Source organism: Myxocyprinus asiaticus, chromosome 35, assembly GCF_019703515.2.
Source record: "Myxocyprinus asiaticus isolate MX2 ecotype Aquarium Trade chromosome 35, UBuf_Myxa_2, whole genome shotgun sequence".
Classification (NCBI taxonomy): domain Eukaryota; kingdom Metazoa; phylum Chordata; class Actinopteri; order Cypriniformes; family Catostomidae; genus Myxocyprinus; species Myxocyprinus asiaticus.
In genome coordinates, this window is record NC_059378.1 from 25,051,952 (window position 1) to 25,333,304 (window position 281,353).

Consider the following 281,353-nt stretch of genomic DNA (forward strand, 5'->3'; position numbering starts at 1 on the left):
AAGACATAATAGGCTATTCTTCTAAGCTCAGAATGCCATTCTTTACATTAATTAGCCATAATTCTTTGTTACTGTGGCTTTTGAAGTGTCATCTAAAGGGCAGACATGACATCAAACTTATGAAAATCATGAACAAATCTCAGCAAATGAGTCCAGTCAATTTTAGGTGAAAATTTACAATTGTGTTGTGGCATCATAGTGAAAGACAGACATGACTGATGCACACAACATAACATTTACTGAGAGGGTAATTTTAGACAAACTGTCATCTACAAGACCAGAAAACGCTCAGAACATATTCCAGAATTGTCTGATACATAAAGTATAGAGACAGAAGTTTTATCGCTCTTTTATAACTCAGGTTACTTTATGGAATTCTTAGTTATGTGTTTGGTTTTTTGGTTCAACTTTGTCTCAGATGTTTTTGTTTTTTTTAAATGGGTAGCATATCTTAGATCAAATTGTTCTTGTATTTTTAGAGAAGCAGGAGACTTAAACATAGAAATTCTGTCTTATACAAAGTAAAAATTCTGAATTATTTACTCACCCTCATGACATTCCAAACCTGTATGAAAAAAATACTTCTGTTAAGACACATATGTCAGCCAAAGATGTTTACTGTCAATTATGTCAAATCTTCCATGTCAAATGGCTCCATGCTTGAAATGAACACACCTTAAAAAGTGGCAGTAGAGCGAGATTATAGCGAATAACTTAAATTTGAGTTTGCTCCTTTTTTAAGCTTGACAGCCATGGTGGCCACTATAAACTGTCCTCGTATGAAGAAAATAAATAAATAAATAAATACAAAATAAAACTCCTTTTGTGTTCCATGGGAAAAACAAAACAAAGAACTGTTTGAAGCTGAGTAAATAATGACAAGTCTCCATTTGCTTTCCAGTTAATCTCACTGCTGCCTAGGAAAAACAAATGAGGTATTAAACAGATCTTTTTTGAGATTTTTCTTTTCTACAGATAAATTACAGGGTGATGGGGAATAACACAAGGTGTTCTACACAATGTTCAGATTTTGCTTTGATGTTGGAAGTTGCCTTTTAATAGCATGCTACAATCAATGTGCAAGTTATTCATAACTCTGGGCAAAGGCAATGAACAATCCCTGATGTCCTTTATCAATGCTGTATTATAACCATACACTTAACAATCACCCTGAATCTCAATAAGGCCAAACTAAACCACAGAGATGTAATTCGTACCAATCACCTGTTCGCTCAGTCACCCGGCGCTTTCTCGCCATCAGCAAGGCAATTCATGATCAATATTCAGCCGGAGAGAACACATGCATCCAAGGTTGTGCTCCACACCTGATAAATTAAAGACGCTATGTTGTGTTCTTGTTTATTTCATGAAATGTTTTTCTAAAGCCAGATTCCAAGTGAAAGATATAAAGAAACCTCATGTCATGATCATGTCCTCAGCGAGTGAAGTTTGGCATGTTCCAAATTGTTATAGTTTCTGATTTCTACAGATGGAAAGGAAACAAATTCTGGTTAAAAAATCTTTCTAGGATGGCTGAGTCAATGAAATAGTTTTGCATGCCCAAGCAATAGGTTTTGCATTCCCTCATAATAGTTTGCGTTCCCTCGCAATAGTTTTACTATGGCTTACCATGGTTTTACTACAGAACCATACTTTGTAGTGAAACTATAGTGATAATCTAGGAAAATGAAAACTATGGTAATAAAAATCATAATTGTGTTGTTATTATGGTTTTACTATACAAAAATACCTGTAGTAATATTGTAGACTGTAGTAACCATTGTTTTTGGTGGAAATTATGGTTTTACAATAGATTAATCATGATTAATATTGTGGTTACTATGGTTTTACTACAAATTTGTAATAAAACCATACTAACCACAAAATTATGATTTTTACTAACAGTACATTTTTCTTTTCGTTTTCCTGTATTATTACAATGGTTTATCTGTGAATATCAAGGTTAGAATATGGTTACTGTATTAATTCCAAGGTAAATTTCTTGTGAGGGAATGCAAACTATTGTGAGGGAACACAAACTTATTGCGAGGGCATTCAAAAGTTATTGCGAGGGAACGCAAACTATTGTGAGGGAACACAAACTTATTGCGAGGGAACACAAACTTATTGCGAGGGCATGCAACACTTATTGCGAGGGAACACAAACTGTTGCGAGGGAATGCAAACAATTATGAGGGAACGCAAACTATTGTGAGGGAACGCAAACTATTGTGAGGGAACACAAACTTATTGTGAGGGCACGCAAAACTTATTGCAAGGGAACGCAAACTATTGTGATGGAATGCAAACTATTGCGAGGGAACTCAAACTTATTGCGTGGGAACGCAAAACTTATTACGAGGGAATGCACACTATTGCGAGGGAATGCAAACTATTGTGAGGAAACACAAACTTATTGTGAGGGAACGCAAACAATTGTGAGGGAACACAAACTATTTTGAGGGAACACAAACTTTTGCAAGGGAACACAAACTTATTGCGAGGGAACGCAAACTATTGCAATGGAAAGTAAACTTTTGCGAGGGAACACAAACTTATTGCGAGGGAACACAAACTATTGCGAGGGAATGCAAAACTTATTGCGAGGGCATGCAAAACAATTTCAGAAGAAAATTCCCGCCCTGTCCTCTAAGGGGTTCCATACATAATAAAGCATATGCCAAGTTATTACACATTTTAATTTTTGTGTTGATGTTGGTTTCATATCATATCAAGTTTGCAGACGACACCACTGTCATCGGCCTCATCCGAGATGACGATGAGTCTGCATACAGAAGGGAGGTTAAACAGCTGGCTGTCTGGTGCAGTCAAAACAATCTTGAGCTGAATACACTCAAAACGGTGGAAATGATTGTGGACATTAGGAGGAACTCACCAACACTGTCCCCTCTCACCATTCTAAACAGCACTGTGGCAGCAGTGGAGTCATTCAGGTACCTGGGCAGTACCATTTCACAGGACCTGAAGTGGGAGACCCACATTGACTCCATTGCGAAAAAGGCCCAGCAGAGGTTGTGCTTCCTTCGCCAGTTGAGGAAGTTCAACCTGCCACAGGCGCTGCTGATACAGTTCTAATCAGTGGTCATACGAAATCAGACATCAGAAGTCTACAAAGGACAGTTCGGACTGCTGAGAGGATTATTGGTTGCCCCCTGCCCCCCCTTCAAGAACTATACACTTCCAGAGTGATGAAAAATGCTGGAAAAATCACTCTGAACCCCACTCATCCTGCCCACTACCTTTTTGAACTGTTGCCTTCTGGCCGACGCTTCAGAGCTCTGAGCACCAGAACCGTCAGGCACAGGAACAGTTTTTTCCCCCAGACTATCCATCTCATGAACAGTTAAAACTGCCCCTTTGAGCAATAATTAATGTGCAATACACAGCTTAGTCTTTTTATATTATCCAACACATCCTACCTCTTCTGCCATTATATTCCCTTGCACTGTACATAACCGATTTGTATTTAGATTTGCACTATGTATGTGTGTGTATGTGTGTATGTATGTATGTATATATATATATATATATATATATATATATATATATATGTGTGTGTGTGTGTATGTATGTGTATATGTATGTATATGTGTATGTGTGTGTGTGTGTATTTATGTATATATGTATATATATATGTATGTATGTATGTACATTACCGGTCAAAAGTTTTGAAACACTTACTCATTCTTTATTATAATTTTTTTTTCACATTTTAGAATAATAGTAAAGTCATTAAAACTATGGAATAACATAAATGGAACTATGGGAATTATGTTGTAACTAAACAAAATCCAAAATAAATCAAAACTATGTTATATTTTAGCATCTTCAAAGTAGTCACCCTTTGCCTAGAATTTTCAGAAATGTACTCTTGACATTTTCTCAACCAACTTCTTGAGGTATCACCCAGGGATGCTTTTTAAACAGTATTGAAGGAGTTCCCATCTATATGCTGGGCACTTATTGGCTACTTTTCTTTATTATTTGGTCCAAGTCATCAATTTCAAAAAAAAAAAAAAAAAAAAAATGTAATTAACTTTTAGATTTATAATGAAATAAATTAATATGGTGGCACAATTATATTTTTGTCTACAAAACTAATTGCAAACATTTAAGCATACGCCTTCAGATCAAAAGATTTATAAGATCATGAGAAACATTTCAGTGTTTCAAACATTTTGACCGGTAGTTTATATATGTATGTATGTGATATATATATATATATATATATATATATATATATATATATATATATATATATATATATATATATATATATATATATATATATAGTCTATTGTGTATTCTATATATACTTTTTTTTATTCAATTGTAATTATTTTTTAAAAGTCTTGTTGCTGTTTTTGTGTTGTGTACTGGAAGCTCCTGTCACCAAGACATATTCCTTGTATGTGTAAGCATACTTGGCGATAAAGCTCATTCTGATTCTGATTCCGATATGTAAAAAAAAATAATAATAATTTTAACACAAGTGGAGTAACCATCAGGTAAAAAGGGATACAATTTTCCTTAATCTATGCTTTTCCTCATACCTTGGATACACAATCATTATTTAAAAAAAAAAAAAAAAAAAAATGAGAAGTTTAACTAGCCTTACCATTTCATTGTACAAATTATGTAATGAACAATGGACTGGAAATAATATTTGCTGCAATTTCAGCATCAAATTATTGACCCTTAAATCAAATAATTTAATCTTGAATAAGTTGTGGATTTCACACATAATTTTGGACACAGAAACAGATTTTAGGGATGCTGATATCAGCATGTTCAGGATCAGGATTTCTCATAGAAAAACTTTCTGAAGTGCAATAGTTGGAATCAGGATTTCAGAGAGTCAGGTTCTAAACTTCATAAACTGCGGTTTTTCTGCAGCAAATTATCTTGTCGTTCCTCAGTGCACTGCCCTCTAGCTACAGTATAAAGTAGCAAACTGTTCTCAGGCTTTTTATGAGGTTTCAAATTGCAGTTTATGTATCAGCTTACAATGCTTCTCACATTAATGTGCATCACCAATCCAAACAGCATAAACACTCCATACCGCTGAGATAAAACAGCAATGACGAATACAGTATGCTCTCAAGTTTTAAGCTGAACTCTTGATTTTTCAGACTCGTTGTTTTACATACAAACAGGTAAACACACACACACACACAAAACCATTCATATTACCAATCGCCAGTGAGTAACTTAAAAAAAAAAAAAAAAAAAAGGCATTAAACGTTCAATTAGACAAAAATTCACATTTATTTATTGGTAAACAAGTGTTGAACTTTACATCCTTTGTATGGGCTCCTTAACATATTTATCAAAGATGGGTTCCTTAATTATGCTTATGAGTATGACCTACATAGACCAGTGCTGTAAAGTATTCACAAAAGATTTTTAAAGTATCATTTTAAAGAATAATTTAATAAATAAATATTCCCCAGCTGCAGTAATGTGTCTTTTAAGAAGAAGTCCTCTTCCATGCTCAGCTGTGGCCTTGAGTCACTACATAATTCATGCTTTGCACAGATTTGCACAAAATAAATTTGTGCAAGGCACAACATCCTCCGAATCTACCAAAACTAAATGATCTGAAGCAGCAAAATCATTTTCATGAACTAGACAGAGGAGATGTCAGCAAAACTTTCTTTTGTAACATACATTTGGTCATCCATTGAACGCATCATAAACACTTGAAAACTTTTTAACAAAATCATCTATTCAAAAACTCTTCATTTGTTTTATATTTGACTTGACTATTTAGGGATGTCATTATTTATTTTATATCAATTTATATTACACAATCAATACAACAAAATATATATTTTGTTCTCTGTTAAATCATTATTACCCTTGACAGTTTTGTTGACGACTGAGAAAATATAAGGCCTGGGGTTTAATTGCCAGTGGTCACATGGGATTTTGTTGACGTTGTAAAGGGTGTTCAAGCTCCTGGATGTTAAACTCTTTTAGTCCGACCAGGACAATCTCTGCATGGATTTAGGTCCTGAATATTAAATTTTTTGTATATAATAATAATAATAATAATAATAATAAAACTGCATTCAAAAGAGAAACATGAGAACATATGTACAACCTTTGAGAAATGTATGCACTGGAATAAGAAAGAACTAATTATTCAAGCTAATTTGAATTTGCATTAAGCTACCAATAAGACTGTAATATTCTCAGCTCTGTTTAATACATTGCACACTGTTTAAATCCATTCAACATAATTCTGCAGATTTTCCCCAAAATTCAGCGCAGAAATGTGCAAAAACGTCTGTAGATTGCATCTGGGCCTGCTATAATTTATTGGACAGCTGCGTTGTTTCTCCGGCATGTGTGCAGTTATGTGGGAGGCTAAAAACAGGAAGATCACTCTGCTATCAGTGGATGGGCAGGGCTGTGTACATGGTGGGCGGTGCTTAAAGTTTGTTGGATAACAAAAACCGTTTTAAAGGCTTGTAACCAGCTGCATTTGTCCCTCTCGTACATCCCCCTCGGGGACACAGTCATCTTTAGAGACGGGTATGATGAGGCCATCGCTGCTGTCTCTGCTCATCTGATAATATGCATTCAGCTGTTGGGCTGACCCCAGGTTGGGCATGCTTTTATAGTAAACGTCTTCATTCTGGCTATGTTTGGAGGGTGAGAGGTCCTGACCAACATCCGGGCTGCTCTCCGAGAACGGCGAGTCTTTGAGGTTTGGCATGCTGGTGTACACTGATTCTCTGTTGGGGGAGGGCAGGGTGGTCTCGGACGGAGGCGGGAGTTGGCTGATAAAGCTGTGGGGTTGCGAAGCGTCCGTGTCGGCCCTCGCTCTCTCCTGTGTGTGGTACAGGAGCGAGTGAGTTCGCTGGGGAATGAGGGGAGCTTCTAGCGTGCGGGGGTGGGTGTGGTGCAGCCCAAGACTGCCCACCTCGCTGTCCCCACCCACTTGCACCAAGGATTCCGCAATGACAGGATCCTCCCCTCTGCCGATCCCTGGCCCCTTTTTGGTGCTGATCCGGGACTCGGCGGCCCTGAGGTTGTTGTGCACGAGCTCAGAGATGATCATTTTCTCGAAGGCCGTGTCATTGAGACTGAGCCCGCATTCCATCTGCACGTCATCGCTGTAGTTATGAATTGAGTAGCTGTTGTTAAAGTTACCGTTGAGCGGTAGAGTACCGAATGTATTCGTGTCTCTGCCGCTGGTCACAGAGGGTCCTGTAACAACACAAGAGAAATAATGGCGTTAGTTTCTTTTGCAAATACGACACATTTTAAACATTTAATGCTGTTTAGGACCCATGTTTGCATCATATCTATAAATTCTAAAATCAGATAATTTTAGCACATGAGAAAATCAAGGGGTGAATTCACTAAACATTAGCACCACTTTTGTGCTTGGATTCCCTACCTTCATTTAATTGAATGCAGCAATTTGTGAACGCTTTGAACAGGAATTTGTTCTGCTCGTCTTTCATGAATAATGCCAAATGTCATTCTTTTTAGTGAAAGATACGTCCTTTTTATGCAAACATGGCATATTATAGAATGTGTCCCATTCACAAAAGTCAGCACTATTTGCCTGGCACAATTAAAGGGATAGTTCACCCAAAAATGAAAATTCTCATCATTTACTCACCCTCATGCCATCCCAGATGTGTATGACTTTCTTTGACCTGCTGAACACAGACAAAGATTTTTAGAAGAATATTTCAGCTCTGTAGATCCTTACAATGCATGTGAATGGGTACCAACATTTTGAAACTCCAAAAAGCATATAAAGGCAGCATAAAAGTAATCCATATGACTCCAGTGGTTCAATCTATATCTTCAGAAGCGATATAAGTGTGGGTGAGAAACAGATCAATATTTAAGTCCTTTTTGAATATATTTCTTCACTTTCACTTCATTTTCTTCTTTAGTTTTTTGGCGATTCTAGCATTCTTCGTGCATATCACCACCTACTGGTTAGGGAGGAGAATTTATAGTGAAAAATTACTTAAATATTGATCTGTTTCTCACCCACGCCTATCACATAGATAGGAGATATAGCTTTATCCACTGGAGTTGTATGGATTAATTTTATGCTGCCTTTACATTCTTTTTGGAGCTTACATTTCTTTGGTACTCATTCACTTGCTTTGTGAGGACCTTCAGAGCTGAAATATTCTTCTAAAAATCTTTGTGTTCAGCAGAAGAAAGAAAGTTATGCACATCTGGGATGGCATAAGGGTGAGTAAATGATGAGAGAATTTTCATTTTTGGAATAACTTTCCCTTTATTATTGAACTATTTACTTCCCACAAAAAGCAGGCAGGAAACAATTTTTTTTTTTTTTTTTTTTTTTTAATAGATTTATGTGTACATTTTCTAGTTATCATGGCAACAGTAATTGATTAAATAATGGAGAATGGTAGGGCAATATTATAACTGGGTATATATCCAGACGTGCAGTGCATTCGGGAGCACTTTTAAAGAGCCAATTCATGTGCCTGAACCCCATTGGTGGAGCAATGTTGTACAGTCTGATTAAAGTATGTCAGATCATGGTAGTCTGCTGCATTCACAACCGAGAAATCAGAACCGACCCGCAAAATGGGGAATTGTGTTGTGCAAAATTGCGCTCAACTGATTTATGGCCATTTTCACCATTACCTGATTTCCATTTTTCTTTTATTTAATTGGGTGCTTAAACAATGCAGGCAATGCATGCAAAGAAACCACGCAATTTATTATTAGTGAATTCGCCCAAATTTGGGGTCCTGAATTTTCTAAATCAAAAGTTTTAGAGACATTGATTTTAACCACATCCCAAACAACATAAAAAAATTAGTCAGCAAGTTTCAAATATCACAGACACAAATGAAAGAGAGCGGCAGAGATGTGTATTAACAGATGGGAAAGCAGTGACACTCACATAATTCATCATCATCAGCTTTTATTTGAGGCGGTAAGGAATGTAGGGTGGAGGGGTTTGAGAAAAGCAACAGAAAAAAAAAAAAAAAAAGCCAAATGAGAAAAAACACAAACACATTTCTCACAATACAGGGAGCCTATGAACAATAGCATCCAACAGACAGGAGAGAGAAACTCACTCTGAACAACTCACATCAAGTCTGTCTGTTCAGGCCAGCAGACCTGAGCGCTGCTGATGAACGAAAAGAACACAAAACAAAAAGAAAAAATGATTTATTTTAACACAGGATGAGTTATCACAACAAAAAAAAATAAAATAAAATAAAAAATAAATAAATAAATAAATAAAATTAAACAAAATTACAACATTACCACAAGCAAAGGGTTTAGCAAATTAAATTAACATCACAATTAAGGCCTTTTCCCTCCGTTAAATGTCACAGTTGGGTTTGTTTGCTAGACTGGAGTTCATGTGGTAATTTGATCTTATTTGCGCAAAGAAGGGCACAGGTCCCTGTGAGTTACAATAATCTTTAACTGCATCTTTCGAGAGCCCACAGACACAGTCACTCTCAGAACCTCTCCAAAAAAAAAATGACAAGACAAAGGAAGGAGATGGAAAATGGGAAAAGAAGGAGGGTAATTTGAGGAGTGGGAGTCTGAGAGCTAAACCGTCTGGATATAGAGACAGAAGGGCTAAAGAAACAAGAGGGCTTTTCTTTGACAGAATTCTTCATCAAAGACCACTCATAAATAGACAGAGAGATGTGTTGAAGAGGAAACATCGTAGGGGGCTTAAAAATGATTGTAGCACAGAATACAGGTAAAAACTGCTGTACCTGTTTGATAAATCTAACCCAATGTCCAATTTTTTCTGTTGAATTTTAACTGAGACATTATTTAACAAAGAGAAAAGGCACTCTACGACTGCTCTCAGTGAAGTCTCCAATTATAATGATGCCATTACTTTTAAACTTAAGGAAAATCTTATTTGTGTGCAATGTGCATGCATCGTGCCAACATCCCAGAGTTGAAAATGCAGAGGTGATGAGAGTATCAGCTCAGATCTGAAATGAAAGGCCGTCAACATTTACTCATTCTAATGATTTTTGGACCATGTTCTGACAGTATGTGGATGATCTGTTGATGTCCATTGAGTTGTGTTTGTAAATTCATGGTAAAACAATTACATATGATAGGCAAATTTAAAACTGATCGCATACTTGTCTCTCTGTAGGTCACTGAGTGTGCGCAAGAAGGGAAGAGAGAAAACAAGAATTGAACAGTTAACAGTGTCATGCCACTTTAAAAAAGAATCAGACATTAAAGGTGAAGTGTGTAATTTCTGTGGCACTAGTAAGTCGGTCCATTGGTTGAGCCAATAGCTGGGTTTCCATCTGCTATCGCATAAAAACTGCTAGATGGAAACACCAAGATGCAAATAAAATCTCCAAAATGTGCATAAAACAACGTATATACTCACTTGAGGTGATAATTTTTTATTCGATAAGAAGAAATGCGCATAAACTATGATGGAAACACATTTACAGAAAAATAAACTCCTATTGAATTTATTAGGCATACAAAATGCACATCATAAAATTAATGTGACTGAATAACTCGTTCATAACGACTAACCAGAGGACCAGTCATCGCATCTGAAATGTTGCTCTGGTCATCCTGAAATTATGGTGTCTTGAAAATCCAAGAGTTTAGAGTTTGCAGAGCAAATAAGTTGAATATAAATTTGAACTGTGCCGAAGAGCAGGTTTATTGACACTTTTGGAAAATATATTATAGATCCGCACGGCAAAGACAAGCGTGCTCCCAGAACTGTGGGATGCGCTGACGCTCCCAGACATGTTCTTTACAGTGTTTTGTCTGAATGCTCTAAACTGCAAGGATTTTATTAATAAAAGAGTCACATTAGCTACAATTCCCCCGGAAGTGACAGTGTTCTTTTGAACACATAGGATGGAAACGCAGCTTTATTCGCACATTGTTTTAGCGATATTATGGTGTGGCAAGGAGGAGGGCGAGGCCGGGCCGTGATGATGCACGCCTGACCCCTAATCAGGCTAATCAAGCCAACAAGAGGGATAAAGGTGACCGGAGGCGGCAGTTCGAGAGAGAGAGAGAGAGAGAGAGAGAGCTATAGGCAGCTGCTCTGTATGTGTTTATGTTTGTGTCTTTTTGTTTAATTAAATATTACTTTGACCTCCTCCTTTCCCTTTTACCCTTGTTACACTGGAGCCGCAACCTGGGAAGGAGGAGGGATGCGCCGTGGTAGAGTCCTTGCCACTACCATCAACCCCAACGGAGCAGCCACGGCCATCCACCGGGGGATGGAGGAGCCTGAGAGCGGAGGAACAGCCGCCGACCGTGAGGGGAGGAGGGGCTCCTAGCCGACCACCTGGAGCGGTCAGGGCCGCTGCCCATAACACTCTCTCTCTCGAACTGCTGTCTCCGGTCGCCTTTATCATTCTCAAGGGCTTGATTAGCCTGATTAGGGGCCGGGTGTGCAGCATCACAACCTGGCCCCGCCCTCCTCCCTACCACATATGGTTTTTCGCATAAATTAAATTCGCAGCTTGGATGGAAACATAGCTAATGTTGCCATGTCGGGCTGGTCGGGATGCTCAAACAAAGAAAGCCATGCTTTGAAAGCATCACTGAGCCACAATCTTTAGACTTTTCAGGAAAATCAACTTATGACTGGCTAACTAAGGCTATGTCTACATTAATCCGGATACATTTGAAAGCGCCGTTTTCATTTTTGAAACACTCTCCATCCACACTGCCATTTTCAAGCATTTTCCAAAAGTTGCTCATCCACACTGAGACATATGAAAATTCTTAAATCCCCTCTCCGTTCCATGAACGGTCTGAAACGCAATTGTCCTCTTATTCCGTCGCTGGACAGCAACTTTGCGTCGCCTATGAAGGAATGCATTGTGAATGTTGTACAAATAACATTTATCTTTAACAATGCTCTCAAAGTGAGTAGCAGGCGCAATTATGCCACTACAATGTGGGCCGCCATCTTGATTGTTTTAGGTTGAATGGATCATATGAGTGTGTCACATGACAACAAATAGTTCATCGTTTTAAGATATCTCCATCTTCCCCGTCCATATTACAATGCGAAGATGGCATTTTCAAATGTATCCACTTGGGAGAGCGTTTTTGAAAAGCTCAGTTTTTGCTATCAAAAACACCATATTAGTGTGGACGGAAGGCCAAAATGTAGAGAAAAAGATGCGTTTCAAACTAAAACGTATTAGTGTGGACATGGCCTAATGTATCTGCAAATTGAGTAAGAATAGTAGAAAGTATTTTAACTTTGAAAATATTACACACATCACCTTTATAGATACAAATAAGATCTAATGAATTACATTGAATAACTGATTTCATATTTGGGATTAAAGCTGCTTGCTGAAATACAAATATTCCATTCAAGTCAAATGAAATAAAATAATATATTTTAGATATAAATCACAATAGGTTCAATAGGTGTAGATAAACCCCTGTGCTGTGAAATCACTATAGTTATTTATAGTTAGTATAGATCTATAATTTAATTCTAAATGAAACTATAAGATGCTCTGAGCAATGCATCAAGCATCAATTTCTTTACAGAAGGAAAATTGTTTGTCAGACGATTCATTTTCCACTTTCATACACGTAGATTAATATTTCTGGTCCATCAGTGTTTTCTCAGCACAGAGGTACTACATAGTACTCTGAAAATACTCACAGTACCAAATAGTACCACATGTTTCAAGTATCAAAAGAGAAAAAGGGAGTGTAGTGGATTAGTATTCACACCTGGAGAGTGAAAGACTGGTACCGTTGGTGTATTACATACGATAGTTTCAGCCAGTAAGGTGTTGTAGGGGTTATTAGTGCCTTGTGGTCTCAGAAGAGGGTTAGTAAGAAGATAATTGCCCGTCATTCCTGAAGCGACAAAATACAAATGACAAATAAGATCTTGATCTCTGAGATGTCCATTTACAATTTCCTAAAGAATTGCAGTAATGTTGAAATGTCTCTAAATGGATCTGGAATTATGTTTAAATCTGAAAGTAAAGTTGAGCGAATAAACTTATCCTAGCCTTATATTTACATAATTTTATTTTTGGACTCTAACTGCTAATATTAAATCAAATTGCTGTCTATTAGATATTACTGTTGTAAATGTAAATCATTTCACCTGCATTTTAACAATATTTCTAAGATGTGATATCAAAAAATAAAATAAAAAATGTATTCTAAGTTTTAATATACTGTACTGGCATAGTTTCTTATTCTAAAAAAAAAAATAAAAAATAAAAATAAATATTAGTAAGAAATTAGTATGCCACTAATATTTTTCCCCATTTTCTGTGGCTAAAATTGGCATATATAAATTTCCAGGCAGAACATGCTTAACTGCACATCCTAGCACAGAAACTGATTGTGTGTAGCAGTGCAGGCTTATTCATTTTGTGCAATGCACGTCCCAGGCATACTGTAATAAACACAGGAGCGCATTTACTGTATGGAGGATGGAGACTACACTCGCAAGCAGTGAGCCAAGTATGGGAGAGATACAGGCAAGCTGTCATACTGTATCTCTTCACATTACCCGAAACCCGAACACATAGTTATGATTATATATTCATGTTTTTTTAATTTTTTTTTTATTTACCATGTACCAACATGACTGATCGCAATTAATCACAGAAAACTGCGATTATATACTTTAAATCTTTTATCGATTCACAGCCCTAATACATACATACATATATATTAGAGCTGTCAGAATTGATTAATTTAAAATGTTTAACGTGTTCATTTTTCTTAATCGCGATTAGCTCATCTATCATTAATACAGCATAAACAATGGTGTGAAGGGCGGAACCTTTGTAATGTGTCTGCCCAGAGTCATTACACTAACACACACGCCACATCACTAGAACCCTTCTACCAAGGAGAGCCTACAAGCTTAGCATACGAGGCGGTCCCATAGACATTCTATGGGTGGAACCTTATGGGTGTCTTAACCTTAACATGCTAAATTTGACCGTTATGCTCTCTCTCCTATGATAGAGCCACAGAGTTCGTTATCTCATTAAATAAAAGAATCTCTGACAGCTCTTCCCTGTCACTGATAAAATTATGTAGAAAGGTGCTCTAAGTGCTATTTAATGATGGGACTTTTTACAGAAGTATTTTTCAGCCCATTTGTTCAGGGCATCAACGCAGGTGTTGATGCCCTGACGCAAATCATGAATGCAGCTTCACGATTGCTGTAGGAAAGTGGATAGCCACAGTCTACCAGCAGATTAATATTGTGGGGATGGCAGTTTAAGAGATTTAATGCCCATTGCAATGAATATGCAACTGATGTGGGGGCTAGTTCTTTCAATTAGTCAAACTCCCATTTAGACTTTGGGAAACATTTGATGTGACTTGAATTGGTGCTATTTTATGCATTTATAATTTAGTTTATATTGTAGAAGGCTTTGTTTGGAAAATGTTAATAAAGCATTATATTACTACATATTGTTTTGTTTTCTTTCCTAAGGTGGAAATAAATAAATTTTGACAAGAAAAGATGTATATATAGTGTCAAATTTCAGCACTTTCAAAATCTGTGATTAATCGTGTTTAACTAAAAAACAATTATGCGATTAATCGTGAATCAAAATTTTAATCGATTGAGAGCACTAATATATACAGGTGCATCTCAATAAATTAGAATGTCGTGGAAAAGTTCATTTATTTCAGTAATTCAACTCAAATTGTGAAACTCGTGTATTAAATAAATTCAGTGCACACAGACTGAAGTAGTTTAAGTCTTTGGTTCTTTTAATTGTGATGATTTTGGCTCACATTTAACAAAAACCCACCAATTCACTATCTCAAAAAATTAGAATACATCATAAGACCAATAAAAAAACATTTTTAGTGAATTGTTGGCCTTCTGGAAAGTATGTTCATTTACTGTATATGTACTCAATACTTAGTAGGGGCTCCTTTTGCTTTAATTACTGCCTCAATTCGGCGTGGCATGGAGGTGATCAGTTTGTGGCACTGCTGAGGTGGTATGGAAGCCCAGGTTTCTTTGACAGTGGCCTTCAGCTCATCTGCATTTTTTGGTCTCTTGTTTCTCATTTTCCTCTTGACAATACCCCATAGATTCTCTATGGGGTTCAGGTCTGGTGAGTTTGCTGGCCAGTCAAGCACACCAACACCATGGTCATTTAACCAACTTTTGGTGCTTTTGGCAGTGTGGGCAGGTGCCAAATCCTGCTGGAAAATGAAATCAGCATCTTTAAAAAGCTGGTCAGCAGAAGGAAGCATGAAGTGCTCCAAAATTTCTTGGTAAACGGGTGCAGTGACTTTGGTTTTCAAAAAACACAATGGACCAACACAAGCAGATGACATTGCACCCCAAATCATCACAGATTGTGGAAACTTAACACTGGACTTCAAGCAACTTGGGCTATGAGCTTCTCCACCCTTCCTCCAGACTCTAGGACTTTGGTTTCCAAATGAAATACAAAACTTGCTCTCATCTGAAAAGAGGACTTTGGACCACTGGGCAACAGTCCAGTTCTTCTTCTCCTTAGCCCAGGTAAGACGCCTCTGACATTGTCTGTGGTTCAGGAGTGGCTTAACAAGAGGAATACGACAACTGTAGCCAAATTCCTTGACACGTCTGTGTGTGGTGGCTCTTGATGCCTTGACCCCAGCCTCAGTCCATTCCTTGTGAAGTTCACCCAAATTCTTGAATCGATTTTGCTTGACAATCATAAGGCTGCGGTTCTCTCGGTTGGTTGTGCATCTTTTTCTTCCACACTTTTTCCTTCCACTCAACTTTCTGTTAACATGCTTGGATACAGCACTCTGTGAACAGCCAGCTTCTTTGGCAATGAATGTTTGTGGCTTACCCTCCTTGTGAAGGGTGTCAATGATTGTCTTCTGGACAACTGTCAGATCAGCAGTCTTCCCCATGACTGTGTAGCCTAGTGAACCAAACTGAGAGACCATTTTGAAGGCTTAGGAAACCTTTGCAGGTGTTTTGAGTTGATTAGCTGATTGGCATGTCACTATATTCTAATTTTTTGAGATAGTGAATTGGTGGGTTTTTGTTAAATGTGAGCCAAAATCATCACAATTAAAAGAACCAAAGACTTAAACTACTTCAGTCTGTGTGCATTGAATTTCTTTAATACAGGAGTTTCACAATTTGAGCTGAGTTACTGAAATAAATGAACTTTTCCACGATATTCTAATTTATTGAGATGCACCTGTATATATATATACATACACAGTACTGTGCAAAAGTTTTAGGCACTTGTGAAAAATGTTGCATAGTGAGGATGTCTTCAAAAATAATGACATATATAGTTTTCATTTATCACTTAATGTCATACAAAGTACAGTAAACATAAACAAGCTAAATCAATATTTGGTGTGACCACCTTTGCCTTTAAAACAGCACCAATTCACCTAGGTACACCTGGACACAGTTTTACTTGGTTGTTGGCAGATAGGATGTACCAAGTATGTGCTACAGTTCTTCTATCTATTTAAGCTGTCTCAATTGCTTCTGTCTCTTTATGTAATCTCAGACTGACACGATGCACAGTGGGGTGCTTTGTGGGGGCCATGAAATCTGATGCAGGGCTCCCTGTTCTTCTATTCTAATCTTTTCTATTTGCAAAAGTAATGTTTGGGAGTCTAACATTTATATTTCTTATTGACACACTAAAGCTGAAGATATAAATAACCATCTTAAGACAAATGCTTTTGTGAAACATCTTATGTGTCAAAGACCTTTGCACAGTACTGTATATATATATATATATATATATATATATATATATATATATATATATATATATATATATATAGTGTATACAATTGTTTTAATAATTACAGAAAATAATTTCAGTGAACATGCTCTAACTACTTTACCATACTGTATACAGTAAAATCTTATATTAGATTTAAAAAAAAAAAAAATAATGCATGTAATATTTTACTTTAGTTTAAAATACTGTCAATATTATGAATCACCATATAATTTTCAGTATAAATCTATATTAGATTTAAGAAGACATGTAAAATGATGTTTACTGCATACCAAAAGTTTGTCACTTTATAATACGAAGTGAAAAAAAGGACGTCCCAATAAATTACATGTAATCATATTTTATTTAAAGAGTAATGTTTCTCCTGGCATCCCATAATTCCTGAAATGTTGTATTTTAAAAAAAATAAAAAAATTTTAGGTTAACCTCTAGCAACAGTGGCTGCCAGATTTTTTAATCGGATGGACACTGAAGTAAAGGAGACATACCAGCATTTATTTGATTTTTTTTTACCAGTTTTTGTATGGCTTTTTGTTTTGCGATTGAATGGATGCATGAAAGCAGTCTGAGTGTTTTAGCGCGAGCCAAAGCAAACGGCTCTGAATAATACAACCTTACCGCAGGTCATTTAAAGTTGAACATCATCTTCTCATCACATGCATTTGGGGCCTGGGCTAAATAATACAGTATTTTTTTTTTTTTTTTTTTTCTGAATCCTTGAATAGCTGACCGTGTGTATATTTTCTACTGACTCATTATTGTGTCTGCGTGAAACAAGCCCAAAAATGAGCTTTTTTGACTTTCTATGTCTGTACTTTTAGTATCCTTAAATGGACATTCTATTAATGTCAACATTAAATCAAATTTGACCCTGTTTACTTTCTTAATGCATGTTCCTGGTCTTATTGTGAACAATTTATTGGAGCACGTTATTCCAAAGGGGGGAAAAAAGTGCAATCATTCATCACAATGTAATAACTTGCTATGCCACTGAAACAACTTTAATTTTTGGTGTAACCAAGCCCTCTTGTTTTTTTAACCTGTCCTCCAACCACCTGGCTCCATTCTGGTATGTAATGCCCACATTTAATTATCCAGTCAATTCCAACCAATGAATAAAATCAAGTCTTTGAATATCCCATTTCACTCTGACATATTTCACATTACAGAAGTAAAATGGGCTTAAAATAAATAGTCCTACATGTTACATGTATATCACTAACTATGTTCTTCTAAGCTTATCAATTAAATGAAAATGTTGTTATCCATTAATATCAACAACAGATTTCTAAAACAAGCCTTATTTAACTTAAAAATCACTGTTAAAATTGTAAAGAGTTAAGTGTTTAAATGTACTGTTTCACACAAATTACAATGTGTCATTTCTACCACTCAAATCACAAAAATTGACAAGTGTAAATATTCCAATATTTTTGGCTGTAAAGATGTTTGATTAAATATGGAATAAATTAAATACTCAAATAATATTACTACATATGCTCTAACAGATTTAATTAAACATGGTTTGGTGCTGATTGTAGATTATTGAGTCTCAATCATGTCACTGAGTTGATACCCAGTTTAAGTGAGTTTGGGTGTCTGACTGACCTTGGTTGAGTGTTGAAGTGCTGTTGATGTCTCCTGAGATGAATGAGGACTCAGACTGTTTTCTGACTGTATCATTCCACATTCTTCTGATTCGACTCTGTTAGATGAACAGTCATCCATGAAACAATGATTCTATCTTAAGTTCTAGGCAACAAATTGCACTTTTTCTGGTATGCATTTAAGAAACAGTACTTTTAAATTATATTCCCAAGAATGTTCATAATTACTGTGATATATTTAGTAAAATTTTTGTTTTTAATTCAAAACAGATCATTATACTCAAATATTTTACATTGTTGTGTATGAATATTTTGTTGCACTTGACATGAAATACATATCCTGCAATGTGACATGCTATATTCCATCTAATGCTATTTTAAACAGAATTTTGATAACTATTATACATGCAATAATTATATATGTAGATTTTATGATCTCATGTTAATTGAAAGTCTTCATTGAATGTATTTTACTTTTAAAAACAATCATTTGTCACACTGACCATTGAAATTAATTACTAAAGGCAAAAAATTGGTTAAAGATGGTGGAAAATGTAAAAGAAATTGTGACCATTTACAGGACCTAAAATATACACTTGCTTTTATCCATTTTAACACAAAACTACATATTAATAAAAAAAAGTCCATGGAGATGTTACACATCAACTACCTATTTACCCCACCAAACTTGATATGTGATTTTCAGGATAAATGCTTCATAAGATTGCATGCGGGGACTTTATTATACAGTTTTGAAGGAAATATTAATTGTGGTACAGGTATACCTGAACTCTTTCTAAATATAGCTAATTATACACAGCTATTGTTGCGATGCACTAGCGTATATGCATAAAGCTTAAAAAAAAAATCTGAATTTAAAACAATACTGAGTAAACTATGAACGTATGTCTTGCAGCTGCAAAAAGCAACTGAAAACACACATTAATGATTCGTGCTGCAGTACTTGCGCAGATGGGAGTACTCATAGTTTCATTTCATTCTGAAGTGAAATGTGTCTTGTAACTGAATTTTACATTAAAAAACCTTGAAACGAGTACAATGGAAAATGGGTCAGTAGTGTTTGTACCTGAGTACCGGAGGAATAGCGAGCACTTGTCCGTGTTGTTGAGGTCTTTGTGGAGTTGTGCAAGCTCTCTGTCGTGATCCTGCTGCAGCAGTATGTGTGTCGGAGGCATTTGCTGTACTCTCTCCGAACCTGCAGATCAAAGGAATGCACCTTCTTCATTTGAACTTTTTAACATGCGTGTCTAGTTAAATTTGCTGCTGCCACAGCTCTGGTGGGACAATATATTTCAGGAAGCACTTACTTTCTTCTGAAGAAGGCAGTGGAAGGTGAAAATAAACATGCCCTGGAAAGTGTTGAAGATGGTAAAGAGATACGCTAACACAACAGATGACTCGCTGATGAAGAACAAACCAAACGACCAGGTCAGGCCCAAGAGACACAGCAAAGCGAAGCCACCCATGACCCACGACCTTCAAAAGCAAAGCAAAGAAAAACACACAAAGGCATGAGAGAGGGACATTCGCTTCAGCATAGACAAAAAAATAATATAAAAAATCATTACACCATTACAACTACAATATTAATACAATATACATCAAATACAGGCCCTGAAAGTCAATTGGACTGGGAGCAAGTAGATGGCAAATGCAGTGGAACATATCGCTGGGAGTTAAATCAATCCCATATAAAAAGGGGATGATCATAAAGAAGGTTTAATCAGTATTGAGGCAGTGGAGTGTGGAGTTTTTTTTTTTTTTTTGCATGCCACACTACTGGGTAAAGACGCATGATACTGGGCTGCATTCAGACGAAGAGGAAAGAGAAAGAACAGTAATCATCTCTGATTGGTCCATTTAGTGGAGGAAGCACTGACAACAGGTCTCATCTGGCTGAGGAACCAAAGAGATAGAGCTTGCTTTCTTAAGGGGAGATGAATGAGATTTGAGAGTATGACGTCATGAGAATTTAAACGTATAAGGAGTTTGAGGGTATTAGGGTTTAAGGACATTGAGGTATGAGGGGTCTGTGGATACAAGTACATTTGGGGTATGATGATATGGGGGTAAGAGGGTATGAATGGTTTGAGGGTACAGGGGTATGAGGGGTTTAAAGTATGACGGTATGAGCTTTGGGTTATATAAGGGTTTGAGGGTATAAGAACATTTGTGTAGGAAGGTTTATGAGGGGTTTGATGGTAAAAGGCATTGGGTATAAGGGGTTTGGTGTCTTAGGGTATAAGGGTATTGAGGTATGAAATACTGAGGGTATTTGAGGTTTGAGGGTATAATGGTATTGGTGTATGCAGGGTTTGAGGGCATTTGGGTATGAGGGGTTTGAGAGTATAAGGGCATTTGGGGTTTGTAGGTATTAAAATATAAGCACATTGGGGTATGAGGGGTTTGAAGGTATAAGGGTATGAGGGATTTGAGTGTAAAACGACATTTGGGGTTTGTGGGTATTAAAGTATAAGGACATTGGGGTACGAGGGGTTTGAAGGTATAAGGGAATTTGTGTATGAGTGGTTTAGGAACTGAGGATTTAAGGCCACTGGAGTATGAGGGATTTGAGAGAATAAGGCATTTGGGGTATGGTTTTATTATATTATAAGGGCTTTGGGGAGGGTTTGATGATATAAGGGCATTGGGTATGATGGGTTTCAGGGTATTTGAGGGCGTTTGGGGTTTGTAGGTATTAAAGTATAAGGACATTATGGTAAGAGGGTTTTGAGGGTATAAGGGCATTGGATAAAAGGGGTTAGGGTCTTAGAGTATAAGGATATTGGGGTATTAGGGGATGAGGGCATTTGGGGTTTAAGGGTATAATGGTATTGGTGTGTGAAGGGTATGATAATATTTGGGTATGAGGGGTTTGGGGGTCAAATTATGTCTGGGGTTTGTGGGTATAAAAGTATAAGGACATTGGGGTATGAGGGGTTTGAAGGTATAAGGGAACTGGGGAATGAGCAGTTTAGGAAATGAGGGTTTAAGGGCATTGGAGTATGAGAGATTTGAGAGAATAAGGCATTTGGGGTATGTGGGTATTAGATTATAAGGGTTATGGGGAGGATTTGATGATATAAGGGCATTGGGTATGATGGGTTTGAGGGTATTTGAGGGTGTTTGGGGTTTGAGGGTATAAGGGCATAGGGTATAAGGGGTTTGGGATCTTAGGGTATAAGGATATTGGGATATTAGGGGATAAGGGCATTTTGGGGTTTAAGGGTATAAATGGTGAATGAGGGATATGAGGGTAGTTGGGTATGAGGGTTTTGAGCGTATAAGGACGTTTGGGATTTGTAGGTATTAAAGTATAAGGACATTGGGGTATGACGGGTTTGAGGATACGTGGGGATTGGGTATGAGGGGTTTAGGAACTGAGGGCATTGGAGTATGAGGTATTTGAGAATAAGGCATTTGGGGTATGGTGTTATTAGAGTATAAGGGCTTTGGGGAGGGTTTTGAGGGTATAAGGGCATTGTGTATGATGGGTTTGAGGGGATATGGGCAATTGGGTTTGATGGTATAGGTGAATGAAGGGTAAGAGGGCATTTGGGTATGACAAGTTTGAGGGTATAAGTGCTTTTGGGGTATTAGGGTACAAGGTAATTGGGGTATGAAGGGTTTGGAAAGTATGAGGGGTATGAAGGGTTTGAAGAATATTAGAGATTTGAGGGTATGAAGGGTAGGGATGGGAAACATAAGGAATTTAACAATTATGGTTCAGATTCTTCTTAGACATTCCGGTTGCTTAACGGTTCCATTAATGGTTCTTTTAGTGCTTTTGAGGACAAATTATTTGACAATAAGGAATGCAATTGCATATTAATTGCATTTACTGCCCTCAGCAGCATGTTGCCAAATGAAGAAATCATTTCAGATTTCAACATAGCAGATATAATGAATCAGAAATAAGTACGATTAATTCACTAATCGCTCCTACTGATGTGTAAGTGCTTTTGATTTACTAAAAAGAGCCAGCTCAATACAGTCAATGGTTTAGAAACCACACTAAATTGGTCGCACTGTATGTTACCTATCTGTCACTCACTCGATGTTGTGTCGATGTAGTGATACTAGGGGTCACTCTTGGGAGCCCGAGACACATCTGGTCTTTGATAAAAGGCCAGTGAAAATTGGTGAGTGGTATTTGCATACCACTTCCCCGGACATACGGGTATAAAAGGAGCTGGCAACCACTCATTCAGATTTTCTCTTTGGAGCCGAACGGTCGATGTTTATTGAGCTGACTGTTCATTCACCTCTGCTGGATCTGATGGCACATTTCAGCGGCTTCTCCCTCCTCTGCACTGGTGCATTGCAGAGAATGCCCCTGGGCGCTTTGGCAGATAAAAGAGAGTATATTTTTCTAAAAGAGTATATTTCTCTAAAAGAGCGGCACACACGGAATGTCTTTTTAAAGACGCGTCTTTTTAAAGATGCCTTTCTGTTTGTTTGTTATTCCTGGTTGCGGTCCTTTCCTCTCAACTTCGGACGGGTGCGACCCACGCGGAGACAGCATTCGTGGATGGATCGTTTACTCACTGCGAGAACATGACCATGGCAACTTTGCGGTCGCGGCTTGCTTTCATAAGAAAGCAAGCCACCCCAGCGGCTCCCCGCCTCGGTCCTTCTACCTACGGGTATGAGGCCAGCGCGGCTAGCACTGGGGGCGATTAGGGGACCCCAATGGGACCACCTCCGCCGGGTATCCACCCACGGACCTCCCATTCCCCAGCACGCTCGTCTGCCCCGATCGGGCTTCCAGATGAGTCCGCCAACTCGTCACACGGTGAGTTCGACCTCTTGTTCGGAGCCCTCGAAGCTGGTGAGCTCTCGAGTTCAGCATCGGAGAGCGGGCTCGTCCAGTCGGACGCAGAAGCCTCAGCTTCTCAGATTGCCCAGTCTCAGGCTGCTGCGGAAATGACGGACATGCTTTCCCGGACGGCCGCGAGCGTTGGGCTAGAGTGAAACCCAACGCTCTCCCCTGAACCCTCACGGCTCAATGATTAGTTCCTGGGCACATGGCGCCGCTCAAAGCAGCCACGCCCTGCTCCAGTCCCTTTCTTCCCGGAAGTGCACGAGGAGCTGACAAAATCGTGGGAGGCACCTTTTACTGCCCGGTCCCGATCTTTCAGCTCCCCCACCCTCACTACCCTTGATGGCAGGGCGGCCAGGGGCTATTTGGCGATTCCCCCGGTGGATAAGGTGCTCGCGGTGCACCTATGCCCGCAGAGTGCCGCCACCTGCCATGGACGCCCAAAGCCCCCGTCCAAGGCCTGTAGGTTCACGTCATCCCTGACGGCCAAAGCCTACAGTGCCACTGAACAAGCCGCCTCTGCCCTGCACGCCATGGCTCTCCTGCAGGTCCACCAAGCCAAGGTACTAAAAGAACTGCATGAGGGTAGTTCTGCCCCAGATTTGATGCAGGAGCTGCGCTCGGCGACCGACCTCGCTCTCCGGGCGACAAAGGTCACGGTGTGGTCTCTCGGGCGGGCGATGTCCACCTTAGTGGTACAGGAGTGCCACCTTTGGCTCAACCTGGTCGAGATGGGCGAGACCGACAAGGCACGGTTCCTTGCTGCCCCTATATCCCAGGTTGGCCTATTCTGCGACACCGTCGAGGACTTTGCCCAGCAGTTCTCGATGGTGAAGCAGCAGACGGAGGCTATCTGGCACATCCTGCCCCGGTGCGGCTCAAGATCCCGCACCCCGCCTGCTGTCGCCAAGGGCCCCTTCTGCCCGGACCCGGCATGGAACCCACCGCAGGAAGCAGACGCCACCCATCTCACGGCCGGCCACCAAGAACCCACGGAAGGCTTCAAAGCACCCCTGAGACGGGTGACCCAACGACGGGCGACCCAGCGATGACGAAACTCACCTTGGAGCTGGTAAACAGAACACTCCATCCCCCGGTGGAGGGCTGGGAGGAGAATCTTTTGTTGCTTTTTCATTTAATTTCACCACATGTCCAAGTGGCTGCGGTACCAAACATTTCAGCAAAAGAGCGGTTTCCTCGTTCCCTGGGTCACATAACCGGTGTGCACGGCCGTCATCATGACCACTGTCCACCTTTTTATCCTTGCAGGGTTGGCGCTCCAGCGGCAGTTTCCCCGCCCCTGTGCACAAATCTGCCCCCGATGTGAAAGTCTCCACGCGTCACGAGGACAGGCCTCTTCCTCCCCTGTCCCAGGCTGTTCCAGGGGTGGTCACAAGGAGCCAGGTAAGTGCTTCGATGTCCCTGGACTCAGCACGGCCACAACATGGTGTGGCACCTCGGGCTCCGCCCCGCCGCGAGGCCCCACCTGCTGGTACGTCCGACGAGATTGTCCCTTTGGTCCCCCTTGCTTGGAGCTTGGATGCATGGCTTGTGCTTTCCAATCCGTCGCGATTGTTGAATCTGGACCATCAGACTCGGCTACGCAATTCAGTTTGCCAGGCGTCCGCCCAGGTTCAGCGGTATCCACTTCACCTCAGTGAAGGACGTAAACGCTGCTACCTTGCGTGCGGAGATCGCTACCCCCCTACGGAAGGATGCGATAGAACCTGTCCCTCCGGCCGAGATAAAGAAGGGGTTTTACAGCCCCTACTTCATTGTACCGGTGGGTTGCGGCCAATCTTGGACCTGCGAGTACTGATCCGGGCTTTACACAGACTCCCGTTCAAGATGCTGACGCAATAACGCATTCTGGCGAGCGTCCAGTATCAAGATTGGTTCGCGGCGGTAGACCTGAAGGACACGTACTTCCATGTCTCGATTCTACCTCGACACAGACCCTTCCTGCGGTTTGCATTCGAGGGTCGGGCGTATCAGTACAAGGTCCTCCCTTTCGGTCTGTCCTTGTCCCCTCATGTGTTCACGAAGGTCGCAGAGGCAGTTCTTGCCCCGTTAAGGGAGGTGGGCATTCGCATTCTCAACTATCTCAACGACTGGCTAATCCTAGCTCACTTTCGGGATATGTTGTGTGCACACAGGGACCTGGTGCTCTTGCACCTCAGCCAACTAGGGCTTCGGGTCAACTGGGAAAAGAGCAAGCTCCTCCCGGTTCAGAGCATCTCTTTGACCTGTTTGAACGTGTTCAAACAGAAAACAGCAGTTCCACTGAAACTCTTTCAGAGGCTCCTGGGGCATATGGCATCCTCAGCAGTGGCCACTCTGCTCGGGTTGATGCATATGAGACTGCTTCAGCACTGGCTTCATACTCGAGTCCCGAGATGGGCATGGCGCCGCGGGACACATCGCGTGGTCATCACGCCGATCTGTCACCACCTCTTCAGCCCTTGGACCGATCTCATGTTTCTACGGGCAGGCGTTCCCCTAGAGCAGGTCTCCAGGTGCGTCGTGGTCACAACAGACACCTCCAAGATGGGCTGGGATGCTGTTTGCAAAGGGCATGCAGCCGCCGGCTTATGGACGGGCCCGCGGCTGCGTTGGCACATCAACTGCCTCGAGTTGCTGGCAATTCTGCTCGCCCTGTGGAGGTTCCGGCCGTTGATCCAGGGCAAGCACGTGTTAGTTCGGACAGACAACACGGCAACGGTAGCATATGTCAACCGTCAAGGTGGTCAGTGCTCCCATTGTATGTCAGAACTTGCCCACCGTCTCCTCCTCTGGAGTCAGCAGCACCTCAAGTCTGCGAACCACTCACATCCTGGGCGACCTCAACACTGCAGCGGACGTGCTGTCACGGCAGGTTACCCTCAGGGGAGAGTGGAGACTCCACCCTCAGGTGGTCCAGCTGATCTGGAGTCAATTCAGACAGGCACAGGTAGACCTGTTCGCCTCCCAAGAATCCTCCCACTGCCCGCTCTGGTACGCCCTGACCGAGGAACCTCTCGGTATAGATGTGCTGGCACACAGCTGGCCCCCTGGTCTGCACAGACCCTGTGCAAGGTGAGGGAGGACGAGGAGCAGGTCGTCCTGGTAGCACCTACTGGCCCACCCAGACGTGGTTTTCGGACCTCATGCTCCTCGCGACAGCCCCCTCGGCGAATTCCCCTGAGGAAGGATCTTCTTTCTCAGGGACAGGGCACCATCTGGCACCCGCAACCAGACCTCTGGAATCTCCATATCTGGCCCCTGGATGGGACATGGAAGACCTAAGCAGTGTACCACCCGTGGTAGTAGACACGATCACTCAGGCTAGGGCCCCCTCTACAAGGCGCCTGTATGCCTTTAAGTGCCGTCTGTTCGCTAAGTGGTGTTCTTCCCAATGGGAAGACCCCCAGAGATGTACAGTCAGATCGGTGCTTTCCTTCCTGCAGGAGAGGTTGGAAGGGCGGCTGTTTCCTTCCACCTTGAAGGTGTATGTAGCTGATATAGCGGCACACCACGACACAGTGGACGGTAAGTCCTTAGAGAAGCACGACCTGATCATGTGGGCCTTGACCAGGGGCACCTCTCTAACAGACATTTGCAGAGCAGCGGGCTGGGCAACACCCAACACCTTTGCGAGGTTCTACAACCTCCGGGTGGAACCGGTTTCATCCCGTGTAGTGGCACACATAAGCAGGTAATTTCGGGACAGCCAGCCGGGTGTATTGCTTGCACATAGCACCTTTCACCTCCCCTGAGCTGAAGACATGCGCCGTTAACTTCCCTGGTTGACTTCCTCTGAGCCCTGTGACAGTCGAGTTTTCAGAGAGACTCGCTGCCAGCCCAGTACACGTGCTAAATAAAGCCCTGTACTGGGGTAGGTGCTCCGCATGTGGCGGTTCCCCGTAGGTAACCCCATGCGACGTATATATTCCGCTAATTCGTTTCCCTGTTGGCAAACTGCATCTTCCTTGTGAAGAGGCCCCTCTGTCCCAGTCTCCATGCTTGTAGTAACTCCTCTCCCACAGGGTAGGACCTACCATGGGACTTCTCCATATGGCATACTTCCGACATAGCTCGGCAAGACCATGTGACGTATTTCCACTTAAATACCCCCCCTCTCTCTGGGCGAGGTGTGGTCTCAGCGGTGTCCTCCCCTTTGGAGGGACACCCCCCTGACTAGACCTGGCCGGCCCAGTTGGATAATCGCCTTTTTTTTTAGGGAGTGGAAAAAAAAATGGGGGATAAGAGGCCATGACTGGGCTAGCCCGTCTCTATCTTTTGGGTAGTCGACTTGTCCCAAAGAGCCGTTCGACACTCATAACAGTGTTGGGGAGGTTACGTGTCGGCCTGGTGCACTGGCTACGAGGCACACAGTGGTCTGCCCGTCACACACCGCCAGTTCACGTAACACAGTTCAGCCAGTTGCGGCATTTTGCATTGGGACCCCTAGTGTCACTACATCGACACAACGTCGAGTGAGTGACAGATAGGGAATGTCCTGGTTACTTGCGTAACCTCCGTTCCTTGATGGAGGGAACGAGACGTTGTGTCCCTCCTGCCACAATGCTGAACTACCCGCTGAAATGACCGGACCTTGTCTCGGCTCCTCAGCATAAAACCTGAATGAGTGGTTGCATACCAGATCCTTTTATACCCGTATGTCCGGGGAAGTGGTATGCAAATACCACTCGCCAATTTTCATTGGCCTTTTAAGACCAGAGGTGTTTCGGGCTCCCAAGAGTGACCCCTAGTGTCACTACATTGACACAACGTCTCGTTCCCTCCATCAGGGAACGGAGGTTACGCAAGTAACCAGGACGTTTTTGATACACCAAAAAATAAAAATAAAACAGCCTATGCGAGTGATTTGTTTGGGAATTCAACAACATTGTGAGCGAAGCGAAGGAAACACTATGAGAATATTTTAGTATGGTGTTCCATCTGCATCAGCGGACCATTGCATGTTTGTGAAACGTTAAGGGAACCAAAGGCATGAAAATCATACGGTTCTAGTATTTTTATTAAAAAGGAACTATTCTGAACAAGAACCAGTTCTAAGTTCCCAACCCTAATGATGGGTAGATGCATGAGAAGGATGAGGGTATTAGGGGTATGAATTTTGTAACTCTGTTATAAATTCTAGGGTATTAGGGTATATGAATAAAATAATGGATTTGATGAATGTGAGAGAACAACTTTTATGAGGGGTAATGACTATTAGGGTATTAAGTAAAGGTACAGTGTATGACGGTCCAGGTGGCATAAAAATGAAGAAACAAGTTAAGCTAAAGACAGACAGACAGACAGACAGCACAAATAAGTAGCACACAGCGACAATGCTGTTAGAAGAGCCCAACAAACAGACAATAAAATGAAGGGGAACAACCATGAGGCTGTGGCACACATGTCCAGCTTACGCTCTTACTTGATAAATGGTTTATTATCTTCATAGCTACAGTAGAGAGCATGGCCAGCAGAGGAGAGAGACAACATTAGATCAGGCAAATCAGTTTAATTAGCATTAAGTCCAAATGCAAGAATTCTGAAGTTTAAAAAAAAAAAAAAAAAGAAGCAAATTAAGCTGGACAAATCAAGAGAAGAGTTAGATTTTGTCCTCAGCTGTGTACAAGACAAAATAACAGTAACACATTTAATGATTTCATGATAAGACCTTTTATAAAACTTTACAGCCACTGTAATTTGTCTCTCTACAAAGACAGACAGCCAAAAGAACATGTTTTTTTATTCATCCGTCCTGTTGTGTGGGAACCTGACTTGACAAGACTAAAGAGGGTTCTCTCAGGTCAAATGTGCCAGTACTTTGCCTCTTTACAATATTTAAAGTGGCAATAATGTTTTATGAGCAGTCTCATAAGTTGTAATATACAGTGAATCTTACCCAGGCAAATCAGAATTATAATAGCCATCACAGATGTGATAATTACTGGTTTGGGTAAGAGAATAGAGAGAGGACAGAGAGAGAGAGAGAGAGAGAGAGAGAAGGAGAGAGAAAAACAAATAGAAATGGGAAACAGAGAAATAAAAAGTAATAATGCAGATTAGCATGCTGAACATGCAACATGTTGCAATGAAAGCAGAGTTTAGTGCATTGTTTCATCTTGCCCTGTGGTGATGGGTGGAGAGAAATTTAGACAACATACGGCCAACACAATGCCCCTGAGCAACATTTATTTCTAGTGTGCTGTTCGAAGTTAAATCTAATAAAATATGCATATTTCCCATTGGCTATATGTTATGATTGAAAAAAAGCTTAAAATGCAAGCAGTCTGACATAACAAAAATCCACAATATATAAAGCACTGTTTCAACACATGGTCAGCGAAAGGAGGCCCTTAACCCCCAGAAAATGTTGATTGTCAACCTCAGGAGGCTAAACTAAATATCACATGATATAGTTTAGGATCTATTCAATGCATATGAAGTCTGTAGTTTTTGTAATCCTGTTACCAAAATGTGGGAATAAATACAGTGTCCATGTACAATACATGTCTAAATACAGTTTAAAAGTCTTTTTAAAAAATATTTTTATGTTTATATCAAAATTAATCAGACAAAATGTATAAAACTGAAAAAAGCTAGTTTGGGATCAAATGTTGACAAGTTATTGATAAACTTATTTTAATACTTTAATATAAAATATAATATATAATAATGCAACACCAAAGTGTACCCTATTGGTTAAAAGTACCACACACACTTAAATCTCACTTTATAGCCTAAATACTTTACGTCTAACAAACATCTAGAAAAGTAACATAAATAAAAACAATAATAATATGTCAAATGTCATCAAATTATAGCAGTACGACATGCATTGGCATGCCAGCAGATATAATCAAAAGAGAACTGTATGGTCAACCAACACGTTTTCAACTTTTTCTTTACATTTCTGGCACAGAAAGAGATCTCCCTCTTTGCAAATGGAAACACATGGAAGTGCTTACACACACACACACTGAATTCTCACTGCAGGCAGACTCTGAATGCAGGGAGTTGTTCAAAAAGGGGTTTTGTGGTCACTGTAAAGAAGCTACAGCACAGAGACTGTCTCGATCATTACGTGCCTCTCTGGCTGTCACTCGCATTAATAGACGCTGTGCACCTGAAGAGAATAACATCTGTCTGGGATTGATCTGAATACCTTCAGTGGATGCACTTAAATTCATCCAAGCAAAAATGATGGTTTAGTAGATGCTTTACTCCCTATATACAGTGGGGTTAAAATTGATCTTTTTTTATTTATTTTTTTTTTTTGCATTATATTATCAGTATAATAATTTGAGTGAAAAGTAACATATTTTAGTAAAATATATTAGTATTTGATATGCCCCCCCGATATAAGAATAAAAACATAAATGGAAAAATACAAACTAAAATATATTTTCAGGACTCCAAAACTAGCATACATAAAATAAAAATGAATTCAAATTAATTGTAGCTGTAGATACAAAGTATAATATAAAATTTGAAATCTGTACTACCTGGCTTCATTTTAACATGAAAATACTACTAGATAATGATAGTAGAAACTAGAGAAATTTTACAGCATAAAATATGCATTAATTTTGGAAGCTTTATAAAAACGAAACTAAAACTAAATATAATGAATAAAACTACATTAAAACTAACAGAGTGAAAACTAATGAAAGTGAAACTAAATAAAAATGACAAATTGAAATACAACAGAAATAAAAATTCAAACCTATATTAACGTGTGGACATAGACTCCACAAGTTTGTGCAAACCTGATGACCAAAACCTATGTTATCCCATCTTTATCTGGGAATGTTAAAAAGAGCATCTTGTGTGATTCAACGGAAGCAAGGAAATCTGACCTTTTGCACAAAAGAGTTAACATGAACATGGTCAATGTCACAAATTTGCTTATTTGATTAGTTAGAAACAGTATAGAATCGTAAATATTTCTTCTTGATTTTATGTCTTAACGTTTCTTTATTTAAATTTGTAAAAAGTCCAATATTATACAGTTTATTTCCAGATTTAAATTACATTTTGAATTCCAGATTTTCGATGTGGACTTTTGAACCCCACTGTACAATGCAACCAAGGACCAATGTCTGTTCCTATTCTCCATTTCAACTTTGCAATGCTTCTTCCTCTTACTGTGTGGCGGCACACTTTGACTCCACATGGGGAGAAATGTCGAATAAAACACTGTGACTTACTTGATGTGCTCCAGTCTGCTGGAATCAGGTTTCAGCGATGTGGAGTTTTTCATCATTTTGTACATCGTGATGAGCAGAAAGACAAGATTGAGCTGTGAGAAAGCAAAATGGATATGTTAATAATAATTATAATAATAAATAACTTAAAAGATTAGATAAGTGAAGTTTTATTGTGAGCATTAATTGAAAACAGCCATCTAAGCCTCCCTTCAGCCAGTGCCTAATACAATAACCATCTGGTATATTGCGGGACAAAGCCAAGACGACTGGCGCCAAATACAGTGTCATTATGTATCAATACAAGACTGCAAAAAAGCAATGAAACCATTTCAACTGCAGAATGAAAACACAAATAGTTCAGAGAAGCTCAGAGACTGCACACGATGAAACGTATGTTTGAAATCTGCAAAAGGAAAAGAAATATACACTACAGTCAAATGTTTGGACACACTTGAATGAATTTATTTTTTTTCCATAATCATAAAAACCTGTTGCTCTGATGGCTTAAGTGCTTGAAATTTGTTTTGTGATAAATATGAATTGTGTGTATGATTTTCTTTATAAAATTAAATTGTAATTGTATTTAATTTTTTTTTTTTTTTAAATTGATGGAGCGGGAAGTGAAGGAAAAGTGTCCATCATACATGGGAACTCTTTCAATACTGTTTAAAAATCATCACAGGTGGAGAGAATAGCAAAGTGTGCAGAGTTGTATTCTACGCAAAGGGTTGTTGGCTAAATTTAAAATATAAGATGTTTTTTATTTAACATTTTTGGTTTCCACTTAGCTTTCCACTAGTATTTCATAGTTTTATAAAAGTGAAAAATAGTTATGAATGAGTACTGTACGTGTTTCCAAACTTTTGACTGGTAATGCATATTTTAAAGTCTATTTGCTGTGATTACTTTTTAAACATGTTTCTCCTTTTATTAGTTTGTGTATTTACTGTAAAGACATCTTTTTGATTTTTACATACTGAGGGATGAGTCAAAGTAACTTTCTTTTAAGTTAAAGTTAAATCAAATGCATTTACTAATAAGTTAGTAAATTAATTTAATTTAGTAAATAACCTGGAATTAAAGTAAAATAATAATACTAATAAAAAATAAAAAACAATTATGTCTTTGCTCAGTTTAGGAAAAAAAAAAAAAAAAAAGCAGAAATTATTGAAAGTTTCCAGAGTGTTCACCACATTTAGCTAAATAAAGGATTTCAAACTTGTCCAGACATTTAGTTGGGTAAACAAACCTCTGCACATCTGTTTTATTCACATTAAAACATTCAATATGAAAACATCAGGAACATTGAAGGCACATCCTCACACTCATACAATGAAACACACCCCATGAAAAAGACCTAGTAACAAGCTAAAGTAATGCATTGGTCATACTTTATCGTGTACAGTGTAAAATTACTTCCCAATAGATACACTTATCATGTTTTGCCCATGTGTTTGGGACGACTATGTGGTGACGGAACATTTTCTGGTCTAATCCATTTTCTGGAGTACAGACAAGTGAGGACGTAGCAGTCTATCATTTGTGGCTGCTCTAGTAAGTGGCGGTGTCACCAAGCTCAAATGAGCACTTTAGTTCAGTTCCTTGTTCGGCCGCACAAGCTCATCATTCCACAATAAAAATATAGTGATGTGATCAATAACATGCCGTTCACACAGAGAGAGTGATCCTTCTACAGAACAGGTGCCATTTGTGTCCCTCGTATACCTACTGTACGTGTAAAAATGACTTTAAAGGAATAGTTCACTCAAAAATGAAAATTCTCTCATCATTTAACCACACTCCTGCCATTCCAGATGTGTATGATTTTCTTTCTTCTGCTGAACACAAACAAATATTTTTAGAAGAATATCTTAGCTCTGTATGTTCATACAATACAAGTGAATGGTGACCAAAACTTTGAAGGTCCAAAAAGCACATAAAAGAAGCATAAAAGTAATCCATAAAACTCCAGTGGTTAAATCGATGTTTTCAGAAGTGAAAACAGATCAATATTTAAGTACTTTTTTACTATAAATTCTCCTCCCTGCCCAGTAGGTGGTGATACGTACAAAGAATAAGAAAATCACCAAAAACAAAAGAAGAATATGAAAGTGAAAGTGGAAATTTACTCACCCACACCTATCATGTTGCTTTTGAAGTTATGGATTTAACCACTGAAGTCTTATGGATTACTTTTAGGATTCCTTTACTTTTTGGACCTTCAAAGTTCTAGCCACCATTCACTTGCATTGCATGGACCTACAGAGCTGAGATATTCTTCTAAAATTCTTCATTTGTGTTCAGCAGAAGAAAGAAAGTCATACACATCTGGGATGGCATGAGGGTAAATGAAGAGAGAATTAAAATGTTTGCATGAACTATCCCTTTAACAATGAATAGCTGACACCAACTTTTACTGTGTTAATACAGACATTGTAGGAATGTCCCCACCCTTGTGTTTCCAAATTCACATTGCTATATTAGCAAATAAGCATATTTTGATGAAACAAAAAAAGGAATATAAATATAACATTTATATATATATATCAGGTAATGTGTCAACCCAACAATGCAATTTAATTGTACTTAAACACATTACATACCTGATAGAATGTTTAAAATCTTACAAAAAAACGTATTTAAAAAAATCACCTCATCAAACTGGAAAAGGCACCCATTGCATAGAATGACCCAGAGAGAAAAACAGAGAGAGACAGAGGAGGTTGGCAGGGTTACGCCTGGTTTTGTAGCCCTGAACACAGAGCTATAAAAGGCCTCTCAGCCTGCTGGAGCGCTGACAGTGATCTGATGAGACGAGAGGAACTTAGGATGCTCAGCAGAGGGAGAGGTAACCTCGCAAAGCAGCCGCTACACTCCTAAAGCTCCTTGTTCCTGCCCGTCCCATGGGCTTCCTCTGCTTCGTAAAGAGCTTTCCTGAACAAACCCCCCACCCCCCCAGAATCATCACCGCTAGCCAAGCAGAAGACCCTCAACTCCGCTTTGGGACACTGGAGAAAGCTGCATGTGTGTGTTGGTACGTGTATGTGTGCTTCTTGGACTTTGGGTGAACCAGATTAAATATTAAAGATGCAGATGGAACTGTCTGCATGATGCTAACGTGTCATAATCCAAGCGTGTTTTAACGTCACTCGAATGCACTAATGGTTCCAGACCACTCATTAGCTCCATGTCTTGGTTTTCATGGAGCTTATATGCCTGGTGCCCAAGGGCCGAGAAACGTCGGACTAGCTGTGAATTTCAAGGAGCTCTGCATCACCGAGGCTGCGGTGGCAGGATCGAGCATGCTGAAAATAGATGTGGCGTAATGAGAACCACAATGGGCTTCAACTAATTGAACAGGCGTTCTATCCCTCTGCACGCTAAAATGGGTGAAACTCTGAATAATGAGACTCACTCGGGCTCTCTCATTGACAAGGACAAAGCCGATCTGCTGAGAATCAGAGGTCGGGGGAAACCTTGGTCTGGCAGTCCCCTGAGAGGCTGCGGTCTTTGTGCTTTATCTAGCATTGTCAAGCAGCCTGAGGACTGCGAGTCCTGCTTGCAGTCCGAGAGGAGCATGCAACAATAAATCAGCTTCATAAAGGGTCATGAGCTTTCTGCTGCTGATGACTGGAACACGTATTCTGATTATCAGCAAGCGCACAAACACATACATCACTCGTCGTCCAGTGCCGCAGTGGCTAAATGAGCAGATCTGAGGGTTTATGGCCTTTCTGCGAAGCTGCGAATATATGAATGGTTTCAGTATCTTACAGCCTGTCAGAGTCTTTTTATAGTCTCTGTTTCTTTTTAGCTCTTTGGATTTAAGTGCAAAATGTAATGAAATGTAATGCAAATGAGGCTCACAACGTGAAGTGTAGTGCTTTCACTAAAGATAGGCCACTATACCCGCTCAATTTATTAGCTGATTTCTGGCCCTTTTGAGATTACCGGCATTGCTCGATGCTTGATTGGTCGATTAACAGAAGTGGTAGTTATGCCCAGTATCAGATCCAAAATCTACAGACAACTATGTCAATGCACATTTTTTCAATTTCTTTGTACATTTTGAGTAAATATTGTGTAAAATAAGTGTTAATTTAAATTAAGCAATTGTGAGTACACCTTCATTTGCTGTACTTAAATAATATTATATACAGTGGTGGCTAAAATTTTTGGCACCCTTGGTAAATATGAGAAAAGAAGGCTGTGAAAAAGATATCCTTATTGTTTATCCTTTTGGTCTTTCATTAAAAATATTCACAAAAATCTATTCTCAAATTGATATCAAACATTTCCAAACACAACCCAAGTTTTATCAAAAAACAAATATTTTTTGTTAAATATATGTGTGGCACAATTATTGCCACCCTTTTATTCAATACTTTGTGCAACCAACCTTTGCCAAGATAGCAGCTCTGAGTCTTCTCCTATAATGCCTACTGAGGTTGGAGAACACATGGCAAGTGATCTGAGACCATTCCTCCATACAGGATCTTTCCAGATACTTCAAATTCAGAGGTCCACACAGGTGGACTCTCCTCTTCAGTTCACCACACTGGTTTGCTATGGGGTTCAGGTCAGGGGACTGGGATGGCCATGGCAGAACCTTGATTTTGTGGTCAGTTAACAATTTTTGTGTTGATTTTGATGTGTGATTTTTGATCATTGGATACTGGAATATCCAACCACAGCCCATTTTAAGCTTTCTGGCAGAGGCAATTGTATTGATTTTTTATCTGTTGGTATTTGATGTCCATGATGCCATGTATCCGAACAAGATGTCCAGAACCTCTGGCATAAAAACAGCCCCACAACATTAAAGATTCACCACCATATTTAACTGTGGGCATGAGGTACTTTTCCATATGGCTACCTCTCTGTGTGCGCCAAACTCATCTCTGGTGTTTACTGCCAAAATGCTCTATTTTTGTTTCATCTGACCATAGAACCCATTTGAAGTTCCAGTAGTGTCTGGCAAACCGAACACGCTTGAGTTTTTTGTTGGATGAGAGCAGAGGCTTTTTTCTTGAAACCCTCCCAAACAACTTGTTATGAAGTAGGTGATGACTGATTGTAGTTTTGGAGACTTTCTGACCCCAAGACACAACTAATTCCTGCAATTCTCCAGCTGTGATCCTTGGATAATTTTTGGCCATTCGAACCATCCTCCTCACCGTGCGTGGAAACAATTCAGACAAATGTCCTCTTTCATGCTGATATGTAACATCTCCAGTTGATTGGCACTTCTTAATTATTGCCATGATGGTGGAAATGGGTATTTTCAATTAGCTATTTTCTAGTAGCCACTTCCCATTTTGTGAAGCTCAACAACCATTTGCCGCACATCATAACTTTATTCTTTGGTCTTACACACTGTGATGGATGATTAAGAGAATTTGGCCTGTGTGTTACCTCTTATTTATACCCATGTGCAACAGGAAGTCATGGCTGAACAATTTCATGTTCCTTGTCACCCAGGTATACTAAAACATTTAAAATATGAATGGGAATATACTTCAGATATATTTTACTCATAAGAATTTCTAGGGGTGCCAATAATTGTAGCAAACATGTTTTAGAGAAAAATATGTATTTAATTATGAGATTTCCTCCCCTTTCAATTAGTTTACTTCAATTAAAGGTTAGATTTTTGTGAATATTTTGTATGAAAGATTAAAAGGATAAACAATAAAGACATATTTTTCACAGCCTTCGTTGCTCATATTTGGTGCCAATATTTTTGGCTACAACTGTATATATTGGCATTATATTTGTCAGCAGTCACCCTGCTCACTATATATCAGTATATATTTGCATTTAAAACCGCATCGGTCATCCACACTTTTCATAGATCAGAAAATGTATTTAAACATGAGTCCGCAGTGTACAGTTTCTTTTCAGTGTCTGTTTTTACATTTACACTTGTCTGACAATGTGACTGATATCATGATGAATATATTATGCAATGTAAACACATGGTTTACTTTTAATAACCTTGTGCGACCCCACGTACACATGTGTGGATGATGTATTTTTGCTTTGCTATACACAACGCATAATTTAAATTCATTTAAACTGACTGATCTCAGTTTAGAAGACTCAGTGCTGTCAGTAAAGGGTTAAACTTTAAACGTACGGAGTCATGTGACAAAACAACATGGCATCGATCACAGCCGAGTTTGTCTTTGGGAGAAATGCCAACAAAACTACATCTGATAAGAAACCCAATTAAGTTACAATTAAATTAAACAATTTGAAAAAAAATATATATATATAATTCTATAGCTTAATATTATTTTCAATTTCACAATTTAGTCCCGCTATCCACATATATTGCCATCAATATTTAGGAAAACTATTTGCTCTAGAAATTATCTATGCATTTTTTATTATTTTTATTTTTTTTAGCATGTTTATAAAGTGCTACTAGTTACAAATCAAAAAGGGAAATGGAAAATGCCCACAGCAGACACGCTTGGGTCTCATAAGGTTAAACATGATTTTAGTTTGAGCATTTATTCACTCCAAAATGTATATGAACTTCCAAACATTATTTGTATATTGCCATAATTCTATAATACTTCTTCCATTTGTGTGAACAGATGCAATTGGTTCAGACCATTTTTCTGTATTTTGAAAACTCTAACTATTATTATTATTATTTTTCTTTTCTTCCTGGCTATTTCACTAATTAAAAATATTTGTTGATTTATATATTTAATATGTTTTAATACATTTTATATTTCTGGCTGTATTTTACATTGGTCTAAACCAGTGTTTGTACTGTTGGTATGTCTATAAATCTATTTTAAGTCTCTGTGTGCTCTCAGGGTTTCATCCCAAAGTCTTTCCAACAAAGATAACTTCCATCACAGTTCACCCAAGCACGCAGGTCGCCTGGTCTGTTTATACAACCATAAATGATATAATAAAGTCAACCCTCCACAAATATCTCAATTTGTCCTTCCATTTTCAGAAAGATGACACTTTTTCATCCAGAGATTAGAGGGCAAACAGACAGCCAGACAGATGTGAATGCCACCTGCTGTAGTCTTTCTATCTCTCGCTCTATCTATGTCTCCCTCAGGCCTACTTCCTCTTAACCTTCCCAATGTAGTCTGAGGCAATAATCTTTTAGCTAGCAAATAACAGAGCGCTTGAACTGCAGCTGTGTCAATCCAACGTGCCTTATGACCGGTATCTCACGGCAAACGAACTCGGCACTGTCTGTAAAGTCATTGGATGCTTCCTTAAAAGGTCGAATCACAAAAATAAAAGTTTTAGCTTTATATTATTTGTCTTCAATGTCTTTTCCATGCTCAGTCCTCATCCCTGGGGCTGTCATGACCCCATAGCTCAAAAACGTCCTGCTGAGTATCAATCGAGGACTATGTTGTGCTCTAATGCCACATTGAAAAAGCTGCATCATATCAAAACCATCCCTTTGAAAAAACCTTAAGAGCAGCATTTCCAAACCTCTCCGCAGGCCTCATCGACTGGATCTGCCGAGACTGAACCGATCTAAGCAGAAATCGATGAGCTCCAATCTGTTGAATAAGACTGAGGAAACAAAAGCAGCTCGATGTTTTCACACTGGAGGATTTTGTCAATTACTCTTTAAACTGGAAGACATGGTCCTGCAGCCCTGAACTGCACAGAAATATTATTCTCTTTCTTGTTTTTTACTTGACACATGCATTCAGCATTCAGTCACAAAGAAATGTATGGCATACTCAGCCACAAGCAATGCAAAGGTTGTCAGTAGATACTGAATGTACCATAATAATGAAGGTGACTGGTCCAATGAAACTCCAGATGAAGTGATTGTCCATTCTGATCCAGCATCTGCAAAGACAACAAATTCAATGTTGTTATTCAAGGAAAACAAAAAATAAAGCAAGTTGCACATTTTCTGAAGAAAATGTGAGTAGTGCTTGCCCGTGCAATGATGTTGCTATCAGGTTGCTAAGGTGTTCTGAGTGTTTGCTAACGCATTGCTAGTGTTATGAGTATTTATTTATATAATATTTTTTTTGTGTATGTTGCCATTTAGTTGCTAGCTTAATCTAAGAGGTTGCTAGGGCATTGCTAGCTGGTTGCTATGGTGTTCTAAGTGTTTTTAGCACAATAATTTGTGGTTGTTAGGGTGTTCTGGATGGTTGCTAGTACATTCTATGTGGTTACTAAGGCTTTCTGAGTGGCTTTTTGTGCATTGTTGTACAGTTGCTATGTGGTTGCTTACTGGCCCAAGTAGAAAGATCCAACCCCCCAAGCCTCTATGATATTCTTTCCCCTAGATATGGCTGCCCTTCAATGTAAGTTTCAATGTAACCTTAGGATTAACCTAAGTATTAAACACCACTAATATTTAACATGCACATTTAGGAGGGTATCTGGCACTTAAACAGGATTGTGTGGGTTATGTTACAATGTTTTTATACAAGTTGATTCCAGTCGTGCATTAGTCTATTAAATGCTGCTCAAAAGCAGTAATTTCCTGTAACAGATCTAGCTTCTTTAGTCTGTGACCTCTAGCAGAAAACATTGATCATATAAATGATGTCAATGTAAAAGCGCTCTTAGAAACCATAGAAAGATCTGAGCCAAATGCAATGCTACAAGCCTCACATTTATAACATTATAGTATATGGATGATTCTTTAATTAAAGGGAATTTGACTACTTGAAATCTTAAAATAAATTATATTTTCTTTATTTTTGATATTGTGTGTGATGATGTAATGTGTAATGAAAATGTTTCACTTTTTTGGAGAAAATGTTGGATAAACCTCAGATTTTCTAACACAAGAAGTTAGCTAGAAGTTAAATAACTTTGAATTTAGAAAAATACAAAGAAATTGATTGTTTCTGAATTAAAATTCTCAAAAGAAAAACCTGTTGTAATGATACCTAATAAATCTACTCTAAGATCATGATGTAAAAATCTAAAAATGTATTATCTTTCAAACTTTCACTCTGCTGCCCTGGCAGTGATGTGCTGCTCTGTCACTTCTCAGTTAGATCATAACCAAATTTAAACTTTTTTGGAAAAACTAAATTGTCCTCCAAAATATTTGTTGTGATGGTAATGAGTTATATGATAGAGTTAAAAAGTCTGGGTAAGGGACAAACTTAGGCTACATCTACACTAATACATTTTCGTTTGAAAATACATCTTTTTCTCTATGTTTAGGCCTTTTGTCCACACTGAGACTGCGTTTTTGTCAGCAAAAACGTCATGGTTACTGGTGTAACCTCCGTTCCCTGATGGAGGGAACGAGACGTTGGTGTCGATGTAGTGACACTAGGGGTCACTCTTGGGAGCCCGAGACACCTCTGGTCTTTGATAAAAGGCCAATGAAAATTGGCGAGTGGTATTTGCATGCCACTCCCCCGAACATACGGGTATAAAAGGAGCTGGTATGCAACCACTCATTCAGGTTTTACGCTGAAGAGCCGATATAAGGTCCGGCCATTTCAGCAGGTAGTTCAGCGTTGTGGCAGGAGGGACCAACGTCTCGTTCCCTCCATCAGGGAACGGAGGTTACACCAGTAACCATGACGTTCCCTATCTGTCACTCACTCGACATTGGTGTCGATGTAGTGACACTAGGGGTCCCTATACAAAACGCCACAAGGCTGAACTGTGTTACGTGAACTGGCGGTGTGTGGTGGGCAGACTTGCTGTATGCCTCATAGCCAGCACACCAGGTCGACACGTAACCTCCCCCAACACAGTTATGAGTGTCGAACGGTCCTTTTTGGGGACAAGTCGACTACCCAAAGATAGAGACGGGCTTAACCCTTAACTCTTTTCCCCTTCTCTTTTTCCACTCCCTAAAAAAAGAAGGGGGATTATCCGACTGGGCCGCCAGGTCTAGTCGGGGGGTGTCCCTCCCAAGGGGAGGACACCGTGGAGACCACACCTCACCCCATAGAGGGGGGGATATTTAAGTGGAAAAATACGTCACATGGTCTTTCCAACCATGTGGAGAGCCTTCAAGGTAGATCCTGCCCAATGGGGGAGGAGGTACTACAACATGGAGACTGGGGCAGAGGGGCTCTGCCCAAGGAAGACGCAGTTTGCCAGCAGGGAAACGAATTAGCGGAAGATATAGATCGCATGGGGTTAGTGACCGAACTCCAGGCACATTTCGCTGACAGAGAACGCCTGCAGGTCACCTACCCTCTTGATGGAAGTGAGCGCAGTCAGGAGGGCAGTCTTCAGGGAGAGTGCCTTAAGCTCGACTGACTGCAAAGGCTCAAAGGGGGCTCTCTGTAGGCCCTGAAGAACTACGGAGAGATCACATGAGGGAACGAGGGGTGGTCTGGAGGGATTCAGCCTCCTAGCGCCTCTTAGGAACCTGATGATCAGGTCGTGCTTCACTAAGGACTTACCGTCAACTGCATCGTGGTGTGCTGCTATGGCAGCAACATACACCTTCAAAGTGGAAGGGGACAGCCTCCCTTCCAACCTCTCCTGCAGGAAGGAAAGCACTGATCCGACTGCGCATCTCTGGGGGTCTTCGTGTCGAGAAGAACACCACTTAGCGAACAGATGCCACTTCAAGGCATACAGGCGCCTCGTAGAGGGGGTCCTAGCCTGAGTGATCGTGTCTACCACCATGGGTGGTAGGCCACCTAGGTCTTCCACGTCCCGTCCAGGGACCAGACATGGAGATTCCAGAGGTCTGGGCGCGGGTGCCAGAGGGTGCCCCGTCCCTGAGAAAGAAGGTCCTTCCTCAGGGGAATTTGCCAGGGGGGAGCTGTCGCGAGGAGCGTGAGGTCTGAGAACCATGTCTGGGTGGGCCAGTAGGGTGCTACCAGGATGACCTGCTCCTCGTTCTCCCTGACCTTGCACAGAGTCTGTGCAAGTAGGCTCACTGGGGGGAACGCGTATTTGCGAATGCCAGGGGGCCAGCTGTGTGCCAGCGCATCTATGCCGAGGGGAGCCTCGGTGAGGGCGTACCAGAGCGGGCAGTGGGAGGATTCTTGGGAGGCGAACAGGTCCACCTGTGCCTGACCGAATCGACTCCAAATCAGCTGGACCACCTGGGGGTGGAGTCTCCACTCTCCCCTGCGGGAAACTGCCGTGACAGCGCGTCCGCTGTAGCGTTGAGGTTGCCCGGGATATGAGTGGCTCGCAGCGACTTGAGGTGCTGCTGACTCTGGAGGAGGAGACGGCGGGCGAGTTGTGACATACAGCGGGAGCGCAGACCGCCTTAGCGGTTGACATATGCTACTGCTGCCGTGCTGTCTCTCCGAACTAGCACGTGTTTGCCCTGGATCAACGGCCGGAACCTCCGCAGGGCGAGCAGAATTGCCAATAACTCGAGGCAGTTGATGTGCCAACGCAGCCTCGGACCCGTCCAGAGGCCGGTGGCTGCGTGCCCATTGCAAACAGCGCCCCAGCCCGTTTTGGAGGCGTCTGTCGTGACCACGATGCGCCTGGAGACCAGTTCTAGGGGAACACCTGCTCGTAGAAACGAGAGGTCGGTCCAAGGGCTGAAAAGACGGTGACAGACTGATGTAATGGCCACGCGGTGCCGGATCTTGATGCCGGACGCTCGCTAAAATGCATCTTTGCGTCAGCATCTTGAATGAGAGTCTGTGTAAAGCCCGGTTCAGCACTCGCAGGTCCAAGATTGGCCGCAACCCACCGCCTTTCTTTGGTACGATGAAGTAGGGGCTGTAAAACCCTTTCTTCATCTCGGCTGGAGGGACAGGTTCTATCGCGCCCTTCCGTAGGAGGGTAGCGATTTCCGCGCGTAGGGTAACAGCGTTTTCACCCTTGACGAAGGTGAAGTGAATACCGCTGAACCTGGGCGGGCGCCTGGTGAACTGAATCGCGTAGCCGAGTCGGACGGTCCGGATCAACCACCGCGATGGATTGGGAAGCGCAAGCCATGCGTCCAAATTCCGTGCGAGGGGGACCAAGGGAACAACGTCGTCGGACGTACCGGCAGGTGGGGCCTCGCGGTGGGGTGGAGCGCGACTCAGCACGTCGTGGCCGTGCTGAGTCTAGAGACATCGAAGCACTTACCTGGCTCCTTGTGACCACCCCCGGAACAGCCTGGGACGGTGGAGGAAGAGGCCTGTCCTCGCAACCCTTGGAGGCTGTCACATCGGGGGTGGATTTTTGACACAGCTGGGCGCTCAGGGGCGGAAAGGGCACCGCTGGAGCGTCAATCCTGCAAAATAAAGCCCGTGGACGGTGGTCGTGGTGACGACCGTACACACCGGGTATGTGACCCAGGGAGGAAGGAAGCCGCTCTTTTGCTGAACTGTTGGGTACCGCAGCCACTTGGGCGTGTGGCGAAATCAAACAAAAAGGCAACAAAAGATTTTCCACCCGGCCCTCCACCGGGGGATGGAGTGGTCTTTCTACCAGCTCCACGTGAGTGGGTTCCCTCGTCCCTGGGTTGCCCATCTCAGGGGTGCTTTGAAGACCTCCGTGGGTTCTTCAGTGCCGGCTGTGAGACGGGTGGCGTCGGCTTCCTGCGGTGGGCTCCACGCCAGGGCCGGGCTGGAGGGGCGGGCTGCGGCGGAGATGGTTCAGTCACCGCAGGGGGACGCCCTTGGCGACGAGCAGATGGGGTGCGGGGTCTTGAGACATGCCAGGGCAGGATGTGCCGGATTGCCTCCGTCTGCTGCTTTACCGTCGAGAACTGCTGGGCAAAGTCCTCAACGGTGTCGCCAAATAGGCCCGCCTGGGAAATGGGGGCAGCAAGGAACCATGTCTTGTCGGCCTCGCCCATCTCAACCAGGTTGAGCCACAGGTGGCGCTCCTGGACCACTAGTGTGGCCATCGTCCGCCCGAGAGACCGCGCCATAACTTCCGTTGACCGGAGGGTGAGGTCGGTCGCCGAGCGCAGTTCCTGCATCAAATCTGGGGCGGAACTACTCTCGTGCAGTTCCTTTAGCGCCTTGGCAGACTTGCAGGAGAGCCATGGCGTGTAGGGCGGAGGCAGCTGGTCCAGCGGCACCATAGGCCTTGGCCGTCAGAGACGACATAAACCTACAGGCCTTGGACGGGGGCTTTGGGCACCTGCGCCAGGTGGCGGCACTCTGCGGGCATAGGTGCACCGCGAGCGCCTTTATCCACCGGGGGATTGCCGAATAACCCTTGGCCGCCCCACCATCGAGGGTAGTGAGAGCGGGGAAGCAGAAAAGATCGGGACCGGGCAGTAAAAAGTGCCTCCCGCGACCTTGTCAGCTCTTCATGCACTTCCGGGAAGAAAGGAACGGGGCGGGGCGTGGCTTTTAGCGGCGCCGCGAGCCCAGGAAGGTTCAGGGAAGAGTGGTGAAATCCACTCTAACCGACGCTCGCGGCTGCCCGGAAAAGCATGTCGTCATCTCCGCGTCAGCCTGTGACTGGGCGATCGACCCCGAAGGAAGGAGCCCAGCTGAGGCTTCCGACTGGACGAGCCCGCTCTCTGATGCTGCGCTCGAGAGCTCATCACTTTCGCGGGCTCCGAATAAGAGGTCGAACTCGCTGTGAGACGAGCCGGCGGACTCACCCGGAAGCCCGATCGGGGCAGACGAGCGTGCTGGGGAATGGGAGGTCCGCGGGGGTATACCTGGCAGTGGCGGTCCCATTGGGGTCCCCAAATCGCCCCCAGTGCTAGCCGCGCTGGCCTCAAACCTGTGGGTAAAAGGACCGAGGTGGGAGCCTCTGGGGTGGCTCGCTTTCTTACGAAGGTGAGCCGCGACCGCAACGTTGCCATGGACATATTCTCGCAATGAGAACATGACCATCCACGAACGCTGTCTCCGCATGAGCAGTGCCCAGACACGAAAGACAGTGATTGTGACCGTTAGAAGGCGAGAGATAACGAGCACAACCAGGAATAACACACAATCGGAAAAGCATCTTTAAAAAGACGTGTCTTTAAAAAGACGTTCTGTGTGTGCGCTCTTTTAGAGAAATATATACTCTTTTAGAGGGGAAAAATGCTCTTTCAGAAAATATACTCTCTAGTTTTTCTGCCCAGGGGCATTCTCTGCAGTGCACCAGTGCAGAGGAGGGAGAAGCCGCTGAAATGCGCCGTCAGATCCAGCAGAGGTGAATGAACAGTAGTATTCAGCTCAATGAGCATGACCGTTCGGCTCCGAAGAGAAAATCTGAATGAGTGGTTGCATACCAGCTCCTTTTATACCCGTATGTTCGGGGGAGTGGCATGCAAATACCACTCGCCAGTTTTCATTGGCCTTTTATCAAAGACCAGAGGTGTCTCGGGCTCCCGAGAGTGACCCCTAGTGTCACTACATCGACACCAACGTCGAGTGAGTGACAGGTAGGGAATTGAGATTTTCGAAAACGTTCTGCCAAGTGGATACATTTGAAAATGGCATCTTCGCGTTGTAATGTGGACGGGGAAGACGGAGATATCTGAAAACGATGACGTATTTGTTGTCATGTGAGGCAGTCATGTGATCCATTCAACCCAAAACAATCAAGATGGCGGCCCACATTGTAGCAGTGTTATTGTGCCTGTTATTCACTTTGACAGCATTATTAAAGATAAATGTTACTTTGTGCAACTTTTACAATGCATTCCTTCATAGGCGACGCAAAATGTACTCGGAATTGCTGTACAGTGATGAAACACGAGGACAACTGCATTACAGCCTGTAAGGGGATTTAAGCGTTTTCATACGTTTTAGTGTGGACGAGCAACTTTTGGAAAACTCTTGAAAACGGCAGTGTGGATGGAGAGAATTTCGAAAATGAAAACCTCGTTTTCAAATGTATCAGGATTAATGTGGACATAGCCTAAAATAGAGAATTCTGGCAAATGTAGCATTTCAACACTCCTACAAAAATAGGTAATAAGTTATTAAAGAGACAATTAAAAAAATCAATATGCTACCAAGTGTATTCCTAAAAATTGACACTTTAAACAGATACACATTTACTTTAAAATGTATAGTCTTTCAATTTCAGGAAAACAGATGAAAAATACTGAAGACATCTTGCACTAAACAGATTTTTGTCCAATCAAATGCACTCTAGAACAATAATGTCCCTCCCTCTAATACCACCTCCGACCAGCTAAAGCAAATTGGCTGTTTAAAAAAATAGGGGGCCATTCCATACAGTATGACCGGCCAAGATATTTTAATCTATTTTTTAACTTGAATGTCTTTTTTTAAGAGTTTTGTCTTTAAAATGAATCTAGGGGACAGAAATGTTCCCCTAATTGATGAATCACCCAAATACATTTGTAAATGACAGGAAGCCTCTGCTTTCAGTATTAACAGTGATGCGGCAGGCAGGGCCAAGACACGTCCACCTGTTTATGTGTTATAAAGAGGAACCCAAGAGCCCAGGCAGGACTGAAGCACCACCATTAATCTACGTAAAAGCCTCTTTCTCATGCGGCTCTCGTCTCCGTTTGAGAGCATTTACAAACAACAGGTCACCAGAGGCTATTTGAACAAAAGACACTAACGCATGCAGCCCTGCCTGGAAACCGCATTTTGTACTGTAAGGCATCCTCTGTAGACTTTGTGTGTGTGTGTGTGTGTGTGTGTGTGTGTGTGTGTGTGTGGTACCTATGGAACTGCTTGCTTGTGTTTTGCTCCCGCAGACAGCTTTGCATTTAAAAAAAAATCAAAGAAAACATTCAAAGTCGCTTACGCTTTTTTGGTCCCGTAGCTCCTGTAGTCGACTGCGGCGGACACACCCACGACCACAGCAGGGAGGAGATATCCCATCATGTAGAAATACCTCCTACGTGAATATCCACTCTCAAAGACGTCCACAAGCATCAAATAGAGTTGAACCCCCTCCAAACACATCCAAGCAAAAGACGCCAGGAAAAAGTAATGCAGAATTCCTGCGATTATGGAGCAGGCTACCTGTGGGATGAACATATGCATTCAGTAAGCCTGAAAAACTCATTTTGATGGAAAAATCATAGATTTACCTAAATCATGTGTCCAAATTAGTGATTAATCGGCCAGGCACTGAATCAAAAAGGCCATTTTTCGGCCAATAATCATGCCTGATTGATAATTTTCCAGAATGTACTGAGTCTTGTATATTGATTATGTACATTTTCTATTTTGAAATGTTTATTGGTGAATGTTGAGTAATTGTTGGGTAAAATCTGTATTTATTTTGTATTTGTTGTTTCCACAATTTTGTTTTCTGCATGTCTCATTATAAATGTGTTACATTAAATTTCACTTAAAAATGTATTAATTTCATTGCATTAGATAACAAATTTTAAATCAAGTGGCAAATATTGCAAATAATACAACTGGCAATTGATGCAATGAAATTCCTACATTTTTAACTGTCCAAACACTTTTGGGGGGCACTGTGTATACAGTATATATTATAAGATTGGCCATCCTCCTCTCTAGATATCGGTATCAACCACTGAAAAATCTACACTCACTGAGCAGTTTATTAGGAACACCTGTACACCTACTTATTCATGCAATTATCTAATCAGCCAATCGCGTGGCAGCAGTACAATGCATAAAATCACGCATATACTGAGGAGCTTCAGTTAATGTTCACATCATCCATCAGAATAGGTAAAAAAAAATGTGATCTCAGTGATTTAGACCGTGGCATGGTTGTTGGTGCCAGAAGGGCTGTTTTGATTATTTCTGTAACTGCTGATCACCTAGGATTTTCATGCACAAAGGTCACTGGAGTTTACTTAGAATGGTGCCAAAAACAAAAAACATCCAGTGAGTGGCAGTTCTGTGGATGGAAACGCCTTGTTGATGAGAAAGGTCAACAGAGAATGGCCAGACTGTTCAAGCTGACAGAAAGGCTACGGTAACTCAGATAACCACTCTGTAAAATTGTAGTGAGTGGAATAGCATCTCAGAATGCACAACACGTCGAACCTTGAGGTGGATGTGCTACAACAGCAGAAGTCCATGTCGGGCACTTTAATAGGACCATAATGTGCCTAATAAAGTGCACAGTGAGTGTATATTGTTTGACCTTTAGTCTAAATGCAGCTAGGTATCAAGAGGAAGATGTCTGGACATGACTGTAGGGGTAAGCCATTTTGATGAGACCAAGCGCAACTGAAAAAAATCACATCCATCAATGGTAACGTTACCCTTGGCTCTGTCATGTCGATGCCAATGAGGAAGATGAGCTCTGCAATGAAGAGGTTGATGCACAGGTTCTTGTGGATAGTGTTCCTGTCACTCTGAAGTCCACGGAAGAAACAGAAGGTGAAGATGCTCATGGCCAGACAGATGAGGGACACCACAATACCCACACGACTGATGACACTCAACAGCAGCTCCTGGACTTTATCTGGACCCTGACAAACATACAGACAGAGGGAGTTAAGGAATTTAAATACAGATAATGTCTACTAGTTGAGAGAGAGAGAGAGAGAGAGAGAGAGAGAGAGAGAGAGAGAGAAAAAGGATTTTCCATGATTTTTAAAAAAAGAGTTTGACGTCTACTATGAGGGCAAACTGTGATACTGTGTCCTTACATGGGTGTAACACTACAAATTTCCAATGACAAGAAATTTGTCTGTCCACACTGAAAGCAAAAATGCTGTGCGATGCTCATTCACAGCCGATCAAAAGACATTTGTTGTTTACTATACAGCTATATGGAGCATCGGTTGGCACCAATGAGATTTTGCAGTGGGTGGGGCTACCCAGCATGATGCAACTGACAGATGCAACCAAAAGAAGTTGGTTCAGATAAATACTCAGGTTTACATGGTAGAGATAGGACACTGTAACATTCACAATGCAAAGCTCCCTCTTTAATGGAGACTAATTGGGTCATTCGGGATTGTCATGTTCATGATGTCAAAACCATGAACTCATTGACATATATGCACCCTTTTTTTTTTTTTTGACATATCAATGCCTACTCAGTATTCACCAACTTGGCAGGAATTTTGTTACTCATTGAACAGTTTGCCAATCATAGCAGAGGTTATTTACATAAAGAAGTTTTAATGTACAGTAGAAAAAACAGCCTGTTTACAGTCATTTTTCTCTTTCAGCTCAACAACCGTCATGGCAAACAGTTTGAGGGGAATCTTGCTGATCAAGTTAGGTAAAGCAAAGTCTTTCTAGCAAGTCAGTCTACTGGCGGCCATCTTTAGAACGCTCTCGGGCAGCTATTTTTCTATATAAACAAGCAGCATACAAGAGCAGCTCCTATCTACTTGAATGGGCAAAGACTGAAATCTCCAAAATGGTTGGTCAAGATTACGATCAAAGAACATATTTCAAATCAGCAGTAAAATCTGACAACACTGGTATCATAAAGTGACATGATACCTAAGATTACTCTAAAAATCGAAATTTAGTGTATAAATAATGCGCATCAAGTTGATTGACAGGCGATGTCTATATCTAAAAGGTGATTGACTTTTTGACCTGTAAGGTGGGACTTCCTTTGTACATCCAATGACCATTGGGCATTCCAGTTTCTCCCATTCATTTTAACAGAAGTGGCTCGTCTCTTCTAAATAGTCTCTGGTTAAAGTTAGTTAAACTGTCAACATGTTTATAGCTACCTGAATAATAGCACATCCAGTTTCATGGCACAGATCTGAAGGTAACTCTAATGCCCCCTTGAGTACTGAATTTGCTAACGCCATAGTGATGCAATAGCACATTAACCCTTGTAGGACCTCCCAGGTCAATTTGACCCATTTCAGATTTGAACACCAATTTACTAAACCATTTTTTAAGCCTGAAACTTCATGACATCGTCCACGGAGGTGATCTGAGCCTGATGATGTAAAAATTACTCATTTTATGTTTTTTTAAAAGGAAGTTATAAAAAAGTCCCTTTGTAGTCCCTCCCTGACCTGGTTAATATAAAGACTTGCAAGAAAGCTGTAAAACGGTAGTAAAGTTCAAATGCTATTTATAAGTACACTTAGACTCATAATTGCATGCACACACCCTCTCACCACACATATGCATTTACAACTCCCTCCCCCCCCCCCCCAAACACACACTCACATACACACAAATACATACATTCTGCTGCTGTGCTCCATTGATTACCTCCCTCTTTCTCTCCCTCTCTCTCTCCCCTCACACCATCCCCTCTCCAAACACATTTCATACATTTCACCCCCACCCCCCACAACCACACACACACACACACACACACACACACACACACACACAAAACTTTTTCACACACCCTTTTTCTTCCAGACGATACAAATCACTTGTTATTGCCAGAAATTCAAAGCTGTTTTCATAACATTCTCACAGTGGCAGTACATAGAGTGCTTGCACAGAAGCCTGTTCTCTACAAAATTAACAAAATGAGCAAAAACTTCACCAGCCAAGATGTTCTGGAAATTTTGCTGGAGAATGACGGTGATGAAGAAAGTGAAATAGAAAGTGCATCAGACACAGAGGACAAAATTTAAATAGCTACAGATGCTGTTTCATGCATTACAGACATCACCTTTGCATTAGAACTGTTCATTCCACAGTCCATAAAAAATTAGATAAAGTGCTAATGGATTTGTTAAACATGGAAGGGAAAAGTGCGTTTAGAGACAAATGAAATGATGTAGTAGAGACATTACCGGTCAAAAGTTTTGAAACACTTACTCATTCTTTATTATAATTTTTTTTCACATTTAAAATAATAGTAAAGTCATTAAAACTATGGAATAACATAAATGGAACTATGGGAATTATGTTGTGACTAAACTAAATCCAAAATAAATAAAAACTGTGTTATATTTTAGCATCTTCAAGGTAGTCACCCTTTGCCTAGAATTTGCAAAAATGTACTCATGACATTTTCTCAACCAACTTCTTGAGGTATCACCCTGGGATGCTTTTTAAACAGTATTGAAGGAGTTCCCATCTATATGTTGGGCTTTTCTTTATTATTTGGTCCAAGTCATCAATTTCAAAAACTTTTTTTTTTTTTTATTAAATATTATATTTATAATGAAATAAATTCATATGGTGGCACAATTATATTTTTGTCTACAAAACTAATTTCAAACATTTAAGCATACATCTTCAGATCGAAAGATTTTTAAGATCATGGGAAACATTTCGGTCAAGTGTTTCAAAACTTTTGACCGGTAGTGTAAACAGAAGAAGAAGAAGAAGAAGAAGAATTGCAAACTAAAGTTTCTTATAAGAAAAAAATATGACAAATTTTTTTTTATTTGAAAAAAAAATATATATATTATATATTTGTCTTACTATATATAAAATGACTGAAATATGCACTAGGAAATTAGTAATAAGTAGGTTACTGATTAATTGTCAGTTGTTGGGGGAAAATTGGTAAATTCGGATGTTGAATTGTAATTAATAATGTCGGGTCAATTTGACCCAGTGAGGTCTACAGTTCTTGATTGTCAGGACCAAGGAAGGGTATGTATGCACTTACAGTGTGTTGGCCAAGCTTTTGCATCTGTGTAAATTATGGTTCTGATAAGGGTCAGAGAGAGGGTGGAACATGGTAATTGACTAAATTATGACAAGTGTGCAAGAAACTTTGACTAACATTATAAGTGGATTACAGGGGAGATCTAAATGCAAAATCTAAATACAAAAAAAGTGTAGAATATAGTCTATTTAATGGGCCGGTTTGCATCCATCTGCAATCCAGTGAATTATCAGTTCACAGCAGCTGACTTAAAGATGAGCATTGGCAGTGTCTATTATCACAGCTGGTTTCACAGTAACACTCAGACAAAAGCTTAAATATTTATAAAGTTCATATCCTACCAGCAGCTCTCGATGAGCCATGAGCACCGCAAAGTTGGTGAGATGACTACAGGAGCAGGTAGTGTGACTTTTATTAGCGTGTATGAGTTTGCAGCCCTGAGTGGACCAGTATCCCATCATGGTTCTCTCCGAGTAGTTCCAGAAAGAGCAGTTGGAGTTATAGTAATGCTGCATCTGAAATTGAGAGCAGACAGAATGATCGTTCCTGTTATGAAGTACATTTTTATGTGCCCATCTTAACATACTAGATCAAATATTAAACTCACATTTTTTTAAAGATGAAAATCATATAAGTTAGTTTTATTTTATCACAATATCACAATTAAGTGAACATACATTAGGTGTGAATTTTAATTATTATTTTTTTTTTTTTTTTGCCATGTCTACGTGAGCTATACATTAACTTCTAAAATGAAAATCTGGCAATTTATGAAGACATATTCCATTTATATTGCCCTTATTGTTAGTCATTTTATAGCTTTTTTCTGTTTCCCCAATATCTCTTTCCATCCTGTTAGTCTGTTGTAATATTCCTTTAACAAAAGATAGCTCCTTAATCCTCCAGCTCCATCATCCTTCAGGAAGTGACATAATTCATGTATTTGTGATATTATTTGGTTTGTCTCACTTTAAAACATTCAACCCTAGAAACATTGTTGATGGGTTAGCCGATAATAATTAATTGAAAATTGGTAGCTGTCCTTGTGGCAGGCTTTTGTACTGTACTGTACATGAACATATGAGACAAGCCATCATAATTCACTCTGACTCACCAAAACTTGAGCCAGACTGTTGCCGTTCATTATTTCTTAAATTATACTCTGGCCTTATCAAACACTCCTTTAAATGCGCAGTGTGTGTTCGCACATAAACGACTAAAGAATCTAATAAGGTTAAATGAGTGCGAAATCTAGCATGGGACCATTGATTATATGAGGTGCTAACAGGGGGCAGAATGGTTTGAAGGCATGTCTGTGGAAATCACACAATTACTTTGATAGAGAGCAAAAATCAAAATGGGTCTCCTCTGGGAGAGCTCCTGACACTTTAGGAGAGAGCGAGACAATAATTGGTCCTCTGGTAATTTCATCCTACATTGTAAAGCTAATCTGGGAGTTAATTTTCCACTCCAAAAAAAGGAAATTGCATCATTTACATCCTAATGTCGACAAACGAATTAGTTTTCATTAAGAATTTGGTCTAGGCTGGTAATAATCATTGGTTCAGACTTTGTTAATTTCATGTTCGATGGCTTAAACAAACCCCTGTGTGACCTTGTAGGGTGTTTGAATTGAGACTGCTTTTATTTTCGCTTTCTTTGTAGTCTTGCTTTGCAATCCCGCTGTTTTTATAATCTCTTTGTTTGCTTATTGCTTGCACTCACGTCAATGTGCTCCAGGGTGAAAATCACAGGCTCTGATATAAATACGCGACTGGACTCCTTGTTTATCGAGGCTGCGATGACATCAGAATTCACAGCCACTGTGAAATTGCGTCCGTTTGCCTCATGGCTGAGCTTGATTGTTGCGTTCTCCGTGCTTAGAAACTGCCCCAGGTTCTTGTAAAGGGCAAAAACCAACTTGGCAACACCTGCATAGCGGAAACAGCACACTTAATTTCACATGAAAGTATATTACTGTGTGGTTGAATCTCACAAAAACTGTTAAAGAGATTTGCTTTCTTTTTTCCATGGAACACACAAGGAAATGTTAGCCTCAGACTCCATTTACATTCATTGCATCTTTTTCCATACAATGAAAGTGAATTGTGACTAAGGCTTTTAATAAATGTTCAGTTTTTTTATATTTCACCCAAAAAGAAAAAAGAAAGAAAAAAAATCTCATTTTCATTGCCATAATGTAATAAGAAATAATGGCGTATTTTTTTAATTGTAAAATATTTATACATCAGGGTAGAATTTGGTGTAATTTATGACTATATGATATATGTCTTTGTATTGTTCACCTATGCAGATATTTAAAAAATATCAAACATGACAATCCAATTATCAAATGTCTAAATGACCCCCTACTGAGCAAACTTCAGTGTTTCCAAGTTTCCAACTTCAGTAAGTAGAATATTGATAACATTTCTGAAAGTGACCCAGCAGCAGGTTGGTTAATTTTGCCGAAAACAACATATGTTGAGCAGTATGTTCAAATTTATGTTTAGATCTTTCTCTGACCATGAGAGCATTGCTATCTCCATAGTGACAGGAGCAATTGGATCTTATATGTTCTCATTCTCAATAGACTCAATACTTTGACAGTACAATGATTGCATGTGTGCGTATTTGTGCGTGGGTTGAAGCATACCATTACGACTGTTGAGCTTGACAGTATTGGAAGACAACTGGATAGAAATACCACCCCTGCCACTCTGGGGAAACCTGAAATCTTGAACCTGCCCATCTGTGCTCAGCACGTAAACATCCAAAACTGCAGAGAGAAATCACATGTTTTATAATGTTATTTTCATCAAGTGGAAACAGAGAAAAAACAAAATCTATTAAACCGAGATTCATATGCTTGTATGTCCCTGCTGAAAAGACCAGCCTAAGATTATTTGCCGGTTTAACTGGTTTCCCAACCTGGCTAAGCTGGTTTTCAGCAGGTCTACCTGGTCTCCCAGCATGACCAAGTTGACAAACTCCTTAAACCCCTCTAAAACCATGAACCAGACTAGCATGAAGAGTTGGGGGGCAGTCTGGGGGACAGCTAAATCCAGAAAACCAGCTTAGGCTGGTTTAAGATGGCTTAAGTTGATTCAGCTGGTCTCCCAGCCTGGCCAAATTGGTTTTCAGCAGTTCTTCCTGGTTACCCAGCCTGGCCAAGCTGGTGTCCAGCTGATTTGGCTTTTTGGCCAGCTGATCTCCCAGCCTATCCAACTGACATGTGCCCAAAACCCCTCTAAAAACCAGCTAACTAGACTAGCCTGAGCAGTGGAAACCAGCCTGGTAGACAGTTAAGCCCAGCAAACCCACTTAAAGTGGTTTTATGTGTTGTTGTTTTATTTTAATTTTTCAGCAGTGATTCAATTCTATTACTCTAATTTCATGGCTAAAACTGGCAAACTCAAAATGATCAGCCACTACACACTAAATAAACCGTTTACACACTTGTCAGTTCTATTAGTTTTGCGTATCGCTTGCACTCACTTATATTACTGGCTGGTACTTTTACGATGGCTGGTTCCATTAAATTGTCAGCAAGGACGAAGGCTCCTTCCTCCAGGGTGTCCAGTAACATGGTTGCGGCGTGTGTCTGCTCTGTGGTGTTCATATCTCGCCAGGATTTCAGTGCCTCCGGTCTGAGGAGGTTGTCAACTGTATCCACAATAGCCTAAACCCCAAATGAGACGCTTGTGTTAGCACTAACTACTGTAGTGAGGTCAAATGTCAAAGCCCTGACTTAATCAGCAGCTGTCTTCCTGTGCCCAAATAAAAGCAAACATGCACACATGGTTTCAGTTCGTTATCAGGTGACATATATAAAAACAGGTTGCAGAAATGAGCCTGACATGCTCTGTCTGTCTCAAGAGTGCAGTATTTAAAAAATAAAGCTCCATAAGCGCTCCTATGCACTCTTTAAGCACATAAACGGACACATTCGAGGTAAAGAGAGACAACCATTTGTTTAAGATAAAAACATCATTGCTGTGTGTCATCAGAATTGAAGCAGGCCACTATTTTCAAATATCATCCATTATGATCCTGTTTTTAATATGGAAACACATTTTAAACAACATTTATTGTAATATCTCTAGGCCTTGATAATATAATGCACAAAACTGAACAGAAGAAAAAGGCCACCTGCTAACCAAAGAATTAAAAAAAAAATCTTTAATAAAAAAAACAAAGAGAAATTCTGTGGAGAGTAAGGGGCCACCATTCATACTGGATGCTTTGACAAAAAGCTAGACGAAGCATGGTTGAATAGAACAAAATTCAGTTGTCTCAAGACTTTTTAAAGAGTTTAACTATTTTTAACTTGTTACAGTCCCTCAAACATGCACCATTTCATCCATCTGGAATTAATTGGGTTGTGAACAGAATGGGACCAGACCTAAATTTGAGTTTACAGTTGACTGGGGGACTAAAAACTTGTATGACTACTGGCATCCTGAGATACTGTCGGCATGCACTTTTGAGGAGGCTTTTGGACTAATACGTGGAGGCTGACATATGTCAATGGTAATTCTTTGTTTTCAAATATTCCCTTAACCTTTATTGCATTACTTTGATCAGCATTAAATAACTTCATTAACACTGCATTAGTAATCTATAGGATTTTAGAAAGGCTGCATTATCAACAAGCCTAAAACCATGCTAAAATAGCTATTTGGCTTATGGGTTATCAACCAATAGCCTATGTGGCCTTTGTGAAATCAGCTGAAAAGGAAAGTCATTTGAGAGGTGGATCAAGATATTATGTATTGTCTTGTTTTATCTTTCTTTTTTTGGAATAACATGCATTGATGAATTATACACAAAAAGACCAGAAACGTGCATTAAGAAAGTTAACAGAGACAATTTAGATTTCATGTCGACTTTAAATGATGTCATTTTGGGTCACTATTATTCTGACATAATTTAATTAATTTTATAATAACTGAAACCTTTAAGTAATTCTCTTTCTGATATCAGTTTGATGCTGGATATACCGAACATAATTCTAGACTGGACAGAATGGGATATATCTCAATAAAGCAGCATTCTCACATGAGAGGTTTGCATAATTTAATTATACAAAGAATATTTCACCTCATACAGTAACACTCTCATACAACTAACAGTCTGTAATTCTCAGCCAGAACTACTGTGCACATACACAAAAGTACCAACAGACTTTTGTACGTCTACGATCTTTTAGCAACTCAAGATGCGTTGGCAAAAACCAATGCAGCAATCAAATTGATTTCAAGGACCACAAATTGACATCAACCCTTTAGAACCAATCAGATCAGAGCACAAAAACAACAATGCATGCACCGCCAACCTGCAAATAAAAAACAAGTCAACAGAAATCAGGATTTTAACATTAAAGAAACTGAAAAAGAAAGAAATAGACCATCAAAGAACACGCAAAAATGTAAGAACTGGGAATAAAAATGGCAGCCACATAATTTCTGATCTACTTAAATATTGAACTTCAGGCATTGAGGACACTGGCAGAGTGAAATGTTGTGGCAACAGTGAGAATGGACAGACACAGGACCATGCTGAGGAACGATGGCAGAAAAAGAAGAAGAGACAGTAAAAAAAAAGACGAGTGAAGAGACAGTGACATAGTAGCATAGCACAGATATACCTTCATATATGCCCTGCACGTCCTTTCTCGCTTTTGAAGCTTTTTGATTTGAGAGAGGACACACACAAGAACAAAAACAGACCAAAGAAACACAGTTAGAAAGGTTGATGGTATACCAATGAATTCTCCAATCCACAAGCACTTAAGCAACACAGTATAGCAGTTGTGCCTGCTACAATGATTTCATGTTAGAAGATGAATGTTAGGGTGTACAGAGCATTGAGAACAACAATTTAATCTGAAGGTGTCTTAACCCACAGGTGATATTTAGCATAAAATAGCATGAGTAACTCATTTATCATCTGAAATTTGCAAATTAAGCATATGCAATACCATAAGCAAAAGCACTTAATTTATCTAGTATGCATATTGTTTACGTCCACGCTTAGTGTTACAAGAAGGTATTTCCTGGAATAACATTCATATCAACCAATCAATGACCTTTAATTTTAGAGGTAGGGCAGAGTAAGGGTTTGGGGTAGGTTTCGTTTTCTGAACCGTGGCAGCACTGGCTTTTCCTTTAAAAGATCTAGAGTAAGGTTGCCAGTTTGGACCAGGCGAAATGGTTGACTAGGGATAAGGATATAGGGTTGGAAGTTGGGGTTTAAGGTCAGGAGTGAGAGTGTGGGTTAGGATTTTAAGGTTGAGGTTAAGATTGGGTTTAGGAATAGTGGTTAAGGATAGGATTTAGGGTAGGAAATTAGGGCAAAATGTTAGGATGCAGGTCAGATGAAGGGACAAGGTACAAGATTTAGGGTTGAAGGTTTGGGGCTAGGATTCAGGGTTAAGGTTAGGATCAGGGATCAGTTAAGGTGTGGGTTGTACAAGGGCAGGATTAAGGGTTGGAGATTAAGGGATATCAGTTGATAAATTCAGTAGATGGTTGATAGTAATGTTGTTTAAGGAACACCAGTGTATGTTGATCCAGGAACATGCCCTACTTTAATCACTTTGGCTGAGTCCCACGTGTGTCTCCCATGAGAAACAAATGGCACTCTTGCTAGTGAACTGGGAGTCCGACCTCTTTGCAATTAGGCAAGTGTGCCCTCTCTCCCTGCCTTGGGCTATAATTCTGAAAATCATTTGGAGAAAAAAGCAATGCCTAGTAACCAGGCCCTGCTACATCTCTAAGATGTAAGGTGGGCCATAGGACCCTCCGTGTGGACCGAACAGTTAAAGGGGTGGGTGTGGTTGTCAAAGTGGACCAAGCTCATGAATAGGTGGGTGAGCCCTACCTAGGCCCCCCTGTGAAGCTGGGACTGCTAGTAACTAATTTTGAAAGATTTTTTATGCTAATTCCATAGGAAATATGTTTCCTTAGAGAGTACAGTCTTTGCTCCAACCACTTGAGTTCACAGATATGTGCTCGGCTCCACCCACTTCTTGAAACACAGGAAAACTCATGCACCAATCGCATTTAAAATAGCTGTGAAAGAGGTTTCTGTCTCTGTATTAAACAATTAATGTTGCTTTAAACAACTCTGGTTATGCCCTCCAGGCACCGTGGCTTAACAACTAATGTTAAATCCCACTAAGTCAATTCAATTACATATAGGTTCAGTAGCCTCAGAGCATGCTAAATAGAGCCATATATCTTCAAAGCTCAGTTTCGATGAATGTATGCCCCAAATAATGCAAATTGTTGAATTAAATATTACATAACAGCAGATTGTGACAGAAATTTGGTTCAAATGCTGTAAAGTGCATAAAGCAGCCCCATACATACCTTTTTAATGTATTGAAAATATTTTATATATATAGTCAAGAATGTGAGTTGTGAACAATTAAACAATGACTTGCTTTATTCATTTCCGAGTGTCCTATTTTCAGAAAGTCACAGTGGCTATGTGCCAAATCATCTGTTAACTGGAAAGTGCACACTTTTAAGTTCAAGACAGTGTGTTAGTATCAGGACAAACTACAATGTCATTCAATTGCACCCTAAAATCAAAGACCAACTTGTTATGTACTGTTTGCGTTAGCATGTAAGCATAAGCATCTAGCTAAATTCATTAACTTAATCTCATTATTACTTAACTTTTTCAAATTATTTTGTATGTAAAAAAATTCTGTGGCAGATTCAGTATTGTTTCTTTGCCACTTTTCTTCAACTAAGAACTGTCACAAACTTCCTATTTTTCATTGTGCATGGGGTTTAGAGAATTATTACAAGAATTTGGGGCGAGTATCATGCTTAGTAAATAGACTAATACTTAATACTACTCAGAGCACAGTATTAGCTTAGCAACATGCTAACATCATACTGTATTAAAATCAATTGCAAGTCGAGTCTCCTGTGCAGAGCACAATTTGCGTTGAGTGGGGTTGCTACCAGTGTGTACAGTCACTTATGAGGTTCCCTGATGGTTAGGATCCTTACTAAGAAGGTAGCGGCCTATGCAGGCAGTAAACAGTGAGGCAGCTCACTAGGTTTCAGAACTAAAGTCTGGACACTTTTGGCACTCTCAATGTAGTATGATTTGGGACACTAATTCTAATCTTGCAAACTATTTAGCTGAGATAGTATGCAAATTGTGAAGCACCCTGTCATTCACTTCAGCATCAGTGCATTTATTCTATTTTCCACTGCCTAAACGCACAATGGGGTGTAACACAATAAAGGTTAATGCTGTTAAATAGTCTTTATGAAGTTCTATCCTTTAAGGAAACTGCCTCTGAAAGAGTCCTAGGCATGCTGCTGGCTTATTAAAAAATTATGTTAAGAGAAAACATCTGTTAATACCTTATTGAAGCTGCGGCCAGTGGAGTCTTTCTCGCTGGGTCGCAGTTCCTGTAACTGAGCGTCTAAAATATCCACAAGCTGCTCCATGAGTCTCATGGTGGAGCTAATGTCACCAGCAAAGATTGCTCCTTTGGTGTGTTTGGCCAGCTCATTCGCCAGGTTGGCTGCGTTTTCCCCACTCCGGATCTGGAGATTACACAAATTAACCTCACAGCATGGCTTCGAAAAATATCATTTTGTATCTACGAGACTCCTGACTCCCATTATGACATCATCACGCTGAGTCAGCAACAGCCCTTCCGAGCAATTACAGCTATCATTAGAAACTGGTAACACTTTCGAAGTGCACTTTGTGGGCTCAATAGCTGAGACATTTCTACTACTTTTGTTCACTTCTGTGGGTGTTGGAAGTATGGTACCCCATTGTGAACAATCCATTCTATGTACCGGTACCGGAAAACATCTCATATTAACACAAAAGCACACATTCAAAAGAGCATTGGAACAGTCCTTTGGATCCCTACTGGATGTTTGATGGCTATGTGTCTTCATCTTAACCAGTGATAACAGAAAGAATGGGCTCTACAATATGGCACAGGAGAGTATTTTACTTTTATGACAGCATGTTCATTTTTGCTGCACATTCTGCAAGGACAGAAACGGTCTAGAACTACAAACCTTTTGAGCGACTTGATTCACCCAGTGGGATGTGCAGTTGCTCAGATCTGGGCCTTTTGGGTTCCAGGTTCCAGTGGAGAGAACACATAGGTAGGAGGCAGTGCCTGTTCAAAAGCAGACATTATTATTTTTAGCTGCAATAGCAGTAGTAGATTTTCTAAAATATTATTCGCCTTGTGTAAGTTCCACACACCATAACTATGATTGGATCAGCCACGTACAAAGTAATTGTAAAATAACTAATATGCATACACCTGAGGCTGCACATCAGTTGAATTCTATATTAATGTGCAAGTTTGAGTATCAAGTTGTTAACCCTTGTGTGTCAATTAAAAAAAAAAGTTACTTAGAGGATAAAAACGTCTGTTTCAAAGAACTGCCATAATAATATTATATATTAATATTATTTTCCACTTTCAATAAGCAACATCAGTCCTGATCATAACTACCAAATATTCATTCATTTTCAGGATTTTAACCCTTTAAATGCCAGTTTGTTTATATAATGCCACTGTTGTTTTTTTATAAAAAAAAATAAATAATAAAACAAATAAAAAAAAAATATTTTCCATATACTAAATGCTAAGGGGATTTATTATTATTATTATTATTATTATTATTATTATTATTATTATTATTATTATTATTATTATTTTATCACAGTCTGAGATATGTCAATGATTAGAAACAACATTGATTTTGATGCATTATAATTTTTTGTGCAGTGTCAGATAAAAAAATAAAATAAAATAAAAATACACACTCAGTACCTTAGATGACAAAAATGTCTGCATCAAAAAACGCCATAAAAATATATATTATCATAACTACCAAATATTCATTAATTTTCAGGATTTTAACCCTTTAAATGCCAGTTTGTTTACATAATGCCACTGTTGTTTTTTACACACACACACACACATTTCTCAATACACATGTACAAAACACACTCTGACATCCATACCAACACACCCACACAATTTTAGCTGCACCATTTATTCAGTTGGCCTGCAGTGCTCTATAATACAGCAAACAAAAAATAGGGAAAAAGCATGTATTTGCTCCATAGGCTAAACATGAGAAAAAGGGCCCAATCTGGTGGAAAATATAAAAAATGTAAATTTTGAAGCCAGGTCTCCGGAATGAAAGCATAATATCATAGATTTCATGATTTTATGCTTTAATGGCACTGGGCTCAAATACTGCAATTTTAATGGGTTTCAGTGGGGAAATTTTTGTCCTTAAGATCCTGAGTGTAACTAAAAATACACACCTTTGGCAAAATTTATGCCGTTGGTATTAACACAGCCAAAATGATCGAAAAAACATAAATGAAAAAGACAAAAATGTCCTGAAGGTTGCACAAGGGTTAAATATAAAAAAAGACTGAAAAAGTATAGAATGATCTTTGATCTTTATGTTGCTTGGAAAACCATAAACATCCAACAGTTCGGCTAATGAACTATATTACGTGGCAGAATAATTATTTATTGTGATTACTATTATCAAGAAATAACTGATTCATTAACAACAAAGCTTAACCATGGCAAAATCACTGTAACACATAGCCTCTCTTTATTGCTTTATTCAGATGGTGATTAAGTCAATCCTACGAGAATTACCTTAGATGCCAAATGCACAATGCACATCAACATAATATAGTGACTGATAGCATACCAAAGAGCTCTGAGTGGAAAACTGCAAAGTGTCACATTTCAACAGGTACATGCACCCACCTCGAGTTCCTTTGGGGCAGGGCCGTTCCACCAGCATACCCCGCTGGGTCTGTGGCCACAGGATGTCTCTAAGTTCTACGCTTTCACAGAACCGCTCAGGTGGAGGGAAGGACTCCAACGATGGTGGCGTAGTGGTTTGGGGAAGTGCAGCTGGTGATTTGGGTGTCTTGTTAGCAGCCCTGGTCCCTGCAGTGGTAACTGTAGTCACCTGACCTCTCTGCTGAATGGTCGTTGTTGTAGTGGTTGTTGGTTTTTGTAACTTTGGTGTTGTGGATGCCTCTGAGATAGGCGGTGCTAAAAAGTTTAACAGGTAAAATTAGTTTGTGCAAATTATGTTCAATCCTTTTTTTGGCCATCTCATTTATCAAGCCTGGATAAAAAATATGTAAAATGATTTCTTTTTTATACACTTTTCTCTCTATTTTTTTTTTTTCATCTAATTCTCACCACCACTTAATAAAAGTAAAAATATTTTTTTCAGCTTGCATTCAAGACCTTCAAGCTTTGTTATATCTCAAGAGCTTATTTAAGAGTTGAAGTGCAAAGTTGTTTAAATATATATTTTCTCTCACCCAGGCTTTCTCTGTCCCTGTCTCTACAATTCATAATTTTAATAAAAAATACATAAAAATAAAAAACAAAAAATAAAGTAATGCAACAGGCAAGAAATACTTATTTGTTTGGTACACATACTGTATCAGTGTACAGTGAGCAAAGTTTGCAGGTCATACTTTGCAGTGGAAAATATGCACATCCTATTTCAAACATGTAATTAAGTTTATATTTTCAAGGTTCTGAGCAACTCAAAAATCTTGCAGAAAGGTTTTGGTGCTTCCTATGGCCAGTCCATTCCTGCTATTTGTTTCATTTTTGGCTTAGTGTGTGCTTTGCCTTTATAGTGCAGTATTATTTCTTAATTTACAGGCCAAATCTGATAGATATGACCTCATATCGTCCAACACAAATGTGTATAAACCCAAAACATGTGCGATAGTAAAAAAAAAAAAAAACACCCTGAACTCCACCTGCTGCTTTCACCAGCTAACCAGACTCTCTGATCGACAGCATGCAGCCAGGAGACCACTGATGAAGCGGCCCATAAAAGTGTGAGAGATTTGAGCGCAGTATGTGTGTGAGAATGTCTGTATGTCTGTTTTTCAGAGAAAGAGATCGGCAGAGTGAAAGAAAAGGCTTTCTTTTTGTGGTTAGACGTGACCTACTGTGAATTAGTGTCAACTGACCAGTCAGAGCTCTGCTTCAGACAAAAACTGATCAAAAACAGATGCTGTGTGTTTACCTGCACACAGATCTTTACGCTTTTCACCCAAGTGTGTGAATTTTGACACGACTGGCATGACTGGTTTGCTGTTATTGGCTGTTCACTCCAGATTCTGACTGGTTGTCATGATGGTTGTAAAACAAGTTCAAGCACAACACTCCTTACAAAATTAAACCACAGATAAGAGAATATTATTAAATTCAACATGAATTTCACAAAACCCATTTTACTTCTAGAATGTGAAATTTCAGAGTGAAACAGAATGTTCAATGAGATAAAAAAAAAAAAAAAAAAAGAAAAAAAAATGTAGGGTTGGACTTTTATCCATTATGATATTTTAATAATTTTATTTGTATCAGAGAAAAATAATAGTAACACTTCACCATGTCTAACAAAAAGCTTACAAACAGCTATCGGCAAGCCACTAGTACATTTTGCTTTACATTTACATATATTCATTTAGCATATGTTTTCTCATTAAAGTGAATTGCAAATAGTGCATACATTAAATTGTGTCAAATACCATCTGAAGGTAGCTTGAGGTATCAGAATATCTCAGGTCTTGAATCTTGTTTTTAAAAAGCATTGTACCATGGTACAGTGATGTATTAGATGGCAATACCACAGTACTTTGATATACAGTATACCAAGGTATCTCAATGAAACATGTCCAAAACACCATGATATTACCAGAACACTTTGCTGGAACCATGGTACTGTTTGTTAGTAAAAATAAGTTTTTAAACCGTGACATCATTCGGAGTACTGTATATTCTGCAGTGTCCTTCAGCTCTGGACACTTAGTCAGTCAGCGGTCTCATACCACCCAGGTGTCTGTTATTATTTAACAGAAAGCTTTTGAAATGTGATTTATGGGTATAGCGGTATTAATTTTCTCTTTGTTGTATCAAAGGCCATTTCTCTTAAGATAAGTAGGCTACGTCTGCTGTGCTGTAATGAAAATGTGTCTGACTCGCATTAAGCTCAGAGGAACCTTCAGTTCACTGTAAGAAAAGAAGAAAATATTACTCTTTGTGCCAGAGTACAATTTAATATTCACAAACTGTTATGGTGATAGGCATCCAAAATTCACACACACACACACACACACACACACACACACACACACACACACACACACACACACACACACACCAGAGGCGGACCTACAGGACAGGCAAGCCAGGCAGTAACAGTAGTTCACTGCAACGGCACATGAAACCAATGATAGGCAATGCTTAGCAGACTAGAATGACATTTTCGAAGAAAAAAAAAACCTAGAGGGGCCCTCACCATTTAGCTACAAATTTAAGTATGAGCAGAATTTATAATGTTGTGACAGTCACAAAATTTTCATGAGATCAGACTGCATGTTTTGAATGTTCAAAATTCTGTGACACCCCCTAGAGGGGCCCCCATCCCTTTAGCTACTAATTCAATTAAGAGGGGGATGCAGGAATCATGAAGAGGACATCCGATGTACCAATCTGGGAGTCAGAAGAGGAAAAAAGAAAGAGGAGGAGGAGAAGAAGTATGACAGTGCTGGTACAGAATCTGTAATGTTTACTGAACTATCCCTTCTCATGGAAAGATTGCCATCTGCAGCGAGAATCACGATTGGTATTGTTTACACACACTTCACGTTATTCTACATACAATTCTTATTTAATCGCAACAAACTATACATCATTAGAAATGCGTAATCTCCGTAATCTTTTATATTTCACCACTGTTTTATAATATAAATTTTAAAGTAAGTGTAATTCCTTAAGTTATATAAGGAGTGCACATCTGACATGCTAAATCAAAACGACATAACGTAATAAAGACACACATGTCCATTAAAGCAAGTAAGCTCTTGTCTTTTTGTCATTGCGAGGCTTCAACAAATGAAATATGTGTGCATTTAGAGACAGTTTTATGGATTCTCATATGTTTACTTCACATTTCTTTAGAAAAGATTGGATTGTCATTCAGTTTTCCTCTAAATTATGCGACTCTCACGGTGTGTTACGTATGTACAGAAAGAGAGGGGCACATGTAGAAGAGAGTTATTATATCACAGCTAGATTATGTTTTCTGTCGAGTTTAGATAAGCAGCTTCTATGGATTAGATCATTTATTTTTCATGAAAAGAGTGGTTGTGAGATGGCATTGCCAGCTTTTGAACCAGATTTGAATTAATTCTTGTTAGTGAAAGATAGTAGCATAAATGCTCCATGCTTTCTTTTCTCTCTCTAAGAGCATCACTGAAGTCTTTACAACACCCCAGACAAGCACATATTGAATGTGAATTCAATTTATCACAATGTGGTATTATTGATATCGATATGGCCTTCTCTCAAAAATTATTTTACCTAATTCTGTGTGTTACAATGAGAATATTCATGCTGAATGAGAATATTCAAGCTAAATGTATCTGATATCTGAACGTATATAATTATTTACTGATATTTGAATTTATATAATTATTTATTTTAATTATTTAGCAGTTCCATGGACTTCCAGTGCAGCCTCCTGCTCTGCTTGTGATGAAGAGGATCTTCACACATCCAGCAGTGCCATCAGCAGTACCACAACAGCAGGTACTTCCATCACATCAACACCTCATAAAGAGAAAGAGGCCACACCACTCCCTAGGGGCATCACCACAACAGAAGGATCTCTTTAATAATATCAGATGACATGTACTATGGCTAAGTGTCAAGTGATGCTGTGTGCTGTGAAATAGTGAAAAAGAAGTCCTGAGTGCACTTTGAATGTATTTTTATTTTTATTTTTTAAATTGTATTACAATGTGCACTTTAATTTTTATTATTATTATTATTATTGCATGAATTTAATATACTTGAATTTTAAATATAGCTTACTGCAAATGTTCTGTTTGATATGTTCCTGTAATTGTTGGAGAATAAATGGTTAGTGTTATAAAAGGGTGTTTTTTTTGGGGGGGGGGTATGTACCCATTGAGGTAGCTAGCTACAGTTACCTCAGTGGGTACATACCATAAACTTCTATTGTTTTTTAAATTAAACTAAATATAATTGCTTCAGACTTACCCTAACCCTAAATTTGTGTACATGTTTGCATTTTAAGACTTACAAAAAACTAGAGCTGTCGGAATTAATGCGTTAATCGCATGCAATTCATTTAAACAGTTTAACGCATTAATTTTTCTTAATTGCAATTAACGCAATTACCGTTAATACAGCATAAACCAGCATAAACACTTGCTGGAAGGGCGGAATCTTTGTAATGTGTCCACCCGGAGTCATTACAGTGACGGACACACCACAACAGTGCTTCACTGTCAGTGATAAAATGTTGGAGAAAGGACATCTTAGCGCTATTATTTGATGTACAAAACAAACCTAGATGGAACTTCAAGTATTTCCAGCGCATTTCATGTCTTAACTATCACTCCACTTTTCCCGTGGATTTCAGTTCGGCACTGGACGCTGGAGATGCTCTGATGCAAATCATGAACGCAGCTTCACGATTGCTGTAGTAAAGCTGAGATTTAATGCCCATTGCAATGAATACTAAACCTTTGGGGACTAAAGTCGTCTTTACACAGCAAAGGTGGCACAGAAGCTGCATCTGAAAATGGCAATTATAGGTATATTTTCACAGTTTCCCAAAATCTAGTTTCCCAAAATCTACTTGGGAGGTTGACTTATTGAAAGAATTAATGTCACTTGACTAGGTGACATTATATTGTGGAAGGCTTTGTTTGGAAAATGTTAATAAATCATTGTATTGTTACATATTCTTTTCTTTTCTAGGATGGGAACAAATGCATTTTGACAGGAAAATAAGTATATATGGTGTCAAATTTCAGCATTTTCAAAAGCTGCGATTAATCGCGATTAACTAAAAAAAACCTATACGATTAATTACAATTAAAAAATTTAATCGACTGACAGCCCTACAAAAAAACATACATTTATTTCTTTATTAAACACTTTTCTCTTAGCCTCTATCAAAAGGTAGAATCTGTCAGATTTAGCTAACTTTAAGGGACATGTTCAACAAATTCATTCATTATGTATTGCTAGGTTAGAAACACACATGTATACCCAATGGGAGTCTCATAAAGGGTGGACAGAGGGGGGGTCTTTTAAAGGGATAATCAATAGGAGAGGCTGGGGGAGGGGTTAAATGTAGGTGTGGCCAGGGGAGTGGCTAAATGTGGGAAACTCAAATCAAAGCTGGAAATCTGCCTTAAACAGATTTAAACAGCAAACAGCAGCAGCAGTAATAATAACAACTGTTAATTCAAAAGATGTCTTTAACAAAAATAGAGGCTGCTGAGCAATCTATCCTTGTGACAGTACAAGTGAGACTAAAATAAAGCTAAATCCATTAGTGGTCGTCTGCAAACAAAACAGTGCTTTAGCACACAGTAGGGTTCTGGATATTTCTCAAAACATCAGAAGTGTAATGTCACATGGCTAAGCTGACAATTATCACAATCAGTGTCAAACTAATTCCATTAATGATGAGGAAAAATGAGATTAGGCGGCAAGCAGCGTAATGTGTGTTTTCCACCCCGATTCGGATGGCAAATATAAATTATGTCTGTCTCTCCCTCATCAATGATGATTCTCAATTATGAAAGATGATTCCTGTATGAATATGCTGCTGGTTTTAATAATTTTCCATCAATCAATCAATCAATCAATCATTCAATCAATCAATCAAATATTTTATGTGCGTTTATGGTAATGTATTTGAAATAAATGATATCACAATAAACCAGTGTTAAAAAATTAATTCAAATAATAGCATGGCAGTTTCTGAGAATGGTTTTATAGAACAATTTGGCAAAAATGGTCAAAAAAAAAAAAAAAAAAAAATGTGTATAGACACTTTGTGATCGGAATTTCTGTCTATACCAAGGTAATAACATACGGGGGGGGGGGGGGGGACACAACACAGCAAAAAAAATTACATTTGAAAACAAAGAATGACATAAAGTTCTGCTCTTGGATATCTTTCTGTCAACTTTCTATTAAGTGTCTCAAAAAAAAAAAAAAACACTTTCTTTCAGTCTTTCAAAGATTTTATGCCAGCTACCTAGAAAGCTTTTGCAAATTCAGGGATTAGTTCTTTCTCAAAAACATTCATAGTATCAAACCTAGTAAATATGACTTAATTTTGTAAAAAAAATAAAATAATAATAATTAAATAAGTGTTCAGAGATTGTCTGCACAGAGCACAGACGGGACCACAACTGAAGGTACGGGCGAAATAGACAGTTTGACTCAGCTGAACTACCAATCAAAACGTTCGTTTTAGATGCGATTGAATATTTTTTAACCAATTATATTTTCCGTTTCAATAAGGGGTGGGACATTTCTAGCATCTACAGTGAAATAGGTCCTCTTGGCTACTGATGTGCTGGAATGATCAAGCAGTGGATTAAATCTGATTGGCTGCAGTTGACTTAAACTGCAGTAAAATGAATGCTGGGAAGGAATTTATTTATTTATTTATTTTTATGGCTGACAAATACAGAACAAATAAAGTCTCTCTCATCCACGCTGTGCTGAAGAACCCATCTCTGCGCTGTCCAGTTATTTATACAGCGCAAATCACGCTACCTGTTTGAACTTGATTTACACCCATATGATATGGGAACCTTAAAGGGTCTGTGCTAGGTTAGTTGAAACCAGGTTTAACAGCCATGACATTCTAAACAGCAGTGATGAGGAAAAAAAATGTGACACGCACAACAATATTTACATGCTTTTCAATCCACACATCACCACCCTTATAGAAATTTAACTTGCAGTTACTACAGTAACTCTATAGTAGAAACTATTGTGTTTTGGCAGAAATGTATAGATTTATTTATTATAAATGTTACTATAATGATATTTCAGTCATGACAACTCTTGGAAAGATTTAGCATGTTAATGACATCTTGACAGGATATTGATCTTGGTGGGCTAGATCTGCTACGTTGTTGCTGTTGCTGCTGCAGAGCAAGTACGGAGACTTGCTACTGCTAGAACATACACAGAAATATGGAGTTAAGCATGTTGGCATGCTGATGCTGCTGCTGCACAGTTAGAAAAACACAAGACATGCTGCTGCACAAGTAGACATAAATCCAATCCCAATGTAGCAGATCTAGACAAGTAGAGCTGGGGAGGAGGAGGGTTTCAGAGAAAACTCTCGCCGCACGTTGCAATGAAACTGGCTTACTTGTAAACTGAGCAAATTTTAATGTTAGGCAGTACACAAGTTGATTGGCTACCTGATTACACGTCAAAGGACCTATAATAATTAATAATTTATAATAATTAATAATTTTCTTTATTCATCACACATTATACATTTGCACATATACAGTGAAATTCTTCTTTTTCACATATCCCAGCTATGCTGGGGTCAGAGTGCACCATGAGCTTACACCATGTGAGCCGATTGGCTTGACATATCACATGTGAGTGAGTTGTTTGGATAGAACCAGTTCAAAGAACCTATCAGCTTGAGCCATTCCTAGTTTCATGCCTGAACTTAGTCATTCAAATATGATATATTAGGAGAATATTAATTACTTTTTACGGGGGTTTGTTTTTATAGTTTCAACATGTGTTAAGGATAATGTTTTTTTCATTCCAAATTCGAAGTAAAAATGTTATTAAGAGCCTGATGAAAGATCGGTATCATGTAAGAAGTCCTACTGTCAGAATGTTTGAACATAACCCTCCATAAATTATGTGTTAATTCACTTTTTACAGATTTTATTGTTGTTATTATAAGTACATTTATTTCTGCATCCCCACATTTCTACATAACAATTCTATGCAAAAATAACAGTTAACTGCATTTGCGATTAACATTATTATTATTTATTATATATTATTAGTTATTATTGACTCTATTGTTATTTAAAGGCCTTAAATCCACACACCCCTTTTGTCCCAGTCCAGCCCTGTGTCTGGGTACACCAGTCCACCTGGAAACAAGGTTTTGTTTAAACCTACAAGGTATACAAGGCACAGGATTGATACCTGATCAGGTCTCTTCCTGTCTAAGTGGATGGTTCTTTGCCAAAATAAGCTGCAAAGTGGATCATTTTAACTTTAATAAAAGGGCAGGACTGTCTTATCAGATTCTCACATGCAGAGTTTCACCAGCATTTGAAAATCAAGGTAATTTTACAGCTATCGAAGTAGAGCAAACATCAGCTCTACAGAGCACAACTACAACTTCTGTGTGAGTGAGCTGATTATTGAGATGATGAGATAATCACCACATCTAAAATAGAGAAAACACATCACTATAAAAATGACGGCAGGTTACATTCAAGTGGGGGAAGGGGGCGATCTTTTAACTCACGTGCTGCATAGGAGCTAATGCTAGTGAAATTAGCATGTTTTTGACCTTCATCAGCACTGATTGTAGAGCTAATTACTTCCTTTACAGGCGGCTAAAAGAGAGGCAGAACATATACTAGCATATTCAATCAGTCACATCGTACAAGTGTGAACCATGAGTGGATACGATTGTGGTAACATTGTGATAACATTTCCTTAATGAAAGATTCGAACCCTCAGACGTAACACCCCAGAGAAATGTTCAATGCATTTCATATCTAAGCCTTAATACTTTGCATCTGAAGTGATACTGAGTTGATATTTCTTACTTAATTGCTTTCTTGTGCAGGGATGAATCCGTTCGATGGTTTTGAATCAGTGCTAGTAATCGCTACAGGCAAAAGGAAAGCTGCTAGTGCATGCAAGGAGTGACTCAGATGATTTTACTCAGATCTCAAAAATAAGTCTGATTTAGTGCAGATAGTAAAGTGGTTATGAATGTCATACACAGCCTTTTGAGAGGTTATGAGTGTCTTCTCTAACCGTCAGAGGGGTTATTTATGTCAAATTTAGCCTTCAAAGTCACTATGTAACAAAATGTTTGTTCCTGAGTAGTAAGTGTTATTTCCTAATTGCTTATGCCTCAAAAGTATAGAAAATGGCTATTATTCTCCACAAACTTTGCTTTTGTTACCAGGACAGTGATATTTTGAAATGTACCTATTTCCAACGAGAAAACGGGCGAATTTGTGTCTTTTCGTTCACATAAAGTCAGAAAAAACAACAACATATGAATCCAAATTAACATGTATTTATACTAAAGTAATACAAAAATGACTACAAAAGATTTAGAAGTGAGTAGTTTTTTGAGATTTACGATTATACTGTAAATCATTTCACGAATCAGCCCCCAAATGTAGTCTCCCATCATGTTCTCGTTATACTGTCCTTGGTAGCGGCGTTCAAAGTCCAGTATATCCTGGTGGAAGCGCTCGCCTTGCTCCTCCAAGTACGCTCCCATGTTCTCCTTGAATTTATCAAGATGAGCATCAAGGATATGGACTTTGAGGGACATCCTACAGCCCATTGTGCCATAGGCCAGAGTCTCAACCAGCTCCACATAGTTTTCGGCTTTGTGATTTCCCAGGAAGCCCCGAACCACTGTGACAAAGCTGTTCCAAGCCGCTTTCTCCTTACTAGTGAGCTTCTTGGGGAATTCATTGCACTCCAGGATCTTCTTTATCTGTGGTCCGATGAAGACACCGGCTTTGACCTTTGCCTCAGACAGCTTAGGGAAGAAGTCTTGAAGGTACTTGAAGGCTGCCGACTCCTTATCTAGAGCTCTGACAAATTGTTTCATAAGGCCCAATTTGATGTGCAGTGGTGGGATCAGCACCTTCCGGGGGTCTAACAGTGGCTCCCACTTGACGTTGTTCCTCACCACAGAGAACTCGGTCCGCTATGGCCAGTCCCGCCTGTGGTAGTGCGCCTTGGTGTCCCTGCTGTCCCAAAGGCAAAGATAGCAGGGAAACTTGGTAAATCCGCCTTGGAGACCCATCAAGAATGCCACCATTTTGAAGTCTCCTATGACCTCCCAGCCATACTCATCATATTTAAAGGCATCCAGCAAGGTCTTGATATGTATTGTGGTGGAATGATCCACCACTCTGGCTCGTCATCGTCGCCCCGCCTCTTAGGGCCGCCCTTCAGCCAGGCTCACGACGGGAGTTGGGCGGGAGAGCGAGAAGAGGTTCATAATTAATAAGCCTCGTTTGGTCAGTGGTGAATGATGCACACCTGAAGGGATAATGCTTCATCACCGCTGTCTTTAAAACACAGTGCGCACCTCTTCTCGGGGAGCCAGCTTCAAATCTCCATCCTCGCACGCCCAGGACCAGAGCTGGGTTGAGTGGACACGCTGCCGGACCCGTTCATCAGACCCCCGGATGCCATAATGAGTCACCGGGGGTGAACAGCTCACGTTGCTGCTAATGGGCTAGATGCCGGGCCGCCTTCCCCTCAAGCTTGCCGCGGGCCTGAGAAGACAGGCCGCCAGTGATGCCGCCACCCCATGCGCCCTGGACTTTGGAGAGGAGTGTGAGCGGCCGACTAAACCAGCCTGTGCCTGGGCTTTCCTATGAACACTACCCCGCCCCTTTCCCGGAGCCCCATTCACCGCGAGGATGCCAGATTCCCCCTTTATTATGAACGCTATTCCCCCTTGGACACTTTATTACCCCTTTTGGACATTTTTACATTGATTATTATTTCCAATAAATGCCTCTCTGAAGCATGACGCCACACCCACTGTGTCTGTCTCTTGCTCACCCTGCCACAGTATCCACTTAGGCAGCTGGAACTAAACTGATCTGGTGGGCTTAAGGCCCCTGTATTTATACTACTATTTATATTACTGGAAATTTCTAGAAAGTCCTAGAAGTTACTCCAAGTTTACTCAGCACTGAATCTATCTGGAATGTTCTAGAAAATATGTAAATTTCAAAATATCACTGTCCTGGTCACAAAAGCAAAGTTTGTGGGGAATAATAGCCATTTTCTATACTTTTGAGGCATAAGCAATTAGGAAATAACACTTACTACCCAGGAACCAAAAAAATAAATAAATAAATTGTTACACGGTGTTATGAATGCTATAAGCCACCTGCTTAGTAGGCCTATTTCAAACTTCTCGCTGTTGTTTTTTTTATCCAAAGCAACAGTACACTTACTGTTAGGACAACCCCCCAGGAGCAACCTGAGGTTAAAATCAAAACTGACCATATTCACTCTTTTAAAATGTTCTTGGTCTTATTGTGAATGATTTATCAGTACAAGTTATTCCAAAGAAATGAAATGTCTTTGTTTTCTTTCATCAAAATGTGATAACTTGCTCTACCTCTGAAATGACTTTCCATTCCGGCTGACATTGCCAAGCTCTCTAAATTTTCAACCATCAAATTGAGTCATAAAGAGACAACTTTTCATGGTCAAATCAATTCCTGGTGGATAAAATCACACCCCTCCCTACATTTTTTTTTTTTCTAGTTAAATGGTTTCACTTGTAAATACACAGATATTTTACTGAAGTAAAATGGGTTGTGAATGACCTTTCACATTGACTTTAAGTATCTTGATCAAGAGCACAATGTGCATAGATTACACTAGATTGGTCATCCCTTGTGTGGTCTGAACCTACAATCCTTCAATTACCAGGAGTGCATTTACCAAAAGCATCATTAGCCAACTATGTTTGCAAGTTCCATCGTTACCAACATAATTCAACGATTTGGTGTTTCCCGAAAACTTAGCTCCAACGAACATTTGCAAACAGCATCGCAAAGCTGTGTGGTTAAAACTACATCTCTTTACCAGTGGTTAGAAGCATAGATCCTTTTTAGTTTGCATACAGCTTTCCTGTCTTCAGCAGCTTTCTCGAATTAAAATGCTTTCTGGTGTACGTGCAAATAAGCTTTTATAATTTAATATTCGCAGAAGTTATTACTCCACCCCCTGTGCAATGTCATTAATGACAGCTTTATGTTGTTGAACCTAGTGGTTCAAACGATGGATGTGCGACATAGTTAATATGGTTTCGGGAAACATTTGTGACAAGCTAGTTAATTTCTCCAACGATGCATTGTGCTATGGAGGTTAAGCAGTGAGTTACTAGTTACTGTACTCAATGTCTGTACAAGAAGATTCAAAAGCAAGGTAGACATCACTATATCCTCTGAAGAGAGACACTAATATTATATAAACTTTTTAAGCCCCAGTAATCTGTGTAAAGTTGTTTGACCTCTACGCTTAGCCAAATCTTTCTTGAGTAATGCAAGATTTTCGACCTCAAGGCTGAGCTGGGATTATGGTAATTACAGTTATTATTTTTTCAATGTAAAGATGATCTGACATATAGTCCGGTCATGTTGTCCCTGCTCTTGACAGCTAAATTACAAACATGCTGTACAGACGTGAGCTTTCAGATTGATCCGGTCTCGATGAAGAGCAATCTTTCAGCACAGACACATTCAGAGGCCTGCAAGCGTGAGTGTTGCTGTTTGTTTAGAGGTGGTTAGGGAATGAGATCCTCTCTATTGGGGGTGATCCACTGTTGCCGCAAGGCTACCGACGTACCTGTCCAGACAGGTAACCCTCTACCAATGAGGGAAGCAGCTGTCCCTCTCTGCGGGACAGCGGGAGGGAGTTTAGCCCCAAGAGCCTAAACACTGGGGAGGAATGGGTCTGTCTTTTGAAAACCCCTAGGGACGCGTCTCTTATTATATGCTAACAACGCCTATGATGTTGTTTACTGCTGAGACCCACCACTTCACTCTGAGATGTTGCTTACACTCAAGAAAGGTTTCCGGAATACATCAAGCACATATTAAATCTGAAATTAAAAATCAGTCATCCGTGATATTTGACACACAGATTCGGGTGCCTGAGGAATACTGACTCAGTGGCTGAAATCACGCGACCACTTAAACAGATATCCCGGGGGACTCTGTATGCATGTGAATCAGTGTTGGGAAGGCTACTTTGTAACTGTTGCTTGCCAAGCTAAAAGCTACTCATAATTTAAAGCAGTTAAACTACAGTAAGCTACTCTTTTGAAAACATTATTGGCTACAATATAAGCTACTAACAAAAAATTGCTAACTACATTGAAGATGCTTTTTAAATATATTACTATCTAATGATATAATTTATAATTAGAATGAATGGACAATTTTAATTAGGGTGACAGCATCAAAGTTTAACAGATACATTTACATGAAATACACCTTAAAATACTACACATGCTAATATTATATTATATTATATTATATTATATTATATTATGTGACGGAAAAATGAACAACAGCATATTCCGCTAAATATTCCGCTATAAAAAGAGAAGACCTAAAATGCTGTGACTTGAATCTTTTTTTTTTTTTTTTTACCTGTTCATTTAAATGAACTGTTCAAATGAACTGATTCACTGCAATAAATCAGACTTTCCAACACCACATATGAGAGAAAGGACTGTTTAGGAGAGTGTGTTTAATTATCAACTCAGTTTGTTAGCTAACATTAAAAACAGTTACATTACTAACAACACTAAAATGCTACTCATTGGAAAAATGAGCTTGTTATGAGGCGACACATCAATAACATTAAATCTTATTTGTTCTTGTGCATCTTGTTACCAAATACAGTATATAATGACACAAAAACCAATAAGGTTTAATGTTATTGACCTGTCGCCATATTTGATTTTGGCTCTGAAAACATGAGTTGACCAATGATTTGATTTGAGTGTGAATATCAACTTAATTTTGGTCCATTCATCGTACAAATTGAGTGTATGCCTTAAGAAGACTTGGAATATGACGCTCGAGTCGAATAAGCTACGTTTATGAGTCATTAACCAATGCTGTTGTAAATCAGCAATCACAAATTTGTTTTAAATATATACTTTTGTGTTCTGCAGAAGAAAGAAAGTCATATGGGTTTGCAAAAACATGAGGGTGAGTAAAAAATGAAACAATTCTACTTTTTGGGTAAACAATTCCTGTAAATTTGTAATGTTGTTACTTTTAGTCAATTACTTCCCAGCACTGATGTTGATGGATGGATGCAAAATGGGGCTTACCGTGAGCTGGATCAGGTGGCCCAAATGCCAGATTGTATCGCAGGATGTAGAAGTTATTCCACACATACAGCTGGTTGTCTCTAGGGTTGTATTCCACAGCGGCAATGTACTGGTACTGGTTGGGGAAGTTGATGTCAATGTATTCACCTTGGTTCTGTTTGGTGTTGTACATGTAGTCGATGAGGCTCTTACTAACTTCGCTCTCATTGTCTTCATATGTGGATCGTACCACGTATAGCACGCCGCATATCATGAAAGCGTTGGAGGCCGATCGCTTGTCGTAGGTTGTCTCCCAGGTCGCCTCGAAGCGAAGGGTGTAGGGGTTCAATTGACTGATAACCATCATGCCGTTGTTCTGCTCAGTGGCATAGATCACCCAAAGACCGTTTTCATCCACTGCCAAGTCGATATCTGTTTTTCCACCCCACTTATATGGCGAAGTGTCGTGATAATTGGCATTGTTTATAATCGCCTCCCCACTTTTAATTCTGGTCCGAAGGTCAAATTTGACAATATTACGTGTCCTCTCCTTGTTAAAAAACACTGCCCCATCATAAACCACAAATCCTGTACCGTCAACCCGATGGGGGAGTTTATAAGTCGTAGTTTGTCGAGAGTTTTGAAAGTCATCAAGTGAGTTGTACTCGATAAGTGTATCTGTTCTGTAAGGGGTCCAGGGCATGAAATAAACCTTATCTCCTGCCTGGAGGGGGTCTTTGCACCATGACCCCGCTTGTTGCTCTGCCTCGTACAGAAACGACGGATCTCCCACTGCTTTCAGAGTTCCGGGACAAACAAAAACTAGTGATGGAAAGACAGAGCAGAAAACAGTCAAACGTAAGCAAACACAGCTCAAGCCAGTTGAAAGCAGAGGGCAAAGTGCCCGTCTGTCTCTACATCAGTCTGATAACTGGGTAGTCGGTGAAGACAGAAACACACACTAAAAATCTAACAGCTACCCATATTCACAAGCAGTAAAAGGTGCGAAGAGTCTGGATCTGAAGCTTAAACGGAAGCAAAATACAGTTTTCATGTGTCCATAAGCAAACAGTTTCGGCTCACTGCTGCTTGGACATACTGAAGGGGAGTGATGGGAAAATTAAACCACAACCAAACACAAAGGAAAAAAGGAAGGAAAACGACAAATCTGCCCTGCAAATAAAAGAAGACAACTAAATAAGGCTTGAGAAAGACGCAGAGGAGAGCAGCATACAGTACAGGCAAGTCAGTGTCCTGAGACAGTTTTCCCACAGTTTTTAAGCTTTATCTGAGAGAGTCTTTCCTATGGGCCTAATGTCACAATCATATCACAGCATAAAGCATTTTATTTCTTATCAAAGACATGTAGAGGGGTAAAGTGAAAAGGCGAGAGAGATAACACAGGTAGAGAGAGCAAAAAACAGTGTCAATCTAGTCAATCTAGAAGAAACCTGTTACCGGAGCATGCTGGGATCGTGGAGTGGGGATGGGGTTCGGACAGGCAATAAAAGAGTGTGAGGCACAGGAAGAGGAGGGGGAAATGTTGTCTCATGTCGCCAGACCTTTGACTTAACGGCATAAGGTCTGGTCCTCATTGCAGCTTATTTTTGCCAAAAACCGCCCACATAGATAGGAAAAGATCAGACCAACATGTAAAGGAAACAACCACTGTGTGTTTTGATTTTATCTGTGTTTAGGGGCTTGGTTGTCTGAGATAGATGAAACCACAGTTTGAAAAAAAATTATTAAAGGGGTCATGACATGAGGAATCAAATTTTCCTTGATCTTTTGACATATAAGAGATTTTAAAAATTTTCAAAACATACCGTAAATTTGGGAACTCAAAACTTCCACCTCAATAGAAAATGAGCATTTTAAACCAAACTGCAAAAACAGCTTATTTGGAATTTGTGGGTTTTGTGACATCACAAGGACCAATAAGTCATCAAAAGACTGCCTCTACAGCAAAACATCAACACCCACTTTTACAACTGGCCCCACCCACTGGCACTCATTCAGACAAGAGGTGAGAAGAGATGGCCTCATCTGTCATGGTAGATTCATACACCAAAGGGGACTTACACAGGACACCTTCATATATGTTTTTCTACATAAACATGCATTAGACGAACTGCTTTGACTGTTATCATGCATCTCGTGCCGCTTTTAAAAGATGCAATGTCAAGTTATAACTCTTAAAAATGAGACCCCGATTCTGCGTCTTGCTGTTTTGAGTATAAACACGTCCAGGATGCATTTCTGCTCCCATCTGCACTATTTTCAATTGTTGGTCTATATACAGTACATGCACTAGATGGACATCTCTCTTCGTTTTGACGAGTTAAGAGCAGTACAAGCGCAAATTATAAAGATGCGTCTGTTCTGCTCTATTCAACAACTCAACCGCTGTCTGATAGAACTGCAAGCCGTTATGTGTGTAAACAAACATGGAAGATGTGAATTGGCATGCCTGTGAAGACCAGAATCTCTGCTTTGGCCTGTTGAAGCACCCCAACATCAGGAAAAGAGAAAATGAAGGCTAACAGTTTATGATTGCATCAGTGCAGGATTGTTTCACCATGGACTGTATTATATTTGTGTATTCAGAACATTTCTGCATGTACTGTATGTGTTTTCGGCTCATATCAGTGTGTATTGCTTGTGAAACAATAAGATTCAAGCTTTGCAAAGGAACTGTTAGTGAAGGATGGGGCAGTTAAAACACTTTTGGACCCGACTGCAAAACAGGAAGTAGCGAGTTTCATTCATGAATATTTCAAATATCATGACTGTTTGATAGTTTATACAGCTGTGCTTGAATGAAGAGTTTAATATATTTAGATGAAATGTGTTGGGTTTATATGTGAACCCTGATATTTAGTTTTGTTTTATTGTAGAATTAGTTAATTCTCTTCCAATTGAGTTTAAAATTTGTCTGTATTCGAGGGGCTGCACGATGTTAGCCAATCACAACAGTGGGCGCTCAGGACAAAACCGAGCATTTCAGACAGAGGGCCAGAGACAGGGTGTAAAATTAACATACATTACTACCATTTTACCATTATGTGACTGTTTTGATACAAAAAAAATAAATAAAATAAAATAAAATAAAAAAAAACTTTACTAACATTATCAGTGGACCTCAGGGAAGGTAATACAATTATAAAAAAAGAGTATGTCATGACCTCTTTAAAATAATAGCGTGGTGGTTACCATGAACAATTATACTGAAAAATTTTAGAAAATGTGTATAGACTTTGTGGTCAGAGTTTGTCTGTTTGTCCAAAAGTAATAACTAATTATTATTTCATAGACATACAGATTATACAGTTCTGCTTGTAGCTATCTAGTTTACTTGCCAATAAGTGCCTCAAACAAAACTTTCAGTATCTTTCAAAGATTTGATAGCAGTAACCTGGAACAGTACCTTTTAACTGTCAATTGGCAATTTTTCGGCAGTGCTTGCCAATTTTGTGCGCAATATGCATCAGACAGTAAGATTACAGGCTGTTGACGGTCCGTGGGCGTGCCGACTGAGGCTGAGACTTGGGAAAATGGGGCATTCGTACCTCAGCATTACTACTAACATTTAACTGATGCTTTATCATGTTCTTTAAACACTTCCCTCAAATCCCTGCTCGTGCACTGACCTTTTCTGAAATGCAAGACCCTTTCTGCTACTTCTGCTATCAGAACAGTAAGAGTGGGGACAGGAAGGTTGTACAACCACAAAAAAAAAAAAAAAAAAAATACAAAAAAAATAAAAATAAATAAATAAATAAAAAATAAATAAAAAAATATATATATATGTATATATATTTTAAAGAAAGAAAACATAAGGAGCTGATTGTGTCAGTGATTTACCTTTTTGCTCCACTTCTATTTTAAGCGTTGGAAGAGAGAATGAAAGGAGTGCAAGGGGAAAAAGAGATTACAATGAATTAACCATCATGTCCATGATCACATGCAGTTAACATGTCATGAGGTTACGGGCATTATGCACAGAGCTACAGCTGTCAGAGGAGGAAGACATGGCAGTTAGACACCTTCAACACATAAAAAAGAGAGAGGTTAAAGGGGTTTCTGTCATGGTACAAAAGGACAGTGTATGTGGCATCGAAGACTAATCAATCGTCATCGAGGGAAAGCTGCGGGGAAATACACGCACTGAATTCCAGATAGTGGTGTATAGATTTTCATAAAAATCGACCGAGAAATCTGAATTCCAGGTGGACAGATGGTGAGTTGGTGCTGGAGGGAAACTCAAAACCAGAAAAAGAAAATTGTTCCTCTACTCTACACATCCTCTCCAAGCACTGAGTTCGTGTTGGCCCTTCTAAGCTTTATATGAATACCTGAACAGCCTTGTCTGGCAATATGCGGATTCAATTTCCAAGAAATAAAGTTTGTCAAAAATATTCAAACTTTTAAAAGGCTGTATTTTTATTATTTCTTGTTATCAGATCAGAGTAGCCAGGGGAGATTGGTACGCTGGTGCTTTTACTGTGGAAATCATTTGTCTGTCATCTCTAGTCTTATTGTTAAGATTTCCAGATGAAAAAGACTACAGAGCCCAATGCGTGCCCAATTCAGACACTATTAGGACCTTGAAGCCCAATTCAGTCACTGTCGTTTTAACTCGAAAGACCAATGGAGTGGAACTTCAAATGTTACTTAAAATTGTAATATTAAGATTACTGATAGACCAATCTCTATTGGACAGGCAAATTTAACATTTATTAAGATTATCATCACCAGACGATTATGCCCAGTGTCGGTTCCAAAATCTTCCAAACCTCTTTCAATCTATAGTGCACATTTTCTATTGCACAAGTGAATGTTTAGTCAATGTTGTGTAAAATAAATGTTTATTTTAATTCAGCAATTTTGTGATATTTATCACATCTAGATATTGACACTGGTCATTGGAAAAACCCAAATAGGCTGACCACTAATTTAAGGGATAGTTCACCCAAAAATGAAAATTATCTCATTGTTTACTCACCCTCATGCCATCCCAGATGTGTATGACTTTCTTTTTTCTGCAGAACATAAATATTTTTAGAAGAATATCTCAGCTCTGTCGGTCCCTACAATTGAAGTGAATGGTGCCCAGACATTAGAAGCTCTAAAAATCACATAAAGGCCACATAAATGCAATTCATAAGACTCCAGTGGTCAAATTCATGTCTTCAGAAGTGTTATGATAAGGGTGGGTAAGCAACAGATCAATATTTAAGTCCTTTTTTTTATTACAAATCTCCACTTTCACTTTCACAATCTTTCACATGTTGAAAGTGAAAGTGGATATTTATAGTAAAAAAGTAAAAAAAATAAAAAGAAAAAAAAGAAACCACTGAAGTCATATGGATTACCTTTATGTGGCCTTTATGTGATTTTTGGAGCTTCAAATGTCTGGTCACCATTCACTTGCATTGTATGGAAAAACAGAGCTGAGATATTCTTCTAAATATCTTTGTTTGTGTTCTGCAGAAAAAAAGAAAGTCATACACATCTGGGATGGCATGAGGGTGAGTAAATGATGAGAGAATTTTCATTTTTGGGTGAACTATCCCTTTAAGATTATAGATGATATTGTAATTTCTAGGAGTTTAACTTAAAAATTGTTTGTGCATATAATTTTCCAATAATAATAATAATAATAATAATAATAATAAGAAGAAGAAGAAGAAGAAGAAAAAGAAGAAGAATATGAATTCACCAGACAAGTGGCATATAATGCTAGTAACACAAATTAAATGCATCTCAGTTTACTTATAATCAAGGTTCGTACGGACCAATACACTGTCCTTCCATATGCTTCCACAGTATCATCTGTGACAGATAAAGAAAGACAGACAGACAGAGAGACAAAATCATACAGCAGTTATATCTCAGGAAGGCCATCTTCAGCTGAAATATATAAAATATTCCAAAAATTCAACATTTCAAATAACGTACAGTAACATTCCTAAGATCTTCCTAGAGCCTTATTATCACCGATTTACAAGCCATGAACTGCCTCTGTTCATGAAACACTGAACACTGTGCTCATTTGTAAAGCAGTCTCCATTTTGTAGAGAAATGGACCTCTATTCTGCTGTTTAGTATATAGATGAATCTCACGAAAGAACTAATAAAGAGAGATTTATTAATTCCGTAATTTAAGTATTTAAACATTATGGTAATATTTGTTGTACTGCCATTAATTTACTCTGAAAAAAATAAAATAATAATAATAATAATAATAATAATAATAATAATATATATATATATATATATATATATATATATATATATATATATATATATATTATTATTATTATTATTATTATTACAATAATGATAATCTAATTAGAATCACTGTTGAGAATAATGAGAATTACAGTAAAACATCCAAATGCATTTTGGTAAATAGAATTTGGACAATTATTATACTTAATTGTCCTAAATATAATGTCACAATGCAAATAAATAAATAAATAAATACATAAATAAATAATACATTTTAATGGTCCTAGGAAATTCCTTTTCTTATTGCAAAATGTAATTTCCTATTCTGTTCTTTGATTTTGTGTTTTAATTTTGATCCTGAACATATTTTAAGAGATTCACTGATATGGCTATAGATAGCAGAGAGTAATCTAGATAAATGATGGTAGTATGCATTCAGTGTTTCATTAGTTTACACCCACATATATAAGTAAAACTGAATATTTGTTGCTGTACGTTGACTGTATAGGACAAAGAACAGATGTAACAGATACCAAAAATGTCTTAGCTCTATGGATTACATAAATTTAAAAGTAAAATCAGAAGAAAAAAAAAAATATTGAAAAGCAAATTTCTATGTAAGATCAAACTCCAAAAAATAGAGCTTTTACTCATTAAAAATGAAATAATAAAGAGTCAGTCTTGGTAGTTCCAAGGTACTATTGAGGTAGGTAAAAAAAAAATAAAAAAAAATAAATAAAAAAAAATTCCTTTTTGTGACATCCATCTATGAGGACAGGGAAATTGCTGACTTAAACCAGACAATACAATCTTGCTGGATCTGAGAGTATGCAGTACAGTTAATACTGGGACAAATCCTGTTGTCTGAGATGCTGCTGGCCAAATAACATCATGAAAATTCCACTGTTGTGACCAAACAAGACCAAAATAAGAAAATAACTTCAAGCTTCAAACATCGGCAAGTCAAAAAAGCACCGTTCAGTAGCCTGAGGGTCAAATGAGCACTCTGGTGTCCTAGAAAATCAAACTGTGATTAGTAAATATGACTTGATATGACACCTGAACTTGCCTAGAGGAGGTAATGCAAATGCATTAAGACATTAAGATATTAAGACAAAAAAAAAATCATTCTGTGATGGTGCAAATGCAGTGAACATTAACAATCACAGAAGCTGAAAAACACAACACTTTATGAATCCAGAGCTTTCAAAACTTTGATTATTTCTTGTGGGATTTTGACTTCAATAACCAATAGATGCGGACTTAAATTAAACTAATATAAAGCACTAAATTCCAGCAGGCCTTTGTTATTTTCGGATTTTGGTGGGAAATGTTTGGAAGAGGACACTGTTTGCTATGTGAAGTCTCTAGAAATATTCTCTGAGAAGGCAAGGCAATTCAATCAGAGAATAATATAACTATCTAATTGTTTAATGGAGCAAAACAATCCATACTCTTAATGTAATGGGCAATCTGAGAATAGAAAGGAGCCGTTTGTTTGGAGTTTGTTCATGTTAGATCCATGTGCAGTCATTTGTCTTTTCTGACAGTCGTATTGTAAGGCTGCACTGCGGCTTCTTATGAGCAAACACAAGGATCAAGCACTAACATGAAACATCATTGGTGTGTTTATAAGTTGGCATAACATTGGCATATCCTTGCTAGGCCAAATCTTTTTAAGGCCAAATATATAATGGTTTTCTTTGTCTGAGAAATTATGTGCACAAAGAATGATCGTCACTGAACATTGCTTTGCATTCATGTTGTAGCTATTACAGTATTTATCTTATTGGTAGACGACAGACCGCTAAAGAGAAAATTTTGGAGAAAAGGACATTGATAAAGTTTACATTTAACTGTTTACATATTAGCTTTTATAAAACAATATCAAATTCATACAAATAAGCAAATAAGTATTTTGAACCCAAATCTGTGTGTTAAAAATACACCTTATCCACTGCTAAAAAATTATATGAAAAAACTTAAACTTTATATTATAAATGTGTGTATTGTTAGAATTAAGTATTGTAAGAAAATGTGAATAAAAGCTTTGCTCTTCTTTAAGGAAATAACAGTGCTTGCAAGGCAGGAAAAAAATAGTATCTAAGTTCAGTCAGCACATACAGTAAGGGCAAGAAAGAAGAAGATTAGTCGCAATTCAGCATGCAAAATGTATGACTTTCCAAATGAATTGTACATTTTCTAACAATGCAATTCAATTGCAGATTTTCAAACAATTCAACTGCAGATTTTCAAACTTTAAACTTATATTTATTTAGATGTACAATGTTCACCAAAAAACAAAAATAGATAGCACACCTAATATTGAAATTATTTACAAAATAAAGAAATAAATAATAAATGTATAAATGTACAAAATAAATGTATGTACATTTAAGTGATTCGAGCTGAATTAATTATGGAGAATTGTGTGCAAAAATTATGGAGAAGAAAAAATAATTTCATAACAGAACTGCCTTGCAAGCACATCAATTTACAATTTTATTAGCAAGGACAAAAGCTGTATTCTGAGAGGAAAAATTTAAAGTCACACATATAAAAAGAGGATTTATTTGTATTTTTATGGTGCATACTTACTGTAGGGAACACATTCATACTGGACTTCAAGGTACTTATACGTTCCTGGGCAGGGGTCAGGAAAAACATCTGGTCCAGTGATGACAATGCACTGTGTTCTGTTGTTACACCTGGACGAAAAGAGAGAGATAAATAAAAAAGCGAAATACAAAAGAAAACAGAGTTTAATGAAATGTTATGGGTTCAATACAAGCTCTAGCAGCATTTGTGGCATAATGTCAATTACGAAATTTTTTTTTTTTTTTTTTTAATACTCTTAAAGTTAAAGCAATGCTCTTACAGTGGACATAAATAGGACAAGGCACTTCAAGAGTTTAAAGGCAGAAATGTGAACCTCATATTTTTGTTAAAGCATTTACAATACATGGATTATTCATTAAAGGAAAATAAAACACTATCTGAGCTGTAAATTTCACTCAAAAAAGGATTTTTGCAGGTTGTTTACTTACTAAAGCAGCACAATTCTAAAACATTTTGTCACAACTTGATTTCATTGGGTTCTATCCAGTTAAATTTGTAAAACTGAAGTTTACTTAATCCATTTGAGTTTGAACTACACGCATACTTTATGTAGCATTAATAGCCAATAAACTTTAGTTTACGTCACAGTCATGGACCATGTTTGCTACTTGGTGTTGCTAGTTAGAGGAATGTAGTATTAGGGGGAGGGACATTTTTCATTCTAGAAAGCATTTTATTGAAAAAAAATGCAAACAATTGCACTTATGGATATGCCCATAAGTGCAAAATGACTAATCTTTCACAAAAGAGAAGGAGACCTGTACATTTTAAATGTGTATATCTGCTAAAACATAATTTTGTCAACTTCTGGGAGTACACTAGCATAGATATGGCCTAAAAGCCACATTTGGATTTCATTGGGTCTTTAAACAGCTGCTCTAGTGGCTTCGGTCAACCAAGTGCAACCATGCAGACAGAGAGAGCTGAAGGACAGACGGTGGCCCAGTGCAGAAACAAGAAGAAAGAAACCAGGAATTTGCAGAGCGGATCCAAAGTGGCCCTTTTCAACCCAACGACAAAGATAAACAACCTAATCTATGAGCATTCATACCTGCCAGCACAAGAGTTATATGTCTCTATGAATCCCCCTTGAGGCCTGGCTGATTGTACCAATGATGGATTCACTTTCCCTATATGCCATTTCACTGAATGAACTAACCGCCCCTCCACCGCTTGTTTAACAGGAAGTCATGCAGAAGGCAGTTTAGTGTGGGCTCTAGGAACTAAAATTAAGCACATCAATAAAAGATAAGGTGCAGAAATTATCTCATAGCTTACAGACACGCAGAATACAGTGAGAATTTGGAAAAGTATCCGCAATATCACCCATATATCTGTCTGCATGGCAATGCTATATAAACCTGTTAAAGGGATAGTTAACCAATAAATTAAAATTCTCTCATCACGTTCTCACTTTCATGCCATCCCAGATATGTATGACTTTCTTTCTTTTGCAAAACACAAACAAAGATTTGTAGAAGAATATCTCAGCTTTGTAGGTCCTCACAATGCAAGTGAATGGTGACCAGAAACAACATCTTAGTAACTATCAAGAATATCCTAGTAACCACTAGCAATGCTCTGGCAACCACCCAAAACATTTTAGCAACCGCATCGCAAAATGCTAAAAACACTTTAGCGACTATATACTATAGCAGCTACACACAAAACCCTAACATTGTGGTGGTGAGTTTTGCGCAAAAGAAAGTATAAATATGTAGTCCTCTCGATCATATTGTGCTATCTCAGAATACAGTAGGAGTTCATTGTCCAGACTGAGAGGTAACAATCTATAAACATCTGTCGAAGGTCTTTGGTTTGAGAATAAAGAGCATGTTTTAATGTTAGCAAAGCACAGGCGGCTGAATTAGCCTGCTGGCATTTTCTTGACCAGGCCTTAGGGCAGTGTCTCTCTTGCAGATATTTCTCTTTACTTCAGCATGTAACTCTGACACTTCATTTGTCTTACATTCTATTTGCAAAAATACAAGTGGAGATTTTTTCTTTCTTTCAGTGAATTCAGTGTAGCACATGGAACAAAGTACAGCTCCATCCACAGCTGTGAATTCCCACTGCTCATGTTTGAAGATGAGAATTTATACATAGACTCGAGCGTCACTGAAAAACACGTCCCTCATATGGGAATTTCTTTATTAACAATCCCTCATATGTGGTAACAGATGAGAATATCAGCATATTTACCCGTATAAATGAATTATGGATCTAAAATTATAACACACGGCCAAAGCTGGAGCCTTAATGTGGCGATTTGCTGTTTGGTTATTTGTAGTTGTATTATAGGGAGACTGTTACTGATTCATATTTCATTCAGTCACACTGTTCATTTGCATAATGTGCCATGTGAATAAATTATGATGGCAAATGATCTTAAAAGAAGAAAAAGATTAACAAATAACCTCTAGAGTCAAAATAATGCCATAAAAAGGCTAATAAAGCCTTTTTTTTCTTTTTCTTTTCCACAGAGGTTTCTCAAACAATCCCCCCATCTTCCATTGGTTGAACAAACAGATGGTCCCACCCCAACCTCACACCATTGGGTAAGCCAGTGTTACTGTGTTGGGCTGGTTGTGATGCTCAAACACAGGCATATTTTTCATAGCACCACAGAGCCAAGTGTTTACAAATTTTTGGGAAATAGATCTACAAATGGTTTAATTAAAGTTTTCTATGCATGTTAAAGGGATAGTTCACCCAAAAATGAAAATTCTCTCATCATTTACTCACCCTCATGCCATCCCAGATGTGTATGACTTTCTTTCTTCTACTGAACAAAAGTGAAGATTTTTAGATGAATATCTCAGCTCTGAAGGTCCTTTTAATGCAAGTGAATGGTGACCAGACACTTAAAGCTCCAAAAGGCAGCATAAAAGTAATTCATACGACTCCAGTGGTTTAATGTATGTCTTCTGAAATTATGCAATCATGTTGGGTGAGAAACAGATCAATATTTTAATCTGTTTTTACTATAAATCTCCACTTTCACTTTCAGAATTTGCAAGAATGTGAAAGTGAAAGTGATGGTTTATAGTGTAAAGACTTAAATATTATTCTGTTTCTCACCCACATCCATCATATTGCTTCTAAAGATATAGATTTAACCATTGGAGTCATATGGACTACTTTTATGCTGTCTTTATATGATATTTGTTGCTTGAAAGATCTGGTCACCATTCACTTGCACTGAAAGGACCTACAGAGCTGAAATATTATTATCAAAATCTTCGTTTGTCTTCAGCAGAAGAAAGAAAGTCATAAACATCTTGGATGGCATGAGGGTGAGTAAATTATGAGATAATTTGCATTTTTGGGTGAACCATAAATTTTAAACAATATTGTTTTATCATTTAAAACCTAACTTTTTTTTTTTTAATGCCAGTTATGTTTAAGGTACAAGGGCCGTCACTGGGGTCTTACCCTCAAGAGGACCATTTTTGATCCTCTAGTAAAAATGGATAACTCATTCTGGGTATCTTTGTGTACCTTTTAAATGTGCATACTGTACATATCTATGTTTTGTTCCTCTGAGAATGAAAAAAAAAAATAAAAAAAATTTTTTTTGTCTCCTTAAGGGACATTACAAACATGTAACCTGCATATTTTCTGAGAGTAAATAAAATTCAGACATTTAAACGTGGCTGAAATGTCCAAATACTTTTTAGGGCCACTGTATGCTAAATTCTCATTCTCATAATGTTCCTGTTAGTGACAGTTGGTGTTTGCTCTTCACACCACAGTCACACATCAAGCAGTTTCACAGGACGCCCCTCATTTGACCAGTCTCTCCCTCCTAAACACTGCCCCCTCACTGAACTCAATGTCTTCAGAATATGACAACATTAGAAGCACTAATTACAGGAAAACAATAGTGTGGTAAATTGGAGGGATTGGTTCAGTGAAGTGATCTTTTCTTCACCAATGTGTGAGGTGCTGCATTGATAAGAGAAAATCAAAGATGTCCAGAGGAAAGAAAAAATCTCAGTTGTTTCTCTTAGACAGCAATGCAATTGGATGGAGAGCTAATGAAGACTTATACTTGAGCTTTCTGTTGCTTAGATTTTTGTCCTGAGAAAAAAAAAAAAACAAACAAAAAAAAAAACATCTAAACCAAGAGATGTCAAAAATGTTTCAAACTGTTCTCAGATTTGTCGAGATACCAAAGACTGCAATGAAAAGTCAGTGATTTCAGAATAAACTCAAACATTTCTCATCAAATTCTTCCAAGACCAAATTATTAACCATGCTTTCCACACTACTTGTATAGCTTTAGACAATCTAATTTCTTATCCTAGACAGAAATTAGATTAAATGAAAAGCAAATGAAGACTTTTGCACAAGTTTTCTCCTGAGCAAATTACAAGTAATCTCACATGCATTCTTTAAAGTTTCATTAGAGATCTCAACTATGTCTCAAATTGTGCTCAGATTTGCCAAAATACCAAAGTCTGCAATGAAAACTCAGAGACATCAATATGAACTCAAACATTTCTCATCACAGTCCTTCAGAGATTAATTGATCTAAGCTATGCTATCCACATTACATTTATAGCTCTATACTCTTACTGTATGTCAACAATTGACTCAATTATGTCCATTTTCATTTCTCCTAGGGATATTAGGAGAAACATCTGAGACGAATTACTATACTTAAATTACCAGAAAATGGACAGGTGATCTTTGTCAAAAAATGATTTTGAAAAATTTCAATACAATATTTGTTTTCTTATTTCCTGTTTTAGCAGGAAATGAGCTTATGAGCTCATAAGGCAAACTTTAAAATGACTGAACATTTTTACAGTTGAACGACTGTGTTTGATATAAATTTCTTTATTACAAGAAGATCAAAAACAAATCACATCTAAGTCAAGAGATTGCTCAGCTTTGAAAGTGTAATTAATACAATATTTAGTGATGATGCTGATTGATCTATAAAAGTACCATATAAAGTATATTATATGTCATATATCATAAAACACTACTAAAAAGCTAGTGCACACTTTGTATTTAATAATTATCAAAGTAACGCAATATCAAAGTGGAATAAAAAAAATCCATCCAGCCTGGATCATCACAACTGCTTTATATTCAGTATCCTATCTGAATATGAAATAAATGTATGCATATTAAACATTTGCTGTATATTCTCTGTCCATAGCAAACTAATCATTCACTGATGCCACATGGAAACACATAACCACTTGTTGTCAGGATCTTCAATTTAGGTTGAAACAGATTATCATGAATCACTAATTACTGTCATATGTTTGAGACAATTAAATTAAACTGGGTAAAGTTAATCAAATTGCAAAGGGCAGAGATCTACTGAACCAGTAGATGATTGATTCTTCCAAACTAAAACACATCAACAAAGATACACTCACTGAGCACTTTATTAGGAACACCTTTACACCTTCATGCGATTATCTAATCAGACAATCATTTGGCAGCAGTGCAGTGAATAAAATCATGCATATACGGGTCAGGAGCTTCAGTTAATGTCCACATCAACCATCGGAATGGGGAAAAAATGTGATCTTAGTGATTTCGACCATGGCATAATTGTTGTTGCCAGGTGGCATAATTGTTGTTGCCAGGCGGGCTGGTTTGAGTATTTCTGTAACTTCTGATCTCCTGGGATTTTCACGCACAACAGTCTCAAGAGTTTACTCAGACTTCTGTTCCTGAAGCTCAACTGGTAGAGCATGGCGCTAGCAATGCCAAGATTATGGGTTAGATTCCCAGGGAACACATAAACTGGTACACTGTTAGTCGCTTTGGATAAAAGTGTCTGCCAGATGCATAAATGTAAATGTAAAATGGTGCCAAAAAAAAAAAATAATAATCCAGTGAGCAGCAGTTCTGCGGACGGAAATGCCTTGTTGATGAGAGAGGTCAAAAGAGAATGGACAGACTGGTTCAAGCTGACCAAAAGGCTAAGGTAACTCAGGTAACCACTCTGTACAGTTGTAGTGAGCAGAATAGCATCTCAGAATGCACAACATGTCGAACCTTGCGGATGGGCTACAACAGCAGAAGACCACGTCAGGCACTTTATTAGGACCATAGTGTTCCTAATAAATTGCTCAGTGAGTGTATATAGACAGTGAGAACTGAAATCGGAATTGTAATGCTAGCTGACAGTACCTGTGTAATGAATTTTAGATTTTAAGTGGCCGTGTTTTTTGATATGCTGGGACTATAAACGCGTCACATGCCAACAAGGTGGGGTCGTTTATCTTTTGTCCACCTGCTGAGCTTCTGTGAATGTTTGATGCTATTGTTTGCTACTGTGGATGGCATGTGAGACTGGCTTGGAGCTAATAATCATCTTGTTTGCATCTCTTAACCCATGCTTTCTCTCCTCTCTTTTATGATTGATGTTTTTAGATTGACTCTTTTTAGTGTTGGTACCCCATTTTCTGTGCTGTTTGAATCACTAAGTGTTTGTATTATAAGGATGTCTACTTATGTTATAATCAGAATCAGAATCAGAATGAGCTTTATTGCCAAGTATGCTTACACATACAAGGAATTTGTCTTGGTGACAGGAGCTTCCAGTACACAACAATACAAAAACAGCAACGAGACTTTTAAAAAAATTATTAAAATTGAATAAATAATTGATAAATATTGAAAAGATAAAAGTATATATAGAATACACAATATACAATATATATATATATATATATATATATATATATATATACATACATACGTACACACACACACACACATACACATACATAGTGTAAATCTAAATACAAATCGGTTATGTACAGTGCAAGGGAATGTAATGGCAGAAGAGGTAGGATGTGTTGGATATTGTGTATTGCACATTAATTATTGCTCAAAGGGGCAGTTTTAACTGTTCATGAGATGGATAGCCTGGGGGAAAAAACTGTTCCTGTGCCTGATGGTTCTGGTGCTCAGAGCTCTGAAGCGTAGGCCAGAAGGCAACAGTTCAAAAAGGTAGTGGGCAGGGTGAGTGGGGTCCAGAGTGATTTTTTCAGCATGTTTCCTCACTCTGGAAGTGTATAGTTCTTGAAGGGGGGGCAGGGGGCAACCAATAATCCTCTCAGCAGCCTGAACTGTCCTTTGTAGTCTTCTGATGTCTGATTTCATAGCTGAACCAAACCAGACAGTTATTGAAGTGCAAAGTACAGACTCAGTGACCGCTGATTAGAACTGTATCAGCAGCGCCTGTGGCAGGTTGAACTTCCACAACTGGCGAAGGAAGTACAACCTCTGCTGGGCCTTTTTCGCAATGGAGTCAATGTGGGTCGCCCACTTCAGGTCCTGTGAGATAGTAGTGCCCAGGAACCTAAATGACTCCACTGATGCCACAGTGCTGTTTAGAATGGTGAGGGGGGACAGTGTTGGGGGGTTCCTCCTAAAGTCCACAATCATTTCCACCGTTTTGAGCGTGTTCAGCTCAAGGTTGTTTTGACTGCACCAAACAGCCATTTGTTTAACCTCCCTTCTGTATGCAGACTCATCGTCAACTCGGATGAGGCCGATGACAGTGGTGTCGCCTGCAAATTTCAGGAGCTTGACAGAGGGGTCCTTGGTGATGCAGTCGTTGGTGTAGAGGGAGAAGAGTAGTGGGGAGAACACACATCCCTGGGGGGCACCAGTGCTGATTGTACAGGTGCTGGAAGTGAATTTCCCCTGTCTCACAAGCTGCTCCCTGTCTGTCAGAAAGCTGGTAATCCACTGACAGATAGACATGGGAACAGAGAGTTGGTGTAATTTAGTCCAGAGTATAGCTGGGATGATGGTGTTGAAAGCCGAACTGAAGTCCACAAAAAGGATCTTTGCATATGTCCTTGGTCTGTCCAGATGTTGCAGGATATGATGCAATCCCATGTTGACTGCATCATCCACAGACCTGTTTGCTCGATATGCAAATTGAAGGGGATCTAGAAAGGGTCCAGTGATGTCCTTCAGGTGGGCCAACACCAGTCTCTCAAATGACTTCATGACCACAGACGTCAGGCGACAGGTCTGTAGTCTTTAAGTCCTGTGATTTTTGGTTTCTTTGGGATGGGGATGATAGTGGAACGTTTGAAGCATGGGACTTCACACTGCTCCAGTGATCTATTGAAGATCTGTGTGAAGATGGGGTCCAGCTGGTTAGCACAGGATCTAAGACATGTAGGTGAAATGCCATCTGGGACCTGTGCTTTCCTTATCCTTTGTTTTCGAAGACACGGCTCACATAATCTTCACAGATCTTAAATGCAGGTTGAGTAGCAGGAGGGGGGAGGAGGGGGGTTGCAGGAGGTGTTGGTGTTTGTGTGACGTGAAGGTCAGAGTGGGTGTGGGGTTTGAGATTGGGCCTTTCAAATCTACAGTAGAGCACATTCAGCTCGTCAGCCAGTTGTTGGTCCACCACAGGGTTGGGGGTTGGAGTCCTGTAATTTGTGAGTTGTTTCATGCCACTCCACACTGATTCAGGGTCGTTAGCTGAAAACTTCTCAGAGTCTCTTCTTTTAGCCACTCTGATTTCCTTGTTCAGTGTGTTCCTGGCCTGATTGTACAAGGCTTTATCCCCAACTCTGTAAGCATCCTCTTTGGCCTGACGAAGCTGCCTGAGTTCCGCTGTAAACCATGGTTTGTCGTTGTTAAATGTTAAATAAGTCTTAGTAGGAATGCACATATCCTCACAGAAACTGATATATGATCAGTATCTGTGAGCTCATCCAGGTTTGTGGCTGCAGCCTCAAAAACACTCCAATCAGTGCAGTCAAAGCAGGCTTGTAGTTCCAACTCTGCTTCGTTGGTCCATCCCTTCACAGTCCTTACTACAGGCTTAGCAGATTTTAATTTCTGTCTGTAGGTTGGAAGAAGATGAACCAGACAGTGATCAGAGAGTCCCAAAGCTGCTCTAGGAACAGAGCGATATGCATCCTTTATTGTTGTGTAGCAGTGATCCAGTATATTTCTGTCTCTGGCTGGGCATGTAATGTGCTGTTTGTATTTGGGCAGTTCATGTGTGAGGTTTGCTTCATTAAAATCCCCAAGAATAATAATAACTGAGTCCGGGTATTGTTGTTCTGTGTCTGTGATTTGATCAGCCAGCTGTTGCAGCGTGGCATTCAAACACGCATTTGGCGTGATATACACACCAGAATAAATGAGGAAAACTTCCGCGGTGAGTTGAATGGCTTACAGTTAATAAAGGACAGCTTCCAAATTAGGACAGCACATCCTCTTTACCGTTGTTACATCTGTACAACAACTTTGTAAAAGCATGTTCCACCTCCTCTCGTTTTCTCCGTTAACACCGCGATGCGATCTGCTCTGAACAGCTGAAAGCCTGGCAGATGTAATGTGCTGTCCGGAATGGCTTCACTCAGCCAGGTTTCTGTGAAGCACAAGGCAGCAGAGGTTGAAAAATTCTTGTTTGTGTAGGTGAGGAGATGTAGTTCATCCATTTTGTTAGGGAGAGAGCGGAGATTCGCTAGATGAATGCTCGGCAGCGTTGTTCGAAAGCCCCGCTGACGGAGCTTGACCAGCGCGCCTGCTCGTCTCCCTCGCCTGCATCTCCTAGCGCATTTAAAAAACACAGCCGCGCCTCAGACTAAAATGTCAAACAAAACGTCCGAATATTCAAAATCCAGGAAAAGATTGACTGGTATATGCTGTCGAATGTTCAGCAGTTCGTCTCTGGTAAAACTGACTGGAAAAAGATTACTAAAGATTACACAGGACAAACAAACAAAAACAACAAAACAATAGAAGTGCTCCACACCGATGCCACTGATTAGGTGACTCAGCGCCGGCCGTGCACCCTCACGGCGCGGCTACGCCCTCCTTCTTGTCACAGTGAGCTTGTCTGCGTCATGGTGATGGTCATTATCAGGGTGGTTCTGTATCTATGGGCGCTTAGGACATCAGTTTATAAGTATACATTTTTATATCAGTGCTGCAATACATGTGTCTGCATCCATATAAACATCTGCATTAAGTGTCGAGTACAATATACGTACTGAGTGTGTTTAGCTGTGTAAATGGTGTAAAAACTAAAAATGGGAAGCGGATAAAATTGGTTTAACATTTGCCAAATATTTTTCTGCATTTTCTTTGTCATTCAATTTCATTTTCATTTTAGTTTGTGCTTGATGAAAAGACACTCATTTCCAACAGGTGATATTTCAGTTTGGGATGAGTGAAGATAACATGTGAGGGGGCCTGTGGCCTGAAAAACCAGATGCATTTACACTGTGTATTAAACAGAGGTGGGTAATAACACGCTATATTTACTCTGTTACATTTACTTGAGTAACAGAAAAATTACTTTTATGAGTATATCTAATTGTGGGTACTTTTTCTCTTACTCAAGTACATTTCTAATGAATTTTTTTTACTTTTACTTCATTACAATGGGTGATGTTCCTGTCATTACATTACTGGTTTTAATTCAATGAGTGTTATTAAATGCGTAATTTATTGAGAGTTTTTTGAATGAGACTTTAACAACAGTGGAACTTACAGATGTGCTCTGTCACTCGAGTCGAGCTCATCACTCCTGCAGCAACAAGTGCTCAAAACAAACACTTTCTTTTGCCACGCAATGCCTTCATTTTACACCAAGACAAGCAGATATTTCAAGATTAAAAATACAGCTCCAACTTAAGAAAGCATGTTCCGGTAAGTTTTGGCGATTTTGTGATAACATGAGTGTAACGGGTAAGGGATGGGCAAGGAGGAGGCGGGAAATGGCAGAACAGTCAACATAAACTTTAATGACATAAAACCAACTTAAAACAACATAAAACACACAGACGCATGCACACACACAGCGGCCATGTGTGTCTCTCTCTCTCTCTCTCTCTCAAACTGGCATCTCCGGCTCCCCTTTATCTCTCTCTCCCGCTGATTAGGTGACTCAGTGCAGGCCATGCACCCTTATAGCCTGGACACACCCTCCTCCTCGTCACACTCCTCCCCCGCCTGATTCAGGCTGGGGTGCCATCTGGACTGGCTGCCCCCCCCGGAGGGGAGACCCTGCCCTTCCGGACGGTCCGCCAGCCGATGGTCCACCCCACCTGGGGAGAGACAAGGGGAGGGAGAGGGGACAGGAAAAGGGAAAGGATGAGCGGGAGGGACACACACAGAGAGAGAGAGAGAGAGAGAGAGAGAGAGAAAAACTTGTTCCGGACATGCCATCGCCTGGTCCTTAGCCACTCCTCCGCCCTCTGGCAGATGACAGCCACTCCTTCCCGGGCAGACGGCAGCAAGTCTTCTGACCCCTGGCGGATGGAACGGCTCCTCCCTTTCCTGGAGGATGGCAGCGGTTCCTCTGATTCCCGGCAGCGACTCGTCCGTCCACTGGGACGGCCGCGGCTCCTCCCCTGGTGGACGGCAGCAGCGAGGACTCCATGACAGCGCATCCCTCCTCCTTCCCGGGTTTTGGCACCAATATAAGGGTAAGGGATGGGTAAGGAGGAGGCGGGAACCGGTAGAACAGTCAACATAAACTTTAACATGAATTTTACATGAACTCAACTTAAAACAACATAAAACACATAGATGCACACACACACACAGTGGCCACGTGTGTCTCTCTCTCTCTCTCTCTCTCAGTGCCGTCCGTGCACCCTCACGGCATGGCCACGCCCTCCTCCTTGTCACAGTGAGCTTGTCTGTGTCATGGTGATGGTCATTTTCAGGGTGGTTCTGTATCTATGGGCGCTTAGGACCTCAGTTTATAAGTATACATTTCTATATCAGTGCTGCAATACATCTGTGTCTGCATCCATGTAAACATCCGCATTAAGTGTAAAGTGATATATTAGGCATGGCGACTTGACGTGGCTGCATAGCATGACATGGTAACATGGTACAGCAGTATCCTGACTTGGCCATGGTAGGTGTGGATGCTGACTCGTTGGCTGTGGCAGGCGTGAGCTCTGGCATGTAGAGCGGAGGCGGACCTGGACCGTGGAGCAGAGGTGGGCCTGGACCGTGGAGCAAAGGCTTGCTTGTGACATGGCATGGAGCAGTCTGGGGCTTGGCTGAGACATGGCATGGAGCAGACTGAGGTTCGGCTGTGACATGGCGTGAAGCAGACTGAGGCGTTACTGTGACGGGCTCAGGCATTGCTGTGACATGGCATGGAGCAGGCTGAGGCGTTGCTGTGACATTGGAATGGAGCAGACTGAGGTGTGGCTGTGACATGGCATGGAGCAGACTCGGGCGTGGCTGTGACATGGCATGGGGTAGTCTCAGGCGTGGCTGTGACATGGCATGGGGCAGACTCAGGCGTGGCTGTGACATGGCATGGAGCAGACTCAAGATCCAGGGCAGAAGGTGGCACAAGCTCGGCGACCATGACGTGGGACCCTGGCTCAGTAACCATGATGTGGGACCCTGGCTCGGTGGCCATGACGTGGGACCCTGGCTCGGCGGCCATGACGTGGGACCATGGCTCGGCGGCCATGACGTGGAATGTTCCAGGCTTTGTGGGAGTGCTGAGTCCCTCATCAGCCACTCCCACAGTGAAAGGTGAACCACTCAGCATCAGGGCATAGTCCATGAACTGAGCCAGAGTCCACTGGATTTTGCCTCCAGGCATCATGGAGCTGACCAGCTCATTTAGCCCAAAACTGAAAAAGTCTTTGAGGGCCACCTCATTAAAATCCACCCTGCAGGCCAGAGCGCAGAATTCCTCAACATATTCCTCCAGGGGACGATTCCCCTGACGTACATGAAAAAGCTTGATTGACTTGAAATAACATAACATAACATAACATAACATAACATAACATAACATAACTTGACATAACTAGACATAACTTGACTTGACTTGACTTGACCTGACTTAACTTCCAAACAATGTTACAACACACAATACCTGACAATGGACAATGGCAAACATGAGGCTTGGGGTGTGTTCATACTTATAGTTCGGTTCTCTTGGTCCTCTTGGTCCAATTTAAGTACATTTAGTCCTAGTTCGCTTAGCGTTCACACTGGCATTTTTAACACCGAACCTAAAGCTACAAAACAAAAGGCATCAGGATAAAGTCACAACCTGTTTGGACAGATTTTATGACGTATATTTTGTGATGGAACTTGCCGAACATCCAAAACAATGCTGGCTGCTGGGTGAAATGCACTCGTTAGATTTATATATGTGTTACGACCCGAGAGCTGTGTTTTGTTTGTATCTTTCCTCCACTTTCACTCTTTCTGCTGTCAAAACTCTCAGGTCTTGCGATTGGTTGATTATCATGTCAATCGTCATCAGTCAACTTTACGTCACTACCCGAAGAACCAGTCAGATCACGTCACCACCATATAAAGACCCGGAAATGGCGAAAGGAGAGAGTTCTGCTGTTCATTCCACTCAGGCTCACTCTTTTATTGCTTACAATATTTTTGCTAATAACTTGAGATTTACCACATTCGTGTTCTTTAATGAATGTTAAAACTTTTCTATTGTTCTCTCGCTACATTTTGTTTACTTATATTAATTTTGTTTGTTTGCTACTTTATACTGTGACATTGTCTCTCCGTCCACAAGAACTGACCTTCAGCGGTTTACCAGACCAGCGAGGAGTGGATAGGGTAGTATGTCACGTGACATACATCCTACAACATGTAGAGTCTGTGATTGTATAGACACATTAGGTAAGGAGCGAGTGCTACCACCTGTATTTTTGTTTATATAGCTAGCGTAGTTTAGTTAGAGCGCCTCGGCGCTGAAGATTGTTTTTTTTCTTTGGTTTATTCATTAGTCAGATTAGAGATTGTGGGAGGATGACAGATAGCTGATGTTTTGGTTTTGTTCATTTCTTTGATTTGGCACCGCTCATTATCCCTCTCTCCGGCATTCTGACTCTGTGTTTGTAAATATTGTGTAAATAGTCTCTCTATCAATCACTGTAAATTGTTTCTTTATTTTGATACTGGTGTTTGTAAATATTGGCAACTTAATGGAGTTAATTAACAGAGGTTCGGGAGGAGCATGTTAATTTTAATCTCACAAATCACAACCCACGAGCAGGATTATATAAGCCGCTGCTTACCTGCTTCCTGTGACAACTCTCCTGACATGAGAGTCTTTCCGGCATTCGGCCCCGCCCATTTCCCCACGAACAGACCCAGGCAGACGGATCATCGGATGCAACTTCCCTGCAAAGTATTCGGCTCCACCAGAACAGCTCTTCCATCCAAACAGTCTTGTTATTCAACAGAAGCTGCCACAGCAGCTCTTTGTTTTTTAACAGTACTGATGGCTACCACGTTAAGTGTTATATATATTTATATATTTTTTATCCTGTCTGTCTTTCTATGTTCCATTCGATGAAGCAGTTTATAGCGCGAAGTTGCTGCCGCAAACTGGCTACTCCTGCACTTTAAAAAATGTGAAACAGCTCTCTACGACTGCTCATATATTCTCTTATCTTAACTTTCCACCTGAAACCAGTGCCAGCTGCCTCCGCGAACAGGCGCTGTTCTGGCTTCATGCCATTAGAATTCATTAGAATTTTATTTGAAAGCGAAAGAAACAAAGATTAACTATTCAATCCAACCACCATTTCAACCCCCAGCGTTTTTAATCAGGTTCTGCCACACAGGTGATGACTGTCAGCCTCATTACCACGCAACAGCTTGTTTAGGGGGCGTGCTTTATTCAGACTCGATAGTTCGTCATCTTCTAACATGAATATCACGATTGTTTCTCCCTCCAAAGTGCCCTTCGGAGTGTGATTTATTTCATTCTGAACACTGGGGCATTATGCAACACAGAACTCCCCTCAATCGACCGATAATCTAATGACAAATTATATTCAAACCAATGCAAACATTTTAACGCAAGCTCGCTAATGTGCAGCACTGGCTCTGACCATTCCACAGCACACTGCAGTTATACACAGATTCTGTCCGAACAGACATGAGCCAAATTCGGCTCCGCAAGAGGCGGATCATGTGCCGCGTTCCAACTCATTCATAATCATTCTGCAACGTGTCTCACTTCCTCTCAGCATTATTGACATATATCGACGTATATTGTACAGCAGGGGGCAGTTATACTCCTAAGGAGCGAATGACCACAACTGTATCCTTAAGTAATGATTGCAAGTCCATTCTCCTGCATATCTGTATGCAGTACAGAGCCAAAGCTCTTATTTCTCAGATAATTTTATGCTGTTTTTCACATTGTTTATTAAGATGTACTGTATTTCCCAGCACATATCTCCTGCATTTCTGTATGCAGTGCAGAGCTGCAACTCAATGCATTCCTAGATAGTTCACACCAATTGCTATGCGATGCATTCCCTTTGCAAGAAGTATATTGTACTACAGGTGACAGTTATACTCCTAAAGAGCGAATGGCCTAAATTGAATCCTTCAATGATGATTGCAAGTCCATGCATATCTGTATGCAGTACAGAGCCAAAGCTCTTATTTCTCAGATCATTTTATGCTATTTTTTCACATTGTTTATGAAGATGTACTGTATTCACTAGCACATTTTTTCTAAAGTTTCACCTAAATATGATTATTTTGTCTTTTATACAGCAACGCCTGAAATTGTGCCTTCCACAGGGTTTCACCAATATTATTTCCAGCAGGTTAAATTCCTGTCACTGGATTGTACATAGGTTTACCTCTCACTTTCTTAATCTAGGTGTCTTTCCAAGACTTCACCATTACCTACCGAGGAGCCAAAGGTGGCAACCATTTTAGTTAAAAAATCACAACATCCCTAAGCATCACAAATGTGCTGTCCACGTGCCACAACTGCGGCGTCTTTTGGGTCATGCAACAATCCCCCACGACACAACAAAGCAGCGCAAACATGCTGTACAGGTGCCGCAACTGCGGTGTCCTTCGACCATGCGACAAACTCCCACCACTGCATAAAGCAGCGCAAATGTGCTGTACAGGTGCCGCAACTGTGGTGTCCTTTGGACCATGCGACAAACTCCTTTCAGGCCCTGCCATTAAATCTCCCACAACACCGCAATCATGTTTCCTGAATTGCAGTGTGGGCTCTCCCGTTCGAATGCAGTGTGAATCTCAGTGCATCGGTCACAGGCTCTCCCATTCGAATCGCAGTGTGGGCCCTTCCATTCGACCGCAATGCAGGCTCTCCCGTTCGAATCACAGGGTGGGCTCTCCCATTCGAATGCAGTGTGAGATTTCACGTCATTCATTCTATTAATAATTAATAATTTTCTTTATTTATCACACATTATACATTTGCACATATACGGTGAAATTCTTCTTTTTCACATATCCCAGCTAGGCTGGGGTCAGAGTGCAGGGTCAGCCATGATACGGCGCCCCTGGAGCAGATAGGGTTAAGGGCCTTGCTCAAGGGCCCAACAGTGGCATCTTGGCGGTGCTGGGGCTTGAACCCCCGACCTTCTGATCAGTAACCCAGAGCCTTAACCGCTGAGCTACCACTGCCCTGTGGGCTCTCCCGTCCGAAATGCAGTATGAGCTCTCCTGTTTGAGTGCAGAGGTGGTGCAGTAATCTTAAGAGCCTTTTAGCTTTTCCCGTTAACCGTGGCATTGACATTTGCTTTGCTCATGGTCTAAATGAGCCCGACACACAATAAGGTGTGCCTAAATGTGATAAACTATGTGTGCCCTATTTGATACTGCAGCCACAGTGCCCCACCAGATAATGTGCTGCAGCACCTGCCCACGCTTGATACTGCCGCAGCATTGCCCGCATACTCTCAATTATGCCACAGCATCACCCCTTTTGCATGTTTATACTGCTGCAGCAGTGCCCTGCCATGACAAACGTAATATAGTTGTATTCTTAACTAACCTTTCGCTTCCCTCAAAGCTGCATATAAACGTAATTGACACGTTTTCCATAACTAACCTTCTGCTTCCCTTACAGACATATATAAAGGTACACATTCCAAACTAATATTTGCTCCCCCACCAGGTAAGTACAAACTAACCTTTGCTTCCCTTATAGGTGTTGATGATTCTAATGAAGTTTTTTGTGCCCTACTTAATACCGCAGCAATAGTGCCCTGCCATAACTAATGTAATAAAATTGTATTCTTAACTAAATTTTTGCTTATCCTCAAAGCTTCGCTTACAGACGTATATAAAGGTAATACATTTACATATTCCTAACTAACCATTTGCTCCACTACAGGTAAGTACAAACTAACCTTTGCTTCCACTACAGGTGTTAATAAATCTAATGAAGTCTTTTGTGCCCTACTCGATACCACAGCAACAGTGTATCACCCATACCAACAGTTGTTAATATTTTCTCCACAGGTGCTTTCAATGTCTAAGTTCCATACTTTCATAGAAGTGCATCTACAGCAATGGAAACACAGCAGCGCTCCCACAGGAGCTCCTTCACTATGCCCCCAAATACTCAATCCACTGCCACCGCAGTGCTTTAAACTCCGCTCTCACAGAAGGCCCACTTTACTCTACTGCCGCAGCAGCTTTTTTACCATGCTTCTGCCGAAGCCTTTTTTTCTTCGCTTCTCAGCAGATGCAGCTAGCATTACAGGAGGTAGCGGTCACCACCTCCTCTTCTCAAAGCACCATATTTCCCTATCTATGGGTAGTCTATTGAGTGAGTCTACCCCCGCAAACAAGCCCCGTTCCTCCCGTTCTCATTTTCCCCGTTCGATTGCTTGCTGGGCTTACCCGTTCGAATGCCGCGAGTGCTCTCTCTCTTAGAACAGTCTCCCATTTGAATAGCAGTGTGAGCCCTCCCTTTCGAACGCAGCATGAGCCAACTCATTTTCACCTTCCCTGTTCGCATATCGTGAGCCCACCCACTTCTACAATGAGTGGTGGTTTCTTGTTCAAATCACAGCGTAGCCCTCTCGACCAGCAATCGTACAAGAACGCACCTTCAAACAAATGCTTAAAGCACTCCCTCTGTACAAATTTTTTTTGGGAAAACAATTCAGAAGCATTCGCCAAGCCAATTTACCGAATAGAATTGTTGCTGGCTTGCTGTCCTAAATACTTCCTGCCATAGTCATGGTACTGTTCTTTCATCTTAATGCCTTTTTGGGGGTAATCAGGACTCGAGTCGAGTCTCGAGCTCTGAGTCCATCAGTATATGGACAGCAAGCCAAATACGTTTACTGCTTCAACATAAGATTGCATTATCTTATGAACTACTGTAATGGAGTTAATTAACAGAGGTTCGGGAGGAGCATGTTAATTTTAATCTGACAAATCACAGCCCACAAGCAGGAGTATGTAAGCCGCTGCTTACCTGCTTCCTGTGACAACTCTCCTGACATCCCACCTCCACCCCATCTTCACCTATTCTCTATATTCATGATCTAAATAAGTAAAATCCGGGGGGGCTAATCAGGACTCGAGTCGAGTCTCGAGCTCCGAGCCCTCCAGTATACGGACAGCAAGCCAAATACTTTTACTGTTTCAACAAAAGATTACATTAACATACGAACTACTGAACCTTTTTCATTTCATTTCAATACAATACTTTAACTTTCTTCAGTGTCCTTCTATTTCATTTCAACATATGTCCAGTAGTGGTGATCCAACATTCCTTTATTAAATTCATTGCATCCCCTAATACCCCTAGTCATTCAAAGGGGGACGTAACAATGTATATATGGTGGTATTTTTACCAGCTGAGAACAAAAGAAGAGCTAATAAAATGTGTAAAGAAGTCAAAACAGCACCAGGAATTCCTCCGTTGCACACACAAATGAAGATATGCTGCAAGGACGGCTGACGCCGGTTCCAACACCTGTACCGAGCTGTAATGGCCAACATAGCTCCTATGATGAGAAGAACCAGGTATGCTTGAGGTCAGTATTAGGCAAATTCCTTCCTGTTTTTGGTCTGTTTAGATGTCTTTGGTCCATGTTGCATTCATATATCAATCGAACCACACCAGAGTTCGTTTGGAAGCAGACTGAGACCCACTGTTCAGGTGGTCTCGGTCCACTTGTTTGGTGCTCACCAAGGTTCGGATGGCAGCATTCACACTTGTTCAAATGAGCCGCAATAACAGAGCAATCGCATCACAGTTCGTTTTAATCGAAACAAACCTGCCAAGTGTGAACATACCCTTAAATACATGGACAAGGGAGAAACATGACAATGATAACCAATGACAAGACAGAACTGATAACAAGGTAACAAGACAATAAACCAATGAAAACAAGACACATGAACATGGAGGGACACAAGAAATCACATGACTAAGGAAACAGTAACAAACATGGCATGGAAACAAGAAATAACATGACATGAAACCACATGACCTGAACAGGAACAGGAACTAAACTTGAAAATAAAAGACATGAACACAAAGCATGAACAAAAACACATCTAGACATGACAAATGGTGACTAAAGGCAAATTTATATTTACTGGGCGAACGGGCTTCGCTTAGTTTGATTACAAATGATGACGAAATGCAGTGATGTTTTTGATCTGCCAAGGTGTTCGTTTGGTCAGATTTCTCCTGTTCATGCTCATCTCTGAAATTCTTGACCCAAGAGAACTCGGCTGGTCGAAGAGCGCTGATGATTGGTTAAAACTATTTGTGGGTGTGGTTTGGACATGATGCTTTTTATATGCAATTGCGCATGCCAGCTGTGGAGTTGTTACCTAGGTTACTGTCGTTAAAATGGATAACTTTGAAGCCCGTCTCAGAGATTGTGTGGAAGTATACTTTTTTACATGATTTGCATCACAAACTCTACAAAGACAGCACGGCCATGACAAATGAGTGGAGAGAGATTTGAGTTTATAAAAGTGAAAGGGGCCGTGACAAGTTTAATAAAGCAGAGAAGTAGAACAGAGCTAAAAGCGGCAGTCCACGAAGAGAACAACCTGCATTATTGGCTTTACTTGTGGCTGGAACAATACATTAAGCATCGTGACATCACCCTAAACAAACTCATTTTAAAAAGACGACACGCGTAGTATAAACGGCAGCTTAGTTTGCCTAGGGTGCTTTAGTTCGTCCAGGAGAAAAAAAGGTTGGCTTCTTCCAAAGTATAAACCAGGCTTAAGGATATCATTCTGTCTAATATCTCCTTAATTGTGGCGCATGGAAGAAAGTCATATGGTTTGTAACAACATGATGGTGAATGATGACAGAATTTCCAATATAATAATAATAATTATTATTATTATTATGTAACACATGTTAAATGTGTATTATGTAATGGAATATCGGGGAGTAAATGTATATTATGTTATATGTGGAAGTAACAAGTTACTCACTACTTGAGTATTCTTTCAATTGAATACTTTCTTACTCTTACTCAAGTAATTATTAACATGAGTACGTTTACTTCTACTTGAGAAATTATTATTTTTAAAGTAATTGTACTTTTATTTGAGTAATGTTTCTGGCTACTCTACCCACCTCTGGTATTAAACCACCATCTCCTCTTGAATACATATTTTCTACCAAGGTTATTTTTCTCTATAAAATAACATCTCATGGAGTTTTGTGTTCCTTGCCACAGTCACCTTTGGCTTGCTCTCTGGGAGCCTAAAGACAGTAATTTTTAAAGCATGATTTTCAATAGCGTTATTCATTTAAACCGCACAACGAGGACTTTAAAACATTACAGAATAATTTTCTGTTACACCGTAATTTTCTGTAAAGCTGTTTTAAACTATGTGTGTTATGAAAAGCGCTATACAAATAAAAATGACTTCACTTGACTTAACATCTTGGGGGGCATTTACACTTGGTCTGTTCATGCTCGGATAGCTATCTGTTCCATAAAAACACATGAATTGACCAAATCTACATACGCCCTTAAGATCTGTTTTAAATTAAACCACACTTCCTCTATCCTCTCAGTAGCAAGCAACCCAAACCTCACATACCTAATTAAGTCAGGCATCACAAGCATTATTTAAGACTTTATTACCAGGCCAAGAAAATTCCCAAAGCACTGAATTTTTAAACAGGTATAGCTGTTGTTTCTAGAAGCCCGTATTTACTGTGACTTATGAAAGCTTAATCTGCAATGCTTGAAGTATTCACTAATAACATATGTGTGATGAACACGGCTGTGTGCTAGCATTGGTCTACTGAGAGCCATGTGGACGCCTCTGTCACAGATATTAATGGTGTGAATACAGAACAAATTTCCCCCATACAGCACCATGGCCATTCCCTCATTTTCCCCTAGCCAGGGTACCAAGCAGAGCAAGGACGATTGGAACAAGATAACTTCTGCAAAGAAAGTTTTGTCAAATTGGTTTCAGATGTGTTGCTTAAAGACAAACGTTCTCCATCTCACCACATTAACTTCCTAGGTCATTCCTACTATGCAGTACATTTTCATGTCCCCATCTTATATGTCATAGATGTTTACAGTATATTATGGTCAACTCACACACTGGAAAAAAAAAATGGAGTGGGGTTTACTTAAAAATAATAATAATAAAAAATTAGCAATTTCCACGCAGAAATATTTTAACAGACCATATTTTCAAGTAGGGGGTACACAAAAATCTTGGTGGAATTAATTAAACATTCTCAAGTAAAGTTAACTTTATAATACTCTGTTTCAAGTATATTTTACTCACTCTTTGATTGTAAATTTTACTCAAGCAATGAATCACTGAATTCAGCTATGCTTTTAGAAGTGTACTAGTATTTCAATGTTCTTTTTTTTCTATTTTTTTTAAACATATTTAGTCATGTACCACATGACCCACAGAAGCTTCCACAGGGAAGCTTAATGCATGCTATGTAGTCTATTAGACAACGTCACCTTGTTTTAATGGCAATAGAAATAAGATCCAGACCTGCGCATGAAGATCTGAACAGTTGGTGCCCAAAACATGATGACGATTATTTATTATCATGAACAGATCATTTTTAGTAGATAATTAAATTCAGACCTCACAAAACAAGAAGTTACCAAACGTAACAACAAAATCAACAATGCAAATTGTGTAAATCAACTTGCAAACAAGGAAACGTCATGGTTACTGGTGTAACCTCCGTTCCCTGATGGAGGGAACGAGACATTGGTGTCGATGTAGTGACACTAGGGGTCACTCTTGGGAGCCCAAGACACCTCTGGTCTTTGATAAAAGGCCAATGAAAATTGGTGAGTGGTATTTGCATGCCACTCCCCTGGACATACGGGTATAAAAGGAGCTGGTATGCAACCACTCATTCAGGTTTTACGCTGAGGAGCCGATATAAGGTCCGGCCATTTCAGCGGGTAGTTCAGCGTTGTGGAAGGAGGGAACAACGTCTCGTTCCCTCCATCAGGGAACGGAGGTTACACCAGTAACCATGACGTTCCCTATCTGTCACTCACTCGACATTGGTGTCGATGTAGTGACACTAGGGGTCCCTATACAAAATGCCACAAGGCTGAACTGTGAACTGGCAGTGTGTGGTGGGCAGACTTGCTGTGTGCCTCATAGCCAGCACACCAGGTCGACACGTAACCTCCCCCAACACAGTTATGAGTGTTGAACGGCCCTTTTTCGGGACAAGTCGACTACCCAAAGATAGAGACAGGCTTAACCCAGTCCTGGCCTCTTTTCCCCTTCTCTTTTTCCACTCCCTAAAAAAGAAGGGGGATTATCCGACTGGGCCGCCAGGTCACCGCGAGGACACCGCGGAGACCACACCTCGCCCCAAGAGAGGGGGGGATATTTAAGCAGAAGAATATGTCACATGGTCTTTCCAACCATGTGGAGAGCCTTCAAGGTAGATCCTGCCCAATGGGGGAGGAGTTACTACAAACATGGAGACTGGGGCAGAGGGGCTCTGCCCAAGAAAGATGCAGTTTGCCAGCAGGGAAACGAATTAGCGGAAGATATAGATCGCATGGGGTTAGCCTTACAGGGAACCGCCACATGCGGAGCACCTACCCCAGAACCTAGCTCTTAGTTAGCGCGTGTACTGGGCCGGCAGCGAGTCTCTCCGAAAACTCGACTGCCACAGGGCTCGGAGGAAGTCAACCAGGGAACAAATTTTGTGAACACTACTGGGAATTAACGGCGCATGTCTTCAGCTCAAAAGGAGGTGGAAGGCGCTATGTGCAAGCGATACACCCGGCCGGCTATCCCGGCTTATCCGCTTGTGTTGCGTGCCACTACCTGGGATGAAACCGGTTCCACCAGGAGGTTGTAGAACCTTGCAAAGGTGTTGGGTGTTGCCCAGCCCGCTGCTCTGCAAATGTCTGTTAGAGAGGCACCTCTGGCCAAGGTCCAAGAAGCCGCTACACCACGGGTAGAATGGGCTCGTAGCCCTACCAGGGGCGGCATGTTTTGGGCGAGATATGCCATAGTTATGGCGTCAATGAGCCAGTGGACGATCCTCTGCTTGGAGACAGCGCTTCCTTTCTGCTGTGCACCAAAAGCAGACAAAGAGCTGCTCAGAGACTCTAAAGCTCTATGTGCGATCCAAATAGATGCGTAAAGCGCGCACCGGACACAGCGACGACAGGGCTGGGTCTGCCTCCTCCTGGGGCAGCACTTGCAAGTTCACCACCAAGTCCCTAAAGGGGTGGTGGGAACCTTGGGCACATAGCCCGGTCAGGGTCTCAGGATCACGTGAGAGTAACCTGGACCGAACTCCAGGCATGTTTCGCTGACAGAGAACGCTTGCAGGTCACCTAAGGTCCTTCCTCAGGGGAATTTGCCACGGGGGAGCTGTCGTAAGGAGCATGAGGTCCGAGCACCACGTCTGGACGGGCCAGTAGGGTGCTGCCAGGACGACCTGCTCCTCATCCTCCCTGACCTTGCACAGGGTCTGTGCAAGCAGGCTCACTGGGAGAAACGCATATTTGCGAATGCCAGGGGGCCAGCTGTGTGCCAGCGCATCTGTGCCGAGGGAGGCCTCGGTCAGGGCGTACCAGAGCAGGCAGTGGGGAGGATTCTTGGGAGGCGAACAGGTGCACCTGTGCCTGTTGAATCGACTCCAAATCAGCTGGACCACCTGGAGGTGGAGTCTCCACTCTCCCCTGAGGGTAACCTGTTGTGACGGCGCGTCCGCCGTAGTGTTGAGGTTGCCCGGGATGTGAGTGGCTTGCAGCGACTTGAGGTGCTGCTGACTCCAGAGGAGGAGACGGTGAGCGAGTTGTGACATACAACGAGAGCGCAAACCACCTTGGTGGTTGACATATGCTACCGTTGTCATGTTGTCTGTCTGAACTAACACGTGCTTGCCCTGGATCAACGGCTGAAACCTCCGCAGGGCGAGCAGAATTGCCAACAATTCGAGACAGTTGATGTGCCAATGCAGTCGCGGACCCGTCCAGAGGCCGGCGGCTGCTTGCCCGTTGCAAACGGCGCCCCAGCCCATTTTGGAGGCGTCTGTCGTGACCACAACGCGCCTGGGGACCAGTTCTAGAGGAACACCTGCCCGTAGGAATGAGAGATCGGTCCAAGGGCTGAAAAGACAGTGACAGACCAACGTGATGGCCACGCGGTGTGTCCCGTAGCGCCATGGCCGTCTCAGGACTCGAGTCTGGAGCCAGTGCTGAAGCGGCCTCATATGCATCAACCCGAGCAGGGTGGCCACCGCCGAGGATGCCATATGCCCCAGGAGCCTCTGAAGAAGTTTCAGTGGAACCGCTGTTCCCTGTTTGAACGCCTTCAAACAGGCCAGCACCGAGTGGGCGCGCTCGTTCGTAAGGCGCGCCATCACGGAGACTGAGTCCAACTCCAAACCGAGAAAAGAGATGCTCTGAACCGGGAGGAGCTTGCTCTTTTCCCAGTTGACCCGAAGCCCTAGTCGGCTGAGGTGTGAGAGCACCAGGTCCCTGTGTGTGCACAACATGTCTCGAAAGTGAGTTAGGATTAGCCAGTCATCGAGATAGTTGAGAACGCGAATGCCCTTAACGGGGCAAGGGTAGCCTCGGCGACCTTCGTAAAGATGCGAGGAGACAGGGACAGGCCAAAGGATCGAGGCGTGGAAGTACGCATCCTTCAGGTTTACCGCCGCGAACCAATCTTGATGCTGGACGCTCGCCAGAATGCGTTTTCATCTTGAACGGGAGTCTGTGTAAAGCCTAGTTCAGAACTCACAGGTCCAAGATTGGCCTCAACCTACCGCCTTTTTTTGATACGATGAAGTAGAGGCTGAAAAAACCCCTTATTCATCTCGGCTGGAGGGACAGGTTCTATCGCGCCCTTCCGTAGGAGGGTAGCGATCTCCGCGCAAGGTAGCAGCGTTTTCGTCTTTCACCAAGGTGAAGTGGACACCGCTGAACCTGGGCGGATGCCTGGCGAATTGAATCACGCAGCCGAGTCGGACGGTCCGGACCAGCCCTCATGACGGATTGGAAAGTGCAAGCCATGCGTCCAAGTTCCACGCAAGGGGGACCAAAGGGACAACATCATCGGATGTACCGGTAATGGGGCCTCGCGGCGGGGCGGAGCTCAAGGTGCCACACCACGTCTTGGCCGTGCTGAGTCTAAGGACATCGAAGCACTCACCTGGCTCCTTGTGACCACCCCCGGAACAGCCTGGGACGGGGGAGGAAGAGGCCTGTCCTCGTGACCCGTGGAGACTGTCACATCGGGGGTGGATTTGTGCCACAGCTGGGCGCTCAGGGGCGGGAGACCGCCGCTGGAGCGCCAAACCTGCCAAATGGAGTGGTGGACGGTGGTCGTGATGACGACTGTACACACCGGATACGTGACCCAGGGAACAAGGAAACCGCTCTTGCTGAGCTCTTGAGTACTGCAGCCACTTGGGCATGCAGCGCAAAATGCAAAAGGTAACAAAAAGATGAAGATCTGCTTACCAGCTCCAGAGCAGTGGGTTTCGTTGTCCCTGGGTCACCCGTCTCAAGGGCGCTTTGAAGCCTTTCATGGGTTCTGGCGGCCACGAGACGGGTGGCGTCTGCTTCCTGCGGTGGGCTCCACGCCGGGGCCGGGCTGAAGGGGTGGGCTGCGGTGGAGCCGGTGCAGTCACCACAGGGGGACACCCTTGGCGATGAGTAGACGGGGTGCGGGATCTTGAGACGCGCCGGGGCAGGATATGCCGGCTAGCATCCATCTACTGCTCTACCATTGAGAACTGCTGGGCAAAGTCCTCGATGGTGTCGCCGAATAGGCCCACCTGGGAAATGGGGGCAGCAAGGAATCGTGTCTTGTCGGCCTCACCCATCTCGACCAGGTTGAGCCAAAGGTGGCGCTCCTGGACCACTAGTGTTGCCATCGCCCACCCGAGAGACCGCGCCGTGACCTCCGTCGCTTGGAGAGTGAGGTCAGTCGCCGAGCGCAGTTCCTGCATCAATCCCGGGGCAGAACTACCCTCGTGCAGTTCCTTTAGTGCCTTGGCGGACTTGCAGGAGAGCCATGGTGTGCAGGGCGGAGGCAGCTTGTCCAGCGGCACCATAGTCCTTAGCTGTCAGAGACGACGTAAACCTACAGGCCTTGGACGGGGGCTTTGGGCACCCGCGCAAGGTGGCGGCGCTCTGTGGGGGATCCACCGGGGGATTGCTGAATAGCCCTTGGCACCATTGAGGGTAGTGAGGGCGGGGAAGCTGATTAGATCGGGACTGGGCAGTAAAAAGTGCCTCCCGCAACCTTGTCAGCTCTTCATGCACTTCCGGGAAGAAAGGAACGGGGGCGGGGTGTGGCTTTGAGCGGTGCCGTGAGGGTTCAGGGAAGAGCGGTGAAATCCACTCTAACCAATGCTCGCGGCTGCCCGGGAAAGCATGTCGTCATCTCCGCGTCAGCCTGTGACTGGGCAATCGACCCCGAAGGGAGGAGCCCAGCTGAGGCTTCCGACTGGACGAGCCCGCTCTCCGATGCTGCGCTTGAGAGCTCATCATTTTCGCGGGCTCCGAATAAGAGGTCGAACTCGCCGTGAGATGAGCCGGCAGACTCACCCGGAAGCCGATCGGGGCAGACGAGCGTGCTGGGGAATGGGAGGTCCGCGGGGGGATACCCAGTGGAGGCGGTCCCATTGGGGTCCCCAAATCGCCCCCAGTGCTAGCCACGCTGGCCTCTTACCCGTGGGTAAAAGGACCGAGGCGGAAGCCTATGGGGTGGCTCGCTTTCTTACGAAGGCGAGCCGCGACCGCAAAGTTGCCATGGACATATTCTCGCAATGAGAACATGACCATCCATGAATGCTGTCTCCGCGTGAGCAGTGCCCAGACACGAAAGACAGTGATCGTGACCGTTAGAAGGCGAGAGATAACGAGCACAACCAGGAATAACACACAATCGGGAAAGCATCTTTAAAAAGACGCGTCTTTAAAAAGATGTTCCGTGTGTGTGCTCTTTTAGAGAAATATATACTCTTTTAGAGGGGAAAAATGCTCTTTCAGAAAATATACTCTCTAGTTTTTCTGCCGAAGTGCCCAGGGGCAGTCTCTGCAGTGCATCAGTGCAGAGGGGGGAGAAGCCGCTGAAATGCGCCGTCAGATCCAGCAGAGGTGAATGAACAGTAGTTTTCAGCTCAATGAGCATGACCGTTCGGCTCCGAAGAGAAAATCTGAATGAGTGGTTGCATACCAGCTCCTTTTATACCCGTATGTCCGGGGGAGTGGCATGCAAATACCACTCGCCAATTTTCATTGGCCTTTTATCAAAGACCAGATGTGTCTCGGCCTCCCAAGAGTGACCCCTAGTGTCACTACATCGACACCAACGTCGAGTGAGTGACAGATAGGGAACCATGCAAGCTAATTAATTATTCAAGTCCAGTGCATGCTGGTAACACCAGCTTCGAAAAGTTAAGTAGCATTTACTTATTTTATTTACCTGTGAAACTGACTCAAATTAGCAAATAAATATGACAAGGTTTTCTACTTTAGGACTGATACATGATGACAAATTGTAACTAGCAGTCATAAAGAATATTTATTTATGAGCTAGAGCATTAATTTTTACATGTTTAAATTAAGTACAAATGTAGAACTTACTTAATATTTTCAAGTTCAAGCTTAAACTAATTTATTCAATGTAGAAAGTACTAAATCTTTTCTGCTATATTTACTTCACCACAAGATCTTTTTTTTTTTCAGTGCAGTTTTTTAAAGATGTTAATCATTAGTTATTTTTAAGTGAACATAGCAGTGAATTTTAAATAATATCACTACTGTGGTTTGAGTGGATGTTGCCATTTTTTTTTTTTTTTTTTTTTTTTTTGCTATTTTGCCAAGTACTAACACAAAAGAAACATTCCATACTTATTAAAAAATTCTGTATTCCAGTTTTCTTAGAAATATTGTTGTAATTTGTACTATAGGCTTTTCCATTGTGCTAAATATCACTCCATCTTGTTAGTCTTTTGTAATATCCCTTACACTAACAAAAGCCAGGTCCTTAATAATGACTAAGTCCTATAGGAAGTGACATTACTTTTGGTGGGACAACAACAACACAAACATCTGGGGCCTGTAACATGATGCCGATTTAGGTGGCTAGCTAGGTAAGTTTAATTTGTGTCAATCCTGGGTTTTAGGTACCATGAAATCAGCCTTTACACTACACTAGTACACTAGTTCATTGCCTTAGTATGTTACACTCCATGACTAACCTGCTCCATAGCAGGTTTTGTTCTGGGTTACCGATCGCTAACAGATACTGAACCAATCAGCTGTGAGAAAAGGGACCTCTGTGACACAATGAAGTCACTCCATCGTGTCTCTTAAAGTGTACTTTACAAAAACGTTTTAGAAAGCCACAAAATCGACTCTTCATGATAAATTATTTATTTGAGAGTCTAAATATAGATTTTTGGAAGTCTTGTAATATATTTAAATACAATATAATAGTTTTTCTGTACCTACTCCAACAATAAAATGTAAAATATCTATGAAAACAAAAACATAATATAATATTAGGCTACCTATAAAACAGCTAGTAAGATGGATTAATATAATACCTGCCAATAATGTTCGATTCTAAAATATTAAAAGCTTAATCACTCCACAAAATGGCTATAGAATGGATTGAAGACACAGTATTTCACTTGAAGTTCAATATAAGCGGTACACAAAATACATCTTATTATTGCATACCAATTATTGCATACAGTATTCCGATTACTCACTTTATAATTATTCAATAGTAGCCTATATTAATTTGTAATAGTATAAATTATATTAAGCTTTCAATTTAAATGAATACAAAAGCTTTTTTATATTTTAAATAAAGTTTTTAAGCTTTTAAAATTAATAAGCTTGTGTGTTCTTGTTGTGGACCTATATGAATTTACTTAAGAATTGATAAATCAGCTGTTTTATAATTTTATAAAATTAAAAATTGTTTCCAGCATTCCTCTTGAGCTCACACAGCAGTTGTTTCTTCTTACTGTGTAAATGTCTTTAATTTCTTCATAATTTGACAGTAATCCCTTGTGCTGTGTAAATCGTGCTTTAGTTCTTCATGATTTAATGGTGATCTCTTGCAGTGTAAATGCGTTTTAATTTTTCATATTTTTATAACAATCTCTTGTTGTGCTGTTTAACCCCTTAAATTCTATGGAACTGTTGGCGGCAGAAGTGTATGATAAGTTTACACTTAAATTGTAAATGTCCCTTGAGACATAAATCACTCAAATGTGGTACCATTTGAAAGCTTAGAAACTTTTTTAGAATACCATCACTTTTGCATTTATGTTACAAAAATTAACAAAATAAAGCCTTAAAAAATATGTCGCAAATGAGCGCCACCTAGATGTGATGGTGTAGAAATATGAGTAAGAATTTAAAAGTTTTACACATAGCACTTAAATAGGCAAGTCATATATCAAATGAAAGGTCTGATTCTCAGGAATGTGACTGTATATTTTTGTTTTTGTTTTTATTTGTTTCCCTAACACCACAGTTCGAATGATTATCAAAAGAATCACAAAGTTAAATATGATCTCTATAAGACAGCAAAGACAAATGTCTCATGCCTGCCCTTATTACTGCTTTTGTAATGTTGCATTCCATTCAACATGGAAAGTTGGGTTTTCCATGTTCTTACAAGGACAAGTGCAATGGAACACCACTTGAAGTCGAAATTCCAACTTGGAAACTCGTGCTGAAATTTTCAACTTTGATTTTGCCAAGATGCGTGATGTTACACAAACATGTCGGCACCCAGGGAGATATACAAAGTTAAACTTTCACATTCATAAACATTCACTTTTATAAAGTAATATCGATAAATGAGTCAAAGTTCCTACATTACATGATATTAAAGCTTGTTTAATAAACATTTGCAGAACCAGGTATTCAAAACATGGTAAATTATACTTTCTTTAGATAATCATTCACCTGTAGCACAAAACACTACCACTGCAGCATTGTTTATCAATTGGGTTGCAAGGAGACGTCTTTGGTGACAGTCGAACACCTAAGCTAATGGGAGCATTACAGTTTTGTTTCCTTACACATCATCTTCCGAGCATGTGGAAATGAAATGCCTTTATGGTCGGAGATCGGAGATATCAAGTAGGAATATCCCACATCTGACTTGAATGGAATACAGCTTAAGCCCCAAAGAGCCAAAAACTCTATATCAACTCTTACCTTATGTTGTTTTCTTTAATATGAGCCATTGTTTACATGTCTGTGAGCTTGCTTGGTTAAATAATCCAGTGTATTTAAATTTTTTATATTTTCATAACTATCTGCCTTCAGCGGAGAGGTAAATCACGTGAACTAATCTTAAACTCAGGATCAAAGCCTGAGTTGACAGAAGTTAATGAGCAGCATGATGGTACCAATTAAGCCTGATTTGACTGGTTTGGTTTTGTAAATTCAAAACCAATCCTATAACCCTGAGTTTGATCAACTAGCTTCATGGTACAGGCCCCAGGAAGTACAGTATTAGAAATAGATTTGATGAATTATGTGTTTTGTGGTATTAGTTGGTTTGTCTGACTTTAAAACATTAAATCATGTTTAATAAAATTACTTAAATCACTTTAATATCAGTTTCAAAAGTGGTTACATAATATCCAAATTAATGTCCAGTTGATACTCTCATGTTAGTCCCCCACTGAACAATGGCTAACTTTAGCTCTTTATATCCGTCCATTTAGGCATCTTTTTTTTTTTTTTTTTTTTTTTTGCCATTGTGTAAATATTCAAGTTATAATAATAGAGTTTGACCAGAGCAAATTTCTGAACACATACATATTATTTTGTTTTTTAAAGTCTTAACTATCTGTGTAAAAAAAGACACAAAAAACAACAAAAAACACTAGAAAGTGTTTCTGGTTGTATGAAACCTCATAAAAACCTGCATTATTAAATAGTTAATAGGCTTCAACACAAACCCATGGGACACTAAATAAGGTGTGTACATCTATATAAACCCTCCATATAAATCAATTATAAAAAAAAAAATAAAATAAAGTTTTCTTTTTCTAAGAACTGAAGTAGCATTGATTGAGAGCTGAAATCTATTATTAATGCAATTGTGACAATGAAAGATTGTGAAGCCGGTGGTGATTCATTAGTTGACCAGAAGACTAACAAGATAAAAAAAAAATGTGCACAACAATGCAATTTCACATCTGGACTTCTGCAGACCTGCAGAGGCAAATCCCTGCCTAGAGTTGCTGTGTAGATTAGCACCCACTTGAGACGCCTAATTGCCTGCAGCTGAAAGGCCTAATTGAGACGCCACACTTTCAAACCTATTTCCCTACGAATCGCGGCACTCATAATAAGCCAAGCGGAACTGTACACCATTGCCGGCAGCAAAACGTATCAAAGCCTGGCTTACACATCACTTCCTGTTTTTTTATATATTTTTTTTAGCACAATCTTCCAGATGTATGACACAGACTAAAATCAAAAGGAAAGCGGATATGCATGCACTGAGTTCTGTTTGGTTTGGTTGTTGAGAAAGTGGAGGGAAATATTTTTCATGTATGCCACAGAAGATGCTCGTATTCATGCACTGTGTAATCAGAAATGGGCAAATGAGAGAGAGAGGGTGCAATTTGAAGAGAGTGTTGGAAAGGGAAGAACAAATGTAAAAGATCTTAAGACCCCATTAAATTAAAATGTGAGTTTTGTGGCTTTTAGTTCATGTCTATTAGCTTTGACAAAGTTGACAATAAACTTGTAGCACATACATTTTCTTCTCCTTGGAAGACGAATCAAAAATACTTATGACATCATCTTGCACTACACAGATCTTTGTCCAATCAAATGGTTTGTAGAATGAGAATGTCCCTCCGCCTGACAACACCTGCAGCTGACTAGCAAGTAGCAAATCGTGGTTCATGGCTTTGATGTAAACTAAAGCCTACTGGCTATTAAAAAAAAAAAAAGGATAACGCCCTTCAATCCCCCAACATCCTGTTTCTATGAGAAATATATCAACACTGAAAAAAAAAAAGAAAATGTACTTGTCAAGTCATTTAACATGTCTAGTACATTTGCACTGAACCTGCCTTTGTGACATGATCTTGAATGCGTCGGGGAGATAGCAGTTGGTGTTTTCCATTTGAAATGGGTCAGCGTCACAGATCTTGTCATCTGTGCGGCCATAATTAGCGGTCTCAATCATGATGACATCGCTTCCTGGACAGCGCAGGTCGATGGGGTAACCTTCGCAAGACAGCTCTCGCCTCACCAGACCAAACGGCATAGCTGCCCGACTAAACCCTGGAAGATGAAGAAAGACAGACTTTAGAAAAATCAAGTCAGTTTTATTTGTATAGTGCTTTGAAAGTAGATACTGTTTCAAAGCAGTGAGTAAGCCAAAGGTGACTGTGGCAAAAAAATAAAATAAATAATAAATAAAAAATTAAGTGAAGAAGAAGAAAAACATTGGGAGGAACCAGAATTTAGACAGAAATGCACTACAAAAAAAAAAATAAATAAAAAAAAAATTAAAATAAAATACTGGGGAGAGCGGAAGTAGATCTAAATGAGGTTATTTAAAAAACATATCCCTATCAATCCCTGTCAAGAGCATGTCCAAGTCCTGTTTTGTCCCAAAATCAAAAGAATGAAATATTAAATTATATATTTGCTTAAATAAAATTAAAATAAGCACTTTTCCCTCAGTTCTCATTGCCATAATGAAAAAAGTAATTATGTAAAAAAGAAAATTATATTTATTATAATTATTATATGATTATTTCATAATTATACATTTATTTAAATTATAAAGTATGTATACATTATTGTATAGTATCTTTAATTTATGCTGATTTAAATAAAAAGAAAATATACATTTATTAAAGATAACCTATGTATTACGTACATGTACAGTAATGAGAATCTAATAAAAATCACCATTGAGAATAATGCCAATTAAAAATCTTAATGGTCCTAAAATTGGCTTTATTTTCTTTAAGCAAATATAATTTATTTTCTTGATTTCTTTTGATTTTGGGATAGAATGTGACCTGGACATGTTTTCGATTCACCCACTAATGAAAACAAATTAACATGTGTTTTAAAATGTTATAATACTCGAAGATATACACATATTAATAATTTTAATATTTAATATTCATATTTATAAAACAAATTTATGGGCTCTAAAAAGGAAAAAAACAACAACAAAAAAATCAGACATTCAGTTCTCCAAAAGAAAAGAAAAATACATAAATTCAACCTGAAACATACATAGCAATATATGTATATATTAATTTTTAAAATAAAGTTGCATGACAGATGCAACAATTCAAAAAGTGCTCACAATCCATTTAGAATTACAAAAAAAAGATGACAGAAAAACCCCAAACATAAACCACTGACAAAAGTATTTTTCTCCATTTATGTAGGGGTGAGAGAGCAGACAAGGGAGAGATACAGTCTGAAAAAAAAAAAAAAAATAAATAAATCAATACTTTAGCTGTGTTGTGCTAATGTGAAGAGCGTCAAATATCTGTGCTGAGAGTGAAATGTGGGACTACGCTCAGAACAGCGTGTAAAGGGCATTTCCCTCATCACTGTAATGTCAAACACAAATAAAACACTATCAGCCAATCAAAGGCCCTGACCTTAAATATAACTCTATATTTAGACATTAATCTCACATTCAAAATGCAGCACAGATGTACAAACTTTGCAGTGAAAAAATAAATAAATGTGCTATAACTTAGAATTTAATCTATCCATCTGTCCAGAAAGTGTATTAAAACACACACACACACACACACACACACACACACACACACACACACACACACACACACAAAATCCCATTTTATTCCATTATGATGTTAATATTGTCACACAGATGCCACAAACATGAAAAAATCACAAACTAGATGCCAGCTTTTACTTTTTGGTGCATCCTTTTTTTTAAATTATTATTATTCATTTGCTGTATTGTACACCTCTACATCCTGTAAATGGTGTTAAAATTAGTCTAGTTAAAATAATGCATAATTGATTAGATTCATAACCTGAGAGAAAGACTGCTGTTTAATTTATATTTCTTACAGCACTGTGTATAAATGTGGGCTCATTAAATAAAAATCCATCTAAAATCAGTCTGTAGAACTGATTTATTCAAGTAAGTGGAATTATAAAGTCAACATGTCATATCTGCATTTTTTTTCCATTCATGTTTTCAAATGAAGAGGAAAATAATCTGTCTGCTGAGCAGCTTCTCCTGTAATTATTCAGTCAGAATGCAGTCACAGGGCATTTTATCCACGGCATTTCCCTCCCTGAGTTTGACATGCTGCGATGTTCTTACAGACATTGACAGCAAAATGGATTCAAATGACTTTAAAAAGTCCATTCAGTGGAAATCAAATCTTGGGTTGTTGAACCAGGATCATTTATTGTTGGGCCTTTTCAAATCTTTAGTCATTCCTTGTGTGACCATTAGAAACAACTGTAGAAAATGTTGACAATAACAGGTGTTGCCATATTAAATATGTCATTTTATAGTGCATACTGCTCAACAACATTCAATTATTTTTTTGTGAGTTTGTGACTCAGTATAATCGCCAGTGAGAGGTAAAACTCAATAAAATGCTAATTATAGAACAGATGGTTCCAACTTAGAATTCTGACTGGATGAGCTTCATTTTCTGATTACAATGGCTTTGTGTTCAAATTCTACATGAACCCTTTAAGCTCTGAAGGTGTTTTTAAAGATTTCCTGTTTCAGTGGCATACCCAAAATTAAAGGCTTATACACAAAACCCAAGTGTTTGTTATCATTGTAAAGAAAACTTAAAAAAAAAAAAAAAAATGTCATTTTATTTTTAATGATATAGATTATGATTAGCCTAAGAAACTGCTGAACAATTTTGTGTTGATATGACAAAGCAATCAAAAGTTATAGCATTACGAAAATTAGTTTTCATAGTGTCCAAAAACATCTTCAAGTGTCCAAAAGCCTCTGTCAAACAAATAGAACATAAAAATTGTACATAAGAACTAATTACGCAAGCAAACACAACAATGACTAAAGGTTTGCATAGCATAGAGACATGATTTTAGTAATGAGATTTCACAGAATGAGTTTCATTCTGTGTCATTTGTGTCATCATTGAGTCTGTGTCAAGTACTTGGCGCCATCTCCTGGTGGCCATATGTAACATTGTTCTACGTGTGGATTATCTAATGAGGATTATCTGTGCATCCAATTACCTTATGTGTAGGCTTGTTTGAAAGATACGTGATGAAAGATGTGATATTTTATGTTCCATTTATTTTTCATGAAGTTATAAGTGAAAATGCGGCATATAAGCAACACCAGCATAATTGTCAAATACATATACTTAACAAATAGGCTGGTTGTATTCTACTCTTTGAGAGCTTTCCAACAACAAATGACACATGGCTATTTGATGAGTTTAATGTTTTTACTGATTACAATATGCACAGTGCAATGCTTTTTTTTTTATTTATTTTTTTTTATAAATTATAAAAAAGGAACACTTCTGATTTGTCAGCAAATTTCAAAGCACTTATTCAGTTTTGTTAATAATGCCTACACGATTTGTAAATTAGAGCTCCTAAGCTTTCAAACGATACCTATTTTGTATTGGCCAAGACTGTAGTGAGTAATATTTTATTTTTCTTGCGGGCCCGCCGGCGGGCCCATCTGAGCTTGAAGGGTTAATACGTACATTTTTCACATTGCTTCACAACCATAAACAGAAAAACAGAGTGATTAATCTGTAGTTTCTGTACCCTCTCTGTCACCAGTCTGGCCATTCTCCATTGACCACTCTCATCAACTAGGCATTTACGTCTGCAGAACTGCCGCTCACTAGATGTTTATTTGTTTTTGGCACCATTCTGAGTAAACTCTAGAGACTTTGTACGTGAAAATCCCAGGAGATCAGCAGTTACAGAAATACTCAAACCAGCCCATCTGGCACCAACAATCATGCCACAGTCAGAATCACGGAGGTCAAATTTTTTCCCCATTCTGATGGTTGATATGAACAACAAAAGAAGTTTTAACAGTTGAACTTTTTTAAACTAGAAAGGGAATGAGTTAGTCAGCACACTAAAAACTCTCTCTAAATTAAAACTCTTAAACAGCCCGACCACCTCACCTCATCTGAACGGTTCTACTAAAACTCATGTATTTCCCTGAGCTGCAGTTCCACCACATGGCAGTGGATTTGATCCTCTCAAACCACACTCAATTCTTACATTTTATCAGAGCACCAGGAAACCAGAACATGTTGAGGGCGTGGAAGGGACGTTAATGAGAAACTTCGACGTGTTTCTGAGGCCTGGCATGTGGCGATACTTCTCAAGTGTCTGGTAATTACATTAAAACAAATTCTCGTCGCCAGAGCCCTGAAACACCCACCAGCGCAGTTCATGCATCATGCACTCTGCTTCATAAACAGCTTTCCAAAAGCAGGACAATTGATTAGGCCCAGAGTCACTGCTGACTCACACTGTTATGGACGGATATTTCAGGACACGGTCAAAGAGAAAAAAAGGCAGACTTCCAAATCAAATTAAGAGGAAACTAAACAACTGAGTGAAGGGGGAAGAAAACCATTACTTTTTTGTTATTCATTTTGAAAGTGCATGTTAACCAAATGCACACCAAAGGTAACACATATTACATGATCATTAATCATGATCATTAAGACTTTGTACATCTTTCAGTGCTTTAGTCAATTTCTAAACACTGCTGAAAAACAAAAATCTGGGTTGCTGGTCTTAGCTGGTTTAAGCTGGTCTAGCTTGTCTTGCAGTCCTGCACAAGCTGGTTTAAGTTGGTCTAGCTGGTCTCCCAGTCTGGCCAAGATGGTGTTTAGCTGGATTAGCTGGTTTAGCTAACAAGTGCCAAAAAACTTCTGTAAAACCAGGCTGGGGGACAAGCAAAGACCTACAAACCATCTTAGACTGGTTTAATATGTTTTTTCAGCAGGGAATACTATTCAAACTGTCCTCTGATAGTAAAAGAGGTTCTTACTGGGTTTTTGCATCTTATAATGATTGTGATTGATTGTGTGTTGACTATGATTAACTAATGAACTGCTCTAATGATTCCTTGTAGGAGAAATATAGGACACATTACTCTTAATGTGTAAAGACAAACTCACCCAACAAACAGTCTATTAAACCACCAGATAAAGTCTAAAAGTCAACAAACATTCAAATCCAGTAAATAAATCTGTCCTTCACAACTTGTTGAATTTTCTGGAGGAATACTCAAGACAATTGACAACCTTACAACAAAATTCCTATAACACATGGCTATATTATAGATAACATTATGTTAGTGCTCAGTGACCCAAAAGTCTTCCATGTTTAGTCCTATAAAATAAGTAAACATTGTAGGAATAGCACAAATACACAATGACAACACCAGTGAAACAGAACAGAAACAGACAACAAAATGCAATAGACTTGCAATGAAGGAGAGACCAGAGTGATATCTAGAGACCTGAATAGCTTTGGGGTGGGCTTTGTTGATTGTAAAGCCTTGTGTACAGTACACGACTCAAGCTCGTCTCCTTTGAAGTTTTGAGTTTGCGACTGGTCTGCAATGTGAAGTCTCAGATCTCACGACAAACGGTCTCGTAGTGTGTGCACTCCTGCAACATGCCAAGACTTGTCCCAGATGCTACAACAGATTTTAAACCAGCTAGATATCTAGACGTCTTGTGTGCGCACCATCCCGATGGACGAGAGACCGATAATGAGCAACAGCCAATGAAATATAGAGAGCGCAAGAGGAGAGCAATGTACTGGGTAGAGGAGACAAAAATAATTAGAAAATAAAATAAAACATCCCCCACATCTCCCTACTCGCTGTTTTTATGTATTTTTTCCTTTGTAAATGGTGCCAGTAAGCACAAAAACAGGCACAAGCCACTGTTTCGTGTTTGTTGATGTTATCACGAATAAACTGTGCGAGTTTGTGAAAGAATTTCGTTATCGTACTTCAAAAACATTCAGACATTGGACTCGTAGTGCCACAGCAGCGGAGCACTGCCTAATAAAGCAAGATTTTAAACTTTACAGTTTACGTGCAGAATTAAAGGGGAAAAAACGCACGATTGGAAATGTATAAAAAGTGAATGCATGTACATATACAAGAACTTTCAATGTGTCTAGTCACTTTTTCATGAGAATGTAACCCTATGCTCATAACATATTTATAAAAAAATTAAATAACAATATTTGCACTTTTATCTCTGTCTTGGCTAATACTTTCTAATACAATTGAAACTTTTTAATGCAGAACGTTTTGTGTTACTGTCTCCTTATGATGAATCACTATGTTGTATCCTTCCTAATTTTGTAATTCACTTTATATAAAAGCGTCTGCTAAATGAATAAATGTAAATGTCTAAAATTAACACGCAGGGACTCGGATATGAGAACGTGCATTCTCAGCCACCTTTATGTGAGGCCTTAACAACCACCCATAACACCCTAGCATTGTGCCTTGAATTTTGCCGAGGCAAGAACCACTCACATTTTCTTAATTTAAAAAAAAAAAAAAAAAAAAACTTAAAAATTAACACAAATATTTAAAGACATGGAGATGCTTTTAACTTAACTTATTTAACTTACACATGGAGAGATTTGAGCATATCCTAATTTCTTCATTTCCTTTATTATCTCAATAAACCCGAAGATCCACTTTGTCTCAAAGTTAAGCATTTGTATAATTTCCACTCTGGTCTAAAGCCAGTCAGGGTCAATGAGCATTCAGGCCACAGGAAGGACAAAGTCCATTTGAAAGACATTTGCACCTCAATGATATGGACCCAATGTTTCCTTTAATTGAAGCTTCAGTGATGTCCACTAACTAATGTGCTTGACTTTCACATTCTCAATCCTGTGAAACATGAACAGAGACCACTGAGGGATGGGTCAGCCATTATACTCCCATGATTTTGAGGACCATTTTGTCTTTCAAATGTAATATTCAACTGTCTTGAAAAGTCAATCAACTATTCACACATTTATGATTTAAGGTGTAGAAGTTTGTAATTCCAACATATAACTGGAAAAATAATGACACTCCTCCAGGCTGCCATTGGTTGAACAAACAAACTGTGAAATGTATTTAAACATCAAAAAATAATACAGTTCACCTTTAAATTTCCAAAGCATTTGTTGTTTTTGGTATGTGCTGAATTCCATTTAGTCTCTTACTTGAGGCTTCCAGAATAATTCTGAGTGATCCAAAGTGTTTTTAGTGTTTGTTTTGGCTTTAGAGAAAAGGCCTGTGGATTGCTTCTATTGCCATTCCAGCAGTGTTTCATAAACTGGCTTTTGGGATGGTTTTCATGTATAGTTTATGCTCAACCCAGTCTCCTTTTTCACATTTTATGATGCGCAGAACACAGGCAGAGGTGCGCGAGCTTCCTGTGCATGAACCGGTGCTTTTAGAAGTGAACAGGTCTCCTGCTCTCTCCTGATTAAATGACGTGGGTCAGGAACGGAGGCAGTAAATAATATATTAAAGAGAATGCTCGATTTCATCACCATGGCAACCTCTCCAACAGTGCCATAATCGCTATAATCTCCCCCTGAGGCTTATCAGTCATTCTGGTCAGTCACCACAAGGGTTGCTTTTCAATTCCTTTCAGGTAGATAGGTAGCCAACTCTGAACTCTGAACAGGCCCCACACGACACACAATGAAGTCCTTTCACAGCCATGCCTTATCAGTTGCACCGCTGTACATGACTCCACAGATCTGCTCGGTGTGACTGGTGGGAGAGCCTTTTAATCAGGGCTCAAATACACCTCCCATTTAACCTTGCTGAGTTCTGTTACAATGTAAATGTTTTTATACATACAAGGTGCTTTTGTACCGCTGAAATTCATTACGGTAAAATGATATGTTTTTAATTACACAAGATTATGTCTGATGTCGAGGTACAAAGGTTTTGATACTGCATCTTATTACACTACACTCCCTTAGTAAGAACCAGGTGCATAGAAACTATTTAAAAAGTGCTCATTAACATTAATTATGTGATGTTCACCAAGTAGTACTAACTTATTTGCTAAAAGGCAGATGTTGGAAAGAAAACAAGCTGTAGTCAGATTATTGTTTACTGCGTGCACAATGCGTCCGTTCAGTCCACTGCCAATGTTAACTGTTGCCGCCAGCAACTATTTTTGTCTTTGCACAACCTCTTTTCACCCAAAAAATTTAATTTTGCAAGCAACTTATAAATCGCAAATATTTAATTATATTATAATAGGTGTTTTACCAGTGATAATTTGTGGAGGACTCTACAAAACTCCTGAGACCCAGCTATGACTGCTGTGTGCATTTTCCATTTCCCTTTTTGATTTGTAACTAATAGCACATAATAAACATGCGAAAAAAAATAAAAAAATAAAACAACATAAAAAAACTATTCAAATAAAAATTATTTTACTTGATTTAAAGAGTACTGTTTATTTTTATTTTTTTACTTAAGTAAAAGTACTGCTACCGAATAAATAATTCACTTGAGTACAAGTAGCAGTACTAAGAAATATTATGACTCAAGTAAGAGTAAATAAGTAGTCTGCCGAAAAACTACTCAAGTAATTACGTTACAAGTTACTTTATGAAAATTATATTATATAGAGTATATACGCTTCCATTTTTAGAACACAAGACATTTTTGTTCTCGAAAGAAATATATGCTTCCTTTCACCAAGGATGCATTAAACTGATAACATATAATGTCAAAATCATTAATTGCCAATATTATTACAGTTTGAAAGAATTGTTTTAAGTGATATTTATTCGTATGTCCAACTATTTTGGCTATTAAGTTAACATACTGTACAAAACTAATATAATGCAATATCATAGACTAAATTTATCCTCTATGATATTGCAGCAATTATCCAGATATGGAATGAGATTATTAAGCAAACTGTTATCAACTCCTACATGCCAACTGATTAAGGCAAAAAATAAACATTTCACACAGTGTTTAGTGAGAGATATGATTGATTCAAACACTAAAATTGGCTGTTCTGTATATGTATTATTGTATTAAAGTTGTAATAATAAAGTTTTAATAAACATTTTAGTTATTTAACATATTGAGATATTATTAAGTAAATTATAGCATTTGGTTACATTATGTTTTGTGATTTTTCATACCTTCTTTATATAACATCCATCCCTTGTGCACTTTTAGCCTCTAGTGGGTGAGACAGGGCAGGTAAGTACAGTATAGCACTGTGAACGAGAGTGTTACCGACTAGGACAGTTTATTCTGAACAAGAGGGGCGAACGGTTACGGAATTTAACGCAGGAGTACAATACGGAACTGATGAGGATTGATAAGAGTGGACAGCCCGTCTGTGCGCGCGATGGTGCAAAAACCAGACGGCGGGGAAAAAAATGTTCAGTGAAAAGTCAAAAGAAGCTCGCAATGTATGTATATTGTAACTATAGCCAATATTATTAATAAAACACGGGAACTCGTTGTGTGGGCATTTTTTGCTCCCATATTTTGAATTTCGGGATATTTTTCTCAATTTTGGTGTCCCCATTAATTTCCAACACTATTGGCATTGTATCTTTCTAAGGTATTTACAAAGTTTGTTTTAGACATATAGTAGCAATAAACAAGATATCCCCACATATATGTTACACTACATTGTGTTAACGTTTGGCACAGTTAAAACATTGCCTACCTTTTATCAGTGGTAAAACGTGTTCAGACGGTTCCCTCGTTCCTGAATGAATGGCTCCTTTCCAGGATAAAATTAAATATGCATACAATCACCATATTACAGTTCTTGTATAGTGACAGGGCAGAAAGTCTTGGAGAAGCTACAGAAGAGAGGACACCGGCAGCAGTTTATACAAGCTGCTGTTCTCATGGTGCTGTGCCCTGCTGGTTTTCGTCATGCCGCACACAGCACGTTTTAGTTTATAAACAGATTTAATGCTTATAAATTTCTTCTTCCCAAAAAATCCGAAATATGATGTATTTTTTGGTACTTTGTAATTGTGGTGAAAAACAGTTGTAGCAAAGTTGAATACTCTTTTAATCAACTCAAGTAAAAGTACTATTATTTATTTATACTTAAAGTTGAAATATGTGAAAAATTTACTCAAGTACTGTAACGAGATTAGTTGTAATTTGTTACTTTCCACCTCTGGATTTGACTTTTATGTTACAGTCCTTTTTTCTACTTTGGCAACCAAATCTCAATGTTCTCTCTTTGAACTGTCAAACAAGTTGTTCAGCCAGTGCTGAAGCATTGTACCAATCAGACATTAGCATAATTAATTCTGATACTGGCCAGCAAGTAATGGCCAGCATCATCCAATCACTGCCAATCATGTTAAAATATAATTATACATTATAAATTCTGAATCTAAGTACTGATTACCTTTGTCCCATGTCTGCCAACCATGCTGGGTGGTTCAAACATACTGTAATATGCAGCCTGAAAATGAATTTTTGATAGGACGTTTGGATTGAATGCACTTCATAGGAAAGCTATAGGATGCTCCCTTGCTCCCTATTTAGTGAATGACTTAACCTCCAGTGTGCTGTCTATCTGTACTGGTCTCCGAATAGTTCAAAAATGCACCGTATTTTCATCCTAACACCATATAAAGCCTCTGAAAGCAAAAAAATTCTCAATGTGAAAATCTTGTTTTATTGTACACATTACTGTACATTGTATTTAGCAGTGTGGCGTTTCACCATAAATCGCAAAAATGTTTGAAAAATGGCATATCGGATGAAAGTAGAGACTCAAACAGGTTTCAATGTAAAAACTTAATTAGATTTCTTACCAGATGTAGTTTTGTTGCCGTTTCTCCCAAAGACAAACACCACTGTGATCGGCGCCATGTTGTTTTGTCACATAAACATGAAAGTTTAACCCTTTACTGACAGCCCAGAGTCTACTGAACTGAGATCAGTTGGTTTAAATTAAATTATGTATTGTGTTTAGCGAAGTCAAAATACAATGTCCACGCATGTGTACGTGGAGTCGCATGAGGTTAAAACCGTGAAATGGATTTATATTTTTCCCTGACTGCTGAATTTGACGTCACTGCTCATGCACGAGAAGGATGGTCGCTAGAGAAAAGCTTGGGACTGTGCATGTTCTTGTGCTACCATCATTCAGTCAGCGATGTTCTGGCTTAATCTTCCTGTAGCCCCAGAGTAATTAGTAACATGGCATTTGTATATATTTGCCCAGGAGGCTGGCTGAAAAAAACATGGATGCGGAAGTTGTTCCGTGAAAAAAGATGACAGAACTCAAATCATGTACTTACCGGAGATCATGCAACAGCCAAGCAACTGCATTTGAAATGAATGGGAATGCTAACAAATAGCTTTCCCCAGGTATAATAGACACCCTTGGTTGCTAAGCCCAGTAAGCATGGTTAGTAGGCTAGTGGTCTTTTATTCTAGCCTCCTAAAACGTTAAGATTGGCTTCGGCTGTACGGTAAGTCATGTCCAGTGCCAGAGTTCCATCTCTGCTGCCCAGTTCTCTTGATTCTCTTCTAATTCCGTCATCACCTCTGGGGTGACATTCACCCATTCCATGAGCCACAGCCAGGCAAAAATGCTAATTTGACGAGGACAGCGGCTGGTCTCTTTGGAGCCATAATATTTTAATCTCCCCAATGTGGCAAATCAATCGGAAAGTGACCATCTGCCAGGATATGAGTGTCACTGCAGTGGGGTAATGAACAGAGCGCCAGTGATAAAGATCACCATCATCAGCCTGCTGTAAGCTCCCTCGCATCGGCCACTGAGGAGCCAGATGACAAACAGATGAGTCACGTCACTGAGTGACCTAATAAAGAAATATTACCAGAATCAAGAAAACAGCCCTCAGAAGAGTCTCTCTTGCTACACGCTTCTTGCGTACAATAATATAATACAGCTGAATAGGTATTTGTAATAAAGTTGAGGTGAGATCTGCAACTTATTTGATGGTCTTTTGATGGCCACTGGCTGACAGCAAAGAGTTTTAAAATGGTTATTCAAACTTGAAATAGCATGCTGTCTTACTGAGAACCCAGAGGTTTCAGGACCTCATCATGCTTGCCAGGACCTGTTAATGTAGTTTGGACTGTGCTTTGTCCTGTCAAAGGCTACAGCTGTTTGTAAATGAGCTTGCAGTTTCTAAGCTGGCCAGTATTATTACACACTTGCGGTTTACGACGTTGCTTACTAGAGGAGTTTCAGAGGAGGAAAGGGACCCATAATACCCTGAATCAGCTTGTAGCCACTGGAGACGCAGCTTGATACCTGCAATTTTTTGTAGCTTTCTTGTTACCCGCTAGCGGCAAAATACTTGAGAAAGGCAAAGACGCCAATAAGAAGACAACTCATCCTCCCACAGAGCGGTTTTCAGAATCCCGCAATATCCTTTATAAGGGCATGTTGTCTTTAGAAGTCAGGTCTCACCACAGGGAGAACAACAGGGCAATGCAAATATCGACAACAGGGGAGAAGCTCTCGGGCTGAATGAGATTTGCGTGGAAAAAAAGTAGATGTTTTATTGAGGCTATGATAAGGACACAACCCTCTGTGTTGGTCCGAGCAAATATCTTTGGCATTCCAATGTCAAATCTTAGCATTACAACTGTATTAACTAGTAAGTTTCTACAGTCAAAATTTAAGCCCGGTATTAATCCTGAAATTGAGCTTCATAACAGAGACAAAAACATGTATATTGTTACTAGCATGTTCCACAAATGCGGTACACTTTGTTGTACCATTACTTTTCCAAAGCATTAGAGGCACAAATCATACAACAATTATTTTTTTTTTTTTTTTTATTAAGAATAATTAAATATGGTAGAAAAACTATTATTAAACAAGCCTGGCATGATAAGTAGCTAGTTTTAAACACAGCAATATTTCTGTATCTGTAATAAGTTTATTGCTAGAAAGTAACGCACAAATCAGGGTTTCAAAATTTTCACATTTTGGTTACAGGGTTGCAAAAATTACAAATCTCATAGAAAATGAATAGAAAATAAAACACCTTTCACTGACCATGTGTTGGAAAATAAACTTTTTCTAAGAGTTTCATGCCCTATTTTGTATTTTATTTGTGAAAAGTGCCTAGTGACCACTTTAGTTGCCCTGATATATCATTGGACCATTACAAATGCTATAAAAAAATTAGAGATTGTAGAATAACTCATCATGTCAGTAGTTTAGCAAAGAGGCATAAAACATAAAAACGTTAGTGAGCTATCAGCTCCCAGGCTCATTGGTATTCACCACCAGCATTTGCCCCAATTCATTTGTTTCCTTCTCTTCCATGGCAACAGCAGGCGGGCTATCAGGAAAATCTTTGATATAGGTACAAATACATGCTGGTAAATAAATAAATAAATAAATAAATAAAAAAACACTATGTCATTTAGCTCAGGGTAGATGTATAAAATATACCCTGCTGATTTCTGCATTGTTTAGGCAAGTCTTTGTAAAACATCAAGCTTGTTAGCATTTGCATACTAGGACTTCCTGGAATGAAAAGGCCCTTGTGACACTTGTGTTGTTTGGTTTCAAGTGCACATGCTATGGGTATTCATTAGCAAGATGTACAGTGAGATAATTCTGGTTCTGAATCTATCATCAAAAAATAAAAATTCTGTTATCATTTACTTAGTCTCATGTTACTCAAAACCTGTACGACCTTCTTTCTTCTGTGGGACACAAAAGGAGATGTTAGGCAGAATGACAGCATAACCTTCATTCACTTTTATTGCATCTTTTTTTCCATACAAAGAGTGAATGGTGAATGAGGCTGACATTCAGCCCACCATTTCCTTTTGTGTCATACAGAAAGTCATTCAGATTTGAAACATCATGAATGTGAGTAAATGAAATGAACTTATTATTATTATTTTTTGTTATTTTTTTTTGGTGAACTATCCCTTTAATTTAAATAAAAGACCCATGGCAGAGAAATTGCCGGCATTTACTTTTACGGCATAATTACGATTCTATTTTTGGGTAACACACTGCTAATGACCCATGACAAACTGATATCGAATAAACTGCTTCAGTCCAATCAGACAAGCATTGCAATCTATGCTGCACTGAATTAAAGTGGTTCTCACCCAGCCTAGTATGTCTGAAGTCAAATGGAAAACTGGTTTGCTTGTAGTAGTACAGAGACCTGAGCGTGACTGCTGTGTGCATTTTCCATTCCCCTTTTTGATTTGTAACTAGTAGTACCTAATAAACATGCAAAAAAAAAAAAAAAAAAAAAGGTAGAGCAAATAGTTTCCTTAAAACATTACGGACATTACATCAGAAATTAGCATAATTAATTCTGATTCAAAGTAATGTCCAGCATCATCCCATCATTGCCAACCTTTTTAAAATAAAATTATATTTTATAAATTCTGAATCTATGTACAAATTACCATTGTCCGATATCTACCAAATATGTTGAGTAGTGCAAACATCATCTTCAGACTGAAACTGAATGTTTGATAGGAAGTTTGGATTGAATGCACTTAGCTACATAGAGAGCTATAGGATGCTCCCTTGCTCTCTTGCTCCCTATTTAATGAATGACTTAACATCCAGGTTCTGCGAAAAATTGCTCAAATTTAAAAAATGGCATATCGGTTGAAATTAGAGACTCAAACAGGTTTCAGTGTAAAAACTTAATTAGCTTTCTTACCAGATGTCATTTTGACGCTGTTGTGTGGTCAGCGCAATGTTGTTTTGTCACACGACACCATACATCGAAAGTTTAACCCTTTACTGACAGCACAGAGTTGGTTTAAATTAATTTAAATTATGCATTGTGTATAGCGAAGCCAAAAAAAAACAACATGCATGTGTACGCGGGGTCTCACAAGGTAAATATAAAATATAATATTTCATATTACTATTGCTTATACTTAGAATTCGAGATTTGAACAAATCCATAAAAGTAAGAATTAGACGTGTCTGTGCAACAGACATGAATGCTTCAAATCTGGAGAGGTGCACTATTACTTTTCTAAGTGATTAGACCTTCGCCTGGCAGATGATAATACAGGTAAATAAATCCTATAGACTTACATTGAGGGACCAGAACATAATAGAAACTTGGGGGTGGGCTCTTTTGACTTGGGCCAGTACACAACCCACTAGCAGTGTTGGGTAAGTTCCTTAAAAATAGTAATCCACTACAGATTACTAATTATTCCTCTAAAATTGTAATCTGATTACTTTAATAATTACTCCATTGAAAAAGTAATCACATTAATAATTACTTTTAAGTTGCTTTCTAAAACACTTAAATAAAAAAATTATGTCTATATATCTTGTTCATTGTTACACAAAAGTCATACACTCAGCACCTCACATTTTCTTTCACAATGTCTTGTTACGGGGCCATACTTTATGTATTCTACATAAATAATATATTAGATATAAGCATAACCAATAATGTACTTAAAAGTAATTAAATTAATTGAAAGTCAGTAACTAATCTGTTTACAAGAATTTAAAATGTAATGCATTACACTACTTTTTTTTTTACTAAAAGTAATTATATTACAATAACTAATTAATTTGTAACTGGATTACACCCAACACGGCGCATTAGCAACAACGCAGAACATCCTAGCAATGTGGAGGCAACTTTTGCATCGGTAAGCACCACGCATATTTTCTTGACAACTGACATGTTGGTAAAAAGCCAGTGAATTTACACTGTCCAGAACCCTTTAACTCATTGTTTCTAAAGATAACCAAGTGTCTGAAATGGATGTTGGTCATTGAGAAGACACCAGAAAATGTAAGAAGTGCTTCAAAACTTTATCTAACGGTGGCTGTTGCATTTGGACTGATGCATGAGAAACAAAAATGAACATGATTTCTTTTGATTAGGAAAATTAGAAAAGGACACAAGTGCTAATTTTGTGGTTTAAGCAGAGTGAATGGGAAAAATTGTGTTGAGCCCTGCGTTTCACAACATATTTTCTAGAGGGACAAATAAAATTACATAATGTGAAAAGATTGTCTATATTTTTAATTCAAGAGTGTACTGTAGGCATACTGGATTGCTAATGTAACCAGTTCTGTTGTATTTTGCCATATATTCAAGTACATTTCTTCTAATAATCCCAGATTTATATGAACATGTTTAATACATAATTAATCAGCACAGCTAAATAGCATACATTTTCTGATGGGTCAGTTATGCGTGACAGCAGTGTGTAAATGCAGTCGACACTCTCATCTCTGTGATTTATACAGACATCGCTTATTCCATGCGAATCGACGGTAAACCTTACAGACGTCCGGAGTAGCCTAATAAAATGATTTTACTTTACAGATGTATGTCTGGGAAACGTATCTGTGTTTTGAACTGCCTCTGTGCTCTCACCTCACTGTAGTCTGTAGTTGGAATCAGCACCTGTCACCATCAGCTCGTGAATCACACAGAGTTTAAACGCTGCCTCATCTCTGATAATCCACTCTATTTAAAATCTTGGACAGATACAAGGACTTGGACTTAATACAGCTGCCAACACACACAGCCTATTAATATGGCCACACGAAATGTAGCACATTCTGTTTGGAGCGGAAAGTGAGTGTCTTGTGAGCGGCCGGAGTGGGACTGAGCGCAGTCTCGTGAAACGCGCTCTTTGCTCCAGTGAAATTCTGATCGCTCCGCTCCCGCTACACTCAGCTCACATGCTCTGCAGAGAACACACATACTGATAACCAATGTTGGGTAAGTTACTCAAAGTAAGTAATCCACTACAAATTACAAATTACTTATCTAAAATGTAATCTGATTACTTTACTGATTATTTCATCTAAAAAGTAATTATGTTACTAATTATTTTACTAATAATTGTTTAAAACTGCACTATGTAATTCTTTGGTTAAAAATTAACAAATTGCCATTATTGATTGAGTACATCAACAATCAGTGTTCAAAACAATGTTTTTACCTTACCCATATTCACTATGGTAAATCTATAAAAAAAAAAAATTGTATTTTGAGTTTTCGGGTCCGACTTGGCGCAAAAACGCTGGCTTATGACGTAAATCTTTGCGTCATTACGTCATGTCCGTGAAAATATGAAAGAAGAACCACTTACACAGTTTCGGACAGCATCGCAGCAATCTGGATGGATGTTTATCTGTTATCCGTTTGGTGAAGTTGTTTACCTGCTTTAATTCTTGGATATGTTGTCTGGTAGGGTTGTTGAAGCTAATATTGTCAAAATTGTCATGCTTGTATGAATCGAACATTACACGTATGTTAACCGATCACGATGTATTTACGTTGTCAGGGGAAGTTACTGTGACATGTTTACTAATATTTATGGCTTCTGAAATTGACTTCTTGTAACTGTTATATTGCATTTTTATGCATATTATTTTCATGTTTAATAAAGTATATTTTATCCCCATCATTATTGAATGCTAGTTTTAGATTTTTAGTTCAATGTGTTATTGTAAGCATTGCATAGACATACTATTTTAGTGTTACAGGTCACTTGCATTATCAACTGAGGCTGTGCAATATAATATAACAATAATAAAGTCTTCCACTGAACTCTTTTCAGTCATATCACGAGTAAGTGTAGTACAATGCAAACATTAATAGTAGATAAAACACAGTATAATTTATATTAAAATATACTGGTAGTGATTGAGGTGATTGAGCCCCCTGATCTTTAAGTAAAAGTGCTTTGAGTGTAGTGTCAGAAAAGCGCTATAAGTATAAAATTCATTCATTCAAAATATGTGAATATAAGTGTTGTTTATCTTCATCAAAGCAAGTAATATTTCATTTTTAAATGTTTAGTCGTATAATATTATATAAACATGAAAATAGCATGTTATGACTCCGCCTCTGAATATTTCCAGTCATGATCACATACAGGCAAACTCAAATCATAGAGCAGAGCAGTGCCAAAACACGACACACGTTTATCGTCTTCCACAAATTGCTTGCAATTTTAAGTTAACCACAGATGTCGCTAGAGAGCACAAAGTTACGTAGTGCAGCTTTAAGTTACTTTTTAAATAATACTTCCTAGAAAAGTTTTTTGTTTTACGCTCATTTACAATGTCTATATTTTTTCCTCATTCACTGTCGCACACCCTTCACCTGTCACAGAATCACTAGCAGACGTACATATTAATTCATAAATGTATTATACATATTACTTTAGCGCAAGTAATGTACTTAAAAGTAATTAGTTTAACTGAAAGTCAGTAACTGTAATCTGATTACAAGAATTTAAAATGTAATGTGTTACACTACTTTTTTGTCTTAAAAGTAATTAGATTACAGTAACTAATTACTTTGTAATTGAATACACCCAACATCACTGATAATATAGTTTGAATGGACAGCAAGTTAAATGTGGATAAATGCATCTTCCAAATGTATGAAATGTAAATGTATAGCATTTTATTTTAATATTTTATTTTGTCAAATCACTGCCTCTAATGCACTTACATGATTTCAGCGTTACTAACAGAGAAGTCAACTGTTTAGTCAAAGCAACATTAAACCCCAGTAAAGACTGGTTAAAATACTTGTCTGGAGAAGTATTCAACAAAAGCAGTCCTTGAACTACAAGAAATCACAGATGTATTTTGAAACAAAAGACACAGAGAGGCTGGGGATCTACTGCAAATACTTTAAACACTTTAAAAGATAAGATGCCTCCAAAAGACTTTCAAGGTTAAAATGTAGAAATAGATGAATGCAAGTGAGAAAAAGAAACTTGAAAAGAAAAAAATATATGGCAAAATTTGTGTTAACAAATTTCTGTTACCCAGTAATATGGTAACCTGACATGCACTTTTCATTTTGGCTCCAGTGAATGCACCCTTCACAACCATCCTGAAATCCAAAACTCATTTACAGGTGTGACATGACTCAATTAATGTGATAACTGTGACTCTGTGGATGTGTTCAGAGAGAAAGTTTGTCCATCTCTGACAAAAAAATAGAAAAAAAAAAAGAGAAAAAAGCAGCTAGCCATACTTATGCAATAACATGACAGCTACTTCAAATATAAACAACCGAAGACTAGCTAAATCTAAGGGAGGATGAATTAACATTAAAATTCCAGAGTGAATGCCCAATATTAAATAATAAAATAATAAAATACTGCGGGTTTTGTTCATGCACTTAATTTTGCCGTGTTGAATTTTTTAGTAGTCTGCCCTCGTCTCTTGATGGGGTCGTATCTGCAGACATGCACAAAAAATGCTAATCTATCAATGGCTCTGTGCCAGCTGCCAAAGATTAAACCCTGTTAAAAACCTAAAATATACTTTATGAAATATAGCATTAGTTTAGCCCTGCTGAAGGAAAATTATTATACCAGCTACTGCAGGAAACAAAGCTAGCTAAACCTGCTGATGATGCATCACACAAATACTGAAATACTGTCAAAATCAAAGTTAAGACCATAATTTTATGCTAATAGTTAGTCAAAGTAAAATATTTGGATAAGCCAGTAAAATCATTGACATCACTACACTGTTAACAGAAGTGCCCTGCACAATCAAACTGTTTTTTTGAGTCCAGAGGATTTTAATCTTTATCTTTGACAAAAACCCTTAAATGCGTGGGTGTTTCGCCAAACATTATTACATACTGCGGTCTTTAGAGACCCTGCACGTACTGTATATCTATCACAAATGGATCTACAAAATATCCAGCAGTGTTGGGTAATTTACCTAAAAATAGTAATCCTCAATAGTATTTCTCTAAAATTTTAATCAGATTACTTTACTAATTACATCATTAAAAAAGTAATCACTTTACTAATTTAAATTACACATTTAACTAATTTAACACATTACTTTTAAGTTACTTTCTAAAACACTTTTCTGCTCAACAAATTCAAAATAATGTCTATATGTATTTTTTGTTCATTGTTACACACAAGTCATAAACTCAGCATTTCACATTTTTCCTCCAAAATGACTCATTACAGGGCCATAATAATGTATTCTACATTAATAATATAGTAGAATTAAGCATAACTCAATAATGTACTTAAAATTAATTAATTGAAAGTCAGTAACTGTAATCTGATTACAAGAATTTAAAATGTAATGCAAAACACTACTTTTTTTACCAAAAGGTTTTTAGATTACAGTAATGAATTACTTTGTAATTGAATTACACCCAACACTGATGCCCAGATAGTGTCAAATTTTCAAAACATCTTCAAGACAATTAGAAAATAATAGAATTGAATATATTCTGATATATTTTGATGTTTTATTTTTCATATATTAAAGAGATGATGAAATACATAAAGAACCGGATTCATTCACAACACATATTGAAACACATATTGAGCTACACATAATGCATAAGCTTCGCAGAAGCTACACATATGTATTTTCTAGATGCATAACTTTCATAATTTCAGTAGTTCACCTAAATGACAAAAGTCAAATCATACGTGTTACACTTGCTATAGTTTACTTCCACATTGCTTTTTCATCAAATAGCAATGTCAAATGTAAATCAAGTAAACCATTGACACATCAGTGCCACTTTGAGTAATCAATAGCATGTATAATGTGTATGTGTACACGCATATGGAGTACTAATAATTCAGCATTGTCACACCAAAAATCAACGTGATATAGTATTTGTCTTATAATAAAAAAATGAATATATATCCTGTGATAGTAAACTTATATAGATATGAAATAATCATAAAAATATGGTTTATGGAAGTAAAAAAATAAAAACATAAAAACAATAACTATTACATGTCTAGGGTTTTTAATGACCCTATACACTTTTGGTAATTACGCAGTTATAAAGATACCCCAGAAAGAAACCCCAGAATTGAAATCTTAATTTAAAAATGTGATATCCTTCAAACTCCCTAAGGACTCGTGTTGTGAAAAGAACAAGAAAGCTCTCTGGAGCTTCTGTTTTACAAAGCTCATGGACATTGACTTTTTTCACACTCTTTTGTGCATGAATGTGAGTTTCTGAACTCCTGGGCCAGGTTTCAGTAAAATCACAGCCATTGTTACTCTTTAGCACATAACAGCCCCGGCTGCTGTCCAACTGAAAGGAAGAGTGTGTTTAAATATGTGTCTGAGGCTGTCTTGAAATATATCAGGACGTAGTCAGTCACTCTGACTGCAGAGACGAGGCGCAGATGGCCTAGAATGCTTGAGGAGCTACAGTAAAAAGAAAACTCACATACACTGTACAGACTGAACAAGAGCTACTTCCACTTTATTGTATATACAAGCATGGAATATTGTATAAACTGGGGAGTTTTTCCACATTAAAATGTCATGTTCAATAGTTATTATTTTGGAAAAGAGAAACAGTGATTATCAAGAAATCAAAGGAATTGGTGTTTTAATCATGGAGACCAACTAGATTCAAGTTGCTTCTTCTAAAAAGGGTATTTGAAAGAGAGTTTAAATTCTGCAACAGGATTAGAGCACCAATTTTGGGCTTTAAACAATGCAAAACAGAACCTCTCTGGATCATCTGGAATGTTGGCCAGAACCTTATATTGAAACCCAAAGTCTTTAGTTGTCTGTTACAATGATTTTAGGTCTACAAGACTGAAACCTGTTTGGGGCATTTGGGATAAACATTTTTCTCAGTCATTCATAAATGTATTTGGGGGGAAATGTAATAGTACATGTTTTTTATATAATCCTAGCACATAAAGCCATCAAAAAGTAATAACAAAATAAATAAAAATAAAATAAAATAAAAATTCTACAGAAAATAGCTTTACTAAAAAATTATGTCCACATATGTGGACAGCGAGACTACGTTGTGAAATTTTAAATAACACTAAGCTATAGAAAGTCAGATTTATTTTTTCATCAAATTGTTTATTATATTTCCAAGAGTGTCAGTTATTCATGTTTTTGAGACGTTACAGACATTACAGATGATTTTCTGTAAAGCTAAATAAATCATTCTTATTTTAAGTAATGTCCAGCATCATCCAGTCACTGCCAACAATGTTAAAATAAAATGTTGCTTTTTAAAATTCTGAATATATATATATATATCTATATATATATATATATATATATATAATGTAAATGTAAAATAAACATTAAACAGTATTTCATTGCAAGTCATCATTTACACGTGTTGGATTTACCTTTAAAATAATTGTTAAAGAGGAATACAAAATGCACCCATTTCTTCGAATGACCCAAATATCAGTGTGGACCTTCTGTATAGAGCTCAATACAAAAGGTACGAACTAGAGACTCAAAGACACAAGCCCTCTGTCCTTCAGATTCATCTTGTTCTGGGGAATGTTTCTTTGTCTGTGTGTCACTCACAAAGCATTTTTTAAACTACAACAGGATACAGTTCATTTAGCAAGGCTAGCATGAAAAAACCTTCCTGAGAGTAACAGAATCTGCAGCATATTTTCTACCATCGATCTTTGAGATGACATCAATGATACACTCTCTGCTGAAGAACTACTGCAACATCTGCTGTGACGGCCACACAAATGGGAACTGTCCTAATTTATGAAGCAAGAAACTAAGCGATGCTAAGTCTTGTGATCAAGTACAGTAAATGTACAATTTTACCAGCCACTTAGATAATTTATCAGCCATTTTTATTTTTCACACACACACAAACATACACACACGTATGTTGGTGCAGCTATCGTTATGAGGACTCTCCATATACATAATGATTTTTATACTATACAAACTATAGATTCTATCCCCTAAACCTAACCCTCACAAAAAACTTTCAGCATTTTTACATTTTCAACCACATTTATAGCATAATACCCTTGTAATTACCAGTGTGTAATTACCCCTCCCCCCCCCCCCCCCCCCACACACACACACACACAATTTTAGAAACATGACAAAAACTTTAAGTGGACCAATAAAGAACTGTTCTATTTGAATTCAGTTCATATCTGCATAGGTCTTTTCCCCACACAAAGGTATCTTATGGCTTTAGAAGACATAATTTAGCACATAAGTCATATGGAGTATTTTAATTTTGATGTTTTTCCTGTCCTTTCTGGAGCTTGACAGCCCCAGTCCCTAATTAAAAAGCAGCAAGAAAATTCAGGTTGAAACATCACGAGAGTGTGTAAATGGTAACAGAATTTTCATTTTTGAGGCAAACTATTCCTTTAATTCTCAGAACATCTGCTTTATTTAAGTGAATGCAAAACCCGTTAGTTAAATGTGGGAAAGATCAGCCATCCATGTGACTAGTGTAACCACACTGCTGCCATCTTGATTTTAGTCAACTAGATCAGTGATGATGATCAGAGATTTGGGAGTAAAATAGAAGAGATGATGAGTAACAGTGATGCAGCTTTTTATCTTTGTTTTCAAAGATTGGAGACTGGAAAGTCTCCGAGGTGCTTTCACGACCCTATCTCTCTGCACCATCCATCAGACTGATCGAGTCAAAACAAAAGCAAAAGAAGTGAAACAAAGATGGTTATTATGTGGGTCTGTATCTCCTTGCGATATCGCCCCTTCGAGATCTCTTAAACAACCATATTACAGAGAAACCTTCCCAAAACACCAGAGAGCCAAATCATAAATATTCCACAGCTCAATTCCATTTAGATTTGATATGTGCTCTAACCATCAGATAAGGTGTAAGGTCTGATTTTCATCACTCCACGAACCAGCTTGACACCAAACAAGATAAGAAAGAGCCAGAGACAAAGACACAAATCAACACACACACACACACACACACACACACACACACACACACACACACACACACACACACACACACACACACACATGTGGGCTAAGGGCTACATCCTCATTGACAGAAAACCTGTAAATACTCAGGGATCTGTATTAAGAACTGGTCTTCATCACTGTCAATTTAAGCTGGGAAGTTTCTTCTCAGCTGAAACTTCCCCTGAAAATTTCTCTCTAATGCCATAAGTGTTGGGGAAGCTACTTTAATACTGTAGCTTGTCAAGCTACATGCTACTAGCCAAAAGTAGCTAACCACAGTGAAGCATCTTAAGGGGCAAGATCTTTTGAATTAATCAATCAAATCTGCAGTAAAATTTGCTTGTCAAGTGTAGTTTTCTGCCCTGTGTTGACATTTTCCCAACTGAAAGAGAAATGTTGTGTAGGACATATTTTTTTTTTTTTGTTGTTGTTGTTTTTTTTTAATGGCCAGTAGTGTTTCGATTCATCACAACAATGCCACATGCTGGTTAGACTCATTAGACATTCCATTTGCATTAGACATATACATACAGGGTTGGGGAGTAACGGAATAGATGTAACGGGATAATGTATTTAAAATACAAAATACAAGTAACTGTATTCCACAACAGTTACAATTTAAATCATTGGTAATTAGAATACAGTTACATTCAAAAATAATTTTGATTACTGAAGAGATTACTTTGCATTTTGTTGTCATTTGTTTCATTTAATAATTAGTCCTTTTAGATGGAAAACATTTATACATATAAATTATTCGATCCAAAGTGCATTTGAACAAAGGTGAAACACTTTCTTATGATGTGTAACATTCATACGAGCAGACAGAGAAGTAAGTCTGAAGTAAGTTTGGAGCAGAAGAAATAGAAATAAACCTTGTGTAAACTGTCAGCTTTACGCTAAGCTAAAATGCTATTTCTAGCCATTTTACATTCACATGTTACCAGGCACGATCATATTTTTTTATCAAGAAAATTCACGTTTGATCATAATTTATTTTTTCTAGAAAGACTTTGATATTAGGGCAAAAAGCGTATTCTTGATAATAATTTTTGTATTGTTTTCCTGTAAAAATATCTAAAAATCTTTAAAACAAGATCAGTTTGATTTATCTTGTTTTGGAAACAACACTGCATAAGATATTTAGGTTTTTCAGAGAATGTATTTTTAACATGTATATTTTGTCTTACTGTACTGGCAGAGTTTTTATAGTCAAAACAAGTGAAAAAATCTACCAGTGCTGAAGAAGTAATCCAAAGCATTTAGAATACGTTACTGACCTTGAGTAATCTAACAAAATATGTTACAAATTACATTTTACAGCATGTATTCTGTAATCTGTAGTGGAATACATTTAAAAAGTAACCCTCCCAACCCTGTATATATATATATATATATATATATATATATATATGGGAACACTTTCTATGAAACCCATATACAGTATATAATGCATTGTAAAGGCATTATAAATGCATTATACAGATTTCATAATGTCTCACACCTTATTATAAGTTATAACTTAAAAATAATTATAACTACAGTTATAATACATTATATGACCTCCCCTGTTCATAGTTATACTTTAGAAAGTTATACTTTAGAGTATGATGCATTATGACACAGCAGCATATAATGCCCCAGAAGCTAATAAATGTCATATAAGTGCTGTATAGTCTAAACAGCAAAAAGGGTTAATGACATGTTCATTTAATTAAAGTTACAAAAGCAATATATTCTTATAAACAGCCATAATATAAACGTGTATTTATTTATTTTTTTCTCAAGAGAGAGTTTCTGATATATTTTAACCATGTAACTTTACAAGTGTTTTTCGTAAAATCTCAGAATTTACATTGAATGCGTGTTATTTTGTATTTTGTGCACGTATAATGCATATAACTTCCAGCTTGACTTGTAATGTCTTATCACCACTTAAAAATATCTTATGGATGTTTATAAGTAGACATTGCTTTTGTCACTTTACTTAAAGCATACCTATTATAAATTACAAATATATATAATACATTATAACTTTTGCAGATACATTGGATGTTGCTTGTGTTATAATGCATTATGCTTTAAGGTATAACTATGAATAGGTAAGTATTATAATCAATTATAACTGTGGTTGAAAAGTTATAACATATTATAAGGTGTATTATGAGACATTACTAATGCATTATAATTTACAATGCATTATAAATATGGGATTCATAGAAAGTGTTACCATATATATTATAAAATACTGTGACTGGTCACCATTTCTTTTCACCATTTTCCCCCACCATTTTCAAGTTAATCACCTTTTCTGGCTTTTACTAGATAATTTGAAATGGTCCTGTGGTGTGAATTAAGTGCATTTTTAAAAGACCAAATATGCCTTATAGTCTCTCAATTAATATGAGGTCATAAAAACGGCATGTATAGTAATTACTGAAGAATTGGACTAATTTTGTTAAAAACAGTTTTAGATGAATTATAGCATATCACACTGTGGGAGACTGCTCAACAGCTAAATATTTAATGTCAACTACCAATCTATGTAACTCCATTTTACAAAGGAAGATGTTAAATGCAGTACAGTAGTATGGAGTGATTACTCAAATAAATTAGTGAATCCATGTGAGCGTGCTTTTTGAAATAAAACCAGAATGAATGAATTGATCCACTAAAATGACTCAAATTTGAGAGAAAGGACATTCTAGTTAACAGTATTTGATTTTTGGTTGTAAGCAGAGTTGAGTAAGTTAATAAAAAGTAATCTACTACAAGTGACTAACTACTTATCTAAAAATTATAATCAGATTTCTTTACTGATTACTTCATTTGAAAATTAATCACATTACTAATTACTTTTCTTTTAAGTTACTTTCTAAAACACGAAATAATTCATCTTTCTCCTTGTTCATTGTTGCGCACCTATCAGCTGTCACAGAAATGCAAACAGATTTACGTACTGTATTAACATTTGAATTCACATTTGAATTATACTAAACATTAACAATATTTTTTTGATATATTTGTAACTCAAGTAATGTATTTAAACGTAATTATTTTCATTGAAAATCAGAAACTACTAGAATTTAAAATATAATGAATTACACTACTTTTTTTTTTTTTTTATTTTGTAAGTAATAAGATTGCAGTAATTAATTATTTTGTAATCCATTTACATCCAAAACTGATTGTAAGTCAATAACAGCAATAAAAATGTACACTGATACTTGTTTGTTGGGAAACAATGGCTTGTTACTGGACAAAGCTACTCTGTTAATAGTGTCGCAACATGTACTTAGTTACAAGATCAAAAATGCAGCTAGTATTGTGCCTAAATGCAAAACAATGCAAATGGATTGACAAGGTGAATAAGTTTCACTTTCTCATCACATTCTATCACCATCCACACCCAGTCTTTATGAAGTTTTTGTTACCCTGAAACCATCCTGCAAGATTTATATATATATATATATATATATATATATATATATATATATACATTTTTTTTAATTCATTTTATATGAGGTTTAATATGCAATCCTGTGTCCAAAATTTGGGACATAAATACAGTCTAAATAATGTTTAAAATGTTTGTGATTTTGTAATTTTCTAGCAATTTGAATGCCAATTTAGCACATTATATTACAAAACTAGCTATTTTTCACACTACATTCATTTTAGTTTATTCTATCTAATAGTACTCACATTAAGAAACAGGCAATTTGTTTCTCTAATGCTTAAAAAAAAATAAAAAAAAATAAATAAAAAAAAATCACGGACCACCAGAGTGTATGTGCCCTGTTCGTGTAAAGTTCCACCAATGTTTTAAATCAAATAGACCTCTCGGGGAGAGCAGGGAACATAGTAATGAGTAACGTGACTGTCCCGGTTCGGTTTTTGCATGACAAATACTAGTCAGGAGGCAGATGTGATGAGGCTTAATCCATTAAAGCCAGCATCTCCTCCCGGTTAAATCCTAATGAGGATTTAAAGAGCTCGACTGCAGGGTGCCACTGGACAACAGACACACCTTGCTGAGCGGTGTGCCCCCAACCCACTGTTCCCCTTTCTTATTGCACAGATTAGGGAGAAGGGCTGATGAAAGACAGTGAAGACAAATGCCCCCCCAACCCACCCCCACCCCCCCACCCCCAACCCCCCGTCGCTTGGCATTATGGGAAGTCTGATCCCTCAGTCTGATAGAAAACCCCTGGGTAAGAGCAAAAACAAAAAACACCAGACAAGTAGAAGAAAGGCACAAAGAGACCTTACTGAAGTATTAAACAAAAAACAAAAGAATCCAAGATCTGAATCCGTGAGCGTTCGGGGCGACTAAATACGGGTTTAGAGAATGTAGATATACTGATATTGACGTAATGTTGATATAAACACAAAGCCACAGTACAGAGGCTGAAGGAACTGGCTTTAGCTGCTCAAAGATAATCAGTTTCGCTAGTTTAAATGTTTCCTTAGAAAGTATAACTGCACAGATGGAATTTTGAGGCATGTGAAAGACTTGTCCACACTTGTCCATTTCTAAAGGGAATGACACATTCTCACAGCAGGATTCATGTCATTTAATCATTATTAAACCTTTGCGTGAAAGAACCAAATCTGTGATGAATCTTGTGCAGTAGCATTAATCCTGGTTCAAGACAAGTAATCAGAAGTAGCTTGTTATGTTTATTTTTGTTCACTCGTATCCCCCAAGATTGACATCAAGTTATAACACAAATCACCTCAGCATTGTTTCCCCTAAAATATTTGCTTGACACATGAGGAGACACAAGCGCAACCAAGTCAATCACAGAAACCAGGAAGATACGCTCTAATTCTGTCTGTGGAGAAAGAGACAGAATGAGAAAGAGAGAGAGAGAGAGAGAGAGAGAGAGAGAGAGATACAGCAAGAAGGAGACAGGCAGACAAAGAGAGAAATACCACAAGACAGCTAAAGAGAGAAACAAAAACTCAACAGAAATTTGATATGAACGTTTCCCTCCCCTCCCCCCAAAAAACAACCAAGTCAACATAACCAACCCAAACCTAATGTTAACTTTTATCTTGTATATTTTCTTATTTCTTTTGATACTACACCAAACATACATTTCTGAACTGAAACAAGCACACGTAGAGATATATAGAGAGCTGCCATTCTAGACGTCTCTGTGACATATTTTACTCTTAATCAGCAGGAATTCAACTTAGGTGTTTAAAGAGTTGAGACAGACAGACAGCTCATTCAGTCAGAGAGACAGATGGCTCATTTACCATAGAAAGACAGACGGCTCGTATCAGACAGAAAGACAGACCGCTCATTTCAGTCAGATTTTGAAGGCAAGAGCGACAGCAGCTGTCCAAATAAGGGGCCCATCAGAGAAGGAATTGATGATTTTTAGGTTACACTTTTATTGGGGGTAAAGCTACAGTATATGTCCTGCATATAAATGGGGGAGGATGATTCGAACGTGACTAGGATTATCACATGTGATGGTCAAATGTTTATCACAATATGAGTAATTTTGTATCATTTAATGGCATACAGTATATTACAATATAGTTATTTTGCAAGAAATTCAACCACATTATTTATATAAAACATTAATTATTTCCATTTTGATGATCATGTTGATTAAGTTTCAGAAATGAAAGGTACTTTATCTCATTTGTTCATTTTCTGTTTTTTATTTGGAACTTGACGGGTGCAACCAAAAGATAAGATTTTTCATAAAAAAATGTCTAGCATCTATGTAAAAACAGCTTCACATTAGTTTACCTCTGTGTTAAAACAATTGACTCAAAACAGTAAAACTATTAGTATAAAACAACTAGTTCTGACTATTAAACTCTGCTTTGAATTACATCCCTTAAAGGGCTAGTTCACCAAAAAATGAAAATTCTCTCATCATTTACTCACCCTCATGCCATCCCAGATGTGTATGACTTTCTTTCTTCTGCTGAACAGAATTTTTAGATGAATATCTCAGCTCTGAAGGTCCTTTTAATGCAAGTGAATGGTGACCAGACACTTAAAGCTCCAAAAGGCAGCATAAAAGTAATCCATACGACTCTAGTAGTTAAATCTATGTCTTTAAAAGTGATATGATTGGTGTGGGCAAGAAACAGACTGATATTTAAGTCCTTTTATATTATAAATCTACCATAAGATTTATGGTAAAAAAAGATTTAAATATTGATCTCTTTCTCACCCAAAGCGATTGCATCACTTCAGAAGAAATATATTAAACTACTGGAATTGTGTGATTTTTGGAGCTTTGAAGTTCTGGCCACCATTCAGTTGCATTGAAATGGCCTACAGAGCTGAGATATTTTTTTCCAAAAATCTTAATTTGTGTTCAGCAGAAGAAAGAAAGTCATACACATCTGGGATGGCATGAGGGTGGGTAAATGAGAGAATTTTCATTTTTGGGTGAACTTTAATAACAAGTTATTTATCATCTTAACTTATTTGGGACATGTCTCGCTCTGAATTGTTGCATCACTCCATGTTTCTTTGTCACTATCACTTGTACATAACATAAAGCTGTCCTGCCCACTGACAGCCAAGGAAATATATCTAGCGTGGTATAAAATGTATAGCAAAATCTCTAATCTTCTAATGGTATATACTGTCATACCATCTAGCGCTTTCGGATAGTGAGATTTTTATCCCAAACCCCAGGATTTTAAAATTTCATATGCTTTGGACATGAAAATCAATGACCTACAGACCCGTATTTATGCATATCATGTTCAAAATTCAAAATTCAATGGGCATGACCTTTAAATATCTAAAAAGATTGACCAAATTTCCAGTTCTGAGGGAAAAAAAAAACACAGCTGAAATGGAGGCATCATAGGTCAAGACTGCAATCACATTTCACTGTAAAAGAAACTATTCGCACTGTGAAAAAACATGGGGTACAGTATGTACAGTATTCACCTAATAACAGGTGAAAGTTGGCTCTTCATGAAGCAAAGGTTCAACCTTCAATTCTGTTTTGTCAAAAGGCTAAAGTGGTCGAGAAGGCAGTTCATTCTGAGATATGTTATTTGGCTGTCTGAAAGTCATACAAAAGCTATTCTGATATGAATTAAGATGAAGATGAAGCATTTTTATGAATACAAGCGGGTGGCCGCTGTTTGAGGAAATCGTTCCCTACTATTAGTTCTGAATAAGCTCAAGGTAGCAAGACACAGACGGATATTATTCAGTCCTTTCTATAATAATAATAATAATAATAAAAAGAGCGTCTCATATTACTTCCAATCCTTTGCCGGCAAATTGGCCAAACGGTAAAAGCAAAGCTTTTTTTCAAAACTACTTAGCCACCTCCTGAAATAAGCCAGCATCAGGGTGTTCAAAGCAAAACTGCAATTGCTGGTAAATTATGATGTTAATTTATCAGACAATAAACCTGCACCTCATTACTGTAAAATGAAATTAGTCAATTTGAGTCCTGTTGACTTTTATAGAAATCCCATGGACAAAACACCTTTTGTGACAGTAAAACATTTTGTTGTGGGTATGTCCTCACTAAGGCAAGAAATATACTCTATGTACGTATGCAAATGTAGGTGTAAATGCTTGGTCAATGCATTAAAAGTGCGCTGTCCTGTTTGTACATTTTAAAAAAGTGAAGTGTGTGATTTCTGCGCCACTAGAATTACCAAGTGGAATAGCAAAAATGTATATACTCAAACAGGTTTCCCAAACACTCCCCTGTAAAAATAAAATAAATAAATAAATAAAAATTAACTTACGATTGCTATTGGTCAACCACATTTTTTATTGTGTTGGAAACTAACAATAATACTCCAAGGGCCAACAGACTTAACTTCAAATGTCCAATTAAACCAAATGTTTAATGAATTACTTGAAAGAGAAAACTGACCGCTATAGCGTCCGTTGTGGCAACGCTGAGATTGCAATGCTTGCATTATGAACTGGGCTCAGACACATTTCAAAATGCAACAACAAGCACATCAAGCTTGTAGCAATAATTGTCTGTATTCATGTACTTGTTCAGAGTATGCTTTTTTGCTGCCTAATGCTTATTAAAGATCTACTGCTTGTGAATAAGAACCGCATATAATTAATTTACAGAATTAATATTCAAAATCACGGGTCATTCTCAGTTTAATTACGGTGAAATTATGTGCATTACATATTAAAGTGTTTCAGTTTGTTTTCAGGCCTTTAACGTTCCATCCCACAATGTTATGACAACTTGTGCACTTTAACATTTATCATAAAATAAAAGATGACTCATTTTTACGAAGTAGAAAAATCACTATGAATATCAAATAAGCATTAGGAGCTCAGACTAATATACCATTCAGCATATACAACCCTGATTCATTATATAAGAGCACAATGCCACATTTTATACAATGGCAGACGTACTGTCAATAAAATGGCTCCACAATGCTTCATCACTGCTTTGCATTTCAGCTTCATAAAATACCAAAAGAAACAAAAACAACAACAAAAAAAAAAGACTTTGAGAAGATGCATGGAATAAAAATGAGTTACATCCAAACTTATAGACAGCATGAAATAAAATCAGAAAGATGAGACCTGAAGTTTGTAGGATATACTCGAGAGAGACACGCAACAAACCCTCAAGCAATCAATCTTTCCAAGTTTCTGCACAAGCGAAAACTTCCAGCCATTTATGGCTATAGCAGTAACCCATTTAATTCAATTATAAAAATGCATTAAAAAGATATTACGGCAGGGACAGAGTGTAATGAGGCGTGTTTACTTGAGGATATTGTTTATAATGAGCAGTTGTTGGGTTTAGGCCTATAGTTAGAACAGGACATGAGAGTAAACAGACTGAGATGAGATGAGGGAAAACTCAGATAAATATGGAGGCAGAAACACTGTATGGTCTTTCTTTTAATTTAACGCATACAAAAATAAAGGCAGGCTCTGTGTTAATGCAGACCACTTTGCAAGAACCTCAGGCTATCTGTCTGTAAGGAAACAGTCATTATTTATCTGAGCTATCAGAAATGGTGTCTGCCTCAAAAGTCAAAAACCACATAAATGAAAAACAGAAACTGATGAAAAACATGAAACTGATGATATCACACAGACCAGGGCTCAACAATAAAGATTTTTTTCTGAGGGCCAGTAGTTCAGATTTTTACTTGTCCTGTCATTTTTTACTGGCCTTTTCAAAATAAATAAATAAATAAATGTTATTTTTAGCAACATATTTTACAGTGTCCCTTCAAAGTAGTTGGACTCTTTTGCACATTTAAGTCAGACTTAAACATATCTGAATGCCACTGCATTAGAAAACAACATACGTATCAAACCAAGTGTCATCTGCAAACAAATGATGTTAATTTTTCTGAGCTGTTTTTGCAGTTCATTATAACCAGTTGGACTCAGTGTGATTTGTAGTGGATGTATGAAGTCAGTTCCCCTCAAGTTCACACAGGTGTCATAGTAGAGCATCCCCATATGTAGTTCCACAAAGTTTAACAAACGAGTGTTCAAATACTTTGTGTCTTTGTGTCTTCATTTTGAACACTATATCTATTGTTTTTGAACTTGTGGAATATTTTGATTGAGAAGTGTGTTTGTGCTATATTTCTTTGAACCTCCTGAGACCCTGCGTCTGCGTGGACATGACATTTTGACTTCGCCATGTGCAACGCATAATTTCATTTCATTTAAACCGACTGATCTCAATTCAGGAAACTCTGGGCTGTCAGTAAAGGGTTAAACTTTTGATGCACAGAGTCATGTGATCAAACAATATGGTGTCGATCACAGAGGAGTTTGTGTTTGAGAGAAACACCAACAAAACTACATCTGGTAAGAAACCGAATTACGTTTTTACACTGAAACCTGACTGAGTCAAAAGATAAGAGTCTCTAGTTTCATACAATATGCCTTTTTATTATTTTTTTTAAATTATTTTTTAGCAATTTATCACGAAACGGCACGCTGTTAAACACAATAACCACATTCGTGGACTGTATGCTCAGTTTCAGTTAAAATATCCTATAATCACAGTGCATTATCATATTGAGAATCAATGGATGCATCTTAAAACTGGAAAAAAAGTTGCTTTCAGAGGCTTTATATGGAGCTACGATGAAAATAAGGTGCATTTCGAAATGTTCTGAGAACAGTGCAGACAGACAGCTCACTGGAGGTTAAGTCATTCACTAAATAGGGAGCAAGGGAGCATCCAATAGCTCTCTATGGAGTTAAGTGCATTCAATCCAAACTTCCTACTTAAAGTTCAGTTTCAGGCTGCAGATGATGTTTGAACCACTCAACATGCTTGGCAGACATGGGAAAATGGAAATCAGTACTTAGATTCAGAATTTATAATGTATAATTTTATTTGAACAAGGTGGGCAGTGATTGGATGATGCTGGCCAATACATTAAATCAGAATTAATTATGATAATTTCTGATGTAATGTCTGTAACATCTCAAAAACATAAATAACCAACACTCTGGGGGGCTTGGGTAGCTCAGTGGTAAAAGACACTGGCTACCACCCCTGGATTTCGCTAGTTCGCTAGTTCGAATCCCAGGGCGTGCTGAGTGACTCCAGCCAGGTCTCCTAAGCAACCAAATTGGCCTGGTTTCTAGGGAGGGTAGACTCACATGGGGTTACCTCCTCGTGGTTGCTATAATGTGGTTCGTTCTCGGTGGGGTGCGTGGTGAGTTGAGCATGGATGTTGCGGTGGATGGTGTGAAGCCTCCACACGCGCTATATCTCCATGGCAATGCGCTCAACAAGCCACGTGATAAGATGCGCGGGTTGACGGATGTGGAGGCAGCTGGGATTCATCCTCTGCCACCCGGATTGAGGCAAATCACTTCACAACCACAAGGACTTAAAAGTGCATTGAGAATTGGGCATTCCAAATTGGGTGAAAAAGGGAAAAAAAATAAAATAATAAAAATAAATAAATAAATAACCAACACTCCTGGAAACATAATAAACAATTAGATGAATCTATTTGGTCTAAAAAAAAAATAATAATTATATATTATTATTATGATTATTATTATTATTATTATTATTATTTGCATGTTTCTTAGGGGCTACTAGTTACAAATCAAAAAGGGAAATGGAAAAAGCACACAGCAGTCATGCAGGGGTCTTAGCAGGTTAAAATAAATGCTACTTGGTTTGATATTTTGTTACAATGCAAAGACATTCATACATGTTTAAGTGTGGCTTCGGTTTCCAAATACTTTTTGGGGGCACTTTTCATAATTTTCATTAAATATTGACTTTTCTATGCAAAAATAAACAACAATTGACGAAATTACAGCTTTAATGTAACTACATGACAGCTATAAATTAATAAACACATGTTTTGCTAGAAAACAAAGGCATACTGTGTTTTGTTTATAAATTTCAACCCACTCTAACTGATCCTTCCAAGACTATCACAATCATATATATATATATACAGGGTTGTGGAGTAATGGAATACATGTAACTGGATTACGTATTTAAAATATAAGTAACTGTATTCCACTACAGTTACAATTTAAATCATTGGTAACTAGAATACAGTTACATTCAAAAAGTATTTTGATTACTGAAGAGATTACTTTGCATTTTATTGTCATTTGTTTCATTTAATATTTAGTCCTTTCAGATGGAAAACATTTATACATATAAATGATGCGATCCAAAGTGCATTTGAACAGCAGTGAAACACTTTCTTATGATGTGTTAAATTCATACAAGCAGACAGAGAAGGAAGTTTGAAGTTTGGAGCAGAAGAAATAGAAATAAACCTTGTGTAAATTGTCAGCTTTACGCTAAGCTAAAATGCTATTTCTAGCCATTTTACATGCACGTTACCAGGCACGATCATATTTTTTATCAAGAAAATTCACGTTGGATCATAATTACTTTTTTTCTAGTAAGACCTTTGATATTAGGGCAAAATTTTTATTCTTGATAATAATTTTTGTATTGTTTTCCTGCAATAAATATCTAAAAACCCTTAAAACAAGATCAGTTTGATTTATCTTGTTTTAGAAACAACACTGTACTGTACTGGCAGAGTTTTTATAGTCAAAAATCTACCAGTGCTGAAGAAGTAATCCAAAGTATTTAGAATATGTTACTGACCTTGAGTAATCTAACGGAATACGTTACAAATTACATTTCACAGCATGTATTCTGTATTCTGTAGTGGAATACATTTCAAAAGTAAACCTCCCAACCCTGTATATATATATATATATATATATATATATATATAACATTTTGACAAATTCTCAGCTATGTTAGCCAGCAAAAAATCTAGAGTTCTTTCAAACTAGCCGCTAACTAGCCACAAGTTTGCAGCAAATTTGCTACTCATTATTTTGACATGAAAATGAGCTTGTGATTTGCCACAAATGTTTGCCAGATGTTTGCAGCTCTTCATCTGTAGTGGTGTACCTGCAGCAAATCTTTGGCAACTATGGACAATGTGCCGCAAGTTTGCGGCAAAGCTCATTTGCATGTGAAAATAATCAGTGGCGAGATTGCGGCAAGTTTGCCATGAACTCTTGATTTATGTAAGGGGATAACAACCTTAGTGACTAATTGAAATCAGCAGAATTAGCAAAAAGCAATGTTCAAGACATCATAGAAAACCAAAAGTTTGCAAGACACAGAAGCACATGTGTATGATCAGTGAACAAAATGGCAAAAATTAAAATCCCCAAAAATGCCAAATCCCAAAAGAGATCTCATTTATTTACCAATTGTTTCTCCTAAGCAGCAAGGAGATTAACTGAAGAGCAGGAGCGAATGAAGACTTTTGCAGAAGTCTCCTGCTTCTCAATTTATTTCTTCTGAGAAAAAGACCTCAGTAATCTAACATGCATCTCCTATATAAATTGTTTGCAAAAGTCTGCAATCAAATGGCAGAGATCTCAAAATGAACTCAAACATTTCTCATCAAATTCTTCCAAGACCAAATGATCTGATTTATGCTTTCTAAATTAATTTAATAGCTCTATCCTTGTATTATTTATAAACAATTGTCTCGTTTGTCTATTTTTATTTCTTCTAAATAATTTTGGGAAAAACTTTTGAGACAAAGTTGATTGCTATTTGAAGCTATAAAGCTCTTGATATCCGAAAGAGCAACCTCTAAAAAAATAAACAATAAAACTGGCCACCAGGTAATTCTTTTTATTGAGCTCTGCATATGTTGCTTTTTAAAAAGATTTGAGACATTTTGAATAAAGTCTTACCGTCAGAACTCTGAACAACCGTCAAAACGAACAGCAGGCCACAGACAGCCAAAGACCTCCATTCTGAATGCCCCATCTTGGCTCCGACTGGACTGGGAACTTTCCACATGTTTGGATCGAAATCACTGTAGTCACAATGATCTGGGGAAGTCACTCTCAGAGATAACCATCATTGACCTCAGAGCCTGCAAGAAAACCACAGTGGACTGTCAGCGTTCAAGCAGTCAATGAAGAGCTCATCAGGCATATAAACTTCCTCCTTTAAACTACTTTAGTCTCTCTCACCTCAGTTTCCTCCACAGTGTTTTTTTTTTTTTTTTTTTCAGTAGAAACGTGCAGCAAATTCACACAGATCTAATCCCAGCAGTGGAAACCCTCTATCGGAAGCTGATTGAGACCTGAAACACCACCTCCCACATCACAAACAAGCTGAACAACAATCTATTTACCTCAAAGACTGGTCTTTACTATTCATCCGACTCTCTCCTCCCAAACCTGTTCCTCTACTATCATTTTCTGAGGGGGATCAGGTTTTTTGGCCCTCAAACTGTCCACTTAAGCCACCAGTGCATACCCAGAACTCCTCCACTTGAGAGCTGAAGATGACTCAGTCATAAACAGTATCTCATCTTTTGAATGTTTTTCTTCTCTGCATGTTTACACCCTCCACCGGCCTCCCATAAAACACACTCACACCCTCATGGGGGACATCGTCACTCCAGTAACGAGCCACTTAGGAGCCCATTAAAAACAGTGTGTGCACCCCCCTCAGTTTGTAGAAGATGCACTAAATATATCTCACCATCCTTGAATACATCATTGCATTACAAGGCATTTCCCAATGTCTGTTCTACTACTGGAATTGTCATATATACCCATAGGAAAGCAACATGAGAAAATAAGATCTCTTATAATCTGAATCCTTTGCCCTAGACAGCAATAAGGTTAAATGGAGAGCAAATGGAACATGCTTCCCCGATTTTCTCCTAAGAAAAAGACCCTAGTGATCTTGCATGTGTCTCCTCTGAGGTTTCAGCAATGTCTCAGGTTTGCCACAATACCAAAGTCCGAACTCAAAAGTCAGAAAATTCAGACACACTTTATATTAAGTTTCTTTAACTACTATGCACTTAAGCATTTGATGCACTTATGTACAGACATGTTTTTGCATAGTACTTACATTTAAAGTACCTGCATTTATTTGCATCTGTATTTACAATGTTAACCTTACCCCTAATCCTAAACTTAACCATACCCCAACCCATACCCTAAACCCTAACCCTAATCTAAACCCTAACCATAAACCTAAACCTACCTGTACCTCAACCTCAGTAGCAGCAAATTTTAATTGTATGAGAATTTTTCACAACAACTTATGGGGTGAAAAATGGGATTAAGAAAATATTAGGGACCTGTTTTAACTGAATGCAGGCTATACAAGAAGAGGGAGACTAGATGGTGGCCATAGCATCGTTAGCTTTAGCAAAATAATACTGAGGAACACCCAGACTAACTGGGTTGAAGCTTCTCAGGTTCTGACAAACGTTCAAAAAGCTTTTCTTTTCTTTTTTCTAAAACTGTCTTTGCTTGTTAGTACACGTTTTCCTTAGGTAAAAAAAAAAATACTAGCTATGCCGTTGTGGTGGCGGCTCACAGCAGGTTAGCTGTTAGGAAAATAAATGCATAAAGGATGAGGGTTGATCCCCTACATAGTCGAGGGGTGTTCGGCTAAATCAACGACAACATCTCCGTACTTTCATATCGGCGTCTCACGCTGTGAGCGGTTAACATGCTGATCAGTCTGCAGAAGCTGTGGTGCGGTCAAAGGCGGCTCGCCTGACTCCCGTGCTTCTCATTAAACGTGTTGAGGTCTCTCCCCTCTGCGGGAGGCCTTATCTCCCTAAGCTGTGGCAAAGACCGCCGATCAACACCTGTTAAGTGCTTCAAACAAATACCGCTGCTCGAACGCTGACACGGCACAGCAGGGACGCCTGTTATCGCTGTTCTGTGTGTTTTCAGTTCGCAAATCAAATTAAAAACTCTAATCATGACAAATTAAGACAACTAGCATTCATCTACAAAGGACTGAGGCCGGGCTGTTTCATCCCAACATGTCCTTTGATTAGGAAGCTAACCGGGTTGCTGGTTTATAGTGAAAGAATAACAGAATCGTGTTGCTTACATATAACCTAACGACAAACAGCTGTAAAAGGACTGTGATCGATTGAGAGGTCTAGACCTGGAGGGCTTTTTCATAGCTGTGCACATCTGCTCCAACAAGCTAACAATGCTCAACGTTCCTCAACAAAACCGTTGAGTGACATAAAAAAGGAACTTTGAAAGAACATTCCAGTTCTCTGGGAGAGAAGAGAGCCGTTGCAATCAGGGCTGAAAGGCTAGTTTGAGATGTTAATGCCAAAAAAGAGAAACAAAGGGCAGATGTGTAATCATACAGCCGTCTTTCTCCCAAGTGGGAGTGATACCCACCAGAGAATATAGGAGGAGTCGCTCATTCAGAAGGGTGGGTGCAGGAATAATCCACAAAGAGGTAAAGCCGAGGGGGGCTAGGGGAAACGGGGAGAGTTTACAAAGTTTACAATGCGAGATTGACAGCTTGCAAGTCTCGCTTGACCTCTAAATTAACCCCCAAGTTATCAATGAACTACAAAAAGAGCCATGAGATTGATGCTTAAAGAATATGACAAGTATAAAAAATGGGCCCACAAACAAGGACACGCACTCGCACAATAGCACTCAAACACCTAATGTCTGGACAATGCACACAAGCTGACATGCTAAATATTCATAATACACCATTAGCAGCACACCCTATCATAAAGATCTGCCCGTGAAGGGTTTGTTTGCGATGTTTTTGTATCTATACTGGAATATCAGGTCAGTGATCAGATGACAGTGTCCCATTGAGCCAGAAACGCTAGAGGAAATCAATCAGTGCTCCAGCACTGGGCCAGTTAATGCACAGCAACACATGAGTCACCCTGAACGCATCCAGACGGACTCAACTGTGATACATTCCCCTTTTCCATCCGGACACTGTCAATTTTTTTGTACATCTTAAAACCAAACAATGTCAGGGGCGATGGATGTATTCAGGTCACATACACAATGTCAGAAACTAAATGTACATGATATACTGTATATATACATTTTAATTTGATTTTGAATGACATTTTATTTTAAATTTTGGGTCTTGAACATCTGCATTCTTCCACTAACGTAGATGAAACACCGCACTAAAATACTCTGACAGTGTTTTAGCAACAGCAAAAGAAATTGTGCTTAAAGGGATGGATCACCCAAAAAGAAAAATTCTCTCATCATTTACTCACCCTCATGCCATCACAGATGTGTATGACTTTCTTTCTTATGCTAAACACAAACAAAGATTTTTAGAAGAATATCTCAGCTCTTTAGGTCCACACAATGCAAGTGAATGGTGGCCAGACCAAAAAGCATATAAAGTCAGCATAAATGTAATTCATTCGACTCCAGTGGTTAATATCTTCAGAAGCAATGTGATAGGTGTGGGTAAGAAACAGATCAATGTTTAAGTATTTTTTTTTTTTTTTTTTTTTTTTTACTTTAATTTCTCCTCTCTGCCCAATAGGGGGTGTATTGCACATAGAATGTGAATCATCAAAAACAAAAGAAGAATGTGAAAGTGAAAGTAGAGAGTTAGTTTGCAAATCAAATAAAGGACTTAAATTTATGTTTCTCATCCACACCTATCATATCACTTCTGGAGATATAGATTTAACCACTGGAGTCGTATGGATTAATTTTATGCTGCCGTAATATGCTTTTTGGACCTTCAAAGTTCTGGCCACCATTCACTTGCATTGTATGGACCTATAGTAAGTAGTAAGTTTGCAGTCTCATTTAAATGTGATGAGAGATGTGATTTTGGGTGCTGCAAATAATACAAATGCATTAAATACACAGACAACTTTCTATTGCATTTTTCCTAGCTGGTTGCCTGTAATAATAAAACATACAGCACAACCACTAGTCTGATTCATGAACGAATGACTTATGAATAGGATTTTTTAACAAATCAACCAAAACGAGCCATCTCTCAGTCGCGGAACCAGTGTCTTTACAAGTACAAACAATCGTTAACTGATTTGTTTGGGAACTGGAATTGTTAAGCAGAATCAGAGTTGGAACCAGAATTGTTCAATTCCTTAAAACTTTCAGCCCACCATCGGAGTAAAGCTGGTTCATACACAATAACTACTGCAAATTAATTAAAGGTATAGTCCACAACAAAATGAAAAATCTGTCATCATTTACTCACCCTCATGATTTTTATTTTTTTATTTTTTATTATTATTGGTTAGGAGGAATGTTAATCTCAGTCACCTTTCACTTTTTTTTCATACACTGAAAGTGAATAGTGACTACAGTTAACATTCTGCCTAACATCTTTTTTGTTCCATGGAAGAAAGGAACTGATATGGGTTTGGAAACACATGTGGGTAAATAAATGATGATTTTCATGTTTGGGTGCACTATGCCTTTATCTGTCCATTTAGCTCATGAAAGATCTGGAAGAGATACATGATGCCCTAAATGACAGAATTGTCTCATGACCATGTATAAAGGATAACTACTCTGTGTAGAGCATGTAAATACAGTATAAAGCCATATACAAAAACATGAGTGCTGGTAAAGTACTATAATCACTCACTGTGAATCCTGTCTCACTCCTTTTAACTTATTTTCATCCTCTCTCAAAGATGCACTTCATTCATTTATGAAAGTAATCAAGGTCTCATATCAAGCCTTCACACAAGCAAGAGACAGAAACAAGACTTACTAAAAGGTGCAAACCAAAGCACTGAATTTCTGAGAACAAACTGAAGCTTTTGAAACCAACTGGTTGAATTCTAGGGAAGCTGATGGAAAGAGACTGAACAGTCCTACTGTAATAGAGATTACCAGGAAGGGGGTAGTTTATACATCAATTCACTATTCTGATATACAGCTTTCTATCTCTGACAGTAAATGACATGCACACCATGGTAATAACGTGCAGAGCGTATCAAAAATCCTATTAAAATGGCACGGTGTCTCTCACAGCGATTATAATGGGACTCGACTACTATGAGTAAGTTTTAATACAGCATTCACATATTGTTAACAGTACTTTTGATGTTTTAGTGGACAAGGAGTGGATTATCTGAAAATGTAAAAAAAAAAAGTCATTTCCATTAACTGATAGCAGTAAATTCCTCCTTTCAGGTTACGTACGATAAGGATACAGCCCTGAGTGTCTTTCCAAGATGCCTGCGTTTTAATGGTAATGGAGTGACATTAATACAGGGAGACATATAAAAAGGTAAAACAAATTCTAAGGACCATAATTATACAGATATCTTACATGGATAACACTTCTCAATCTGAAAAAAAGAAGAAGTCCTTGACATGCCACTGTTCCCTTTCAGCTGGGATATGGGAAGGAAAAGAGCCTTTTTTTTTTTTTTTTTGGCAAGAAAATGCAGCATTTTTACTATGTGTCTGCATCATCCGGGCCAAACAAGGGAAGAGAACAGGGTCACAACATCTGTCTCCATGTCACGATAAGAGAGCCATCCAACGCACAAGGTCATAAAACATCAGGGGAGACTAGAAAGACTGAATGAAAGGAGGTTTCTGCAACTCTCGTGGACTCATCATCTCAGTTTCAACAAAATGCATAAATTTTTCATTCCCTAAAAGCAATGAAAGCACTGTTGCTTTCAAAGTGGTGCATAAGCAAGGGTGAAAAATGCCTGCATGTTTGTGTGTGCATGTAGGCATGTGTGTACTTGAGAGACAGTCCTGAGGAGCGTTATCTGTTCTGATATATTTAAAGCTTAAGTATGGAACTTTTTCAGTGTGTTAAAATACTTTCTTCTATCCCAGCTTAACATGCAGAGACAACTATAAGTAAGCCATTCATAGGTTAATTTTTCGTGAAAACTGTAAACATTGTGTCTGTGGCGCAATGAAAACTGAGCGATCTGCCTCAAGAGAGACAATAACACCGACTCCACCAATGGCGTGAGTTGGGGGTGGGACTATCTGTTTGTTCAATCAACAGCAGAAGGGGGGAGTATTCAGAAAGCTGTTTTGAAAACAATGTTTATTTTTGCAATTTCGTTTGGTGGCGTTAATGGCACAGAAATGACATCAGCTTTAAACTCCTGATTCAACCTAAGAGTCCTCCTCTAGTTTCAAAGACCCCATGAAACCAAAATTGGAGTGAAAAGTGAAATGGTGTCGTAATCAGACAAGGTTTTCAAGGTAAATTAGTAAAAATAGATGGAAGTAAAACGTACTTCTCTAACCTAAAACTTTAGCCTAAACCTAACTGGTAGTGTTTTAAAAGCAAATGTGACATGAAAATCACATTTCTGAAGCATCCACATCATTTTGTGTTGCTTCTATGACACTTCCATCTCAAGTGTCAGCTTGCATGCTTGACTAGGCTCGAACCGCATCTTCCAAGTCCAAAGTCCAACAATCTTCATGTGAGGTACCATGGAAACTAATCATGTTGGAATTAGTGTATAAATGTAGGTGGGTCTGTAATACAAGTGAAAAAAAATGAGCGTTTTTCAAATGATGCATAAGAGTAAAAGTGTATCGATATCATAACATAGCAGTGTGTAAGTAAAAGAGCAAAAGATACATGTTTATAAAGTCATAATCAGCCGTTTAACTCATGATTTGTGTGAAAGTGAATAAAACACAGTTGTTGTGGCTCCTCGAGTGTTAATTACACCAGGAAACTGCGGCAAAACGTAGAACGAGGCACATAAAACTCAGTTTGCAAAAATGTTGTTATAGTAACGTTCATTCTATGAGACTAGGTTGGGTTTATTAGAAATACATTTAAGAAATCAGGTGAGAGAGTTTTCAACCCACATCCATGCACACATAAGGCAGAAAAAAATTCTTCAAAACCACATAATCATTTTTATTTAACTTGATGAAACTCCATAGAGCAGAAATAACTTTAGAAAGTGTGATACTCTGATTCCTGTCTAAATGCATTTATGATGCCAGTAACCTAAATAAAATCATTGCAGAAAGTATCTAATCGTGTAGTTTTTTTAGGGGCTATTCAACCTGGTCTCATAGTGAAAACGTGACTCTATATACATTTTTGCAAAGCTTGTTATACGTGTTTCCAGGTACAATTCCCTGCAGTTTCCAGGTGAAATGAACATTAGAGGTGAACACTGATTATGACTTTATAAACACTTATTTTTCTCTCTATTACTCAGACCCTACTATGTTATCATATTGAGACACTTTTACTCGCATCTTTTGAAAAATTATACTTTTTAATACTTGAATTACAGACCCACCTACATATATACACTTGTATTCCAATATAATTAGCTTGCACGGTAGCTCACCTCATAGAGCGTTGCACTTTGGACTCGGAGGACCACAGTTTAAAACCAGACAAGAACTCAAGCTGACACGTGACACGACAGAGACATAGAAGCGACACAAATTTCAGAACATTTTCTTTTTTTTTATTTCACTTCTGCATTTTAAAACACTATCGGTTAAGGTTAGGTGTTGGTTAAGGGTAAGGATGTCTGTTTTGTTAACTTCTCATTTCTCTTTTTGGACATGATTGGTTAAGTTTAGGTAAAGTTTTAGGTTAGGGAGGTACATTTTATTAAAACCTCCATCTAAAATTCACCTTAAAAACCTCGTCTGATTACAACCTCATTTCGCTCGGTTTTGGCGCCCCCTGCTGGATATTTCACTTGAAAAATGCAGCCAAAGGTGTTATGAAACATGTAATTTCAGTTTTGCAAAAACGTTGCAGTGCTCCTGTAAATTTCATGAGACCAGGCTGGGGCTATTTCATGTGGTCTTTAAAATCAATATGAAACAAAGTTTGCAACCCATATTTCTGCAATTTGATGCATTTTTAACTGAAATAGGATATAACAAAATTAATAAATAAATAAATACATTTAAGGCGTGACTTTTTTTTTCTTTTTTTTTTTTTCAGTTTCATTTGTCAGTGATTCATTTTGTAGTCTCTGTATGACAGGTGGTTGGAGGGGAGAGGTTGAAAACTAAGAGGTGACGTCAGCTGAAAATTTAAGTTGTTTCAAAGGGAATTCAGAGAGCAAGATTACAAGACAAACATTTTTTTCTTTCTTTATAACACAGAAGAATCAATCACAATAAAACCAGGAACAATTATTAAAAAAATAAATATAACCACTCCTATGTGCATGTTCCATTTACCATGTGATTACTGAGCTCTATTTTATATGTATACAGTATATAAAGACACACAAAGACGCACAATCCAGCTTGTCTGTGTGCGTGGATACACACTGTCTTTCTCAGACAAGAGCATTTGTGTGAGCGTAACGCCTCCTCTGTCCCTCTATTAAGCAGCAGATCATCAATTATTCAGCACCATCGTGAGCCATTATTCAACAGGATGATTAATTTTTAAGATGGCAGAAGGGAACACAAAACATAAAGTGAGGGGCATTAAAAGAATGTCTTGAATGGGTGACATTAAAAGCCGGGTGGAGTGGAAAAACCGATGATTGATTTGGGCGGATTGATTGATTTCTTGTGAGAGGAAATGATTTGGAGTTGATTTAAGCTGTGATAGTTCACACGCTAGCATAGATGATTCAGATTTAAGCAACAAACCACAAACTAATTTAGAAAGCTTTTAATTAAGGGCCACTTGCTTTAATTAAAGCAAACAAGGTAAAATAGGAAAATGGTTTTCTTGATTATATAAAGTCTTAAATAAAGGACAACTTAAAGCTTCAAAAACACTTTTTTTACATGATTTTTGCAGATCCTAGCAAACATATTGGTGTGAGAACAAGCTCGACAGTAAATTGTTTAAAAATCAGCAGACAGATACGTTTGTTGCCGGAGAGAAATCAACTGTCAAGCCTAAATCTCTCCTGACAATGCAACCAGCGGTTAAAGCTTCATGCTAAACCTGATGTTACGATATTGACCTTTTTGAAAGACGGCATCAAAACTCTGAGGGTTTTCCACTCACCCTCGAGTTCAAATGTGCGTCTGCTTTTGCATTCGTAAGTGGATGTGAAATGAACAGCCAAATCTGCTGTTTATGTTTCATGTGATTGTTTTCACTAATGTATGTTGAAACCAAAATGATAAATTATTTTGTCCTTTAGCGAGCTGCTTTATGTCTTTATGTGTCGGACTGCTGTGAGAATTTGGTTAGAAGAATAGAAACCAAAACAGTTTAATGTTAGCAAAGGAAGTGACCTTCATTTTATTCCCTTGCCTCATACCACCTCAGCCTAACAGTAAAATTCTTGGAAAAGTGTCCCTTTGGGTCGCCACTCGATGCTTTCTGTGGTTAAACAGGACAAAGTTGTGGTCCTGTAGGTTTGGCTTTTGAATTCTCCATCTCAATAAAACATTCTGCCTGATGTCTCCTCTATCCGTCCACACTGTTTTTAACACAGCATGAATCTTAATTAACTCTATATAACTTAAATCTTCCCCTCAAACCCCCCAAAATATTTTCTCTAGATTAGGATTACAACTCAAATAATACCATACAGCCAAGTGGAAAGAAGATTTTTGACTTGCAAATATACACAGATCAGCCACTATATTAAAACCACCTGCCTTATATTGTGTAGGTCCCCCTCGTGCCATGAAAACAGCGCTGAGATGCTATTCTTCTCACCATAATTGTACAGAGCGGTTATCTGAGTTACCATAGACTTGTCTGTTTGAACCAGTCTGGCCATTCTCTGTTGACCTCTCTCATCAACAAGGCGTTTCTGTCCGCACAACTGCCCCTGATTGGATGTTTTTTGTTTTTGGCACCATTCCGAGTAAATTCTAGAGACTGTTGTGTGTGACAATCCCAGGAGATCAGCAGTTACAGAAATACTCAAACCAGCCCGTCTGGCACCAACAATCATCCATGCGATTATCTAATCAGCCATTTGTGTGACAGAAGTGCAGTGCATAAAATCATGCAGATACAGGTCAGGAGCTTTAGTTAATGTTCACATCAGCCATCAGAATGGGGAAACATGTGATCTCATTGATTTGGAGCGTGGCATGATTGTTGGTGCCAGATTATTTGACTAATGTTTGAATTTGTATTAATTATTCACTGCAAAAATGTGTGCTTGACATTTCACATTTTGCTTGACACCTCTTGCCTCCAGATTAATATGGTTATACATGCACAGACAAACAAAAATTCTGTTTCATGCAGATATTAATATCTGAAATACCAGGAGAAACCACAACATATTCCACAGTTTATGTAGCTTACAAATTCAGCTTCATCTGGTGAGAAAAAAAAGAATAAAATAATATTTTATTGTATAGGGAGCGGTGGTACTGAGAGAGGTCAACGGAGAATGGGTAGACTGGTTCGAGCAGACAGAAAGGCTATGGTAACTCAGATAACCGCTCTGTACAATTGTAGTGAGCAGAATAGTATCTCAGAATGCACAACACATCGAACCTTGAGGCGAATGGGCTACAACAGCAAAAGACCACATCGGGCACTATTAAGACCAAAGTGTTCCTAATAAATTGCTCAGTGAATGTATAAACCTGATACTTAAATGTTACAAGTTTTTGAGCTATTACATTTTTTTTTTTTTTGGGCTGTGGGGTTCAAACATTTTCAGAGATACTGAATGGGACAAAATAATGGCAAAAATTTGGAAAAGAAAAGCCACAAATCCATTCCTAGTCTTTCAGATGGCTCAAGTTTGTTTGTGTGGTGATTTGGTGGCAGTCTCTTATTCTGAGCAGTATAGACTCAACGTTTCAGAGAAGAAAGCCAGGAGAGATTGTGTTTAGATCGTTAGCCTCATTTACATGTGTTAACTAACGCTGTCAGCAGTGGAACTGAGACGCAGCTGTCCCTACACTGGATTGAGACCGAACCTATTTGACCATGTGTACTATTGAAGCTTTTAAAGGAAGTTGAAGGGCTAAATGTCGGTTCTAGACATTCCAGTTAAAAAGTAAAACAATTTCACACTGTAAGTGATTGTAATGTGATCAACATCCACCCACAATATTGCTGTGATTGATGGTAATTAAACTAATCTATAAAAATAATTTTATGAAGCTGGAGTAATCTTAGTTTCTATCTGAAACATTGTTACTGCATAAAGTAGTGTATACAGGCCCAGCTCCACAGGGGGGCCAAGTTGAGCCTAGCCCACCCAATCACGGGTCCAGACCACCCTGGCTAAGGGTACTACAAATAGGTTTCATCTGGCCTGTGCCACATAAGACATGCCAATGGTGAGAGCGCAGTAAGTGAGCGGTGCTCCTGTTAGCCTATCATGAATAGAGATATACAGCGCAAGCGCAGGGACGTAGGTAGCTCTGGGATTTCGGTGCTATATATCCTCTAAATTGTTATAGTATTTCTTTTAGAACCCAACCCAACTGTATACCCTTTCTCGCTAACTGTGCTACAGTCACCTCTCTCCCTTATATTAAAGTGAGTAGGGAGTTGCCGACACAGTTATCTTATTGACAGTAGACCTTAGCAGATATACACAACAAGCAACAATGTAGGTGGATAGCAGCATCTTTCGCTAAAACACACTGTAGAGAATGTGAATGAAGCAAAGTGAAACTATATGCATGCGTCTGACAGCCATTCTGACTCTGACAGTTCAGCTGAGCCAGGAAAACAAGGTATGTGAAAAGTTAACGTTGTGCCAGTGCGCCCTTACACTAGCATAATGATTTTTTCCCTTGTAAATTTAGCCCTTTTAAAGAGTTAGTTCACCCAAAAATGAATATTCTCTCCTCATTTACTCATTCTCATGCCATCCTAGACATGTATGACTTTCTTTCTCCTACTGAACACAAACGAAGAATTTTAGAAGACTATCTAAGCTCTGTGGGTCCTCACAATGCAAGTGAATGAGTACATTTTTAAGCTCCAAAAGGACAAAAAGGCAGCATAAAAGTAATCCATAAAACTCCAGTGGATAAATCCGTATCTTCAGAAGCAATATAAGTGTGGGTGAGAGACCCATCAATATAGTCCTTTTTAAATACAGAAACAGATCAATAAAGTCCATTTTTAATATCAATCTCCTCTTTCACTTTCTTCTTCTTTTGTTTTTGGAGATTCACATTCTTTATGTATATCGCCACCTACTGGGCAGGGAGGAGAATTTATATTAAAAAAGGACTTAAATATTGAGCTGTTTCTCACCCACACCTATCATATTTTTCAGAAGACATGGATTAAGCCACTGTAGTCGTATGATTACTTTTATGACGCCTTTATGTGCATTTTGGAACTTCAAAATTTTGGCACCCATTCCCTTGCACTGTGAGGACCTAAAGAGCTGAAATATTCTTCTAAAAATATTTTTTTGTGTTCAGCAGAAGAAAAAAGTCATAAACATATGGGATGGCGTGATGAGACAATTTTCATTTTTGGGTGAACTATCCCTTTAAGCAGCATGTTACCAGTCTTTCATAATAAACATATGGAAAGTTTGTAAAAATAATCCAGAGATGGCATCATATTTAACAGTCAGTCCATTTAACTATAGCAAGCAGCATGCTGCACAGTTGTGGTGTAAATTGTGCTTTTGATTGTTGGTAGGGCCACAAATTAAGGATAATATAAAAAAAACGGTTCATTCAAACTCACATTTTCCTCTCTGGGGATGCCCCAGTATCATTCCTCAGGTGCAAGATCTCATATGCTCCATACATTATCTAAATGTAAAAATATAGTGTCTTAATAATGTCTTTACTTACACTCAAACTCAATTACTGGACTGCTCTTTCAGCTTCAAAACCTACAGTTGATCTTCTAATAATATTCATATTAAAGCCCATTTGATTGATGAACTCAACTGAAATCTTTTATTCTCTTGGTAAAAGATATCTCAGACCCCACTGCTTTGACTGTGTCTTAGGCCCTGATGTAAATACTGGACAAAGCAGCAGTTCTGGAGAGACTTTTTTTATTATTTAGGATTTATTGTTTCCTCCTTTTACAAAGAATCATTGCTGCCAACTTTGGCGTACGGCCCAGATTTACTCAACATGTGCCTGCCATTGACTGTACTAAAAGAGAATCACAAGTGTGCATGCGTCAAACGCATTCGTATTCGCTCACGGTCTAAAAAGTGTACTTTTAAAGGCAACCCAGTCGATCGAGTGCGATCCGATCTGAAAAAAAAAAAAAAAAAAAAGTATACCCCAGCCTTCAGAGACCTATGGCCCACCTTAGATCAAATAATACTGAAACAATCCAAATTCAAGTTTGAATGTGTTATATCAGTATTGTATGAATGCAGTATTATATATGTGCTCAAATGCACACACACACGCACTCATAAACACTTACTTTTTTGTATGTATTTTTCTTATTCTAACACCTACAAATCCACTTCAATCTCTCTCAACTCAAGCTCCCCCTTTCACACATTTTTGTGTAATGCTTTAATAAATTTCCTGTAATGCATTGTTATTAATTAAATTAGAAAGAATTGCAAATAAATACAAAAGAGCACATTGCTTTGTTCACAATGATAATTTTGCTATACAGATTTACTGGCCCATTTTAGCTGAATGCATGGCCCATTTTACCAGAACACAGCAATGATGACCCGGAGGGAGACTTTTGACATTTAAATAGCACTTGGGTTTAAACAGCTGTTTTTTGTTGCATATTTCCAACATACCATAAGTTGATAGAAGAATCCTGAATTAACAAACAAAGAATGGTCTGGAAAAAGTGCATATACATTCTACTGCTGTTCTAGATCAGTGTTTCCCAACCTTGTTTGCCATAAGTACACCTTCATCAACACAAAACCAAATACTGTATGTGTACCAAAGACTAAATATCATTAGGGCTGGGTATAGTTAAAGATTTTCCAATTCCAATTGGATTCTGGTTAATTTGGGTATATTTCAATTATAACATTTATTTTGCTTACATATGAAAGAATGTGTGTAAAGAATATGTGATTGGAATTAATGCTTCTTTTTTGTTCTGTTTTTTGATCAACAAATGAAAGAATGAATCGATATTGGGATTGTTCAAATGAAGATTGCGATTAATTGAAAAAATACATATTTTTACTAATCCCTAAACCATATTATTTTTATTTTAAGCCATACATTTTGTTAGGCTCAACATAGCAAAACTGACTCAGTGGGTAGCACTGTCGCCTCACTACAAGAAGGTCCTGGGTTTGAGTCCTGGCTCAACTGGGCCTTTCTGTGTGGAGTTTGCATGTTCTTCCTGTGTTCACGTGGGTTTCCTCTGGGTGCTCCGGTTTCCCCCACAGTCCAAAAAGACATGTAGGTTGAGATAATTGGAGACCCTAAATTGCCTGTAGGTGTGAGTGAGAGTGTGAATGTGTATGTCTGTGTGTGTTGCCCTGTGATGGACTGGCAACCTGTCCAGGGTTTTTCCCTGCCTTTGACCTGAGACAGCTGGGACAGGCTCCAGAACTACTCGTGACCCTACATAGGACAAGCGGCTATAGAAGATGGATGGGTGGGTGTTTGTCACATAGGCTAAAACAGCACATGAGCACACCAGTCAAACAGTCTCAGTGTGGAGTGACTGTAGAGCTTGTAAGCAATATTAGCCTGACTGAATGCATCTTTATCGCCTCATGCTTCTTCAATTCTAACAAGCCCACGCACAGCGCATCATGCAAATAATGTGTGACATAGTATGTTTATAGTGTTATAAATGCATGATGGGATGTGGAACAGTGGTTTGCTGGAGGGCTTGGAGCCCAAATCTAAAACCAGTTACAAAATATCTTAAGGAACGGTTTCAAAACCATTGCAAAAATATTTCTTTCTATTCTGTTTATTTAAAAATTTCTGTGACAAATGTACTGCCATACAGATGCTGTTTTGTCTATGTTTCATTTTCCTTCCATTTTGTTTAAGAGAAATTCTCAAATACAGGGCACAAACATCTGTATTGCTTTGCAGACAATAATAACAAACCATATGTAATAATGATAGACCTTGAAAACCAGCAAGAAAACCTAGAAAACCAGGCTTTATTTCAGCTGAATGGCATTTTGCTTCATAAAATGGTGAATTTGTTATATTTCATATCTTAATGTCGCAGTGTCAGGAAAGCTACTTTGAGACTGTAGCTTCCCAAGCTACAAGCTACTCATAATTTAAAGTAGTTAAACTACAGTCAAGCTACCCTTTTTTAAAAAGACTACACTACAAGCTACTAACAAAATGTAGCTAACAATATTAAATGTATTTTGAGGCAATATTTTATATATAACAATAAGATTATTATTTTTATTATGTGAAATCAGAGCAGTATTTATCTAGAACAAAAACAACAAGGATCTCAGTAAGGGTGGCAGTATTTGATCAATTTGAACCATCTGAATGGACTGATTTACTAAAATTAATAAGACATCCCAATCCCTTATTTCAAGCATGTTTGATTATTGCCTAATTTTGCTTAGATGTACCCTCAAACAATTAAGTCATTACCCTTACTTAATTGAATTTGAGAAAGTTTTTACAAACAATTTAATTTCTTCCATTCAGATTAAGTCAATTTCATTCAGCCAACATAATTTTGTTGGATTAGGTCAAATCAATGTACTATATTAGTTTTAACTCAACTTTATTAGGTTTGTCAAACTAAATTTACTCATGTTTAATTTAATTAATTTTCTTATGTTGGTCCAACTTAATTTATTTTACTAACTAATATATGGACATTGAAACTCTTTCACTGTCAAGTTGATAGCAACTGCTATAAAGCTAAGCAGCACTTGAATCAAACATCACTTGAAAGTGAAAGTCCATCCTCAACCTAAGCACAAGCATCAATCTTCACCACGATGGTAACCCCCAGAACTCCAACCTTACAGACACTCTTTTTAAATACCAATATAACAGAATATTAAACATTAACAAATCTCCTCCTATCTCATCTAGCTCAAAATGCATAAAATAACACTTAATTCCAACATTTGTTCTCCCTATATCCAGTCCCGTGTCCAGTCCAGCGTGCTGGGAAATAGAAATCCCTTGCCTAGTTTTATCAATGCTACAAAAAGTATTCATGTAGTCTAAACTAAAATGGATTAAGTAAACTTCAATTTTACAAATTTAATTGGATAGAACACAATTAAATTAAGTTGTTGACTTTTTTTTCTAGAATTGTTTTGCTTTAGTTCATTTTAAATAAGTAAACTGAACAATCTGCACAAATCTTTTTTTTTTTTTTTTTTTTTTGTGCAATACAATGAAATTAACACTACTTGTTAGGAAAAGTAGCTTATTACTGAAAATGCACTCTAGTTTGAAAACAACTGAACAACTGTAACCCTAAAAATGAGCTAAGTTAGTAACATTGATCCATTTATTTACCAACTCCTCATCACTTGAATGTTGATTTTGTCTAAATAATTTTGTCCCTCCGAAACTAGCTAAGCAACAGAAAACAGCTGAAAGCAAAAGTGTAGTGGCACTGAGGATGTGACATTGATGGGTTTGATATTATATTACTTTTTCTGAATGCTTTTGGGAGAGGTGTCAAATAAGTGACCTGCATCCAGAGGCACAACCTCTCAACAATGGACTCTGAACCTGTCCATAAAACAAAGCCGGTTGTGTCCTGAGGAATCTTCCTGATATAAATAGGTTCCCAGCATTTCAAATGTCTGGTGCCACCCGCAGCAGTGTTGCAGATACAGAAAATTCCTCTCTGTCTGTCTCTCGCTCTCTTGCTTTTATATCTCTCTTGCCTCTACATTAGTTGTCTTTCAACTGGTATGTTGTGAAGTTCTCTGTCATTCAGTGTAATTTTCCACAATCTGAGTCCAGACTGGGATATCATGAGCACACTCGGGGATGAGAGCGCAACTGTCTGAAAGCAGGAATCAATTCAGGAAGCATGCTTCACGTTGAGGTCAAAAATAACAAGCAGTTGTTCCCTCTGATCATGACTTAGGTTTAGTTTTAATAAGAGCTTAACACACAGTATGCTAATTATGCAGCTACATTATTGATACTTCATGTCTCTGTGTCAATGTAGCGCATCATGCACATATCTTCGTGTTCCTTCAGTGCAAAAAAAAAAAAAACAAACATATTTTACTACAATGGAATGCAAAAGGTTCTAGAAGCAAAATTTTTACAAACGTAAAAACAGACCATGAGGTCTGAGAGGGGAAAAAAGTGTTAAAATCTCAAATTCCAAGTAAAGCACTACACTGTCCATAAAGCTTAAAATCCACCAATCAGAATAGTTGCCGTTACCGTGAAAATGAGAGTCACAACAAAAGAGCTTGACAGTGACCGCCCAGTCCCATGAAACACTGTGAATGACATGATGGAGTCTCCCTTCACTATCAAACAATTTTGGATTACTTCTTCAAAACTGGCAGATTTTTTTCACTTGTTTTGACTAGTGAAAAAAATATATGCCAGTACAATAAGACAAAATACACTTGTATTAAAAATAAATTCTCTGAAAAAAGCCTAAAGGTCTTATGCAAAATAAATGTATCTTGTGTTAACCATTATTATTTTAATTTTTTTAAATATTTTTTTACAGGAAAACAATTAAAAAGTTATAATCAAGAATAAGATTTTTGCAGTATATCTTTGCACTAACATCAAAGGTCTTACTAGAGAAAAAAATGATCGAACGCGCATTTTCTTGATACAAAAAAATCGTGGCTTGTAACATAGCTTGTAAAAGGGCTAGAAATAGCATTTTAGCTTAGCATAACGCTAAATGTTCACATGACATTTTACACAAGGTTAACTATTTCTGCTGCTCCAAACTTACTTCAAAACCCCTCAGAGTGTAAACAACCACATCTTTTTCCTCAATGACATCATATCCACCTTTTCACTCATAACAGAGTAAAAGCACCCTCTGTCTGTTCATATGAATGTAACACATTATAAGAAAGCATTTCACCGCTGTTTAAAGAGCACCTATTGTGGTTTTTCAAATATTACCTTTCATGTAGTGTTATAGTTGTTTGTGAATGTAAAAAAGTCTGCAAAGTTTCAAAAATCAAAGTGCACGACAAATGGAGTTATTGACTCCCAAAAGAAAGAACCGATTCTGAACATCTGAAACGAGTCGTTAGTAATTCCAGACTTACTTCCTGTACTAACCTACGTAATTTGGTAACAATAAACCCGCCTCTGGTCTTCATTGGCTGCTTGTGAACAGCTTTGGCCCGCCCTCAAACACTACACTAAGTGGTAGACCAATCACAACAGACTGGGACATCTGACCAATCAGAGCAGAGTAGGCTTAGAGTTTAGAATGAATCCTTTAGAACGGATCATTGAACGGGTCGTTTTTGACACTGGAAAAAAAAAAGGTAATGCTGCAATTTAAATTATGAGCAAATTAATGTGTTTTTTGACCTTGGATGCATGTAAATCTATTGTATGAGACCTTTAAAACAAAATTAGGCATGTTTAAAAACCATAATAGGTGCACTTTAAATGTTCTTTGGGTTGCATCATTTATACGGATCAATGTTTTCCAACTGAGTAGACTAAATATTAAATTAATCAAATGACAATAAAATGCAAAGTAATCTCTACAGTAATCAAAATATTTTTTGTATGTAACTGTTTTCTGATTGCCAACAATTTTAATTGTAATTGTAGTGGAATACAATTAGTAATATTTTGTATTTTAAATACGTAATCCCATTGCATGTATTCCGTTACACCTCAACCCTGTTTATACAGTTGTGCTCAAATGTTTGCATACCCTTGGAGAATTGGTAATATATGTACCATTTTTAAAGAAAACATGAGTGAGCAGGCAAAACACATTTATTTTATTTCTTATGGGATTCATATTCAACTGTAAGTTGTAACAGATTGGCACAATCATAAAACAAAACATGGCAACAATGAAAAAAATGAAATGACCCCTGTTCAAAAGTCTGCATACCCTTAGTTCTTAATACTGTGTATTGCCCCCTTTAGCAACAATGACAACGTGCAGTCTTTTGTAATAGTTGTCTATGAGGTCCCAAATTCTTGCAGGTGGTGTAGCTGCCCATTCGTCTTGGTAAAATGCCTCCAGGTCATGCAAAGTCTTTGGTCGTCTTGCATGAACCACACGTTTGAGATCTCCCCAGAGTGGCTCGATGATATTAAGGTCAGGAGACTGTGATGGCCACTCCAGAACCTTCACCTTTTTCTGCTGTAACCACTGGAGGGTCAACTTGGCCTTGTGCTTAGGGTCATTGTCGTGCTGGAAAGTCCAAGTGCGTCCCATGCGCAGCTTTCATGCAGAAGAATGCAAATTGTCTGTCAGTATTTTCTGATATCATGCTGCATTCATCTAGCCATCAATTTTCACAAGATTCCCCATGCCTTTAGAGCTCACACACCCCCAAAACATCAGTGAGCCACCACAATGCTTCACAGTTGGGATGGTATTCTTTTCACTATAGGCCTTCTTGACCCCTCTCAAAACATAGCGCTTATGGTTGTGACCATAAAGCTCTATTTTGGTCTCGTCACTCCAAATTACACTGTGCCAGAAGCTGTGAGGCGTGTCAAGGTGTTGTTGGGCATATTGTAACCGGGCTTTTTTGTGGCATTGGCACAGTAAAGTCTTCTTTCTGGCAACTCAACCATGCAGCTCATTTTTGTTCAAGTATCGTCATATTGTGCTCCTTGAAACAACCACACCGTCTTTTTCCAGAGCAGCCTGTATTTCTCCTGAGGTTACCTGTTGGTTTTTCTTTGTATCCCGAACAATTCTTCTGGCAGTTGTGGCTGAAATCTTTCTTGGTCTACTTGACCTTGGCTTGGTATCAAGAGATCCCCGAATTTTCCACTTCTTAATAAGTGATTGAACAGTACTGACTGGCATTTTCAAGGCTTTGGATATCGTTTTATATCCTTTTCCATCTTTATAAAGTTCCATTACCTTGATACGCAGGTCTTTTGACAGTTCTTTTCTGCTACCCATAGCTCAATATCTAGCCTGCTCAGTGCATTCACGTGAGAGCTAACAAACTCATTGACTATTTATACACAGGCACTAATTGCAATTTAAAAAGCCACAGGTGTGGGAAATTAAACTTTAATTGCCATTTAAACCTGTGTGTGTCACCTTGTGTGTCTGTAACAAGGCCAAACATTCAAGGGTATGTAAACTTTTGATCAGGGCCATTTGGGTGATTTCTGTTATCATTATGATTTAAAAAGGAGCCAAAAAACTATGTGATGATAAATGGCTTCATACGATCACTATCCTTAAATAAAAGACAGTTTTTTTTTTGTTTTTTTTTTTTGCATGATCAGTCATATTTTCAAAATCAATGCCAAAATTTCACAATTTCTGCCAGGGTATGCAAACTTTTGAGCACAACTATATTATATATATATATATATATATATATATATATATATATATATATATATATATATAGGGTTGGGAGGGTTACTTTTAAATGTAAAAAAATGTAATTTGTAATGTATTCCATTAGATTTCTCAAGGTCAATAATGTAATCTATATACTTTGGATTACTTCTTGAGCACTAGCATTTTTTTACTAGTTTTGACTATAAATAAGTTAATAACAAGTAAAAAACTGCCAGTACAGTAAGACAATTACTAATATTTTGTATTTTAAATACGTAATCAAAAAATGATACAAGTATATTCCGTTACTCACCAAACCTGTTATATATTCAGTATAATGTATATACTGTTGGGTAAGTTGCTAAAAAAGTAATACGAATGACTATTTACTACAAAATTGTAATCAGATTACTGACTTTTCTATTTACTTTTTAGAAAAGTAATCACATTACTAATTACTTTTACGTTACTTTCCAATGAGTATGTTTTTCCCTCATAAAACACTCCAAGTATGCAGTCTTGTACCTATGTCTTTCTCTCTCGATTTTCATTTATTTTATTTTTTTTTTGCTTCAAATTACATTTAAATTGCTTCATGACTTAGATTTCTTGGTAATGCTTTACAACAGGGTTCCATTTGTTAACATTAGTTAACAAAATTAGTTAACGTAGTATCAATGAACAATACTTTTACAGCATTTATTATTCTTAGTTAATTTTAATTTCAACATATAGTAATACATTTTTTTAAATCAAAAGTTGTATTTGTTAACATTAGCTAATGGGCTATGAACTTACATGAACTACCAATGAACAATTGTTTTTTTATTAACTAACATTGACCAGTATTAATGCATGTTGTAAAAATTATATTGTTCACTAATAGTTCATGATACCTAATGCATTAATTACTGTTAATGAATGGAACCCTACTGTAAAGTGTTAACAATCTCTTTATAGAAGAATATTATGTAATGTCTGCAGAGAAAATGAAGAGGAAAAAACTTCCAAGTCTTCTGAAAAAGTGGGCAGTTACTGTTGCACTCCATAGTGAATATAAAGCTCAATAAATTCTACAATATACGAGAGTACAATATAAGATGAAGGGAAGGCTTGAGAATTTCTCTCTAAGAACATGAGCTTTTAACATGTTATAGAGGACAGGAAACCATTTGGTGCAACTGAATGAATTAAGCCAATGCAATACAAGATTATCCAATTATAAGACTAATATGGCTTTAGCAAAGGTAATTGCTTGGATGGGGCTTTCAATTCGATGCATATGCTGGACAGCAAACTGGACACCAATAGAAAAACCATTGCACTATAATAGGGTTCTGCTTTTCTCATGTATGCTGTGACATAATCTATGAATCACATTAAACTCTTTGAATGAAAGTCCACGCACGTGCACACACACACACACACACACACACACACACCACACACAAAAGATGTCTCTACGCTTCAGTAGGGCATGTTTTCCCTTCTCTTAATTGCAGTAAAGTAACCAGACACACAACTGGAGGCTGGTGAAGTAAACACTTAGTAGATCTTATCAGGACGCAACAAAGGAGACCGCTGGAGCCGCATTGGTGATGGGGGGCCGCTCGGCTGACAGGACCGTTTGGCCCGTGGGCTGGTAACACTCCACTCGGAGAGTAATGTGTGTCAAAAGCAGTTCGTTTAGACTAGAGTAACAGATCTGAGCTTTGAGATAAAGCAGACCTGTCCATCAATGCAGTTAAAATAAGTGGTTGGAAATATGCTTTTATAATTATAATGCAAAAAAGACATTTTTGTTTGGTTAATTTTTTTTCGGAATTCTGTCACTTTTCATTCAAATATTTTAATGTCAAAATACAAATATTAGTTTATTTTTATTTATTTTTATAATTATATCAATATTTGACTTTTTTGTGAAGAACAAAGCTCAAGTGGGGGATTTGGTGTCATTTTAAGGTTTTAGAAGTTTTGTATAGTATGCAATATCAAATATCTTCTGAGGAATTACATTTTAGCAGATATCCTGCAAGATCTGCTGCGAATATCTCATATGACTCTCCTGGCTCTTGTGTGTGGCAAGAGACGAACCACCCCACCAGTGTTTGTGTTAACAGGGGTGAAATTCACACCAGGCATGTGCGAGTTATGCAAATGCCATTAAGAAGTGTTTGACACTTCACAGTTTTTTGGCGATCAGCAGCTGTGATAAACCAAAGATATCAAAACTGCCATGTGGCTAAAATACTTAAGATAATTTAAAAAAATTCATAGAAAACAACTGTAGGGATTTTAAAGCATATCTGATTAGAACAAATGATATAAGGTGAGTACAAATACATATTCTCAAAAGTCTTAAATATATATATATATATATATATATATATATATATATATATATATATATATATATGCAATATATTTTTTTAAAAATCAAATCGAACAAATCCCTGTCTTCTCAAATTTGCTGTGACATACTACTTATCCACTCAGTCTTGACTCGTCATTATATGCAACACATGTAACAGGCAGTGACCTCTGCCCCTTCCTTAAACAGTTCAGATTGGAAATGTACTGTAGTCATTAAAATCAACCTGATGCTACGAGAATTTGTCTTATGTCATCTGCTGATTAATCCAGTGCTTTACAATCAGAGCTGCGGCCTGGCAGTCGGTGCACATGCTCCAGAAACGTTGAGCGGTGGCGCACATGCGGGAGATGTTAGTTTGATTACTGCTCGTGTCACGTACTGATTTGCCCTCTCTCTCTGCATCATTTCCAGTCTCTCTGGACAAAAAAGGTGTAAAAAAGCCCAATAAAAATCATGTACTTTACAGAAGAAGAAATTACAGCTCAAATAAGACCAAATTTTAACTCAAGGGCATCGGGTTGATTTCAGATCTATCAAGCCATTTTTTAGTAAGGTAATGGCCTAATCTTGCTCTCTAACTTCATTAAACATGAAAAAGCATTCAGTATCCATTTTACTTCTGTGACATATTGAATAGGATATTCAGTGAACAAAAAAAAACAAAACAAAAAAAAGTAGAAAAAGTCTTGATTTTAACCATTTAGACCGAATTGTGCACAATAAGACTAGGAACATTTTGTAAGAAAGTAAATAGGGTCAGTTTTGATTTGTGAAGAGGAAAGACTTTGTGGGTGGGATGAAAAATCAGCAGATGTTTTGCCCTGTACAATCGAGAGCCCCTGACTTGGATATGTCAGCCATGGCAAAACAAATAAAAATTAAGGAATTATACCCATAAATCCAGTTTGTTCAGGCAGTAAATATTGCAGCTGTCATTTCTCACCCTGTCGCAGCTGATGCATTGCTTTAAATAAGCACACACAACACGTTGTCGCTGACAAGCCGCATTTGAGCCAAACGACCAGGTGAACCATGTCAGAGTATGAGACACTTGAGGGATGTTTGTATTGAGCACATCAGCACTGGAGTAAAGACTAATGACTGCTACCTTAAAGTAATTAACTTAGCTCTGCAACCTCGCTGTTCATCTGAATTAAATTCCTCACTCATTGTGTGTCTCTTTCGCAACATGGCCGACAGCCTCCTGGCTGTCAGGTGTCATTCGCAGACTGATAATAAGATCTTAACGTGGCCTGCAAAAATGTTGTGTCACAGGTCTCAGATCTTAAAAAACGTCTAATCTACACATCTGAATTTAGACGAATGCATGCCAGCTATTGATTTAATCCTAATGAAGAGCTCTGGTGCTCTGCTGACCAGCTGTTACATTTGGAAAGACCTCAGAGTGCTGATCTAGGAACAGTATCTTCTTCTATCTTAAGATTAATCAGTACAATGCCACTGAATAAAAGAAGGTCAAAGATCAGCAGTTGGTGACCAGCATCAAGTCAAGCAGAGCAGAAATCCCGTGGTCTCTTTTGCTTGTGAATCTCAAACATCACGGCTCTATCATCGAAGAATTTCAGTTATTACTGTTCTAAAAATTAAGCTCTATTATTACAAACCACAAAATTTTGTTTTGTTTTTGTTTTTTTATTAAATGCAGAAGGAACTTATAATGGTGCCACATTTTCTTTGCCTGCATGCTGTTTTGCAGTGAATTGTGTACAGAAGTTCTACACCATAACACACTTTTCAAGTAACCGAAAAATGTGTTTCATGTGGTATTATTACACTGTAAAAAGTAGTAACCTTCAATTGTTGTCTTAAGGAGCTATTTCTACCTGACTTAATCTTTAAAATTTGTTTTGTTGGTTTACCTAATGTATTAAGGTTGATTTAGTGATGTTAAATACTAATTTAGATGTGACCACATGAAGCAAATTTTTTTAGGTTTACATTTCTTTCAGTGTATTTAATATGATTGAATGAACTTGACTATATTGGGTTTGACTATATAATTTTAAGGATCAGATCAGGTAAAAAATGGTTCCTTAAGTTAACAATTGTACAATTTCACTTTTAAAAGAGCACTGACTATTAATATTTTGTTTCTTCAGGTTTTGATCGCTTTAATATCCTTCACCTTAACAATCACGCTTTTTGAAATCACTCAGTTGATCAGGTTGATGTAAAACATTCATTCTGATACACATACTCAGTGTTTGTGCTGAATCAGCACCTGGTCCAGTTTCCTAACATGTGAAGAGATCATTTAAAGCAACATTATCTGTGGCAGGAGGTCAGAAGATCCGGGAATACAAAGCTTCAGATTAAACTCTCATTATTTCTACAACTGACCTGATAAACTGTCACATGAACCACACAAGATAAGTCTGACCTGTGACCTCGGAATGTTTTCAACATATCACTTCCTGTTGACTCCAGATTAGATTAGTTAGCTGAAGAGGATTAGCGGAATCTGCAGGAAATGTTTTAACTATTATTCTATTTCAACATTTTATGATAAGAATGTACACTACCAGTCCAAAGTTCTATGACATTAAAACCTAAAGGTTTATACTTAAATGCTAGAAATTAGCTTTGTAGAAGTTGTGCATACATATGAATTTCTTTACAAAAATTTTCTTTTTTTTATTTTTTTTTTTAATGGATGATTTGATCCGGATAGTGAAAGAAAAAGCAGCCAACATTTTAAAACTACAGTTTAAAAAGCACCCTAGGATGAAGTTAAAGTTAGCTGAGAGAATGCCCAAAGAGTGCAGAGCTGTAATGTAAAATATAAATATAATAAAAAGAGAATATAAAATATAAAATAGTTTTCATTTGTTTTCCAATGTTGGTCACTACATAATTCCCATATTTCTATTTGTATTGTTATTTAATAGTTTGATGATTTTACTACTATCCTATTATTATATGTTGAAAATAGTAATAATAAAGAACGAGTAGATGTGTCCAAACTTTTGAAGGGTAATGTACATGATTCAAAATGTTCAGAAAGGAATTTATCATAATAATTATTTTTACTATTATTATCAATTGATCATACATTTAAATGGTAAAAAAAAAAGTGAATGTAAACTAAATAAAAATACATTCATATAAATAACACATGCAACTTCAAAGATTTGTAAGTTTATAACCTTGGAAATTTCAACTGTTTCTTAAAGCTACAGAAAAGAAAACTAAGCTGCAGCCCAGCATCTCTCTTCAGCATACCCAAATAACAGTTGTCACTCCTTGAAAATGGGCCTTTCAAGCGTGCCTCTGTAAGCCAGCCGAGACACTACCCCTTTGCCTCCAGATGTCTGCAGAGCCTCTCTCTCCCTCTGTTCACACATATACTGTTTAACCTGTACCTAGGTTCCTGCCTTTTCCTCTATGATGGAGAAATTTAATTTATCTTCTTTTTTCTTTTTTTCTTTTTTTTTCTTCTTTTTTTTTTTTTTTTTCTAAATACAAATCCTAGGATAGATAAGTCATGCCCCCTATGTGTACACCAAACTAAATGTGTATGTAGTTCTGAATTTAAAATAAAATGAATCACTCTGTGGGCTTCATTTACATTTAAATAAAAATAAGCTTGCCAGGGTGTGAAGATAAATGCTAAATGGATGTAATACGTGATACCAAAATATTCTTTTAGAAACTGAATCAGCAAATAAAACGTAAGCAAATGCTTAAAATATACTACTACTACTACTAATAATAATAATAATTTGCATTAATAATAATATGTTTATAATATTTTACAACAGCACAATAATAATAATAATAATAATAATAATAATAATAATATGCTGTTATTGATTTTAAAAAATAACCAATTTCTTTTAATTGTCAATTACTTTTTGTTTTGATATATATATATATATATATATATATATATATATATATATATATATATATATATATATATATTCTTTTTTTTTTTTTTTTACAGATTCCAGATATTTAAAAACGAAATCCAACTGATTGCATTTCTGAACACACTCTCAAGTCTCTATTCAGAGTGGTGTGCTGCCCACAGTCTGTTGCTGATTAAAATGGCAGCCTGTGTATAAAGTATGCCATCCCACTGTCACACAAACCTATTGCAAGCAGAAAGAAACGCTTTGACAAAATGCAGAGAAAGCACCCATGCCTTCCGCTGCTTTCTGATCATAAAATAAAAACCACCATAAAATGCAGGTATTTGACCCACCAAAAGCAGTTAAGCACTTTACATAAAACTCCATGCGAAACAGGGCTCTTTATTCCCCGCAAATTGGATACCGTTTATCAGCACAGCACGACCCCCTGTAAACACAACTGAATGAATAACAGGGGAAGAAACAATCTGATTTGAGATTCTTGCACAACTGGAACTATTTTTGATTTTATTTACTTAGTAACCACAGTACAAGGCCTATATGCTGCATACTTTCTCTAAAGCGACGTCAGCACTGACCAAGCGACGCATATATGCTGAAGTGGTCCCTTCTTTCTCTCAAGTCTTCAAGCAATATATATATATATATATATATATATATATATATATATATATATATATATTATTTATTTATTTATTTATTTATTTATTTATTTTTTTTTTTTTTACGTTGTTTAACTAATGTGTTCTGTATAGCCTACTTGGAAATGATAGTGGCAGGCTACATGCACAGACTGACGGATTTGTTGTTTAGTGAGTCCGATTATTTGATTCGGCTGTGCAAACGCTCTGATGTTAAAAGAACAATGGCTGTCAAAGGCATTACACTATTGTACAAAACACACATACACGCACAAAATACCATGCACTCAGGCTCTATAAAAGTGTTTTCACATTTTCAACAAAAGCTTTGGCATGTTCATTATGTAGGTCTCTAGCATGATTTAAGGAGACTTTGTTTTACTTTAAGGCAACACAATGCTCGTAATTTACACATTACCCTACGCAGTACATGAAATGCTCTCCACATGTCTCTGATATTCACCATATGGTGATAATATTTAAATAAGAGTACAGGGCCATAAATCACATTTTCCAGATACCAAGAAAATTTGGAATATTGTTCTCTGAGAACAGAACACAATATATGACCATGTAAATATGGAGCACTAGCAGGTCAAGGACAAAGAATCATCCAAATGCAAAGCTAACACAACTATCTCTCTAACCAAATACATTTGAAATCACATTAATGCAGACACACACAAAAGCAAAGGCTGAATTTCAAAGTAATTCAGATGGTATTTAGAGACAATGTCCGCACTATGTAGACATATAGACGTGCTGGGCTTTCTAAGAGATAAAGTCTCTTAAACACAAAGCTACGCACTGTGTAGGTGTTATGACATCCATTCATCTCTGCGTTACTGGAAATGTAGAAAAACACTATTTTTCCATCCAGAGTGAAAATACCTAAGCAAGTTTTCTAGTGGATCTCACAATCCTGCTCACATTTGGCTCTTTTATTTTCTTTGATGCAGGAAGGGGGGCAGAAAGAAACAGAGCCAAAAAAAATATTCCTTTGAAATGAAAGGGATGGGATAGTGTTTTCACACACAAACACAAAGACGGGGAGAAATGGACTACAAGCACGGGTCCCCTCTCACCCCTCCTGTTCTCTGGGCCTGGGCTGAAGCTAATAGAGCACAGGGCTCAAATAGAGCCCAGGCCACTTTGAAATGCTAATGGAGCGGCTTCAAACAGAGTCCATTCACACTTATACAAATTCCAAAAAAAAAAATTTGGCTAGAGAGTGTCTATTTAAAACACGAATGTTGACATGCAAGAATCCAAACCATAAACCACACACCATATGGTAAAACTCCACATCTGCATATGGAAAGTCCTAATTCAGAGAAATTCCTGTGCACTTTAAAACTATATTGGGTACTTTTAATATTTTGTAGGTTTATGAGACCAAATGTAAGTCTATTTTTTCATATTATGTATATAGTGCAAGATATCTCTTAAAGCCATGTTTCCGTTGTTACGTCCATTGCTGTTTAATAGCGTTAAGAAAAACTTTAATTTACTAGATTAACCTTAATCGTAACCCCAAACCCATCTCTAGGTCCACACTGTCCTGAAAACTATCAGGCAAGACTTATATTCAGTCGACATAGTGTATTTTGCAGTTCAGTTTTTTGAGTCTCTCATGTCATGCACTGAATTTCAAACAACACCAAACTCATGCACCGAGTCTTATTAATGCACTGGAGCAACATTTAAATAAATCCAAATGCGATTTACTTAGTATTTTGGTCAAGTTTACATTATAGTGTCCTTTTACATGTATTATATCTTATTATAGTAAATTAGTATAGAAAAAACAACAATTATAATGTAATTACCGGCTCCACAGACAATTACACATTAATTACATTATTATTACTTATGTTATTACAATGTAACATGCACACTAATGCAAATTATGCCCATTTATTTTTTTCTCTGTACTCGAGCAGGATGGTTGTTTCAGACCAGGTCACTGTGTTTGAGCAGAGAAGTGCCACCTACCACATTCTGCACATCTCAGTGTTGGCACGGGAAGCCCGGGTGCAGATTAATTATGAACATGGGGTTAAAAGGATCTAATTTTACAGCGGCTGCTCACAAGTGTCCAACACTAGATTTAGAGAAAGTCTTTTTCAGACATTTAAACTGCATTGGGTTCTTTCAGTCCCCTAGTTAGCACTCCATCACTGCTGTGTGTGCACCCCGAACCATTCGTTTCACATTAATCATCCTGAGGAGTTAAAAACGAGCAAAAAGAGCCCGAAATTGCATTTAATTATAGACACAAGACCTCACTTTAACAACCAACGTCAAGCTTTAGCAAGTTCAACAGTTGATGTAGGTCACCCCACACTTGTTATAGGAAGCAAATGGCAAGGACAATAAATTAAAATGTGCACACTTCACCAACACCTTTAAAGAATTTCCATTGGAATTAAATATCTCTATGGGATTTATTTGAAGACCCCTTGATCTATCCCATTCCCACATTAGTTTCCATGCAAAGGGAGAAAGGAAGATATACAAAAAAATGTATATACATATATATATATGTAGAGCGAGAGAGAGAGAGAGAGAGAGAGAGAGAGAGAGAGAGAGAGAGAGAGAGAGAGAGAAATGGCAGCCGACCAAATCAATCCACATCTGGTTGTGTTTTGATTAACCATTTCTCAATTAGCCATGGTCCCACTTTCAATCATTTTAATTACTCTGAACAGAGCAGTTTTGTTCTTTTAGACTCATTTAACTGGAATCCAACTCTTTCATACAAACTATTTTTGTGACCAATTATTTAGTTATGACATGGAAAATAAAATATGCTCAATCATTGCAGTTTATCATAGATATCTTGATCTTACAGCATGACTGAAATCACTGATCATGTTTTCCTCGTTCATCTTTTTTTGCGCGAAAAGTTTGAGAGTAACCAACCCAACCAAAGTTAATAGTCACCCACTTTAGAGCAACAGGATTTACGAGTAATAAGCGCCTTATGGTCGTATACAAAAAGGCTCTTACCTTTTGTGGGAGAAAGGATAAGGCTGAATAAAAATCAGATGAAAAGTTTATTAATCAGTTGAGGCAATTATAAGAAGGTCTTATAATAAGAGCGGCGCGTCTCAGCGCACATCGCACACATGCTCCGCTCATTTGGGACGCATCTGAGCCTTTATGTGAGTCTGAGAGCTCACATTCCCGCAGACGAGCGCTCGTTCACTCCTGCGCTCCCCGGCGCCGGGATGAAGGGATGCGGGGAAAGAGAGAGTGTCCGTCCTGCTGGAGCAGAAAGAGAGGACGCGGACCTGTGCGCTGAGCGACTAAGAGAAAAGGACCAAAATTAATGCAAGAAAAAATAAATAAACAAAAGCAGTCCTCTTTATTTATTTCAGTCCTTTTCCCGTTCTCCGTGTTTGTTGCGGTGAGTCCCGATCCAGCCGGAGAGAGAGCGGCCCGCGGCTGACGGATTTTTCTCTGTGCGAGCTGAGCTGAGCTGTGAGCGAGTGACTGCGTTCAAAGCCTGGAGCTGGATTCCTGGATCACACGGATCCGGAGAGAAATTAATCTCAGAGCTAAAACATATTATCATGTACAGCGTGAGTACAACTTAAGCATAGACTGTTGTGGAAGACGATTACGCAGAGCTGAGGAGGAATTTGAAGCAGATTATTTATTTAGTATATACCAATTTTGGCCATTTTCCATTGGATTTGAACTGCTGCATGCATCTCATCGGGGTACACTTTGGAGACAGAATCCCTCATGCTGTGGGCAGGCCGGGCAGCTCAGCCAATGACTGCAGATGTTTTCACACTGTAATTCTAGCTTGCATCAAAAAGAAAAGGCAGAAGAGTGCAGATTTTCTTTTTTTTTTTTCTCTCTCTCTCAACTTGGCCTCAATCAGAAAGAGTGACTGTTGCCGTGGTTCAGTAGGGAGATTGGAGCGATAACACACCGAACAAAGGCAACAGAGGCATCTCACACACACATCCCGTTTTCAACTTGAACACACTCATTATTTAACCCAAAGTTGACCGTCATCACAGTCAATGACCCTGAAATACAATGTGCATCCTAGAACGGTTAAAGAATGAGTTGAAAAGCATGTGCAAGGAGAAACATGCAGTTGGAACTCTTTGCCTAGGATATGATCAGCGGGACACACACACACACACACACACACACACACACCAACACAAAATCCCCCCACTCCACACCTGGCTTTAATAAAGCATGTGAGAGATATTTCAGTCAAATACAGCAGCACTAAGGGTACATTTCTCAATTTCACTCATACAGTTTACAGCAGGTGAAGTTCACAACATAAGAGCGCACGCTTATATTTTCATATGCATAACTTTGCATAGTAATAGATCCATTTTTGGGGACAAAAGAGAAAACAGATGTGGTAAAGGTCATTCTGATATTTTTCTGATGTTTATGCATTAGTTTTGCTGAAGTAAAACCACATGTTTGTTGCTTTCTTGCAGTCAGTGGGTTGTAGCAAAACCACATTCACAAATGCACATTCAAACACAGATATACACACACAAAACTGATTTTATCTACGTAATTATGCTAGTCTATTGGGTTAACCAAAGCACATGTAATATTTGTATTTTTTGGTATAAATATTATATGTATTACAGTGTAGAACAAAATAATATAGAAAAACAAACTTGCAATGCATTAATACAACCTAGACAGAGCTGCTGTCTTATAAACAATATATAATTTTGTAATCAGTTATAAGAGAGAACATCTGGTCAATTTTCCTTACTGTAAATCATAAAAATTATTATCATAAAAGTTCTTATTTAACACGTCATGCTTATTTGGATTTTAAAGAAATAGACATGTTAAATGTGCACCCAACAGGGGCAGGTGTTTGTTTGTTTTTACATCAGTATGGATTTAGCAGAAATTCTGGGTATTCTAATAGCCCCTCTACCTTGTGTTTGTGATGTTTTATTTACATTGGTCTGTGCGTTTGTGTATTTTTTATTTCTTCAAACACTTTTATATATATATATTATATTTTGTGGTTTGTACATTTTTATATATGAGAAACAGACGTTTCTTCCTCTGGCTGATTTTACTGCAGAAAACATGAGGGTTGCTGGTGTACATTGTCTGTCAGTCAGAGTATTGTGCTGCTTTTGACATTCTCAACAGCAGCAGGAAGCAGCTACTCTTCACTCACAGGACTTCACACATCTCCAAATCACTTTCTGTTAAACTTCAACTTGCTCAATTATTTATGAATTTATTCATCCTTTTATTTTTATTTTTTGTAGAAAGTCTCGATACCAACATGACAGAAATATAAATAGGCACCCAGATACAGTGGTGGTTAAGAAGATCTGTAGAAATAAAACCTTTCTTTTAAACTAGTGGAAGGCTAAAACCTGTGTCTGTCTGTGTGAGAGTGTTGCATGTTTAATGTCTATCTATAAATATAGTTATATAGTTATATAGAAGTACGTAGTTGGGTTATTTTCTATCGCTACTTAAAATACTGCATAACAATATTTGTACTGCATGTGCAATATTGTGTTGTCTGGATGTAACAACTACAAAACAGCAATACTGTTGAAAAAGAATCCATTACCTAAAAAAAATTAATAAAATAAATAATAATTTGTTGTTTTGTCTATTCACAAAATCCCCCCTATGGAGAGAAAAGGGGTGTTATTTGTTAGTCTTTTTTAGTTGCCGTTGTTTAAGAGCATTCCATATTTTTGAAATGTCAAGAGTGAAAGTTACATAAATAAAATTAAAGATAAGAAATTTTTTTTTTTTTTTTTTTTTTTTTTTGCTTAAAGGAATATTCCGGGTTCCATACAAGTTACGCTCAGTCGACAGCATTTGTGGCATAATGTTTATTACCACAAAGAAATAATTTCAACTCACTCCTTTTCTTAAAAAAAAAAAAAAAAAGCAAAAATGGAGGTTACAATGAGGAACTTACAATGGAAGTGAATGGAGCCAGTTTTTGGAAAGGCAGAAATGTGAAGCTTACAATTTTATAAAAGCACTTTAATTAATAATTCTGTTAAAACTCATGTATTATTTGAGCTGTAAAGTTGTTTAAATCATAATGTTTACAGTCGTTTTAGGGTTTTAGGGTTTGTTGCGATTACATTGTCAAGGCAATGAAGTTGTAAAATTGGCTATAATTTTACACAGATAAGATTAGTAAGCGATTTTATCACACTAAAATCATATTAACATGCATATTGCTTACGTTTTGTGGTTGTACTTTTGAAAAAGTGAGTATTTTAACGTTTACGAATTGGTCCCATTCACTTCCATTGTAATTTTTTGTGGTAATCAATATTATGCTACAAATGCTGTTGATTGATCTTAACTTTAATTGAACCCGGAATAATCCTTTAAGTCTCCTGCTATTGCTATTTTTTTATTTATTTATTTATTTTTTTACTGAGAAAAAGACCCCAGTTTTCGCACGTGTCTTCTTAGAGTTTCATAGCAATCTCAACCATGTCTAAAACTGTGCTCAGATTAGCCAAAAAGGTTAAATCTGCAAGTCAGATATTTCAATATGAACTCAAACATTTCTCATCAAACTATATTAAGTCCAAATGATCTTATAGCTATGCTATTCACATGAATTGTATATCTATACACGCTTACTGCATAGTAATACATACTACATATATACATAAACAATTGCCGCATTTGTGTCAATTGTTATTTCTCCGAATTTTAGGAAAAACATCTGAGACAAAGTTGATACATTAAATCCATTGAGAGAAACACTGAGCAGTAATCTGGGTCCAGTAAAATTCACGCAATGCCACAAAAAACTTTGATATAAATATAACGTAAAAGTCCATAATGAACACCAAAGAATACCTTGAATAAACTATTCTAACCCTTTCAGAATTATATCATAACACACCTCCTCACCATTCCCAGTTTCACTGTTTACTCAGGAGGGAGGGCGGAACACTCCCAGGCCTCAAAGGAAGTTCACATTCTACTTCCTTTATGACCACGTAGATTTATGGATTGCACAAATGTCAGATAACTGACCTGTAAAGAGAACGGCTTATTCAAACAAATGCCACTCTCCCACATGTAATGCTAACACAGCCTTCAACAGCTTGTACGTGTATGTCACTATATTATGCCATGATTTTATATTCTCTCTCAAACTCTTTCTCTCTCTGAAACATGATATCTGCTAAAACAAATAGCTGTGCAACAAATCTAACCAGCGCTGAATGGTTTAGCAATTGTTATTAAGGTCACTGTAATTTAAAGTCAGTGTTACGTCTGAACTCGGGGGCTTGATGCAAAGACATCCACAGCTAAGTGGAAACAGATGTGGTGTAAAGGCAGATACAGTGCTAGCTGACAGCTCAGTCTTTCACTGAGGTCCGCTGGTTAAGATTAATATAACCCAGACATGAGCATACACAACTGCTGTACGATGACCTCCAAGACTCCAATTTATAATATATTTACACAAGAGGCCAAAAACCACATTCTGCAATAATGCTGTCCCTTTCCCATTAGGAAGCTTGGAGTGACTTGATGTCTTATCCAAACTGTATAATTATCAGAAGTTTATACAATCGGCGATATCATCTTTAGAATGAATAAAGACCAGAGCATCCCAGAACCAAGGACCTGAAAACCTAAATTGGCTAAATGTATTTAATAATATAGTTATTTGCTTTTGTTCAGGGTATTGCTGTTATTGGAGGCCCACCACACACCATTAGATTGCAAAGTGTTTCATACATTTAGTTCACAATGAACTGAAGCCCGTCTCGGCCCCAGAGGGTAAAGAGGCATAATAATCAAAATTACAGACTGTTTATTTATTTATTTTGACCTGAACTTAGACTTTTTTATTTTTTATTATTTCTTTATCGTTTATGGCCAAATATATTCTCTAAAACAATAAATGAGCAATCATTGCACTGTAAATACTAATAGTTATTTAAATAAAAAAAAAAATAAAAAAAAATTGTTTACTCAACTTAAGCTTATTTGTTTACTATTCTAACTAGTTTTAATTGTTACTGTTACTCCCTAAGCCCTTAAGTTGTCATTAACAAAACATTTAAGGAGTCCTAATAAAACAGTACTTGAAATGTCACATTTTGGAATCATAAATCAAATATATACGTTCTTTAAACTTTGGCTTCGAGTACTACTAACTAAAAATTATCAAGTACAAAATTGCGGCTGTGTGGAATACCAATAAGCCCTTGCGCTTGAATAATTTATGTATGTTTGGTCAAAACAAGGGAACTTAATCTTTTTATGAGCAGGGTCTAAATTCCCCTGCAGTGCCCCCTGGTGTGAGTTATTTTTGCACATGGCACTTCACAGCTGGTAGAGGGGGACAAAGTGTAGATGAGTATTTTTTTTTTTTTTTCATAAAAAAATAAAATACTGTATATAATATAGTAAACGTGAACAAATGGGTTATGTCTGCTGTACTGTATTTGTTTAATTTATTTCATTTTTATTGTTGTAAATAACAAATGAACAAATAATATCAGCAGTCTGGTTTGTCTACATGCACTGTTTGACTTCTCAGACATTTTGTGTGTGTGTGTATGTGAGTGTGTGCGTGTGTGTCAAACGCTAATGTAAACAGACTTGGCTGTGTGCATCAGATAATCACACTCAATCAGCATGTTTTTACTGTGAGTATATGAGTTTTAAACTGTTATTGTGGTACTTTTGTGAAAGTTTGGCTGTCTGTTTCAGAAAACAAACATTTGAGTTGCTTTTTGTGTGAATGAAAACCACATCTGCACCTAATAAGTAGACGTAGCAGCTTGCATGGGAAGATCATGCATTTAAATGTGATGGCTGTACATATATAAGCTGTGAACTGTTATTGTGGTACTTTGGTGACAATTAGGGTGTTTGTTACATAAAATAAACATATTATGTGCTTGAAAATACTTTTTGAGTAGCTGTTTGTTTGACGAATGAAAACGCTACTAATGTAAACAAACATGGCAGCACGCATCAGAGGAAGATTGCATTTGATGTATTGACTGTGCGTATAGGAGCTTTAAACTTTTTATCATGGTACATTGGTGACGAGTTGGATATATGTATAATAAACTTATTCTGTGGTTTAAAAAACTGTATGAGTAACTGTTTGAGCGAATATAAATTACAGACGCTTGACCATTTAAATAATTAAACAAAAACAATGATACTTTAACTACAGATAAGTTAAGTTTACTAGTTAACTAGAAAATGTAACTTAAAAAATTAAGTTCAGTTTACGTGAGCAAATAAGTATCCTTACTTTAAAAAAAAGCATGCAAACTGATTGCTTTAAAAAAAATCACATGCCTATACATCTTATATGGTTAAATATATTGCATAAACCAGCAAGTGAGTTATCAGTGTGTAATATGTACACCTGTGCAATATTTTACAGGTAGCAGAATTGAGTGATTGACCTTTAACAGACCGCTGGCAGTTTTTGTTGTACAACAAACCAAAAGAAAAAAAAAAAAAAAAATAGAGTGCAAACTCCACGATTTAAGACTGCTTAAAACATATCTGCAATGCACCGCAAACCAGAAAGAATAGTTTATCTGCACCACATTGTGTTTGTGCACATGAAGATGCTGGTCAGTTTTTGTATTCAAATTAACATGAGTACTGTAAGAGAAAGGTAGAAGTCAAAAACCAATGTGACACTACAGGTCCCCTCTGAGGTCAATAATCTTCTGAAATAATTGCATGAATTTTTTAATTAAGAGAAGTTGAAAAATCTCTCATAGTAATGCATAATTGTAAATGCACAATCCCCAGTCCAGCTGTGTACACTTATTAGTTCTGTTCATTTAAACTTCTTTGGGTTTGTATGAAAGACGATAATTATAAAACTTTTTGAAAAAATACAGCTTATTTCCATAAAGCATTATTGTTCTAAATGTATTCAGTGAGTGCTCAGTTATGCATAAATGGGATGAAATGAATGTTTGAACACATCTTAACTCCATAACAACTGTGCAACCTCATGCAGCTTGTGGGAGAGTAAATCAGGGTGGGATATAAATTTAATTTCCTATTTACATCAACCAATGTACTTATTTAAAAAAATAATTGGACTAATTGACAATACAATGTTTGCCCTCTGAATGATTGCTGGATGTTCTGGACATGTTTATTTAAGGCAGAGGCTATTTGCAACAAAAAGCATCTTCTTTGCACTAAGTGCAGTGTTAGGTGCTATTTGCACTCTAGTGCAAATAGTGGTAGATACTCTTACACTCCAGTTTAAATACTAACATACAGTATAGTGGCATCACTGCATCATTTTTATTGTGTTTATTTGGAGTCCCACAGACAATCTACACCAACCCCTACCCCTAACCCTGCCTTACAAAAAATTAACCATGGTTTTACTACAATAACCATAGTATCACCATGGCAGTGACGTGCACAGACTTTAGCAGGGACAGGGGTGGAAGGAATAAAAAAGAGCACCGATTCCTTTTTTTTTTATGAGTAGAAATTATAAATACTTAACTAATTTATTTGCTTATTGAGTATTTAACCATTTTCTTGTGCATATACTGTACATAATTTTATCAATTTTTCCTTTATCACAAATAATAACCTATTCTGTTATATTTCTCACAAAAAGCGCCATGGTAATGCACTAGTTTATTGATTTATTTTCAGACATGATCTGTGATAAACCCATGACATGTGTCATAGTAAAACCATGGCATTTTTAAAGTACCTTGGAGTACCATGAGAGTATCATAAAATATGAACATGATCAATCATTCAGTACCATAGCATTATCCTGGTAACATGATGCACGGTGCGAAGGCATGATGAAAAAATGCGAGGCGATCGACTGTGTTCCGTGAATGCCACAGGGTGCTTGAATAGCATATAACATGCGAGTAAGGGCAGCCAGTTGAGTTTCTGGTGCCCCTCTAGGGTATGATGGTGCCCCCCTAGGGAGTTGGTGCCCTACGCAGACTGCGTAATATGCGTATAGGTAGCGGCGGTACTGTGGTAGACTAATGGTATTTTTCTGAAAGTGATTAGACTAATGGCTTATTAGTTTCAACAAATCCAAACTGGCTTTGGCTGAACCAGACAGCTCATTCAGTTTATGTCAATATTCTATAAAAGACAAATTTAATTTATATCACTGAAAGCGACATGACCGCTCCCATTATAATGAATAAATCTGTCTACACTAGTGGTACGCGATGACGGAAATGCGGTAGCAATTTAGTATTATTCTTTTGATGCACTTAAAGCACAATACATAGAGTGGACTTTTTATTTGACCTGTTACTCGTCTGAGGTAACAGCACTTCGATGCTCAAATTCAAAACTGATTTTTTGCTTTCTTGAAGTGCACTGCTGCGGGAGGGGATGCCACTCTAAATCTTGTACAAAACAAAAGTGAGAAAATGAATCTTTCTTCGGAGGGCCCTTCCACAAGACTGTTAGCGAAGGGTACATTCATACAGTAATTGCGCCCCTGCTGCCTCCATTCTGTGCACGTCAGTGCACCATGTTATTTTTCTATTAAAATCATCGTAACCACAAAACTAAACATGGTTACTATTAACTACTATTAACAACATGTAACTGTGGTAACACCATGGTTAGTACATCAGAACTATATAGTTTCCACCAAAACACATTGTTACTACAATATTACTACAGTAAAACCATGGTTAATGTTATCTGGATCAAATCATTCTCTCAAATCCCCGACCTTAACTGTGACCAAATCACTGCAAGGAATCTCTTTTATTTATTACTATAAGTAGTATTATAGGAAATATTAAGAGTAGAGACATGGGAAAAAGTATGTTAAGGAGTGTGATTCAAACCCAAATCTCCAGCATGACAACACATACACATACTGTCATTACACCCAGAGCTACCACAGCTGCACATGAAGGCGCAGTTTGTCCTATAATCCTGTGTTTCCACCAGACTACTAGAGCGCAAACAGTCACTTAGTTATCCAATCGCTTAATCCACTAAATGTCTAACCCATTAACCAGTTTAATGTCTCTGCCCTATCGCAAAAAATTCAAATATGCCTGCCTTCATTTGATCAGCAGCTGACCCCAAATAAATCTGCCGTGGCTGTCTTGAGTTTGGTCTGGGCAGTGGTGGGCGGAGTTAGTGTAAATAGCCTCTGCCAACAAGATGGGCTATTTGCACTTAGTGTAAATAGACACTCCGTTTATGGCAAGCTAAATTACTGCAGCACTAAACGGAATAAAAAATAATAATAATAGAAGTAAATAAGGATAATTTTTATTTACATTTTCGGTCTGCCACTTCTTTATTAAGGGAGAAAGGAAGAAAATACTAAATTAAACATGGTGTAATGGGGTAAGATAAATGTTCAGTGAAATTACCAAACTGTGTGTGTGATATTTCTTCAGTCGTTCATGCAAATGCTTTTTAGGGGACAAACTGTCAATGTGTGAACCTGACCTTATGATGGTTTATAAAAACAGGCCTGATTATTTATCCAGTCTAGTTGTGTTCAGGTAAACCCAGTTTGGATTGAATCAAGTCTCAGCTGCTTTCTTTGTCTGATCATATTAGTTTATAAACATTAAATACAGTAGACATTCCATTACCTTTAACTATATTTGCATTTCCAGAAGGAAATACAAGTGCTTGTAAGGTAGCAGAATAATAGTGTTAAGGCTTTAGGAAATCATAGTTAGAAAAGATAGATAGACAGACAGACAGAACGACAGACAGACAGACAGACAGACAGACAGACAGACAGATAGATAGATAGATAGATAGATAGATAGATAGATAGATAGATAGATAGATAGAGAAAGGGATAGAGAGAGAGATTGAAAGTAATATGCAATATAGTACAGTGGATGAAAAAACACACAAAGGCAGCTTCTGTGTGCAATCTATTGTTTTTGTATTTTAATGCCGAGGTCACATTACAATAATTTAAGACCCTGCAACACTGCAAACCATGCAGCTTTAAAGTTTGTATTTCATTGTATATAGCCAAAAGGTCAATGTCTGTGATGTTTAGATCCCCTGTTGGTTAAACGTCATTTTGTTTTGCAAATTCACAGGTCAGAGTTCATCGCACTTGAACTTTGCTAAAAGTTTGTAATGCAAGATGAAAAGCTTCCGTTTCTGCTCTCCCATGTTCGTATGAATAGGGTACAATGAGGCTAAAGGCCCCCCGGAGTAAAAGACACTTTTGATTTCAGTTTCTCCCAAAACACCTAACGGCAAACTACCACATATAATTTCCTAAACACCTGTTTGTCACTGTACATTGCAAAATATTCCTGATCCATGAGATCATTGCATGCAATATTTAAAGTTTGATTTTGAGTTAATTTCATCTAATTTTTAATAATTTTTAAAATCTTACAAATTTATGTAGCTAATGATAATCCCTGAAATTATCACATTTATTTTTAGACAAAATACTTATTCATCATTTTCAGTTTTGTTCAAGGTGAATAAATTAAATGTTTTTAACTGTCCGACAAGTGAAAGGAGGCTGTTGCAGGGGCTAAAGGCCCCCCATAATACACACTGTTTTTTTTAAGTGAGGCGAATAGATCAAGTAGGCGCACGCTGACTGATCACATTACAATGGAGATTAATTTGTTTATAAAATACTTATGTTATGAAATACCAAATGTGATTGAAATTCTCAGAAAATTTTCACTCTTTTCTGAAGTGGTTATTTTATAATAATTTATTACTCAAAAATAAAAAGCATCATGCTGTCTTGACCAATTTTGCGCTATAACTAGGGATGTCCCGTTACCATTTTTTGGTGAACGAGTACGAGTAATGATACTTTCTTTCTGATTTTGCCAATACCGAGTCTGATACCAGTTTATTATTTTTTTTTTTTTAAAGATTCATATCAACAGATTATTTCAATTTTATCATCAAAATGGTGTTTAAATAAATAGATTAATAAAACTTCAATCAAATGAAAATATAACAATACATTTTCAACATATTACTGTATTATTTTTATCAAATGAAGTGCTTATATGCAGAACCTCACAGCACAATACAAAATACAGCATTGGAGTTATAATCTGTCAAATAAAGTGCTGCAGAACAAAGCATTACAGATGTGAGATATTGCTTAAATATAATACAATTACCATTGATTTATTATTATTATTATTATTATTAATAGTAGTAGTAGTAATACAGTGAATATTACATACAGTAACTTACAGTGCATACAGTGTCATACAGTGTCATACTTTTTTTATTTATTTTGAGCTTTTATTTTGACAGAGCTTTTATTTTGAAGTGTTTCTGTGTGATGATGGTAGTTTTTCAGTCCAAAAAAGCCAGGCGCTACCTGACTCAAAATTATTATGCAAAAGCCTGCTATTTAATTAAATAAGTATGAACTCTGTAGCCTATGTGCCTTGTGTTACAAAGTGAATTTGCGCTCAGCTCACTGTCATGTACAACAAACAAAGCGCTGTTTTCCCAGTATATGAGCCGATGAGCTTTAAAAGGTATGTGCGATGCAGCCGGCATCGGCACAACACTGTCTCCACACATTCATTAGTGCTCTGCTCACATTTGAAGTGCGCTGCACTTACAGTTGGAGTCAGACATTTACATACACATTAGCCAAATACATTTAAACGAAGTTTTACACAATTCCTGACATTTAATCATGGAAAACATTCCCTGCCTTAGGTCAGTTAGGATCACTACTTTTATTTTAAGAATGTGAAATGTCAAGAATAAAATTAGAGAGAATGGTTTATTTCAGCTTTTATTTCTTTCATCACATTTCCATACACAAAGTTTACATACACTTTGTTAGTATTTGGTAGCATTGCCTTTAAATTGTTTAACTTGGGTCAAACATTTCAGGTAGCCTTCCACAAGCTTCTCACAATAAGTTGCTGGAATTTTGGCCCATTCCTCCAGACAGAACTGATGTAAATGAGTCTGGTTTGTAGGCCTCCTTGCTCGCACATGCTTTTTCAGTTCCGCACCAACATTTTCTATCGGAATGAGGTCAGGGCTTTGTGATCGTCACTCCAATACCGTGACTTTGTTGTTCTTAAGCCATTTTGCCACAACTTTGGAGGTATGCTTGGGGTCATTGTCCATTTGGAAGACCCATTTGCGACCGAGCTTTAACTTCGTGGCTGATGTCTTGAAATATTGCTTCAATATATCCACATAATTTTCCTTCCTCATGATGCCATCTATTTTGTGAAATGTACCAGTCCCTCCTGCAGCAAAGCACCCCCACAACATGATGCTGCCACCCCCATGCTTCACAGTTGGGATGGTGTTCTTCGGCTTGCAAGTCTCACCCTTTCTCCTTCAAACATAACGATGGCTATTATGGCCAAACAGTTAAATTTGTGTTTCATCAGACCAGAGGACATTTCTCCAAAAAGTACAATCTTTGTCCCTATGTGCACTTGCAAACTGTAGTCTGGCTTTTTTATGGCAGTTTTGGAGCAGTGGCTTCTTCCTTGCTGAGCAGCCTTTCAGGTTATATCGATATAGGACTTATTTTACTGTGGATATAGATACCTGTCTACATGTTTCCTGCGGCATCTTCACAAGGTCCTTTGCTGTTGTTCTGGGATTGAATTGCACTTTTCACACCAAACAATGTTCATCTCTAGAAGACAGAATGCATCTCCTTCCTGAGTGGTATGATGGCTGTGTGGTACCATGGTGTTTATACTTGCATACTATTGTTTGTATAGATGAACATGGTACCTTCAGGCATTTGGAAATTGCTCCCAAGCATGAACCAGACTTGTGGAGGTACACAATTTTTGCTGATTTATTTTTATTTTCCCATGATGTCAAGCAAAGAGGCACTGAGTTTGAAGTTAGGCCTTAAAATACATCCACAGGTACACCTCCAATTCAGTACACCTCCTATCAGAAGCTTATTGGCTAATTGTCTAAAGGCTTGACATCATTTTCTGGAATGTTACAAGCTGCTTAAAGGCACAGTTAACTTAGTGTATGTAAACTTCTGACCCATTGGAATTGTGATATAGTCAATTAAAAGTTAAACAATCGGTCTGTAAACAATTGTTGGAAAAATTACTTGTGTCATGCACAAAAACAGATGTCCTAAATGACTTGCCAAAACTATAGTTTGCTCATGGTTAAAAAATTAGTTTTAATGTAGTATTAATGACTTCAACCTAAGTGTATGTAAACTTCTGACTTGAACTGTATATATTTATCTCATTCAGTTGCAGCTTTTGCTGTAAAATAATCTCACTAGGACATAACGTGATTGGAATTTGTGCACTGATTGTTTACATAATGACATTCTTACGTCAGATGGTATAGTTTTTGGTATAATCTTGGTGCCATTTTTATGAGCATGAGTATGAATACATGAGTGTGGTATTGGACCCGATTCCAATACCAGTATCGTTATTGGGACATCCCTAGCTATAACTATTGTTCCTATATTTACAAAATATCACTTTAACCCTCCTGGGGGCCTTTTACCCCAAATATATTTATACTCTATAAAAAAAAATGTTATAATAAAAAGTATTTTTTCAATATGGATATACTTTTTGTCCAGAAAAAAAAAAAGCAAATTTTCCTTAGTGTGTGTGATGGCTAGTGTGACAGCTTACAAAAGAAATGACCAATCACAATTCAGTATGCAGAATTCATTATGCAAACAGATTTTTTAATGATCAATATGATATCAATGCAAGTAAATGCCAAGGACTGAAATTATTTACAAAACAAATTTAAAATGGTGACTATACACTGAAGAATAAAAAAAATAAAAAATAAATAAAAATAAACTGAAAATAAAGTTTCAGGTTTTATGTGATGTAATTTTGATGCCTGTATATTTTATGGTTCATTTCAGTTTATATTATTAAATAATATAAACTTGATACACTTATATAAAAAAAAAAAAACAAATCTGGAACAAAAGGAGCAGTGACCAATAAACGTGAAGATAGTGTGGATAGTGTCACTCACACAAACACAAAACACCATCAGGGTAACACATGTGACATTAAAATAATGCAATAAACATTAACTAAACTACATCAAATATAACATGGAACTCTCCAAAGTACATAAATGATATTAAAAATAAGAATTAACAAAACTATTCCCATAAAATATAATGAAATGTGATGGGTCACGCAGGGAATTCTGGGAAGGGCTGATAATTTATTTATTTATTTATTTATTTTAACAATAATTTACCGTAAAAAGTACAAGTACTCAATTGTTAAACATAATATACATTTTTATTGTTAATTATATGGAAAAATTATACTTTTTTTCATCTAAAAACATATTTTTTTACAACATTTTACTGTACAATTACATGTATCGTGTTGTTAAATTTAAGACATTTTTTACAGCATATGTTTAGTGGGGGTGAATTAATTGCAGAAAACTTTGGAGAAATTTAAGATTGCATTTTAATTCAGAAGACAATGTGAGTGGTTCTTGCCCGTGCAAATGTTGCTGCCACAACATGCTGCGTTGTTGTGGATGGTTACTAAGGCTTTGCTATGTGGTTGCCAAGGTGTTCTAAGTGTTTTTTTAGCACGTTGTTACAGTATGTTGTTGCTAGACTGTTCTAGGTTGTTGCTATGTGCCCACCAGGCAAAAAGCTTAAATCCAGTTTGCTTTGAAAAATAATAGCACACCTCTCTCAAAAAGTGGCATGGTTTGAGGTATCCTTCATGTTCAACACACAAATTATGTGATGAGTTACAGGTCAAAGTGTTAATACTTATGGTTAGTGAAGAATAAGCAATAGTAATAGTGATTCTTGCCTTAGCAATCACCACTAAAAATAGAATGTTTGAATCAATACAGTGCTGCCCAGCCTGCCCTGCAAGCACTGTAATAATCACAATCAAGGTCTTGAATGTGGTTATCCACATAAAGAATCTGTGCACTGTGTCAATCTAAATCAATGAGCATCTCAAGCGCTGTCCTTTGGCTTTCTGGAATGCAGAACAGAGATTTATTTAAACCGTTAACAAAAAAAAAAAAAAAAAAAAAAAAAAAAACACATTTGCAGCAAGAAAGCTCCCAGGCCTTTGACTCATTTGAAGGTTTGCCACCTACCAGAGGACAGTTGTACACACAGCTAGAGGATATAACTTCAGCAAAAGAGAATGACCTCTGTATGCCTGAGAGCTCCAAATCACACAGACCTTTATTTCTCCCATGAAAGACATCCCTGCTGCTCAGACTTCACAGCTGCCGAGCAACACCATTGGAATATATTGGATTATTGGGAGAGCCGAGTGCACTGTGGAGTCGAGCCTCGATGGGGCTGATTTTAATGTTAATTTACTACTGGAGAGTGTCTTCAGACATACAATGGCCTGAAAGGGGAAGAGACGTTCCTGTCAACAAAATCCTGAACAGCAGCGTGAGGTGGCGGATTCCTCTTTATCACAGAAATAATCCTCTGATGAAATCTGAGCCCAATTCCCAGTCAAACTTTGTTAGCCCATCACATGGCACCAGAAAACAGTATGCTTTAAATTTTCTTCTGTCCCTGTTTTCCCATTCAACGCAATTTCAGAACTTATGAAAAACCTGCTTACACTGTAAAGAAGTGTTTTTCTTTCATTCAAATATGTACTGGAATTTAAAGAGCCCATATTATGCTCATTTACAGATTCATAATTTTGTTTTGAGGGTCTCCTAGAATAGGATTACATGCTTTAAATGTTAAAAAAACACATTATTTTTCTCATACTGTACATTTCTGCTAAACCTATTTTCATCCTCTGGCTCAAACGCTCTGAATTAGCTCCTGTCTTTTTAAAGCCCCCCTTTCCGAAAAGCCCAGTCTGCTCTTACTGGTCAGCTGGCCTAGTCTGTTGTGACTGGTCAACCGCGTAGAACATGTGTCGGAAATGTATCGCCCCTTTCCATAACTGAGTGTCAGGCTTCCTTAACAGCTGTAAACACTATTTTAACTATGGTAACAATGTCGTCGGTTTTCGCCGTACTAATTTGTGTCCGATAATGAAAGTTTGGAAGAACAAGCTGATCGACCTGAACCACCTTCGCAAGCACAACTTGAGCAGGACGTTTCACAGTGGTAAGTTTTAATTTAGTAGCTTTCTTACAAGTACACTGTTGATTATTGTGAACCTAACATAGCTTCAAATAAAAGACACGTTGTGCATCTAAGTCATCTTTTGCTGGAATGGGTGTAGCCAAACTTTTTTCACCCGAGAAATGAATGAAGAACAGAGGCATATTCCGGTTAGTGAGCAAGTTAGCCGTGGACTACCGTGGATAGCGGCCCTAACATTACAGCTTGTAATTATATAATTATATAAGACTTTTGAGATCGACCATTTGTTACACAGTTTTAGGTAAAACCACCCCACAGCTAAATAGTAACCTTTACCAAAACAATAACATTACATAGCAAGTTAGCCGAGCATTACCATGGATTGCAGATGTAAAATTACCATTCGTAAAAATAAATCCATCACTACACTTGATCACTAATCATGACAGTAAGAACGATAAATAATCTGCATAATTCTACACAACTGTAGGTAAAAGTGGGCCCGCAGCTGATTAGCAAATTTATTTCAACACAATAACATTAGCTAGCAGGTTAGCAGAGGCCTACAGCTGTGCACTGGGTGTACACCGTAGCTAAAACACAAAACTCCGTATTTATACTCTCGGTAGCAGCAAAATCCACAAATAATCAAACAGACTTAAAGGTTGTGATCCTGAAGCGCCAGATTGTCCCAACAAAGTGGGAACTGCACCATCTTTCAGGAGTAACCGTCTTGAAAATCCGACAGTGGTTGTGGTTGTACTGCTGAGGAATAGTGGTAAAAATACATTTTAACCACTGATTCTTCAATTCATCTGCCTTTGGAAGTCCAAACAAAGACATTTTGCTTTTGCAGTGAAGAAAACAGCATCTTCTCGACACAGCGACAACACTAACCCAACTCATCCTGGCCTTGGCTATAACTACATTTGTTTGAGGGCGAGCCAAAGTAGCCCTTAGGCAGGCATTATGCAAATTTGTTACATAGTGACGTAGGTTCTTTACGGAAGAACTGGCTGGACTACAATTCAGCCGTTTCTCGTAGTTCTTGAGCAGTGTTGTCTGTGGGAGAGAATAACTCCCTTTTGTGTGGACTTTGTGCTTTTTAACTTTGCAGACCTTTTACATGCACAAACAGCAATATTCCACACTAAAGGAAAGGTAAAATCCCAAAAAGCATAATAGGGCCTCTTTAATGTCACTTTCTATGTTCACATATGCAGCAATTTCAGCTTCATTTGATTTGAATTTAGTAATAAGTTATTTCCTATATCATTTACTTAGGTGAGATTTGTTGGAATTGGGTTGGGATTTATCATAGTTTCGAATACTGTGTTCTAGTATTGCAAATTCAAACCCACTTTGAAAGACACTTGAAATTGTAAAAAAAAAAAAAAAAAAAAAGAAAGAAACAAAAAGAAGAAAAAAGTTTTGTTTTAGGTGTTTTTTTGTTGTTATTGTTTTTGTGTGTGTGTGTGTGTGTGTGTGTGTGTGTGTGTGTGTGTGCGTGTGAATATTGTTGATGATTTGGTAGGGGAAAAAAACAGCAAATTGCTGCAAAAGCTAGTTTAAACACACCACACAGACAATACAGTAGGTGCACTTAGTAAGTTTTGGTTCATGTCGTATTGGACTTACACTGACACCTAGTTGTGTGGATGCAGCATCATTCAAATGCAATAGTTTTCGGTTAAAGATGCCACTGTAGAAATTCACTATCCATCGCCATCCATGATTCATTTAATCCAAGAGGGAAAGTGTCCAATAACAGGGTGGTTACAGAGATTAAGAGAGTAGTATTCAGCTGGTCATGTGATTATAACATAGCAGCCCCCATGAGGGGACCCTCTCCATGTAGAACAAAACAGCTTTTATAAGGTTCCTTCATCTTATGTAAATGCTCATGATTTTAAAAGTATGTTTCAAAATTACTATTCATTTCTTAAAGGGGTCATGACATACTCTTTTTTTATTTTTTTAATAATTTTATAATTTTCACATAATGTCAGTATAGTTTTTTTTTTTTAGTTTTTTTTTTTTTTTTTAAAAAAACAATTCATAATAGCCATAATTTAGTCATATTTAATAATTTTCCACCCTGTCTCTGGCCCTCTGTCTGAAATGCTCTGTTTAAAGATGTCTGGCCCTTTAAGACTTCAATGTAAACACTCACTGTTGTGATTGGCTAACATCATGCAGCCCTTCCAATAGAGCCATATTTGAAATGCAATCTGAAGAAAATGAATAAACTCCACATGACCACAACATGTATAAAACTAAATTTCAGGATTAACATATAACCCACATCCACCACATTTTATCTGAATATATTAAACTGTGCATTCAAGCAGCAGTCATGACATATGACATTTTCCTGAATTAAATTGTTTACATACGGATTTCCCATCCAATATTTTTTTTTTAACTACCCTATCCTTAAATAACATAACATGCATTTTTGAAAGTTGTTTTTACCGCTCTTAAAACACAGCACACATCGCCGAAAATGCATCAAAATGATCAAAGATGTCCAATGAGTGCATGTTTAAAAAAGATCAACAATTAAAAATAGCACAGATGGGTGCAAAAACGGTCCAGCTCGCCTTCAAAACAGCACAACATCAAGACAGTGCAGCTGAATGAAACACAATGGGGGTCTCCATTTTAGAGTTATAACTTGACATCGCATCTTTTAAAAGCAGCGCGAGATGTATGATAATGATCAAAGCCATGCACGTTTATGTAGAAAAACATTTAAATCCAGATGTGTGTCCTGTGTAAGTCCACTTTGGACATATTTCCCATGACAGGACCATTCCTCTCCTCTTCATCTGTGTGACTGACTCTGAGTACCAGTGGGTGGGGCCAAGGGTGCAATGATGGAAAAAAGGTGTTATAGAATTGCAAATTCGAGCCTACCTGACTTTTAGGGCCTATTTACACTTAGTCACTTCATGCATATTGATTGGAAATACATCTGATGTACTATTCCTTATATATGCAAATATAAGTTTACATCTAGATCATATTTATAAGTTTTGTGGATAATCATCCATGATCGCATGCTTGTATAGTGATATAAGTTGGTTTGGAAGAAGTAAAGTTTGTGTATGTGGCCTGATCAACCATTCACTTACCGTACATTTAGCCAAGTGGCTTCTTGTATGCTTTTGCTATCTGATTACACAGTCAGCAGTTCCTTTATTCATAATAAATTAGTTTAAAATTGGTAACAAAGTTGAGAAACAGGTGCAGCAGATGACATAACCAATCACATCACTCTCCACTTCTGCAGTTTCATCTGAACCAATGTCTAATGGTAAACCTCTCGCCGTGCTGGTTATATTTTCAGAATTTCATTGAAATCTGAAATACCATGTTAATAAAGTGAATCTGATGGAATACGTATATTGTCTTTCCCTCTTGCTTGACTCTCCACAGAATAAATTATGTCTCACAGATTTGCCTATGTTTTTGATGTAGGGGCACCATTGCTATAGTATTTCCAAAGAATTTCATTTTGCAGATGTGTGAAACTGCAAAGCTGAATGTGAAGCCAATAGTCAAGAAATGTCATTCCTTTGACACTGTGCATATTTCAGTGGATTTTCATTCTGTCAGTTAAGGCTCCCTATATGTCAGCAAGCAGAAAGTCGACAAATTATTCACCTAATTTTTCAGAAATCCTACGAGATCATTTCCCCTTCTTTTCCAGGAATTTCAGCCTCAATTAGTAATAAAACCAGCATTAAACTCATGTATGTATCCAGTTACAATAATTACCCTATTGACAAAAGCATGCCGGGGCCTTTCGGAGTGGATATTCTCTGTATGGTTGGCCGTCGGGCAGCTGTTGAAAGGCTTGGTTGCACCTTTGAGTGACTGCTTGTCAGCAAAGTTCTCTAGTATCAGACAGAAGCCAAGCTCAGGTGACTGGGAGCCCGAACCATCATGAAGTCTCGCAGCAGGTCCCTGGAGCCCAGCTACATTTCCTCGCCATCACTCAACTCAGAAAAATGTCATCCTTCGCTCTCTCTCACTCTCATTCCTCCCGGCAACAACCACAACTTGGTCTTTGTCATTGGGGAAATTCACTAAGAACGAATTGCGTCCACAGATAGCATAGTTTATTTGCACCCGCTGTCTGTGTTGTTTTAGTGCCCATTTCACCAAGGAAATGATGCAAAAAATAATAGCACAAACATCCCCTCAAAATTTGTGATTGGATGTGCGATGGTCATGACTAGTCGAATGCTATTCATCTAATGAGCTTGACTAGTCGACTATTAAAAATCAGCAGTCTGGTTTGAACTAGTGGATTATTGCCCTGATTCCAAGACTTAATCATTAAAAATGATTTTCAAATATGCTATATATGTGTGATAGGTGTAATTGTGTGCATGGTTGATGTCTCTTGAAGGATCTTTTAAATGAAAGGTATTAATTAATGTAGATGATTCATTATTTCTCTCCTGAATAATTGTCTGTTTTTTAGAGCATCACAGAAATGTGTAAGCAGTGCCATATGGTCTATTGAAAGGAGTCAAAAACTCCAATACAACACTCCATCCTAGCATCCTGAATGCATGATCAATATGCAGCTGTGATTCATGAACTAAGAAACTGATTGAAGCAGTTTGAATTGATTATTACCCACCCACAATAATCTTTGTATTCTGGGACTGATGAATGCATGTGAGTTCTTTTAAATTGCTTACACTTACTTTTCCGATTGCATGCTGATCTTTTGTATTCTTTTTCTGGTCTGATCTTCCTTACTCCAGCTGATCTCTCCTCTCTGTTATTTAACTATACTCACTCTGTCTCTCCATTCTCACAATGATGTCTCCATCCTTATTCTGATCACTGTCAGAATGCTTATTCTGACTCACTATGATTTGTACTCAGTCAGTCTGATCTCACTATACACCCTCTGTCTCTTCCTACTTGCTTTGATCTGTCCATGCTCATTTTAATCTCACCATATTCACTCTGATCTCTCCATGCTTACTATGATCTTCCCATACTTAGTCTGATCTCACCATACTCTCCATACACATTTTGATCTCTCCATGCTTATTTTGATCTCTCTTTACTCACTCTGATTTCTCCATGCCCACTCTGGTCTCTCTGTGCTCACTCATTTCTCCATGCTCACTCTGGTCTCTCTGTGCTCACTCATTTCTCCATGCTCACTTATTCTGATCTCACTATACTCACTCTGATCTTGCCATACTCACTCTGATCTCTCCATGCTCACTCTTATCTTTCCATATTTACTCTGATCTTCTCATACTTAGTTTGATCTCACCATAATCTCTATACACATTTTGATCTCTCCATACTTACTTTGATCTCTCTTTACTCTGATTTGTCCATGCCCACTCTGGTCTCTCCATAGTCACTTAATCTAACTCACTATACTCACTCTGATCTCTCCATTCTCCCTCGGATTTCTTCATGCTTACTATGGTCACTCTATACTCACTCTGATATCTTGCTCTGATCTAACCATATTCATTTTAATCTCTCCATACTCACTCACTCTGATCTCTCCATACTCACTCTGGTCTCTCCATACACACTCTGATCTCACCATACTCACTCTGATCTCTTCATTCTCACTCTGATTTATCCATGCTCACTCACTCTGATCTCTCCATACTCACTCTGGTCTCTCCATACACACTCTGATTCTTCCAAACTCATTCTGATCTCACCATACTCACTCTGATCTCTTCATTCTCACTCTGATTTATCCATGCTCACTGTAGTCTCTCCATACTAACTCTGTCCCTTCATACTCACTCTGATCTCTCCATACTTATTTTGATCTTTTCATACTCACTGTGATCTCACCATATTCATTTGATCTTTCCATACTCACTCACTCTGATCTCACCATATCCACCTTGGTTTCTCTATTTTCATTCTGATCTCACCACACTCACTGTGATCTCCCAACACTCTGACCTTTCTGAGCATCCTCTGATTTCTTGTGATTATCTCATCACAAGCCTATCCCTGCATACTCACTCTCTTTGTATTCTGTACTATCTTTCCATAATTAGTCAAGATGATCTCTCAGTATTTAATCACACTGAACTGTCTGCTGCTAAAAGCCTTAATCCTTCTGTTTCGGTATTACATACTAAATGCATTATATGGTATTACATAGAAGTGAGATGGCTAATACTTACTATGCTTTGTATACAGGACATTTTTATGAAAAATAAACAGGTTTTTTTTTTTTTTTTTTTTTTTTTTCATAAAAGGGGCATATAATACAAAACAAAACTGTAAGCAATGCTAGAGCAGACATGTGCAGTTGCATATTGGTTTCCCCACTTTTTTTAATGAAATGACTCACATTTTAATGCTGCACTTGTGTGGAGTTATCCATACCTCACCTCAACAGTTTGGATCCTTTAATAAACTGCAGGTTTTATTGCAGTTGCAGTCTATACAGATCTGATCAATGGATGATAGGTTTGTGATTTCTTCGGGCTGTTTTCAAGGCCACCAAAATTCCTCCTGTCCCGAGCTTCAGTGCTGCGGTACCAGATGTCGAAACCCAGTTATGACACTCTGCAGTCAAGCACACAAGCGTACCACACCTCCTCCCAAACTGAAATAACTCAATGGATATAACAAGCGGCTGTCAGCACATGATAAAGCACCTGATATGTGACAGCCCGACCTTGTGATACAGAGAAATGAGAAATAGATGTCTATAGCAATAACTGTCAGAATGCAAGAAGGAAGCTGGTGTAGATGTTGACAAGAGGAGATGTTTGCGGAGAAACTCCCAAATCTTGAAAACATACTGTAACCTGCACTGCTAAAATACTGTATAATGGTCACATACTGTGCCAAACTGTATGAACCTGCTTGGAAAAAAACAAATGGTGTCAGGTCCTATTTTTAAATTATCAGCCTGACCATTTATTGAATACATGCTGGCCCATGTCCAATAATCTTAAAGGCCTTGGAGACATTCACACATCTTCTAAAAGCAATGAAAGACCTTCATTCTAAGTCCAAGCTTATTTTAAAGATGCTTCTACATGTAGGCCCAGAGGAAAATTTTATTTCTCAGAGGTTGGTCTTTCAGAGCTCAGGATATAGAGTTCTCAGGCTAATAATTTTGTTTCAGATGTTTCTCTTAAAATTCCTTATGAATAAATAAAAAAAAATAAAAAAAAATTGATGTACAATAAGAGTATAGAGCTATAAAATATAAAAGTTGATCGTATAGATTTAGTGATTAGAAATGCTTGATGTCATATTGAAATTACATTTGATTGCAGACTTAGAGGAGACTCATGATATTATAGGAGTCTTTTTATTATTGGAAACATTGTGCCGATGAAGTGACACTAGGGGTCACTCCTGGGAGCCCCAGAAAATCTCTGATCTTTGAGAAAAGGCCAATGAGAATTGGTGAGTGGAATTTGCATGCCACTCCCCCAGATATATGGGTACAAAAGGAGCTGGAATGCAACCACTCATTCAGGTTTTACACTGAGGAGCCGAGACAAGGTCCCGGCCCATTCAGCGTGTAGTTCGGTGTTGAGGCAGGAGGGACACAACATCTCATTCCCTCCATCAGGGAACGGAGGTTACAACAGTAACCGAGACGTTCCCCTTCTGTCACTCACTCGACGTTGTGTCGATGACACTAGGGGTCCCTATACAAAATGCCACGACTACTGAACTGTGTTACATGGACTAGCGGGGCGAGACGGGCAGACCTCTGTGTGCCTCGTAGCCAGCGCACCCGGCCGTCACGTAACCTCCCCCAGTGCTCTTGTGGATGTCAAACAGTCCCTTGCACCTCAGGGACAAGTCGACTGCACAAAAAAATAAGGAACGGCCGGCCCAGCCGCGGCTTTTTCAAATTTTTTTCTCCCCAAAAGGAACAAAATTGTTCAGCTGGGGGCCATATAAGGTCCATGTCGGGGGGATGTCCCTCCAAAGAGGAGGACACCATGGAGACCACACCCCACCCGGGGGGGGGGGGTCTTTCAAGTGGACATATGTCACATGGTCTTACCGAGTCTATTTGGAAGCACATCATGTAGAAGTGTCCTGTGGTAGGTCCTACCCAAGGGGGGAGGAGTTTCTACAGACACGGTGACCAGGGGCAGAGAGGCGTCTGCCCAAGGAAGACGTAGATTACCAACTGGGAAACCACTTTGTGGAAAACATATCACATGGGGTTACCAATGGGGTAACCAGTGCATGTGGAGCACCTACCTCAGTATAGGGCCAAATTAGCACATGTACTGGGCCAGCGGCGAGTTTCTCCAAAAACTTGCCAGCCACAGGGCTAAGGAGGAAGGACATCCAGGGTCCACACTTTTGTGAACGTGACTGGGAGAAAGAGCGCACGTCTTCGCCTCAAGGGAGGGGAAAGGCGTTATGCGCAAGCGGTACACCCAGCCAGCTGTCCCGAGACTTACCTGGGACAACACCCGGGATGAAACCGGCTCAACCCGGAGGTTGTAGAACCTCGCAAAGGTGATAGGTGTTGCCCAGCCAGCTGCTCTACAAATGTCTGCTAGAGAGGCGCCGTTGGTTAGAGCCCAGGAGGCCGCTACACCCCTGGTAGAGTAGGCGCGCAGCCCATGGGGGGGTATGTCCTGGGCATGATATGCCATAGCGATGGCGTCAATGACCCAGTGGGAGATCCTCTGCTTGGAGACAGTGCTTCCTTTCCACTGTCCCCTAAAGCAGACAAAGGGCTGCTCAGAGCTTCTAAAGCTCTGCGTGCGATCCAAGTAGATGCGCAAAGCATGCACCAGACACAGCAATGCCAAGCCTGGGTCTGCCTCCTCCTGGGGCAGTGCTTGCAGGTTCACCACCTGATCCCTGAACGGGGTCATGGGAACCTTGGGCACGTAGCCCAGTCGGGGTCTCAGGATCACGTGAGAGTCACCCAGGCTGAACTCCAGGCACAGTTCCCTGACAGAGAACGCCTGCATGTCCCCTACCCTCTTGATGGAGGTGAGCGCCGTCAGGAGGGCAGTCTTCAAAGAGAGTGCCTTTAACTCTACTGACTATAGGGGCTGAAATGGAGCTCCCCGTAGATCCCGAAGGACAACAGAGAGGTCCCACAAGGGAACGAGGCGTGGTATGGGGGGGTTTAACCTCCTCACACCTCTCAGGAACCTGATGATCAAGTCGTGCTTCCCCAAATACTTACCGTCAACTGCATCGTGATGTGCCGATATAGCGGCTACATACACCTTCGAGGTGGAGGGGGACAGCCACCCCTCCAGACTCTCCTGCAGAAAGGAAAGCACTGATCCGACTGTGCATCTCTGGGGGTCTTTGTGTCGGGAAGAACACCACTTAGCGAACAGACGCCACTTCAGGTCACACAGGCACCTTGTCGAGGGAGCCCTGGCCTGAGTGATCATGTCTACCGCTGTCGGTGGTAGGCCAGTTAAGTCTTTTGCGTCCCATCCAAGGGCCAGACATGGAGATTCCAGAGGTCTGGTCACGGGTGCCAGATGGTGCCCTGTCCCTGAGAAAGAAGGTCCATCCTCAGGGGAATTCTCCGGGGGTGGGGGGGGGGCATGTGGTCCATGTCTACCGCTGTTGTGAGGAGCATGTGGTCTGAGAACCAAGTCCGGGTGGGCCAATAAGGTGCCACTAGGATGACCTGCTCCTTGTCCTCCCTGACCTTGCACAGACGGCTCACTGGGGGAAACGCATACTTGTGCAGCCCCAGGGGCCAGCTGTGTGCCAATGCGTCTGTGCCGAGGGGAGCCTCGGTCAGATAATACCAGAGTGGGCAGTGGGAGGGTTCCCAGGTAGCGAACAGGTCCACCTGAGCTTGACCGAATTGACTCCAGATCAGCTGGACCACCTGAGGGTGGAGTCTCCACTCTCCCATGAGCATGACCTGCCTTGACAGCGCATCTGCTGTGCTGTTGAGGTTGCCCGGGATATGAGTGGCTCACAGCGACTTGAGCCGCTGCTGACTCCAGAGGAGGAGACGGCGGGTGAGTTTCGACATTCGACGAGAGCGTAGACCGTTGATGTACGCAACCGTCGCTGTGTTGTCTGTCCGGACCAACACGTGCTTGCCCCGGATCAACGGCAAAAGCCTCCGCAGGGAGAGCAATACTGCCAGCAACTCAAGGCAGTTGATGTGCCAACACAGTCACGGACCATTCCAAGGGCTGGCAGCTGCATGCCCATTGCACACGGCGCCCCAGCCATGCTTGGAGGCGTCCGTCATAACCACGACATGCCTGGAAACCTGCCCTAGGGGAACTCCTGCACGTAGGAACGCTAGGTCGGACCAAGGGCTGAACAGATGGCAACAGACCTGTGTGACGAGCTTGCAGAGTGCGCCGTGGCGCCATGCCTGTCTTGCGACTCGAGTCTGGAGCCAGTACTGAAGCGGTCTCATATGCATCAACCCGAGTGGCGTGACCACTTCTGAGGATGCCATATGCCCCAGGAGCCTCTGAAAAGGTTTCAGTGGGACCGATGTCTTCTGTCTGAACGTACTCAGACAGTTCAGTACCGACTGCGCACGCTCGTTTGTGAGGCACGCCGTCATTGAGACCGAGACTAACTCCATACCGAGAAAAGAGATGCTCTAAACCGGGGAGAGCTTGCTCTTTTCCCAGTTGACCCGAAGCCCCAGCCGGCTGAGGTGCGTGAGCACCAGCTCCCTGTGTGCACACAACAAGTCCCGCGAGTGAGCTAGGATCAGCCAGTCATTGAGATAGTTGAGAATGCGGATGCCCACTTCCCTTAGTGGGGCAAGGGCTGCCTCTGCGACCTTCGTGAAGGTGCGAGGTGACAGGGACAGACCGAAGGGGAGGACCTTGTATTGGTATGCCCGGCCCTCAAAAGCAAACCGCAGGAAGGGTCTGTGTCGAGGTAAAACCGAGACACGGAAGTACGTGTCCTTCAGGTCTACTGCCGCGAACCAATCTTGATGCCGGACGCTCGCTAGAATGCGTTTCTGCATCAGCATCATGAACGGGAGTCTGTGCAAAGCCCGGTTCAGAACTCACAGGTCCAAGATTGGCTGAAACCCACCACCTTTTTTGGGTACGATGAAGTAGGGGTTGTAAAACCCCTTCTTCATTTCGGCTGGAGGAACAGGCTTGATCGCATCCTTCCATAGGAGGGAGGCGATCTCCGCGTGCAAGGCAGCGGTATTCTTGCCTTTCACCGCAGTGAAGCGGATGCTGTTGAACCTGGGAGGAAGCTTAGTGAACTGAATCGCATAGCCGAGTCGGACAGTCCTGATCAGCCAACGCGATGTGTTGGGGAGCGCGGGCCATGCCCCCAAGCTCCGTGCGAGGGGGACCAAGGGAACAACCGTGTCAGACGTACCGGTGGGCGGGGCCTCACGATGGGGCGGAGCCTGAGGTGCCACTTGTGGCCGTGCCGAGTCTAAGGACATCAAAGCACTTACCTGGCTTCTTGTGACTACCCCTGGAACAGGCTGGGATGGGGGAAGAAGAAGTGTGTCCTCGTGACCCGTGGAGACCATCACATTGGGAGCAGACTTATGCCACAGCTGGGCACGCAGGGGCGGAAGTCCCTCCTCCGGGCACTGAACCTGTCAGAGAGAAACGTGTCCGGCGGTCATGAAAATGACGGCTGTGAACACCGACTGTGAGGCCCAGGAAGTGAAGGAACTGCTCTTTTCTTGACAAAGTGGGTACCGCAGCCCGTTGGGCATGCAGCGAAATCAAAAGAAAAGGAAAATAAGGATTCTCCACCCGACCCTCCATCAGGGGAAGGAGTGGTCTCTTTACCAGCTCCTGAAGGGTGAGTTCCCAACTTCCTGGGCTGCCCATCTCAGGAGTGCTTCGAAACCTTCCTCGGGTTCTTGGCGGCTGGCCATGAGATGGGTGGCGTCTGTTTCCTGCGGGCGGCTCCACGCTGGGGCCGGCCCACTGCGCAGGGGGACGCCCTTGGTGACGAGCAGACGGGGTGCGGGGCTTTGAGCCACGCCAGGGCAGGATATGTTGTATGGCCTCCATCTGCTTCCTTACCATCGAAAACTGCCAGGCAAAGTCTCCGACGGCTTCGCCGAATAGGGCAGCCTGGGAGATGGGAGCGTCAAGGAATCGAACCTTTTCAGCCTCTCTTGACTTGACCAGGTTGAGCCAATGGTGGCGTTCCTGGACCACCAATGTGGACATCGCCTGCCCGAGAGACCGCACCATGACCTTCGCTGCCCATAGGGTGAGGTTGGTCGCTGAGCACAGCTCCTGCATTAATCCCGGATCAGAACTACCCTCTTGCAGTTCTTTAAGTGCCTTGGCTTGGCGCACCTGCAGGAGAGCAGTGGCATGCAGGGCGGAGGTGGCACGTCCAGCAGCACCGTAGGCTTTAGCTGTCAGTAATGACGTGAGCCTACAGGCCCTGGACGGGAGCCTCGGATGACTCCACCTGGCAGAGTCAGGTGGTGGCGCTCTGCGTGCACAATTGCACCATGACCGCCTGATCCACCTGAGGAATCGCCAAGTACCCCCTCGCCGCCCCACCGTCGAGGTTAGTGAGAGTGGAGGAGTTCGAGAATCAAGTGCAGGCAGTAAAAGGTGCCTGCCACGACCGCGTAAGCTCCTCATGCACTTCCGGGAAGAAAGGAATGTGGGCGGAGCGTGGCCGTGAGTGGTGCTCCGGCCCCAGGAACCAATCGTCAAGCCACAAGGGTTCGGGGGGGACTGGAGGGTTCCACTCCAGCCCGACACTCACGGCTGCCCGGGCAAGCATGGCCCCCAGAGCTTCACGTCTGCCTGCGACTGGACCACCGTACCCGAGGGTGGGAGTCCAGCTGAGTCTTCCACGTCAGACAAGGCAAGCCCGCCCTCCGATGCTGCAATGGATATCTCATCCTCTTCGCGAGTTCCGAACGAGGCCGCGAACCCGCCCTGAGACTGCCCACGGTCTCATCCCAGGACCCGGCCGGGGCATACAAGCATGCAGGGGAATGGGAGGTCCGTGGGGGGTTACCCGGCAGTGGAGCTCCATTGAAGTCCCCAAATTGCCCCCAGTGCTAACCGACTCAGCCTTATACCCGTAGGTAGAAGGACCGAGACGGGGATCCACGACCGCAACATAGCCATGGTCATGTTCTCGCAATGAGGACATGAACCATCCACAAACGATGTCTCCACGTGGGAAGCACCCAAACACGAGATACAGCGAATGTGGCCGTCAGAAGCGGAGAGATAGCGACCGCAACCAGGAAGGATACACAGACAAAAAGTAATCTTGAAAAAGACGCTTTCGTGAGTGCCACTCTTTTAGTTGGAAATATTCTCTTTTAGAGAGAAAATATACACTTTTTTTTCTCACTGTTGAAGTGCCCAGGGATGTACTCTGCACAACACCGGTGCAATAGCGGGAGAACTGTTGTAATGCGCCGTAAGACCAACAGCTCGTGAAAGCAAGAGAGATGAATGGACCAGTAGTATTTCAGCTTGAATGAACACAACCACTCGGCTCCGAAGAAGAAATCTGAATGAGTGGTTGCATTCCAGCTCCTTTTATACTCGTATGTCCGGGGGAGTGGCATGCAAATTCCACTCGCCAATTCTCATTGGCCTTTTCTCAAAGATCAGAGATCTCTGGGGCTCCCAGGAGCGACCCCTAGTGTCACTTCATCGACACAACGTCGAGTGAGTGACAGAAGGGGAACTACATTTAATCTCATTGCTGTCTAAGAAAAACAATTGAGATATTAAAGAGAGACAAATATCATTTGTAAATTTATGTGCGACTGCATAAAACAGATAATGGGAAAACTAAACGTGACACACAGTGGGAGGAAAATGTTGCAAAGGTTTCTAAGATGTGGAGCAATCAAAGGTCATTTGGTCAGTCTCACTTTAACTTTACATCTGCTCTTTTTCCAAAAGATCCACCACTAAGAAATAGTTCAGTCAAAATTAAAATTATGTAATTATTTATTCATCCTCATGTCATTCCAAACCTGTATGCTTTTTTCTTTGTAGACATTTTTGAAGAATACTTTTACAGCTCTTTCCATTATATGGTGGTTCATAGTGACCAAAAAGGATTTTAAAAAATGCCTTATTTATAATAATGCCCTTTCCCACCTACTTTCTAGATGAGAATGGGACACCCGGGGAAACTTTTCCCCTATTGCATTCACACTCACTAAAGTAACCCCCATAGTGACATCATCTAGTGTCGACCGTTTTTCTTGTGATATTGTTTGCACCAGCAATTCAATAGCAACAACAACAAAATCAACAACACTTGCAGAGTATGCCAGGATTGGAGTTAAACTTTTGTTAGGGCTGTTTTACACAAATTTTGGCTGCATCCGAAAACATAGGCAGCTGCCTTGTCAGTTCCCAGTCTGATCAGTTAATGGTTTAAATGACATCGTTTTTGGATGAATTCTCTAAAGGAATCTGATCTCAGAACAGTTTAAAAAGCATCTTATTTTCATGCTACCTCCTTTTATAGCCTCTGAGGCAGCATTTTCCAGTTTTCAGACGCAGCCTGTGTCTTCAGGTTACAGTTTACACTGGGCAAGCATGTCTCCCGATGAAGTAAAGCAGCAGCTCTGCTCACTCCTCAAACACAAACACACATACACACATACACACATATTTGAAAGTGGCGATTCTCTTTGGATACTTTGTTGGTTTTATGTTATTTCTGTTAAAGGAATTGTAAAATTAGCACAATCTTCTGAGTAGCAGCCTAGCAGCTACAAGTTTGTTTACAAATGGCAGCTGTGGACCCCTTGCATTTCTCAATGCTTTGTGTGTCATAGGTTTTCGACCAATCATAGGTTGCAGCACCTCCCACAGTCCCTCTACACCCCAAAAGTAACTACCCTGAAGCTTAACAGACGGGAAGATTATCAGTGGTTTACACAATTTAAATTTCAGTCTGTTCCTCACCCAAAGCTACCATATATCCTCAGAAGACTTAGAATGTTGAGCACAAGACGTCTGGACCACTTTAATGGTACTGTAATTTAATTTTTTCATTTTTTTTTGTCATTTTGGAGCTTGACAGACATGTCACTGTGAATTGTCGTTGTAAAGAGCTGCACGAAGATTATCCTAAGTTAAGTTATCCTTTTTTTCCCACTGAAAACAATATTTTTTTTTTTTTTTTTTTTTTTTTGAGTGGACAATTCATTTAATATATATTCCCAGACCTGCTTCAAAATAACCAGAGATGCCTCTACACACCAGACAGAGAGCGTAATTAACATTTCTATCTGCTTTCCCCTGCGGCTCTTTCGCCCCATTAATCTGAAGAGAAAAAAGTTTGGTTGCTGCTGCTATTGTTGTTGTTGTCACTGATTGCTCTCAATTCGTCATAGTCATAAGGATGTGTTAACAACTAAAAAATAACATGCTCATCAGTACCGTGTCAGTATTTTCAGTCTGAGCAGCATGTAAGATCAGTTCATAGGCCACAGTGGAGCCTATCAAAGGGAGGGATTACTGCTATCACTTAGGAAAGTGACCAAAAAAGATATGCATATATATATATATATATATATATATATATATATATATATATATATATATATATATATATATATATACACTGCAAAATTATCATTCCAGCCTTGCTGAAGCACCCCCAGATCATCATTGATTCTCCACCTGGTCGTCTAATGGTTAGATGGAGACCTGGAGAGGCCTTCAAGCCACAGTGTCTTGCACCCACTGTGAAATTTGGTGGAGGATCGGTGATGATCTGGCGGTGCTTCAGCAAGGCTGGAATTGGGCAGATTCGTCTTTGTGATGGAAGCATGAATCAAGCCACGTACAAGGTTATCCTGGAAGAAAACTTGCTTCTTTCTGCTCTGACAATGTTCCCTAACACTGAGGATTGGTTTGTCCAGCAGGACAATGCTCCATGCCACACAGCCAGGTCAATCAAGGTGTGGATGGAGGACCACCGAATCAAGACCCTGTCATGGCCAGCCCAATCTCCATACCTGAACCCCATTGAAAACCTCTGGAATGTAATCTTGAGGAAGATGGATGGCCACAAGCCAAGCTGCTTTAATTTTTGCACCAGGAGTGGCATAAAGTCAGCCAACAGCAATGTGAAAGACTGGTAGAGAGCATGCCAAGACGCATGAAAGCTGTGATTGAAAATCAGGGTTATTCCACCAAATATTGATTTCTGAACTCTTCCTAAGTTAAAACATTAGTATTGTGTTGTTTAAAAATGAATATGAAATAGTTTTCTTTGCATTATTCAAGGTCTGAAAACACTGCATTTTTTTTTTTTGTTTTTTGTTTTGTTTTGTTTTTTTGATATTTTGACCAGTTGTCATTTTCTGCAAATAAATGTTCTAACTGACAATATTTTTATTTGGAATTTTGAAGAAATGTTTTCAGTACTTGAAACATGTAATGGGATTACACATTTAAAATGCAAAATATAAGTAACTGTATTCCACTACAGTTACAATTTTAATCATTGGTAATTAGAATACAGTTACATTAAAAAAGTATTTTGATTACTGAAGAGATTACTTTGCATTTTATTGTCATTTGTTTCATTTAATATTTAGTCCTTTCAGATGGAAAACAATTATACATATAAATGATGCGATCCAAAGTGCATTTGAACAGCGGTGAAACACTTTCTTATGATGTGTTACATTCATACGAGCAGACAGAGAAGTAAGTTTGAAGTAAGTTTGGTGCAGAAGAAATAGAAATAAACCTTGTGTAAATTGTCAGCTTTATGCTAAGCTAAAATGCTGTTTCTATACATTTTACATGCACATGTCATGATCATATTTTTTTATCAAGAAAATTCACATTGGATCATTATTTCTTTTTTTCCAGTAAGACCTTTGATATTAGGGCAAAAATCATATTCTTGATAATAATTTTTGTATTGTTTTCCTGTAAAAATATCTAAAAATCCTTAAAACAAGATCAATTTGATTTATCTTGTTTTAGAAACAACACTGCATAAGATATTTAAGTTTTTCAGAGAATGTATTTTTAACATGTGTATTTTGTCTTACTGTGCTGGCAGAGTTTTTATAGTCAAAACAAGTGAAAAAATGTACCAGTGCTGAAGAAGTAATCCAAAGTATTTAGAATACGTTACTACCTTGAGTAATCTAACGGAATACGTTACAAATGACATATTACAGCATGTATTCTGTAATCTGTAGTGGAATACATTTCAAAAGCAACCCTCCCAACCCTGTATATATACGTATATATACCTTGACAAGGGCCAAATGGTGATGGCTAGACGACTGGTCAGAGCATCTCCAAAACAGCAGGTCTTGCGGGGTGTTCTTGGTATGATGTGGTTATTACCTACCAAAAGTGGTCCAAGGAAGGACAACCAATGAACCAGCGACAGGGTCATGGGCGCCCAAGGCTTATTGATGCGCGTGGGGAGCAAACGCTAGTTTGTCTGGTCCGATCCCACAGAAGAGCTACTGTAGCACAAATTGCTAATGCTGGCCATGATAGAAAGGTCTCAGAACACACAATGCATCTCAGCTTGCTGCGTATGGGGCTACGTAGCCGCAGACCGGTCAGAGTGCCCATGCTGACCCCTGTCCACCACCGAAAGCACCTACAATTTGCACTTGAGTGTCAGAACTGGACCATGAAGCAATGAAAGAAGGTGGCCTGGTCTGATGAATCACGTTTCATGTAGACAGCAGGATGCGTGTGTGTTGTTTACCTGGGGAAGATATGGCAGCAGGATGCACTATGGAAAGAAGGCAGGCCGGCGGAGGTAGTGTGATGCTCTGGGTAATGTTCACCTGGGAAACCTTGGGTCCTGGCATTCATGTGGATGTTACTTTGACATATACAACCTACCTAAAGATTGCTGCAGACCATGTACACCCCTTCATGGCAATGGTATTCCCTGATGGCAGTGGCCTCTTTCAGCAGGATAATGTGCCCTGCCATGCTGCAAACATTTTTCAGGAATGGTTTAAGGAACATGACAAAGGCTTTGTTCACACTGCAGGAAAAATAAGATTTTTCCTCAAATCCGATTTTTTTGAGTGACTGTTCAAACTGCAAGTTATATGTGGCCAGATCATATTTTTTCTGTTCAGACTACAGTTGCTTTTGCTATCACGTCACATTAGTTGTCATGGTAATGCAGAAAACTTGCGTACATTCACCATGCATGAGATTTTAGTGCTAGATGTTTTACCATTGATTATGCTTTTCATGAGGGCAATATCCAAATATGAACATTCTTCACAGACAACAGCTTAAAAATGGGTGAGGTATCATATGCAATGTTTGTCACTGCTAGTGTTGTTGCTGCCCGTTTTAGCGGGGACGTCCTGTATTTTGGCCGATATTACGATGTCTCATACGGGACGCCTTTTATCTTGGAGTTCTATATTTTAGCAGAGAGTGAAACATCCTGTATTGAAGGCTTTGTGTCCCGTTTTAAATAATAAAAAGGTCAGATTGTAAGACGAGGACCCGCGTCCTGTGATAAAATGCTCAAGTGTCCCGTATTTGCATGACATTCAATACATTATCGCGTTGTGGTTTCTCACAGCCGGTATGGGTTACTGCACCAAAGCTTAACTTTGGGTAAGTTAAGCCAATGTCTGTGTTATTATAAGAGGTTTGCAGTGCTTTGCATGCCCTGTAACATATAAATGACATATGGGTGTGTTTCATTCAGAAGTGATGATCTCTATGCCCTGTTTACCTTCCACTGTGAGAGTTTTGTAGGGCTGAAATGTGTAATAAAACAGGCTGAACTCATTTTTGAAGTCATTTTTATTGAAAATTCTGTTTGTAACCATCCTACTGCATGGCCACCACTATTGTATTAAATTCGAAGTGCTCTATGAAGGCATTAAATATGCTGTTCAGAACACAGTATGTTTTCTCGTTGCAAAACCTGACGTATAACAACCGTCGCACACAGCAAATGACGAGAAAACCACATGAAATCTGATCTGACCGTTCAGACTGAGACGCATTAAGAAAAATCTGATTTTAATCAGATTCCAAACCACCTACGAATGTGGTTTGGATGAGGCTTGTGAAAATTGGATTTAATGTGTTTTTGTCCTGTTCAGACTACAAAAATCTAAACGGATTTGAGTGACTGCGTCCAAAATTTTTTATTTTTTCTGCCTGTGTGAACATAGCCAAAGAGTTCAAGGTGTTGATTTGGCCTCCAAATTCCCCAGATCTCAATACGATTGAGCATCTATGGGATGTGCTGGACCAACAAGTCCGATCCATGGATGCCCCACCTCACAACTTACAGGACTTAAAGGATCTGCTGCTTACGTCTTGGTGCCAGATACCACAGGACACCTTCAGAGGTCTTGTGGAGTCCATGCCTTGATGGATCAGAGCTGTTTTGGTGGCACGAGGGGACCTACACGATATTAGGCAGGTGGTTGTAATGTTGTGGTTGATAGGTGTGTGTATATATATATATATATATATATATATATATATATATATATATATATATATATATATATATTAAAGCAATATCACAGATTCACATGAGCAAGAGTGCTGTATGGCCCTACATCAGCACGGCCGCAGGTAATCACAGCTGTGCTGATTTAGGGCCATACAGCACAATTGCGAGTGTGGTATTGCTTTTATACAATAGTTCAAAGAACAAGTAAATAAAAAAAATAAAAATGAGGAAAAACTAAGGACTGTCACAGAAAAAAAAAAAGAAAAAAAAAAAGAAACACATTTATGCATGGAACTAGTTTCTTACGCTACGGATCAGGATCTGCCATCGCTAGTTCAAAATATGCATACAAACCTCTGTTACTAATTCAAAAACATCACTTCAGAACTAGTATCTATGGCTTGGGCTGTTCCTAACAAGCTATTGGAGAAATAAGGATGTGTGTGCGTTTGAAAGAGAGACAGAGAGAGAGAGAGAGAGAGGGTGATTGAGCTTGTGTGATTACCTGCACCTGTTACGACTCCAAAGCAGTAGTGTAGTGTTAGTCAGCTTAATGAAGATAATGAGAATTCTGGTCAAATACAGTCTATATTCTCTGTATAAAAATAGTAATCCAAGCATGGGTCCTCCCTGAGTATTTTGCGGTAGCGGGTGCGCAAGAGTCATTCACTATAGAAACTGTTTTCTCCTCAGCCATGTTGAATATTTACATCCTTCCAACACGGAAACTTCGGTATGAGGTAAGCGCATTGAGTATGTTTTTGATTACTCCATTTGTTGTGTCTCTCAGCTGTGATAAGCCTTAATGCTGAAGTTGTTACAGGGCTCGACATTAAGCATTTTTATGTACTTATCCTTCGGACAAAAATATTGGTCTTTTGCTTGTCCGAGTAAAAAAGTTACTTGCCCGGAGAGGATTTTTTTGATTTTTTTTATTGTGGTGTAAATATTATTTATTTAGAATAATTATTCACATCAAGTGTTCCATCAGCTCATTACACCTTACTTAAGTCATCCAAATTAAACTAGCACCACTCCATACAGTGATGGTAGCTGGAAACAGCAATGTTCTATCAGCTCATTACACCTTACTTGAGTCATCCAAATTAAACTAGCACCACTCCACACAGTGATGGTAGCTGGAAACAGCAATAGCGTGGTTAGATTATGGAAAGAAGACAAATGCATATAGTTAGTTAAAGTGGAATAAAGCAAAGGTAATGTCAAAGTTGGATGTACATGACAAAATACAAATTATGAAAACAACGTGAGCATTTAATATCATGGCTCCATCTGAAAGCTAGAAAATGATGTCCTCGGAGGCTGTATGCAGAAGTAGAATGAAAATAAGGTTAATTTAAAACTGTTCTGAGACCTGGGGCCTCATTTATAAAGACGTTCGTAAAATGATCTTAAATGTGATCGTGTGTACATTTTATAAATGAGGCCCCAGTTTCCTTGAGAGTTCCATTCATTTAAAAAACCACAACAGTGTCTGTTGAGCCATTTACTGAGCTGAGCTTTCTATGCTTTTGGATGCGTGAACCAATATCATCTGAAGCTGCGGCACGCAAGTGTGCGCAAGACAGCGAATGCATCAGCGGGAACAGTTTCACTTTCTCTCACCCCGTTTACTTCACACGACTCATAAATGGTGCTGACAACACAGAGAAATACCAGTTTGAGGGTCTGTGCAACTTATTATGATGAACTGCTGTCATGGTCTCGGTGAGTCTGCCGGTTTGTTCTGTTTGTTTTGGTGTTCTCTCCCTCATGTGTTTCAGGTGCCGCCGGCACGCGGAATCAGTGTTTCCATGGGAACCCTGATTGTTTCCATGGGAAAGCTGATCATGCCAAACTCATGTTTGTTTCCTGCTTTCTTAAACCCCACTCTGTCTCGTGTTTGTTGCTAGATTGCTGTGTGTGTTGTTTAACTCACCTCGCTCTCTCTGCCTTGATGCTTCACCTGAGGATTCCTCACTGCTTTCCCTCTACACTGCCACAACGCACACACACCTACGAACACACTCTCCTCCAGAGGATTCCGTGTGGATCTACGTTCCACACTGCCACGACGCACACATGCCTACAAACACACTCTCCATCTCCATGCTGCAGTTGTGCCGGGTTCCTCTCTGCCCACCAGCCCTGTTTGAATCTTCCTTGCTCTTCAGCATTGTTTAAGTTTGCTTTAATACATTCTGTGAACTGTGCCTCTGCACCTGGATCTCTTGTCTCATTTGTGACAACTGCTTCCTTATTAACTGAACTGAAAATATGCTTCACAGATAAGAGGAAATAATGCCGAGATGTGTCTTTTCCAGGTGCTTGTGCAAGTTGCACAAGCAGTGCTTTATTTTACAACAACATTGATTATGTATTTTACTGTTTGTATAATTATGTTTGTATAATTCTTTGCTATTTACATCATTTTGGGCTCCCTGGAGTGCATCTGGACTGTGAGCTGTGTCTTTCACTCTTGCTGTATGCGGCTCTCGTCCTGTTTTGGTTAAACTGCATCATGATTAAAGTTTAATGATCTAATGTTATGAATCACGAGATCAAAAGACTATTTGACAATATTTTTTATTTTTTTATTTTTGACATTGCCTATAATTCTGACATATAGTTTCAGCCCTACTGGTTATTTTTTCATTATTGATGTTTTAATTAGGATACTTTAAGTAAATTAAGTAAAATTCTCTTTTACTTGCCCCTTCAAAAATCCACTTGTCCCAGACAAGCGAAATGTTGAGCCCTGTGTTAGTTTAACTGTATTTCCAAGCTGTACTCTTGTGGCAGTAATCCGAGTGATCATGGAGTGAAAGACAATGGCGATGACTTCAAAGAAACCGCTCGCTGACTGACGTTCGCTGACTCATTGCACGTCAAACTTTACTGGCTTATAACACATAAAAATTGTCTTTTGTCGCCACCTGCTTGCTAAAATCTTTAATGTCACAGGGAAATATGAAAAGACACTCGTCTAGCTCTTTTACACATCTACGCTGCTCTTATACTTCAGTTTAGAACACCATGAACACAAGCAAAGTGATACAATCAGTAAAGCATCCGAGTGCTGTTGTTCTGAGAAATCAGTACTCATGGTCTCTCGTCCAATCAGATTCGAGGACAGGAACTAACTGTTGTATAAACATATACACTCACTGAGCACTTTATTAGTACTTTATTCTGTCAGCTCGAACCAGTCTGGCCATTCTTCATTGACCTCTCATCAACAAGGTGTTTCCGTCCGCAGAACTGCTGCTCACTGGATGTTTTTTGTTTTTGGCACCATTCTGAGTAAACTCTACAGAAACTGTTGTGCGTGAAAATCCCAGGAGATCAGCAGTTACAGAAATACTCAAATCAGCCTGTCTGGCAACAATCATGGCACGGTCTAAATTACTGAGATCACACTTTTTTCCGATTCTGATGGTTGACGTGAACATTAACTGAAGCTCCTGACCTGTATATGAATGATTTTATGCATTTCACTGCTGCCACACAATTGGATCATTAGATAATCGCATGAATGAATGAGTAGGTGTACAGATGTTTCTAATAAAGTGCTAAGTGAGTGTATATATCATATGTAGAGAGTACTGTATATATATATATATATATATATATATATATATACAGGCCATTTTGCCATTTTTATTGATAGATATAGTAGTAGAAAGACAGGAATCAAGGGGTTAGAGGGAGGAGCCCAGGATGGTAATGGTAGAGCACTCACGCTGACAATAAGGCCACCACTCTAACTAGAGCTCCATATTAGCTTTCTAAATTTGTTTGAATGGAGTAAAAGTGCGGGTGAACAATAACCTTTTTGACTGAAGTCAAAAGTGCCAGTCATGTTTGCACCTTTGAGGAGATGCAATTCTAGGCACTTCCGACACCGGATTGTATCCTGGCATTTTAGGTCTCCTAATGCCTGCTGGTACAACTCTGGCCCTCCATTTACCAGGTCCCGATTTGTTTAAGAGGAATCTTGGCTCATATCCGTACATGAAATATATGTCGAAAGGGCGGCATTACTTAAAGGGTAGTAGCACCATGATGAAATAGCTCTCTTCTTAAAAATAAAGAATGGAAATCATTGTAGTCTTTATCCTGTTCTATAAATATCCAGTACTTGAGTTGGCCCGTGAGGCAGGCAGAGGAAGAAGAGTAGAAGTGGCTTGCATCAGATACTCTCAGGCAAGCCATGTGAAATATTTAAATGAAAGCAGTTTTTTTGTAGTGCATAAGCTAATAGAAAAGCCTCTCTGTTGGCACCAGACTGTCTGACACAAACTCAAATTGATTCCTAATTGAGTTTGTATGGATTTTGATCTGGCTTTTGTTGGTTACATTAAGACCTGACCAGTCTCATTTTACTGGTGTCTGTGTGGACTGCAAGCAGCTCTTCACCGCACGCATTGGCTTGCAGTGTGAGTACTAAAAACTGTTGAAAAAATAAGACGTAATGGAAGAATCTTTCCTCTATTTTACTGGACGATTTCCCTTTTTTTTTTTTTTTTTTTTTTTTGACTGCGCTCTAGGCTCTATATAAATCAAACGACATTTTACTAAAGGTGACAAAAGATGTTGTATTTTTCTTTAGAGTTGTTGACTTTTCCAAGAGAGGAGTACATATTTCACTGCAGAAGGTTTTTCACTTGGGCTTCTAGTTTTGTAAAACATTAAATGTGTGAAAAAAAAAAAAAAAAAAAAAAAATATGGTTTGTATCGACTTTTGCCTTTGGCCATTTCTGAAAATATTTGGAGTAATTTCAAATATTTATTTGGGCCATTTTGACAACATGTATCTCATTTGAAAGAGAAGACTTGCTATGCTAGTCAGACTAAATACTTTGCCATCTGAGAAAGAGGTTAAAACCGCACAATGAAGATGAACCAGCTGGAGAATTAGCGAAGTCTCTCTGGTTTATTCAAATGTCCAATTATTTGGATCAAAGGAATTGGGGCAGCGGGCAGTGGAGGTAATTTTACTGTCTATTCAATGGGTCAGCCATTGGGGTAAGAGTAAATTAACACACTCTTTGGAGAATAGTGATTTTTTTTTTTTTTACGGACCATAATTTTTTCTTCTTTTTTTTTTCTCTCTTTTTTTTTTTTTTATAAAGCGTCAAACGCATGATAGAGTTCGGTGATTAAGAGAAATGATGACAATTTCCTCTACTATTAATTTATTGTGGCTTAATTAGTTTCTCTCTCTCTCTTTCTTTCTCTCTCATGATTGAAAATGAATTTAGAAATACATTTCTGTTTCTTGAGATATACGGGAAGAGAAACTGTGTTTTTTTTTTTTTTTTTTTTAAGGAATGGACAGAGACAACTGTAGTAATTCACCAATAAATATCTTTAAGGCATGACTACTGATACAGTATTTGTGGGTCATGCCTTTGTGAGGTCTAGGTGGTCTCAACATCTGGCACAGTGTCAGTTATGACTAATAACACCTCTATGTCCACATCTAGGGAGTTTTCTTTGATTTCAGTTCAAATGAAACAGAAATGTACATAGTACGGCCTAAACTGCCCCTGAAACTCTCTCCTCTCATAATGATTTGTGATCAGCCAAGATGGACCAGCTGACTAAAATTCATTTTTGCTTCACCTCTCAGGTTTCATTGAGAGCATTAAGAGAGCAGTTTAAGAGGATTTGGATAGAGGCCAGTTCGGCCGCCACAGTGGCATCAGCTCTCTGCTCTCGGCCTATGGCACCTCTGTGAAGAACAAGGTGCTAATTACCGGCCAGTGAGCAGAACTTCTCACACATGAGCCACCGCCTGAACTCCACACCAGCTGTGATGAACAACTTTCTAAAACACTGTAATACAGAGGACAGGCAGGTGCCAGGGTGTGAAAAATGTGAATATGAATTGCAGCATGTGTCAGTGTTTGTGTATGTGTTGGAGGTGGGGGTTTGTGTTTGTCCAACAGGACAAGAAAACAGGCTGAAATGTGTTTGTTTAGGAAATCAAAAATACCTATGTGATTAGAAGGCCTCTGCATCTTTTTGCAGAAAAGAAAAGAAAACGAGGGACGAGTAGAAATACATTTTTTTGAGAATCAATATTATGCCACAAATGCTGTTGATTGAGCTTAACTTGTACTGAACCCAGAATATTCCTTTAGACGCCACAAAAATGCATCAAGATGATTTTCAAATACAGTATGCACACAAAGTTTCAGTCAAATCAAGCTTTTTCTATATGTGAAGCAATTATCATGTGACAGAACCCACTATAGTGTTCGAATTCACACAAGGTAATTTAACACAAATATAAATTCCCCAATAGATCAGTGTGAGGAATATCAATGCCTACGTGCTGTTTCCCAGGTGAGAGATGCCTATGAATCACAAATTAACTGAGTGGAGTGCAAGAGAATGAAAGAAAGGTGAAAATAAAACCTGCAGCTTTTCTAATACTGTATGTTTTGTGTGTGAAATGGCACATTCAAACAGTTTTCATTCAGAGCAGTAACAACAACTGTAAGGGGGCAAAGTAAAAAAAAAAAAAAAAAAAATGCAGTCACTGTTGAGCTATCAAACATAACTATGTAATGATGATGGAATAACATTAATATATCACACAGCATATATTGCACATTTGCGTAGATTATAAAATCTGTGTGTTGTATTGTATTGTATTGTATTGTTGAAGTCACAAAGCTTTGTTTGAAACTAATTTACACACTTTGTAAAAACTAAGTTTCTAAGTGAAGTAGATGATGCAGCATCATTAATAAAATGAAACAGAGATCCCAAGATACTATGGAAGCCATGTAAGCAAAGACATTTTTTTTGTTTTATTGATGTTCCTTAGCTATTAAAATTGCTAAAACGAAGGATATAGTAGAGGTCATAAAATGGATTTTCCTGGTTCAATACAAGTTAAGCTCAATCGACAACATGTGTGGCATAATGTTGAATGTTGACTTGTCCCTCCTTTTCTCTTAAAAAATACTCACTGTTTTAAAAATAGAGCCACAACGCATGAACAATATGTGTGTTAAAATGATTTTAGTTTGATAAAATCGCTTACTAACGTTTTCTGTGTAAAGTTATTATCAGTTGTACAACTTCATTTCCATGACAATGTAATGTCAACCCTAAAACCCTAAAACGACTGTAAAAATTATGATTTAAACAACTTCCATCCATACATCCATTTTCTAAAGCCGCTTGTCCTATATAGGGTCAAAGGTAGTGCCAAAGCCTATCCCATCTGTCTCGGGCCGAAGGCAGGGAAACACCCTGGACATGTGGCCAGTTCAAAGTTAAACAAATTTACAGCTCAAATCATACATGAGTTTTAACAAAATAATTAATTTAAGTGCTTTTATAAAATTATAACCTTCACATTTCTGCCTTTAAACCCTCCAAAAATTGGCCCCATTCACTTCCAATGTAAATGCCTCTCTGTAATCTCGATTTCTACTTTTTTTTTAAAGGACGGATGAGTCAAAATAAATTGTTGTGGTAATATTATGCCACAAATGCTGTCGATTGAGCTTAACTTGTATTGAACCCAGAATATTATTTTAAGGTTCTGTTGATTATCACATTTCTATCTGCATAGCTGCACAGTTTGGTGATAAAAGTACTTATAAACAGTTCATATCTGTGCAAGTGTCCATGCAATTATTGCAGGTGAATTGTACATTGCTTTAGGGTTGAAATGTTAATTTCGGGTGAGAGTGTCAACTACAGGTAAAGAAATGCCTGACTGATTTAAGATTATATCGAAAAGGGAGCGCTTTCGATTACTACTGATTAATTACATAATGTGTCTAATTGCCTTTATCAAATTTCACATTGCACTGTACATTTCACATATTCATGGCTGACATTGCACTAATATGAATCATATTTAGCTTATTTTTCCAAAGGTATTAGAGGAATATTATAAATCTGTTGCAATCGAAGCATTTCACCAAACATCTTTATTTAATCTCAATCAATTTTGTTCTAAAGTACATAATTATTATAAGAAATAATAAAACATCCGCAATTGTATATAAAAATTAAATAAAAATACGTATATGATGACAACGAGTGTAAGTGTAAGTGAGTCTTAAAAGAGTAAAGATCTTTTATTCAATACAGCTTACTTCAACATAGAGCAGGAGGGATTGGTTTTAGTCTTTTAAAACTAGAATCACATCTTAAATAATAAAAACCAATTGCGTTTGGCCTGTAAAGAGGTTTATCTTTCCTGGTCATACTACCCTGCGGGGACAGCAGAGTTAACAACATGGAAAAGTAGCAAATGGTGGAGAACGTCTCTAAATCTACTTCTACTCTCCCTTAAACTCTGTATAATCTGTAACCATAGATGTGTTCAAAAGGGCTAAGACTGAAAATATAGGATCCTGACTGTGTGGATTTTAGATAAGGAAAGCCAGTTTTTAACAATATATGCTGCAGCAATCCAGTGTTTTTCATGGCAAGAGCTGTGAAAATTGAAGGCAGTTTTGGTTAATGGATCTTTTACTGTTCCCAGCAATGTTACATTAATAAAGCAAAATAATAATAATATCAGGAGGTCACACTCAAGGGACCTATAATTCAAATCCATGCATGTGCAATACAGAGTCATTACAGAACAACATCAAATAACCTCGACACTGCTTCTGTTGGTTTGTTGGATCAAGTGTGTGTGTTCAGTTTTGATTGGGTCAAAGGGTCACAAAGGTACACATAGACACACCTTATAAAGATTTCAGACAGCTATTGAAGCAAATTGTTATTTATATATATTTTTAATATATATAAATAAATAAGTAATAATAATAAGAATTATATATATATATATAGATATAGATATAGATATATAGATAGATAGATATAGATATAGATATAGATATATACTACATGACTACTTGTCACATTACAGTGAATATTTCTTAGGGTAGGTTTCAAAAATGCAATTCTTTGAACACATGCTGACCTTTTAACCAATAGCGGGGCATGTTGTCACACTACACATAAAGTTATCACAATGGAACCTGCCATGAAAAATTATTTTAGCCAAATTTACATAGTAAAACAATTATTAAACACAGTTATAAAATATACAAAAATAACAAACAAACAATTAATAATATTTTTTTTTACATCGTTTATTAATCTTTATTAATGTTAGTTAATAGAAATACTGTTGTTCATTGTTAGTTCATATTAGTTCATAGTACATTAACTAATGTTAACAAATACAACTTTTGATTTTAAAAAGGTATTACTGTAGGTTGAAATTAACATTAACTAAGATTACTAAATGCCTGATAAGTATTGTTCTTTGTTAGTTCATGTTTACTTATGTTGTTATAATGTTAACAAATTGAACCTTATTGTAAATTATTGCCGTAGTACATTGTAAGAATATATATATATATATATATATATATATATATATATATATATATATATATATATACACACATATAAACTAAAATGTTTAATTATTTTATTATTGCCTTTATCACTCAGTAATATTTATTCTGAATAACATATCACATTGTCCAATTTCATAAGACAATTTCACTGTATAGAATTTAGCTATTTGATAACAAAAAAATACAAAAACCTACAAACATGTAAAAAGATATTAAGAAGAAAGACAGGTTACCCATAAACAGGTCAGCTGCACATAAAGTGTCATTGCCAGAAGAAAACAACACCAGGATGACAAACTAAGCGAACAGTCTTTAGAAACTGATGTCCCCCCATGATTTACAAACTTCAAAAAACTGTCTCGAAAACTGTATTTACTGGCACAGACAGCAGGAAAAGCGTGAACGGATGGACCTCAAGACATGGGGAATTAAAGCTTTCAGCTCGATTGGACATGCTAACAGATACATCAGGGTGACCACGCAGCTGCTTCTCACACACTTAAAAATCCTGCACAAGAGAACGAACATGAATATCAGCCCACACTCAACAGATTTACTGGCAATATGGTGTTTATGTCTCTTATGAAGAAAAATATTCCTTCTTTGAGATGTTGAGGCAAGTTTTAAGTGGAGCACGTCTCACAACAAGAAAAATTACTTTTTAAGCAAATCTATATCAGATTTACTTTTACAAGTACTTTGCAACAGTTATCGTAAAGCTGTGGTCAATAAAGGTGACTGAGGCTCATATCTGTGCAAAAATTTACTGAAATTATATTATATTATTTACATGAATTATATCAAAATATTTATGTTATATTTCAGCACTTTGGTAAGTTTATGTTTAATATGCCAAAATGTATAAAGTCAGTTTATCTAATGTTACTGATTTTTGCAATATCATAAATCACACTATGATGTTTGTCTTACCTTCTAAAATATTTCCTGAATATTAGGCATTATATGTCTGATGAGTTTACCAGGAGAAGAGTTACAGGAATTGTGTTCTGTTATGATCATAATTATAATTTATTTATTTTTGTTTCTTCCTGGTTATATATAATACTTTCATTGTATTTAAACAATAAATCAACCTAGTTTGCTTTTTCAGTAATAATAATAATTATTATTATTATTTTATATTTTGTGTGTAAACCATGGTTGTATTGTCCTGTTCCAGGTCCACATGAAAGTAGCTATTTATTATTATTATTATTATTATTATTATTATTAATATTTAATTTTTTTATTTTTTTTGTAATGTTTAAATTAATTACTGAGTGAATTCATAATTATATCTTAATTCATAATTAATTCATAATTAATCTTGAAAGTGAAATAAATCAGACTTGCCTTCAAACGATTGTTGGAATGTTTTTATTATTATTATTATTATTTTTTTTTTTTTTTTTTTTTTTAGGATTCACACTTTCTTTGTTATTATAAGGGAAGTTATTTGTTTATTTAATAACATGCATTATTTTGTCTCATGAACACATATCTAGTTTGTTTGGCAGTTCACGTATAAACAATGTGGTTCTGTGTCGCTGTGAGTCCAGTGCCAGTGCTGCTAGGAGAGCTTGTGTCAACTGGCCGTTGTGTTTGCAGGAATAAATTGTAAGCATATGGTGTGCTGACAGGATCACTCAATCTTCTGAGTACCTGAACTGCACATTCATCATTCTGCTGCTTTCATCACACTGAAATTTCTGTTCCATTCTTTTATGTGAATTTTTGTTTACACACAGACTGCTTTATACCTTCCACAATTTCTAACTCAAAGAATCCATGCTGGAGTTTTGTTCAGCAGTCGACAAAGCAAAACCATGAAGGTGAATATCTAAATGTGTTATTTTCTAACAAACTGATCTTGCAGCTGGACAGTCAATATCATTGTCTAATATGTTTTCATAAATTCTTAAATTCAAAAGTACAGCAGGTTTTTGAATTGATCTTATCTTGACTAATGATACATTCTGAAAACAAAATAATGTGACATAAGTTAATCCCAAAACAACTGTGTGGCAATCATTATAACATTTATCAAAATAAAAGGCAAATTTTACATTTTCTCTATGAAACTTTAAGTGCACAGAGCAAATTGCTCCTGTTTTACCCCATTGTATTACAATGGTACAACAGAGAAAAAAAAAGAAAAGAAAAGGAAGAGAAATAGAGAGAAAAAGATATGAAAACACTGAGCCTAATTATCCGTTTAATGAATCAGACACATTAGACTAGCAATACTTTACAAAATATTTCCCACATAAAAACATTAGCAGCACACTGAGAAGATGTATGTTTTTTTTTTTTTGTTGGAGCGAGTGTGTAGGGGAGTGTGAAAGTGTGTAAGGGAGTGTATGATGTCTCTCTCTCTCTCTCTCTCTCTCTCTCTCACACACTCACACACACACACACACACACACACACACACACACACGCATACACACACACACACACACACACACACATACGGTAGAGCAGTGTTGTAGCACCACCTTTATGCCAGTTCTGTGATCTCGGGTCTACGTTGCTTTTTTATTTTTTCTCAAGAAAAAGTCAATGGTTCCTACATACAGTTCAAGTTGGATTTGTTTTTTTTATCCAAATGCTTTTATTTAATGCATTTTGTAATAATTAAAAACAATAATAATTTAATATTTGTAGACATTTTTGCATGTACTGAATTTTGGCCATTTTGAGATTTGAGAACAATGGCCAGCTGTGACTCAACATTTAGAAAGTTATTTACAAGGTGGCCAGTAGATTAAATATTGTGTTAAATAAATTTTATTTTTTTTATTTTTTTTTTTTTTATGTTAAAATACTTTCTCCTGTCCCATCTTAATATATAGAGACAACATAAGTAAGCTATTTATACGTTGCTTACCCTTAAAAGTGTAAACACTGTGGCTCTGTGGCGCTATCAAAACATTGCTCTGTTTTTTTTTGTTTTTTTGTTTTTTTTTTTGTTTTTGGCATTCCGACCTGCCCAACATAGCAACATTGGCTCAACCAATGATGTGAGTTTAAGGCAGGATCTGTTTGACCGACAAATGAAATTACACACTTCAACTTCAATTTCTGCAATTTTGTGTATGTCTCATTTACAGTATATTAAGGGTTGGGGAGTAAGGGAATACTTGTAACGGGATTACACATTTAAAATACAAAATATAAGTAACTGTATTCCACTATAGTTACAATTTTAATAATTGGTAATTAGAATCCAGTTACATTCAAAAAGTATTTTGATTACTGAAGAGATTACTTTGCATTTTATTGTCATTTGTTTCATTTAATATTTAGTCCTTTCAGATGGAAAACATTTATACATATAAATGATGCGATCCAAAGTGCATTTGAACAGAGGTGAAACACTTTCTTATGATGTGTTACATTCATACGAGCAGACAGAGAAGTAAGTCTGAAGTAAGTTTGGAGCAGAAGAAATAGAAATAAACCTTGTGTAAATTGTCAGCTTTACGCTCAGCTAAAATGCTATTTCTAGCCATTTTACATGCACCCAGGCACGATCATATTTTTTTATCAAGAAAATTCACGTTGGATCATAATTAATTTTTTTTGTAGTAAGACCTTTGATATTAGGGCAAAAATCTTATTCTTGATAATAATTTTTGTATTGTTTTCCTGTAAAAATATCTAAAAATCCTTAAAACAAGATCAGTTTGATTTATACAACACAGCATAAGATATTTAGGTTTTTCAGAGAATATATTTTTAACGTGTATTTTGTCTTACTGTACTGGCAGAGTTTTTACAGTCAAACAAGTGATAAAAAATCTACCAGTGCTGAAGAAGTAATCCAAAGTATTTAGAATACGTTACTGACCTTGAGTAATCTAACGGAATACATGACAAATTACATTTCACAGCATGTATTCTGTAATGTGTAGTGGAATACATTTCAAAAGTAACCCTTCCAACCCTGAATATATTATATTATATATCAGTATTACAGTATATTTGGAATCAGCCTCTCCGCTCTTTAGGTATTGTCTATTGAAAAACCCATACGGAATGCCACTCAACCCGTCAAACAGCATGGATTGCCCATCTCAGTGGTGATACTGAATGGACTCTGACTTTTTGATAAAGAAAGCACACATGTAGTTTTATAGTACTTTTGCCTGTTTGCTTTATGCCATTATTCTGTTTGAAAACAATGTGAATGATGTGGAATTAAAATCTGCTGCTAAAAATCCCTTAATTACTGCAGTCAGTGCATGCACACTGACTGCAGTAATTGAGGCGTACTGAGTGGGGCTCACCTTTCAATCATTCACCATATGAAAGAAAGAAAGGACTTTCCAGTATGTCACAGTAGCTCTAGTTATGGATCCAAAGCTTTGATAAAATGTCCTAACATCAGCATTGGCGTATATGAATACCTGCTAAATATCTCAGCATGATGTACCAAAAACAGAAGCTACATTAACATGTCTATTCTTTTCCTCCTCCCACAAAACCATAAAAGACAAGAATGTAATATAAATGAAAAATAACTCTTCGGTATGAAAGAGGTATATTATTTTTTCAGCCATAAATGTACAGGAGATTCACGGTGCCCAGCTCAGGTTCTGAATAAAACATAACTCTTGATAATTGGCTGGGGCAATGTTTTCTTTTCCTTCTCTCACTCTCATTGGTAATTTTTTTTTTTTTTTCCTGAAGCTTTCACCCGTTTCTCCACAGATCAAAGTTAGTGTCACATGACTCTAGCGGAGAGAAGCGCAGTGACGTCTCTCCCGCTGAACGTTATCCCACAATTCATGATTAAAGCATGTAGGGGGGAAGGCAGGAGTCAAGGCAGAAAGTTTTACATTATTATACATGACCTGGATTCGTTTGAATGCTGAAAAATTGTGTGAGCAAAAATTATGGCTTAGCAAAATGATATAAAATAAGGTTAAACTAGTGCTTCTATTTGCACACACACACTGATGAGCCATCAGCAATACTGAAAGAATATGTTCACGGCTATGCGAAAACTAGTTTCAGCTACTAATACAACTGAAGAACCATCTACACGAAAGTCGACGCAAAGATTAGAAAACTTTCAAGCATTTTTTCAACTAACTAAAAGAATAGTTCACCCTAAAATTAAACTTCTACCATTACTCACCCTCATTTCGTTCCAAACTGTATGCTTTTCTGTATGCTGTTCTGATTTTTTTTCCATGGAACACAAATTTCTGAAGAATCTTTATGCACATCTGTTCCATGATAACAATTCATAGTGACCATGTCTGTCAAGCTCCAAAAAAAAAAAAAACACCATAAAAATAGCATTAAAGCAGTCAATTTGACTCATGCTCTATATTCCAAGTCTTCTGAAGACGTACGATAACGCTGTGTGAAATTTAAGTAATTATACATTGCTAATCTTTCCCTCCACTGAAGCTGTGCCTGGGCCTGGTTCACATCCATTATAAAAAAAAAAAAAAAATGGTGCGTCCACATTGACGCCATTGTTTCTTACGTATTAATTCAAAGGTGATTCGCCATTTTTGAATTCTGGACGAAAACACGGGCTACATGTTCGCTATGAACTGTCGTTGAATGCAGTGAACATTAATGTTCAAAAAACAGCTCCATTTCAAAAAATTATAATTTTCAGACTATTATTATTTTATACAGTATGTAAAGAACAAATTCCATTATGACATAATAAAACATACGCATTTAAATAAACTCGTCTTACATACTTTATTTCACATCTCCTCTCCAGACCGAAGCTCTGCTACAAGCGTCTTCACAGTTTGTATCTGTTTTGTTCTAAAACAGCCAGTCCGCGGTTCCCAAACAGGCTCTCAGAAATGTTCAGTCATCTCATCCCGAGGGTTCTGCAGCAGTGAAGCAGAAGAACTGAACTGCAGAAGACCCCACTGTTTAGCAAACATTCTTGCTGTGGAGAGCAATTAATAATTCAGAACTGTGGACCAAGGCAACCTTATTTTATTGCACCACAAAAGACTGGTCATCAGCTCGACACAAGTTTATATAGCCTTGTCCTTCTCTTGCTCTACACGAATCTATTAATTTGTCATTGATTAAATTAGACCACCTCAATGGTCCGCATTCCCGTTGAATTGTGAATTAGCCATACATGTCACAGAACAGATGGCCTGGAGGGTTCGTGGATGGCAAGGTTTCCATATGCTTTTTTGACAGATTCAGGGATGATTCGTGGTAAAGCCCCTTTTCTGGATACTTAGGGAACCGAAGATTTAGCATTTTGGATGAAGAGGTTTAATGTGCAATCATGGACAAGCATTTTTGTGCCTTTCGAAGTGTTTGTTTTTTGTCACACATGCTCCGTTGTGGCCTAATATTATGCCTAAAGGAACATTCACACATTGTGTTTTTGCTTTCAGAAACAGCTAGAGAGAGCACAGTGGATTGGAACAGAATGCAGGGGTCTATATACAGTACATGTTTGTAGAACTTTTTAAACTTGACACGGCATCTTTAAAATGCACTGCTTATGGCACGAGATGCTAAATAAACAGCTAGATGCGACACAATGCCCAAAGACATCCATGTGCGCTGTTTTGTAATTGTTGGTCTATGTACACATGCGCCAGCTGGACGTCTTTTTAGCCATTGGTCGTGTCTTGCTGTTTGTTCTACGTTTTTGTTCAACGTTGTTTTTAAGACAGTATGTTAAAGGGATTGTTTGCCCGCAAATGAAGATTATGCCATCATTTACTCACCCTCAGATTATTCCAAGCTCGTATGAACACAAAAAAAGATGTTGGGCAGATTGTTAGCCTCTGTTTACCAGCCTGATCTCATGAAAGTACATGACAGTGGCAACATTTTTGCGAAACAAAATTACGTGCTAAATTACATGTTTGGCTGCAGTTTCCCAGTGAAATGTCCAGTTGGGGAGGGGGGGCGGCAAATGTGAGTGAAATTATGTTTTTAAGGTGAATATTAGATGGATGTTTTAATGAGTAATCTAAACCTAACCAGTAGTGTCTTATACAATAAATGAGAGGTGAACAAAACAGACATCCTTCCCCTTAACCTATGCCTGAACCGAACCGATAGTGTTATTAAAGCAAATCCAACATGAAAGGCACATTTACTAGCACTTTCACTCCAGTTTCACTTTCGTTTTGAGCATCTTTGGCTGGGTCTCCAAGTCTAAAGTCCAACACTCTATCAGGTGAGCTACCGCGGAAGTTAATAACATTGGAATAAGTGTGTAAATGTAGGTGGGTCTGTAATACAAGCATCAAAATTGATCATCTTTCAAATGATATGTTAGAGTAAGTGTTTTGATATAATAACATAGCAGGGTGTGAGTAATAGTGCATAAAATACAAGTTTATAAAGTCATTATCAGCCATAGTACCCGTGATTTGTGTGAAAGTAAAACAAAAACAAAAAACAGTTGCTGTAGCGCCTCTTGTGTCAATTTCACTAGGAAACTGCAGCAAACCGTAGAAAGCAGCACGTAAAACTAAGTTTGCAAAAATGTAGTTATAGTATAACATTCATTCTATGAGACTAGGTTGCTATTTACTTTCATTGTATTGAAAAAGATGCAAGTGAATGCATCTTGCAAGAAGTAAATTATGAGAAAGAGGAATGTCATATTGGGTGAACTACAAGTTAAAAACAGTTAAATGCAAGAATGTATTTGAATGAACGGCCCTTAACAAAACCTATAACCAACATTTAAAACAAAAGAAAGGTAGAACCAAAGTTCACATGTCTAGTGCAGGTTACTGAAGAAGAAAATGACAGAGAAAGGTCACACACACACACACACACACACACACACACACATACATATACGGTTACACTGAGTAGATCAGGACAGCGTAAATGCACAGTGCTGCAGTGTGAACAATCTGTGACCAGTTTGAAAACTCAGACAGGACCACTGGCCTCATTTCTGGATGCCAGACAGCACCATATGGTAGCAGCTTGTGTGTGTCTTAGTTGTGATCTACTGTAGTCTGTATTTGTATGCAAGTATATGAGTGATCAGCGTTAATTAGAAACACTGAGGTACTAGAGTGGATGCAGGTTTACACGCTGTACACCATAAAAACAGTCCCACAGGCATTTCTGTTTAATGCACTGGGAGTCCTTGAAACCAGCCGACTACCAAGGACGGCAAACTTTCTGACTTCCTGTCAGGTGTTGCTTTAAATAGCTTAAAGTTATAGCTGGTTCACTCAATTGGTAGTTGACTGTTGGCTTTTGTGTTGCAAGACGTAGCAGGAAATTCTGAGGTGCCTGAGCAATCAGGCTGGTCTGATTCGTATTCGTGGGAATTTGTCCAAATTATTATGGAAAGTTTATGCATAAATATTTGTATGTTTGAAAATCAATGAATAAAATCAGTAATTTGAGTAATAAAAATACATTTAATAATTATTACTGCTAATAATAAATATAATTTCATGATTATAATTTAAATAATAATAATTTAATTATTTAATTATTAAATATTTTAATTATGTATTCATTACTATTATATGTAAAAAATTATTTCATTTTTATTGTCTATTTTCATTACATTTTTAATAATTATTATTTTGTTTCCAGTTTATGGACCAAATGTGCACTCACTTTAAGGGTGTGTAAGTTGTAAATGTCTTTTTATCTGAGCTGAAACTAAAGCATGTCATTAGCGGACACTATGCAACTGCAGAAAACAGGACATGCGGCTCAAATCACATTAACTTTGGCTGTTCACGGTACAGGAAGTGTTCAAATACTCGTCTCCTGCTGTTCTTCTTAACTGTCTGTGGAAATAGGACAGGACATGCCACATACAGGGGCAACTGTATGGCGACTGTCATAAATTCTGTGGCATGCAGTCTATCTGAGCTCTAGTGCCACCACAAAACCATACTGTACCATTTGCATTGAACATATAGAAGTCTGGAATTCTTCAAATGAACTGAATCTACATTGAGGTCCAAAAAGACTGAACCACAATAAAAAGATGGCATTTCTTTCATTTAAACCTAAAAATAAACAGTATGAATAGCCCAAAATAAAAGTTAGAAAAGTTATGACATATAATGAAGAAGAAATGTTTAAGATTTTAAGGTCGCTTATCAAATGTAAGCAAATTTGTGACATTGGTTGGTTTTTGTCAATTGTATATTAGAAAATAATGCAAAATAGAAACATTTTCACTAGTGGTTTTAGACTTTGATGCAGTCAGACCAATGCAGATCTCATAAGACACAAAGGGGACATATGTGGACTTTAAACCCTACTACATATGCATTATTAAATGCATTTACCTGTATTTTAAATCTCAGATTACAGAAAGAGTAAAAATTCTAAAATACCGTCTACAGTTTAGTTATTTATATGTTAATCAAAAATAAAGCCAATTGCTCTGTTCAGCTTTGATATTTGAATGCCACAGACGACCATGAGGCATATAAATTTTTCACCAAACCCTTTTGTACTCAACCAATGTAAAATATTAATCATTTGTCCTTCGCATTTAATAGTTCTTTACTTGTTTTTCTTTTTCCTTTGCCTTTTTTAACCATTAATTTAGGATTCTCTATTGCCCAAGCAGCGTAAAATTAATTTTGACTTCTTGCTCCATTTGCCCGGAGCTTCGATCAGGTTTAAAGCATCAGTGTACGAAGCCCATGCCTAACAGGTTATCTGCCTAATTACAGTGTTGGAGGGGTTGCACGGTTAAAAATTTAAGAAGCTCCATAACCTCTATTTCACCCTGTGTGTGTACAGGGCCCCAGAGATGCTGTTCGCTTGCTGCCTCTCCATTAGCTCATGTCTTCATGCCCAGAGGAAGTCACCGTGGTGACAGGCAGCCCTGGATTGCTCAAGCTGCATGACGGAAGGGCTAGAGCGGCGCTTTCTACATTCCTTGATCCTGCAGTCTCCTAAAAAAACAATATGAACTAATACTGTAAACGTGTACAGGGCTCAGGGATGCAAATAATATGTTTACTGTGTTTTAACCTTAATCTTGCCTATTTTATTTATTATTATTTAATGATTTGTTTTTTACTTAGTTTCACAACAAAAAAATATTTATAATAACAATAGTTATTATTATTATAATTATTTATTTATTTATTTATTTATTTATTTATTTATTTATTTATTTATTTATTTTTGCTTTTAAATTACCTGCCCTTCATATCTGTATATTTGGTTGTTCTTTTCATGATCCAAATAGAACACCATAAACCATATTTACCTAAATGTTCTTTCTTATATATACAGTATACAGTGGCTTCAAAGCGTATTTGGACTCTTTAAGTCACTCTTAAAAATGTCTGAATGTCATTGCATTAGATACAAATGATCAAACCAGTGGCATCTGCAAACAAATGATGTTTTTTCCAGAACTAAATTTCATTTTCTGAGTCATTTTTGCAGTTACTTTTAACCAACTTGTGTCAAGCTATTTTTTAGTGGATGTCAGTCTCACTCAAGTTCACGTGTTTCCTAGCAGAGGAACAAAGATGTAGTTTATCACAATAACTATGTTCATGTTCCACAAAGCTTGACAACCAAAAAGATTTAATTTTGAAAATCTATTTGTTTATTTATTATCATTAACAACATGAGTTAACATGAACTAACAACAAACAAAACTTATTAAGCATTTATTAAACTTTGTTCTAGTTCATTTCAAATAAAGTAATACTTTTTTTTTTTTATTAAAAGTTGTATTTGTTAACATTAGTTAATGCACTATGAACTAAAATGAACTAACAATGAATAGTTTTTTTTTTATTATTAACTAACATTAACAAAGATTAATAAATGATGCAAAAAATATATATACTGTTCATTGTTAGGTCATGATACCTAATGTATTAACTAATGTTAACGAATTAACCTTATTGTAAAGTGTTACCATTTTAAGTGTGGCTTAAGTGTCCAAATGATTTTTCAGGGGCGCTGTATTTGTGAATGTCACCTAAAAGTTCTAATAAAAATCATTTAAATGTCTTTTGCAACAAATAGATGGGGCGATAGGATATGAAAGTGGGTTTGCAATAAAGACACCTCATTAATAAGGCAGAGGACTGTTCTTGTACCAGCTTTACTGCATCATCCGAGACAAATGTGTTGCTTCTAGGGATTCATTTTAGCGTTATAGACAAGTTACAGATATATCCCTGATTTAAACGCCATTGAGACTGTCATATTCCCAACTTTATCTCAGTGGGTTTGAAATGAAAGATGACCTCTTGTACACACTGAAATCAATCATTCTGACAGACACGGCTCTAATTCTTTATTATCCCATATCAAAACCTCAAAATTATTCCTCTTCTTTTAATGTTGATGAGAAATATTTTCATTTTCATCCAGCTAATCTGACTTTTCATCTGCAGCGAGGGAAAATTAGTATGAGTGTCCCAAATCTCACCTCACTCTCTCTCAGAAAACACACAGGAGTGCCAAGAATTTTAAAAGGTCTTGGTAATGTCTCTAAAATATCATGCCTTTGAAACATAATTAAGGTTTTCACATCAAAATGTTCTCACTAAAGAATCATTATTGAAGCATAAACAGCATGCATCAAAACATGAGCGGAAAGATGAGTACAGTAGGTGTCCTGAGGGGCACTGATGTGCACAGATCATTCACAAATCTAAAGGTGCCTTTCACAAATATAAAGGTGCCCTTTTCAGTGGAGGTGTCTTTAAGAGCGCAGAGATTTAAGCGAAGGTGTCTTTACTACAACATAACCCGCCCCCCCAACAACTATTGACCTTTCGCCCCTGCCATCTGTGCACGTCATTGCTGAGGGGGTCAAATCACCATTGGACATTGCACATAAGACTGAAGGTGAAATATGTCATTTCTGTGCCACTAACATCACCAAACAGAATTTCAAAAGTAATGTAAAAAGGTTTCCTGATAACCCCCATCTGCCATTGGTCTGACAAACAGATAGTCCTGCCTTAAAGGAATAGTTCACCCAAAAATGAAAATTCTCTCAACATTTAGATTTTACCCTCATGCTATCCCAGATGTATATGATTTCTTTCTTCAGCTGAACACAAATTAAGATTTTTAGAATAATTTCTCAGCTCTGTAGGTTCATACAATGCAAGTGAATAGGTACCAAAATTTGGCAGCTTCAAAAGCACATATAGGCAGCATAAAAGTAATCCATATGACTCCAGTGGTTAAATCCATGTCTTTAGAAGTGATATGATAAGTGTAGGTGAGAAACAGATCAACATGAGAAACAATATGTCTTTTTTTACTCAATCTCAACTTTCACTTTCACAATCTTCTTTTGTTGATTTGCATTCTTCATGCATACTATATACTAAAATATTAAGAGTGGCATGGTAGTAAGCTATTCTGAACAGGTCTACACAGTAGTGGCATTTCTTACTTTGCTGTGGATGTGGTTTTTGGTTGAATGCTATAAAATGAGTATGTTTCTCCAGGGCTTTAGAGCAGCCATGGGTGCCAAAACGAGAACAAAAGTGGTTTTGGATGGGGTGAAAGCCTGTCAGCAAGAATGCACTCAAAGAACCAATATAATTTTCCAAATCTGCTTAGACAAGGGTGCACTAGGCCGTCTGAGGACACTGCCAGTCAAACCTGGGATGTTACTTCTTCTTGGGGGGGTGAGGGGGTGGGTGGATTTTCCTGTCACATTCCGGTTTCTGAAGAAAATTTTGCTCTTTGTTTGGTGACATTCTGTGTCCTTCAACAGTGAGACTTTCAAAAGTGTTGGATGCTAATTCTGTGGTGGCCAAAACACTTAAAATGGCCATGTTAAGATTTCATTACAGCGGGTAAATGCTTCCAAATCTTCCAACTTTTAATGGATGAACATAAAACTCACAAAGACGACAAATTTTCTTTCCCCAAGGTGAGCAATTTCTAATGGTATTCTTAATAATTCAGAGTCTCAATAATATCCCAGATTAGAACCACTCACGATCTGAATAAGAAATATAATTTAATTAATAATAAATGATTGAACAAGACAAAGAAACACTGAATTTCAACGAGAGGCTGTCATCACAATGACACATCAGTGATGGCTTCAGGGAAAAACTTCTGTTGAAGGGGGACATTCAGTTACCAAGGAATGTCAAACACATTTAAATTATAAACCTGAATGGAGGCAAAACTTAGGGTTTATCTTTTTACAAACCCTAAATGCTGCTTTGACAAAAGCAGGTGACGGGAAAGCAATAGCGAAAGCCCATGGCCCTTCGTTGATGTTATTGATTTGCACTCAAAAAATAGCTCTGGTTGGGTTTTCTTTACTTAAATTTACTATGTAATCTCAACAAAAATCTTTGTGTAGAAAGAACATAGTTGAACTGGATAAACCCAATACAATGTAAAAAAAAAAAAAAAAAATGCCTTTTATTTCTTTATGCACTACTGAATGTAGCTTAGAAACTATGCTATGGTTAGCACAACATTTGCTCAACAAAGAAAGCAAACAAATTCATGTGAGACATTTACCTGACCTCATTGTTAGCTCAAGGTCCACTCTTCACCATAATGGTAACCCTCAAAACTCCAACAAATGGAAATCCCCTGCCCAGTTTCATCAATTCTACATAAACACCACAGCAAGAATTAATGTAGTCCAAACTCAAATGGATTAAGTAAAGTTCCATTTTACAAATTTAAATGGATAGAACGTATGGAAATCAAGTTGTGACAAAATGTTCTACACTGTTAAAAAAATAAAAAATAAAAATAAATAAATCACGTTGTTTAAAATTAAAAAATAAAATAAAAATAAACTGGCAGCTGGTTGCCAGAATAATTATGTAAAAAAAATACAGTAAAAATGTAAACAACTTTATAGAACAACCTGTACATTTTTACAGTTTAAAACTGCTGTTTTTACGGTAACCATGTTTCAGGCTTTACGGGATGTAATTTTGATGCCTGTATATATTACGGTACAGTACCATTGTTTATATTTTTAAATTATAAACTTAATATATTAAGCTTCTGAAACTGTAAAAATCTGTTTTTCACTTTATAATGTATTGTTGATCACTGTAGTAATTACAGAATGGTGACATGAAGTTCATCAATACTGGCCTTTCCAGGAGCAATTACCAATAAACATGTAGAGACAGTGCTCAGTGTCACTCACACAAACACTAAATACCATTAGGGTAACACATGTGCAATTAAAATTATGCAATTAACTAACTAAACTACATCAGATATAACACAGAACACCCAAAGTACATAACTGATATTAAAAATAAGAAACATAGCTATTCACATAAAATATAATGAAATGTAATGGGTCACGCAGGGAATTCTGGGAACGCCCGATTATAGTTTTCTACCATAATTTTAACAATAATTTACCCAAAATAATACATGTACTTTCTTGCTAAACATAATATTAATTTTAACTGTTAATTATACGGGAAAATCATACTTTTTATATCTAAAAAATTACATTTTTACAACATTTTACCGTAAAACTACATGTATTGTCTTTTTAAATATATTATAATTTTTTAATGTATATTTTAAGGTAACTACTCATTAACAATTTGTTTATTTATTTACTGTAGCATTTTTACAGTCTTTTACTGTTAAAATTACGGACAATTTTTACAGTGTAGAATTGAGTTGCTTTAGTTCATTTTAATTAAGTGAACTAAACAAGCAGCAATTTTTTTATTTTATTTTATTTTATTTTTTGAGTGTGGGATTCGGCCGTTTAGGTAGGGCAGGAAGCGACCAGTCACATGAAACATTACAGGAGGTTGAGGATCCATCATTAATACAAGAACTGCTGAAAAACATTAACTCGATTTGCTTTGCTTGCGATCCTGTGACTTAAGGGGAGTTTTGCTGGCGACTTACTGTGCAGGCACCTCTCATTACATGAATGGAGGCAGGTAGTTTTCTTTAACATATGTAGCCTGGGCTGTAACATTAACCCCCTACAGTTCACACCTGCTGCTCCATTAGTTCTAGACAAGGCATTGGCGGAATGAGGCGAAATAAAATTTCTTCCACATGTATAATCAAAGACCTCTGGTTACAACGGGTGTATATAGGCCCTTTAATAAGTGACGGCCCAGCTATCTTGCATGTCTCTGAGTGTCTGTGTCTCATCAAAGTCTTCAGGTATTTGTCTGACATTAAGAGAGTGTTACTCATGCAGAAAGGAAACTAATGGCTAAGGATTATACACTTATTTTCACATTTAAATTGGACTGAAAATAAAAAAGCCAATCAGGGGCATTGCATTCGCATATGATTAATGTCCTGTGAACAGAGTTAAATGGCGGTTTAAGTGGATCATGTGTTGGCTCTGTTTTCTACATCTCATTATTTCTGCCGTGTGGACAGAGTTTGAGTGGTTGCTTGTGTTAGCAGGCTTATCAAGTACACTCGATCGTTTAAATAACAACCAATGTTTAGGATATTGTGTAAGGTGGTCATAATTTAATTTATTACATATATAATAAATTGTTTACTTTGATTTCCTCATTTCTATAGTTCACACAAGTACTTCACTGCTAACCCATTTCTCATCAGACAGTTCAGTTTGGACTGAATGTGTTTTGTAAATGATAGTGTAGTGCCCTCTACTGTTGGCACACCCAAGTAACTGTTCTAAGTAAGCCTAAAAGTGGATAATATGAGCTTATAAAAAGTATTAACATGACATTTTAATTGAATACCTATTATCAGTTTGAAAGGAAAATGTATCATTTTTAGTTTCTAAGTGTCTCTTGAATCTGATGGTTTCATGCTCTCAGCAGCCATTACAGGAATATTCAGGGTTCAAAACAAGTTAAGCTCAATCGACAGCATGTGTGGCATAATGTTGATTAACACAAAAAATTATTTTGACTCACCACTCCTTTTCTTAAAAAAAAAAAAAAGCAATAATCTATGTTGCAAAGTGAAGCACTTACATTGGAAGTGAATGGGGCCAATTTTTGAAGGGTTTAAAGGCAGAAATGTGAAGCTTATAATTTTATAAAAGCACTTACAATAATTCTTCTGTTAAAAGTCATGTATTATTTGAAGTTTAAAGTAGTTTAAATCGTCGTTTTGACAGTTGTTTTAGTGTTTGTTGACATTACCTCATCATGGCAATGAAGTTGTAAAACTGGCTATAAATTTACACAGAAAAGGTTAGTAATTGATTTTATCACACTAAAATCATGTTAACATGCATGTTGTTTTCATCTTGTGGCTATACTTTTGAAACAGTGAGTATTTTAATAGTGCTTCAATGTAACTCAGATTTTTGCTTTTTTTTATAAAAGGATGGGCCAGTCCAATTATTATTATTATTATTATTATTATTATTATTATTTTATATAATCACTATTATGCCACAAATGCTATACAGTGTGTTATACAGTATATACATTTTAATTTCTTTATTTTTTTAGCATAGCATTGCTCATGATTTTCGAGGATGAGTACTTGTCACACAACCACTCCTAATTTGGCTAGCTTCTACCTAGCGACAGATGAATTTGCAACAAACTACCGCAGAGTTTGATTGGTCGCACGCCTTTGACGCCAACAACACTAGATATGGGTCTCCTCCCTTTTAAAAGTTGATAAGCCTATTTATTATGCCATCCCCCATTATATGGCAAGTTGCATTTCATTATGCACATTTAGCATTGTTTTTTCCCTGCTGTCCACGAAACTATCAGAATAGGCCTAAAACCTATTTTTGGGTTGAAACCCACAAGTTAAGAATCACTGCTATAGAGCGCAACCACTGCTACTTCAACTTCAGCTTACGTTTACCGCTTAGATGAGGAACTGGCCCTGTGACAGCTTGTTTGTTTTAGCAGACAAATACATTTCATGGCCAAAGTAAGTAACAAAGAAAACAAAAACAAAAACAAAGGAACAAAAAAAACTAAACAAAAAAAAAAAAAAAAAAAAAACGGCAAGAATCAAAACTGTGCATCTTAAATTTACAGACTGATCACTGTTCTTTGTACGTGTGTGTCCCACCATAACATCTGCCTTCACTGCACATGTAGCATCAGTCTGTATTGTAGATTCAAATGCTCATCTGCATGTCATTTTCACAGATTATCATACATTTACATACATTTCTGATTTGCTCTATTGAGGAAATGCAGAGCTGGAATTCTCCATGTGTACATCGTTGTTGTGAGTCTGAGAATCAGAGTGGCAGTTTCAGCATTGCAAAATGCACCGTCATCATTCGTAAGGATATCAATGGCTGCAGTGGAGATTTTTATTATTATTGTTGTTGTTATTCATATTATTATTATTATTATTATTGTTTTACAGCTATTGTTCTGCTTTTTTGTGTGTGTTAATTTATATATTTTTAAATAATAAATTTAAATGCAGAAACTCTCGTATTGTGGTAAGATTAAAAGGCTCAAAAATAATAAACCAACAAACGATAAAACACAAACAATAATTTATATATATATATATATATATATATATATATATATATATATGTCAGGTAAATTAATTTTGACACCATTGATAACAAGAAGTTAAGATCTTACATCATTGTTGCTCTGCAATTAAATTGTGTTTTATTACATTAGCAGGGGCGGACTGGCCATATGGAGAACCGGGACTTTTCCTAGTGGGCCGGCCGTGAAATGGGGCCAAACGGCCGAACAACTTTTGGGCAACTACCACCTAGCATCAACTAGCTTTTTTGAGTTGACACAACTAAAATGTCTTGCCTTTTGATTCTACTAACTTGTACTTAAATTTGATTAACAATCAGATTTGCCATGTCAAATCACTTAACAAAGTTGACTGAAAAAGCAAAGATTTGCCAGCTCCCAGTATGCATTGCAGCATGAATAAATAATGAAGTTAGTGTTGTAGGCTTATTTTTTTATTTGTATTTTTTTTTATTTTTTTTTTATTTATTTATTTTTTTTTATGATTTGTGGGCTTTATTTGTGCTGTTTTTGACATTACTGTTAGTTAATAGTTTTGTGGTGATGTTAATAGCTTATATTTTATGTAACAGTGTTTGTTGAGTGTCACCATTACTGAGCTTTGTATTGAAAACTCTGTGTCTCCCGTTCAAACCATTTAATGTCCGGCCTTTGCTGGTGTTCATAAGGTTCTTTAATAAGAATTTAAACATCAAAACTTTAGATGCATTCTAGGTAGCCTTGTGTGTCACAACATTAAAGTTATTTGAACAAAACCTATTAAATCCAGTTAGCTAAAAATAAACAGTTTTGTCAATGGATTATTTAGTTGTCTCTGCAAAACTTTTTAAGTTGAAAGAACTTGATATTTTTTGTTAATGTAACGAATGAGTCAAAGCAAAAGACAACTAGCTTAAGTTAATTTGAGTGAACAATTTTTTTTTTACAGTGTACATTTTAATCTAAAGTCTTGATGTTTTGCGTCAACTACCCGTTTATTATCTATATACTTTTAGGATATTCACACCCCATGTGAGATCTTCGATAATACAAACATGGTGTGAATATGTATGTAAATGGTGCATGTTAATAGAAATTAGCTACTATGTGATTACATGTAATTATCACCTTATTACTTGTTACTTTAAGTTAACAAAATGTTGTGTTTATAAGTGGTGTAATTGATTTAGAAAATTGAGACTGTAACTCTAAGTATAATCTATCCCGCCTCTGGGGTAACCGATTGAACCAAGTTTTCTACTGATTCCTTGAAACATATTCAGGAGTTCACCTCATTCCCCACAGAAACGTCCTGCAATGTTGAGCCCATCTTTCAATAGAACAGTTTGCCTAAGGCTCATTTACACTTTTCGTACTGAAACGCATACAGACTTTGTGGTAAGAATTGAGCTGATAACAAATTATATTGGTTCTTTGATTGAGTCTCTAAATGTGTCCTTAAAACCTTAAAAATATAGTTTAGATTGCGAATAAGCCATTTCAGATTAAACTTCTGCTTATGGTCATGGACATATTAGTAAATCATTTCATTTTAGTTTCGCTTTCAGTTTCCATCAAACAGCATTAAAAATAATAATAATAATAATAATAATAATAATAATAATAATAATAATAATAATTTTTGCTCCTTGTTGAATTTATTACTTAAAATGAGCTAATATAACACAATTCTTAATTTAAAAAAAAAATATATATATATATTTTTCATTGTGTGCAATAAATATACATTTGTAAAATGGAAGTTCATTTAATCCATTTGCATGGGGGCAACTTTCTGTTGGCCATAACAGATGTGCAGTACATGTGATGTTAACTTTCCAGCATGCACCGCAGCATAAAAAAACAAAACAAAAAACAAGCAAATCAGTGTCTTAATATTTGAATTTTATTGCACTGGTGGTGTTGTGTTTGTTGTCCCTTTGGTTTTGTGTCATGTGAGTGCATTTATTTCCAAAGATATGATTGTTTAGTGTCACCTTCATTGTGGTTTGTGTGTTGGATGTTAAGTACCCGCATGCCTGGTTGGAAAGCTTAAACTAAAACTCACCAGCTATTGCTGAGACTACAAGCTCACATCTTGTTACACTCAGGCTACAATAACATATGTTTGGAAAAAAAAAAAAAAGTGGTAAAAATTAAGTTGCGTCAATGTAATTAAAATGATGACTTGGACCATTTTTTTTTTTTTTTTTTATCTAGTAGATGTTTCAAAACTAATTTAAGTTTGTACAAGACTTTATCAAATGCATTCAAATAAATTAGTTTTTGATGATAAAATGTGATTAAATTGCATGGAAAAGTTTTTTTTTTCTTATTTGTATTAAGTTAATTAAACTTTTTTTATTATTATTATTTTGAGTGAGGTTTGCATTTAGAAATCACTGAAATTGATGTAATGTGACTACTTTTTATTGTTTGAGCCACTTTTGTGTGCTACATTTTTTAAATGTGAAAATAATTCTACATGACTAGAATTAAAGGTGCTGAAATTTAGTGAAATTTGTTACATTGCAGAATTAGATACAACTATAAGAATGAGAACAAAACATTTGACTGTATACATTTGAAAACATCTTATGCATAATTTTAAAAGAGCAGAAGTGTGTATTATCCATTGGTAGAAAATTATGAATGTCATCCGTTAGAAGTTTATTTTTAAATGTTTATAAATTGTAATACTGAAAACACATGATGTTCTAGGATATGTAACCTTTTAAGAAAAACATTTAGGTAACACTTTACAATAAGGCTGTATTTGTACAAATTAGTTAACTACATAAGTTAACATGAGCTAACAAAAAACAATATTTTTTTACAGAATTTCTTAATATTGGTCTTAATGTTAATTTCAACATATATATTCACACATTCTTATTAATTAACATTAACAAAGATTAATAAATGCTGTAAATAATTGTTGATCATTGTTAGTTAACTATATGTATGCATTAAATAATGTTAGCAAATAGAACCTAATAGTAAAGTGTTACATAGATTTATAATTAATTAATTATTTTATTTTGAAGTTTTGTTGTTGTTGATGTTGATGTTTTTATATAAAGAAAAAAAAAGTGAATGCATTGTTTATATAAAACTATATTGCAGCATATGCAGATTCCTCTTTAGTTTTGCAGCATTTGGGCACCTGGTTTGTTTTCCCTCTGAAACTTCCAACTCAAGTTACTAACTGTAACAACACCTGCACAGCAACTATAAACCCAAACACTGCAAATTCTGAAGTTCAGAGTTTTCAAAACTCTTGTGTATATTTCATGAATATCTGCAATGCAACAGCAAAATAAATGGACAAAACTAAAAACAGTATAATTGTTCTACTTTAGTCTGTATGAATTCACCCATGTGCACACACACTTTTTAGAAGCATTTTTAGTATTATGGCTTAATTAAAAAGGCCAGTGTGAAAAGTGTGAGCAACTGTGAACATCCAGCTGATGAAATTCTCCTGACATAACTGAATTGGCTAATGATGGTCTGATTCATATGCAAGGATAATGTGCTGTATCTGGGTCATCTCATTAGCCTAGTTTTGATCGCCTTAGAATGCCAGATGAATATGCATCCCACCTGTGAGACTGAGTCTCCATAAATATGAACATTATACAAAACAACTCTTTCACCTGAGCACAGAAATCACATCTGTCACCATGACAGCAGACAAGATACTTTTACCCTTACAAATAAATCCAAAGGAGAACTCCAAAAGATCAAATACAACATGAAACTGACAGGCCCTTTCAACAGGGTGTAAGGCATATAATGTCACCACAATCTCATATTTGATTCTGTTTTGAACGGGTTTTGCTGGTTTGAACCCTAATTTTACATTGGACATCAAGCGGTCCCCAAACACATTACCAAAATTGTTCATCGTACATAAATGTCAACAAAAATCAAGCATCGAAAATGCATTACCATTATCATGAACTGCGTAGGCCCAACATTATGCAGAAGTATAAACATAAAACTATAGGGAAATTGACCATTTTGGTTTTTAAACGGCTCTTGAATTTCTATGGTTTCATGCTCTCAGCAGCCAGTAATTCACTGCACAAAACACATTGTGGTTGATACAAAACATGTGAATCCTTACTGCAAGTGAACTTGTATTTAATGTCGTTTTTTCCCATTGCATAGATTTGTTCATGGTTTTCGAGGATCATGGCACGTTATGCAACCTGTCAGTGTTGGCATAGCTTCTACCCAGTGACAGATAAATTTACACCAAAATACCGTAGAGTTTGATTGGACGCAGTCTTTGACGTCAACAACTGAAGATAAGGGAAGCGTTTTCTCTCCCCTTTAAAAAAAAAAAAAATCCAAAAAAAAAAAAAAAAAAAAAAAAACGATAAGCCTATTTAGTTCGCTTTCCTAACTATGCATAATTATATGGTTAGCTGCATTTTTAGCATTTGCATTTGGCCTTGGTTTTTACCTGCTGTCCACAACAAAGTGCAATTTTTTTGTTTGAGAGACCTACCAGATGAGAACCACTGGTAAATCATAACTCACTCGACCTCATACTGAGAGAAAGCATGCAGAATATCACTTTCCCGCCCTGTGGATCACACGTCATGTCTGTCCTACATGCAAAAGCTTTGGTTTCCAAGTCACCATTCAAAGTGACAGCTGTGCCTTAATTAATCACACTACAGTGATTGATTTCTATAAAAACTTTACTGCGACTCATTAGCATACAGAGAGAGGAGTCTACCTTCACCAAACGTCTCTCTTTGGAGAGGTAGAACTGCTCCGCACATGCTACATTAACCCCTGTAAATGATTTGGCTGCAGCAAGATTGCGATAAATCTTCACAGTTTCTCTGAATCATTAAAGATGGATGGTAATGATCAAAAAACACTTTCACTTTATTTACATATTTCATAATCATTAGCCAGTTGGATTCTAGTAATCAGATGCATCCCGTATCTTTGACGAAAACATTGATTGCGCTCCAACATTTCTGACCAAAATAGTTCTCATTTGGAGGCATTGTATTTTTGCCGGGTGATCTCATTAATATTTTTGTAGGTATTCGCATGTAAAGTGTACCCATTTTTGTAAGACTGGATGGAAACTGAAATGTACAGTATCCTATCTGCCAACAACCAAGAAAAACTGTGTCCAGGTGTACCTAGGAGAATTGGTGATGTTTTGAAGGCAAAGGTGGTCACACCAAATATTGATTTAGCTTTTTTATGTCCACTGGACTTTGAATGACATAAATTGATAAATTAAACCTATTTATGGCATTATTTTTTTGAAGAAATCTTAACTATGCAGCATTTTTCACTAGTGGCCTAAAACTTTTGCACAGTACTGTACATCCACTGAGCACTTTATTAGGAACACTATGATCCTAATAAAGTGCCCGACGTGGTCTTCAGCTGTTGTAGCCCATCCGCCTCAAGGTTCGACGTGTTGTACTTTCTGAGATGCTATTCTGCTCACTGCAATTGTACAGAGTGGTTGTCTGAGTTACCGCAGCCTTTCTGTCAGTTCGAACTAGTCTGGCCATTCTCCGTTGACCTCTCTTATCAACAAGGCGTTTCCATCCGCGGAACTGATGCTCACTGGATGTTTTTTGTTTTTGGCACCATTCTGAGTAAACTCTAGAGACTGTTGCGCATGAAAATCCAAGGAGATCAGCAGTTACAGAAATACTCAAACCAACCTGTCTGGCACCAACAATCATACCACGGTTGAAATCACTGAGATCACATTTTGTCCCCATTCTGGTGGTTGATGTGAACATTAACTGAAGCTCCTGACCTGTATCTGCTTAATTTTATGCATTGCACTGTTGCCACACAATTGGCAGATTAGAAGTCGCATGAATAAGAAGGTGTACAGGTGTTCCTAATAAATTGCTCAGTGAATGTATTATTATAATAGACTTTTACATGTGGTACATCAGTGATACAAGGTAATAATGTTTATTATTTCGGTTTGGTGACACTAATGGCACAAATATCATACACTTTACACAGCTTTAATTAATTTTATTATAAAAGTGTTACCAAGAAAATCTCTATCTTTTATATTTGTATTTTTATTGTAGTCCCTGGGTTGAGTGGGGGGGTCCCTGGGTCTGTGAAAGTTGAAAATCCCTGCATTAGATTAGTAAAACACCTGTGCATTCTGAGCAACCATCTTTTATTTAGCAAAACTGGTAACACTTTACATTAAGGTTGCATTCGTTAAAATTGGTTAATGCATTAGGTTTCATGAACTAACAATGAACAATATATTTTTTAGAGCATTTATTAATCTTAGTTAATGCTAGTTAATAAATAATACAATTGTCCATTGTTAGTTCATGTTAGTTCATAGTGCATTAACTAATGTTAACATATACAACTTCTGATTTCAAAAATGCATTACTGTATGTTAAAATCAACATGTTAAATGCTGTAAAAATTATTGTTCATTGTTAGTTCATCTTAACTAATGTTGCTAACAAATGTTAACAAATGGAACCTTATTGTAAAGTGTTACCGAAAAAACTTAAAATAATAAGAAATTCAACTAAAATGTAAATGTTTATTTTTCTTGTTTGTAAATTGTTTGTTGTTTGTTTGTCATGTCTTCTAAGTAGCAGATGCTCAATTATCTCAGTTAAAGGAAAAGGACACCACATTATTAGAAGAGGCATTTTAATGTTATTGGGCATTTTAGGTGACTCTAGGGGCTGCAAAAATGTGTAGCATTCAGTTGAATAATGTTTTTCTACTAACGAGCAAGAAACTAAGCTCTTTCTGAATAAATAAGCAATTATTTTTCAGACATATGCTCTGGCCAAGCTCAGGCACTTAAACTTTATTAATTGTAACTTGACTATTTAGACAATGGCTAGAAAATTAGCAGGACACAGAACAGAATAGAAACAAAGAACTAAAGTTAGCCATTGCTCAGTAAGAGAGTTTGAAAGTTAATTTAAAAAAAAATGTTTTACCGTCTTTAAAATTGTGATATCATCATACTGATTTCTGTAATTTTATCAAACAAGAATGTTTAGAGTTAGACACCCACAGAACATCACATAATTCACCAGTTTGTGCTGTTGTTTTCCGCCAAAAAATGATGTCACTTACTGGTGGATTATGTCATTATGGAACTGGCTTTTGTTTAAGTAATGAGCAAAAAAACGAAGCTCTTCTCTTTTTTTTTCTTTTTTTCCTTTTGTAGTGCCTATTTTTGGATCAAATGATGCTGTGGCCTATTTGCATTCAGTTGTGGGTATTTGTCTTTTTGAACACCTTAAAACTGCTAATTTTGATATTTTCTGGCTCACAAAGTTCTAACAGATGGAACAAAAGTTAACAGGATTTGAAGGAATATTTGACCCATCAGAACTGAATCACGCAGAAGTCTGAGCTGAACTTCCTCCCAGTCAGCAGAGTTTCATGTGTTGGATCTTCACTGTAAATCTCTCAATCCCAGAACACCAGCCCAGTACCAAAAGCAGCAGCTGGTCTGAGAGTTCACACGATCCTGCTCGAATCCTCTGCGCTGGTAAGATTCTGCCTTGAAAAAATCACCGCTGACAGTGTTTCCCAACCTTATTTGTGTTATGTACCCCCACAGCCCCATCAGTCTTAGCTCAAGTTCCCCCTTGTGTTCCTTGTATTAGTGGATATCATTATCATTAATAGTATTGAAATCACTTTTAGTAACTTAGTACATTTGGGATTCAAAACCATTTTAAACCTGGAAATAAACTGAAAGTTTTGAGATTTTGACAAAAATGTCAAATATTATGATGTTATGACACAAAATGAATGATTCTGCACTTAGGTCAATGATCAAATAAGCATGTTTGTGAACCTGATCATGTCAACTCCTTCCATTAAAGCAAAAGATGCTCTTTGGAAAGTTCTCAAATCATGCTGGGATAACATGTGTCATCAAGTTTTGCACAAACTTGTGGAGTCTGTGCCAGCTCCAGGGCAAGCTGTCATTAAAACTGTTGTTTAAAAAATGGGGACCTACCATGATGAGTGTGATCTGGACAAATGTATAAAACTTGCCCACGTTACACACATTATTTTGATTTTAATATATATTTTGTATTTATTTATTTATTTATTTATTTTTTAATTATGTGTATTTTCAAAAAAGTAAAAGTTTTAAAAAGTAAAATCAAAATCTTTCCTAATAGGAGAAACTGGGGCAAGTTGTCACATGTTTTACTCCAGTGAATATTTCTCAGGGTAGGTTTATTATTGAAAGTCAGTTTCCACATACCTTGAAGTTTTGATTACAAAAATGCTTTAAACATTTTTAACGTTCTTGCCCAAGAAAAACTATACAGTTAATTGAACACATGTTGACCTTTGTAAAAAAATATATATATATATATTTTAAAAAAAACAATAAAGGGGCATATTGTCACACTATATAGGCAAGTTGTCACAGCTGAACTTGCCATTAAACCAGTGGCGTAGATTTTATGTAAACATTAGAGAGTAACGGAGGAATGTATTTTAGGCTTAACAGCAAAATCTAAAAAGAAAAACAATTATGAAGCACAAAATTATACATTTAACAAAAAAATAAATAAAAGGCAACTAAAAAATCTAAAAAAAATAAATAAAAAAAAAATAAAAAAAAAAGACTAAAAAATATAGCAGTTAATACATTGTATAAATGTAGGTAATTTACAACACATGTGACAACATGCTCCAATAAAAATGTAATAACAAGCTTAAACCTGACTTTCATGAAAAATACCTTTGTCCTAAGAACACATTTAAACATTTTGTTCAAATCTGCCTTCATAATATAATTGACCTTTGCCCTAATGTATGCCAGTGTGGTTTATATGATGATATTGAAAATGTACTTTGAAGGGTATGGTTCACAAAAACATTACTCTAATTTAAGAGGGGTTTGAAAGAATTGTTTTAAATCAACATACATAACCACTGCTGGAGAAAACACACATTTGAACAATTGGACTTTTGACTTAAAATCTTATAGTTTCTGAGATATAGCCTTTGTGAAACTTCTGCATGACAATTAGCCTGGTCTTTCCTACCTCATGAAACCTGCTAGAATACCCCCTTGGGTACAATCTGACCTGCACAACTCATGCAAGTCCTGAAAACCACTGGAAAAACACTGTATTTCTACTGCTGTTCAATATTTGTTAAAATATGTAGTATTTTCAGCTTTCTAAATGCTGTAAACAGTTCCCCCATCATTCCACCAACATTTGTGAACCACAAAATATAATAGTTAAAATGCAATAAATAAATAAATAAAAATTATATTAATTTATTATCAATATAATAATAATATAAATAGTATTTTTATATACATTACAATACTATTACTATTTATTATTCATATAAATATATAAAAATTCTGCACTTTAAAATGTTTCATATGATATTGACAATGAAACTCAATTTTAACTTTGTATTGCAACTAACCACAAAATATTATGTGATCATTTATGCAGAAATAATGAATTAAGTGCATTTTCTCACTCTTCTGTTACTGGTTTAATAAATAGAGACACTAGAGTAACGGTAAAATGGTTGGCGCACCACTGGCTGCCAGGCGAGTCTTTGTTTTCACATTGATGACCACAAAGTATTCATGAGAGAGTGCATTCAATACCTCTCAGGTTACAATTACATAAGACACAAGACATCCATTATGGCCACTGTCCTGCCTCACCACAAATTATCTCCATACAAGCAGTCTCTAATGGCCTGCTGTCAGAGAGAAGTTTCAAACCATTAAGCAATTTAAAAGGAATCCGAGCAAACAGAGATAAATCACATTCAGTCCTCTAACAGGGTTGTGTGTTCACAATCAGGAGGAAAAGGTAGAGTAATAGCTCAAATGTCTTAAAGACAATGATAAACTAGAAAAAGCCTGAACCGGAAAGCCAGGGTATTAAGAAATGCATACAGGATGTCAGACATGTGAATAAAAATCTATATACATGCATACAGTTCAGATGAACCAAATTAAATATGTTTTTTTTTTTTTTTTTTTTTTGTCCATACAGATAATGAACAGAAAATGGCCAAATACCAGTCAATCCTTTTAAATCTTCATAACATCTCAATAATGCAAGAGGGTCATTCTTGTTATGCAGTACCATTTGAACCTTGTAACTTGAATAAATAAAGAAATACATTATTTTCCAGACATATGGTCTGGTCAAGCTCAGGCTCTTAAAATATATGAATTTTAACTTGATTATTTAGAAGATGGCAAGAAAATTACAGGATACAGAACAGAATTGAAATAAAGAGCTAAAGTTAGTCATTGCTCAGTAAGGGTCTGAGAGCTGGAAAGTTAATTTTAACATTTTTCTAATCATCTTTTAAAACTGTGATATCATCATACCGATTTCTGTAATTTTATCAAACAGGAATTTTTAGAGTGAGACAAACCAACTAAGACTACAGAACATCACATAATTCACAGAACCCTTTCGTTTGTGCTGTTGTTTTTCCACCAAAAATTATGTCACTTCCTGGAGGATGTTTTAAAAAATTAAAATTCTCTCATCATGTACGCACCCTCATGCCATCCCAGATGTGTATAACTTTTTTTCCCCTACTTAACACAAACAAAGATTTTTAGAAGAATATTTCAGCTCTGTAGTGCATGCAAGTGAATGGTGGCCAGAACTTTCAAGCTCCAAAAAGCACATAAAAGCAGCATTAAAGTAATCCATACGACTCCAGTGGTTAATTCCATATCTTCAGAATAGGTGTGGGTGAGAAACAGATCAATGTTTATGTCAATTTTTACAATAAATTCTCAGTAGGTGACGATATGAATAAAGAATGCAAATTGCCAAAAACAAAAGAAGAAGAATGTGGAAGTGAAAGTGGAGATTACTAGTAAAAAAGGACTTGAATATTGATCTGTTTCTCATCCACACCTATCTGAAGATATAGATTTAACCACTGGAATCTTATGGATAAATTTTATGCTGTCTTTATGTGTTTTGGAGCTTCAAAGTTTTGGTCACCATTCACTTGCATTGTGAGGACCTACATAGCTGAAATATTCTTCTAAAAATCTTTGTGTGTGTTCAGCAGAAGGAAGAAAGTCTTACACATCTGGGATGGCATGTGGGTGAGTAAATGATGAGAGAATTTTTATTTTTGGGTGAACTATCCCTTTAAGGAACTGGCTTTTGTTTCAGACTAACTTATGAGAGGAATGGAACATGGAAAGTGATTTTGTGGAAATAAAACCCATACACTGATTGCCAATTAAAACAATATTCCATGGAAAATATAATTTTCATGAAACATATTGATTTGAGAAGAATGATGCAGTATACCTTGAATATTTCTTAATTTTAGAAGTTTGTGCATAGCACCCAGGGACAAGGCAAAAAGGGCAACATCCAATCAAACCAAAATAGTGCAATTATTTAAAATTCACCACATGTTTAAAATGCATTCTGATTAAAGAAAACTAATATGATTTCAATTTTTAAAACTTTAGGTTAATATTTTGTCTAATTTATTAAGACATATATGAAGGTGACATGAAAATACACTGCATAGTAGGAATGATCCACGAGGTATTATGATGTATTATGCTAGAATGTTCTTCAAAATACGAATGAACATTTTTTTTATGAATCACTACCCATTTTCTGACTTAAGAAATTGACGAAATACATTTCAGTGAATGAAAATGTGCAGTTACCGTCAATAATTATTTCTAACCGATCTGACCCTTAAAAATTACTTTCATTGGTGTAACCCAATGTAAGTTTATTCAGTGATGTTAAACAATATTTCTTATTTAATTTAGACATTACCACATAAAGCACATTTTTGTGCAGTGTATATCCACTTTCAAAAATTACTATTCGCCTAAAATAACAATAGCAGTACAATAACAAACTTTTAATAATAAAAAGTTCTGGAAAAATCCCCACACAGTGTCCATAATCTCTTTAAAACTGAATCATATTCTCCTGTTGTTCAAGACAATTGCTCGCCCTCTGTGCTCACAACTACTATTGAATCAAACATTGACAAACATCCAGTGAAATAATCACACAGTCAGTTTTGATTAAAGATTTTTGTATTGTTTGAATATTCGCAGAAGGACTGGGTCAGTGAATATTTGATTTAAGATTTTGTGATAATATGCATTATTTAGGCAATATATAGGAATACAGAAGAATGCAGTTGAAGTGTACATGTCCGCACCCCATGAGGCTGGATCTTTTCAATTGGTCACAAAGTGGATTATCCCCTGCACTCCTAACACAGAGTTTAGAAGTTTCACACATAATTTGTTGTAATAAGCATTAACTCAGTGGTGGCTACAAGGAAGAGAAAAGGAGGAAAAAGTGGTGGAAGGGGAGAGAGAGAGGCAAGAATAATGAATAAATTAGACACGCAGCAGGCTCGCCTTTCGCAAGAAAACTCAGTCCTCCTCAAGGAGCCACAGGGACACCAAATCATTTTTCTCGCACCAGTAAAGGGACTGATCAGAAACTACATGCTTGCCGTGCTACCATCACTACACTGTCCAAACATAAGTTGTCATAGATGGCAGGGGCCACCACATCATTCAGTGTCAGACCAAGAAATGTGCATACTTGTGTAACCGCAGTCAGAGATTTAGAAATGTTTTGCTTCATTAACAGTTCTGTGCTAATTTTGTTTTTATAAACACTGTTTCAGACCCAACCTGTGACTAGAAATTAATTTAGCAAACTCATCAATGTTGGGGAAGCAACTTTCAAACTGTAGCTTCCTAAACTACAAGCTACTAATCATTTCAAGTAGTGGTTCTCAACTGATGGATCACGACCTAAAAATAGGCTGGCTGTTGGACTATTCTGATTGGGTCGTGGATGAAAAAATAAAATAAAATAAAATAAAAAAAAATATATATATATATATATATATATATATATATATATATATATATATATATATATATATATATATATATTAGGCAATTAGTGGCTAGCCAATTTAGGCAGTTGACATCCTTGAAAACCATTAACAAAACTGTACAATGTAAAACATGGATAAATAAACAAATAAAAATATCACCCAGACTACAATAAAGGAATATTCCGGGTTCAATACAAGTTAAGCTCAATTGACAGCATGTATGGCATAATTTTGTTTCCCACAAAAAAATTTTTTTTGTTATTTTTCTTAAAAAAAAAGAAAGCAAAATCTGGGTTGCAGTGAAACACTTACAATGGAAGTGAATGGGGCCAATATTTGGAGGGTTTAAAGGCAGAAATGTGAAGTATATAATTTTATAAAAGCACTTACAATAACTCTTCTGTTAAAACTCATGTATTATTTGAGCTGTAAAGTTGTTTAAATCTTCATTGGTTTGTTTACATTACATTGTCATGTCAACAAAGTTGTAAAATTGGCTATAACTTTACACAGAAAAGGTTAGTAAGTGATTTTATTACACTAAAATCATGTTAACACGCATATTGTTCATGTCTTGTGGCTATACTTTTAAAATAGTGAGTATTTTAACATTAATGGATTGGCCCCCATTCACTTTCTTTGTAAGTGCCTCACTGGAACCCAGATTTTTGCTTTTTATTTTTTTTTAGAAAACGAGGGGTAAGTCAAAATTTATTTTTGTGGTAATCAACATTATGACAAACATTCTGTTGAATGAGCTTAATTTGCATTGGATATGGAATATCCCTTTAAATGCGGGTTTAGTTCGCAACAAGAAAGGCATGAAAGATTAAAAAATCAAGAGATATTTAGAAACCAAACACTGAATAATTTCACATGTGTGTGGGCCAATGGAGTGATAAAATTCAATGTTTGATTTTAAGGATATTTTTGTTTGTATGATAAACAGTTTTTGAATTAAAAACACGTGTCCTGAAGCAAATCTAGTTGAGAACCACTCATTTAAAGTAGATAAACTACAATCAAGCTACAATTTTGAAAAACTAGGTAGCTACACTATAAGCAACTAATAAATATAAATAAGATAATATAATGTAGAATGATGCAATTCATCATTACAATCAGAACAGTATTCATTTGGCTCAAAAACAAGAATCTTAATTATGGTGACAGCGTTAAACCTGAACAAAAAATACAACAAATAAACCTAAAAACATGTTCATTCATATACGTCACTACACAAAAGATGACGTAAACTGAAATGAATCATTCAGTAATTTTTTGAAGTGGTTCATTTACTTGAACTGCCAAACGAATGATTCACTGAAATGAACAGACTTCTACTTAGAAGGTTTGAATTAGAGACCCCAAATTTGAGGATGTCCTGTATCAGTGTGCCAAATTTCAAAACTTTTCTATGTACGGTTCTATGGGCTGCCATAGACTCAACAGCAAATAAGAAAAGGAAGAAGAACAAACAGGTTTATAGCTGAGAGAGAGATAGAAAGACAAAGAGAGAGAGAGAGGGGGGGGGGGTGTTAGGCGTTTTAAGAAAGCGCATTTTGCCTCAGTTCACTGGACTCTAAAGCTGCACGTACAAGCCAATTTGACATAAAATACAGCAATGTAGTGTTTTGTCGTGCTACACTGCTGCGTGTTGGAAAAAAGTAGCTTGTTACTGGAAAAGCTACTTTGTCTCGAAAACAGCTGAGCAACTGTCATGCAACTGACAAATGTAGTTAAGTAAGTAGTGTTGCTATGTTTAGTTAGTTACTACCCGACGGTGAAACAAACAGAATTACAGTGCATCAGGACCAACTAATTTTCCAATCATGCACCAGAATAATAATCCATCAAATATATGAATGAATATCTGTTTCTTACCTGCACTTGGGTGCTGTGCATTGTGGCCAAGAGCTGGTTATGTTAGTGTGTTTGTCAGTGGGCTAGTTTGCTATGTGGCTTGCACTGACACACTCTTTAAGGTCCATTGTGAATAGAAGGCCTGTGCATAATAGACACTCCACCATAACAAAGACTGATAATCCCGTCCACCCCAACAGCTCCCATGTTGCGGGCCGACATTTTAAGGGCAGTTAAGTTGCTGTGTGGCGACACTGAATGAACTGTGGGTACAGAGAGACACCCAATAAGCCATTATCTATGGCAAGCAGCGTCAATTCACATCAATTAGGGACCATCCAAAGTGTCGGTGGTGAGGCTTCAAATTAATAATTAAATAAATAAAGCTGACCGCAAGTGGCTGCTACACAGCTCTTCAGTCATTTGAGTGTGTCCTCCGAGTATTAGCACAAAAAAGCTAAAAGTGGCGGTCGGAAAGAGAGGCTGTGTTACTCTTTCCTTCCTTTCAGTTTTGTAGATGTGTGCAGATAACTGAAGGCTATTACTTTCATAGAAAAAGGGACCAATCAAACGTAATCAATTTTTTTTTAAGACTCATTCAGGCTTTGGACTGAAGTCTGCAGCACGATGCATGAGAGAGTTTCTGTAAATTTAGACAAAAATTACCATACCATTTCTAATCAGGTTGTATTTTTCAACCTTTGAGATGAACTCTTTTTCAGCACTTATTAATCTTGCTGTTAATTTCAACATAAACAAATAAATTATTTGACTGAATAGTTGTATATGTTAACATTAGTTAATACCCTATGAAAAAAAATAAAACTAATAATGAACAATTGTATTTTCATAAATTAACATTAACCAAGATTAAGAAATGCTGTACATATATATATATATATAAATTATTTATTGCTAGTTCATGATACCTAATGCATTAACTAATGTTAGTTACCCAAAGTATATGCTTAAAATTTTGCATATCAGTTTACAAAGGAAAAAAAGCACAATTTAGCAATTGTTTATTTGTCTCACAAACACATACAGTCGTAGTGGACATGAAATACTTTTGAAAAGTTCTGTGACATTTTCTGCAGTGTGACATGTTATACTACATGTAAAACTATCATTCTTATATAATTTTTATGCATGCAGCTTTTATGACCTCATATTAATTGAGATACTACATTTTGATTCATTTGTCACACCGCAGGACCATTTGAAATGAACTAGTGAAGGCGAAAAGTTAACTAAAAATGGTGAAAAACTTAAAAGAAATGGTTTCCAGTCACACCTAAAATATACACTTTACATTATATATTCTGTATACATTCACACTGTAGATTTTAACCCAAAATCTTGATATTAAATTAATAAAAAAAAGATCAAGGACATGTTATATGTCAAGTACCCACATACAAAATAACAAGCTCAACTGGTCGGCTCAGAGATTGCAACTTTCACTTGAGATATTACACTCTGGTCTTGATATCTCATGGTCTTCAAAAACTATCAGGCAGACGTTCTGGAATCTTCATTTCTTTGCTGCTCTGATTTCCCACAGTTCCCTTTCAGTCACGGCCCCAGTCTGTTCCCCTTAACCTGATGTGTGGTGTTTGACTATGTTGCCTCACAGAGCATGGGCAGAGTGTATTCAATATAGTCACAGACAGTCTAAATTCACTCACTGAGCACTTTATTAGGAACACCTGTACACCTACATTTTCATGTGATTACCTAATCAGCCAATTGTGTGGCAGCATTGCAATGCATAAAATCATACAGATATGGGTCAGGAGCTTCAGTTAATGTTCACGTCAACCATCAGAATGGGGAAAAAATGTGATCTCAGTGATTTTGACCATGGTATGATTGTTGGTGCCAGACGGACTAGTTTGAGTATTCCTGTAACTGCTGATCTCCTGGGATTTTCATGCACAGCAGTCTCTAGACTTTACTTAGAATGGTGCCTAAAACAAACAAAAAAAAAAAACATCCAGTGAGCAGCAGTTCTGTGGACAGAAATGCCTTATTGATGAGAGAGGTCAATGGAGAATGGCCAGACTGGTTTGAGCTGACAGAAATGCTACATTAACTCAGGTAACCACTCTATACAATTGTAGTGAGCAGAATAGCATATCTAAACAACACGTTGAACCTTGAGTCAGATGGGCTACAACAGCAGAAGACCACATCGGGCACTTTATTATGACAACAGTGTTCCTAATAAAGTGCTCAGTGAGTGTATAGTGTTATGTCCAGAGTTTGGTGAATAATGCATTTGTGTATCTAGTATAGAGGATATATGTTTTATTTGATAGTACTAATACTACTATATGCCACACTTTTGGACCAATGAAAGCTCATGATATTTCCATGTGTATTTACTGGATAATTTTTTTTTAAAAAAGAGCAATTTCTAGCCAAATCAACATTTTAGAGCATATTATAACTAGAAAAATATGTATTCACTATAGAAAAGTCCATACATTTGAAAGATTTATTTATTCCCATGACTTTTCCAGGACTGAAAATGACAATTCTTTGATACTTGCAAGTTTTTTATTTTGGTAAAACTTAAGGGTCAGATCAGATAGAAAGATCTCCTTAAATGAATATTCCGGGTTTAGTACATGTTAAGCTCAATCGAGAGCATTTGTAAAAAATAATTTTGACTCATCCCTCCTTTCTTAAAAAAAAAAAAAAAGTAGACAGTAAGTGTACTGTAAGGCACTTACAATGTAAGTGAATTAGGCCAATTTTTGGAGGGTTTAAAAGCAGAAATGTGAAGCTTATAATTTTATGAAAGCACTAATATTACTTTTTCTAATAAAACCTGTGTATTATTTGAGCTTTAAAGTTGTTCAGATCTTTGTTTTCATGGTTGTTTTAGATATTAGGGTTTGTTGTATGTCATCATGGAAAAAAGTTGTAAAATTGGCTATAACTTTACACAGAAAAGGTTAGTACGCTATTTTTTTTCACACTAAAATCATATTAACACGCGTATTGTTTACATTTTGTGGCTTTATTTTTTAAACAGTGAGTATTTTGACACTTAAGCATCGGCCCCATTCACTTCCATTGTAAGTGCCGCACTGGAACCTCCATTTTTGCTTTTTTGAAGAAAAGGAGGGACAAGCTAAAATTATTTTCTGTGGTAATCAACATTATGCCACACATGCTGTCGATTGAGCTTGACTTGTATTGAACCCGGAATATTCCTTTAACAGTTACAACTTCACATGTTAAACTTCATTATTTCGCAGTTCCAGGATATAATAATATTAATAATAATACCAATAACAATGATTATCATAATATCAATAATGGGTTGTTGTTATTATTGATATCAATATTATGTTAACTAATTAAATAATTAAGACAATTTTATATTATGTTTCACACATACTCTGATTTAATGAATGGTCTTGACTTGGATATTCATTAAGATATTTAGTATAAATGTATTTCTCTGTAAAACTTAAAGAATACAAGAAAGAAAGGGAGATGAAGAGAGCATTAGAGAAAGGAAAAGTGGTCTAAGAAACATTTGTCTTTGGATTATATTTGTTTAAAGCATATATGTTTATATTTCTGTGTTAACTCTGCAGTACATGTTAGAGGCCACAGAGAATAACAAAGACATTCAGACTGGGAGAATCCATTAAATATGTTCAATGTTTGTTTTGCATTTAGACACAACTCAAATTATCACCTGCTTGTGGGAGTTTGAAATGCCTTCCTGTTAATTACATCTTTTTCCAAATTTACTTTACAGACTTTCCTTAACTTTTCTACTGCAATGTTGGTTGGATCCTTTGAGCGTATTGCGTCAGTAGCAGAAGGCCATTAAATCAGGACAAACTCCATCTGTAGGAAACAGGCTGATAACTTCTGCAGGTTTGTTGTCTCTCTCTCTCTCTCTGTAAAGGAGCTCCGACATTTCATATCACATCTGCATTTTATCCAACTCATTAGATAGATCCACACTGAGAAGCTAATGAGGGGAACTCTCTGGATTTGTGAGTTAGACATTGCAAATCACTACAAGCTGTCCTGGCCTGAAAATTCTTTTTCTAAAAGTTTTGGCCAAGAGTTGTCCATCTTTTATGTTTCAAGTATAAATATTGTAGCAACACTAGGCGTGTATTCTGTACTTTTATGTGGTTTGATTATTGAGAATAAAAGTTGAGATGTACTTCTCAACTACACTTCCACTAGGTAAGATGATTTTTAGGTATTGTGTTTTTCTGTGTAAGATTATGCCAGTGAGAAGCCTAAATCAAGGGGAATAAGATGTTATCTTGTTAAAGAATAAATAATTATAAATACAAAAGAATTGGGCCTTAAAATGCTTAAAATGATGATTTAAACCCTGTTACCCCAATTATTGTAAGAAAAATGTATCATAATATTATTATTTTTTTTATAAAAAAAAAAAAAGGCAAACTTTATAGGAAATAAACCAGCTTATATAATAGTTTCAGGCCTTATTTGTCACAGTTTAGAACATATTTGTTAAAACAGATTTAAATGCCTACAAAACCTTACCTAATTCATTAAACACCTCATCTTAATGTTTTGACATTGTATAAATGAAAAGAGATGGAAACTCACTCTTCTGTTTTAGACGGCATTATGAGTATTCGCTACATTCAGGACCAAAGGAGATCCAAATATTAGATTATAGGTACTTTATTAATGAATGACTGATGGCCGTGTATGGCAGATAAAACGGCGCTTTGATCTCTGAACATGTTGGAATGTGGACGGTGTGGACTCAGCAGAGACAATGATCTGTCCAATCAGGTGTCGTCTTTCATAATGAATTCTGTATGCTTAAGGCAAGGCAGCTAGTCAGAAGCACTTTTTGGGGCTGTCAAAGGATGAGGCCTGTCTTTTTAATGTTCAAATATATGCTGAACATTCTCTATGCTTACTTCAAGCTGACCCACACCAGGAGAAAATACTGTATATGAATCATTTAAAGACAGAGAGAGAAAAAAAAGATAAAAGGATAAAATAGAAAGGAAGCAACACAGCTTACGAGGAGCTTGATTTAGATGTAACAAAATGTGCATGCTATAGAAAATCACAACATAACAATTTATAAAATTACGTTTCTCAGGTGTTTAAATTTTTTGATTGAACAGCAAAAAAAAAAAAAAAGAACTATCGTTGAGTGATTCACAGTGTGAATTTTTTTTAACAATATGCAGCTGTACAATGTAAAACATTCATAGAAATTTCTGAACTTGATCTGACTCAATAAATGTACTTGTCTGCATTGTCACTGGTGTACCGTTAATTAGTTTAGTTGATTGAAATTGAAACTACGTTTTTGTAGTTAATATGCTTCACATAAAATCACACAATTTTGCATTCTGTTCAAGTCATGTGACTACTGACATCATCAAGCTTTGGATCGTAAGTTTCCGAAGCATCAGCTTCGGATCGTAAGTTTCCGAATCGTCCGCTGTCATGTTTTCCCACATGAAGACAGCATGGGCTGATGCGGGAATCCACAAAACCAGTATGTAATTATAAAATAGGTTTGAGTTGCTTGGTAATAATGTCGATATATGCTTATATGACATTAAAGTGTTAATATATGCAATTTATTGAATATGTTTGTTATTTTTAAAGATTGGTTAAGAAAGTTGGCCTGGTCACTACTGTTCCTTTCATTAGAAAAGGGTGGAGAAAACACTTTTTAATGGCTATAGTGTCACTAAATTATAGTTTTACTAAAAGTGACTCACAACTTTGTCCAAGAAAGACCTTTTACAGCTGAAGTGTGTTTAAGTGTGTAATGATATGTGTCAAAATAATGCAAAATGCAAAATAATTGCAAAAATAATGACTGTTTGCAAACAGGTTTCCTGAATATTCCCCCTGTCTCCACCCAAACAGATAGATCTGTCCCGAACTCACGCCATTGGTTGAGCCATTGTTGCTGTGTTAGGCTGATTCTCAAACAAACAGAGTAATGAAATTGCCTCAATTCACACTTTTCTGGAACACCAACTTACGGAAGGCTTAATTATAGTGAAATAATAGTGAAATAGTTCAAAAGTATTTTAAGAACAAAAATGATACAGATCACCTTCAAAGATGTGTATTCTTAAAAAAAGTTAAAGCACCAGGGAATTCAATTCACTTTTCCATCTACACCAGAGTCTTCTTGATCCAACCAGCTAAAAAAAAGAGCTGTGTTTTCTGTTTGGAAGTGTGAGAGCCTCCTCTACTGGACATAAAACACCCAAACACAAACCCATGAGAGACACACATATTTCACATGGTTTGTTTGTCTATTTACCCACTATACACTACTCAATACAAAATCATTAAACGCTGTTTAATTTACACTATTTACTGTCTATTTTATATCACCCATATTTCTCAATAAAAAACAAAGCATTATAAATACTTCCTCATTGTTGTTGTGAAACCTCTTCGACCTCGGTCAAGGATTTTTCTAATACATTTTCCTAACATCTACATGACAGGAAAAAATTAACCATTCCATGAGAGATGTTTGACTTTAATACTTTTTTTTTTACTGCTTGCAAAACTCAAGTGGCGTCTGGGCAGAGCAAGGCCAGGAATATAAGTGGTGAATGAGTTCCACCTGTGTGCCACACCGGTCTCACATTCCAGCGAGGGGCGGCGGGAGTATTTAAGGAGAGGAGACAGCGGTAGACGAGAGAGAGAGATGCACCAAGCCTGTCTCTCTCTCTGTGTGTGTGTGTGTGTGTGTGTGTGGGTGTGTGTCTTTATGTTCATACGTAGCTGGCTGAAAAGCATTGCGTGTTTTTGTTTTGTTACACACTGAAAAGTGTTTATTAAAAGTCTACGTGTTTGTCGAGCCAGACCCAGCTTCCTCCTTTGCCATCCTTGAATTGTTACAACCATCTACAGTATATATAGTGTATTGTGCTCCTAAAAGTTGATAAAATAAGCATACATTCATATTTCTAGCAGATATGAACATTTAAAATTTACAGTCTTTCTCTTCTGGGAAAATGGACAAAAAAATGTGTATATATAAAATAAAAGGATTTTAGAAAGAGAAAGTCCCCTTAGCCTTATGCCACCTGCCTCCGACTAGCTGTAGCAAATAGTAAATCAAGGTTCATGCATGTGATGTAAACTAAGTGCTATTAGCATTAATACATTTAAAAAATAATAATGATAAATAAAAAGGATTGTCCTATTGTTTTGTCCCACTCCAATTTCCTGTTTCAGTCAGAAATTACATTACATTAAATTACGGTACATTGCAAATGTACAGTGTGGCTCTGTACCTGTACTCTGCACAATGACAATAAAGTTGATTCTAATCTAATCTAAAATTCGTCAACACTAACTTTAACTAACTTGCTCAGCAAGATTCTCTACAAACTGTGACAGTAGTTGACCTAAAAGACAAAAATGACCACAGAAGAAGACACTTTACGCCAGGTGTCTTCTTTAAACTAGTTAGCAGATCCTTGTTATCACCTGTTGGTAGATGATAAAACTTAGTGATGGGTGGTTCATGAACGATTCGTTCATTTTGAACTGAATTTTTTATGTGACTCAGAAGAACAAGCAGTCTTAGAGAGTGATTCGTTCATTTTGTATTGGCCGTGCATGCACATTGCGCAACCTCCGTGTCTGAAAAAGCATGAAATGGATATTTCTATTCCATCACATGACACCCGATTCTGAAAATGAGCACCTATGAGCAAAGATGGCAGCCTCCAGATCACATAGGTCAGGCCGGTTGGTTCCCTGGCCTGAATTGGGCGTTGGGGTTATGTGATGAGGAGGAGGACGTGGCCGGGGCTTGAGGATGCACACCTGGTACTGATTTGTCCCAATCTGCGGGAGAGAGAGATAAGGAGGAGCCAGAGACGCCAGAGAGAGAGAGAGAGACACGGTGCTGCGTGTGTGTGTGTGTGTGTGTGTGTGTGTGTGTGTGTGTGTGTGTGTGTGTGTGTGTGTGTGTGTGTCGACGTGTGTTTTGGTTCTGCTGAAAAGCAGTTTTATGTTGTGTTTTGTTTATTAAAAGTCGATATTTTGGTTGATAACCCGGTTCCCGCTTCCTCCTTTCCGACAAACAAGAGGCATGTCTGCCACAGGGTTTTTTCAGCTTATGAGTATAATAAGGTCTGTGGTAAACATAACTTGGCAATACGTGGACGTTTTGTTATGTAACATAAATTATACATTTTCATACCTCAAATATGAATTTTGAAGCCATATTGAATTGCATTTTTTTTTTAAAACACATCGCGGCTTCACAATTCACGTTTGAGGTATGAAATTATGTAATTTTTTATTACGTATCGTCAAGTAAATTTTACCACAGACCTTATTTTACTCCTAAGTTGAAAAACCCCATTATAAAAACCCATAGGAAAATCCTGAGGGAACCCATGGCGAATTAGACTTCCGGGTTTGCCTACAAATTGACATCACAGCTGAACAGCTCTATTGAAATGAACGAGGATGCAAACGAATAGATCTCTCCAGGTATTTTGGAGCTCCTTGGTTTATGCTGATGTCTGCTATAGCACCCCTTGCTGCAACACTGAGAATGCAAGGTGTACTTTGAATTCTGTTCTGACACATTTCGGAACGCAACAATGGATAATTTTGAGCTTGCGTAGCTAGAAGCATCTGTGTTCACGTACTTGCATAGGGTATGTTTCGGGATTTATTTTACAACTGTTGTTACTAGGTAATACTATGTTGAATTAAGTTTTTATCATTTCCAGTTTAAAGTTTCCAGTGTGATATATGATTGTTCAGCAAACATTAGCGCAAATGATGAAGGGAAACTGACAGAAGCTTTTTCTTTTCCCTTGGAGGTGGCTTTTAGTTACTGAGAACTCAGAGAAAAGCCAAATTATTAGTGCCTGATTCACTGCACATTTTTTGGGGGGTCTTTCAACCTCAAAATTCAAATTACTTGAAGAGCAGAGCTTTAAAAGTCACAAAAACAATTCCTTTGCACTTTAACAATTCAGCCATCGTTTCATCAAAATTTGCTGTCCGTCTCATATGTATGTGCATTGGCAAGTGAAACACGTTGTCTTCAAGGCTCCAAAATTGTCTTCCAGGCTTCATGCTTTCAGGTTTAAAATGAGCTACACATCACAGGAAAACAAATGATGCATTTGTCCACACTTTCTGCCCATGAGTCATGTGCAAATTTGCAAGAAAAGTGGTTCTCAAAATGGAAATACTGCCCTTAAACTGCAGGGAATATGGATTAGTTCAGTCAACTGTGGTGAATCTCAGGCAAAGACAGGCAAGACAAATATATTTATGAGTCCCTGTGGTAGAAAGGACACTGGTTTATAAGAACTGGTCTTTGAGCGCTTACTCATATTGAAACTTCAGACCCTGAGAAAATCGCAATATACAATTTAATTTGTTTCGAGTTTCAAAACCACCAATTTGATCCTCAAAACGGTCAGGACTTTACCAGTCAAGTGTTTCATTCCAGACGTTTTAATGTAGGCTCACATGCTGAGGTTAAAAGGATATAGATGCAGCCAGGGGCGGACTGGGGCAGTGGTGGCTTGGAGGTTAAGGCTCTGGGTTACTGACCAGATGGTTGGGGATTCAAGCCCCAACACCGCCATGATGCCACCGTTGGGCCCTTGAGCAAGGCCCTTGACCCCATCTGCTCCAGGGGCGCCGTATTATGGCTGACCCTGCGCTCTGACCCCAGCTTAGCTGGGATATGCAAAAACTCCTGGACTCAAGATGGCGCCAATAAAGGCTGCTGCGTTGCAAGCTCTGACACAACATTGTAGTTTTTTGTTTGTTTTGCTTACAATTCTTATGTTTTTTTTGTCTTGGATGTTGTCTGCCTTATAGTCTACGACAGACAAACACTTTTGGACATTGTTTCTACAATTACACATCATAAATCGGACTTCAAATTCCTCAATGCTGACCCACTGTTTACAAACACGCCAGCGGAGCCCTTTGTCTAGGCAGCCCGGCCACGGAAACGCGAAGGAAAAGGGGAAACAGAGCCAGCGTTCTAATCAGAGAAAGACGTCATGCAAATCGAGCCCCGCTACCCAGTATTCTACTGGCAAATATTCAGTTTCTGGACAACAATCTCTGCGAGCTGAGAGCGGGATCTCTTTCCAATGAGAGACGAGGGACTGCAGCATTATCTGACTAACAGAAACTTGGATGTCTGCTGAGATTCCAGACTCAGCCATCGAACCCGCGGGGTTCTTCATGCACCGAGCACACAGAGCGAAAGACCTCTCAGGTAAAAGCAGAGGTGGTGTATGTTTTATGATCAACAAATCCTGGTGTGATCAGAGGAACGTACATTCTATCAAGTCTTTCTGCTCTCCTGATCTGGAATTTCTCATGCTTCTGTGTCGACCATTCTGGCTACCGACTGAATTCACAGCGGTCATTATCACAGCTCTGTACATCCCGTCACAAGCCGACACAGACCGGGCACTCAAGGAACTGTATGGGATTATAAGCAAGCAGGAAACCGCGCACCCTGAGGTCGCGTTCATTGTGACCGGGGACTTTAACAAAGTCAGTCTCAAATCTATCACACCAAAATACCACCAACACATCATGTTTTAACACACGAGGGGACCGGGTTTTGGACCATTGCTACTCTCCCTTCCGGGATGGCTACAAATCCCTCCCCCACCCACCATTTGGAAAATCGGACCACTCTTCCGTTCTGCTTCTGCCCGCTTACAGGCAGAAACTGAAACAGGAAGCACCCACCCTCAGAATGATCCAGTGCTGGTCGGACCAATCAGACTCTGCGCTACAAGACTGTTTTGATCACGTGGACTGGGAGAAGTTCCGGTCCGCCTCTGATGACGACATCGATCTTTACACTGATAGCGTCACGTGTTTCATCAGAAAGTGCATAGAGGATGTTGTTCCATCCAAAACAATACGGATCTACCCAGACCAAAAACTATCAGAACAGCAAAATGCCAGTACAGGAACAAGAGTGAAGGACAGTTTAACACCACCAACTCTAGAAGCATGTGGCAGGGAATTAATATCATCACAGACTTTAAAGGGAATAAAAACTCTGCCGTGAACACCGCTGCCTCTCTCCTGGATGAGCTAAATACTTTTTATGCACGTTTCGAGGGAAATAACACCGTCCTCGCGGAGAGAGCTCTCGCGGCCGAAGCTACAGAGGTTAGTTCACTTTCCGTCACTGTAGCAGATGTAACCCGATCCTTCCGACAGGTGAATATCCGTAAAGCTGCGGGTCCAGATGGCATTCCGGTCCGCATCATCAGAGCGTGCGTGAACAAACTGGCTGGTATTTTTACACAAAAAAAGTATTTTCAACCTTTCCCTCTCTTTGTCTGTAGTCCCCACATGCTTTAAAACATCCACCATTGTGCCTGTACCAATGCAGTCCAAAATCACTTGCTTAAATGACTGGAGTCATGTTGCTCTGACCCCCATTATCAGCAAATGCTTTGAGAGACTAATCAGAGATTACATCTACTCTGTGCTGCCTCCATCACTGGACCCATTGCAGTTTGCTTACCACAACAACCGCTCCACTGATGATGCCATTGCACCTACCATACACACTGCTCTCTCCCACCTGGAAAAAAGGAACACTTATGTTAGAATGCTGTTTGTAGACTACAGCTCAGCATTCAACACCATAGTGCCCTCCAAGCTTAATGAGAAACTCCGGGCTCTGGGCTTAAACAGTTCGCTGTGCAGCTGGATCCTGGACTTCCTGTCAAGCAGATGCCAGGTGGTTAGAATGGGCAGTAACATCTCCTCATCACTGACCCTCAACACTAGAGCCCCACAGGGTTGTGTTCTCAGCCCACTCCTGTACTCCCTGTACACACATGACTGTGTGGCAACACACAGCTCCAATGCCATCATTAAGTTTGCTGATGATATGACGGTGGTAGGTCTGATTACTGAGAATGATGTAACAGCCTACAGAGAGGAGGTGCACTATCCGACACACTGGTGTCAGGAGCACAACCTCTCCCTCAATGTCAGTAAGACAAAGGAGCTTGTGGTGGACTTCAGGAGAAGAGAAAGAAAACACAGCCCCATCACCATCAATGGAGCACCAGTGGAGAGAGTCAGCAGCTTCAAGTTCCTGGGTGTCCACATCACTGAGGAACTCATATGGTCTGTCCACACTGAGGCCATTGTGAAGAAGGCTCATCAATGCCTTTTCTTCCTGAGACGGCTGAAGAAGTTTGGAATGAACCACCACATCCAAACACGGTTCTACACCAGCACTGTAGAGAGCATCCTGACTGGCTGCATCTCCGCCTGGTACGGCAATAGCGCTGCCCACAACCGCAAAGCCCTGCAAAGAGTGGTGCGAACTGCCAGACACATCATCGGAGGTGAGCTTCCCTCCCTCCAGGACATATATACCAGGTGGTGTGTGAAAAAAGCTCGGAGGATCATCAGAGACTCCAGCCACCCGAGCCATGTGCTGCTCTCACTGCTACCATTAGGCAGGCGGTATCGCAGCATCAGGACCCGCACCAGCCGACTTCATGACAGCTTCTTCCCCCAAGCAATCAGACTTTTGAACTCTTGATCTCTCACGATCAATATACATCAGCACTGCACTTTATTAATCTTATTATCTCACACTGGACTGTCATAATTATATCTCTCTTAACAACACACTGGCAACTGACTATCAACCGACAGCCTGAATATCAATATAGTACAATACAACCTACTGTACATTTTATATATACTATATGTATACTATTTTTTATTGTATAATGTGTATTCTATATTGTGTGTATTGTATAATGTATTATTATTTGTATATTGTGTTGTGTGTAATTATGTGTATATTAGATTTTAAATTGTGTTGTGTAAATCTGAAGTTTATTGTAAATTGGTATATGTCTTATCACTGTTACGACTGCTATGTTGCTCGGAACTGCACCCAAGAATTTCACACACTATTGCACTTGTGTGTATGGATGTGTGACAATAAAAGTGATTTGATTTGATTTTGACTGGGAAGAGAAATCGGCCCTCTTTAGCCAGTCGCAGCCTTTTGGCATAACACACCAGCCCGTTTCAGCTTATCATCACCCATTCGGCCCTGTTTCCTGGCCGGCCCACCGGGAAAAGTCCCGGTTCTCCCAATGGCCAGTCCGCCCCTGGACGCATCTTTATTTGAGAAGATGAGAAACCGAATGAAAACAATCCTGACATACAGTACTAAACATTACAGCCATGGCCCTGTCCTAAATGCCGCAGTTGATGTGGACTTGTTGTCTTGTGGACTTGCAATGGCTGCTGCATGCTCGTGTTCGTAAAGTCCACGAGTCAATAGGGTGACCTATTCATTGTTTTATGTTTCAGTCTATGCTGATTATATCACGAAAGTGTGGACTCAGAGGAGGACCGCAAGGCTTAGTGTGCTATTTGGGTCAGGGCCCAAAAAAGACAAGACCTGGCAAATGACTTAATACACAGGAAGGTATCTGTACACAAAAACTTATGAAGAAACAAGATAGGTGTACACAATTGAAGAATAACTCATCCAAAAAATGGAAATTCTTTAATTTACTCACCCTCATGTTGTTCCAAACCAGAATGTCCAGACTGCTCTTTTCCATACAATGAAATCATGCCAGTGGCTGTCAAACACAAAAAAGGACATAAAAGCAGCATAAAAGTAGTCCACTACTTGTTCGCTGTTTAGGAATAGACAGATACTGTATTTAAAGTCAACATGAAACATTTGCAATTTTACTACTGTAATGTGTTGTATTTCAAAGTGAAACAAAATTCTATGAGAAAATTTTATGCATATGGAAATGACTGGATTGTGAAAAGTGGGTGTTCCATACCAGAATAGAGCCAAACCTGAATCTGAGTTTGTTGTCAATTGTGAAGAAGAACATTTTGTCCCAGGAATCAGGCCATATTTATATTATTTGAGCCTTTACCAGCTGGAAATTAAAAAGAAAACTGGTATGTGTAGGCTAAAGGTCAAATTTACATACAAGAGCGTCTCGAAATATCCCAATCTATCATCATTGCTATAACCTTTAAAATATTAATGTGGACTGATACTAAATTACTGTATAAAACTATCTACAACATTTTAGAAAGACTTCATTGCCTAGATTTACATTTATTCATTTATCAGACACATTTATCCAAAGCGGCTTACAAAAGAGCAATACAGCAAAAGCGATTGATCATAAGGAGGCAATAATAACATGAGAAGTGCTGCAATACAAAGTTCCAAATTTCTTAGAAAAGTACAATTAGGGATAAAGGTAAGAGACAGTGGTAAAAGAATGAAATAAGAATAATATATATACAGTAATGGTTTTGACCACCAGGCAAACCACGCAATTGCATGGGGACCCGGACGTCGGAGGGGCCCCCGCCCAGGTAGGAAAGTTCCGCAAAAACTATTTGAGGGGTGACATGATGTTCTGGGTACACGCGCGAATATGCTATTGTCAGCGATCTTAGAGTGGTTCACGTTAGAGGTCCACCAGGTTTGGTTCAGTTTTTCAAGTAGGACTTTGGGTTCGGGTTTGTAATTTATGAAAAAATATACAAGACTTCTGAACTTGTTTTGCCCATGAGTTAGGGGCCGTTCACACCGAATGTGTTTTTGCATGCATCTGTTCTGTTTTTCCATTGTTTTCCTATGTAAACACGCGCTGGACGAATGTCCTTGACTGCTGCACCGTGTCTCGCTGTTTCTTCAGTGTCTCACGCAGGACCGGCACATTTTTAGACACTGTGTCAAGTTAAAAATAACTCCAGGTCTCAAAAACGTCGAGACACCTGCGTTCTGTTTCATTCATTGCGCTGTGTCTAGATTGCTTTTAGCACAGGTATCACATAGATTTAATGTTTTGAGCAAGTTGAGGTTGCAAAGAGGTGACTGTTACAATGTTTAACATCCAAGCATAGTTTCAGCGCTTGATAAACGGGAATGTTTATTTTTTTCTTCTGCTCTAGTGTGCTGAGGGGCTGCCATGCCTTGTATGTTTACTGTTACGAATGTTGCCTACGATGCTTACATAAAATACAGCCTTTTGCAACATGTTGAACAATACACTGCAGCACTAGAATATAAGATCCAGGTGAAAGTAAAGTAAATAATGCATAAATATATTACTATTGTATACAAAAAATCCTTAATAATAATACTGTATCATACTGTATTATAATGAAAAACTGGACAACAATGAACAATTGTTGGGTTATAATAATAATAAATAACAACTGAATTCCAAAATGTTAGTGCATGAAGTAGTAGGTTTTTCACACCCTGTTCATAAAAAAAAAAATAAAAAAAAAGTGTAGGTATATAAATAGTTCTTGTTTTAAAAAACTGTATTGTCGAAAAAACTGGAAAACATGCATTATTTATCTTGAACTAGAATTTTATTTTATTAAACATGTTGAATGTACTTGGATACAATGGCTGATAGGATTAATTAAAAATTATGATTTAAAATTGATTTTCAAAATGGGGATCCTGGTTAGTCGGTTGCTTGAGGCCTCAGAAATCGTAAACCCGCCCCTATATATAAATGTACACTCAATTAGCACTTTATTAGGAACACTATGGTCCTAATAAAGTGCCCGATGTGGTCTTCTGCCATTGTAGCCCATCCGCCTCAAGGTTTGATGTGTTATGCACTCTGAGATGCTGATCTGCTCACTACAGAGTGGTTATCTGAGTTACCATAGCCTTTCTGTCAGCTCGAACCAGTCTGGCCATTCTCCATTGACCTCTCTCATCAACAAGGTGTTTCTGTCTGCAGAACTACCGCTCACTGCATGTTTTTTGTTTTTTGCACCAATCTGATTAAACTCTAGAGACTTGTGTGTGTGAAAATCCAAGGAGATCAGCAGTTACAGAAATACACAAACCAGCCCGTCTGGCACCAACAATCATGTCACGGTCGAAATCACTGATATCAAATTTTTTTTCCCCATTCTGATGGTTGATGTGAACATTAACTGAAGCTCCTGACCCATATCTGCAGGATTTTATGCTTTTCACTGCTGCCACACAATTGGCTAATTATATAATCACATGATTAAGAAGGTGTACAGGTGTTCCTAATAAAGTGCTCAGTGAGTGTATATATATTTTTATAGAAGTGGGTAGCACTGTCGCCTCACAGCAAGAAGGTCTCCAGTTCTAGTCCTGGCTCACCCAAGGCCTTTCTGTGTGGAGTTTGCATGTTCTCCCCATGTTTGCGTGGTTTTCCCCACAGTCCAAAAACATGCAGGTTAAGTGAATTGGAAATTCTAAATTGCCCATAGGTGAGAGTGAGAGTGTGAATGTGTATGTCTGTGTGTGTTAGCCCTGTGATGGACTGACCACCTGTCCAGGGTTTTTCCCTGCCTTCGGCCCGAGACATAAGCTCCAGCACTACCCGCGGCCCTATATAGGACAAGCGGCTTTAGAAGATGGATGAATGGATGGGTCAAGTGCTCACGAAAGATATTCATCTATAGATGCTTTTTAAAAATTGTTAAATAATCACCTGATCGGGTGGAGTTTGGAAGGTCATTCCACCAGCGAGGAATGGTGAAAATGAGAAAGCGATTTTGTGCCTCTGTGAGGCTTTTCTACAACAGTAGCCTGAAACAATGACTAATTAGAATATTTGTTCTAATGGTTAACATTAACCACTAGCCAGGAATGTGTGTTAAATCCTATTTGCTTTTGCGCTCATTTAAACCTGGTGCATCGCAAGACATGTGAGAACCTATGAACTTCATATAATTTCAAACAAACTAGTCAAATCTAGTAGTTAGTCCTTATAGACCCTTTTACAGACTGTGATGAAGCATTTCCGCCTTATTTAGTGGAAATCTAGCCAACCTTTTTTTATATATTTGAATTTTCTTTAATAATTTAATAATTATACTTTGTGTTATATAACCCTGGCATTAATCAAATCAAAACTAGTCATCTCTGTTGAAACTGAGTTTCAAATACAGCAGCAGAGGGAGTGATAGTACCAGTAACTTTGAAATCTTTCTTCTGACAACCATAATGCACTACTCTATTTTATTCCTCTTTTGAAAAGTGGATTTTTTTTCTTTTGCTGTTGGTGCAAAAGGAAAGCAAAAATAATATTTGCTGTGGTCTTTTATTTACCACTATAGAAGTGTGCCCCGCTATAGTTTACTTCTGCGTTACAAACCCAGAAATGTGAAAAGGTTCCATAAATGTAGCAGCCTGGTAACTTCTTTTTGTTGTTTTTTTATGGGCAGTTCTTAGATAGTGCATTACCGCCATCTACTGTGGGTAATGGATCAGAGACTTTCCTACTATATACTTCCCCAGTCTTATCAGGACTAAAAGCTTCCAATGGCGCTGCGCGTTCAGCTCCACCATTTTTAGCTTCAAGCCCCTAATATCCCAGAGAGAGAAATAAAAAATAAAAAAGGGGGCCTATATTCTTTCAATCAGATTTGAACTTTTAAGAAACTGTAATAGTATATTACTTCCTATTGTTGGATTCAAAATGTTCTTTAATGTTATTTGTTGCTCTCCTTTCTTCTGTAATTCTTCTACTAATTTGTTTCTTTTTTCTGCATATTCTTTGCACTGTATTATTACATGTTCTACTGACTCCTTAACCCCACACCAGCTGCATAACCCTGTTGGATGTTTTCCTATTAAATGCATTGTTGCATTAAACCCTGTATGCCCCAATCTGAGTCTTGATATAATACATTCTTCTTTCCTTCTTTCCCCCTGATATCATTCCTCTACCAACCAATGGTTGTACTGAATATAAATATCTTCCCTTTTCCTCGTTACCCCAATAGTACTGCCACTTTTGCATTCTTTTCTTTTTAATTATTGCTTTAATTTCTGATCTACTATATGACATTTGCATGTCAATGTCTTCTTTCATCATTACTTTTTTTTGTGCCAATTTTTCTGCTTCATTTCCTTTCACTCCTACATGAGCAGGTACCCATAAAAATTGTCCTTTCCTGTTTGATTGTTGCATAGTATATAAAATCTGGAGAATCTCCACCACTATGTCTTGTCCACTATCATAATATTGAGCATCCAACCTTAATAATGCTTTTGTATTGCAATCATAATTGCAAGTAATTCTCATGTAAACACTGAAACATGATCTGATATCCCTTTTCCTTCTACTATTTTCAACGTTGGGATGGTATAAACAATTCCCACCTGTCCTTTTCCTGAATCATTAGATGCATCTGTATAAACTTGAGTAAGACAATCATATTTTGTCCAAATATACTCCTTTGTTATTTCTGCCTCTATTACTATCTGATCATTTCCTTGCCTTGTCTCTAATAGGAATAAATCTACTTTAGGCTTTGGCATAATCCATAATGGAGTTGGAGGTAAAGTTACTATTGATGCAACTTTATACTCCTTTAATTTCTTGTACTAAATCTTCAGTTATCCAACCAAAGCTAGTTTCCTTTCCTTTTCCATGTTCCTAACATGCTTCTAACACCTTTTTGGTCAGGTGCTGATCTTTCTGACCTTTTAAATTAGCCCAGTATGACATTATTAATTGCTGTCTTCTTAAGTACATTGGCATCTCACCCAACTCCACCTGCAAAGCCGGAATTGAAAAAGATGGATATGCTTTACAACATATTCTTAATGCTTGAGATTGC

The 281,353-nt window shown here is 38.0% G+C and overlaps 1 protein-coding gene across 11 annotated transcripts; it reads right to left on the reverse strand.

The window, feature by feature from the left end:
* Window positions 1-5,304: 5,304 nt before the first annotated feature.
* adgrl2a (adhesion G protein-coupled receptor L2a) lies at window positions 5,305-186,026 on the reverse strand. Of its 11 annotated transcripts, none has more exons than XM_051673252.1 (25): window positions 185,442-186,026; window positions 155,079-155,263; window positions 118,118-118,331; window positions 85,720-85,829; window positions 76,909-77,709; window positions 62,667-62,960; window positions 60,931-61,034; window positions 60,253-60,438; window positions 57,510-57,548; window positions 55,358-55,541; window positions 54,516-54,638; window positions 53,585-53,790; window positions 52,201-52,374; window positions 48,558-48,767; window positions 47,108-47,328; window positions 39,244-39,310; window positions 31,463-31,554; window positions 28,681-28,707; window positions 19,741-19,909; window positions 19,500-19,628; window positions 18,414-18,510; window positions 12,769-12,897; window positions 10,161-10,178; window positions 9,131-9,166; window positions 7,100-7,239 (listed from the first exon to the last, which is right to left on the reverse strand). In XM_051673252.1, the coding sequence occupies exons 2-24, from the start codon at window positions 155,185-155,187 to the stop codon at window positions 9,132-9,134; spliced, it is 3,738 nt and encodes a 1,245-aa protein (XP_051529212.1). In that variant the 5' UTR covers window positions 155,188-155,263; window positions 185,442-186,026; the 3' UTR covers window positions 7,100-7,239; window position 9,131. The 11 variants fall into 11 exon arrangements, with proteins under 11 accessions (XP_051529206.1, XP_051529207.1, XP_051529208.1 ...); XM_051673251.1 differs by having other exon boundaries at window positions 9,131-9,169; XM_051673250.1 differs by having other exon boundaries at window positions 9,117-9,169.
* Between the last annotated feature and the right edge of the window lie 95,327 nt (window positions 186,027-281,353).

What these genes read in the sequence shown, in the direction of transcription:
- adgrl2a (XM_051673246.1), bottom strand. Translation starts at nt 155,187, where the DNA reads ATGTGGAAAGTTCCCAGTCCAGTCGGAGCCAAGATGGGGCATTCAGAA. An exon ending in GCCACCTGATCCAGCTCACG is followed by an intron (nt 62,961 to 76,908) that starts GTAAGCCCCATT and finishes TAAACTTTTTAG; the next exon opens with CACCGCCTATCTCAGAGGCA. An exon ending in CTGCCCCAAAGGAACTCGAG is followed by an intron (nt 61,035 to 62,666) that starts GTGGGTGCATGT and finishes GCTTTTGAACAG; the next exon opens with GCACTGCCTCCTACCTATGT.